The 235,723-nt window shown below is 40.2% G+C and overlaps 9 protein-coding genes and 1 long non-coding RNA gene across 14 annotated transcripts; 5 read left to right on the top strand and 5 right to left on the bottom strand.

Moving 5' to 3' along the window:
* Positions 1-3,961: 3,961 nt before the first annotated feature.
* LOC141809907 (homeobox protein Dlx3b-like) lies at positions 3,962-10,105 on the bottom strand. The gene is made up of 3 exons (XM_074697147.1): positions 9,754-10,105; positions 7,854-8,038; positions 3,962-4,396 (listed from the first exon to the last, which is right to left on the bottom strand). Exons 1-3 carry the CDS (start codon positions 10,103-10,105, stop codon positions 3,962-3,964), a joined length of 972 nt encoding a protein of 323 aa, XP_074553248.1.
* Positions 10,106-11,822: 1,717 nt separating this feature from the next.
* Positions 11,823-20,193, bottom strand: LOC141810063 (26S proteasome non-ATPase regulatory subunit 11A). Its single transcript, XM_074697382.1, has 13 exons — positions 20,000-20,193; positions 19,159-19,260; positions 16,686-16,882; positions 16,088-16,145; positions 15,812-16,006; positions 15,552-15,696; positions 15,245-15,305; positions 14,951-15,013; positions 14,654-14,779; positions 14,526-14,561; positions 14,391-14,442; positions 14,081-14,224; positions 11,823-13,005 (listed from the first exon to the last, which is right to left on the bottom strand). Exons 1-12 carry the CDS (start codon positions 20,088-20,090, stop codon positions 14,082-14,084), a joined length of 1,269 nt encoding a protein of 422 aa, XP_074553483.1. The 5' UTR covers positions 20,091-20,193; the 3' UTR covers positions 11,823-13,005; position 14,081.
* Positions 20,194-20,683: 490 nt separating this feature from the next.
* rpain (RPA interacting protein) lies at positions 20,684-22,638 on the bottom strand. Its single transcript, XM_074696982.1, has 7 exons — positions 22,427-22,638; positions 22,151-22,342; positions 21,788-21,860; positions 21,586-21,697; positions 21,406-21,469; positions 21,043-21,186; positions 20,684-20,815 (listed from the first exon to the last, which is right to left on the bottom strand). Exons 1-7 carry the CDS (start codon positions 22,496-22,498, stop codon positions 20,786-20,788), a joined length of 687 nt encoding a protein of 228 aa, XP_074553083.1. The 5' UTR covers positions 22,499-22,638; the 3' UTR covers positions 20,684-20,785.
* Positions 22,639-23,606: 968 nt separating this feature from the next.
* On the top strand, positions 23,607-31,019 carry LOC141810042 (cyclin-dependent kinase 5 activator 1-like). Its single transcript, XM_074697346.1, has 3 exons — positions 23,607-24,487; positions 25,927-26,551; positions 26,643-31,019. The coding sequence occupies exons 2-3, from the start codon at positions 26,036-26,038 to the stop codon at positions 27,132-27,134; spliced, it is 1,008 nt and encodes a 335-aa protein (XP_074553447.1). The 5' UTR covers positions 23,607-24,487; positions 25,927-26,035; the 3' UTR covers positions 27,135-31,019.
* Positions 31,020-33,009: 1,990 nt separating this feature from the next.
* On the top strand, positions 33,010-66,669 carry LOC141809927 (vesicle-fusing ATPase). 2 transcript variants are annotated; one of them, XM_074697172.1, is made up of 21 exons: positions 33,059-33,167; positions 48,713-48,730; positions 53,371-53,456; positions 56,586-56,685; positions 56,857-56,896; positions 57,297-57,463; positions 57,582-57,689; positions 59,368-59,443; positions 59,808-59,963; positions 60,082-60,281; positions 60,360-60,525; positions 60,630-60,704; positions 60,813-61,000; positions 61,401-61,496; positions 61,584-61,740; positions 61,821-61,954; positions 62,064-62,210; positions 62,404-62,538; positions 62,854-62,967; positions 63,112-63,167; positions 65,417-66,669. In XM_074697172.1, the coding sequence occupies exons 1-21, from the start codon at positions 33,156-33,158 to the stop codon at positions 65,436-65,438; spliced, it is 2,253 nt and encodes a 750-aa protein (XP_074553273.1). In that variant the 5' UTR covers positions 33,059-33,155; the 3' UTR covers positions 65,439-66,669. The 2 variants fall into 2 exon arrangements, with proteins under 2 accessions (XP_074553274.1, XP_074553273.1); XM_074697173.1 differs by lacking the exon at positions 48,713-48,730 and having other exon boundaries at positions 33,010-33,167.
* A 1,308-nt stretch (positions 66,670-67,977) lies between these two features.
* Positions 67,978-168,536, top strand: LOC141809477 (thyroid hormone receptor alpha). 2 transcript variants are annotated; one of them, XM_074696523.1, is made up of 11 exons: positions 67,978-68,336; positions 78,821-78,926; positions 110,178-111,437; positions 135,630-135,858; positions 151,269-151,330; positions 153,227-153,327; positions 155,889-156,036; positions 157,220-157,425; positions 159,526-159,672; positions 162,396-162,654; positions 163,169-168,536. In XM_074696523.1, exons 4-11 carry the CDS (start codon positions 135,803-135,805, stop codon positions 163,417-163,419), a joined length of 1,230 nt encoding a protein of 409 aa, XP_074552624.1. In that variant the 5' UTR covers positions 67,978-68,336; positions 78,821-78,926; positions 110,178-111,437; positions 135,630-135,802; the 3' UTR covers positions 163,420-168,536. The 2 variants fall into 2 exon arrangements, with proteins under 2 accessions (XP_074552624.1, XP_074552625.1); XM_074696524.1 differs by lacking the exons at positions 67,978-68,336; positions 78,821-78,926; positions 110,178-111,437; positions 135,630-135,858 and adding an exon at positions 145,276-145,620.
* Positions 168,537-181,183: 12,647 nt separating this feature from the next.
* On the bottom strand, positions 181,184-188,520 carry LOC141809478 (dual specificity protein phosphatase 3-like). Its single transcript, XM_074696525.1, has 3 exons — positions 188,112-188,520; positions 183,593-183,825; positions 181,184-182,621 (listed from the first exon to the last, which is right to left on the bottom strand). Exons 1-3 carry the CDS (start codon positions 188,285-188,287, stop codon positions 182,413-182,415), a joined length of 618 nt encoding a protein of 205 aa, XP_074552626.1. The 5' UTR covers positions 188,288-188,520; the 3' UTR covers positions 181,184-182,412.
* Positions 188,521-190,639: 2,119 nt separating this feature from the next.
* On the bottom strand, positions 190,640-192,354 carry prl (prolactin). Its single transcript, XM_074696609.1, has 5 exons — positions 192,307-192,354; positions 192,088-192,200; positions 191,885-191,992; positions 191,529-191,711; positions 190,640-191,417 (listed from the first exon to the last, which is right to left on the bottom strand). Exons 1-5 carry the CDS (start codon positions 192,347-192,349, stop codon positions 191,238-191,240), a joined length of 627 nt encoding a protein of 208 aa, XP_074552710.1. The 5' UTR covers positions 192,350-192,354; the 3' UTR covers positions 190,640-191,237.
* A 2,905-nt stretch (positions 192,355-195,259) lies between these two features.
* LOC141809860 (uncharacterized) lies at positions 195,260-207,285 on the top strand. 2 transcript variants are annotated; one of them, XR_012600019.1, is made up of 4 exons: positions 195,260-195,417; positions 197,748-197,904; positions 205,501-205,611; positions 206,921-207,285. It is a non-coding gene; the product is annotated as an uncharacterized LOC141809860 (long non-coding RNA). The 2 variants fall into 2 exon arrangements; XR_012600018.1 differs by lacking the exon at positions 195,260-195,417 and adding an exon at positions 196,002-196,100.
* A 5,261-nt stretch (positions 207,286-212,546) lies between these two features.
* On the top strand, positions 212,547-233,921 carry brsk1b (BR serine/threonine kinase 1b). Of its 2 annotated transcripts, XM_074696521.1 has the most exons (21): positions 212,547-212,936; positions 213,064-213,929; positions 214,320-214,414; positions 216,889-216,974; positions 217,201-217,341; positions 218,908-219,024; positions 219,149-219,182; positions 219,267-219,335; positions 220,335-220,481; positions 222,860-222,891; positions 223,143-223,307; positions 225,549-225,646; positions 225,790-225,940; positions 226,042-226,102; positions 226,860-227,136; positions 227,511-227,559; positions 227,982-228,105; positions 228,220-228,321; positions 229,622-229,730; positions 229,968-230,057; positions 230,140-233,921. In XM_074696521.1, exons 2-21 carry the CDS (start codon positions 213,842-213,844, stop codon positions 230,361-230,363), a joined length of 2,259 nt encoding a protein of 752 aa, XP_074552622.1. In that variant the 5' UTR covers positions 212,547-212,936; positions 213,064-213,841; the 3' UTR covers positions 230,364-233,921. The 2 variants fall into 2 exon arrangements, with proteins under 2 accessions (XP_074552622.1, XP_074552621.1); XM_074696520.1 differs by having other exon boundaries at positions 212,547-213,929.
* Positions 233,922-235,723: the final 1,802 nt, after the last annotated feature.

The raw sequence follows: 235,723 nt of genomic DNA on the forward strand, positions 1-235,723 counted from the left end.
TCTTGCTTATGATTCTGGTTCCGTGTGTTGAACAAACAGGTTGCAACGAGTCGGGTAAAAGTGTACTGGACGGGATATTTAAACTTTGGAAAGCAGATATCTCTTTCCTATAAACTGTGTCAAACATGGGTACAGTCTGTGGTGTTATCCATTGGTTGGTGAAGCCCAGTGAAGGAGGTTGCCATGTTGGAGATGCTGACTCAACTGAACCCAACTCAACCCAAGGGCTGTTCAACCTAGAAGTTGATTGGTGCACTGCAGGCAGAAAAGCATGTCTGCTGTACATCTCCAAATACTGTTAAAAACAAACCAGCTTTCTTAAAGCCATTGTATCAGGTGCTTTTTAACCAAAGGTTACTCCTCCAGGAACCAAATGGTTCCTGTGACCTGTTGTTGTCAGTGTTTCTACTAAGGACTGAAACCCCATAAAGATTTTTCAAATCATGCTAGGCACAGTGGAAAAAAAAAGTAATTGCACGCCACTGGCTAGACCAGTAGAGGGCAGTAAGACAAGCTGACAGGCAAGCATTGTTACAACCCAACCCTTATAGCATTAGCCCCCGAGTCATATTTCAAAGCTTTCAGAAAAGAAGACTAACATTTTTAAAAAAAAATGTACGTATTGTATTAAAATTTCTTATTTTTTTTCTTGGGCTCTAACGAGGCTCACTGAATACTAATTAATTAATTATGCAGTTATACTATGAGGCTAGTGATATTTACCAATACAGCTCACCTGCTTTCTCAAGACCTCAATCCATTTTCAATACAGTTGTGAGCTCCATATCCACCAACAAGTTCAGCTGAAGGTCACTAAAACATGGAATTACCCTTTAAATGGTAACACCTGGTTCTGACAAAGACACACTTCCAGAGGATAACTGTTTATGAGTTTTTAAACCCAAGTGAATCATGGCAGTGTGTAATGTTATTGCAGATGTCTGGGGGATTAAAAAGAGTATGGGTGCCCCATCTATCGGAAATGTCGAGCTTGCATGCCCTGCTCCTCATAGTTCCTCAACCTTTTGAAATTACTACCCCCAAAGCAGGGCTGTTTTACACCCCAGAAATCAGACCCTTGCTCAAAAAGCAAGGTGGTTGACAAGCACATAGTTCCTGAAATAAATTGTAGCTCCTGGGGAAAGTTCCGGCAGTTGAAAAGCACCTTTTGACTGGTTGTGGTTTCAGATATAAAAATATTAACAGAAATTATCGGTCATATTGCTTAAGGTCAAGTTTGTCTCTTAGGTCATATATAGGCCGCAGTTTAAATTTCAGGTTGTTTCGTAACTAGCTAAAACATTGTCACAGGACCTTTAAAGGAGTTGGATTCAGTAGTACTGGTTGGTCTCTATCGAACCCTTAGTTTCTCTCTCTCGTGACTGAGGGCAGAATATTTTACCTTCATTAGGTGCCAAACTTCCTTTTTTTTGACTTTTTGAAACCTAAGCTTAGCTTACAACTAGCCAAATTGTTCATTTAACTCTTTGCAAGACAGTATCTGTGAGACACACTGTTGTGTTTATCTGATTTACTTAATCTTCACCTCCTTTATTTGATAGTTTGGTAGTGAGAGGCACTTGTTTGTCAGAAACACACACACTCATTCACACACACACATACACTTGCATACACGCACATGTCTCCTCCCCTTTCCAACTGTGTGCCACATGAAAGCAGTGTACACCCGTCTCTCAGTGTCAGCGGTGTGTTATTAGTATCCAGAGACTCCAGAGTGTCTGCTGCACTGTCACCTCCCACAGCCTTCTTTACACGCACTGTGTGTGTGTGTGTATGTGTGTGTGTGTGTGTGTGTGTGTGTGTGTGTGTGTGTGTGTGTGTGTGTGTGTGTGTGTGTGTGTGTGTGTGTGTGTGTCTATGATAATATATAGATGGGTGCAACCTGTATCTGCTGTCTGACTCAGTCTGACAGGAACACCAAGCAGCGTCAGCACACTTTTAACGCTTTTGTTGAGTGAGAACTGCAATCACACGTGAGACACACACACCTTACACAATGAACAGGACTGATTCAAATATAGACATTTATTTAGACAGAAAAAGAAGCTCCTAAGGCACAAATTTGTTTCCACTATTCATCTACGGTTGACAATATAAATAATCAGCTGTGTGCAGCACATCTTAATAGAATATACACAACTTCTGTTTCAAATGCTTTAGCACCAACTTGCAGTAACATTTGCTCCTGGACAGCATTTCCAGATATCATTTATTTGAGATATTTTGGAGCTGGAACTAAAAGGCACCACCTAAAAGTTTACAAATGAAATTCAGTTAACTGTTTACGAAGAGTTGTGAGTTTGCTGACAGAACAGCAACTTGTTGAGTTGAGCCTGGAATTTCTCCTGTCCCTGAATTTTGTCTGTAAACCAAACTTTTTTGTCCGTAATATCACTTTGAGGCACACATACCTTGGTTCATTTCCCTGCCTCTTCCAGGGAACATGTGTGGATTAACTTCAGTTTGGCTTCTTCCACCTGAGGCTTACTTGTGCCCACTTTAATGACCTGTTGTGCTGGTCTGAGTAGATTTAGTACCAGGGTTTCTGTGTTCTGTTGCAGCAGCATAGCGCCCGTCCATGAGTCTTTGGCAGTTTAACTGCTACTTGCAAGTCACATGGAGGCTGCAAACTGGAGCCACAGGAACCCAAAATAAACATCAGTGTGTTTGTGGGTGAAAATGCATTTTTAATGTATTGCAAAAACTGCATCATCTCACTCACAAAATCTTAAACATGCATTGACCTGAATGCTTTTGCATTGGGTGAGAATTCTCTTCAGTATATCTGGAGAGGCACCAATTACATCACACTGCCTCAAACAAGGCTTTTGATTAAAGGTTGGAGACACCTCTGAGGTGGATTATGGGAGCTTCAGAGTGTGGTGTTTGAAGATCTGTTTTTTTTTCTTTTGTTTTGTTTTTTATTCCTTCCTTATGTCCCAGTGATGCGCAATTGAGACACTAAAATCCAACAAATAAAAAGAAGATAGAATCGCTTGGTGTTGTCCTCCAAGCTGGAACTGCTGCAGACACCTAAAATAGTAATCAAAGGCATCAACAGGTCCATCGTATCTTCCAACTCATCATGAACTGTTTTTGAAAAAAAGAGCTCAAAGAATAGAATACAGCACATTTTTTTCCAAAAAATCTGGAGCCTACTTTACCCACAATGCAACTTGACAGTTTGGTCAGACATCTTGCAGGTTGCAGCGACTGTAGCTCCTCACTGATGAGTCAGGTCTTGCACTTTTATCCCGCTCCAGCAACCTACTTTCTTTCTAAGCCCCAACCAATGCTGAGTCAGTGACATCACTTAAGGTGTTTTTTCTCTCACCAACTCAAAGAAGTCTTCCATGGAAGAAGAAGCTGCAGGAAACATGCTGCTGTTTTAAACCCTGGCTCACTACAGTGTCTCTCCTCAGTTTTCCTCTTGTGACCTTTTAGTCCATTCACAGTTCACCTCACCCTCCAACCATCCAGCTTCCTGGTCATTCAAAGCCTACTGTACCTTTCAGGTGGACTCAAACCTACCTCAAGACCTGGAAGTATTTCAGTAGTAACAAGTTTGGGATGCTGCATCCAATGGCAGGATTTAATTAATGCATGTTTCTCAGCATCAAATACTTAAAAAACTTTAGAAATATTTAGTTTTAATCCATTATCTGTGGTTTTAAATAAATTCTAAGTATCAGTCTTTACACTGCAGAGGCCGCACCAGTCACCTGTGCATGAGTTCATAAACTCCAGGTCTGATGAGAGCAGGCTAACTGGGGCTAGCATTTGTTGCCAATCCACATTTACTACAGAGAAACTTGTTTTACAACACGCATGTTCAGGATTTATAGCTATGACTGGCGTCTCTGTCACAACAAAGCTATAAATTATCCTCCCAGACTTTTAGCAAAAGTCTTCTTGAAAACTCTTCTTCAGAGTTAATGTTTCAGTGAACAGCTCCGAGACTTTGAGTGCTTGACGCTGCCCCTGATGGCGTGTAGTGCACCGGTCCCGACTGTTGAAGACCCAAATGTTCACCTTGTTGCTGGTACCAGTTCTGGTGTGTGAACTCGCCCATACACGCAGGCGAGGATTCCAACGGCGGATGAAAGTGACCCTGTCCCCTGATGGAAGGATCCATTGCTGCAGTGTTGCTGCCGCCGCTGTTTGTGTTAGTGCCGTTGCTGCTGCTGGTGTTGTTGTTGTTGTTATTGTTGTTACTGTTGTTGCTGTCCCACACAGCTGGAGATGGAGGAGAGTTGCAGGCCATGGAGTCACTGGCGTCTGGACTATGTTCCAGAGGAATATCTCCTAAGGGAAATTCTCCGTTCTTGTAGAGCTTCTTGAATTTGGAGCGACGGTTCTGGAACCAAATTTTGACCTGAAAGGAAGAGGACCAAATGTTTAGGAACCTTGAAGAATAAATATTAAAAGATAACAAGTGAAATGTCCAATAATGAATAATAAAATGCGACAAATCAAAAAAAAGGAAAAGCATAGATGACATAATGGTCAGATCTTCAGTGACTGTATTTTGAACCTGTTATAAAGTAAGACAGAGCTCACTCACAAATCATATAGATTGTATGGCTTATATCTTTATGATTGTTTAAAGGTGGAGTCTGCAGAAGTTTCCTAAAAAAATAAAATCATTTTTTACGGGAATAATCCTGCTCAATCATCTCTTATGGGCATCTACACATGTGTTTCAGTGTCTGTGTCTGCCTCAACCCCCACCTCTGCCTGTAAGTTGATATTTTGTTTTTATCGAGATGTTTCTGGGTGGAGAGTAAACGTGGTTACAACAGTCAATCACAGCACCCAGTGCGCAAGCGACTGTCGATGATTGCGAGTGAAAGCAAATCAGAGCAGCTACGACAATGGACATAGCACAGAGGTAGAAAAACACAACCAAGGTGAAACGTAAAGCCAAACAGGTAAAGCATTTTTTCCTAAATGAGGGTGAAGCTTGGCTCGACTGTCACTCGGGAGTAGCACAAGATGAAAAGTGACAAGTGTTGGTTGGTATGTGCCAAATACCCATGATTAGCTTGTGCTAACATGCCAAGTCAGCTACACGGCTCTCGAGTCTCTCCCACGTAGAAACACGATGCTACAGGTGGTTGCTCGGCTAGTGAGTCCACTTGCGTAGTCAGGGTTGGGTGCAATGGGTATGTGCGGCTGCTGGCACTTACTGAGACCCTGCCTTTAAAGAGGGGGTATCGCATTTTTTTTCACTCTTTTTCCAACACTGGTATTTTAAAAAACCCTTATACCAGCCTCTGTCATTTAGTTGCTGTCCCTTCAAGGGTCACAAACCCCCTTCTTTTTTACTGGCCAACCCTCTGGAGGCCTGTCAAAAACAAAGCTATGCACAGACCTTGGAGTTTGAGGCCTCAAACGTGCCAGGAGGTAGTTATGAGACAATAACCTCGTCATTTTAGCATGTCTTGTGATATTGATCTATATTCAGAATGGGACTGAGCAGTTCAGAGACAGATTCAGGTATTTCTACAACATATGAATATGTAGCTATGATACGATGGAAGTATAATAACCCCTCTTTAATATTAAAATTCAGTCTTAACAAACGGCTCTGTCAGCAGCAGTAGTAGGGCTTGGATTTAAGATGTATTTGACTAACTCAGTTCACACTAACAGTAAATGCACAGGTAAAGCTTGCGTACGCCTTCTGCTTAGCACAGAGCAGTTTAAATTAGCAGTTCGCTTGTAAACACAATGAGGCATTAAGTATTTATCTCATTTATCTAATTTACAGGGGTTAACAGGAACAAGAAAAGCTTAAAGAAAGTTACTTTTGGTCATGTTTTGATAGCAGTGGCTGGAAAAATAAATAGCTAACAGGGTGCTGGTACAATGATGATCTTTTTTTTTTTTTTACCTGATTTTCTAAATCTCAGGTAGAGGGATTAAGTCATGTGAAGTTGTCAGTCATCCTCTAAATGTTTTTGTTACGCCAAATGAGGCAAAAGTCAGAGGGTTAAAAATGTTTATTCAATAAAGAAGTTAACAAGTAAGCAATCCTTCACTTCATTATAACAAAAGAAGGTATAAGAATTATAGTGGTTAGGGTAATAATGAGACATTATTTAGAACTCTACAACATGTAATCTAATGTTTCTATGGGAGCTATTGAGATGCTTTAAAACCAAGAGGGCATCAATCACATGTTTCTGTGCCTGCTATTGTACTCTGCCTTTGTTTTCTTAAAGCTTTTGAGTTTATCCCAAACACAATATTGAGCTAAGCATTAAAGCAGCAGAGATAAATCAACCCAGGCCGCAGGTTTTGTCTTCTATCACTCAAGCGGAGACAAATAATGTGCTGGTAAATCGTTTGGAGGGAGGAGTGTGTCTGTATAAACCAGACTGACACGGCAGTAAGTCTCACAACGATCACTTCAAACTCTCTTTACTGGTTTGTGTTCTGTTTTATTTTACTCCTAGTTTGTTGTCTTTATTTTATTTTTTGGTTTGTTTTTACTCTTGAGAAACATGATATTTGTTATTTAATATTCTCACCTGTAGCCTTTTGATTTTTTTTTTTCCGTCTAATGTTCATACATTTATATTATTGAAGTTGTTTTGATAATTAAATATTCATAATCAATGGCAAAATTTAGTGACAAATTAAAAACTTCCCTTTCTCTTTGCAAAAATTTGCACTGTTACTTATTTTCGTTTCTATTGACTACATCTCAAAAAGCAAGTTCTGCATAGACTAAATAAATATATGAATAAATAAATAAACCAAATAAATTTCCTATGGTTTCAAAATTTTTACATTACTTACTTTTAATCTATTAATTGTAGTAGTTGAGACATAAGTCAATACAAATTATTTAAACTTGGGATATAAGGGTTATATTGGTGTAAAGCAAATAATAATATTTCAAAAAACTTACACTACAGTTTGTAAAAATATAAGGATATGTTTTGGCAGACTTGCACAATGGTGGGTTAAAGGGTTAATGCCCGCCCAAATACTTTTACAGACATTTTGATTGGTATCAATGTTAAAATAATGGATGACACTTAAAAGATAATGGATAGATGCCCATGTCATGCTGTGTCAAATCTTTACACGTTATCTTGGCGCACACTCCATGATTAACTATTAACTCTAATGACAAACCCTCCTTCTCAGCTTAAACTTGAGATCAAAACACTGAATGCCTTTAAGCTCACAACACTTCATCTTTATGTTTTCAAACTCAAAGTGACTTGATACTGTAAACCCTCCAGAGTGTCAGCTTTAACAGACAGTTTTACTGCTCTGTGTGCTTCTCCTGTAACAGAAGCTCTCACTCAACCTCACATACACAGCAAATGGAAGTACAGTATTTGTATCCTACACTGCAAAAAAACTGAAAGCTAATCAAGTGTTTTTGTCTGATTTTTAGTAAAAAGTGTCTTCTTAAACTTAATATGAGCCACATTAACCCTACAGGTGCAGAAAAAATGTCTTATTCCGAGATATTAAAAGAAATTACTGAAGCCTGGGGTGAGAAAAATCTGCTCGTCAAGTTTCTTGAAGTATGAAAAATGTCTTAATACAACAAACTAAACTTAATGTTTCTGACCATGATAGAAGATTTTTCTTACTCTTGGTCAGCAAATCAGGCATCATTTTTGTCTTTCAGTATGTTTAAATAACATGTTTTTCTGGACCTCTGGAGACTCTTTAATTGTAAGACGTCATTTCTTACTAAAGACAGGTCAAACAGTAGCTTAGTTTGTGGTACCAGCTGTTTGCAGAATAAGAGGTAGATTTTTCAGCACTGTTTTATTTTCTTTTGTACTGAGTTGCAGTCTCACCTGTGTCTGTGTGAGTCCCAGCTGCGCAGCCAGCTCGGCACGCTCAGGAAGTGCCAGGTACTGTGCTGACTGGAATCTACGCTGCAGGACAGCCAGCTGGTAGCTCGAGTAGATGGTGCGGGGCTTTCGTACTTTCTTGGGCTTCCCGTTAACCATCCGGACCTCCACCAGTGGTTCCTCTTTTACTGTGGGTTGGAAAAAAGCATTTTAAAGATTCATCCGAGGAAACTTTTGTTTCACAATAAAAGCATGTTCTGTTTTTTTCTGTTTATTTGTTTGCTTTTTTTTTTGACAGGGCAGTTTGGGCCGATAAGCTGTTGCACCAAAATGGCCACTTGCTGCTGCAACCCTGAAATTTCAAAGAAATTCCGCCAGCTCAGTGAACTTATAATTTTGGTCTGAGTGTCTCCCACAGCCGAGGAGAGAGACTGAGATTTATAAGCCCTTTTCATGTAGCCTGGAGGCCCTCTTGTATACATCACTCCTCCTTTGTGCTGTTATTCTTGTATCCTTTTTCTAAAACCTACTTTTAGAAATGAAAAAAATGTATGATTGTTTGCTTTTATCATTAAAGGTAGAAAATATCACAATAAATTCAGATCTTTTAAATGTTTTTCTATTTTTTTTTGTATTAATGATTTTTATCACCCACTTACACTTCCATGTGTAAAAAATCAAGTCTTACTGATATCACCTAATATCACCACAGCAATAACATTATTCCATCCCTTTTTTGTGCATCTATAAAACTATTGATTTATTAATTGATTTATTAGGGTGTGGCCCCAGGCCTTACATGTTTAGGGGCCGTCTTCAGTGATTCAAGAGCTGACTAGGCTGACTGACATGTCGTGACACCTGATGTACGTGGCTGACGGCCAAAGTCCCCTAGGGCCATTTCCCAGAGTAAACTCCTAACTGGAATGTCAGAAGACAGAACACCAGTCCATCTAGTTTGTTTGTCCTCTGTTTGCGAACACATACAATCAACACACAACAAGTTTTTGTTTATTAATGGTAAACTGGAAGGACACTGGTGACCTCACTATCCCTGAAAGGAAAATCACCTTTTATCCCCTATTTTTACTTATTCACTTTTTTGAGTATGTTTTTTAAAATCAAATTTGATAAACAGCTAATAAACAGCAAATTTATATCAGGGCAGGTTGATGGGATTGTCTCCAGAGTGCAAACTGAATGAATTTGGCAAAGTCAAGGCCATGTCCGTTCCATTTAAAGGCCTCTATCTATCCTTACCTCCATGTCCTGAAGCAGTTAACAGATAAGAGAAAGTGATAAAAAATGGTAATTTAGCTCTTCCTCTTTCTAAAAGTTTGGCTTTGTTCCTTTTAACTTAATTCTAAAAAGGCTGCTCAAATCTGTGACACAAAAAAAAACTTTAAGAGCAAGCTAATTTTTCTTCTTTTAACTCAGACCACTGTTATATAAAAGCCCCTATCTTAATCTTAATGCTTATTTAATATCTGTGATGGTTACAACGTTGTGGATGCAGATTTAGAACAAATGTTATTTATGTAAAAGTTATTTCACTTTCCCCTCTATGTTCTAAATTGTGAGGTTTCCATCTTATGATAATCCAACCAATAATATCTGTTGTTTAGTATTTGATGGTCTCTTTAAAATAAAGTTAAAGTTCAATCTATAGACGGTTAAAGTTTTTCTTGTGCGTAAAACTTGTGCGCACTAATCAGGTTTAAAAGGCTTGACGTTAGCATTCGCCACACATCATCCTCAGGTGGTCAGGGTGGTTTTGGTCGTCCATAAGATGGAGAGCTATGTGTCAGAGAGAAATTCTTCGTTTTGTATTTTTTGTGATGAAATATGAATTCAAATTCATGCACCAAACTTTTTTTTAAACCAGTTTTATGGGAGAACTTACCTCCTTCCTGCAGCGTGGACTGCACCTCTCTGCTGAAGGCACCGTGCTCTCTGTAGGCTGCATGAGGGTACGGGTATTCTGCCTTGCCAACAGGGTACGCACCGCCTGGGCCCATCCCGTTCAGGTTATAATGGTGGTACGCGTATGGATTCATGTGTTGGGCTGAGTACGGCTGTTGCGCCTGGTAGAAGTCCTGTGGGCCGTGAAGCGCACTCTGGCCGCTGTAGAAGCCCATGTCTGTGGATGAAGACTCTGGCAGAGTTGGTGAATCCTTGGTGGCTGAGATGGAGCTCCCAACTACGGGGAGGGGAGGTTTCTTCTCCTCGAAGACAGGTGAGGATTGCCCGTTCATTTCCCAGCGTTTTTTGGTTGTTGTTTTGCCCAAAACTGTTACCAAGGAGTGTTCAGAAGTCCTTACCGTCTGGAGCTGGCGTTCCCAAACTCCCTTGACGCAGCAGCCGGGCTGTCCACCGTGGCGGCGCCCAACCCAACTAGAGCTCGTAATTACAGGGCGCGCCGAGCTGAGCCAAGGCGGGCAGGACAGAGGGAAGTGGATGTCTCCTTCTCATTGGCTCGCCCGCTCGCTCCCTGCTTCTGCCCTGAGGCCAAGACAGCGCTGACTGTCGCCTGTCTGGCTCCCTTCTCCTCCCCACAGAAACCTCCAGTAAGCCTCTCCTCGGGCCCGCAGCACGGCGCATAAACAATTGGCAAGCCTGTAAAGTCATCCAACTAACTAACATTTACCTCCTCAAATCTTAGACAACAAACAAGTTTCTCAACAGAGTAGGTGGAGATTTACCTAACAGACCACGCATAATGGTGTTGTGATAAGGAGTGTTTACGCATTAGCTTTACGGCGCAGCCTCCCACTCAGATGTAGATTCAGAGCCAGGTGCTGCTGTTGACTCTTGTTGGGGTTATTTACAGTAAATCAAGGCTTATTTAGAAAGAAAAAAGAGGGGGTTTCCCCATTTACATGCTTTGACTTTGCCCCCAGGCTTCTCCCATGCCTCAAGGAGGAGAAACAACCCCCATAAAGAACGATCAACTTTTGGTGTTGGGACTTTAACACTCCAATAGAGCTAAGGGTCATTTCCTGCTGTCCACTTCAGGTTATCAAGGTACAATTATTTTTTTTATAAAATGCTAAAGTTGGAAATCTCTGAAAACTACTTCTTAAACACGCAGGTGAAGTCCAGTGACCCTGGAAATTTTCAGTTTAATCCAACACCTTGATAAATTGACCACCAGATGTCGCTGTTGGGACTAATCGTCAGGTGGATTAATTACTCAAGAATTTGTAAACACTGATTTAACAGAGCACAAATATGTGACGGGATACCCTTTTGAGAGCCAAAACATTTCCTAGACTACTCTCTTAGAGTCCAAAATGGCACCAGTTTTCTCTTGAGAGCCAGACTTGTGCTTAAGGGCCTTCATGTGAGCCCAAATGGTGCTTATGTGCCCTCTTGGGAGCCAAAACATGTGTCAGGATGCCCTTTTGAGCCAAAATGTGCTACAGTGCCCTCCCTCCTAGGATCTAAAACTTGTGCTTAAACGTCTTCTTGGGAGCTAAAACCGGTGCTTAAGTCCTCTTTTTAGAGCCAAAACATGAGCTTTATTTACTCTGCGCACTAGAGTGCCCTTGACACTAAAACTTGGTAACCTTTTGGGTAGCGAGGATGTGTTGTACACCTTTCTCTTTCTTTTTGCCCTGCTCTCAAAACAGTCTGTGCACACCCCTGTTCATTTTGCATCTTAATTATTGAGTGACAGCTTTGCTTTTTAATCACTAATCTGTGCACAGTATGTTTAGCACTGAGTTTTTTGACAATTCCATATTTATGCATTCATTCAACTGTAGCAATTTTTATGTGTTGGATAGTGAGGCTAAACTATTTCCAGAAACAAAAAATGCTAGTCTCAACAGCTAACTTCAATAAATGGAAGTACAACTTGAGAAAAAATACTATTCTAAAAAAAAGAAAAAAAAAATATGATGCAGAAAAAGGTCCAAGAGTAGCGAAAATATTTCAGTTCACAAAATCCAACAAACAGTACACTTGCAGGTTTAATTCTTTTTTATTAGCGTTTGTCTTTCTCTATGTCATATATGGTAACCCCCGAGTCCTTGCAAAATTGAGTTCCCAGAAATTTACAACTTGATTTTCTTATGTGAAACCCACAAATTCTGCACAACAAACCATCACATCTCAAAATGCAGAGTTCTGTCCTCAGCCACGTCGAGCATCAAAAGCACTTTGTGTGACTGACCAAGCTCAGAGCAAAAATGTTCATTCTGTTCTTAACCCATTATAAAAAAAGGGGACAGTGTGAATACATCAGGCGAACAGAGGCGCTTGGCTTTGTTATTTACAAACAGGAAGAAGGAGTGCAGGGGGGAGGAGCAGGGGGGTGGAGCAGACCCCAGTGTGGTGATAAACATCCTCCTTTCCTTGTAGCATGGTCCCGAGCGGACGATTCCCTGTATGGTCCACGAACCCCAGAATGCCTTGTGAGTGAGTTGTACCACTCAGGGGGAAGAAATGAAGGGGGAAAGGTCTGAGTGAGGAGAAGGCAAGGGGCTGTTCTCACAGCCTCTTTTTAAAACCATTCTTCAGGTGACTCGTTGGGTGATTCTTCAAAACCGCAGAAAAATGAAGAAATTCAAACATTCAGTTCCAGGGCTGGTTGGCAAACTGAACAGTGAGAGACAAAGACCAACCAACCCACGTTTACACCCGGTTACACTCTGAGAACAGACCAAGCAAGATTTTTTATATATAATACATGTATGTATAAGTATTGTATATGCATTTATTGTTATTTTACAAGATTCCCTGATGGCCAGCGCAGAGAGAAACAGGAAAAAAAGGACAGGGAGGCTCGTCCATTTTTAGATACAGTAGAAACCAGTGGTAGGAGGAGAGAGGAGGGGCACAGTGCCTGGATTTGTCCACGCTGTGTCGGATCAACCCCAGTCAGATTAGAAGGAGACGGAAAGGAGGGAGAGAGTAAGTGTGAGGGAGGACCAGGAGGAGCAGCACGTCTACCCAGGCAGTTTGTTGTTCTGTTGGGTTATCTTCACTTATCAGCTGGTTGGTTTGTTTGTTTGCTTGCTTGCTGGGTCGTTGAATGTTTGTAATCTCCTCATCCTCCTTCCCTCGTCCCTCCCGGGTTGAACTGATTGATCAACAGAGGTCTGACTGGCCCACGCCTCTCCAGACAGAAGGAGCAATGGTTTCATTCTCTCTGAGGGAAAAAAAGACAAAACGCAGAAAACATTCAGTGAATTGATGCCTGAGTTGTATAAGATGTTAAAGGGATGAGGCTGGTGACAAGATGATTAATGTTGTATGTAAGGGGCTGTGTGATTGCACATTTTTTAAAGAGGGGGGTTATATCAACAAAACAAAAATGGGAATGCAAATCCTTTTTGACATTTAAAATTATTTTTTATCTTTATGCTATGTTAGAAAAAAAGCTATAGTGTTTTGCTTACAAATTAATGCAGAGCTACGAAGAAAATGGAATTTTCTGCCTGTATGCAAAGGAAAACGTTTTAGACATTTTGAACTCTGGGAAAAAAACAGGCTTTGGAAAAACTTGGTTGAAGGTCTCTTTCAAATAAAATAGTAGTGTTTACCAAGTTCTCCTCATGTTTGGGAAATAAAAAGTCAAACTTAAATTATCTATCTGCTGCACTATGTCACTGAACACGAGGAAAATAAATGCTTGCAAAATATCTGATTAAAATACTACTTCTACCTGCTTAATGTGAGTTTTTCTCCTGAACCTCAGCGCAAAGTGTATGCACATCAGGGCTGCAACACGTCACCTTCATCTTCATACAGGATTGTAAAGCTGTCAGAGTGAGCTGTCAAGTGATGCTTGGTTTTGACATAGGTCAGAAGACCTGCTTACATGTGTATGGACCCCAGAGCTGCAGGTTGCTGGCCAAGCTGATTCTTCTGATATATTTATGACAGGTGTTGACAACCAGAAACATAAACCTCACCAGCCTCATCTATTTTATGTATTATTTTTTTTTAAGTAAAATCATAACTGATAATTTGATAATTCAAGCATAATATCCATCCATTAGTGTTTAAACACAACAAGTGAAGAGACTGTATTGCCATAGCTGAAACCAATATATCTGAGAACTTGAGATAAATCCAGAGAAGTCTCTGCATTAACAGCAGTTATTTTGATGTATGTCATTGATTACACTTCACTGTTACTGTTTCCTTTCAGTAGAGTCGTAACAAACTGCAATGCACACCAGCTGTAAATATGAAACATCCTCAGTTCTTCCAGGCCTCACCTTATGTAAGCTTCTTGGCTTTGTTGTAGAGCGAGTCGACCACTTTGCTCATGTTCTGAATGGTCTCCAGGGCCGCCTCGTAAGTCTTGTCCACCACAGGCTCCTCAAAAACTATCAGCACTCCTTCACCTTGGTCCAAAATACCTGTATCCAGGACAGGAAAGAAAAACACAGAGGAGGAGGAGGAAGAAAAGTTATTAGAAGGTGATGGCAACAGTTATAGAAAACAAAAAGGGAACACTAATATTTGGGGATACTCATATTTTCCAATATCTTAAAACTGAGTGTAAACAAGGATTTCAGACAGTACCATGAAACTTCTTGTCCAGGATCATCTGTGATAATTTCCTCTCCACATCTCCCTGAAAAGAAACACACACTTAGACTCAGGAATGACTGAAGTGAAAGTTTTAAAGTAAACATTATAACGTGGATCAATCCTTACCTTCGAGAGTTTGATGAGGGATGAAATGTGTGCTATCTGTTGAAGAAGAACAAGGAAACTTAAATCAGCATAATCTAAGTAGGTTTATTTAACAACACAAAATCTGGTTTGGAGTTTGAAAAGCTCACCTGGACTCTGGAGAACGGTTCGATGACCCTGATAAGGTTCTGCTCCAGCAGGTTATCGTACAGCTTGGTCAGATGGGTGCTGATGATGGGGTCATCCCTCAGCTCTGCTTTGTATTCTGTTAGTGCCTGAATATTTCCACGACACAAAAAAGGGGCGTAAAATTAGAGTTGGGAGAAATCTTTACCAAAGTAAGATATTTAAAACAACAATGTGTTTGAGTCGCAGCTGTGTGTTGATGTTCAGATATATAGGGAGCAGCCTCAATTAAATCAACACTGTTTCAGATTGAGACGTACCTGTTCGAAGTCTGCGAGCGACCGATTCTTGCTGGCAAGTGCGACACATTTCAGAGAATCTGTCTATAGAAAAATGGAACAAACAGGTTATAGAGAAAAGACATCAACTGACAACATTTGGGATATTTTGAGCTGTTTATCCCATGAAGCTACTAGTGTGGTAACAGATCAACAATACAAAGCCTAAAAATATGCAATACCCCCTCTTTAATAGAACAGCTGTACCATGGTAGTTAAACTATAACTGTGAAACACTAAAGAGAAAAGGACAGTCAGTTCAATTTGAACTCATACCTGTCTTCCAGCATATCGCAGAGCTAGTTTGCCACTGATGAGAGCCTGCACATCCTCCGGGCTGATAAAGGAACAACACACATCACAAACTCTCTCAGTTCTCTTCCAATGAAAATGTTTAGCCTTGAGTTTGGCATCATAAATACTCTGACCACATCAATATTCAGCTCAGGTCGGTATGTCAAGAAAGAATCTTTATCAGGATGATGATCTTTTCTTTCAGTTAAGTAGAACAAGTACAGGCCCTGAAGAAAGCTTCACAAAGTCAGGACTGGAGTTAAAGTGTTCTGATGAGTCTGAAACTCACAGGTTGAGCATGATTTTGCAGAGCAGCATGTATTTGAGGGCTGTGATGGCTCGAGGGCTGTCGATGGAATCGTAGCCCTCAAACGCCTCATAGAAGTAAGAGTACGCCGTCTTCCAGTCCTTTTCTTCTGCTGCGTGGATGATCCCTACAAAAAACAAAAACAAAAACAAAAAAACTGAAAACACACCTCAGGTCAACTAGCACCAACACCTGTCTGAGAATTAAAAATGCAACAGAGGCATGCCTATCCTGCTTAATACCTGACTGCATGTCTAAAGCTGCTTGTAGTTTGGGCGGGCAGTAGATGGCGTTGGCGGTTGTTCTGGCAGATGTGAGTGCAGCACGGGCCTTGGGCAGGTTACTAAGTGCATGGTATGTTTTGCTCTCTAACAGCTGAACTTCCACCAATAAGGCTTTGTCGTCCATCTTCTTCAGCTCCTGCAGCAACTGGGAGCCTGCAGAAGAAATGAACTTTTACCAAAGAGTTTTTGACATGAGTTTTCTTTTGTCAGTGTTATTTCCAAAAGTTGACCTACCAAGTTGTAGTGCCTCCTGGTAGCATTTTGTATCGAAATACAGTGAGATGAGTCGAGCCTGATGAGAAGAGAGAGCAACAAGTCAGGGCAGCAGTCTACAGCTCCAACTCCAACCAACTGCACAGTCAGATTGTGTATTCGTCAAACATTCAGACAAATAACCAAACTTTACGACAGCTTAAACAAATTTAAATGTGACCAAAGTCAAAAACATCAAGTTAGTCATTGTCATTCGAGTTTCATTCTTTAAAAAGAAAATAGAAAAAAGGAAAAAAGCAAACTTATATGCTGACAAAAATCCTCCATCACCTTATCGATCAAGTCAATATCTGTGTAAACTGACATGAATCAGTGGTCTGTTGTACATTTTTCATTTCTACTGAATGTCTGATCAGAAGCAATACACATTCCTCGTTAAAGTAAAACATGACACCGGTGTAGGCTGCTACATTAGTTCAATGTGGCACTGAACTGAAAATAGAAACAAGAGGATTAAGCTGCGTATCAGGGGAATAAACCTGATTTGACTGACTAAGATCTGACTTACTCCTGCCGTACAACCACATCATTGTTTGTTTGGAAAGGCTCCAAGTCTCACCTCTAATGCCTGTCTGAGGAAAGTCCTCTTCTCAGCCTTGGCCCACTCTATGCACTCCAGGCAGAGCTCGACCTCTTGACCCGTGGCAGCCTCCATGTCCAGGAACAGGTCCAGCAGGGAGCGGACCAGCCGGGCGGCCTTGGCCTTGGAAATGGAGTTGAGGAACGGCCGTACATACTTCAGCAGGCCCCCGAGCTCTAAAGAGAGGATAAGAAAAAATTAAATCAGAAGGAAGTGTGCAAATAAAAGCACTCAATCTAAACATTTGCCATATAAAGACAGTTTCTAATTTTTTTATTTAAATTTTGAAAGCCACATTTTACTTAAGTTATCACAATACTAGATTTTGTAGCTTCGATATGCTGCTGCTGCAAAACAAACAATATCGTCACCTGTTTTGATACCACAGTAACTAAATAGATAAAGTTAAGTTATTTTACATTTTCCACAGGCACAGTGTTCTGAGGGCACAGTCACACTGGCCTTCCAAACCCCCGCAGCGCCGTTCCCCAGCTGGAGAGTATGGCCAGCAGTCAGACTTATCACACACGCATATGGCCCACCTATGTCATTGTGAAGCATCTGTTCACATGAAGCGGGATCTCATCAGAGTCAACACAATGAAACACAGAGAGTACTCCTACAACTTTAGGGACTTTTTGACTTATGTTTAGGGATTGTTTTTTTCACTGTAAAGAAAGCTAAGTCTATCCTGTACGGGAATTTATATGTTACTCTAATTGTGACGGTCTTATTTGTTCAAGAAACACACATTAAACAAGACAAAAAACATTTGATTTTGCCATAAATAAGAAATGTATTATTTTTTCAAACTCAAGACATTCAGTATTGAAATTTAGAAAAATAATTTCTTTAGATCACAGGAAATTTAACTGTACAATGCATTTTTAAACATAACCAAGTTGCATTTGATTATTTTAGAGCTACTGTAACAACCTGGTGACAGACACAGAGCTCTGCAGTGCAAATAAATGAAGTGCTACATTTTACTTAAGGAGCTTTACTTTTCAGATGGAAAATAATAATAATCCTAAATTAAACTTATCGGCTGTGCCTATCGGCAGAAATTATCATATCTGCCGATACCGATAAACGTGTTTTTAAGCTTTTATCAGCCAATACCACTATTGTGCCAATAATATCGTGCATCCCTACTTATGTTATGTTGTTTTGGTCTATCACAGCCCCTGCTAACACCCCTGCTATCGTTTAAAATGATTGTCGAGAGGTCCGCTCACAGCGATCATACGTCATGGATCATACGCACTGTTCGCATGCTTGTGCTTATGAATTAAGTGAATCGTGCTGAAGCCCACCTCTCCAAAGCGTGCCAAAGCAGAGACACTGGCAGTCACATGGTGCGGTTTGCCAGTGTGACCGAACCCTCAAACAAAAACAGTTACAGGAGGACTAAAAATTGACCTGTAGGCTCGCTGTCAGTAGAACTGAACAGTAACATAAAACAGATTTTTTTTCAACTGTTTACAATACTTAGACATAATATAAACTCCACATTATATTTATTATCCAGAGATGGGTTAAAATGGGGATTTAATTGATGTTAAAGGGAGCTAAAAAACAGAACTTGCTGATCCATGAACTTATTGTCAAATGTTCTACTTGTAAGAGTAACTACTGCATTTCTAAAATGTGAAGCAGGGACAGACTTCAAAGTGTACTCAAACTCTGACCTTCAATTGCTTACCGCCTTCTTTTCACAATGTTATAAAAGGGCAGAAAGATTTTTATTACAAGACCGTCAAAGCTTTTCAAGGCAGCCAAATTCTCCAGCAATGATCAGCGAAATAAATATATTATTGCTCCAGTTCTTCTGTGCCTCAATCTTTTGATTTTTACAGCAAAATTAAAAAGCCACTTTTATTTAGCACACATTTCAGTGTTTGTGGTTAAAAAAATGACTTCAGTTATGAACAAGAATGCTAGTGACATTAAAATAAATATTATCTGGCTTATAGTAGTGTGGAAATATCTGATTTTGATATCCTAAAAAGTGATTAATGTCATCTGAACTCACTTGCGATGCCGCTTTACAGGAAAATACTGATTTTAGCTGACACTGCATGCACAAACTGGGAGCAGTTCACTTAGTTTAGACGAGTTGAACTTATAGTATTTCCATCCAAGAGTAGCTCTCTCTCAACAGACAGAACTAGAACAGCCCAAACATGCACTTAACATATTTTTTTATTTCTAAAAGGCAACATTTTTTTTCATTTCCCTGACTGTTTTAAGGGATATCAAGCCATTACAGCCAAAAATAAATGACAAGCTGCATCATTGTGAATTTTATGTCATGACTCTTAGTCAATAAGTTGAAAATTAAACTGATGGGTGAATCAGAAAATAATCAGTGCATGCAGCTTGATTTGGAGTGTTGTATGTATGTCCACATCCAACAGTGGCTGTAAATATGAACATCATGTTCTGTTACCTGCAGCCTGTCCAGTCTTGGCCAGCAGCCCACCCAGCTCCAGGATGCTCTGCTCTTTAACACGCACAGCTTCTTCATCACTCTCCTGTATGTCCCGCTTCACTACAACACACACAAACGCACACACATATACATACGCACGTTGGTGATGATGTAATTAGGTCCGTATGAGCATGAATCACCGCTGTATACGAACTATACAAATGCTGATACTAAGCAGTTTGCTTCTGACTCTAGGGATTAGCATTACGTCAAGTTTTATCACGGATAGTTTGGATTGGATGGCAAGCCGCCAAGTGGTTAGCGTAGCCGGGAAATATCGAACCTGTCAAATAAAAATGTGACCATTCGTGTCAGTTACGCAAAAAAGCTTCAGAAATAAAGACGAGTAAAACTCGTTTATAAGAATAAAGACGAGTCAGTGACAAAGTTGGTGACGCTGACAGTGTCAACTCAGTTTCCCGGTGATTTCCTTGTCGGCCTGGCACTTGACAAGACGAAGCATAGCTGCTAACAACGCTGGCTGCATGCTAACACTAACTAGCCAGCTGTCACCTAAGTTCCTGTCAAACGAATGAGCCGGAGCTGCTAGCGTTAGCTCGTCTGATCAGCTTGCCGGCGTGTTGCTAACCGGCTAGCCCACTGCTGCTGACTCACTGTGCAAGCTAGGAGAAAAAACAGACGGCCAGCACTGGGCTAGCTAACGTAGCTTAGCTGCTAACAGGCTAACATAAGGATGGCTAGCTCAGCCGCTCCACAATAGATAACTGGCTGTACAGCTCCAGTGTCAGTCCACAATATGATTTATTTTCTAGGATCACATTATGCTCAGTATATTTACCTATTGAATGCAAGATATCGATAGAGGCATTCCGGTCTGTTCCAAGAAGAGACTGTGCTCTCTGAAACTCAGCCACTGCCGCGGCTGCCATCTTTCATCTGCCTGCCTCCACTACGCTTGGCCGGGGTGTTTTCCGGTCAGGGCGCTCACATGGTCGGAACAAATCTGCCCCCCATCGGGGAGGCTGAGAACACAACTGGACCTGAAGTGAAGGCTTGTACACGAATAAAGCTAGCTGTACACTGAGTAATACACGTTTTATTGGACGATGGAAGAGATTTAATTGTTTTCGCCTGAAATTTTAAGAGAAATTCTGCAACAGTTGTTTTCATCATCGTCTGTGGTCCTAGCTAGCCTTTTTAGGATGTTATTTAGACTTTGAACCAGTGTTTATGTGGTACTAGCAATATTTGACGTGTGCTTTGCCTTCAGGTATAAAAGTATGGAAGCTCATTTTGGTCATGTTTAAAAAATAAAAATAAAACTCGCCCAAATGAGAAAAAAAGACAGGAAAACTTTTATTTTTTTATACACTTTTGGTCGAGCGCTATTAGCAAAACTGAGATTTCTTATAGTTTTAGCAATGGTTCTTTGTAATAAAACATTTGACAAATGCATTTTAATCACAGAATCCTTAGTACGAAGGGTTTCTAAAAGAGGAAGCATACAGGATAATTCAAGGAATCAACATTTTACATTTAAAAAATAGTCTTTATTGCACAATCAGATAACAACACAATATATATAACTTGTAGTATGAATCACGTATAACTGGGACATCTTCTTTCACAGGACAATGGAGAGGTAGTCACAAACCTGAAAGAAGAGGAAAGTACAATAAGCTCATGTATCCTACATGTCCACAACAAAATACAAAAGGGGAAATAAAATACAAACTTGTGGCCTTAAAGCCTAAAGGAGGAAGAAACCTTAGCTCCCAGAGCCAGGAAACTATAAATTTAGTAACAGTAATGGATTTTCCTTTCCTGGTATGAACCTCCTGATCTGTTTCAAAAAATGTCTTGGCAGTAACTGTGCAGTACCTTGCAGCTTATCATCAAGTTCGGAGAAGTGCCATCTGTGTTGGGAGCTACAGAGAAAACAGGATTGTGAATACAGTCCTCCATGTGCTCTGACACCTTGGATTCTAGAAGATGCTGTAGGACATTGGGGTTGATATTCTGATTCTAAAAAAGGAGAAAAAGGTTATAGAAATGTGAAATATGTTCAGATTTGCTTGAATTTACTCCTGCAAAAAAGGTTTTTATGACTCAGGCTGCTTTGGCAATGTCTGAAATAAAACATACTTTCATCACTCCAGCTCAGGATAGATAAATGATTAGAAAAAATAATTATATTATATAAAACAAGTGTCTCATAAATAAAAAGCAATCACATAAACAAACCTTAGTGTTAATGTACAGTCCACAGGGGCAGGAGACAAAATAGTTGTTGATGTTTAAGTTTTTCCTGGGAAACACAAGAGGCATACTTTTGTCACACACATACACCACCGGAGACAGACTGCATGTTTAAAATGTTAACCAATATTGTTCAATATATTGGAAGATATGTCTTTGGCTTACATGTTACAAATGGGACATATGATATGCATCTCATCCATCCCCTCCACAACTGTTGATATGTACTGCTGCTCGTACTGCAAGTTCCTCTCATATTCTTCAATGATGGACATTTCTGTTGCACAGTGGAAGAAATGCACTATTTGCAAAGTAGCTCATCCTAATTGAAAAAAAATGCATTCTTCTATTCAGAGTATTATGTTACCATGAGACAAAAGCTCCTGTTGGATTTCTTCAAGTACTGCCAGTTCATCATACTCTTTCATGACATTAAAAACCTGTACATGAAAAGAGAAAGAAGACCTCTTATTAGTTTCAAAACTTACTTGTGGATCCAGGTCCTGTGTCCACAAAAAGTTTTAAGCTTTATAGTTGTCTAATTAACTGAATGATTAAATTTTAAGTTATTGTAGTATGAACTTTGCTTGCAATTAACGAGACTTTACTTTAGGATGTTCAAACAATGTCAAAGCTTTATTTTTGTTTGTGAAGTTTTTAACATCTGACACGGGTAAAACTAGACATAAAGATACCCTGAATAAGACAAGAGGACTGAGACATATCTGACCTCTGCTATGCCGTGTGGCCCCCACAGAGATGGCAGTCTCCGGTCCTCTGACTGTAGCGCGCTCCACTCCTCCTCCATCACCTCCTGGACAATTATGGACGTCCCGGAGTTGCTGCAGGGGTGGCTGTCCCCCATCTGACGATACCTCTCCAACAGCCTTGACCGACTGTTTTTCAGTCTGTCCACACAACGCTAAAAAGAAAGCACAGGGAGGGAAAGCAGTGTTAGCCCACATTGTAGCCCAGCTAACGAACGGCTACACAGTTTGCTCCTCACTTTGCGGTATGTTTCTTTCCATGGTGGAGTCGTCCCCTTATAAAGTGAGCGGTGTCTGTGCAACGCATCCATGTTGACGCTTCGACAAACGACTGAACATGTATAATGCGTTAAGTGCCTTATTCAGGCCAACTGGCTATGTGTTCACAACTTTCATAACAAAACATTTGTCTTATAATGGCGTACCCCGGAAGTGAAAGCACGCTGCCGCGAACTGCACGACGGGTTATGTAGTTGAGTGTTGCCAGAGCCTTGAAGGGGAAAAAACATTTAGAGACACAACCAAAGTATGATCTGAATACGATTTTACAACTCCGGTCTTGAATGGCGCATAGATATTCTGTACTAGGGAACACGTTAAATTAAGGGCATTTTGAGCTGTTACCAGGGATTAAATCGGAGCAAAAAAAAAAAAAAAAAAAGACAATTGAGTGTTTTTTTCCCATTAGCTGATATATAATGCCATGATCTTTTGTAGTGCTAAAATTTTTAAAACACATGCCAACAACATGGATTTAATCTTAATTAAGAAGCACAATGTGAATAAAATAAAATTTTACATTTTAAAATTTTACATTTAAAATCCAATGTTCCAATTTGGACCTACAAGTTTTCTTCCATAATCACAGACATTTGGCATACTATCATCAAAATGAGAAAACAGTAACGTAAGTAAATATGTGTAGGCTATCTATGTATCTAACTTTGTATGTATGTATGTATGTATGTATGTATGTATGTATGTATGTATGTATGTATATATGTATGTATCTATCTATCTATCTATCTATCTATCTATATCTATCTATATCTATCAATCTATTTATCTATCTATGGATCTGTGTGTGTGTGTGTGTGTGTGTGTGTGTGTGTGTGCGTATATATATATATATATATATATATATATATATATATATATATATATATATATATATATATATATATATATATATATATATATATATATACATATATAGGGGACAGGGAATGAGCTGTTGTGGTAACAGCATCTGGAGGAGTAGAGGAATGTGTACGGCATCGTAGCCTACTGTTCTAGTTACTTTTATAAAATGCTTGTAGTCCAGTCAAAACACAAATTTGAAAAAAGCATTTAAGCTCCAGTGCTGTAAGAACAGCGCATGGGCACATTTGTCTGCAGGCGTATTATCACCCTCACAGCGTTAGCAGGGCTCGGCCCACTCAAACTGATTCACAAAAACCTCCGCGTTCATCTTTAGCAGCCAGCCTCCGCCTCTCCTCCTCCTACCCTGCGCCCCCACCCTGCCACCGCGGAGCAGCTTTGACACATCTGGTCGGCTGGTTCCAGCACCTCGGACAGCGACCTTTCGGATAGGCTCGAGTCTGTCGGCGGCCAATGGCGTTCGCGGCGCGGCTGCGACATTGACAGCCAGCAGCAGCAGCATCCCAGCAGCAGCCAATGGGAGGGCTCCGTTTCTCCTTCACATCCAACCCGAATAACTGCAGATGCCCGCATCAAAGCAACGGGTCTCCCTCACGCTCTCCCCCTCCTCTCCCTCTTCCAGCATAGCTGAGGGCTGCTTTCCAGTTTTAGGAATTCATACTTTTGTCTCCACCTTTGTTTTGTTTTCTTTTGTGAAGCGATCTGTACCGATGCTTTGAATCTGAGAGAGGTTTTCCAAGCTTTGAGCATCGTTCCGGGACGTCAACAGCCCTGACTGTAGAGATTTTCCCCCTCTCAATGGAAGACATCTTCCCACTCGCTACAAGCGAAGGACTGAAGCACATTTTACACCTGTCTGCATCTGCGTTCCTGAGCGAGGGACTTTTGGTAAATGAAAATCTGAGGAAGAAGAAAAACATTTATCTGGGAAACAAACCCGTAGGCCTGTAGCGACAGGGACTGCACATTATCAAGGGCTGATCCGTTTTTCACGCCCAGATCAGCTCTTTGCTGGCGGTGTGGAAACCGAGTAGAGGGGCTGTGAACGATTTCACATTTTGACCGCATTAGCCCAACAGGAGGGGGGGTGGTCAAGGTGTGATTTATGGATTCCCCAGGACGAGACGAATAATCAGAAGGTAAGAAAATCCAAGTGAACATTTTCCTATTTACTGCAACACATTTTCAGCTTATCACCGAAGATAATACAGCTACAGTACAGAGAAAATGTCTGGGCCTGCGTTATGCTTCTAAGCCAACAATGTCGACATCATCACCTAATGCACAGGTGTGTAGGCGCACTCTCCTTTCCATCGATGTCCTTAAAATAGATCATTCAAATTGAACAGAAGTTCATTATATGCCTTATTTTCATTATAATGACGTGTAGGAGTGAGGGTCTATCAGTGGATGTTTGTGAAGCTGCAGTGTGTTGGAGGACTTGTTTTCAAGGCTTCCATTTTGAAGCTAAGATGGATGCTTGCGCACATTTCTTTCTCGTGCCGCTGTGGCCTCATCTTGCTTCTTATATAATACTGATGAACAGCAGCAGCAGGTCCGCGTTACTCTGCCGTGACACACGATGCATATGCTTTGTGTAGAAAACAATACGTCATGATGGACATAACCTTTGACAGATGGGGAACAAAATCCAGTAAAAAATAAAATCATACTGGCTAAAGTCATCCAGAGCAATGCTCATCTTCTTTCACATAAAAATAAAAAAACACGCGCATTTAAGTTACTGCACAGGAGCATTCATGGCTTTGAGGTCTTGACATTCATGTGAAGGAATGTCCCATTATAGCTGTAGCTTAAGGATTTCTAATTCAGCTGTATTTAAAATTCACTGAAAAATCATCAAAGTTTGCATATTCACTGTGATAAATAGCATCCTAAATGTTTTATATTAGTATGTTCCTGAAAAATTCTATCATTTAAAATAGAAATAAAAATAAAAATGAAGAAGGCATTAAAGTGGTTGGCTCAAACCTTCTTCTTATTGAGAATATGAACAGCTGCTTAGCTTTTAGCAGCTATATATCAAATACTTAAACTTGTCTGCACCTATATGCCTGCAAATATATGTCCTATATCTTTACTTATACTTAAACACCCAACATATGTACACATATGCACAAATCTATTGATACATATTGTTGGACAGTTAAAGCAATTTAACAATTATTACAATTAGAAGTCGCTCTATATGATCTTTTTCGACATTCCAGAAAAAAGCAAGCCCAACTTGTTGAGTTTCATCTGTCATTACTTACAAATACGGTTCCAGACACCCCACCCTTATTAAAATTATCTTGTACTTTTTGACACAAACACAGACATTGACCACCTTCACGTGCAATAACTAAACCTCAATAAGTCAAATATTCCCATACAAAGGTTCAGTTTTAATCTTGAGAACACACTTGACAAAATATCAATGGATAAAATCTCATTTCCAAGGCTGACTGCATCTCTTAAGCTGTATGTAGCACACGGTATGTGTCATCTTAAAACCATGTCATTCAGATATCTTAGTGGTGCATTGTTTACACTCCTTTCTGTTTCTTTCTTACAGGTTTGACTTCCTCCAGAAGTGAGACTCCTTCAAAGCTAGTCTCAACCAATAAAAGACCTGTACACCACTTCGTCCTCATTTCCTCTGTCCCTAACCTTGTACAGGCATCATGGGTACAGTGCTCTCGCTGTCTCCCAGCTACCGCAAGGCGGTGCTGTTTGAGGATGGCCCTGCCACAGTAGGCCACTACACGGCAGTCCAGAACAGCAAGAACGCTAAAGATGCTGCCACAGCAGCTTCGAAGTCCCTCAAACGCCCCTCTATCATCAATGTGTTACCATGGAAACGCATTGTAGCTGTCTCAGCGAAGAGGAAGGGCTCCAAGAAGCTGCAGTCAGAAGGTGGAGATGGTGGGAAAGGAAGTTCTCCAGATGGCCAAGCCACTGCCACAGCTAACTCCGCCTCGAACAGCATGAAGCTGAAGAAGTCTCAGTCCTGTGCTAATCTTTCATCTTACACATCCAGCCAGGATCCCTCAGCCACCACCACCACTACCTCCTCCCACCTGCCCACCTCCAAGACCCTGGCCAATGTAGTTACTGTTGCTGCCAAAAAGAATTCCCTGACAGGCTCTGGGGTACAGCCGTCGACTGCTGCTGGCACCCCAAAGCGTGTCATAGTCCAGGTAAAACAAAGACTTCAAAATCTATATCTTTTTTTACAAACATGTTCTACTCAACTAACACGAGATGCCTTCCTTTGTTTTTCCAACCTAGGCCTCAACCAGTGAATTGATGCGCAGCCTGGGTGAGTTCCTGTGCCGTAGGTGTTACCGCCTCAAGCGTCTCTCCCCAACAGATCCAGTGCTGTGGCTGCGCAGCGTGGACCGCTCCCTCCTCCTTCAGGGCTGGCAGGATCAGGGCTTCATCACTCCAGCCAATGTGGTCTTCCTCTACATGCTGTGCCGCGATGTGGTATCATCTGAGGTGGCCTCAGAGCGAGAGCTGCAAGCCTCGCTTCTCACCTGCCTGTACTTGTCGTACTCCTACATGGGCAACGAGATCTCCTACCCGCTAAAGCCCTTCCTGGTGGAGGCCGAGAAGGAGGCCTTCTGGGACCGCTGCCTGGAGATCATCAACCGGATGAGCGGGAAAATGCTGCAGATCAACACCGACCCGCATTACTTCACCCAGGTGTTTGCTGACCTAAAGAACGAGAGCAAGAAAGAGGAGGAGAAAACCAAACTTCTCATTGGCCTTGACCGATAAGAGGGAGCTGGGAGGGGGGAAGGAAGGATGGATGGAAAGATTGATGAAAGTTAGGTTGAACAAATGTGTTGCAGTGTTGTGGTATTTGGAGTAGTACTGTTGTCTGGCATCTCTACTGGTTTATTTCTGATTCTATTTCCTTTCTGAAGCATTTCTGGCGTTACTTCGGTCATTTATTCAAACACTGAGCCACAAAAACACAAACTCTTCAATGATCCGGTAACAACTGTCACTTTAACTACAAGAAAGCAGATTAGATCAGGGTTATTGCTGCATTATTCGACATAATCGGATCTGATTAGATTCACATGACTTTCAGGCTACTTGTTGGTATCCAACACCTGGGTCACTCTGCTCAGGATGACACAATAGCAAGCTTTAAGGCAGCGATACGATCACTAGTTTTAACAAAGGAAGCTTTGTTTTATTTGTTGTCGGTGATAAGACATTGACAAGCTGTGAGGAACAGGTCGATATGGTTGGCTTAAGTCTGGAGACAGACATCAAATCTGACCTGAACTTTGTTTCAGGGCGATAAGATGTGATTGATCTGGAGTCCTTTTTCTCAGTTGTTAGATGCTGAGCAAATGGGGATAGAAATGCCAGACAACACAGACCACCTTATAGAGGTTAAATATATTAAATGTGATGATACACAATAGTGATACAATGATACCAGTCCAGGCTTTTCTACTCGAGAGAAATGTCAGGGTTAAGAAAAACAAGAAGCACCTTGCATGAGTTCACATCATACGTTCTTGAAGACAAATACCTTCTTATTGCCAACTCCACTTACCTTATCCCCACTCTCCTGCCCAAAATTGTTGCACTTAGCCACACTGGCTGCTAATATAACTTTAAATACTAACACAACATAGATGAGCAAGTAACAACAATACAAGTTGTCTTATAGACTTGTAGAAATGTGAAATTTAGGTCTCTAATTGGAAAATTTGTTTTGTGGATATATGAGGCCACATATTACCCAAGTGATGTACCTTGAAGGGAACATAGGTGTTTTTTTTTTGCTTTAAAATCTGATTCTTAGATTGTGAAATCTTTATCCTTTTGGGGCATGGTTTAATTATCATTTTAAATCACCCGTCTATAAGCTGTATGTACAAAAACATGGGAAAATGCAATACTGACCAAACGTATAGGGGGATTTACTTCATTTCTTCCTGCCCCCCTGCACTTTCTCATGCAGTCCACATTGGTGCTGTTCCAAATGACTGAGAGACTTTATATTGAAAGAAAGAAAGATTTGTGAAACACTGCGCTCATGTTGAATGATTAGTGGAACTGGATCGTGGAGGATGTGCTCACAAATCCGTCTCCAACGTTGGCAGCAAACGTCAGAATGAAAGAAAGAAAGTGTTATCATGTTGCAGTTGTGTGGGAGGTGAAGACGCCACAAGTGTTGATGTGACTTTTTTGTCTAAAAATCAAAACTTTGATGTTGCTGTCACCACTCTGATCGAGGGACTTCTGAAGTCTTATCCCCCCTCCTCTTTCATATCTTCTTTTTTTCTTCTACTCAGTACTCATCACAAACTTAAGGACACAGAATTTCTCTCTATCTTTCTGTCCACCTTCTCCAGGCCAGTCTGAGCCGGCCGGCCCTCTCTGGTGTGGCCCAGTACAATCCAGCTGCCCCTTGTTCAAAGACTCTCTGGTCGGCTGACCTGACGGCTTACTTATTCACAGAGTTGTTTGACATGCATGTGTGCTTCTATAGGTTCCTAGCATGCTGCTTTCTTTTCGGGCACACCGCGACTCATGTAAGAGAAGAGACTAAGCGGTCGCTGTGTTGAACTGCTAAAAGCTAGGCTCAGTGATGTGACATCCTGGCGGCCCGGCACAAGAACTCCCTCTTGAAGGAAAACTTTGAGTGGCTTTGCTGCACATACATCAGGAACAGAAATCAACTCTTGGGGTTCCATGGTGCTTTGGGGCCATGAAGACCCCTCCAGATTGGACGAAAAATTATGCAAGATTTTGGATCATTCCCAGTGAAGATTAATCAGCCTTCAAAAGTTCCAGATCCTTTATTTACCGTACAGAAGTTGACGGCTTCTACACCCCTCGTTCTTTTAACTTCCTACTCTTCAGTTTGTAGCAGAGGCTTTCAAACTCTGGAAAGCTCCCCTCTTTTGTCTCCATTAAAGACTGTATTCAACTCAACTGCACGAGAAATATCAATGGACTGCCTCGAGAGGCTCTTTGCCTTTGATGATGTCACATCCCCGAGTCTAACCAATAAACTGTCTGCAATTTTAGAAAAGCTCTGACCTCCTCGATCAGGCAGAGATCTTTGTGCCATATCAATCTAAAGACTCGTCATTTCATACAAGAAAAACATGAGCCGACTCAAAGTCTCTGACTGGTAAACAAGAAGGACTCTAAAGGAATCAGGACTGAGGTTTTTCACATTGTATCATCATGTTATAAACAAGAAGAGAAGGACTACTTCAGGTTCACAAGGATTGGGAGTCAAAACGGAAAGCTTGTGATTTTAATACACTGAGAAATTTTGTGTCACTTTGCATAATGTATGCCTAAATTGGGGTCATCCTAAGCTGGGGCACTTAGCATTCTGTTCTAACTCCTGGAAATGTGTATCTGGTCTGCTCTATGATATGAGAAACAGTTAACAAAACGGAAATACAAGTTGGGATTTTAATCACTTGGCAAGAAAAAACAGAATGTCATACCTGTTCCCAGACTGGGTCTCTCCACAATGCAGGTGATGCTTTCACTCTGGTTGTGTTTATGTGTTCAGATGTGAACTAATCAGGCTGCACTAAGGTACCATGCTGTAAAAATAATGTAGCCTTGATGCAGAGTCAGACCTCACCAGACAAATATGCACACGAAGACTGAATCCATGGCAAACAAGCTTGTTTACACAACCTTCCTCCTAGCTGTTTCTGATGGGTTGAACAGTTCACAAGTAGCATTTTTTCTGAGTGGCATTTTCCCCCAAATGACTGTTTGAGAGCACTTTTTCAAATAATTTGTTCCACTTGAAGCTCTGAACTTTGAGTAGAGGGTTTGATGAGAGTTGTATTGCATCAGGTTAATGGATAAAAGACAAGTTCAAAGGGGACATATACGTCATTAAATCACATAACATTCATTTCAAAAGGTAACTGTTATAGATTATTATTCCACACACTGATATCTGTAAAATAAGATTTAGTTACTGTTAAAGCTAATAAAAGGAGAAAAGGAGAGCAAAGTGAAACTCTTGAGCTTGATCAAGGTTTTATCAGCTTGGGTTTAGCAAATGGTCAATATTTTTTCTACAACTTAATTGAAACAGACAAAAATGATGGTTCGAATCACCCTCAACATAGTCATGTATATTACATTTAGATTACCCAACACCTTGTGGATGTCAGAATTTGACTGAAAAATGAAACGTAAATGAATAGACATTTTACAAAACATTTTTCTTTAACCTAACCTAAGCAAAGAGAAACCAGAGCGGAAGCAAAGCGATAAAAATTTGTCCTCTGAATGAACCTTTCCTCAGAACTGGAAAGCGGAGAATGGGTAGAAAACCACCCCCCTCTACATGCTCTCATCACTTATCCACTCATAACAATGTGCCATATTTTCTCTTGCGACACATACAAGACAAAAACTATCGTGTAACATATGAAGCTTATGAAAATGATGATGAAGTTATTATGGTTTCATTCCTTTAAGTTGTGAATCATGTTGTATAAAGAAGAATCTTTGTTGAACAAAAGTCAAGGCTACTAGTGTTACTAGAGTGCTGATGCTGCAGTCTGTTACTCTGTGGATGTATGAATATTTATGTGAGAAATAAGAATAATTTGATCAACTGTTACAGGTACTTTATATAAAAACCTTTACAAGCAAGGCCTCCTCTGTTTCTTTTTTTATCCATGTCATAAATGATGCTTGTCTTTCGAGACAGTTCTTAGCCTGACCACAGCGGGGCAGTGCTGAATTGTGAAGGTGATCCCCAAAATAGATTAGAAAATAGATTAGAAAATAGATTTGGTTCAGAGATGAAGTGGTGTTTTGGAAGTTGTAGCACCAATATGTTGGTGCAGTGCTGACAGATGATGTTTTGACACACCACAAGAGCAGGATGAATATAGTTCCACTTTGTGTGATGACATTTAGATAATGGAGCATGAAGAACATAACAGCTTGCTTTTACTTGTCAGTAAGAATGTGAACTGAAAAGAATCTCACAATATGATACTAAACAGGGTTGTTATACACTCCATTACAATAAGTTAAAATAACACTTAATTAATCCTTTGCTTGAATTAAATCTTATAAGCTTGCAATGCAAACATATGCCAGGAATAAACAGACAGGATCCTGTAGACATCCATTATTAAAGGGATGCCAGACTGAGGGTGCTGCAAATCAATAAGGGCCAGTTTGGAGCCTTACTCAAGGGCACACTGGCAGCTAACTGAAAAGCAAATCACAAACTTAAAGCATAGTATTTGAAGATGAAAGGCAAACTTTAAAAAAATATGGATTCTTATTTTGAGACTGATGACACAGTAGTCACATATACCAAGAAAGAAAATATTTCGGCGACATGCAGTTAAAGACGAGATCTGCATTTGTATCGTTCGAGCTTCCTGTAACATAAATCATTTTGATAACAGTGATAACACTTTGTAGGCGATAGATAGATAGATAGATAGATAGATAGATAGATAGATAGATAGATAGATAGATAGATAGATAGATAGATAGATAGATAGATAGATAGATAGTGTTTGTTTATGATACTGCTTGGGATACTGTGTGGTCTTTGGGACTGTGACTGGAACTCTCCATGGTTTTGAATGCACATCCCGTTTACATAAAACATAAGAGATTTGGTTTTCCCTCCCTTTTGGAAATGCATAGAAATAGTATTTCTTCTTTTTTTTTGACTTGACTAAAGCTTTCTTTAAGTAGAAACACTGATGTTTTGTTGACATCCAAATTCCCAAATACACATAATCTTTTTAGTCACCCTGCTCAGTACAAATGAAGAGACATGAGTGAGACATTTTTATACAACCCACAAGTGTTTTTCAGCCTTCTATTTGTTTGTCCAGTAATGTTCTCAACCTACTTCGAGATAAATATAAGACCACATTTAACTAACAGTGTGGTAGTTGTGGTTGTAAGAAGCTCGGTCGTGTTTAAGCCGTCACTTCTGTGCTTCCTTTGCATGTATTCAACATGTCTACTGGATTCATAAATGGTGTCCTGTTTAATTAATGATTTTTTTCATTTAATGAAATTTGACATTTTCTTCCTACTTCTTCCTGATGTGTGGAGCTGATGTTTTCTGTTTTAACATCTGGATATGAGCTCTGTCTGTTTCCGTCCAACTGACTGCTTTATATATCTTTAAATGAGTGATTTCTCTGTTTTTACATGTCATAGCACCGCTTTAGCACTGCTGTGTCGGTGAGTCAGTTCAGTTACAAGCAGGGAGCATAGGGGCGCTGTCCGTGGTGCTGAAAAACACAGAGCTGTGGTCAAGAAAATGCCAAAGTTTTAAATAACCGAAGAGCGTACAGGGAAATCAATTCAACGAATTAATTCTACGTCGACGGTTTAGCATTGAAAGAGACATAAAGCAAGGTATTTCGTGCGCGTGGGGCTGCAACCGTCGTGTAGCGCAGTTATATGGTTGTGCACGTGCCAGGGCGAACACTGTTCACCATTAATTGTCGACTACAGACATAAAACTACCACAGCGAGCCACAAGTCAACTGTCTTTTACCCACTATTGTGAATCTGCCACGTGAGAGATTTTTTTTACGCTAGTGGGTGTTGTAGCTCAGCCGCACGCGAGCTATTGGTGACATCCCCGTTGGTGCGTTTCCGCTTACATCAGCCAATCAGAGCAAGGTGCTGTGCAGCTTATAAACTCATCTGCTGCCGAGCTTTTCTGCTCACTGTCCCCGCTGTCCTATGAATCATTGACCCGAGCTGCATCCTTGATCTCCCGCAACCGTGAAGATGGCGGCCCGGGTAAGACATCAGTAAATACTAGCCTGTATGTCTGAGGTGTTTTCGTGTTTGTCACGGGGAAAAACGGAAAAAACCCTGGGTGTAAAATGTCTGGATGACGTTTCCGACCCTCAAATTGTCATCAGCCTCCCTGAATGTCATCGCAGCAGTAGATTATTGTGTTTATTTCACATAATGTTGCAGGTATTGGAACCTGGCTTGTCCCAAGAGGACTTATTTCCGCCAGCATCGCATATTAGCCCTAATATCAGCCTGCTTAACCTCTTCCTTCTCTGGGAGTATCGCTGCTTAATCCTGGGCTCTGCTTGTCCTTGAGCTGCGTAAAAAACGGCCACATAGAAGCTTTTACGAGCACTGTGTATAAAATAACAACGCATACGTTTTATGTGGAAAGCATATAGCTCTGGGAAAGAATCGTGTAAAAACAGCTCACACCAAGCAGGGCAGTATGCATTCGATGTTTTATCAGTGAAAACAACACGGTTTAGCGTTGCAAGCTTGAGCTTTCTTCCTGCAGCCTGTGCGCGCTGTTTGCGTTGTGGAGCAGCAGAGCGTTGCATGGCTGACTGGTGGACTGTGTGCACATTTTTATTTGAATGGATGAAGAATCTGACGGTGTTTACAGGGAGGGTAACGTCAGGTACCAGTGGTAACCTGTTCTGTTGTCTTTATTGCTATCGTCACAAGCCCCACAGTGCAGGGGGAGGTAGTTTGGTGAAATATTGGAGAGCAAATGCCCCCTTTTCAGTCTGTAGATGTCCTCAAAAAGAGCTTCTATGTGTTTTTGCACCTGGTGCACTCTTATAGCATCAACCACCATTAATATGCAGCAAAACGTGTGATGATTTTTGGGTTGGGCATCAGAGCACCCATATTTGCTGCAGCTTGCACATTTCTATTCCTGATGGAGGCAGGTTTGCTGTAAATTTAGGTGTCTTGCTCTTTCACGGTAGTGGTCCTTTATTTTTATCATGGTTACGCAGCACCTATGTGACGACTACTTTTATATCTCAACCTGGTCTACCTGTAGGATGTTTTACGTCTCTTACTCCCCTATAGGCCTTGTGGCTCTTAATTGAATAGTTTGACTCAGAGGGTAGAGGGAAATTACAGGATTGATACATGCTATCTTGTGCTGGCTTGGCATGGAAATGAAGGAAACCGTTATCCTGGCTTTAACTAAAACCAAGTTGCAAACAGCAATAGTCCATATTTTTAACAGGCAAAGTCTGTTTTGGAGGAAGCAGGTACCTCTTGGTGTGTCCATTTGCTTCATACAGAGTGTATGGACCCAAAATTATGTCACACAAATTTTTAAAGAACATGGTTGTGATGCTTTTGATTCAAGACAGTGTGCTAAGCTAAGCTAAGCTAAGCGGATACTGGCTGTGCTTCACATGAGCCGTGCCGGAAGACAATGCATAGCAAATGAGCCAAGTCAAAGAAGCGACTGCATATTCCAATTCCAGTATGTATGTATATGTTTATCAGGGAAATGAAACCAGACCTTCGCTGGGTCAGGGTGGATGCATTATGCAAAGTCATTATTGCAAGTTGCCAGCAGCTGTAGCATTACTCAGCAAGATTGTGTCATTGCACTCATGCTCATTTTTATAGTGAACAAGATTGATGCAGATTAATGCACTTTCAGTTTTGTTCTTTATATAATCTACATAACAGCGCACAGAAGTGCCACTCGGGGGTTAAAACATGGCGTAAGGTCTGTACTTTTGTCAGAAGTGCCTTTGAGCTGCTTGTGTATAGTGTGATATCAAAGGAACTGCTAGATTGCACCCACAGAGGAAACACTTATTCTGTCTGTTAAAAAATATCTGTGTAGCTGGAGGGAAGTGCTGACCTGCAAGAGGCTTATTTTACCGCAGAGCCTAGACAGACAACAACAGCAGCATTTTGTTTAACAGTCTGCCCACTGCTGTGTCGACATGTTGCTGATTTATGGATACGACTCAACACCTGAGGGAGCTCAATCAATACTGCAAAAAAAAAAAAAAAACCCAACAACATGGTTTGATTTTTCCTCTTTTTTTTTTTGCAATTGCAACAATTTGTTTGACCTTTAACAGTAAATACATGAAATTAATGCTGTTACTATAACTTCAGGGTACTAATGTGAAGGGTCAACCCTTACCAGTAGTCCCCTGTACATTTATTTGAAGTGCATATTCCCATAAGGCCATGAGCAAAACAGAAGGGCTAACAATAACTCAGTCTCCTATAGCAATCTGATTTGTCCACACACAATAAAAATACAGAAAATCAGGGCTAGTTTTGTGCTGAATTTAAAGATGGAGTTTTTTTAGGCTAATTTCTGTGCCCCGGGTTCCCCTGTAAAAGATATACATGATTTACAGCCCTTGGGAAGCCTGTTGAGGGAAGACCTCGGTGTTTGAGGCCCACCAGCTCAATGTGTCATGAACCATTTAGGATGTGTGTGAAGACGTCACACTATTTTAAACCATTTATTTTAAACCAAATCTTTTTAAACCATTTTAAGTGGTAAACTGAAAGATTTATGTGTTTCTACAACATAGTCTTTAATGATGTCTTATTGGCTTCTTATAAAATGTGAGGCTGCTAGACAGCTGGATACAGAAATGACAGCTGTAGGTGGATTTTTACAAAGATTTTTGTGTTAAACACTGGCTGATTTATTGACAAAAGTGCTAATAAAAAGACAAGATATTACACAATGTACAGTTTTCACCAACCAGAGTAAAGTATTACACATTGTCTTGTAAACAAATATTGCAGAGTATAAATCCTTGCTTGGGATGGTGTACTTTCAGCACAATTTGGTGCTATTTATAATTTTTTCCTGCACATTTAGCCTCAGCTAGACTGACAAATTACTGAACCCAATTTTGCCAGTCAGCGTTGTTGGTGTGCAATGGCATCTCCCTCAAATAAACACAAAAGCCTGAGTCATCCTTCATTGGCCTTGCTTTCTATTCCAGATGCAGGTTAGTGAAATAATTCAACGCACCCTGCACCCGTTTTAAATCTATAAGCTGCATTCCATCTATTTGAACATCCATTTTAAACCGTGTGCTGTGCTGCTTCTTTAGCAAACATATCACATCAGTGTGTGAGTGCAGGGAAAAGAGAGATGCTGTGATACACTCTTCCTCTAGCACATCCAGCATGAGTCAAAAGTGACCAAAGGCATGATGTTTGATGCTACACACGTACACACACACACAGACACACCCCTCTTGCCCAGCAGAGCGTGCACTGTTGCCAGGCATACCGCAGCTTGTCAGAGGACATCAGGGCGAAACACACAGCCCCCCAATATGACAACACGATGAGCTCAACATCAGTCTTAAAACCTAATTTTGTCATTAAAGGTCAAAGTGTTTATGTTAGCATACATGGTAAAAATTTAATAATGTAAATGTTAATTTTGTGTTTGTTTACTTCCACAGCAGGTGATAGCTGTTCAAAAGCCAGCTTGTTCGGCGAATGTGTTCATGAATTTTTCATAGCTTTAAATTAATCTGCCTGGAAAACTTTCTGCGGACGAAGAAGATAAGTGTTGTCTTCGAGTGTTGCTGAGCCTCCGGGCATTGACTCTCTTTATCTGACCTCATGTGAATCATCACTGAGGCCTAAATAAGAAACACTTTGATTCGTCTGCTCTGAGGCTGAACGTCGGCTGGATATTTTCCTGCTTTAGGCAAGAAACTCTCTGCTTCTCCAGTTATGTAAGGGATTTGTTGAACTTGAAGACAAAGGTGACTACAGCAATGTTGTTTAATTCGTATAAAACACATCTTTGATCATTTTGGGTGAAAATTATCACAAGATCTATGAAATGAAACCTGCAATGACTCACATTATGTGGTTTTCAGCATTAAGGCGCACAATCTTAAAATGTACAACCAGCGAAGCAATTTTTCAGCCAAGACATGAGAAGCACCACTTTATCATTAGCATTCAGCGACTGGGGATTTTCTCTTTTCTCTTAGATGTCTGCGCTCCCCCCATGGTGTCAGGGAGGATCAATGAGGGATAGTAAGGCACTTAAGCAGACTCTGGCTGTGGTGTCCACCTTCTGTCCACTAGGAAGTCTCCCCAGCCATGTGGCTCTTCATAAAGCTGCTGGATTAGACAGCGGAAACACAAAGCCAGTACAAAGATTTGTTTTAGGAATGACATGAATCATACTTGGCTCAATGATGTATGGCTGGAACTAACGATTGTTCTTGATAGATTTTTTTTTCGATTAGTCTATTATCACAATTATTTGGGGGATATACCTAGTTTGAACTCTGTAGATGGAGGGTGTACCTGTAAAATTCAACCTGTGTAACTCAACCCATGGTGATGCTTTTTGATTTTATTTCTAGAGATGGATATCGGAATCAGGTACTTTCATGGGTACCGACCGAATTCTGTCAAAAGTAACAGGTACCGATTCATGTAAAACCAAAAGGTACCATGTTTAGGTACCTAAATGTATCCTTGGGACTGTGAGGGAGTGGGGGAGTAGGCGGTTTTCCATGGTGGACTTGAACACAGCATTGCAAGATATATAAGGTATATATTGAAGAATATGTTAAGTTGAAATTTTTTTTATGTTTTATTATTAAACAAATTGATATTTTTTACCACATGAACACAGACAAAGTACCGGAAATTGGTGCCTTTCAGTACCGGTACTGATTGCCATGTACATCAGTACTGTATAGTTTCAAATGTGAAAGGTACCAATCCCTAGTCATTTCTAGTTCATTTTAATATGAAATAATCTAACAGGTGACTCAACGAATTACATGCTTAATAATAAGACTGTAATTAGTGTTTTACAAACTTGAATCGATGGTGGTTTAACAGATTCATGTTGAACACCAACATGATAAATTTATCAATTATTGTCAGTTGTCTAAAACACAAAGTGGTAAATAACTGAACAGAAATAAAATCTTTGAGGTATTAACCTTCTAGAGCCCATAGTCCCTGTTTTAAATAAAATCTTTAACTGTTAGGTCAATTTACATATTTTTGTTTCTACATACACTTATGTTGGTTTAGTTTACAGCAGTGGTCCCCAGCCTTTTCCAACCCAGGACCTAGTTATAAGTCTCGAGCAATGTGCTGCCCACCTTTGACCCCATAAATACTGAGGCTATATAATGCATTCTCAGAGCACTTTTTGTATTAAAGACTTAACATAAAGGACTTAACTTGATACTGTAATGTGGTCCCACTGCAAAGTGGTCAGGCCGATAGCAAAAGCTCCTATCTCTCATAATGAAAGGGATATTTGAACATTTTAATATCCTTTTAAATGTCACTGAGTTTTTACATTCAAAACATTATTACCTTCACCAAGGAGGTCATGTTCATGGGAGAGTTTGCCTGTTTGTTTGTTTGTCTGTGAACAACATAACACAAGAAGTAATGAACGGATCTTGATTAAATTTTCAGGAAATGTTCAAGATGGGATAAGGAAGAAGTGACAGAATTTTGGTGGTGAGCTGGATCCGTTTTTTTTTTTTCAAGGATTCTGTATCATTGTGAGATAGGGCCGTTTTTTACCATGTTTAAATAACTCCACGATTAATGGTCAGATTTCTTTGACAAGGCAAGGTCACTACAATTTCTGAAATGTGTAAAAGTACGATCCGGATCCTGGCAATATTCTGGATACTAAGATCCTGAATATGAAATATGTACTGGGTCATCATAATTTTAAACACTGTCAGTTAACAAATAATCGTACAAACCTGCAACTAACACCAAATTGTAGCAGACTGTCTGCAGAAAGGGAGTATAACATTAAAGTAGGACGCAAGCGTTGTGTGACAATCACAATATGCTTGGTGGAGATCTGCACTCTCTGAGTTAGGGATGGGTGTCGAATTAGGTACTTTTATGGGTACCGACTGAATTCTGTCAAACGTACCGGGTACCAATTCACATAAAACCAAAAGGTACCATGTTAAGGTACCTAACGCATCCTTGTGACTGTGAGAGACTGGAAGACTAGACAATTGTCCATGCTACACATGAACACAGCATTACAAGGTTATATATTGAAATATAGGTGTGTTAAGTTTAATTTTTTTTTATTTTTTATTATCAAACAAATTGATATTTTTTACCACATGAACACAAAAACAGTACCGAAAATTGGTACCTTTGAGTACCGGTACTGATTACCATGTACGTCCGTGCCGTATAGTTTCAAATGTGAAATGTACCAATCCCTACTATGAGTACTTTTCTAGTTCTGTATGTTTTCATTTTTATATAGTTATACCCCTGCCCACACACACACACACACACACACACACACACACACACACACACACACACACACACACACACACACACACACACACACACACACACACACTGTTGCATTACAGAAAGGAGGGGTCCTTGTTCTTACCCCATGTTGGTGCTTTTTTGTGTGGACTTTACATGTTCTCCTGCTTCCTCCCACTATCCAAAAACATTCCTGTCCAGTTGATTGATGACTCTAACTTGCTGTAGATGTGCATGAGTGGTTGTTTGTCTCTACATGTTAGCCCTGTGATGGACGGGTGAGCTGTCCAAGCTCTCAAAAGAGTTCAGTCGCATCATTTGAACCTAGCAGGTGGATTCAGCAGCATGGTAAAATCCAAGATGTGGGTTTTGTTTTCAAGGACACCTGTTTGATTTAATTGTGTCATATTCCAAAGAAACATCTCCACCATCTTTGATTCAAAGGCAACAGTACGAAAAAAAGAGAAAACACAAACGCCTTGTTGTGAGATGAAACAAGTGAGTGGGCTGTAAAAGATGGCAGCTCTCCTGATGTGTGTCTCTCCTCCTCCGTGGCGTCGTTCTCTCTCCTCTCTCATTAAATGAGCAGTTTACCAACCAGGGTTTACTTTTCTGTCGTCAGCCATCGCTCGCCCCTCAGCTATTCATGCGGAGCCTGTTATTTGTTTCTCTGCTCCTGCTTCTGTTCCAGCGCCCACACGCCTAAATTAAAAGGGTTGGAGAAGGCGAGGTCAGGGGGCTGTTGCACCGCCTGTGTTGTGTAAATAGGGAACAGACCCCCCTCCTCCAAAAGAGCAGAACACATTTCATTTTCAGTCATTAATTCTGCAACACTCATCATCAAATGAGACAGGTCTGATCTGTAACAAAAGCCCCTGAGAAATGCAATCGATAGAGATTCCATGTATGATCTCACAAAAATGACGATAGGTTAGAGCCCTAGAGCTTTCGTTTTTCATCTCATTTAATCAAGTTACAGAGCATCATTGTGTTAAAAGAGACATCCTCTGTTTCTGGTCTTTTGATCTGTTTTCTCTCAATATTTAAATCCAGTAACTGCTGCAATGAGGACTTTGGCCTCTAATTATGGGGCACGCGTCCAAACCGCTAAGTTAATGGCACCCAGGGGTCAAAGGTTTAAGCCTGGTCAAGTATGACAGCGCAGTGCTAAGATAAACTAAGGATGATTGGATCAAACTAATGATGGATACCGACTCTGCTCCCTCTGGGAAGCCGGTTTGAAACAGCAAGCTCTAATTTTCTCTGAGATATTCATTATTTAATTACTGAACAAGGTTTGTGATTTCACGCTTAACCTGTTTGACCCCCAAATTTCCCCCTTCAAAATAAGTGCAAGTGTACCTAATGTACGTTTAATTTTTTGACATTTTTTTTTCTTCTAATTTGTATCATTATAATTATTATCATTGTGATACTATTAATTTTTATAATTATTATATGACATTTTATGTTATAATTTATTTTTATTGTTATTCTGTTGTTATTTTTGTATTATTTTATTCTTAATTATTTTCTTTTTTCTTTCATTTTTTTCCCATTCCCATTCTAATTCTTCTGTTAAGGTGTTTTTCAATTTGAATTGATGATAGCTGCATTATAAACAAATTCGAAATCCAAAGTTTTATTTAAAAAAAAAATGCATGCCAATTTTGCATTTGTCATGATTGTGGTGAACTGTACATCTCACTTGAGGAAGAACCTTTAAGGCCAGTGCCTTTCGGCTGCTTTGGAGCCAAACTGATTTTTCAAGCGTAATTACAAAAATATTGAAATTTTTTAGCTGATGGAAAATTTGCAGCAGCCTCTTTTATGCCCCTTCCTCTGTACCTGTATCTGAACCAACATGTAAGGAAGTGTATCTGAGGTATCTACCTGTATGATTAGTGTGCCAGTGTGTGTCTCACAGTGTGTGTTTTTACGTGTGTGACAGAGAGAGTAGTAGTTAATCCCCGGCTGTCTCGATGCTGGGCCTTCCTAAGTGAGCTCTGAGCCTGAGCTATATTTAGAGAGTGGTGCTCTGCTGTGGGGCAGCCCACACAACAAATACACTATTACCCACATCAACATGTGTATACACAAACACACACACACACACAAAGTCGATAAGTGGAGGCAAGTACAACAGCAAGTACACAGATGCACACATGCTGTTTCTATTTCTTAGTTTGTTTTTAAGGAAGCTTCTGTGTGTATGTGCGTGTGTGCGTGTGTGTATGTGTGTGTGTGTGTGAGTTCACCGTAGACAGGTGAAACCTTTAAAGTGAGCGGGGGTGGATGTGTCTGAGTTTGTACTGTCACTCAGTTCTTTCCTTACGAAATAAAAGCAACTGAGGGGTTTATGTCATAACGTAGCCATCCGAAAACATAAAAGCAACACTTGAAAAATGACTTTTAGCTTGTCAAAAAGTAACAACATACATCGCAGTCTGTTTAGAAGCTCATTATCAACATTAGCTGTCTCCATTCAGGGGAAGTATTCCTCACAGGACACAGCCTTCAGGCTGCCAAGACTGCTCAGGCCAAACTGAAATTAGACAGACCAGTCCTGGGAGAAATTTAATCAACTGCTGTTCCACCCTCACACTCTTGCTACTCGGCTCTGCTCCTGTCACTAATGTCATGTAATGATGAATTTCCCCAAACATACACTTCCACCAGCTTTTGGATTGAATACTCTGGGGGTGCCTAGACTTTTCAGCCCACAACCTCTACAAGAGCGATGTCAGGGACAGGCGACCCCGGGCTGTAAGACTACACTAACAGGCCATTTAATTTTGGTGAGTGGTAGAAAATTAAAAGCCAGCAGATTAGCCAAATGGAAAGAAATGGGTGGAATCATGTCAAATTACACTCAGAAACTACAGCTGTTTAAAACAGAACTATTCACAGCTAACTTGGACAGATTTAAGGATAAGGATAACTAAATGGCATTTAAAAATAAGTTTTCTTTCTGGAGTCAGTAAAACAATGAACTTTGGTTATCATTTCACATTTTAGATTTCAATATTTTGAGGACATATTTGGTGAAAAATGGGACATGGAGCACATTTTGCCAAAAGAATTTTGTGAATTGATTCACTGCCTTGGACAGGAATTATACGTTCCGTTTGTACTGGGAAGTTGGAAATGTCCAAGTTCCGAGTGGGATGTTTACTTACAGAAATACTGCTGTTAGGGCAAGTTTTTCTGACATGGCAACTGGAAACGCTTAACTTGTAGATGAAGTCACTCCCACTCCTGACTTCCCAGTTCCTGGTAAAAGTGGAACGCACCATTATCTATTACACTGATAAACATTTTACACTTTATCTTGAATAACTTTCCTACTCTACTTAGGAGTCACAGACAACTTTATCTTTTCCTAGATCTATGACACGTGTTGGGGGGACTGCTGTGTTGTGCTGTGCAGAACTAGATCAGGGTTGTAGCAGATAAACTGCATTCTTTGGATTCCTTGAGGAAAGCTGGTCCTTAAAAGTTGTTTTGGAAAGTTATGCCTCCAAACTTACTTTGAGGTCTCGTCAGGGTTAACTTCTGGTTTTGACAGTCTATTTTTTTTTTTTTTTGCTTTGTGTGAATGACAACATTTTTTGAAAGCTATGCTTTGATGCTTCTTTACATTTTGAATATGACTAATTCTGTGCTCCTTTGTTCTGATTGGTACTCTGCATGTGCAACTCTTGACAAAGATAGACATGAAGTAAGGTGACTCACCTGCAGGTTACTTTTATGCTTATATATTGTATTCATGCATAGGTTGGTGGGGGGCACTTGGAGATGTGGGCTGGATTTGGTCTGGAGTCTTGGAAGCATTAGTCTCCAGCTGAACCTTTTTCTTCTTACGCTGCCTGCTATGGCTTATTTCAACAGTGTTTGATGACTATGAGGCTGGTATGATGTGAATTTCAACATAATCTTGCTCTCTGCCTACCTTCCTATTTCTGGTTGTGGAAATTGCTGGAACAGCAGCTGCTGATTTTATTAGTTCAACTTGTTGGCAAAGTTAACAGTGCAACAATTACATAATGGGATGTGGTACCGTCAAGCCAAGACAATTAGAACAGAAAGCGGTAGAAAGGTGGAGTATGCACTGCACCCAACATTCATCTTGTTTTCCATCTGGTAGCCTTTTAGTGCCAGTGAGGAAGTCTAATGTTTAGCTCACATTTTGGTGCAAGAAGCACGTCGTCCCCTTGCCAGACCAACTGTGTATCCAGTTCAGCTCAGGAAGCTGGTGTCCTTTGACGTATTGCTTTTAAAATGTGTGGAAACACTTGAGGTTTTGAAGTACTCTTGTTCGGCTATTGACCTTTTCAGAGCACCGTTGACTGCTCTCCACACAGACAGCTTTTGCGGCAGAAAAAATGAAGTAACAGATCAAAAACATTTCCCTTGTATGGAAATGGATGAAATGGTCACACTCCCAAAAAGCTTCAGAGGAGGATTCAGTAGCTTGACCAAGGAAACAAAGCTGAGGATCGAACCACCAAGCTCCACTGCAGCGTCCCCTGAGCCGCCCTTTCCTCTTTCTCTGTGCTAATGTGCTAGTTTTCATCGATATCGACTGTATTGGTGTGCCCTTTTTGTGTCCTTAAACCTTATGACAGCATGTAAAAACCTCAGTATGTTTTAATACGTTTTCTGATTAACTTTAATGAAGAGCTCTCAAATAAACAGACACTCAGTTAGATCAAATTAAAACAGACAGCAAAGCATGACCACCGCCTGTAAGAGCCAGCGCCCTGAAATCTCATTGATTTATTACCATCTTCAGCAGAAAGCTGCCAAGGCATTACTTAGTGTGATTTATATAAATTGGAAAGTGAGCTGCTCTTATGTGCGGCTTATTAATTTCATAATGCGCTCCGTAAGGGTAGACAGCAGAAATTGAGTGATTAAGTTGCCAAAAAAGGATGACTCGAGGCTGATTTTGAGGATTTCCCATCTTTGTTGTTTTATGACTTTGTGATCTATGTGAAAGATGAACTAAGAAAATAAAGCAGCAGGCCTCAAGCTCTTCTTGTGTTGTCGAAGTATGAAATCAAAACTGAAGGCTTGAGATTGCACACAGAGCTGTAACAATTGACTGCGGAGCTTGGCTCATATTTCAATCAAATAGATGGAAAAGGCAGGCTTCAAACAGAGCTTTCAAATTTAATTAGAGAGGAGGAAATGCATCAAATTGGCTTTACAACGATTCTTTTGATACTATGTGGTGATATTACTCAGTCAAACTGAACCCTGTGGCTAAAATTCATTAAGTAAAGTCATTAAGATGGAAGGGTTATCGATCATCAGAGGGTTTGTTTACTTTGTATTCTGCTTTAGTAAAATCTTTATGTTAAGTGATCAAACTTTAAAGAACACACTCAACAAAAGGGTACTAACAAATACAATGAGATACAAAAAGCACGAAATAAATCCTCACGTGTATTTTGATAAGGTCAGCTGTGTCGTCCTGAAGATTCAACTGCAGGATACTAAGATTTCTGGTTGTTTTGAGCTGTTTTGTGATGTAGTGGAAGCAGATCTTCAGTTTAAGAGTAAAGACAAAAAGGAAGACAGACAAAAGTGTCTGATTGACATTAGAGACAGGGACAGAAAATAAAAACACTGGTGAGGATAAAAAAAACCCCAAGATTTTGGAAAAATCTAAATTGCATTGCGGTTTCATGTAAACGCCAGGAAACTAAGTTTTTGGTTCTCAAACAACACAGCTGAATGGCAGGTGTTCATTCTGGTTGGATGGCACTTGTTTCACGTTTGAAAAACACAGCCAAATATGGGTTTGGCATGCTTCAAGCTAGACCTATTGTAATTTAATCAGTCACACATGGACGAATGTAATTTTAAAGGTCCCATATTATCCTCCTTTTTTGCAGTTTAATATGGATCATTGATGTCTTCATGAAATGGTAGTAACATGTTTTGGTCCAAAAAGCCAATAATTCAAGCACAGCAGCATTGTTTCCAGGCTCTCATAACCCCTCTGTTCAGAACGGTCTGATTTAGTGGGCGTAACCTTCATATGTAAATGAGCCGCCGCTGATACCGCCCCGCTCTTCCGCGTCACTGAGAGTGCACGGTGTTAAGAAAACAGCGAAGCTCGTTTACCGTAACATTACAGGCTAAAACAACAGGCTAACTGCAGCTAAAGTTAGCATCCTGAAGCTAACACAGAGACAGATGGGACACTGAGGAAAAGCTCTTACATCTGCTCCACAGCACACAGCATTTAAAATACTCACATTTCCAGGGTCCCAGGTTTGTAGGCGGATGGTTGGTAATGCGCCTGGATTCAGGACCAGTCTATTCGCTAGTCCTCTGTTGTACTGTCCAAAGTTGGAAAAGCAGTCAGCCATGAAGTGACTAGCACACACATGCACAGTTTTACTGAGTGTAGCTGGTACATTTCCTTGATAAATGAACTCTAGCCACTTAGTCTTGTCTCCTTCCAAGATGGGAAGCTTGTGCATGGAGCTATGTTGCTGTTTACAGCTGCTGCTAGAGAGATTGCTGTCCCATAATATAGGACCTTTAAAAAACAAATGAAGGGGGCTATTTGTTTTTGAAAATACCCGGCTACATGTGTGCAAGGCCTGAGAGTACAAGATGAACTGGCACAGAGAGCAGGTAAGACTGGGTTAAAAACACATGAGGAGTGGGGATAGCAAGACGCCGGTGAGGCACATTAGGGTAGTCATGGAAGTGGAGACACAGAGAGGCAGGAAATCAATATACAAGGAACTGAAATGAGAGACAAGTGTGAGTATCATAATAAAACAGGAAACACAAGACAAGATACATGTGGGAGAAAATAAAAGACAACTTAACCCAGAGATGTGACCTATGTATTGAGCAGAACCAAAAAATAAAAAAAATACTCTGTCAACAGTCTCCACACCTATTTTATTCTGAAATTTAAATTCAAAGCATTAAAAAGATCTGAGTTTGTTATTAAAACTCTATTTCATGTTACATCCTCCAGCCTGACATTTTATAGCCCCCTGGAGCTGATGTGACTAAATGTTATTGCCTAAAATTACATACATTTGCTTTATATAAACTCTGTTTTACCTTTGTTTTGGTCTCCACCAGCTCCTTAGAGAAACATACATGTTAGCCGTGTAAGATTAAATGAGCACTGACTGATAAAAAAACAAAGCACACCAGCATCCATGGCCCAACTCACCAGGGAGCAACAGATACCATGCTGCCCTCGGCTCTGATGCAGCAGCGTCTTCTTTACCATCGATTGCAGACATCATGGGATGAATAATTTACTAGGATGGAAAAAGAGGAATACTGAGAGGGGGAGGCAGAGGTGAGTTGTTGTTTTATTATCACCCAGCCGTGCACCTCCTGTTGTACAACATTTGGCAAGGTGGAGAGGAATCTACTGTGCTGGGTGTTATAGTTTTTTTCCTAAAATAGGAAGCGACAGCTGAGTGCCTGAGAGCAACACGGTCTGTAACCTTTGTACAAACTGTGTCTCCGCAGATGGAAGGTGGAGAGAGTCGCTGATCGATAAAACTTGACAAGGTGAACCAAGAGAGATGCTTTCTGAGGAAAACAGAGACACCAAGACAGAGAGCACAGAAAATATTTCTTTTCAAGCACACTTATCTTGTGGTCGCAGCAAATATAAAGAGGCGGTTTCACAAGCGTGTCCTTGTTGAAATAAAAGCAGAACGTGAGCCAAGCAGGAGCTCAGAGGAACTCTTTGGACAGCAGATGTTCTTATAACAGAGACGGAGGCTGGAGTGCTTTGTTGAAGTGTAACAAACAGATGGACTTTTTATCATCTTTGTGGCCAAGCTACAGTCAAGACTGCTTCATCAAAAAGGGACAAGATTTTTCGGACTGAAAGCTTTTACAGAAGAATTGAAAGTAGGAAAGAGGAACACAGAAAGATAAGACAAGGGACATTTTTTCCAATGCAGTAAATATATCTTATTCATATTGGTTACAAAATATAAAACAGGCCTAAATCACTTCCATTGTCATGACTTTATGCACATTTTTTATATACGTGGCTGTACATCAGTGTGCTGTTGCATCATAGCGCAAAGGCTCCACTGCAGTATTCATTCTCTCTGTTATGTGAAGCTAACCTTGGAGCAGAATAGATCCATCTCCTATTTATCTGTGGAAGCTTAACTTTGTGAAGCCAACACTGGCAAGGATTTATGATGCACAGATGGACTGAGTTTCCATGAAATGAAATAATAATGTGGTTTGCACCTTGTTTGTTGAAGTCGTATCTCTTCGGGAACTGAAGGCCCAGCTCACAGCTTCCTTTAGGGCAAATGTAGACAGCTCTGCTCAGGAACTAGAGCAAGAAGAAGTCAAAATGTAATAGATGCAACACAACTTATATGTTACAATGTATTTCCTGCTGATTTTGTGACTCAACCTGTGATTTCTTGTCTCTTTGAGCATGCCAGCTAATGCCTACTGACACAGTCTAACAATCACAGCAATCCAACATTAGCCAGCAGTTAAAGGAGGAGTACTCGTGTCTATCACTTCCTTTCATGCATCATAGAGGGAATTAAATTGTCTTTCACAAATGATGGGTTTTCAAATGTGTCAGTGATTGGGTTAATGAAATGTGATATTTAATTACTATGAAGGCAGAACACAGTGAAAGTTCCCGTTCCCAGTACGGTCACACTAAAGGCATTTACCCTCTCATCCATTAACGACTAGCACTCACCGTTGGAGAACAACATCACCAGGTTTCATTCTCTGTACATGTCTCTTACCACAAAAAGACACTTGGTATTTTGTCTTTAATGTGGGGAAGAGCTACATGCTAAAACATATCACTGTATGTTTTGGCATCATACTCCAAACACGGCTCACAACATCACTCCACCACCAGATTTGGGGTTTTGTCAGAAGCTGGTAAAATATGGAAATTTGGCGTTTGACAAAAAAAAAAAAGGAGAATAACATCAAGAGAATATATAAAATAGATTTTGAGTCAAACCAAAACAAGCTCCAACTCTGGTCTGCATGTACTCCACACCATCCCAGGTAATCACTCACCTTGAGAGAGAGCCTGGCCTCCAATCCTTACATGTGAATGCACCTTGAACGCACCTCTTCCCAAACCCACAACGCTTCGCACCTCAGCTTCAGCAGCTTGCTGCACTCAGTCGCTCTCCGTCTCAAATACTGTCTTCTGTGCTTCCTCTCTGCTTGCCTACGCTGGCGCCTGAAAGGTCGTAATATTTTTCAAGGTATGTATGTGTACACACCTGTTAAACTTTCCAAACCAGCTGCCGCCCTCCTGATTGAATGTATTTGTTGTTTCCGCCCGCTGGCGTGCTAACTGTTTGTGGCTCTCTGAATGGAGATGGTTGCATATTTAGAGGATGTAAAGCTGCTTTCAAGTTGCTTCCTGCTGTAGGCTGTTTAGCTGGTTAGCGCCTCAGGAAACAAGAAACCATACATGTAGCAGAAACCCTAGAATGTCTGACACCATTGCAACCAGTGACTGAGCTGCAATGTCATGTTGGTGTCACATGTTGACTGAATGGAAATGCTCTTTAGCATCAGCAAATCACCTTTCCTGTCATTCTGCAACTTTAACTACCTCAGTTTGTTCCTATTTGACTTAGGGTGCAGGCAAACAGAACAGTGAGGTAGCCGTGCTAGTGTCTGAATAACTTAATGTTAGGGTAAAGCTTCAAGCCATTATTGTGACATATTGGGAATATTTAACCTTTTTCTGCCTGTTAAGTTCAGCCCTGCATATAAAGGAGGGTGTCGTCAGCATAAAGACTTACAGGGGAGATCAGATAATGGAAGGAGTCCACTCTGAGAAAACCTGTACACTACTATACTACTACAGTTTTTGCAGTCTAAATTTGTGTGCTGTTCATATATATATATATATATATATATATATATATATATATATATATATATATATATATATAAAATAGGTTTTTTACCATAACTCCAAATCCCCCCAAATTGGAGATGCCATGTAAAAAGTTTTCAGGTACACTGCACTAGATGCCGCTGTAAAGCAAAAAACAAAAAAAACAAAAAAAAAAAACAGCAACAACGATAATAATGGACTCTAAACCTTAAATACCTGAACTCATTGGTATTTAAGATCAACACCAACAATCAAGCTACATTACACAAAATTAGTGGTTTTATCCGAGTGTCGGTTATGAGTTTACCACCCTAAGACACAAAATGATATCATAGTTTCACTGAGGGTGGAGTGGCATTTACATGAACTCTTCATTCTATAACATTTGTTTTCTATTTCTAACCACACACCTTTCCTTACAAACTGTATTTACATAATGTGTAAATCAAACTGGAGCCTTATCTCTGTACAAACATTCCTGATGTCCTTTGCTTTGAGCCTGAAACACATTTTATGAAGCCTGATGTTCACTGTTATATAGGTTACCCAGATGCATTTTAAACTAACCTAGATAGGATGCAGTATTCTAAATATCCTATGATGCTTTTGCTCTCTACTTCTCTCTTTTCATCTGTACTAATATTTGCCATTTTTTTCCTTCTGAATCAGAAACACTTCCATGATTCCATTACCCCACAATGTTTGATATACCATCAAATGTTTCCTATTTGTTCCACATGGTGGGTGTTCCTTTTCCAATAGAAATACTTGAGCAACTTTGAACTGTAGCTGTAACTTAGTTGCAATGAATACTGGAGTTCTATGTGTGGATTACTGGATGATCACTCCCAAGTGGTATCAGAATTATTCATCAGTCCAATGAAGTATTAACATTTTTTTAATAGTTCTAGCCCCTGATTGTAGGCCATATTGTTTGCATCAGCTAAAGTTATGCCAGTCACTGTCAGCTGAACTGGAGCCCCTAATGCTGAAAGGCTCTACTACCAGGTGTAACAGGCCAAAATATACCCAAGTCCAGGGTTAAAGTGGTGAAGTGATAAAGTTGCCTTGGCAAGATTTCACCCCAGGCATCCTATAGCCATGGCCAGTTTTTACCCTATTTTGGCCTGGGCCACTTCATACCCCCAGACCAGAACATACCCCCTGTTATATCAGTAGTGATAAGTGATCTACACAGGGAATATTTTTCAACATTTTATTCAGTTTATAAAGCATAAATATATTCAAAAAATGAATGTTGGCGAAATGAAACACTGGTTACAGCACTGTAATCCTCATCCTCTTTACAACATCAAAGGCTGGTGATACAGTTGGTCTTACACATATGCAATTACTTTTTTATTTGAAATGTACAAGTTACTGCAGTTTTGTATTCATGTTGAGCTGAATACTAAAGGCTGATTGCTGTTAGTTAAGTCATTGCTGTTAGCTTTTCAAAGGAACACTTCAAATTAAAAGGATGTCTCATGTTAAGGTATCTGATACTTGAAATCAAAGATGAACATTTATTCTTCAAACAAAGGATTCAAATTCAAGATTGGATTTTAATTGATTTTGTTGAAAGAAAAACTAAGATTTGAGCAGTTATTGAACAATTAAAGTATTCATTCTTCAAGTTTGTGCAACAAGTTTGGTTATTTTCAGATTCAAACGAGACAGTAAGAGGTGCTGGGTTATTTCAGATTCGAGACAGATTATGCACCTTTTTGTTTTAGTAATTAAATGGATCAATTAATGTAATGTACTCATCTTCTGTTTGCATTAACAGTGACTATTCTTCCTTGAATCAAACACTTTGTAACCCAAGAGCGGTGTATTCTGACCTGGAGGGGTATATTTTACACCCCAAGTTATATTTTAGACCAGGCCACTTTATAGCCCTCTGGCGCCCCTGTAGTAGTTTAACACGATTTAGAGCTCAAAAAAAGACCATATTTTTGTCACTCTGAGGTTTCAGAAAATCTGTATTTTGCTTTGTTTACGCTGCTGTCTCTTTATGGCTCCCCTGCTCCAAAAACCCTCTTCTCTCTGATTGGCCAGTCCAATGGAGGCCTTTTGGGGGCAGAGCTATGGGCAAACTTTGACCTCGGGATTCAGGGATCCAGGGATTTCTACAACACATGAATACGAAGTGGTTTGGTACATTATTCATAGCCATATTTGAAATACAGGACAGCATGATACCCCCTCTTTAAATAAATTTTGCTCAGTTTGTACTGTTTTCTGAGTGTTTCCTTAAGACTAGATAGTGATTCAGTATACAAAGATGCTCTTGGGTCAGGGAAATTAGTTGCTTAATAACATCCCTGCTGAACACATCATGTAAAGGTTGCTTTTCAGTGTAATAAATGTCATATCTTTGCTGATCAGTTGCATTTTTAAACCAGCAAAGCGTTTTGATTAATAGGTTTCACCTCTGAGGTTATAGTTTGTAGTAATGCTTCTCCTAAATCAAACACAATCACATATCAATCAACAGAGGTGAAACCATTCTTGAGAAAATAATTACAGCTTTAGACACAAAGAGGAAGAATAGTCTCTTTAGTAGTGAAAGGCTCTTTTGAGGCCGTCGAGGCCCATTGGTCTTGCTCTGTTTCACCTCTGTCTGGCCACACTTCAGGGGGAGTAGGTGATGCTGGACCGCTGCCAGCACTGCAGTGTTTTCTATCAGTCTGAGTGTCTGCCCCTGTTCCCCCCGGTCTCTGGCAGTATTTCTACCGTCTGAAAAGAACCACAAAGTTTGTGCAGGAAAATGATACACAGCTTCTATCTTTAACTCTTGTCACGGTCTCTATCTCCTGATATTTCTGCCTGCGAGTAAACCCTACCCCAGGGATTCACTGATCTTTGTCATCCTCGTCTCTTCTTAGAGGGAATTGATATGTGTTGAGATCTATTTTTGGAAGGAGAAATGAGAGAAATCTTCAATTCGAGCTTGCTCCTTGATATCTTCTTGTCACGGTTTAATCATTTCTTCTTTTAAACACTTTTATTCTTGCAGGAAAGAGTGCAAGGGGATTCAAGTTGGCAGAAATGTGGTAGAGAGATTGTTTGGCTGTGATTCGGATCGGGGATTTCGCTAATGAAACAGTCAATCTATTAGGCCTGTTAACGTACAAGGCAGCCAAATATCACTGCATTGTGGTGCCTCTTTGGGTGTACAGTACTAAACTGTACTGTGAAAGTATACAGGCCTAGACGTATGAACAGGGTGACTACAGCCATTTAATTTCAAACTTTAAATCTGTGCTGAAGGTTTGGTTCTGCTGTATTCCCCCTGCCTGTATACAGATGAGACAGCAGACACACAGCTGATGTGACCTTTCCTTTTGCACCTTGACTGTAGATATGTAGAATAAATGACTCAAATCCATCTGAGGGGTGGATTTTCATTCAATCCTGTGATGAATCGGCTCGCACTAAAGCCTGATTTATGGCTCAGAGGCTGTGCCAGCTTGCTTAATGCAGTGACCATGGTAACCTTTTCATTTGCTCTGACTGCAGAGATGTGCATCGGATTTTTTCCCATCTGATCACCGGAGCAGACTTTTGGTACCTTGCTTGCTTGGATGAGAAAATAGCATGAATACAAAATGATACAGGAGCTTTTTGTCTACATCTTAAACTTGGGTAAAAAAATGAGTCACGTTTACAGTAAAGGATTACAAAACCATGATATTAAGAGACTTAATTTTGCATTGTTTTTCTAAATTGTGCATCTTATCTGAGTCTGTACTGATCCTGATGTGTCTCTTTTCCTATATCCACAAACTGTTGAGTGTTTTTTATTTTGTTTTTGGTCAAAAGAGGTTCCTGTCCCTTCCAAATAAAGGCATAAAAAAAACAAAATAAAATAAAAAAAATCAAGAAAACTTCACCACTGGACAAAATGGTCCATGTTACAAATTTCTGGATATTTTTAAATCACAGCTCATCTATCGATCTTCTCCTTTCCTCTTCTTTTCTCCACAGACCATGCAAGCGGCGCGATGCCCGACAGATGAGCTGTCACTGACTAATTGTGCCGTTGTGAGCGAGAAGGATCTGCAGTCAGGACAGTGAGTGTTCATTATCGCCTAGTCATCCTCAAGTTAATCAATTCAGGAACACAGCCAGACTGCTCTGCAATCATGTTCTCATCCATCCGTCCAAACACCCACCCATCCCTTCACCCACTCTTATCTCCCACCTTATTAACAATCATACATCCAGAAGGTAGCAGGCAGTTATCTGATGTTAAGCTGCACAAGCTACGATTTGTGTTTGGTAATTTCACAGGATATTATAATGAATGTCATTAAGCAGGAGAAATAAAGGGTGGAAAAAAACTCATCCTGTCACAACATGGACAAAGGGATGATTTAGGTAAGGTTCTGGGTGGAAGCAGCAACTTTTTTCTTAGTGCACCACCAGAAAAATAAAACATAATGTCATAATCAATAGAGGGAGACCCACTCACATACATAATATAAATTCTTTCATTTTTTACCACCTGCGCTAAACTGACAGAACTGCCCCATAAAAATAACTGACTTATAGATCAATGTCAACAAAGATTTCTTTGTACTTTATCAACAAATGTTCTTGATTAAAGAGGGGGTATTTTGCCTTTTTGAAGGCTTTATACTGACTCTGTCTTACCCCTGTAGTGACTTCACATGATTTACAGCTCAAAAAAACCCACACTTTACTGACACAAGCATTTTAGAGAACCCATATTTCAGCTTCTGTCTGAAATGTTTGTTTTAGCCACTGTCTCCAGGCTCCTCCCTCCACAACCCCCTTCTCTCTCATTGGCCAAACTTCTGGAAGTCTGTCTTGGTCTTAATTTTGGGTGCTACTTTCCTCTAATGGGAATCACCCTTCAGTATGTCATGAACTTGTAAGGAGATCCTTACTCTTCATTACAGCAAATCTCATGAAGATTTCGTGAAGAGCTGGTGAGTTTTTTAATTGACTGTTTAAAGCAGGGATCTCAAACTGGTGCCATGGAGGGCCAAGAGGCTGCAGGTTTTCTTTCCAGCCAAAAAATTCACCAGCTGATTTCACTGATTACCTCACTTTCAAGCAGAGCGCAGGGACTAAAAACTGAAAATTTTGTATGGACATCCAGAATTGTTAGTTTATATCAACATTTAAAAGCACAACACCCCCTCTTTAAAGCCACTATGAATGGAAAGCGTCTGCTGTTGTTCTGCACCCTGCAGCATGAAAAGCTTCCAATCATTTCACCCAGTTATGCTTTCATCTCCCTGTTGAAGCGAAAAGAAATCATTCCAATAAAAGAAAAAGCGTGTGATTCATCCCCCGACAAACAAGTGGTTCTCTGAATGAATTATAGATGCTCATCGCAGCTCTATTGCTTACGCGTGTGTACATGAGTAAAGCACAAACATGTAATGATGGCTTGTGAAAAAAAAACGAAAAATAATGGTGATCAATGTGAATGTGAAACCTGAGGATGTCCCAATTTTCTACTGCCATGGCAACTGCAGCATCCTCTTTTTTCAATCAGAGCCACCCAGCAGTGTCATTGTGCTGGCAACAGTGTGTTATATGTGGTCTAATTAGAAACAAGTCCAGATTCAGCTAGGTAGCCAGAGTAAATGGTATGAACCTTAAGGTTAAAGGTGTTCTATACCTCTGTGATGATGTAAAGCTGTTGATAAGAATAAGAATTGAGAATAAGAATTGAGAGATGTTCAGTGTCTTTGTCAGAGCAGAGTGTGAGACACTGTCTTTGTGCTCTGATGAAACCAGCCTTACTTGTGGAAAAAAGAATAGCTCGTAACCTAGTAACCATGAAGTCAGAACCAATCAGAACTCTGCAGTAAAGCCTCTCTTCAAAGGCTAATTACACAGTACTGCATGGTCTTCAAACACACCTTATCTCTTTATAACTCAGGTTCTCATTTTAACATGTGCGTTACAACAGTAAATCTAATGGGACTAAACCTGTTGATCCAGGAATCTGAAAATGAACAATGTATTTTTCAACAAAGTTTTTAATGGTTAAAAAAAAAGAAGAAATGAACCATACAAACCAGTTATGGGAATAGAAAACCGGTTCCTGATGAGAATCGATATCGTTAGCCTTTGTGCTTAATGATTCCCTTATCAATTCTTTACATTGTGCCGGAGCCGCCGGGCCTTAAGTCGACTAGTCTGCAGCAACTATCTTAGCTTAGCAGTTAGATAACGTTTCCCAAGAAAACTCTGTTTCAGGATTTTCAGCTTGAAGTTTTACTGAAGAGCCGACTTCGTACAGAAATGTACATTACTCTCAGGAGATTCATATTCAGTACATTCAAATTGGTATAAATCACCTTATTCACCAAAATAACAAAATAGCGCAAGCTTGATGCTAACGTATATGGGAAACTGCATTGATATGCTAGCAGTAAGCATACATCATTAAAACTTAAGCTTCAGAATAGAATTTCAACTTTCATCACAGAAATGTATCACATCAACTCTTTGTAAAATATACTGAGAATTTCAAATGTCAAAAGCTAACAGGCAGTTTAAAGGCTCATGGCTGATGTCATGACTACGGAAAGCTTCCAAACAACTTAAACTATTGCTATAACCACTTTGAGACACTAGATGGCCTGCTTGAATTTTTAATATATTACAACGCAGTACATCAACAACACATTGTGTGCAATTATTACCTGTTTCTGTTTAATTATGCCCAGAAATATTTAGACTAAGGGACCAATTACATTTTATTCACTTACAGTATAAACTCAATTAAATGTTGTTGACACAGAAAACCTGTAAAGCTACTTTTTACCAAGAAATTTCACAACAGGAATTAATAAGGGAATTGATTAAGATTCAGATTGATAAGCAGAATCGATAAGGGCATCGGTATTGACAAAATCTTATCAATCCCCATCCCTAGTACAAACTTAAGTTGGAATAAGTAATGAAGAAGGTTAAGTTTAAGACTGCAGTAACAGCTTACTTTATGAATCTGTAATAATTTGAAAACTTTTCTTTTTTTTACCTCTTGGCTTTATTTAGTTTATCAGATGCATGCCCAAATATGTGTAATACATATTCAAATAAAGTGAGACACTGAAATGTAAAAAATCTGTCCAACACTTTACTGATATTCTACGACCCTCATGTCTCATAACTCATAAAAATAACCTGTGTCCTTTCATCTCCTCCCTCTGCAGACATGTGACTGTGAAGACCACACCCAATCACAAGTTTGTGTTTACAGTGAAGACCCACCACACTGTGGCAGCCGGGAGCATCGCCTTCAGCCTGCCACAGGTACACACACACACACACACACACACACACACACACACACACACACACACACACACACACACACACACACACACACACACACACACACACACACACACACACACTAATAGCTACAGCTGGGTTTGATGCTAAGCCCTTCAGTAAATGGTCTTTCACTTTTTCTCTTTGCAGAGGAAATGGGCGGGTCTTTCCATCGGCCAGGAGGTTGAAGGTAAATACTCAACACAGAATAATCCCTAACTGTCTTATTTGCACAGATTCAATAACCAAATTTGATTCTGCTTGCTCTCTTAAAATCATATTTTGTTTAAAGTCAATTATTAAAACCTCAAAGTTAAGAACTGTCATTTAATGCTTGTTAATTAGACTAATTTGCCTCACAGAATGATTGAAAATGTGCATAAAGTTGACATTTTAAGGTTTACAGATGGAATGTGAGATCCTTTTGTGACATGAAATTTTCCTTGCATGGATACATGATAGCATGCTGAAACAGAGAGGGAGCTGCAGGACTCACAACAGACCCCACAGAGCATGCCATTCAACCCTGTACCCATGAGCTGTTTTGCTCCTGTGCTGTGGTCAGTATTGTTTCTCTGCTTGTCCTCCAGTGGCCAACTACAACTTTGACAAGTCCAAGCAGTGCATCGGTGCCATGACAATCGAAATCGACTTCCTGCAAAAGAAGAGCACGGACTCCTCCCCTTACGACTCAGATAAGATGGCTGCTGAGTTCATCCAACAGTTCAACAACCAGGCCTTCTCTGTCACCCAGCAGGTTCATAATATGAATCATGTCTGCTGAAAAACATATGCTAACATAAAGACTTGTCACTAATCACATCTGTCCTTGTTTTTTCTCTGTGACGTGTCTCTTTTTTTTCCTCCTCTCTCAGCTTGTGTTTAGCTTCTGTGACAAGCTGTTTGGTTTGATGGTGAAGGATATCGAGGCCATGGATGCCAGCATCCTCAAAGGAGAACAGGCAACTGGGAAGAAACAAAAGGTACCGACGACATGCAGAGCTTGTGTTGTATGTTCTTTATTATCAGTGCCAGCAGTATCTGAGTCAGATCTGAGTCATGATAAACATCCTCTTCAAGTGATGGTGTTTTTAAACCAGATTTCTGCACAGCTCAGTTCAGATCGTGGATCTGTGTTATACTGAAACCTCTCTTGCCTTGATAACAGTCCTCTTTGAAAATGCCAGTCTATTAATTTCTGACACAGAAATAATATGACTGCTACATTGTTATATATCGACAATTGATATTCTATATACCTAACCCCACTTCTTGGTATCATAGTCATCCTCATAAACATGAGTCTCAGGTACAGAGGAGTGACCTCTCCACAGATTAAATGCATAATACTCATTACTTATTCACGTACATTAATAGGGTGACCCCTGAGGACACATCCACAAGCTACAGTGCAAAAACTAAAATAGGGGCACAGACTTAGCACTGAAGTTTCCATTACACAAAATGTATACAAATTCAGAAGGGCAGCTCGTAATTGTGAAAACCCCAAAAGGTCATGATTAATAAGTTGTTATAATAAATTTCTTAGCTGTTTTATCTAGATTGTAGCTTTTTTACTTGTTATCTAAAAACATATATAGTTGTTTTCTTGAGACGCTGGAATTTTTTCTTTTTCTTTTCTTTTTTTTTAAAGCAATGAATCAAGTTTATGTCTAATTTAAGAAGAAAATTGTCTCATGTAGCTAAACTTAAACAACATTCACATGAAAAGTCCAAGAAAAAAGTCTTTTGTTTACTTGATATCTAAAAATAAATCATTGTTTTCTTGAGATGCTGGGATTTTTTCATTCTTTTTTTTCAGCAGTGAATCAAGTTTATGTCTAATTTTAAAAAGAAAATTGTCTAATTCAGCTTAACTTAAACCACAAGTACAAGAAAAGTCCAAGAAAAAAGTCTTTTTTTTACTTGATATCTAAAAAAAACATTTGTTTTCTTGAGGCACTGGAATTCTTTTATTCTTTGTTTTGGCAATGAATCAAATTTTTGTCCGATTTTAAGAAGAAAATTGCCTCATTCAGCTTAACTTAAACCACATTCACATAAAAAAAATTAGGAAAAAAGTCTTATTTCAAGATATCTAAAGAGAAAAAAGGACAACTGAATTACTTGGAGACTTTGCCAACGGGGTAAAAAAAAAATGCTTGTTAAGTTTCTTGAAATAAAAATAATGCCTAAATTTAAGAAACAAAAGTATACTTGCAGATGTGTTACTCTTAAAAGCAATGCAGAAATTGTTTTTGTTTTTAAATACCTTGAAATAAGTTGTTTTTTTCTATACTTGTTAGCTACCAGACAATTTCTGTCAGAGATGAGACATTTATTGTTACATATTTTCCTTTTTTTTTTCAAGATAAAACCAAACAAGCAGCTCTGTGAGCCTTGGTATTTTAGAAGTAGTTCTATTTTTTTATTGTTCCCGTGTTATTACGTTTCCTCAAGGCAAGTTTCAGTGCCTGATTTTTGTTTGTAAGAGGTGTTTCCCAGTCAATGTTGATCAAACATGGATTATCATTTCAAATGATAAATTACTCAGAGGAAACAGATGGTTTAGCTTCAGTGTGTTTGATTAATAAGAAATCACCACAGAGTGATGAATCAAAACAATTGAAGGTCTGACTGTGCCTCTGTTCTCTCCCACAGATTGATATCGGGCTGATGGTGGGCAACAGCCAGGTGATTTTTGAAAAGGCAGAGAATTCATCACTCACATTAGTAGGTGTGTTCCTTTTTTCATGGCTCCTGACCGCATCTTTAGTCTCTTAATGTGGTGAAACATTTCCCCTTCCTTAGCCAAACCTGAGGTCAGAAGTTTTTTTTCCAACAGATTTGTGACATGAGGAAAAAAATAACTTATTTCAGTATGTAAAAGTTATCAGTAATCCAAGTATGAGAGCTGACAGAGGAGACCTGGCTTTTCCCATTTCCTCCACAGGATGGCAGTAAGAACACATAACAGATTTTGCACAAGACTAGAAAAGGCCAAGACTGATCTACAAGCAAACCTCACTTATATTCCACTGTGATCTCAAATGTTTGTTTGCTCTGATACCGATGTGTAAATTCTCCATGTATTTAAACAGGTAAGGCAAAAACTAAGGAGGCACGACAGACCATCATCAACCCAGACTGGAACTTTGAGAAGATGGGAATTGGAGGTCTGGATAAGGAGTTCTCTGACATTTTCCGCCGAGCCTTTGCTTCCCGAGTCTTCCCTCCAGACATTGTGGAACAGATGGGTGAGAAAAACTTTCCCCTCATTTTTTAGTCGTAGATTTCCTATTTTCATCAGATATCCTTCCTATTATTCCCTTTCCTGCCAGCCTTTGTCTCTAAATGCTCTTGTCATTATTTCAGGGTGTAAGCACGTGAAAGGTATCTTGCTTTTCGGGCCGCCAGGCTGTGGTAAAACACTGATGGCCAGGCAGATTGGCAAAATGCTGAATGCCCGTGAACCAAAGGTCGTAAACGGTCCTGAGATTCTCAACAAGTACGTGGGAGAGTCTGAGGCTAACATCCGCAAACTGTTTGCGGAGGCAGAGGAGGAGCAGAAACGAGTAAGAGACACACTTCATCTATTTTGGAAGCATTCAGAGCCAAAGAAGATGAGTTTAACCTTTTGAACCTGTCATCAGCTGGGTGCCAACAGTGGCCTTCATATCATCATCTTTGATGAGCTGGACGCCATCTGCAAACAGAGAGGAACAGGCGCCAGCAGCACTGGTGTGCATGACACTGTGGTCAACCAGCTGCTGTCCAAGATTGATGGCGTGGAGCAGCTCAACAACATCCTGGTCATCGGTCAGTAGTGGAGCTTTATGTAGTGTTCGACTGTGGGTCAGAAGATGAGAGAGAGAAGATTACAGTCGACAACTGTCCATAATTCTGCTTTTTTATCATTTTAGGCATGACCAACAGGCCTGACCTGATAGACGATGCCCTGATGAGGCCTGGCAGGTTTGAGGTCAAGATGGAAATCAGTAAGTTATAATTGAGCCTCTCATGTTCAGTAATGTTCAGTCTTCAATTTATAAATTTTCTGTGAAGTCTGCATGCATCTGTTTTAACCCCTCTTGTCTGACCGCCAGGTCTGCCTGATGAGAGGGGCCGTGTCCAGATCTTGAACATCCACACCAACAAGATGCGAAACTACGGTCTGCTGGCCCAAGACGTCGACATTAAGGAGCTGGCTGCTGAGACTAAGAACTACAGCGGTGCAGAGCTGGAGGGGCTGGTCAGAGCTGCTCAGTCCACTGCCATGAACCGACACATCAAGGTCTTTTTAACACACCAAGCTGTCAGTGGGGTTTAGTTTGGATGCAGCTGTAGAAAATGTAACAGACGGTTTTCATGTTTGAAACATTTGAAAGAGAAATCCAAAGGGCGATGACTTGTAAAGAAGAGCCAGAAAAAAATAACTTTAGAGGATAAATGAGGAAAGTCTTGGGAGGAGGAAGAAGTTGTAAATTTGCTGGTGGAATTTTTTGATATTGAGACCATGTTTTATATTTTCTTTCTGTGATATTTTAAACCTCTGTGTGTTTAGAGCTAGGTCCTTTATGTCTCTGTGTAACACCCTGAGTGATAGATGAGCAGATTATCATGAGTAAAAATGGTGGAATGCTCCTTTAATTGGACATTTTTTGATGCCCTTTTCTGTGTAATTTCTTTCCCAGGCTACCTCCACAGTGGAAGTGGACATGGAGAAGGCGGAGAAGCTGCAGGTCACCAGGAATGACTTCATGGGATCCCTCAACAACGACATCAAACCTGTATGTACCGCTTTATTTGTGTATGTGTCTCTGTTTTTTTCTAACCACAGAGCATAATCCTCCCACCTCCTAATCTTTTGAATATAGGCGTTTGGTACAAATGCAGAGGACTACTCCAGCTACATCATGAATGGAATCATCAAATGGGGCGACCCCGTCACTCACGTCCTGGATGATGGAGAGCTGCTGGTGCAGCAGACCAAGAACAGTGACCGCACACCACTTGTGGCTGTCTTATTGGAGGGTAAGAAATGACATGACCAAACAAAGAAACCAAATATAACCAGAGTTTTTTATAAATCTATGTCTACCCACTCCCCACAGGTCCACCCCACAGTGGAAAGACAGCCTTGGCGGCTAAGATTGCTGAGGATTCACAGTTCCCCTTCATAAAGATCTGCTCCCCAGACAAGATGATTGGACACTCAGAGATCTCCAAGTGCCAGGCAATCAAAAAGGTGCATACTGCAGAGCATATGTGCTCCTGTAGCATGTTAACACACAGTGTGGCTCATCAGACTTGTGAATAATTTCAATCACTGCTCACCCATTCCTCCTTCGCTTCAGATCTTTGATGATGCCTACAAGTCCCAGCTCAGCTGCGTGGTGGTGGATGATATCGAGCGTCTGCTAGACTACGTCCCCATTGGGCCTCGCTTCTCCAACCTGGTCCTCCAGGCTCTGCTTGTGCTGCTGAAGAAAGCTCCACCAAAGGTTAGTGTTCACATATTTTTACTGCCATTTACTGTTAAGGTGAGTCTTCTGCGGCAAATAAGCTCAAAGTTGTGATTCCAAAATTGACAAAAGTAAGTCATCAGTGGTATTGTTTATTTTACAACCACACAGCTGATTTAGCCACAAGCTGAAATAAATGAAGATAGAAACGTGTCATTTTTTTACCCCATAGGGTCGGAAGCTGCTCATCATTGGCACCACCAGCAGGAAGGACGTGCTGCAGGAGATGGAAATGTTGGACGCCTTCAGCACCACCATTCACATCCCTAACATCTCTACCGGGGAGCAGCTAGTCGATGCACTAGAGGTGCACACACATGCACACACCCTTACATACAAACACTCACTTCAATGCCATTGACATATTTTAAAAGTAAAGATGTACCGGTCTGCATTCACACAAGGACGCACAAATGAATTAAACTCAACCATCCCCCCATTCTTGAGTGGAGTAACTCAAGCTCTGTGACCTCGCTGTATGCAAGGGAAGGATGATGAAAATATTAAGTGCTCCACCAGGGATGAAAGGACATTTTCTACCTCTCTTTTTTCTGCTTTGATTGAAGCTGTTGGAGCACAAGGTCTCTCCACCTCTCTTATGCTCTCTGCTTTGTCCCTGCAGCTGCTGGGGAGCTTCACTGATAAAGAGCGGGCCAGCATCGCACAGCAGCTCAAAGGGAAGAGGGTCTGGATCGGCATCAAGAAGCTGTTGGTGCTCATTGAGATGTCACTGCAGGTACACCAGACTCTCCGTAACATGAAAGAAACTGCACAGAAAAGCATGCGGAAGATGTTATTTTTACACTGAGACTTTTTGACTTGTGGCTGGTACACTTAATGTATTAAAACCTTTTGACTGATGACTGTCTGCTCTTTCCAGATGGACCAGGACTACAGAGTGACCAAGTTCTTGACTCTGCTTAGAGACGAGGGGGCGTGAGTACAAAAACATCTGCACCAATCACATTCCTTTTCATGGCTTGCCGACCACCATAAAGCTAAACCCTCTTCACCCCTTTTTTAAATTGTTCTGTTATTGTGTTGGCATTTTTATTACACCATTTTTGTTGACATATCTTGAAATACCTAACTAACACAGATTATCTGATTATGGCTCAGTAATGTTAAGGTATGATACATATTGAACTCACACACAGAGCTGATGCAGCTAACATGGAGGGACATTGACACCTTCTCAACAACTATATACTTTAATGGCTTTGTTATTATTATCACCAGGTTGAATGAAGGCGATCAAATCCGAATTTAAGCCACCGGTGTGCTCTGGTAAGGTGGACATAAAGCAACAAGACCAGTGTCTGAAGCTCAGCTGGATAGAGCCCAGTTTTTTTTCCCAGAGAGTAGGGCCTGTATACATGTCCAGTCATTCCACAAATGAGACCATTAGTCTGAACGTACTGTTATGGAATGGTCGTATCGTCTGCATGACTGCAAATAACTCATCAGTTAACTAACTGGATAATGAAGCGAGGCAGGTTCAGAACGCCATATGATGAGGGAAACTCCCGGGGAACCCCTACCCAACAAATCTGAATTGTACACACATACTACACATAAACATCAACAGGGCTTGACATTAACACCCACCAACCTGCCAAATGCGGGTGAATTCCAGCGGGTAACACTGTTACTCCTACTAGCCATTTTGACGGGTTGAATTATTTAATTGTAGTTTTCTGAAACGGCATCTGAAATAATAAACCCATTGCAATATGAGACTATGATACTACAACTCCCATGAGCACTGGCTGCACACAGTGTTTGCTCATTGGTCCATTTGTGAAGTCTTTTGCTGACGTGATTGCTGTCAGGCGCTCTCTAGCCCCTGACTTGGGCAGCCCAACAGCGCAAGGCGTTTAGCGCCTGATAACATCATTTTAAACTTCACTTGCATCTTCTTTTGTAAACAGATCCTGAGATTTGAGTCACAAAGTAGCGCCAAAACTCCCATAATTTTTTTAAAGTGAGGACAATCATCAGATGGAGCTCATTTCAGCTCATACTGCACCGATCTCACCAGCAACACTCACCTAGAGCAGGGGAGGGGGGCCGTGGGCGTCAAGAAGCGCATGAAGAGAAGAGAAACTGGTCACAGATATGAGGTCTGTAGGAACAATATTTAAACCTCCTAATGTACAAACACTTATCAAAGGTTGATGTAAAAAGTTCACTCTGGAAACACTGTAAACAAATAAAATAAAATAAGCAATATGAAAGCTGCTTTGCAAATCGAGCACTGCAGCAAATCCCCAGTAACTCTATGAATAACTGGACAAACATGAACTCCAACATTTCACCACATATCTTGGTAGGACCAAGATGCATAAAAGCAAAGAGCAAAGCAAACTTAAAAAAAACTGATGGCAGCGAAAATGGTCTGTTTTCTTTGCTAATGACTGGACATGAATATGGGCCTAGATTAGTTGTGGCACTACATAGAATTTTTCAATTTTCAATGTTCTAGCTGCAGTAAAGACTCAAAAAAACAGTTTGAAATGTGTCAGAGTTGTGTGCTAGGCTAGGCTATGTGACTTTGGCTAACAAGTGAAACCAATTGTGTTATGAAGTCACATAGCCTTGCTTTAATAATCCTTTTAGCTCCCCCTTGCATTTTCACCCAACAGCTCTTTCATGTACATCCATTTGTGTTGTGAAACTTCTGCCTATATAATGTTTGCTATTTTTTCTTTTATAAATGTAAAATTTTAATTCATGCTTTTCTCACCAGCTGATCACATAACTTTATCTGACATTTGAATGAATGTGTGAAAGGTGCTTTATAAATAAAGATGAGTCGTCAGAATGAAACAGGTGATACCAGAACAAAACTCAAATTTTGTGCTTTTTCCTTAAAACTGATGAAAAACTTACCTTTTGATACAACCTTTAAATAACATAGATTCTGGTTGTCTCTAAAGTTTGATAAGAGATATTTGATCTGGTTCTCTCCTTGTTTTATAGCTTAAATGCTGCTCATCGATTTTTAGTGTTATCAAGACTCCGCCCAGTGTTGTGCTGGTGTTGTGTGAGTACACCGGAGCATGTTGAGGGTTGCTTAAGAGAACTCTTCCTGTACAGAAGTCTGTAAGGGGGGGAGCAATGTGGCACAACACACTCAGAACTTGAATGTCTCTTGTTTTTTTCTTCTTTTTTGCGTTTTCTAGTGATCGCAGCTTCTACGAGTAGAGGAAGGAAGGGTCTCAACATCCCGCCAGTGGAACAAAATAAGAAAGAGGAGAAGAAGAAGAGCTCTCCTCTTGTCTGTTCAGCCGCTGATCCATCTGTCCATCACCTGATTAGAAGAGAAGAACACACAGAGTCCTCTCTATTCAAGCATGTTCCCGTGGGCAATATCACAGTCTCACCGTCCTCCTCCTCCTCATCATCATCATAAATATCAACTTCCCTTACCGACATATCACAGCAGTCGCACTGTTACACTCCTGTTATCTGTAAAGAAATTGCAATAGATGATTGTAAAAAAGTGCTGTTTTGTGCATTGTGCGTAAAAAATAACAAAAAAACAGACATGTATGTTTTAAGCACCAGTATTTGTTGTGTTTGTTGCATATCTCTTGTTATTGTTGTTGACCTATAAGCAGAATACATCCAAAAATGACACGAAACCCCAAAGCCCTTTGAGTATCTAAGACGTGAGTTTATGAGAGGCTTTTAGTGAATGTGTAGTGGCTGTAAGAACAAAGCTGTTCCATGTATAAGTTAACCCTTTAAATATACAGTATGTAACTTGTTCATGTTCTGTAAATAGTATATATAGACAAAGATCAGTTTAAAGTCTATTTCATAAGATTATCAGTATCTTCTTCCTCATGTCTCTGGAGATGTTAAAATTACTAGTTTACTGTGATAGTGAAAGTTTACGTTGGATTGTTGGCCTGTCTGTCTGTGTTGCGTACAGTACAGTTCAGTCAAGCTAGTGATGCTCTGACAACCTCAGTGTTAAAGATAAAAAAATATGTTCTGCACTGTAAACATCGACTCAAAAGACCTTTAGTACTTATATATGAGGGGTTCTCGGTTAATGTGTCTGCTGGTGTGCATGTGTGGAGAACTAACTGCTGCATGTGTGTGTAAGAGTGTGTGTGAGTGTGAGGTGGTGCTTTGTTGAATGTAAGCAAGTGCGTATGACTGTGACTCCAGGTTTATGGTTGTTGGTGATTTATTTGTAGGTTTTATTTTCTTTCATGTTGTGTGTGAAGTGCTGATTGTCCAGAGTTCCTGTTTCATTTTGATTATCGATGATTTTTGTGTGTGTGTGTGTGTGTGTGTGTGTGTGTGTGTGTGTGCGTGCCTGCGTGTGTGTGTGTGTGTGTGTGTGTAAATAAATAAATAAATATAACAAAAACATGCAGATGTATTATTGCAATAAAAAGCACAGATGCACATGAAAAATCAACTTGGCTGGTTTCTTTGATTTATTGATATTTGATGGTCGTAAAGCACTTCATAAATATATATTTTTTGCCCAACTTATATTAAGCTTGAACACTCTTTCAATGCAATAATTCTGCAAAATGTTGAAGGGGAATCTTTTAAATCAGTTTTAATGGGGGAACATATTCTATTTTTAAGTGTTTTAGGCTTGTAAGAAAGTTGAAAACTGCTGTAGAATTAACTACCGTCATAAATAAAAAACACATTAAAGAGTGTCCTGCTCCTTTAATTCACCCTTTATGGTAAAGTATGTGCTCATACATTCACCCGCCACTTTATTAGTTATATACGGTGGCCCTGAAGAGCAATAGGAGTAAATATTTGAAAAGTGCAAAATTAATTTCAGTAGCACCAATACATTTCATAAATCACATATATATTAAAAAAACATGAATACATTTCACAGAATGCAAACCAAATCACGTATCACAAATTAAAAGTAACTGATCACAAAATCAATTTTACCAATCACTAACTAAATCTCATCCATCACTAATACAATTTCACTGATCAAAAAATACATTTCACCAATCACAAAATTACATTTCTAAATATTTATTCCCATTGCCCTTCAAGGCCACCATAGTTACACCTGTTTACTCATTAATGCAAATATCTAATCAACCAATAATGTGCCAGCAATTCTGTTGACAAGAATGAACAGAAAAAGAAAAAAAACAACATGTTAATACATTTTGAATCTATAATATTGAAATGATTTCTCATTGTTGGATTCACTAGCTTGCTCAAGAACCAGTAAAGTATTCATTTGATACTAATTTCAAAAAGTCATGATTAATATGTCAACGACTGCTGTAGTGATGCATTCCAGACAGAAATGACTCTTTTATGCAACAACTATATCACTGAATTAACACACTTTATTTGTTTTTAACCATAATTTCAAAAAATGATGTTAAAACTGTGTAGTAAATTGAGGTTTTGTTCAACACTCTTGTAAATAAAAATCAGTGGATGTTGTAGTTATTTTAGTCTGCTGAATATTAGATTAACATACTCTGTTTTTGACACACAGGAAATAGTATACTTTATTGTACCATAAAACCAAGGTGTGTAGTTGTTTTCCTCAGGTTACAAGTGAATAATCTCCAAAATTTACAGCCAGGTATACAGGAATGAAATGCTGCATAGGAAACAGAGAGATTCTCCTTTAATTTACATGCGCTCGTCATTATGCAACCCTGGCTAAAGTCCCCTGTTCGACCGGTAGAGGGCGCTGCGAAGCCTGGTGGTGATTTCTCCCCGGCGGCAGCTTTAGTGCCACTGACCCGCATTCACCCGTACTGTACAGGCAGGAGGGGGGAGGACCGAGCAGCGACACAGAAAGCAAATAAACGCTGTAGAGTTCCCCTGCAGACCGTGGCCATGGCTTTGGCAGTCCCTGGCAGACAAGGCGCTCCCGTCTCCTCACACCTGACAGCGGACTGAGGGGGGAGCGAGCACCGGGGAGAGAGCGACGCCGTTCAGACGGTTCTAACCAGCAGGACTCGCATTCATTTCAACGTGTCTGTTCTGCTTTTTCTTCACGTGTTAACCAGGCTGTTCCTTGTTCACCGGGCTCTATGTTGACGGCACAGGAGGCGGGTTTCTTCCACGAGTCGAGCATTGGTGAGTGTGTTGTTTTATAGCGAAATTAAGCGCTGGTTTCTTTATAAGGCGGCGGTACAAAGCGAGGGCTGTCCTCACTTCAACCCGGGCGCTGCGTCGGCCCGCTTACTGTACTGTACCCATATGTTAATGCAAAGACACGCAGCGGACTGTATGTACCTCTGCGTGGCATTCGAGAAAGTATTACGCCTGACTGCCATGTGCTTGTTTTGCTGTCGTTGTGCTCAGGGACCTGGGTCAGGTAGGGCTGAGTTCACGGCTATGGTTGGAGCTATATGATCAACGCAATAAGAAACCTGTTAACCTAAACCCTGCCCTACATGGCTGCACAGTCTGGCCGGTCTGCTAGAGATGTCACCTAAGTAGGTACACAGATAGGGCTTTGTGCCAAGATCTTGGTACTATATGTACAGTATCCTATAGGCTATATTTCTATACGTAGCTCTACCAGTGTGTGAATTGCTACACAGCCACTGTCCACATTCCTTTGCTGTGACATATCCGTGTAGGTTAGTGTGAGGGAAAAGTGTGCCAAAGTGTGCTCAAAGTGCTCCTGGAGACTTGATATAAATAATGCATGCGTTACAGGACAGCATGAAATATGAAATGTAGTTCTCAGCCTATGGCTGCTCTTGCAGGATAAGGCGTGGTGTGCTTGCATGTTATTGTGTATTGAATTGGTTTTACTGGGAGTCTTTGCATATTTGTGTCTGTGTGAGTGTTTGGTTGAGTTACAGGAGTGGTTTAGAATGATGAATGCCATGTAAATACTTGAGAACATTTTCATTCAAGGATGAAGGCAGCATCATTTGGTTTTTCCTGGACCAGTCAGACAGGAATCACTGACTCATTTTGGGCTCAGCGCTGCAGTTCAGGATGCGCTTGATTAGTGACCTGCTCATACCTCCAAGCAGCACACCGGTGTCAGCGTAGTGTGAGCAGAAATAACACGCTATTCATTTGACATGTCTTCATAATGCACCACTGGCATCAAGCACATCTTTTTCCAACCTTTGACCTAGTTTCAGTCTGCTTTTTATTTCATTACAGAGGAATCAGAAATGCATGTGTGTGGTATTTGCACATGCAGACAGGGACCCAGGAATGAAAACGCTCATAAAACTGTAACTGGGAGTAAAACAATGAACACATGTGCTACCAAAAAAGATATTTCCCAGGAGTGCAGAAGACAGGACTCAATAAAATTTCACAGGAAGCACTCTCACTCATGTTGTTTACAAGAGTTTCCCCCAGTAACCCAGTTATGAGTTAGGAAGCTGGTGGTTTTATTACTTTTCAGGAAGCCGCACAAAGATTTATTAGTATGTATGAGTTCTTCCATCAGGCTTGTTTTTTTTAAAGAAATGGGATTTGTAAGAGCAAGACTTGACACTCTATATTCAATAATTCTTCTGAGGTTTTCAATCCAACAATGGAACTAACCTGTTCTGCAGAATTCTCACATAGAGCTAAAGATATTTATGTATTTCAGTGTATTCCTTGTCTTAAAGGAGCACTCTGCTCATGTATGTGCATACAAACATCCAAAGCCATAATCTCTGCCTGCAGCCAGACGTGACCTCTTTTGACGTCCGTTCCTAACACTGCCCTCCCCCTCCCCCCTCTCCTCCCCTTCCATTCCCATAGCTCATTGCTGCGAGGCAGCGTCCTGGTTTTCTGAGGTTGAGGCTTAATGTATAGCGAGCAGCAGAGGGGGCGAGTGGGTGGGGAGGTGGGCTGTGTAAGGAAGCAGGAGGGGGGAGAGACAGGAAAGGAAAGACCTGTCTCTCTCCTCCCCTCTTCTGACTGCCTTAGTCTGAGGGAAATCAGTTACATAACAGGGGCTGTGGAGGCAGCCGCTGCCCCAGTCCCCAAGGTCCCACTGCCTGCTTACATCTCAGACATATAGACTGAGGGGGGAGGGGCCTATAGTCAGCTCTACATTCCAATTTAATCTCTCATTTCATTTTATATGAGTCTTTTACATATGTTTCATCGTGCACTTTTATTCCAAATCTATCCAAAAATATCGCTAGCTAAACATATAGACCAAACTCTGTGTATGTTATAATGGATGTTGCTATTTTCAAGAGCCATACTTTATCAAATGAAATAAATAATCGATGTTTTTTAAACAACAACAATATGAAAAGAATCGGCATTGGCTGTTGAAAATCTCAACATCAGCTGACCATGGCTGTGTTCAGAATTTTAACTTAATAACAAGCAGGATGCGAAGATTTTCATGATATTGGTTTTCTGTGGAATTTATGAACAAATAAAGGGAGAGGAGATGAAATAAATCCAGTTGTTCTGTTCCCTTGATATTTCCAGGGTCAGCGAGATGGAGGATGTTTCAGCGGCTGCTTCCCGTCATGTTCACTTCAGAGTAACTCATGTCATACTCAAGTCGATAAAACCTTTAAATTCAGTGTTGGAGCCTTGCTTTCTGCTGACGGCACTCCTTTGTATCTTAATACTTTCTCTCTTGTACACCCCCTCCCTTTGTGTGAACTATATAATATGTTTATTTCTCTCTATTATTGAGTGCCGCAGCAGAGACTATTTCATGACAGGCACAGGTGATCTGCATCCTCAGTGGTACGACACCCTGCAGAGCAGAAAACATGTGGTGATGAAAAGTGATGCTGGTCTGATGAGGATCTGTACCAGACTCAGTAAATCTGTTTGAGTGTCTACGGTGTCCGTCCTTAACATAAAACAGCACAGAAATCACATGGTTGTCTGGGCAGCCTTACAAATGTTCAACCTGTAAATCTAATTTCTGTTATTTACTTGGCTTATATGCGCTAATGAAGGGAGAGTGAAACAGCAGTGCAGCATTTAGATACTTCTACCCTATAGGATTTCTAATGGATAGTTGGACCAATGGCTGGGTGACTGTTCAATTTTGTCGATTGTGGGTGGCCCGGATTCTACTGCTCCATCATAAGGCTGGAACCCTCTGCCCTTGTATGCTTGCCATTCCCGGCTCTCTGCGCCCAGTTTCTCCTCCATCCTCTGTCCTGTCCTCTGAATGATGGCATTTGAGTCTTTTGTAGAAACAGAAACATGAATAAAGTAAAGGAATTCAGTACATGAAGAGGTGATATGGACGGATTATTGGATGAGGAATGTGTCAGTCAAATTAAATAAAATCAAACTGTACTTGTGGCCTCTGGTCTTCTGTCATCCCTAATCCACCCCTTCCATCTCTTCTCATCTCCTTCCATCTCATTTCCTCTCATTTCCTCTGATCTCTTCCAAAACAATCTCCCCTCTCCTTTCATCTCATCTCATTTCCTCTCATTTCCTCTGATCTCATACAAAAAAATCTCCCCTCCCCTTTCATTTCCTCGGATCTCATCCAAAATAATCTCCCCTCTCCTTTCATCTCCTCTCGTCTATTCTCATCTCATTTCCTCTCATTTCCTCTGATCTCATCCAAAATAATCCCCCCTCTCCTTTCATCTCCTCTTATCTAACCTCCACTGACATCTCATCCCATCTTTTCTCACCTCATCTTCTCTCATCTTCTCTCATCTAGTCTCATCTCCTTCCATCTCATTTCCTCTCATTTCCTCTGATCTCATCCAAAATAATCTTCCCTCTCCTTTCATCTCATCTCATTTCTTCCCATGTCATCTGATCTCATCCAAAATAATCTCCCCTCTCCTTTCATCTCATCTCATCCAACTCCCACTGACATCTCACAACATCTTTTCTCACCTCATCTTCTCTCATCCAGCCTCATCTCCTTTCATCTCCTCCAATTTCCTCATATCTCATCTTCCACCATCTCATCCCAACTCATTTCCTCTCATCCCCTTTCAGCCCCTTTTATCTCATCTCATCTTACCCCATCTCTCCTTCATTTTCATTCCTCTCAACCTATCTTATCACCATTTCTCTCATCTAATCTCTCCCCTTCTGTGCTGATGTTTGTACTTCCTTAAATGTCTGACAGAAGCATAAATAAGGTTTCCTACGAGCTCTCAAACAGTATGACAGAAGAGCCTTAAGGGTGCCATGATGGTACTAGTTTCTCTGGAATGTTCTGTTCTTTTCTACAGAGGCAGGAACATCTTTATTTAATGCAGACTCAATTGAATTAGTGTTAAACGCCAGATGTAGACATGCATCTCCCACACAGAGAATTAGTCAGCCAAGGACAATCCTCCCCGCTTATGATCAGTAATAGGGTCATAAATTGGGGTTTAGAGTCTCTGGAGTTATGATGTTGGAACGTTAATGTAAAGTTTAGCTGAGTTTGACTCTTAATGCTGTTTATGTGGTATAAAAGTAGTATGTACATCAAACAGTGGTATGATAAAGCAGAACATGTTGAGTTTTTGTACCAAGTATTAAAGGTTTTTTTAAGGCTTTTGGAATACATAAAACTCTGGAAGGAAATGACATAAGACAGGAAGTGTATCATTCGTCTAACTCCAGAGGCTTGTCTTATAAAGCTTCTTACCTTCAAGCACTGTCCTCAGGCTGAAGCTTAGGTTTCTGTTGTTCTCTTTAGCTCCGAGTGGCTCTTGTATCTTCCTTGTTTAGCTTTGCTTTGATTCATGTGAGCTGTGCCTGCAGCTTGGATCAAGTAATGAAAACATCTCATCATTACCACGCAGGGCTGACAACTGAAGAGTCTTATTCGACTTTTGGTTTTCCTGTGTCCCCCTTGATCTCAGTTATTGCTATTGCTGTGTTTTTTTCATTGCACTTAAATCCTCATCTAGATGAGAAAAATCTAAAGGCTGTTAAATTTTTGTAAAGGCAAGAGAAAAATGATCCAAACTGATTTACTAAGATAATGAAAGAAACTTAAACTGCAAACTTCAGACCAACACCTTTGACTCAAGTGCCAACCTTTGGTCTTAGAATATGAAGCCAATGTGCAGTTCATGCAGTTCATCAAGTGTCCACTTGAGGCTGAGTGCAGAAACACAAGAAACCACATATAAACCAATATAAAAAGCTGTTTTTCTTTTTCACTACCTGCTTTGAAAAGTTATTTTGGTCTGGAACTCATAATTAAGTTATTAAACTTACAGGTTTTGCCAAATCAAGGGCATGACTGGCTGAAATTTGGAGCCAAATATCAAATTAAAAGCCTCTGTTGGTTTCCTCATCAAGTGGCTGAGGGGAACTAGATATTGAATTGGTAAGACAGCTAAAGTTCCTCTGTGGACAAAGTGGTCTTTGCTGGTTGTGTTTTCTAGATGGTTAAGTCGCTTTTTAGTTCTTTTAAAAGTAAAAATCCCATCATCCTGTCCTCCAAAAGTCAAAAGCATCCCTCATCAAAAATCTTTGCTGCGAAAACTTCCCAAAGATATTTCAGCAGAATGCCAAGAACCAGTTTGTCTGATTCCCATCCTGGAACCGCAGTTTTAGGCTTCTAAAGAGTAGTTATTTTGGTCTGAGAGAGACATCGGGATTAATTTCATTTTGTTTCATAACCAGCTATAAACTCTTCTTGAGACCTTAAAAACTGAGAGATATGACATGATCTGATGTTTTATCGGGCATCAAAGGATTGTAGATTCTGGCTTTCTCTCAAATGCTAGCATTAGATAACGCATAAAGTTAGTTCCCATCCTATGCTTGCTCTGTTAGATACCCCTGGGGTCTTTGCTACTGCTCCCCCTGGCTTAACTTTCCATGTTTGCACATGAAAGAGAGGACAGATGTGCTCTCCCCACTCTCCTCCCTACCCTTCCACCTAGTTATGCAGAAAGGCAAGGAGACCCCTGAACATATCACCATATTTAACTTATTCCATGCACAGTTATGTATTTTGATAAGAGGGGTCCTGAAGTTTGTCTTTTTATGTATAGGGATTCATGACAAGAGCAATGGTATTTCTTTATTTTCAGTTTTTTTTTGTTTTCTTTTGGTATCAGACATTTTTGATTCCTGATACACAAAACATGTACACTGGGAGGTGTAAAGCATCTTAACATTGTGAGTAGGGATGGGTACCGAGTTAGGTACTTTTATAGGTACCGACTGAATTCTGTCAAAAGTACCGGGTATCGATTCATGTAAAACCAAAAGGTACCATGTTTAGATTCTTAAATGCATCCTTGTGACTGTGAGGGAGTGGAAGAGTAGGTGATTTTCCATGCTGGACATGAACACAGCATTGCAAGGTTATATGCTGAAGAATAAATTAGTTAAATTGAATTTTTTTTTATATTTCATTATTAAACAAATTGATATTTTTTACCACATAAACACAAAAAAGTACCGAAACTTGGTACCGTTGAGTACCCGTACCGATTGCCAGGTACCGGGCATTGGTACTGTATCGTTTCAAATGTGAAAGGTACCCATCCCTAATTGTGAGAAACTTATCTTTAAAGCTGTTTGTCCACATGAGACCTGACATCTCAAAATGCCGCCTTATCAAATTAGCTTAGCCCCCGAAGAAACCAGACAATCACTCAGAGAGCGCAGACCTCAGCCATGCATATTGTGATTGTCATTCAACTCTTTAGTCCTACTTTAATGTTATACTCCCTTTCAGCAGACTGTCTGCTACAATTTGGTGTTAGTTGAAAGTTTATACGATAATTTATTACCTGACAGTGTTGAAAATTATGCTGACCCAACACATATTTTATATTCTGGATTTTAGTATCCAGAATATTGCCAGGTTCTGGATACTTTTACATCTGTCAGAAATTATGGTGACCTTGTCTTGTATTGTTTTGAAAAGCAATCCAACCATTTATAGTGCAGTCATATACACGTATGGTGAAAACGACCCTATCTCACAATGATAAAGAATCCTAAAAAAAAATTGTGGATCCAGAGAGTGATCCGGATTACCCCCAAAACTTCTTCCTCATCCCATTTTAAACATTTCCTGAAATTTCATCAAGATCCGTTTGTTATTTTTTGAGTTGTGTTGTTCATAGACAAACAGACAAACTCTCCCAAAAACATAACCTCCTTAGACGAGGTAATGATGCATGTAATTAGTGCGTTAACAGTGATTGACCCAAAAGGAGCAGATTAATCAATCAATCAACATTTGTTTATCTGCAGTTAACAAGCATGCGACCAAGTTCGGTGTCAGTGCATCAGGAGTTCCCTCCATCAGTTTAATCCCTCAGCATCAGTAAGCAGGACCGTATAGTGAGTGTAGGCATGTGAGCTGCGTTCAGAACTCTCTGTTCTCTCTCTGCTTCCCCTCCCTCTATCTCTGACTCTAATTCTGCGCAGTCTCTTTCTCTCAGTAGCATCTCTCAGGGGGATGGTATTGTTTTAGGGGATAAGAGGAAAGACTAAAAAAACTGCTTTAGTGGGATGAGAGAAAGACTTCATAACAAGCTTTCAACCCCCCCAGGGAAATTCTCTCTCACACACACATACACAAATGTTCTCAGAGAGTAGACATAGATCTACGTAGTGAAAATTACACACACACGCACATAAACTCTCTGCCCCGTGGAGAAAGGAATAAGGACTGGCGTCAGGAGTGGCCACAACAGGAAGTGGTGCAGGGATTACATTAAAAGGACGGACTCCAGGCTCAGAATGAACTTCTGCAGAGGAGCTTTGGGGCTTTGCTCCTCCCCTCTGGGTGGGGGTGTTCATCAAGTACAGTAAAGTTTGCATCGTGACTCTCAAATGGGAATTTTCAGGACATCAATGTTTGAGAGGAATGGGGGAAGGTGGGGGTGAGGGGGAGGTGATCTGCATTGAGATCAAGATAGAAGTCGACTGAAGTCAGAGAGGATTGGTGCTGAAAAGATGGAGCTCCAGATGGAATCACAATGTCGAAAGCATTTCATGAGCCTCTCTCCTGCTTTAAGAAAACTACAATAAGTTGCCTCTTATGTACTTAACCATTAACAAACATACAATATAAAAAAATACAACTTGGCAATGCTGGTTGTATATTTCATATTAGCCATTTCCTGCTGCTATTGCTGATAATTGCTCCATATCTACAGCTGGATTTATCCTAGGTTGGTGATATGTCTGACATGGTTAGATAACCTCTTTATCATCTATGATGTGTCACTTTATGTTCACTTAAAGACTGCCATAAAAGCGTAATGCAGCCTTTGTGTCGTGTCTTCAAACCAATTCTTACTTGATGATGTGTGGGTGTGAGAAGTGCACCACAGCACAAGGCAAGGATGCGTTTGCGGAGGCAGCTGCAGAGGCGAGGCTAGACTAACTGTGGAAGGTTAATGGAGGAGAGTCAACACATTCCCTGACACCGTAGGTCATCTCTTCAGCTTTAGTGTGCAACCTGTAGAAAACTAAATGTTCTCAGTTTGAATCAAGCTGCAGATTTTAAGTGAAGATGCGTGGAGCAGCACAATCAGTGGCTGTTTTAAGTGCTGGAGTCATGTGATATGACTTCAGGCTCAAATTATCTCCCTTATAAATGGTCTTAACATTTAGATAGTGGGTGAATTTTTGTCTGCCATTTAATTTAAAGCTGATTACCATGTATGAAAGAAACACATACACTCACACATGTGACGAGTGCTGTCCTATATATTCTCCAGCCTCACAGAATTAAATACTAAATTAAAAATTAAAGCAGAAGAAGCTGCTGCCTCCTGCTGAGTTTAAAGAGAAAATGAGATCCCGTCCCAGTCTTATCATCTTCTTCATCTTGAGAAGTCTTAATTCTCAACGTGAAGGACTGAACAAAAAATGTGGCCTGAAGAATAACACGTGTAAGATGTTTTATTGCTGTAAATGCTACTTATACTACTTTTATTACTCATACTAGCCTTACTACTCATGATACTCATACTACACATGCCACTCATGAAACTTATTCCAGGAAAACTACCCATACTACTCAAACAACTCTTGGGCATATTAGTAACTCTTGGCCTTACTAACAATACAACTCACTAGGCATACAACTCATGTTGCTCAAACTGCGCATACAAGGCATATTATCTATACAACTCATACTATTCAAACATTTAAACATGCTACAGACTACTCTTACCTGGCATACAACCATCACAAGACATACTAACACAACTTATACTGTACTATACTACTCATACAAGGACTACTACTTACACTACTCATACTAGGCATACTAGAAATCCTACTCATACTCCTCATTTAAGGCTCTTATACTCTCTTATACCTCTTATGGTGCAGCCACACCAAACGCGAACTCGCAAATTTATTCGGGCGAATGGCCTGTCATGCGCCACGTAAATGCCCGAGTCTCGATGCTGGACTATTTTGACAAGCTGAAGGGCGAACACGCGTTAGCGCGTTCCTGTGCATGCGGAGTAGAGAGCCCGTTCATTTAAAGACGGAAAGCCCAAAAGAGCATCTGAAAACAATGAGCTGTGGTTTCAAAAGTATGACAGGAGAGTGTGTGAAAGCTTTGGAGATCACAATCAAGGCCTGCTGCCTCTCCCTGGTAATCCACCTCCACTGGCCCTGCCTGGCTGTTCCCTACGATCTCATCCTTGACCCCCAAAACCCCCGACCACTCGAACCCCCAACCCATGTTCCCGGAGGTCCCCCTGGGGAGGAAAGAGAGGACTGCGGGGAACTATCATCTTTTCCCTGGCTCTGCCCCTGCCCCGCTCCTTCCTCCTCTCTATCAGGCTCAAAACTCCACTGAGGAAAACACAGTCGGACTCAGTGATAGCCCACGCAGGCAAGTCCAGCTGGGAACGAATGTTTGCAGAACTTACCTTCAAAACCTGTCTCCTCAGCAACTTTAACCCAAGCCTGCTCCTTTTTTTCTGGTCTCTATAGAGTACACACGTTGTATTGTATAACTTTGGATGATTACACTCCGCACAGATTGTTTTCTCCTCCATCCTCCGGCAGAATTGGAGCCGGAGAAGGCGGCTGTCCCCCCCCCAACGTCATCAAATCAATGACGTCGTGGGGGAATGTCATCGCTGATTGGCGGCCACGGCAAGCCTTCACGTGAATCCGCGTCAAAAGTTCAATATATTTGAACTCGAGCGAATTCGGATCTACCGCCCAAACGTGTGAACGCGTGAACGCCCCAAACACACAAACGCGCTGCGCCAAACGCCCCAAACGCGCCGCCCGAGGCGAATCGGTGTCTAAACGCATCTTTGCATTGACTTTGTATGTAATCGCTTTGCATAATACTTATACTACTTATAATATGCATACAACTACTCATACCACACATGCTTCCTAATCATGTATTCTATTTATTCCATGCATACTGCTCATACTATACGTACTACTTTGCATATGTCACTTTTTTTTCATCTGACAATTTTAGGCAGTGTTGCCCTCTATACACAGGATTTGTTATTGTTAGTGAGCATTGGGGCCAGATTTTCAGTTGTGGATCTGCTCAGGGAGAGGCAAGGCACGGGGGCTGATGGTGTCAGAAAAGTTGGGAAACATGCGATTTATGTTAATGCAGCATAAGTATCTTGACTTAAAAAAATTAATATGTGTTCTGTGTCATATTTGTATCGTTTCAGAATTTCCACACTGGCTTTGGAACTGTACATCTATTTCAATGACGACGCTCTGCCACCTGATGTTTGTAGCAACAAGGAACACCAGCCTCCATCTTCCTAGCAGCAGGTTGGTCTTCTTCTGGCTCTCTTTATTTCAGCCTGCAGTGGAAAGTTGACCAGTTAAGAAAACTCTCTTCTAAGCCCTACCTTAATTTACTAAAAGCAGCTAAAAGTCTGCATGACTTTTGGTGTTTTCTGTTAGAATTGAACTTTCTATTCTTGAATCATAGCATGGTGAAAAAAAAATCTTGAAATGACACAGTTATCCAAGCTTAAATACTGAAACCAGGCTCCATGACTTCTGTAGCACGCACTGTGAAGCTTCAGCCTGAGACGCCAGTAACATCCAATTATTAATTAAAGATCTCATCTGACAGCTCAGGTGTGAAATCAGATTTAGTCATGATAAGAAGAAGCTGGTAAAAGAAAGGTTATTTAAAAGTGAGCGTTGCTTCCACATCTGAAATACAAATTAGATTTCTCGCCAGTGTCATTTCAGGTAGGTCATCTTAGGTTTGCCTAATTATGGCTCAAACTTCACAATAAAATCAGTGATAGACAGTCTGTTTATAGGTAGTTAAATGTTAACAAACAAATGTTTGCCCACAACCAAACAAACAGTTCATTATGCTCAGGACACACTGTGAGCACTGACAGTGGGGGCTAATAGCTTGCACCTCAAAACACTGCAGTGCCTGGGTAGCGCCTTACCAAGCTGCAAGCCATGCTAAACACGCTCTACTTTTTCTTGTGTCCCTGGTTTCACATTTTAACATCTTGACATGGAACTCTTACTGTAAAACTAGTGCCTAAATACCTCCTCGCATAGCTAGACTCCTTACATTTCCTGCAGCCAGCAGAGCCATTAGGCTTCGTTAGGCTTCCTGTGCCCAGTGAGACACAGTGGAGCCTTTAATTAGGGATTCTTTTTTGTCAGATCAAAGAAGGGAAACTTGTTTTCCATTGCTAAAGTTATGTTAGTGTGTATTTATATCATGTTAATAGCATTTCAATGAGGTGAGTATACTGGCCCATGAGTATTAATTTGAATGGGAAATTTAACAAGGCCCCGAAGAGTTAAGGTTTCTATTATTAAGAGGTATCGTTGCTGCACTGGGTTTAGAGCTCCTCAGAAAAGGAAACCTCAGGTTTTATTTTGGAAATTTTGATACAAAAATGATTTTTTTTCTTCTATTACAAAGTATCTCTCACAACACTCTGCAGCAACACACAGGCACATTTCTCCATCTACAGTCCAATAGTTTTATTTAGCAGATGTCTTCGTCTAAAGCAATGTACAAAACAAGCAAGAATTTTATACATAAGAGAAAACCTTACTTGCTACAACAAAGTGCTACAAGTTATTTGGCTGCAGGTGCTGCCATTAAGTTTCAGAGTCTGGCTAGAGATTCAGAGCCACACTCAGCCGGGAGCACCAGGCATTTTTCACAATCAGAGTGTAGTGGGCTAGAAAGAGTCTAGACCTGAATGAGGGACCCCAGGTAGACAGGAGCCGTTCTCGTCAATGTTTGTTAAGCCAGAAGAAGAGCTCTGAATTTGATTCAAACTTAACAGCAGGGTGACATGTGCTGTTAGAGGCTGGTTAAAGACCAGACGTGCTGCTGCATTCTGGACAATCTGCAGAGGTTTAAATGTACACGCATCCCACACAGGTCCAACAACAGGCTGTCTATCAACCGGTTTCACTGATTGTGTCATGATCATCTGAAAAGCACCTATTTCCCTGGTTTCCTGGGTGACCGGTCCCACCCTATCTAATTGTTGATTGGTCGGCTAGAGCAGCAACACCTTTGCAAACAGTATAGTCTGAGATGTTTGAGTGGTGGTACCAAGCACAGCTGAACACACACAGAACAAACACTCTGATTGTCCTGATAAAGATGCTTGGAGCAGCAGTTTTTCATTGTGCACTCACATGTAGTGAGAGAGATAACACTTTCTGTGCTCCTTGGAAACAGCCCTACAAAAATCTAAACAGACATATTGTGTCTGAAAATGCTGATGCAGCATTTCAGCATATGGAGATTTATTAACGATGTGAATTTGGGCATTTTTGAGAAAATATATGGAGCTTGAACTGAAGTACCTGCAACTTCACTCCACCTTTGGTTTACAATATGTTGTTCTGCATAGGAAAGAAGGGATACATCCCAGGGATGCATAGTGCGGAAGTTTAAGGTTTCAATGCATAACAGACACAGGAAGACTTTGAGATCAAACTGTTTGAAGGTGTTTAAACCTCTTCTGTGAAGACATTTTTAGATGTTGCTTGCATTCAGTGGCTTGATGCATCTTTTCTTTTTAGAAATTTTAAAGGTGTGCCCATAGGTTTAATTTTAGAACCATTGACCGAAAAAAAATCTGTGAGATAGCTTTTCAAATGCCTTTTATCACCTTTATGCTGATGACATCATTGTTAACTGCTATTTATCTGTGCCTTGAATACTGAGAAAACTTAATTCATCTTCTCAAACTGAAGTGAGTCACTGGTGAATATCCATTTAACTTCCTATGGAAAATCCATAAATCTTTTTACAAGCTAAAAATATATGTTTTCTTATAGATCAGGAGCTCATGTTTACAGCCCACATTAAGATCACCCTGTAGAAGAGAACTTGATCTCAACAGATTCATATCTGGTTAAATAAAGGTTAGATTAAAAAAAGCAATGCTTATATGTTACTTTTGATTAAGTAAATCACTGTTTTTCTGCCAAAGTTCTGCCTTGAGCCACTGACCCAAAAGAAACTTATAACTGGTCACCAAAGTCAGAAGGTAACATATAATACCTGTCAGTCTACTGAAATCAGATCAGCCCATATTACTGAACAAACATACAGAGAAATTCTGAAGTAGAAATAGAGGCAGAGCTCAAAATGTCAAAAAAACACACCCATCTGAACAGAAATGGCAACATAGACTTCATTTAAGTGTAATATACTAAAAAATAATTGTTGAATTATATTTTAATAATATAAGCAGGAAATGAATTCTGTCCTTGCTTAGTTTCAGCCCAACAAGTCAGTCACAGGATCCCACTGTTTTCTCATTCCACCAGCTCATGCCTCACATGTCACGCCCTATATCCACTTATGTCTTCTTAAAGGCATCCGAAAGGTTACTCTGTTTGTATTCTCACCACACCGCAGCTTTTCATGACTGTCTCTGTCATTTACCAGCCAACCAAAGTGACCAGAAAGCACCTTCACGAAACACGTAGTCAGTGAGGAGCCATGAATTGTTTTCTCATTGGTGGGAATCGGACCTAAAGCTCTTTATTCCTATAAGGTCAAAATTAACTGCAAAGACTCTGTTGGTTATCATTAAGCTGATGGAGAAGCACGTTCTGTTGGCGGTCAGTATGATAAAAGGTTTAAATTAGCTCAGGCTAGACACCTCCTGCAGCCCTTTTTATCCAATAATGGTTTCACTTCTGTCCCATTTAATTAGATTAAAATATTAAAAATTAAAAGCCTTTGTCGACATTACAATAATGACATGGGTGGGTTTTTTGCAATTACTCAATTCCATAGTAATTGAACACATTTGTTTTGATGAGGATGCCTTTGTATTTCATTAAGATAGGTCCTTGAATGCAGCCATAGAGAAGATATGAGAACAGAGAAAGTAATTATTCCAGGTGACGGGCATGAAAAAAAAATGTCCCTGATCTCTAAGTGCACAAACAACAATAGGTGCATAAAAACCTATACAAGCAAGAGCTAATCACTGTGGTATTGCTCAAAATGAGTTTTGCAGCCTGTCTGTGCATTGTAGAACAAAAGTGTAAGAGTGCATGCGAGTCTGTGGAGTCCTGCCTCCCCTGCAGTTAAAGTATGATACAGACAATGGTTAATGGCTGTATGGCCTTATCACCCCTGCTGAGTGAATGTGGGGTAAGCAGAGATATTAGTGTAGCAGCGGGACTCACATGGAAATACTCCTGACTTCCTGATGCGATGCAGTCTGACAGGACGGTGGATTCGATGCAACTTTGTCTCGCACACACCGAATTATTTTCACACGTCTGAGTTCCCTTGGTTCAGATTTGCAACAGATGTTCAGAGCCTCCTTAATGGTCGTGTTCGCATTGTCCTAATTCCACACACGCAACACGGGTCTGAATCCGTGCGAGGAAACAGACATGAGATGAAGCCACGCCGCATGGCGTGTCAGTTAAATTTTGTGTTGTAAAATCCGAATTAATCAGGGTTACCATCATAATGAGTAAAACCACATAGTACAACCTTTGTTTTGAAATAACACAAAGGCTCACAATGCCGTGCATCCATGTGGGTTTTTTTTGTTATTGGAGCATCAAATTCACACAGAGCTGCTGGGATGGGCTGAACAAGGACAAACCAGACAGAGCGCCTGGGTTAAATAACGGTCATGTTCAACACATCTGCCTCACTTTTGGTTACAAAAACGATTTATATGTCATTAATCCTGTATGTTTTATACAAATCACAGCTTTTAAAGTGAGCACAGGGAAATCAGCAGTAATTTGTTGGTCTGGTTGCACTCAATGATAAATACCAAACGTGAATCCAGTGTAGAGTTTTGAATCCTTTATCAAACCCCATTAATTTTGTCTTTGACCTTTTCAAGTAAAGTTATAAATAACTAAAGCTCTCCAATGAACTCCCCCCAGCAAGGGGGGCAGAGTCACTGCAGATTTAACTGTCAGCCTTTTTAATATTCACAACTAACAGCTAGAGTCTGAAATGAGATGAGCAGCAAAAGATATTACACGCTGATTAAATGATCAGAAATAACAGGCACACTGGATTCACTTATTTTTACCCTAGCTGCTGGCTCTTCATACAAAAAGCTTAGATCCAGAACTGTTTTGTTGATTATATTGAAATACTTACATCATGCTTGATTGATTTCATGTTAACTACTTGTCTCTCTGCTCCTTCCACCACCTTATTACTCTTGTTGAACCTCAAAAACACACCATTATTTTGCAGTCACAGGAAGAGTTCTTTATTCCTTGGGATCTTTTGGTGAGCACAGATCAAATCTGAAGTAAATCTGAATAGAGGACTGAGCTGGACAGGAAGTCGGGTGTGCAAATGTTGCAGATTATCAGGTCAGTTTCAAAATGAAAGACATTGCATATACTCCTGACCATTTAGAAAAAGGACAGTAAAATAAATGTCAACTTGGGAAAAAAGAGACACAGTAAGACACAGGACCCATTTTCCAAAGTTGTGGTTCAGGTAACCAATAGTCAGTGACTGAATAACCAGACAAATCTTAATTTTATTTTAGATTTCTAGTGATAAAAGCATAGTTAAGACTGATCCCTGTGCCTGACATCTTTGTCTTATTTGACGTCCTGTTTGTGTATTTTGTTTTCAATGAGCACCCCTACAAAAGTCCAAGAGCCTTTGAGAGCTTCACAGGATTATTCTGGAGAGGGTTTAGACAATTGGAGACACAACAAAGAGGGTGGGTCTGAAACAGATTGCTTGATTGTTAAGAGATTAAGGCAAAAATCAAAGTGTTTCTCTGCCAAGCTGTGTTTTGTTAAAAAGGAAAGTAGGATGAATGATTGACAATTTATAGTGAAAACGGTACAACAACCTTCTCTTCTTCCTTCTCTTCAGCTGTGGAACAGCAGCTGGGGGTAAAGTTCCCCGAATATCTTATCGTGTAAATAATTGATGTGTGAGTCCAGTGTGCTGCTGGTTTCTATCTTTACTTTTTTAAGAGTTGTACGTTAGGAAAGAGAAGTTGTATAGATGCACTCAGTTCACAGTCACTCAGCTAAATGCCTTTATAGGCCAGTGGGTGTGCAACCCTCTGAAAGCCACAGAACATGTACTGTACGATGCAAACTTTCCCCTCAGCTTAAATTATAGAGTCCTTTAAATGTTGCATAAATAATTCTGGTTGCAAGCCCCACGCGAACGTATGAACACGCAATCAACCCAAGGCAAAAAAGAACATTAACCTACATTAAAGCTAAGATATGTCATCATAAGTCATTTAGTTTAATGCAGTTTTATCTATTTAATATTTCCATAAACAAGCAGTGAGGCTTTATCTGAGTCTGAGGTAGAGCAGCTAAAACTGGCAAAGGTCATAAAATATATTCCATGGCTGTTAATGATTACTGCTTGCTCACTAATGGCCAAGCTAATTACATGGACATAGCATGATTTGTCCTTCTCCAGGCAATTTGTTGCCCTTTTCCATGCTCGGTTTAGTGACAGTATTTGTCACATAGTCTGTCTTTTTTTTTCAGGGTTGAGCAGGTACAATGTGTAGGTGGAGTCAAGGGCACATTTCTTGCAGTTGTTCATGCCATGCCAGACCAACTTTAATCAAACAACCCTGTCTAATGTGCTGTTAACAGCGGCACCTGTTTCCATCGGCTACCTCCTCACCTCTGCGTTGACTCCATTTTACTTTTCTCTCTACTTTACTTGACTACCTAAAGAGGATGTGAGGAGTTTGAAAGTGAGCTTGAAGAAGTCTCCCTTCTAGATATATGCCTGTTTTAAATCCACACTTTAAAATGCGATTATCAGGACCAATATTGCTGGCTGGATATTTTTTGAATTGCTACTTCTTAGCTTTCCAATCGGGTTAACGAGAACTGGATTGATCTACGGCACATCTAGGTCTATATGACAACACCACACTGGCTGACAGAGATCTGTGTTTTCTCTGCTAAAAAAAAATTCTATGACTACTTTTGTAGGGATGGTGGACACTGGAGCCTAACTGTCAGACAGAAAAAGGACAGAAGAGCTGAAGCAAGCTAAACGGAAATGTGATACAGCCTGAGCTAAAGGCCAATTAGCCTTTAGCTTGGGCTGTATCAGTCTATTCTATCAATCTATTCAGCTGTTTATGATAATGTCGATTCCAACCCACACGCAGCAGTTATTCTGCAGTGGTCTGTTCAAACTTTAGAGTCTATCAATAAAGTGAAGAGTGAGGCTGGCTTCTGTTTGCTTGATGTCACGTTTCAAACCATCGCGCTACGTAACCGTACTGATAAGTCCCTTACGTCGGCGTGTTGTATCCAGTTAAAAGATGTCTTGAACAAAGTAAATTTGTTTCTACTTGATCTCCACTTAATTCCAAAGCAAACACACGCCTCACTAAAAGTAATTTACGACAGCGGGTGGAGACTCCAGGTCACAAGGTGGCGAAGGAGTGCAATTAAAACAGATCCTCCTCATAGCATCTTTAAGGCCAACTGAAGTCTGAGACCAATGTGAGCATTGCATTCTGTCTCACGTGTTGACTGGCACCCCTTTGACAACATCTGTCAACATCACTTGCGTTGTTATAGCAACAAGTCCAATTGGGCCGGGCATTCAGACTGTGAGAGCATCCCAGTGTGATCTTGATGGAAATAGCTGATTTCTCTCTGTCTTCCATGAAATGTTCTGTTGCTGTGCAGCTCAGAGGGAGAAAGGCAGGGCAGGGTGAGGAGAAACAGACTGTTACAAATATAAACTGGCAGCCCTACATAAAAAGTTAATAAATACACGTACACATACATACATATAAAATATTATTTAACCCAACCTTTGCTGTACATGACCTCACTGCTAGACCATACTGGTGTTCTGATTTTACATAACCACTCTTGAGTGACAACATGACAATATTTTACATGTTAAGTCGGCTTGGTGGCTTTGCCGCACTTATTTATTGAAAACAACAGAAGCAAACTTCACTACAATGTAATTCACTTCCTGACTCTTAGCTACATTATTGCAGGGACCGATGAGGACAGCAACAAACAGGTATTCAGTGCAGGAAACAAATCAGATAATATTCCACAACATTTCCAAAACTAAACAAAAAAATTGTCCTTGTATTTTAGCAAATTATGTACTCAAATAAAATTAAATAAAGTGTCCATTGGTAAATAGCACCTACACAAACAAGGTTTTTAAAAAAACTTCCCTGGATTCTAATTTTACCTCAAGAAACTAAATCAAACTTCCTTCATAAGTCAGAGAACATCATAATCTGAAAATAGCTTTTCAAAAAGCTCTATTGATTATTATACCAGTATTTTAAATGAGTCACGTATGAAAAGCTATGATTTCGCCACATTGAGTTCTTCCTTATTTCCAACTTTCTCTTTACTTTATTCATGAAATGACAGAAGTGGTTTCATCAAAACAAAAAAATGATCTTTTTCAGTTTGGGTAATTTTTACAAATGGATATAAAACCAGAAAACTGTTTTTGATGTCAAAGTGAAGTGTGTCATCCATGGGTAGGTGATAAGATATGTGAAATTTTATATGACTTCAACAGTTGCAGAAAGTAAAGGAAGAATACTAAGGGCCCGGGGGCAGATCCCTGTGGTACTCCATGTGTTGGAGGACTCAGAGAGAAATGTCTGTCAGCAAGAAGAAAACCGTTCTAATGCTGTTCCTGATAATCATCCTCAATCTCTTTATTAGGATGTTACGGTCTGGTCAAACGAAGTTCAGGGAGGAACTAGAACTAAAAAGCCATCTTCATCTGAAAACAGGACATTTTGCCAGAGACATCTTAGAAGGTGGAGTTTCAGAATCCTGGTTGAATTTGTCAAATATACAATTTTTATATTTTATATTTTATTCATGGGTAAGTTGGGATCTAAGCTGGTTTTCTCCAGTGTGGGCTGGATAGATGCATGTTTAAAATAGAGACAGCCTGGAGACAAAGACAAGTTCATAAAAAATAAAACTTGAGGACAAGTCCAGGCGTAACTTTTAGAAACAGAGTGGGTGCCAAGACATATGGTGGGCGAGAAGTCAGCGTAGTTTTTCTGATCAAGTTCATCAGGTCCTGTAGGCTGATGGTATGGAACGCATCCAGAGCTGTGGGCGTGAGAGAGGGGCTGCAGCTTTTCTGTATAGTGGACATTATATCCATCACCTTGTCAATAAAGACAAAGATGAGTTTCGGAGGTGACACAGTTTTGATTAAAGTGTCTGATGGAATTTCCCTGTGAGGATAAAATTAAGTTAGCAGAAGGAGCTGAATATAAGTTTTTGGCACGTCTTGCAGCACTGTGCAGTGATGTTGAGTTTCCTTGAGGCATGCAGTTTACAGTATTTTGGTTTTCAGGTCAGAGGTTGTTCAGAAAATTAGGTTAAGATGCTTGATTAACTATACTGGCTTGTATTTGTCTGCTCTTATTTTTAACAGTCAGGAAAATTTATGGTATTTTTTAAATGTTGAACTCATTTTCTGCACTTGCTGGTAGCTTATTGGATTCGCTCGACTTCATCTGAACTCACTAGCTCGACCATAATAGCATAAGAGTCTCAAACAGCTGACTGGAACAGGCTGTACTCTGGGGAGCTGAATCGATAGAAAACAATTTATTCCCTAAAAAACCATCAGCAAGACACCACTTGTCTGCTGTTTGATAGAAAGAAGACCTCTTAGAAGTTCATCTTTATCATTTCATCCAGAGATAACATTGGCATTCTAAATGGAATCACTCAAAGATACACAGTGTTCCTCTTTTTCATACCCAGGGGCTTCTGTTTAGATGCACATTTTTAAACTTAATAACCCCTGCTGTTTTCAAAGCCAGTGGATACAAGGCAACCAATGGGAGAATAGTGAGTACAAATTGTTCCATTTTATTTTCAGTTATGCTCACACACCAGATCAGAGCCACAGATAAAAGCTTCTGGGCCCGAGGGTGACTTCTTTCCTCTGCAATGTTCTGTTTGCGACGCAATGTGATGTGATTATTGCTGAGCCCCAGCTGTGTCTGACATCCCAGTGTTCACACATCGACACGCAGCTGGTTTCTCAGCTTGTGGAGATTAGGGGTGTCTAAACTTTTCCTTACACTTACAAGGAGACCTGCTAAGGAGACACTTTTTAGCACTTTGTTATGAGCATTTACAAATGACATGAGATTATTTTGATACATAGAAGGATCCTTCACCAGAGACTGAGTTAACGTTTGATGGTAGTTTATTTAACACCTTTGCTTTCATTTACAAAACTCTTTAACGTAACATTTTTGAGTTTTATTTATAGAAAGCTCTATGCAGCCCCTCACACTTCATTTTGCCTGTGTTAAAAAAACAAAAAACATTTCTTTGTTTACTTCAGCAGATAGGTGAACAAAAACACCAACAACTGTCAAAATCATGCGTCAGAAACAGAGATGAAGTGTTGGCAGTTTTCTTTGTGTCCACTTCTCTCAGTCATCCTTTATGACATTTCTGTGATTCCTCTGATCCTCATCCATCCCCTTTCCAACAGTGTGAAATTGTAAAAAGCTGCCAAAAGCCACAACACAGCAACACATCATGCTCCCACATAAATGATTAACGGTGAAGAGAGACTCAGGAACATGTGGAAACAAAAGGTTAAAGCTCACTCATGCAGTTTGTGAATATATGAAAGGTTTTCTGTTTCTGCAATTGACAGAACTGTCTTTTGATATTTTCTTCTTCGTTGCTGTCTGAAGGGCTGACCTAAAAAAGTCAAGAATCCTAACTGTCAAGACAGTGTCAGTCAAGCATCAGGCAGAAACATCTGTTCTTTCCTTTTTCTTCTTGAGGATACGTGTAGATTGAAATCATGATGAAGTGAAGGTGACAGCGTTGGCCTATTCATACTTCTTTTTTTAAGCTGCTTCCTACTTGTGGCTCTCAGACTTCTTTTGAGTTGTTTGGACCTGTTGTGTGGTAGTGTATATCACAATTTCAAACTGCAAAAACAGCTTCTATTTTCAGAAGATGTCTTAATTTACGATATTAAAAGATAAAGAAGGCACCTGAAAATTTCTACTAATGGGGTAAAAACTTAACAAACTGGCATTTAACTGCTTTCAAGCAATTCTGACATTTTTAATGTCATTTATTATTGTGAAATAAGATGTTGCAACTGCTTAATTTTCAGTGTTCTCTGAATGAACAATGTGAAATTAGTTTAGGGAATCTGGCAACAATTAGCAGTGTTAACATCACCAGCCATAGGTCCTCCTTACACTTTAACATTTTAAAACCTTTTCTGTCTCTACATTAGCTTTTTACGCCAGTTTAACCAGACACAGCCTACAATGGGCTTTATATCTATTGCTACAAGATGCCATATTAGAGAAGGAGCTCGTAGTTTTTTTGGCAGATTTTAGAGTTCATAGTGATCCACTATTGCGCACCAAGCACCAATAAAGTAAACAAACCAAAAAAACAATCGTTTTGATTAAAAGCTAGGTTACTTACCGCGGCTTGGTCAACGTCATGTGGTGCGCCGTAAGTCAATCAGGCTTGTCAGTTAGCAGCAGAATATCCAAGACAACAACAGAGAGATCAAAGCAATCAAAAGCTCGGCTTCACTTTACCAAAAAGGACATGAACAACCCAAAGTGCATTTGGTGCAACACTGTAATACCGTGCAGATGGCAACATGTTAAAACCATAGACTGTAAAAAAAAAACAGACGTCCGCTTTCTCAGCTCGAAGTGAGGTCTCCACGAAAACTGCTCCCCCTGGTGGCTGGCTGCAGTAAAGGTTATAAAAACCAGCTTTCCAGCTTAATACTCCTCGCAGAAATGTTTCTCATGTCCAATTGTTGTGCTGATTTGAAGATATCATTTGGCTGTCTTTTATTCAAGTCTTCTTTTTTCTGAAAAGATTTGTTTTCATTAGTTATGCAAGGTTAAAAAGGAGGCTTTACGTAAGGTTTAATGATGAATGACAGCTGCCATTCTCGTGTATTTTTTTCAGAGACTGTAAAATTTATCAGGGGGTAGAGTCAGGAAGTGATTAGACTCTCGAAAGAAAAAAAACAATTATCATTTTTGTCACCCAGCTCCACTCAGATTCTCCCAGAATCCCTCATCGTCTCTACTGCGCAGACTCTGGCTGCAATTGCTGCCAATGGCTGCGCCTGTGACGGGGGTATTTTGGCTTCAAAACCGCACAATGATAAATGGCGGAGCCACGCTGTCCACTCTATATACAGTCTATGGTTAAAACTTTTGTCAACACATGGCGTGAAAAAAAACACGGGTGTCATGTCATTTTTATTTCCTAACAAACTCAATTAAATATTGTTGACATAGAAATCCTGTAAAACTGACTTTGTCTACACAGAAAATTCACAGGAGGGATTGATAAAGAATTAGACCAACAAGGGGAATTGAATTGGTTTCAATAAAAGCTTATCAATATCCATCCCTAGTCACTATTAGCCTGAGCTTCAGCCCCTAGCAATGCCACAGCTCAGACAAACACACTTTACGCTTAGAATCGTAAAAATATGAATCACTTGTTTGACTTATGGGGGATTTTGGTGCCAATTGCCATGGGTAATGATAGTGAGTAATTTAATCAATATGCATTCACTTTGATTTTAATATGGAAAACTAAACTTGTTGAGTAAACCTGTTGTACTAAATGGGTTACTCTTCCGTTAGACCACATTCAGACTTTAAAACTGCGAGGTCCATTCTAATGAAGGTTAAACACTCTGATGTGGTGTGGAAGAGGTAAAATTAATTAAAAGATGGTCTAGGCTTAATGCTCTATCATTTTCTGCTTGAGTTCTTTGAGAAATTATTAAACTTCTATTAAGTATTGTAAAATTTTAAAGCTAATGAGACAAGCTATGAGGGGGATTCAGGGGGGAATAAGTACGGTAAGAGCTGATGGTGGGCATTAATCATGGCTTCAACGAGAAGATTACTTTTAAATTCCAACACTCATGGTGTCTGATCGTCCTGTCATGTCTGAATGAAACCAAAATGAACACTTGCAACACAGACTCCTGTGCCCAAGTTGGACAGACTGGAGGGAAGCAGAGAAGACTTGTGACCATGTCAGGTAGTTTTTTTTGTATAGACTTTTCAGGTGAATGTGGCTTATAAGTCATGTAATGAGACATTTTTACTGAAAATAAGACAAAGACTGGGTTATATTTTAGTTTTTCCTAACCCTGGTTGTGCTGGTGATGTCTGCTGTGAATATGCTTTGACAGAGGAAATATTTCATGCTCTTTTGGAGTGATAAGAAAAAGTTACAATAGAAAAATGACCATGAAAGACTTACTTTTGCAATAAGCAAAATGTCAGCCAGAAAATATTTAGAGCATAACAATCCAAAGTGAAGCTGATATGACTCCAAAGTTTGAAAGGCCTCTCATTGAAACTGGATTTCTGAAGTGCAGCCAGGATGTTCTGTGCTTATCTTTTCTCGGTTTCATGAATGTGAAAATGTTTGTCTGACATTTGATGGTATCCTATTCTTTGCTGTCTCTGTGTCTGTAAAGCATCTCTGTGTGTGCGTCATCACAGCAGAGCTACCTATCAATTCAGAGGCTTTATGACATTTTCCTGGCAGACCAAATCAAAGCAGTTACATATCCAGTCTCTTGCCAAAGCCTGTATGCATGTATGTATGTATGTATAACAATGTTAGGGGGGCATGTTTACATCACTGTGTGTATCAATGTCCTTTTGTACACACAAGATTGTTTATTTGTGATTTGTTTGCGCCCAATCATTAGACTCATCATGTTGTAATTCACTGAGCTCGAGTGAAGCATGATTGAAGCGCTCAATGCTTTGACGAGAAAACAAACGCCCCGGCTCATTTTTCCCGAAGAATAACCAGCCACATGAAGCGTTAATGAAGCAGCGAGCTCTGTTTGCTCCTCTGTTGTTTTGTGCTCATTTAAAAGTGCTGCTGGGTAGGCGAACTGAAGACAAGCAAAGCCCTGTTCCCGTCCGAACGTCCCCCCAAAACCACCACCACCTCCACCTCCACCTCCACCCATATTACCCTAATTCCTCTCCATGTTGGGTTGATCCTGTGTGGTTATTTAAGCACACAGAACCCCCGGCTGGCCGTAGAATGAACTTCAGGTCAAAGGTGAGGTTGTTGTGGTGCTGTGACATCTGTGAAGTGACCCATTTTGAGTCCTCCCCTGAATTTGTTTTTCTCGGTCAGATGAAGTGGTGGCGACATTGCTGCTTGGCGTACTGTAGTGTGTGTGACTGTATTTTTCAGCCAGGGGATTTTTTTTATAGCTCTATGGATCTTAATCTATGGCCAATATTTCTGACCTTAGCCCTTGTGATTTTTTTTAGGTTTTCTAAAAACAGCTTTTAATGTCAAAATGTGTTATTTTGATGGTTTTGGCCTTTGGAAACCAACAAATATCTTATAGTTTCTTATCTACAGAAAAAAAAAATGATTCTGTTTTACACTTGATGAGGCAAATTTGCATTTCTTTTGCTATAACCTTAAACTAGACTAGACTAGACTGTAACCAAAGAGACATTCAACCCTCCATTGTCAAGCATGGTAGGGTGTCCTATATAACCCCTAATCTCTACTTTCCTAATTTGTTTTGACATGTTTTGTGCCTGTGTATGTGTGTGTGCATAAAACATGTGAGATGTTTTACAGATATGCTTCTTTCCCGTGTCATGGGCCATAGTAACTGATATTCAAATATAACCTAGAGGGACACCTTTAAAATCTCCAGATTTTCAAGTTCTTGTGCTAATGGATAACCCACATGTCAGTAGGCCTGTCACAATAATCAATAAATCGATTAACCGAACGATAAATAAAAACGTCTTTGGTAAGTTTGCCAGCCTCGATAAACTGACACGTGCATGCATGTTTGTTTTCCTCCTCTCTTTCGACCAAAGAGGCTGAATGAGAAGATGGCTCACTGTGTCTATCTTTCCTAACATTGGGGTGCATTGGTTCTATAGCAGATTTAGCGGATTTATAGCGGAGTGAGCATCTGTCAAAAATGCGATCTTTGGGGTGAAGACGGGGCTGCTCACACATACACACGGAAAGCGCTGAAGCGAGCGTCCTGAGGGGTAAGGAGGAAACACACGCTAATATGAGTGATGACACGAAAGATACAGTTCTTAAGCCGCCTGCCACAGTCCCAGTGTGGGAATATTTTGTTTTTTATCAGAATGAACAAAGTGTGAGCTCATGAACACCAACGAGCTAATGTGTCGCATTTGTTTGAAAATAGTGGCGACGAAGAAGAAGGGGAGGTGTAGTGGAGCCTTGTTCCTTGACAATCCGCTCTTACTGAGGCTTTTGGTCGGCGAAGTAAATAGAAATAAAAGCGCCAAATGGTGGGCGCTCAAAGACAGCCCACCCCTTATTTATCGTTTGATTATTGATTATCGTGATAGGCCTAGAAAGATGGATGGGTATTCCCAATCTTATAATTGAATTGATGGATGGATGGATGGATGGATGGATACAGATTTTAATGGAGTAATGTTCTATGTGATTATTGACATGCATAGATAGATGATGGATAGATTGATTTAAGGAAGTAAACCGATATAAAAGATGGATGAAGTGTACGGATGAATGGATTGATGACTAGATGGCTGGATTTAAGGAAGTGTACAGATGGATGGATGATGGATGTAAGTAAGTGAAGATGGTTAGGTGGATGGATGGATGGATGGATGGATGGATGGATGGATGGATGGATGAATGCATGGTGAGTTATACAGACAAGGAGACAAGGAGAAAGACTGAAACAAAAAATAGATCCAATATGGACGACATCAGTAAAACTGAATGACCTAGAAGTAGTTTAACTTTACATTTGGTGGTCACTGACTTGTTCTGTGGAGTAAAAGTAGTGCTTCATTCTCGCAGCACACCAACAGTCAGGTTAGTTTAGGTGAGTTAACATCGTGGGCTGGTAGTGACTGACACTTGACATGTCGCAGTATCAGTGCTGCAGGGAGAGCTGTAACCCAGCCAGGAATGTAAGACGACACACTGTGTACAGAGTATAGAATAGCAGAGGTAATAAGTCCCTAGAAGACTGTGTATAGAATTGCTAATCAGGTCACCAGACTCTCCAAAAGGCAGTGCTTGCATTACGTCTATAGTTGGATGGAGGTATCAGAGAGTGATGGGAGAGAAATGAAGATGGAGATCCAATTTAAACTTCCAATTTGCCCCTGTGCTGAATATTCAGTGTGCATTCACTCAACAGTGTAGCTACCACAAGCCTCACAGCTACTTAAAAAGAACATACCTCGTCATAACCATTGGCTGAACCAGTCAGAATAACTTAATAATGTAGCAATGACATTTAAATCAGAGGTGTCGCGCTGCTGATTGGGACTCAGCTGAAGGTTTTGTCGAGGGATTAGTCTGCGACCGCCAGCTAATCACAAGACTGCACTTAATTACTGACAGTGAGGCTAGCAGCGCTATCACTGCAGCACTAGAGTACATTTGAATAGGAAATAAGGCCAATCACTGCAGCTGTTTCTTTTTTTTATCATTGGCTCACTTTCCCGTATCGATCATGGCAAATGCAAACATGTCTTTATACTGGAGAACCATGTGATCCTCATTTAATATAAGATGATTTTATGGCGACAGATTTCCAGTCTTTTAATCCACAGTATGTTTTATTCTGGAGATTCTTTCATTTTAAAACCAAAAATTTGAGCTTTACTAGGATCATTAAAATCAAGGGAACATTTCGAGCTCTGAGTTTATGAGAAAGGATGTCCCACTTCAGATCTCGATGATGATCTTGGTATAATTTTTTCACCAGTGATCAACATTTCAGCCAATCATCTCACCCAATCATTTATGTAAGCCATCACTGAACACAATTTGCAGCTGAATACTTAAGTGCAAATTTTCTCCTGCTGACTCAAACCACAGAGCCCATAATTAGCCTGATTTTTCCATCACGTTTCTATTTATAACTTCCCTAAATTCTTTCTTCCCTCCTCTGTTATCCTCTTCTTTATCTCCCACCATCCCTGGAGCCGTTTCTCCTTCGTCACTGTTTAACCATATCGTGTCTGGCTCTCAAAAGTGAAAAAGATTTGTATGCAGGTAGGTAGGGACGGGTACCTTTCACATTTGAAACGATACGGTACCAATGCCCGGTACCTGGCAATCAGTTTCTGTACTCAACGGTATCAATTTTCAGTATTTTTCTGTGTTTATGTGGTAAAAAATATCAGTTTGTTTAATAATAAGTATAGATTTTTTCAATTTGACATATTTATCCTTCAATATATAACCTTGCTATGCTGTGTTCATGCCCAGCATGGAAAATCACCTACCACCCCCCCACTCCCTCACAGTCACAAGGATGCATTTAGGTACCTAAACATGGTACCTTTTGATTTTACATGAATTGATACCTGGTACTCTTGACAGGATTCAGTCGGTACCTGTAAAAATACCTAATTCGATGCCCATCCCTATATGTAGGTGGGTCTATGGCTGAAGTATGCAAGTGTGTGTACATGTGTGTAGAGGAGGAGGAACTGTCCAGCCTCTGAGTGCCTGAAAGCAGAGTGCTTCTTTTTTTCCCTTTTTGGCAGATTGCTCAGGGTTCACTTTTCATGACTTTAGTATGGTTGCTGTGCAACCATAGGCAGACATTTCCAACCAACCCATATAGATAGCTCTCAACACCTCCACGCTCTTTCTCCACAGCTCTCCCTTCTCATCATTCTCCCCTACTATTTGTATTCTTTTCATTTACATCTCTTGCTCTTTTTTTCTGTCGGTTAATTACCCACCCATAATTCGCCTCCTCTTCCTCTCCTCACACCTCTTCCTCCCTGACATACTGATGCCCTTCTCCCTGCCCTCCTCTCTGTTCTGGCCTTGGCTCAGCTGCTGGCAAAGCTCACGGCATCCAAGGTCATCCATACTGTGCTCTCAGTCTGGCATGTGTGCTGTGTGTGTGTGTGTGTGTGTGTGTGTGTGTGTGTGTGTGTGTGTGTGTGTGTGTGTGTGTGAAAAAATTCTGCAAAGCATACAATAACACAAGTACTGTGTGTACTTGGGGATGTGAATAAAAGCCTGTATGGGTATGTTTGTGTTTGGACTGAAGTGAAAGTCTTGATTGTATTTATGCACGGCCCGATGAGCTGTGCTTGTGTATCCATACACTGTTCTCAGGCTGTGCATTTCTCTGTGTGTCCTTGCGTGGCCTGCTTGTATAACTGTCTCCTGAGACCCTTTAGGCGGAGATATAGGAGGAGATATAGAAGACTGTGCGCGTGAGTGCATAGGACCTATTGCCTGGCTGTCTGTAGGAAAGAATGACCCTACTCCCTGACAGTATACGAAGAGTCATGCATTATACTGAGAGAAAATGACTGATTTAAAGCTTCACAAGTTGTATCTGACAAAAACATGAAATGTTTGTCTTCAAGGTTTGTTTACCTCAATATGAATGAGAGTTCTGGCTCTTCTGGGTTTTTTTATTTTCTCTTACATTTGAAAGAAATTGACATGAAAACATTTTTTTTCAGCAGCCAGCAAATATTCATGATGAAAATATGAATGTGTCCTTGAAAAATAGGGATAATTGGTTTAATCAGAAACAAAATGAGGAACAATTGAAACTAACATAAAACATGAGTGATGTTTTTCCAACAGTAGCACAAAAACAAATTAAAATAAAGGCACTAACCAAATTTCCACAGACAAACAGCTTACAAAAGGCTGCTGTTGATGAGCTACTAAAATTATGATATAAAACAGTCAAGGCAATTGAAGTTGGAACAAAACTAATTATGGATTTAAATGCAGTGAATCACATTCTGATTTATATGTAGCTGTTTTCACTATGAGCCTGAGGCCATTTCTTCTTAACCTTTGCCACTTTTCCCTCTCTGCTGTCTTGTTGGAAATTTTTTGTTTAGTTATTCATTTTGATTTTATTTATCCAAGGAGGCCTCATTGAGATTAGAAATCTTTTGTTAAAGTTTCCTGGACAGACTAATGACACAAAAACGATGAAATAAGCAGATCCCCATATCCATTGTAAAATCAGAAGAATCAGCCATCAGAGCCTTTACAACCTGAAGCATCATCCTCAAACAGCCTCAGTCTACTTTTAAAAAGAAAGCTACTCCCTCAGTCCAACTCCTCCTGTGATAGGTTCCACTGTGCAGGAGCGTGCTGCGTATCTAAAACACCTATTTCCCATTTCAGGTTGTATTTCAGGAACTGACAGTAAATAAGAGACTGAGTGAAGATTGTAAGTTTCAATATTTCTTTGATTTCATTACATAAGGAAATGGGAAGCAATTAAGGAATAGCTTTATAAAAAAGGGCATGCCAATTATTTTGTCTTTGAAAAGACAATGCAGAGCCCACCCAGTTGGAGAGTACAAGTCACAACACAGAGTTAGAGCAGACATGGGCAAACTACCGCCCACTCTTTGTACGTCCCTGTCCGGCTTGCGTGAGGCCAATCATAAACATAAAACTTGTGCAAGTGCATATGTTTTAATACTCCATCTATCACGGGCACTGTACAAGACATTGTGGTTTGAATTCTCCCTCTCTTTCACTGGCTCAGTCAGTCACCTCTACCTGCACTCTCTCCTGTTCTGAAGAGAGAGTGCAGTTGTGTATGTGCAGCACACACTGAAGACAGACAAATCTTTACAACGACAGGTGTTTCACTGTTTTAGAGTCAGCCTTCTCACTATAAGATGCAAGCTGCTCAAAAATCTACTTATTGGAGAGGACGCTTTGTTAAAGCAGACCTACGTTAGTTGAACTCACGACATGTCATGTCGAAAAGAAAGAAAGATAGAAAACAGCTAAGGCTCTGATAAACTCTTCATCAACACGTGCAGCACAGTTACCTGTCTCTGTCTCTGAGGTCTCCTGCAGCATCTTTGGATCAAACCAACTAAGAGAGAGGGGGTCGATGGTTTTTGAGTTTTTTTGCTTTAACGCCCAAGTACGGGACTTGATTGACTTTGGAAAATATTAGAGCTCACAGAAGCATACTTAAAGTTGATCAGGAGAAATCACAAGCCAGGAGACCAGTGGGAGAAAGGGTTAAAAAAATGGGAGACTCCCTTCATATTCAGGAGTGTTGGCAGCCTGTCAGCACTCTCGATTGGTAAAAGTGAGTTTATGTATGACACAGATTGACAAAGACAAAAACTAAAGACATTTTCTCTATCATTTTAGGATTCAATAATTTTTTTTGTTTTCTTATTTGACCTATACACCACAATTTCACATAACCTAATATAAATATTTACAGAGTGCATTTCACAATAGAAGAAAGTTGGTGGCCCTCTGAGACAATTCAGGTTTCTCATGTGGCCCCTGGTAAAAATGAATTGCCCACCCCTGAGTTAGAGCCTTAAGATTTGCCATAAACTTCAATGCTGTCAGTCTGTGATAACTATTATCTAGTGATATACCCTGATGTATTCTGTAATGCTGTCAGGTAATCAATATGAGTGTTCTGTATTTTTGTCACTGTTCTACAGACTGATGATACTTGTCTCCTGTGACATTTTGCATGCTCATACTTCCCTTTTCTTGAACCTCCTAAAACATTATTGCTGTGGTCTGACAGTAGAAGGTGTTAAACCTGTTCTGCCAAAGAAACTTGAGGAACTTGAAGTGTTTTTTTAAGTTTACAGTAAACAGTGTCAAAATGATTTATGTTCTGTTTGTGTCTGCTGCTTCTTGCTCATCATGTTGTTTACATTTCTTGTGTTGACCAACAGCCATATGAACCTTGTGAACCTGTTTCAGTAAACATCAAAGCTACAAAGATACCACTAGTTACATTTGGGAGTGGAGCTAGCATAAAAAGCTAACAGATAGAGATGTTAGCAATTAGCTTAGTATTTTCTTTCTTTTTTATTTGTTAATTAAGCCTTCATCATTCCTTTTAACAACAGTAATCGTAACAGCAATCTTTGAACCTATCAGCAATTATTGTCCATCAATGTCTGAGAATGCTCTGTGAAAAATGTGTCTGGAAGCAGGTGCCAACTTTGCAGTAATTCCTGTGTAGGCAGGGGTCAGCGCTCAACGACTTCCAGCCAGATCTCTTTTTGTATGGCCTCGCCATCTGCAGCACTAACACCATCAATTTTGGTCCATTACATCCCTCGGAGACATGCCCGCTCATCCGCTTCAAATAGCTCTCTGTTCGACAGAGACAGTACATATGGTACACAGAGGCTTCACTCTGGGCTGAAGATTACTTACAGTACACTGGTCTGAAGGCTTCTGGAATATCCATATTACAAAGGGGGGGGTGTGAAAACAAGAATGCAAACTTTTTCAGGTGCTGTCTTTAAAAGCAGCAAATAACTTAAGGGGTCAGTTAAATTGAGGTTCTAATTGGTTCCTGTGGCCCCTTGATGTCTGTGGTCCACTTGAGGCCTGAAGTCTAATGATGCAGATCAGGAGAGTGATGCAAGGAGAAAAAAAAGGTTATTGCACTACACTGACAGACCAGTAGAGGGCAGGAAGATTAAGGCCATTCAAAATAGATAGAAAAGATAAAATAGATAGAAAATACTTTATTTATCCCCGAGGGGATAAATAGCCCCTCTGCCGCTGGGATAGCATGGCTAGCTCGTCCATCCCACCAGAGATAGATCCCACATTCCCAACAACGATGGATGGAAGGACAGGTCCACGTCGTCACCTCCCAGCTCACACCCGAGAACCAGCACGTCGTCCTCACCTCCTCCTCCTCACCTTGAGGGAAATCATCAAGCGTTACACTAGTTAGCATTGACATGCTACAGACTGCTAGCAGCTAATTTCACATGTAAACAATGCAGCCGTGGTTACATGTAGGATCTCCAGACAAACACAGGAGAAAAGTAGTAAAAATATCCATGAAGCCACAAAAAATTTGGTGTCCATGACCAACAATGAACCATACAAAGTAACGATCCACTCCAAATACAAAGATTACGAAAAAGAGACAAAAAAAATTACAAGAAACGGACAAAGAAGAGAGGGCATCTGCAACAGGCAGCTACTTGGGTGGCGCCTAGCAAATGATGCCAAAAAAGGCAGAGAGGCTGATGTTGTCATCTGCATCAATACAGTTAGCCTGTTAGCCAGGAGGATATATTCAGTCTGTGCTGTTTTTGATAGTGCTTTAGACAACAGATGGATTTGTTAATAGACACAAGTACTGCTAGTCCCTTTGAATGTACAAAATATGAATTTGGCTTTGGAGTGACAAGAGAAGATTTTCAGGTATGAGTTAATTAAGTTTTTCACTTTCATTGCACAATAAAAAGTAAGACTTTTACGATGTTTTAGAGTTATAAATCAAGTGACAGCCCTGAGGGATCTTCATTTGCAAGATACTACTTCAGACCTTAAATTCAATTTCCAGGGTGACTTGTTCTGCAGCTTATTCTGCAGCTCCCAGTCATGACTGGACTGATAATCAGACACGCTGCTCTGTTTGTGATCCACACTATCATGCAGATCAGCTTTCTACTGCCATTATGGGGCCTTACTCAGCTTCTTCGAATCAGTTCAATCATACCCCGTGGTCCCTGTTAGCTCTAACTGCATCAGAGTCATAACTCACATACTAATGACCTGCTTGTTATTTACACAACTCGAATGCACCATGTGGCACATACTGTAAATGGAGCTCTGCATGTTGTTGGAGCTGTTTTGAGTGCTTAATCTAGCACATAGACCGCACAGTGGGGCACAAACTTCCCTCTGCAAAGCCTTGGCAGGAATAAAAGAATAGTTCTTGATTGAATAAGAGTTTTTCCATTATCTTTTGGCTACATCGAAGAAAATGTATCATTTCCTGTATTTTGAAAACCAGGTTTGAATTCTTTCCTCTTTTTATCAGTTTATCACATTCTGGAAATGGGGTATTTGCTGCCCCTAAAACGTAATCTCATTTTGCCCGTCATGATTCTGCCCCTCCCACATGTTCTTTTAGTCATAGATTGCTTGTCTTTATTCTGCTCCCTTAGCTTGGCATTGCACTGCAGTATATCTCACTTTAGTTTCTAAAACCTGACTCATATACTGCAGAAGTTAAATCAAAGCATGTCAAATCATGTCTCATTTTAAGTAGAATTTGCCCTATTAGACTCAATTTGAGCCACATGAGCCTGACAGAGGGATGCAAAGTATATCACTGAAGGGATGGGTACCGAATTAGGTACTTTTATAGGTACTGACTGAATTCTGTCAAAAGTACTGGGTATCGATTCATGGAAAATCAAAAAGTACCATGTTTAGGTACCTAAATGCATCCTTGTGACTTTGAGGGACTGAAAGAGTAGTTAATTTTCCATGCTGGTCATGAACACAGCCTTGCAAGGTTATATATTGAAGAATAAATATGGGAAATTATAGAAATTTGAGATTTTATTACTACTGACTTTTTTTAAATTGACATTTTTTACCACATGAACCCAAAAAGTACCGGAAATTGGTACCGTTGAGCACCAATACCGATTGCCAGGTACCGGGGATCGGTACCGTATCGGTTCAAATGTGAAAGGTACCCATCCCTATCACTGTGTCATCAGCATAGATACCAAATCCCCCCTGAGATTAATAAAGTATTTCTGATTTCTGATGATAAATTGCAATTTAGACACTCGGATTAACATCATTTATATAAAGAACAAAAACCACTGGACCCAACACTGACCCTTGTGGAATTCCTATGGTCTCTTTAAGAGGGCCAGATGTGCGACAGGCCTAGTTTTTACACCAGCCAAAGGGTAATAAAAAGACCTGCAGAGCGCTACATCAGTAAAATCAATGAGATAGCTAAAGTGCTGGGGTTGTGCTGTGCTGTTTTAAAACTAGACCAAGACTCGGATAAAACATCATTAGCATTGAAACATTTTAGATTTTTATGTGAATGTGGCTCATTTTAAATCTAAAGACTTAAGAAAACAAGGCTTGCTTAGATTTTATTTCAGGAACTGTAAAAAGTTCAGTACCTTTTTTATGTCTCCTCAACTCTTCTTGTCTTTTAAGTATCATATCATGTAGTTACAGAGTGACTTTCCCGTCAGATGATAGTATTTTACTCATAATGCTGAATGATAACAGGCTGTTTGAATCTGTAGCACCATCTCCCGTTCTGACTTCAGCCTTCTTGCCAGCTCTGCCTGTGTTTGCATATCTCTCAGATAAAGGGATAAAGATTAGTCTGAGTCCGGCTGTCACACGGGGGAATACACCAGTGAGGTTTGAACGCTGTCAGAGAAATATACATTACACAACCATATCTCTAACACCACGCCCAGCCCCGAGAACACAGCCAGGATATTATCAGCCTCTGCAGCAGTTTTTGTGCCATTTTTACAGAACATGATGTACTGTAAAACAGGTTCCGCCAGCTTCCAAAGAACACATTCAGCTGTCTCATTGTATTGGTCTATAGTTTCATATGTGCAGTGTTATTGCCTGTAAACACAAGGCTCTGTCAACACAGCTTCCTGCTGTGACACACACTGACTAACAAGCATGGGATCCTAATTTAACAGCCCAGCTACCCACTTGATTAAAAAAATGCACAAATGCAAGAGGAGCTTCAAAGTAGGGGAGACATTTTCAATTATTTTCACAGATTATACTCTTATCTTTTTCTTTTTTGTGTGTGTGTGCCTTTTTTTGAGTCGATGAGGTCCTGCCAAACATTTTAATTATTCTGGTGGAAAATGGTGCAGAGGGACTGAGGCAGAAAGAAGCTCTCCCACAGTAACACACTTGCCTGAATGCCCACTATTCAATACAAGTGGGCGGTTTTGTGGGTGTTTTTAAGGAGATAGAAAATACAATCCACATCCAAAACCGTAGGAGGAAAGAATCGTGCAAAAAAGAGAAAAAAAAAAAGGACCTGGATCCAAATTCTGTGTGACCTCATCACTCTCTGCTGCCAACCGCTAAGACAGAGCCTCGGCCAAGAAAGTGTTCTCGCTATACACACACACACGTGCCTGCACCCTGTTCCAGGTCAGTGTGCCAGTAAAGGAAAAGTCAGCAGGCGCATTGACAATGAAAACAACAACGCAATACCACTGCCTGGGGACAACATATCCTCTTTTTTTGGATCTCCTTCCTCTCTCTGTTGCCAGAGGTTGCATTCAAGAAACAGAGACACCTGAAAACTATCTCCTAAATCCTTCACACTGAATCTGAACTCCTTACTGGAAGAGAGGTTAAAGCTTCTCTGCTTCCTTCTCCACTCGTTCATCCATTCTGTCCAGTTATCGCTCCTTCTGCTCTTTAATTTTGGTGATAGATGAGATCCCCCCCGCCTCTACTTTCACAGCTAATTTGGTCGGCAACCAGCCATACCCTGTTCACACCCATACAGTATTTCTGGTAAACTACTGATAGCAGCCTGTACTGTACATCTGTCACTGTAGCTGGTGGGGGAGGGATGTCTTTTTTCCCTCCTGCTTCAGAGTGATTCATATGTAGTTAAAAAAAAAGACTCCTGCCTCTAATCCCCACTCTCTTTCCCTCCGCCTCTCTTCATAAGATTAATCTTGATGTCTCTTTCAGTTGGTGTTTCCTGCTGCTGGTTAATTAGCCCCTCTGCTGAGGTCTCACTTGTTTGCCTTAGAGGCTCCTGTGAGGTAAAAGTGTGAGGCTTTTTTTGGGGCGGATTTGGCCCAACAAAGCAGTTAAAGCAAAAGGGAACACAATTGGTCCTGTGAGGCTTACGAAGGTAAAGCAGCTCTTGACTTCACACCCTGAGGTAGAGATGTGAAAAGGCTTCAGACAGTTTTTGTGAGCGTCTGGCACTTTGTTGGTGGCTAGAAGTTCCAAAAGCTCCTTGGGAATTTGATTGATGCACTTTTGTGGCAAAAAGCAGAGTCAGAAGGTTTTCTAGCAACATTTTGGTTGTGGTTATATTGTTAGACACCAGTTAAGTGACCATAAGAAAAGATGGAACAACTACAAGTGAGGCTTTAAATGCCAACATGGTGATGTATACGTTGACAAAGAACAGAAAAACTATGGAAGTGATTGCTGCCACACCAGTGAAAAAAATAGTGTATATCTTGCATGCAGGGACTTGGGGTCTAAAAAAATGAGGCGATGCAGAAGTGCTTAAATCTGTTTTCACAGCAGAAATAAACATGTTTACAGCCTGGTACAAGAAATGATTTTGGAATGGCTAATCTCTCTATCGACACACACTGTATGGGGTAAAATAAAATCTAAATGGCAGCTTAGAAATTACTAATGAAGCCAGTTTACCCAATCAGAGGCCCATTCTCAGCTGATTGACAGGCGGGCTCCCCATAGCTGTTAGTGTGGAGGCTGGTAGCACACCCCATGTCCAATATGGCCCCTGTCAACCATTTGTTTCAAAACTCAGAAACAGATGAGTGACATCACTGAGACTACATCCATTCATTATACCAGGGGTGGCCAACCTGCGGCTCGTGAGCCACATGTGGCTCTTTGCCTTTCGGTGTGCGGCTCTTCTATCCACTATATAGTTATGAGTAACTGTGTACCAATCAATCTAAAATATTGATATACTGATGCCAAAGTTGGGATTAGTATTGATCAATACTTGAGTGGTGAGATTGATACTTAAGCTTCAGTTTCTCTTCTCTACATATGCTCCCCTTAATAGCACATGTGCTCCTATCGATTTTTCTATCTATCTATCTATCTATCTATCTATCTATCTATCTATCTATCTATCTATCTATCTATCTATCTATCTATCTATCTATCTATCTATCTATAGATAACAGGGTCTACATGCTGTGATGAAATGAGATGAATTGTTGCATGAATTGATACAAATAGCATATCTTTATCAAACCATGACAGTCACAGTAGAATATTTACTGGCTGTAACATCTTTGCCAGAAAAACCAGCATACTGGCTTTTGATGGTTTTAAGGAAGAACGAGTACAAGATACTATATTCCCTCCAGGTCTGTGTACATGAAACTTTTTGTTTTGTATTTTTTAATTGCAGCCTTTGGGATTTGAAAACTGCACTCTATTACATTATGATGTCAGTTTCAGTTCGATTAATCATTCAGCCCTATTACACAGGGAATAACATACCAAAAAAGACATCTTCTAAAGACAAAAAATAGATCTCAAAGAGACTGAATCCTAAATATATATGCGACAAATAGACCTCAAATGATCACAAAAAAGATGTTATAATTTAGACAAAAATTCAGCACAAAAGACTACTAAGATGCAAAAATACTTCAGAGAAACACCGTTCAAAATACAAACACCTAAAACTATCACAGAAGTTAAAAAGAAAATTTAGACAAGACTGAAGATAAAAAAAAATCTCAACAAATCACTGCAAAGACACAAAAATGACAATCAAAGCCACTCAAACAACTATACAGACAATTGCAGCTCCAAGAGTCGCAAAAGAGAGATTGGTTAATTACAAAATATTTTCATCTTAGAAAATTAGAGCAGTTTGAAATTCATTACACATAGTGTACACAGAATAAATATTGTTACTTGATAATTATTGGCATCAACTTATGTTTTACTGTAAGGTGTGTGAACTATAGGCGCTTAGCAATTGAAAGAATGAGTGTGTTTAAGTGAGGAATGAGTGGTGTGTGAGTGTAGGACTGTTATTGTGTGAACAAGTGGTGCTACAATCGGTTAGAGTGCGTTGGCTCAGGCTGGACACCAGTATTACTGCTGGTTTTGAGTTAAAAAAAATGGCTGTGTGTGTGTGTGTGTGTGTGTGTGTGTGTGTGTGTGTGTGTGTGTGTGTGTGTGTGTGTGTGTGTGTGTGTGTGTGTGTGTGTGTGTGATACTGAGACCCGAGCGAGATTGCACAGATGGAAGAAGATTAACAGAGAATGTGTGTGTGAGTGTGTGTGTGTGTGTGTGTGTGTCTGTACATTGTGTGCATTCAAATGTGGGCTGCCAACAATAGATTCTCCATCCCGTAGCTGCTTTGCATACTGAACAAGCACTGTAGCGTTTGTTATTGCAGAACAGTCACCCTACGCTTGTTTCTTACTTGATTTTTTATTACCACTCTGAAGCTGTTGTTACGTGCACAAACATACAATTAATTCTCCTGCTGAATGCATCACCTGTTCACGTGTGGGATGTCTCTGACAACTTTAACATGTCATAAAAGGAATTTTCCATCAGTATATAATTTTAGACGCTGTTTAAGCATCATCTTAGCCTGATTCATGTGCTTAGCCATGATTAAGGGTAATTTCCTGATCTGGGCATTATGCACTTTGTAAGATCTCTGGTGCCTTGCCTTGCTTCTCTGTAATCACAAAAGAAAAAACACCTTGAAATGTTTCAGACTGAAGGAAGCAGAATATATCCATAACCATCTCAACTCTCAGAATGCAAGAAGGAAAATTACAGCTTCTCTTTTTTCTTTTCATCCAGCCACTTATATGCTTGTGAGGGGTTGTTGAAGGCATTGAAAGGACTACATAAGTAATCTTGAATTAGTCTTTTATATCTTTTATATAGCTGCCTGTTATTGTTGATTTAAAATGAGCCTAACAACACCATGTTGCTTTGCATCCGGGAAAAAGTTGTCTTGAACTAAGAAAACAAGTGTGATAAAATACACGCTCCTTTCGTGTGAAACAAATGCATATCTTGGCAAGAGTCGCATCCTTACGACAGAGGGTGATGGTTGTCATGGAAAACGTTGGCTGTGTCCGAAATCACTTCACTCTCCACCCACTAAACAATGCATTGAACAGTAAAGACACCATTTTGTAGTGCTGTTCAAATTCTGAGTGAGCACGGTCACACCCTGTATAGTCAACTCAATGTATCCCACAATGCATTTTTAAAAGTACGGTATGAGCAATGCTCACTGTGGTTGAGTCCGATATCACTCACTCATTCCCAACTTCCTATTCTCTATATAGTGAATAAGATGTAGTGGGCCATATAGTTCACTCAGTCAACAAAATTAAAACATTTCGGACACTACTCATTCACCTGCCAACCCTGACAGTGACGTAGTTACTCTTGCGTTGCTCATGGACAACAAAACTAGGGATGCACGATATCATTGGCACAATATTGGTATCGGCTGATAAAAGCTTAAAAACACGTTTATCGGTATCAGCAGATATGAAAATTTCTGCCGATATGCACAGCCGATAAGGTGCTATTCAGTTAGGATTATTATTATTTTCCATCTGAAAGATAAGCGACTTAAATAAAATGTAGCACTTCATTTATTTGCACTGCAGAGCTCTGTGTCTGTCACCAGGTTGTTACAGTAGCTCTAAAATAATCAAATGCAGCTTGGTTATGTTTAAAAATGCATTGTACATTTAAAGTTCATGTGATCTAAAGAAAATATTTTTCTGTATTTCAATACTGAATGTCTTGAGTTTGAATATAATACATTTCTTATTTATGGTAAAATCAAATGTTTTTTGTCTTGTTTTATGTGTGTTTCTTAAACAAATAAGACCGTCACAATAAGAGTAACATATAAATTCCAGTACAGGATAGACTTAGCTTTCTTTACAGTGAAAAAAACAAACAAACTTGTGATTATTGGTATAGGTATCGACTAAAAGGGGTTTCAATATATCAGCATATCGGATATTGGCAAAAATCCAATATCTTGCATCCCTAAACAAAACTGAATACATTTCAGTGGTAACATGTCATACTTAGGGTACTTTCCACAATAAACAAATTTCATAGTTGCATTTATTACACATTATTTTTTAAATAAAAAATTAAACACCAATCGCATGTATTTGCACCTCAACTTATGCTGTGTTAGAGAATTACAATGTTCAGTGAATGCATCACCCGTGATTGACAGTTCAACAGCTAACGTCCTTGTTGCTTGTCTGAGAGTTAAACAGGGAGCTAAGTGTTACTTCTTGACTGTATGGGATGTTTTTTTCATGTTAGGAGTAATCATTTATCATGTAATCAGCAATTTTTTCTGATTGAACCGCAATGCATGATGGTACATCCACATAGTGAGCATTGCTAATACACTACTTTTCAAAATGCATTGTGGTATACACTGAGTGGAATACATAGGGTTTGACCATGCTCACTCAGATTTTGGACAGCACTACAAAATGGTGCACTATATAGTGAATAGGGAGTGATTTCTGACACAGCCTTTGTGAGCAATATGTACCATCATGCATTGCAGCTGGACCTTGTAATTCTCAAAAACAACAGAAGTTGTGGTGTGGGTATGTGGTTGGTTTTAACTTATTTTTTGAAAATAAAGTTTATTGGAACATAACTTGTATGTGTTATGTTTCACAGTGTTTGATAAAAAAAAGAATCCCCAGCGGTCAATGAGCAATGCATGGGTGATTACCTCACCGTCAGTGAATAAGTAAGTGATTTCAGACATAACTTGGTACCAGTTCCAGCCACAGGACTCAGTTTTATAATCTAAAAATAAATAGTCTTCACAGAGCCTTTAAGAACCGGAAAGAGTTCTCTAAAACACCTACTTATTCTTATTTATTCACATGGGCAAACTTTCATCCCAGATGCATATATATGCACCACTGATCAGCACGCTTCTTCACATATTAACATTCATGAGGTCATTTTGATTGAGTGTTTAACCGTACGTGGTTCAATGTGGGTGTTTTGAGAGTTACAGGTTCTCCATGTTGTAGTTTTTGATTTAAACAGGGGTATAATGTTCAATGAAGAGTCCATTATCAGAAATGAATGGGCAACATCAAGGCCAAGAAGTGTGTTGCTTTTTTTTCTACAAAGGCAACAAATTCCTGATAATGGACAGTACAAAAAAGAACAACCCTGCACCAGGGATGGTTGCCAAAGAAAAGCACACTTATTTATGGTTGTATGTAGAGAAAATATGTTATCTAACTCCAAAAAGGCCTTAACCCTATAAAGCCTGACCATCAAAAAGAAAATGAACAGAAAATTCTTTAAAACATTTTCAAAACTGAGATGATTATTGGCCCTTTTAACCAAATCCACAAAAATATTGCTACATTGTTTTTGTTGTTGATGTTGTTTTCTTTTTTGTATTATGTTTTGACATATTTTGTGGTTTTGGCAACCTTTTTTTAGTAGAGTTTTTGGTAAATCTGCATTCTTCCAATGCAAAAAAAACACTCGTTTTAAAAAAGAGTTCCAGTTTACATGTTATTTTTACTACAACTTCTTCAAAAAATAAGCAATTGTGTTAATGAATAAAGATGTGTAGATATTTCATTGGAGCAGCCATTTATGAACAGGGCTAGGTTCAACTTCCACTGCCACTAGAGGAATGATAATACTAAAGGGAATAGGATACTTTTATAGCATTTCTTTAAGGAAACTGTTTATTACATTGATAAGATAGCTTTTTGACCGCCTCCCCTTCCCAAAGTCATCAAATAGGGTGACTTTGTTCACCTTAGGAGAAGTTTTCCCCTCTAATGGCCTATCAGTCTTCACGTGGCACATACTTAAGTTCTAACCTGTCTTTGTGTTTCTGTCTTTCAGATGGAGCCCCTGAAGAAACCGACCTGTAAATGTAACGTCAGTGAGCAAAGCATTACCCTGTTTAGATGGACTCTGGAAAAACACCAGCATTCTTTATCAAAAAGACACAAGATTGAAGAAAAGACTCAAGATTGATACAGCACAGTTTTACCTCCCTCCATTCTCTTTTCTCCTGTTGAAGCAATCGGGGGAACAAATAAAAAAAGAACCGTCTGCTTTCTACCTCCCGGAGAAATAGAAAAAGAAGAAAACAATATATTATCCAGCATCCGTTCTTTTTATTTCTTCTCTTCGTGCAACACTTCTTCATTTACCTCAGGGAATCTCTCCCACTGCCTACCTCCTCCGCCGAATCAGCCAACCCAGTGACTGGAACATAGAGCAAAGACACACCTGTGACCTCTCACTGCTGTTTCCGCAGCAAACCTATATTGCCTCTCATGCTTTCCTCACCGACCAGCGAAGACCTTGGACCTCGTACCACCTGCCAGCTCAGACCTGCTCACTGCCGAAAATTGTACTGATCTGCACTTGTGGCCTGGACTTTGGGCGGGTTGTTATTGGGAGGAAGAGGATCGTATATCCAGAAAGGAAGCTACACTCTCACAATAGCCTCACACATCAGTACAATATACCTGACAGGCAACTAAATACCTCAGCAGACTTTTACATAGACTCATCAGAAAGGAACTTTTCAGCAACTAAGTTCACTCTCTTGGTGCTTCAATCCATCCAACAGGTAACTCTGTCCACTAGGCTGGTGCTTCAATCCACTTAAACAACTTCCATTTGCCTTAGAGGCTGGAGTATAGCAACAGTAGCCAAGGAGGCATCCAGAGAAGCACAGAGAGAAAGAGAGATAGAGACTCAGGAGTGTTGTAGAGCAGGTAACTTCATTCTTCTCAGCGAAGTCACACCAACCCCAACGATCCTAGCGGTAGCATAACTCAGCAATTGCTCCGAGAGGCCTTCAGAGACCACAGAAGAGACTCAAAAGTTCCTGCTGCCTTGAGCTTCCCCTCACTTTACCCCCTCCCATCAAGCCTCCAGAGAAGAAGAGCAACCCACAGAGGAGCCTCATCAGCTTTTTCCAACTCTGGAGGCAAGCAACAAATAAGACAGATTTCCTCTCAGGTTTAAATCAGAGCATTACACACCTGTGAAAGTAAGAAGAGTCAACACTAGGAAGATCCATTTTGACTGTCAGAGAAGGAGGGGAAAAAAGGAAGAGGAACCAAGAATCCAGTGAAGAATGAATATGTAAGTTCTCTTCTTATCTTCTGTTTTTTTTTCCTTTTCATACAGGAAAAGTTGGCGAAAAAGAAAGTACCTTTAGTTTACACAGTTTTTATCACTGAGTGACATTTAAATGTCATTTCTGCGGTTGTAGATGATCCAAAGTTGAGACTGAGAGGAGATTACCGGAGATGGAGATAGAGCTTTGCAGAAAGGCCATACGCTGAATTCGAACTTACTTAAAATAACACAGACTTTACCTCATATTGAAGAGGTTTAACTGTAGAAACAAGTCATGGATCGTAACTTTAAACATCCCATCTCTTAAGTGTCACTGAGCATGTCTCTTATTGGTGCGGTGGACTTCAGCATTTTGAGGTAATCTGCATCAGTTGATGTTCATGAGGCTAGTTAAATGAGTAAACTATTAATGCCTGCAGACACAGCTTTATCATTCATAGCACCAAAAAGTTCACACTCTTTGATGGTCATTTAATCATTCCAACAGGTTTTGGGTTGCTGTGAAATGTATGCAACTGGTCTCCATGTTACTCCTAAAATATGTACTCCTGGCCTTTCTTCTAAAACTGTTATTTGTTTATCACTGCTTCAGTGATCCACGAATTGATAATGCAATCAGTGCTACCTTATGTTTAGGCAAATTTGCATATGTTTGCAATGAGTTGAGCTAAGATGAAAATTATAATGTAGTAAACATTCCTCTTGTTAAAAATCAACATGCAAATATTATGCATGTGACTGTGTCTGCATCCTAACTCCAACACTTAGCACAGAGCTCCTCAGTGTCTAATTATAGCCTCACATAGCTGCTGAAATAACTGTCAATACAACTTTTGTTTTTCTACTCTAATATGAGTGATGTTTATTAAAAGAAATAAAATCATTTTAAATACATCATAGCCATTAACCTTTTTTACCATAAGAAACCAAAAACAAATAGCTTTTAGTATCAGCAGGGACCAAGCTTATTAAGTAGCAGACCACAGTTCAAGCTGTTCATAACTTCACAACCTCAGAGCTGTCAGAAGAAAAAAAAATAGGCAATTAAGAGATGAGTGGTGCAGTTGAAGAAAATTGCAGCATAAAAGCCTTCTGGTTCTGATGGGAGCTGAGTGGAAGAGTGTATATCAGACTCTAAGTGGTTTATGTGGAGACACATTTACCCCGTACATCAGCTGGTAAACACCATCCTCACTGTTAAGTCAGAAGGTTGTAATCTTCAGAGGCGTTTCAGGGATTTAACAAGGTCCTGGGCTAAGTCTAAACCTCCCAGGGCTTAAGTCAGGCAGTGTGCTTGGATGGACCTGAGCTGAAAGTTTTCCACCTACAAATATCCTGGGTGTGTTTGATTTGCAAAAAATATGAGCCTTTGGAGTCATGCAATTTATCCAAGAAATTTCCATTGGCATTTGTTTTAAACCAGCGACGACTATGGTTCCCAGGATGTAACTATTGGGTGACAATGATTGGCATTTCTATACCAAATTGGTTTAATTATACAGATGTTATAGATTCAAAAAAGCACTACAGATTCTGATAGTTTCCACAGTGCCTTTAAGTGTGACTGCTTGTATACCTTTAGATAAGTCTCTTAGTCCAAATTTGTTTTTTGGTATGTCAAAATGCAAGTAAAGGGTTTTAGACAATCTCTAATTGCAAAGTGCACTGAGATACTGTTGAGTGTATCAGGAATGAAAAACAAACCTTCATTTGTGCTCCTCGTGCAATAGGGTAATTGAAAAGAAAATTCAGTGTGTATCTTAATTTGACGGTTTGACCCCCGTTCCATCTGTCAACATGACGCCAGCATGGTCTGTTGTTGTAGGTTGTGCTCCCCTGTGGTGGCACAAGTTCCAATCTAACCCACTCCTCTCTCTGATCCTGTTTTTTCTTTAGTCTGCTGTCCTATACTTTCCAATTAAAGGCATAAAAGCCCCCTTGGCCCCCTCCCAAAATTTCAAAAAAAAGATGACAGAAACATGACAGAGGTAAGATTAAAAAGCAATGTGTTCATACGTCTCCTCATTAATGTGCACATTCCCTTATTTTCCTTCTTTTCACTGTGCATTCATTTGCATCAGTCTGCGCCAGCCTAACTTATGATTGAAAGAAAAAACTCCTTTAGAAAGCAAAATCAAAAGGAAAAGTTGGACTGTGCAGCAGAAACCCCCCACCCCCCAACAGGGATGCATGAAACAGAAAAATGCCCTTCCAAGCTCTTTTATTCAGACACCAGCAGTGCTTTGAAATCTTCAGCAGACTAGATGTCATTACTCCGGCACAGAGTGTGCCTTTTCAGTTGCTCTTTTCTTATCTCCACTGCTCTGAAAGTGTAGCAATTTTCATGGAAACCTCATACCATAACACATTTGCTTTGGTCATGTCTGCACAATGTTTCTGCTGTGTTTTTATTTCATATGAACAAGAGGAGGAACTTTGTTTTCTTTTTCAAACCTGGTCAAATGGCTTCAGTGTTTTTGAGCTCATGGGGACACAATAATATGGATTTCATACTGACATTAAAAATCATGACATATAATTCCCATACCTTTTCATCTTTATTAAATCCATACAAAGATGATAAATAGACAGAATAGTGAAGGATTAAGACAAAGATGGATGAGACTCCACCCACAGAATGTCCTCGCTTTACCTCAGACACCCTCTGTCCTTTCCCATTAGTCCCTCTGAGGGAGCCACACATGTATTACCCTCCATCATTGATAGTCTCCTCACATCACAGCACCATAACATGTTCCCGCCCACTGCTTAGTGTTGCCACGGCAACGCCAACCCTTCCCCAGCCACCTGTGGCTCAGACATGCAATGATGTATAGACCACAGACACCCTTCAGCCAATCAGATGATCTGCTTGTTTGTGTACCAGCTTTCCAGAAACTTGTTTTAGTGTGTGAGTGTGTGTGAGTGTGTGTGCGTGTGTGTCCTTGTATAGTGGGCCGTGTCATGTTTAGGAAGCAATGACCTACTTGGGCCAATCAGAAAGCTAGTTGAAGTGTGTGTATGTTGTCATGTATAGCGCTCAGTGGCTCACTTGCCCCTGCTGCCGCATTAAAGGGCACATGAGGCCGATGGGAGCTGGAGAAGATCTCATTATCTCGTCGTGTGTGTCTGTGCGCACACATACATGATACTGGAGCATGAATGAGTCATCGCAGGCCTCTCAGAGACCATTGCTGCAATCATGCTGTCGAGTGTGTTTGTGTGAATGTGTGGATGTTTAGGTGTGTGTGCTGGCTGGGTTCACTGAGTGCTTTTCCACCTGCAGGATCAGTGATTGAATCCAGAGTCTTCTTAAGACAAACTGTCCTGTGGGGAGGAGGATTTTTTTTTTCAATTCCCAGCTGCTTCTTTTAGGTTTCAATTTAAGTAGTCTTTACGAGCAGCAATTAGCTTAGCTTAGCATTAATAGTGAAAAAATGGGCAAACTGCCAGGTTGTTTCTGTTTGAAGTGGCAAAAGCCTTGAAAAACAACTTTTAACTCTTATAAACATATCACAACTTTTTTGTTTACATTACACTCTTTACATAACTTCTTGCTAATAAACTCTAGCAGTGCGACACAAGGATTTATTTGCACAACAGAGAGATGCTAGTTGTGTACATACCCAACCCTTGCTATATCCTAAACCCTAGTTCTTTTGATGAGTGTGGACACTATCTTACACCCTGCTCAAGTGCATCTGAAGAAGTGGTTTTGATCATGAGTCTGCCTGAAACCCTTTTTCAGAAACCAATGGTTATGACCATGTTTTCTACGATCATTGCGCAAAACTATGCTAACTAGAATCTTGCTGTTACTTAATATTTATCCTGCATGTCACCAATGTTTATCCCATTTTCAGAATATCCAATTAAAACTTTCCTACAAGTGCACTCTGTCTAAATTGACCCACAGTATTGGTCTATTGCTGGACTACCACTGCAGCACCTTCTACCTCACACCCCAGTGCCCCTCTTTGTTGTGTGCTGTAGCAACGATGCGTGTGTCATTTTCTTTTCCTCTGGGTTGTACTTTCATAATGAAGCTAGCTTCATTACCTATTTAATTGGAAGTTGCTCACAGAGCAATTAGGAATCTTCTTAATAAGCTCTCTCTTGCTTGTTTCTCCCTCCTGACTTACACTTCTTGACCAGAACATCCCTGTTAAAACATGCATGATAACACTTTGCTTTAAAATAGGTCAGCTAAGAAAAGGCAGTTGGCTTTGCAGTTCTCTGCAAAATTTAAACATAGGGCGGTTGAATGCACTGTATCACCTGACCTTAAGACCATTGCAAACAGCAGCTGTTTTTTTTACCATCTGTGTGTTCCTGCCTTCAGACATGAAACTATACATAATGCAGAGAAGAACTTACAGTACTCACTGTGCTGAACTGTTGTTGAAGTCCCCAACAAAAAGTGAGCTCTGGAGTGAGAGTGACCAGCCCTATGATTATTTTTCAGTATTTATAATGGACGATCACTATCAAAAACCCACAATATGATAATACCACGATCATAAGACCATGGTACATTGTTATTACTATTATCACAATATTAAAGTGATAAGATAGGGAAAAAACTTCTGTTTAATTTCATGTGGTGGGTGAGATGCCCCCTTCATGCTCAAGACTGATTGTGTCTTTGTAGAAATAAATGTTAAAGTGCTCCAGTGTGCTTCCATATTTCACCATGAGTAGGGATTGTAGGGACACTAATATGTATTTATTGATGTCATCATCAATTCCCTTATCAGTTTCTCCTGTAAACTTTCTGTTTACATAAACTAAGCTTCACAGGTTTTCTGTCTCAACAACAGAGTTCATGAGTAAATGAATATGACTTTACACTCTTGGTATTTATCGGCGACAACGTTTGTTTTAATCATGTTGGTGGTGTTGACACCCTTGCACAACATAGAGGGTATACGTTTACATCACTTCCCCTCTGGGACACGCCCATTTCAGTCGGACTGAGTGGCAAAACAAACCTTACTTAGCAATGTGCTGTGTAGCAGTAAACACGAGGAGACCAGTTAAAATGTGGAATGTGACATAAAATTATGGAGGGTTGGACTAGACTTGATATGTTAAAGCTACCAAAGAACCAGGGGTCCACGAATATTGACATGTGGTCAGAAATCATATCCTGACATTTACTTGTACCTGATTCCAGCGCCAGGAAAACACTTGATGTAAAGCCTAACGTTGCGTACCCACCGAAACAGTGAGAGCGATGTATTCGAGCGTCAAGTGAAATCGCGCCGCGCTAGACACTCAAGTTTTGATGCTGGTACAAATACGCAAAAAACGCTCACCGCCTGCCGCGACTTCATTTCACGAAAAGTCCGCCATCATCATTTCATCATCAAAAATGGCTCCGATCACCACCATCGCTGCTCTGTGAACGCTTGACCCTGCTCTATGCTCTCCCTGACGCAGCATCAATTCGCGGTTTTAAATTGACTTTGTATGTAATATCAACGCGCGAAAAATTTGCAACGCTTTTGGTTGGTACACACTGTGAGAGCTACAAAAGCCTCTACACGATTCAATTTACAGTATTAAGTGTATTTACCCAAGTGAATACACCTATTATCTATTTGTGCTTTTGGTATTTAACATAGACTGTATTATTAATGAACATTTAGTCTCTGCGACGGTATTTAAGTATAGTTAATATCACATACTTTATACACCACAGCTACAGCTGCTCATGCTGTAGTTCTCCCCCATTTAGAAAACTGGGTTAGCCTCAGTTTGAGTTAGTTTACCAATCATGTCCAGCAAATGTTTATGATCATACAAAGACAAAAATGTTTCAGCTATGAAAAATATAATGAATGAAAAATGCTAACATTAAAAGTTTGTAATGTAAGGAATGATTTAACCCAAAAAAACAGCATAAATTCATGTTAACTGACACAAAATGGGAACCGCAAATTCAGCGATAGTTGCCTGGATTGTTTCTGAAAATTGCAGCAATCCATCAGTTTCTCCTCTCTTTGTCTTTCAGTAGCCTGTCAAAAGATAGCTCAGATTGCTTTTCAAACCTGTTTCTCCAATCAATTTTGTTTTAGAGTTTAAATGGTATTAAAGCCAACGCTGCCACTCATCTCCCTCTTTCTGACACTATTACAGCGCTGCACAAATTGCACTTTGAGTTGTTAGCGTCCATTTTGCCAGTGCTGTTGTCTTGAAAATTCTGTTGGTGACTGTCGAGTGTGATTGACGCGTGGCATAACAAGTGACGTTGACGTGTGGTCCGGCCACTCCGGCATAATGTAAAGACTTAAAAAGGGGATTGTTAAGCATAAAGGCGACTGATCACCCTGTATTTTTCACAACTTTTCTTTTACCTTTACGTACAGTTTTTTCATCCATCATTTGTTGATTTGGTTCTCAAAGATTAAAAAAGAAGATTTATTTTTCCTATTCTCTTTTTTGGCTACAGTCTGTAAAGAAGCTTGGCTGTAGTTTGTTGTGTGTGTGTTACAGGTCTGTATATTATATTCCAGGGATCATTGGAGGACATGGCATATGTTATTGACCTTTTCGTCCTCAGTTGTCTGCTTCCTGTCTGCTCCCGGAGTCATATAATTCAATAACTGACGCAGAGCAAACAGGAATGTCTGCACACACAGATCACACACACTCATACATGTCAACAGAGAGAGAACATGTTCAAAGGTATGTTTTAAGAAGCAAATTGACTTTAATTGGACTGTGTTGTCATTTTAGACCCATACTAGTTCTCTCATTCTCACCTGTGACTCACCTTTCTCCTCTCTCAGTTTCCCATCTTTCTCTTTCACCTAATCTTCTTTCTTGTCTGCCCCCTAATCTGAGTCTTATCCCTCAGTGTCATCCTCTTTTATCCTGTCGTTTTCTGTCTTCGACCTGTCAACCATCCACAAGTCTTTCGACCAACTTATTCCATCCTCTGGGCTTTTGGCTGCCTGCAGGCATGTTGATTGAAACTTGGACGGACATGTAGTCCTTGGCAGCCTTGTTCTAGTGTGTCAGCATGATCTGAGGCCCTGCTGTCAGCTGTCCTCCTATAGAGTCGCTGCTATGCATTAAATACATCAAGACTGTGAGCTGCAGTAAGAAACCAGGACAGTCCTATTTGTCCTGGTCTCAAATTCAGTTTGATGCAGGAGGTGCAACAGTACATTCTGCGTTTTAATGCACTTTTTTCAGTCTGTAGTTCACGTGTTTCGTCTCAAAGACCTTAAATGAGCTCCTGCTATTTTACAGTAAAACCTTTAAGTTATTTAAACCCTTTTTTGCTTTGTTTGCTTTGCCTGAGGGTGGTGGTCCTTGAGAAATGGTCATGGGCATGGCTTCATCCATACTCTGCCAGGCAGGGTACACTGCTGCATAGAAACTGCACATTGCTGAATACCAAAAATCAAGTCTTCTCACAGAACACTGATAAAACAAAAAACAAAAACAAAACTAGCTTGCTCAGTGTAGTCTCAAGCTAAGTATGGTTGAAAACTTCTTGATGATGCCTGGCCCAATGAGACTTGGAAGAACAGAATTTTAAATATAAAGCAGCTCTGTGGATAGCAGCTGGTGCCATGAATATTTACCTTACTCTTTAACAGGAACATGTGTGCCTTTGGATGGGCACCCATTCATTTTAAATAGACACGCATCCAGAACGTAAGCCTTTGACTGTCTAGAAACTATCTATAAACCTAACTGATAGACACTAAAGTAAAATGGTGTCAGCGTTATTTCTGTCACAGTGTTCTCAGGAATTTTCTAGACCCTTCTGTAGCTATTTTACTGCACTCCAGCCAGTGGTTCATCTTCAGGTTGCTGCTTCCAAGCGTACCACATGCCATCTTTTTCAGCATCCACTGTCCCCTCACATATCAACCTGCTGCTTTCAATCAAAGCAATATATAGATACATGATATGTGAAATACCAGCATACAAAGACCACACAGCCTGAATGACATTTTCTACCCACTGTGCTAAACATAGTTAAATGTCACAGTTTATCCTTTCACATACTTAATGCTGGAGGGCACACTGTGTAGGTGGTCTCTTCAAAAACACATTGATGGCAAATGGAGGGATTAACTGTTTGACACATTTACTGCGTTCTTTGAACCAAGTAAACTGCTTTTATAAACCTATCCTTCAACTTGATTTTCAATACTGCAGCAAAGCACGTTTGTAGCTTTCAACTACTTTGGTTTATTAGAGATATAGTACTCTCATAAATGCAACAGATTGTAAGAAAAGGTACATTTTTAGTAGCTAACTGACTTAATTAGACCTAGCATTTTTATGGTCTCTGCTAGCAAGATGTGAATAAATAAACAGAATTGTCCTTGCACTACAGATTAGAGCCAGTTCATCAGAGTTTGTTTCCCTTTTAACTGTGCAAGGGCAAATCTTTTACAATAACAACAAATCATACTCTCTCTTGGGTAATTTTGGCTGGGATAGCTAATGAGAAACAGTCCCCAAATCCAATCAAGAGCAGAAAAGGCTATGTATTTTAATATAACCATCCTCATCAATCATCAAATCAGCAGTCCTCTAAACCCCTCTCTGCATCACTCCCAGTTTGAGTGTTCATAATTAACACCCTCAAATGAACGGTTGAAGTTATCCAGAGGGTCTCCTCACAAAAAGCAGCAGTCTGAGCGGTTAAATTATGACAAACAACTCAAGTACACTTTCCATATGCTTTACATTCCCAGGGCTGAGTAATCTATCAACATTAACATTAGGTAGTAAATGGAGTCTAATGTAGTTCAAGTTTAGGCTGTGCAAAAATTATCATTCTTTCTTTTTCCTGTGTGTGTTGTCCCACAACTTATTGAGTCTAATTGACCTTTAATGTTCAACTGGTAGGTTTAAAATGGTAAATCTAGTGTTTTAAATGCATGAAACAAATTTTGCCAGGGTAGTAAAACAGAAGGGTGAAGAGCAACTGAAACAAAAAGCTCCAAGAAGGAAACTCGCCAAAACTTTTGAAGCTGAAGAGACAAAATATGACTAAAAGATCTATTTCTGTTGAGTTGCGACAGGTTTATGAGCCACCAGATGTTCAGTGTTTCATCCACAAATCCAAATCCAAAAAATTCAGATTTGGATTCTACATACAAGGCAGAAATACATACATTTTTAGAGCTCCATATGTTGTGTCTCAAACTGATGAGTAATAAAAATTAAACCTGAGGGTTGTGTTTGTGTCCTTTATGGTTGAATACCTCCCGTAGAACTTGCTCAATAGAAAACTCTAAAGACAATTTAAATTCATACTAACCAGCAAGGCTGAGAAAACTTACAGAAATGGTTGAGAGCTCTATTTAAAGAGGGGTATTGGACCTTCCTGTACTTTAAAAATGGATATAAAGTAATAATAACGGATGTTCAAACTAAACGAGAGCAACATTTCCATATGATAAAGAATTCCTGTAACTCAAAACAGACCATTCCAAAAGTAACACGGGATCTCAAGGAACTCTTTATGAGACTTGCTGAAATGATAATGTCCTCATAACTGGTTTATTATGTCATATTTGAGGAGCAGGTTTCAAACACCATGGTCTGCTCATAGCTCTGTCTTCAGCAGGCCTCCAGAGGACTGGCCAATAGGAGAGAAGGGGGTTTGTGGATCGAGGAGCCTTAAAGAGACAGCAGGCTGTTTCAGATAGAAGCTAAAATACAGGTTTTCAAAAACACCTTTGGGGGAAAGCAGGGATTCTTCTGAGCTTTATCGTGTGAAGCTACTATGGGGAACCAGAGGGATGGTATATAGTCTAAAGAAAAAGCACAGTACCATCTCTTTAACACAACCACTTATCCTAGTACAGTCAGTTTCTCAATCTGTAGATTGATAAATGTGAGAAATTGAGTTAAATTAGGTACTTTTTTAACAGAAAGCTGTGTGCCTCACTCTATTGGTTGTTATCCATACCTAAAAAAGCTGCGTACTATATATTTCATACCCATTTTGATGAACATTTCTTTGGCAAGATGAGTGCCCTGCTTCCTGCCGTCAAACTGTTTATTTACACCCTCCCACTAGATGCTGAGAGCTCTCCACAGCTGTGACCATGACTCCTTGCAGGGTGACCCTCAAAGCTGAAGTGATGCTGCTGGGGAGGGGGCAGGGGGGGCAGGGGGGACAGGGTCAGGGACAAGACTGCTGAGGAAAGATTGGCTTTGTTCGCACTTTCTACCACCATTCCTTTACCAGCCATTTCTAAACATCATGCTTTTTTTTTTTTTTTTGCTAACACAGTCAATACAGTAAAAGCTGTCTATTTTTTATTATTTCTTTGAAGACTATGCACAATCTGCCCCATTACATGCATTACGGGTTTGCAATAAATATTTTCTGTTTTTTTCCTCTATCTCTTTTTTTTTCTTTTTATGACCACTTTCTGTTTTGCAGAAAGCAACAGCTATGCCACATTAAAAGCCACCTAAATCACATTTCCTCCTCATTCTGATGCTTGATTTAGATTTCAGCCGGTTGCCTTTACCATGTCTACATACCTAAAAAGACTGAGTTTCTGCCTTGTGATTGGCCGATTAGATGTTTGTGTTAATAAGCAGCTGAACAGGTGTTCCTAATCAAGTGGCTGGAGGATGACAGCCATTCAGGCCACGTCCACACGTAGCCGGGTATTTTCAAAAAAAAGAGTATCCCCCCCTCGTTAGTTTTAAAAAATACTTTCGTCCACACGCAGCGAGTAAATCCGCCGGTAAGTGCGGCTCCAAGCACGCCAAACCCATGATGGGCAGTGTTTTCCTGACGTAAAACCCATGCCAGCCAATCAGAATGAGCCCCCGTCATTCAGCTGTGACGTTTGAGAACCAAAAAGTCTGTTTACCAGCATCCACACGAAACCATGAAACCAGAGTTTCCAAAATCTTCACTTTGGCCGCAGTTTTCAGAGGACATCGTTTTTAGTGACATAAAGCTGCGGTTTCGTGTGGATGACAGGCGTAAACATATAAAAATATATGCAGTTTCCCAAATACCCTGCTACGTGTGGACACGGCCTCAGATGCAGATCTTTTTTCATGTGTCACCTGAGAAAAAGAAACTGCCTGATGCTATCAGTTTTTTCAGTTATTATCATCGTTCAAAATGTGAAAAAAAACATGAAACACATGGTTCCACAAATGTCAGACGAAACCGATCGATAGAAACACGTGAGAAACTTGATTTTTAGCTTTTTATTCTCCAAGGAGAAAGACTAATCCACTCTGATAGCAGCATTAAGCTAAAATTTTTAAGGCAATATGCAGAAGTAAAGACGAAAGAGATGATTCAGGATTGGTTTTTATCAGTGTTAAGGTCATAACACCATTATGGTAATCATGATCATTATCCTGTGTGACAATGAGGTTGGCTGATCAGTGGTTTTACTGATTTAAGACAGTTTCCTCTCTATGCACACATTTTTAGAAAGCAATGATTTATCTGTACCCATATTCTTATTATATAAATTGCTGAGCTGTGATTGGCTGTTACAACCCGATTAATATATAGCCAAAGGTCAAGCGCAGCGGTAAATTCTTTATGGAAGTAGTACACTCTGTTCTGCTCCAGTTTCCATGTCAGATAATGTGCTTATCCGAAACAGATTGCCACCGACTTTAAGCCACATTTGTTTAATTTTTGTGGTTGTTCCAGAGGTTTGAGCTAACCAGCTGCAGTTAGCTTTAGTGGCTTTTAGTGACATCATATTATATTGCTTCATAGAGTTCAGGATTAGGGCAGTAAAAAAAAAAACTTTAACTCCAAATATGTGGAAGCAGATAAATGCTGTGAGGAAGGTGAGGTCAGGAAAGGTCAAAGAAATAAAAAGCTCACCTGCATTGAGACACTGAAAGGTGATTCAGTGGGTTTAGTCCTCAATTCCCCTCCCCATAGCCTTTTCAGTCTGACTTAAACTGATAATATCAAATATTAGATTGGATGGGTGGGGGACTGGGTAAGAAAGTACAGGTCATATATGAGGGAAGGATTAGTGGGAGAGGAAGAGGTCGGAGGGAGGAAGGCAGGCCTGGAGGTTACTGAGTCCATCCAATAACAGAATAGACACAGGTTCCATCCCCATCTCTAAAGATGTGACCCCAGGGTTACAGCACTGTTTATCCCCAGCAAGACAAGTCCCAAAAGAGATTCTAGGATGAGTAATAGACAGTTTTCACCCTTTGGCAGAATCAAAGCTGACATTTTCCAATATGAACAAAACCCAGAATGTTTTCTAGGAGACCATTCAGTGTCATTTGGCATCCTACACTGTAAATGTACAGTGTTACAATACCCCTCTAGTACAGCTTTATGGCATCTGTACTAAGACTTTATGGCTGATTCATGAAGAGAAACATTCATGTGTGAGCTAGATTTGATTTCTGAAATGAGAATGGCACAATGCAGTCTGGAGGGTCTTGGAACAGATTATACAGTGACATTTATTTTATTAAAGATTCCCTCTGGACATGGTTTAATTTATTATAAAGAGATACTCTACCAAGAATCAATATGAGTTTGAGGAGGTTTTTTGCATTCACAAAGACCCTGGAATTACTTTTTGAGTTGCATTAAGCTTATTCATGAAACACTGCTGCTTCCTGTCCCTTTCTCACTGAACATGTTAAGGAGTTTTACATCCAACTTGGATGGTACATTGAGTCCTGTTTCTGATTTTCTTGGACAAACAGTAAAATGAACTGCAGGAGGACAAAACAAAGACAATGCACCAAATTAATGCAGCTGAGCAAGTTATTATCATAATCCCACAGTCAGCCCTGTTTTTGTTCCTGCTCGGGCAACAAGAGGATATCACATTTTGATTGTTCCTACATGTTTCCAGCAGCAGGGTCAATTATGCAGCTGCAGCTTCTGCTGAATGAATAAGAGCGTCAGAGGGCAGAAAGATGAGGGGGAGAGCCGTCATTCTAACACATCCACATAAACAGAGAGGAGAGGCGAAAGGAAGGTCAGCCATGGCAGACTTACATTCTTGGCAGCCTGAAAACAGGCTGGTCATTAGAGAAGGAAAGAAGGACAGAGAAGGGAGGAAACAAAGAGGGAGAGGTGGAGGATGAGCGACTGCAGGGATGTGGAGAGAAGGTTCTAGAGGCTTTGATTTCAGACAGGGCTCTTTGATTTTTTCATGCCACAGTGCATGGCAGCCTGTTTGTATCACTGAAGGAAAAACATGTTTAATTTTAACAGTACTGCAATGACGTGTGCTTAACAAACATTACTTATTGCTCTCATTGGTTAGTTAGACCACTTACTTGCCCACTTATCAAACCCACTCAGTGTTTGCTGCAGCAGTAGAGGATGTGACTCATAGCGTCCTGATTACTGCAATTTGTGTAAACAGTTTGACTCCTCTGAGTCTCAACTCACTATCTGCACACAAAACCAAAAAAACCTACTTCTTCAAGGTGAGTTTGTCTCTCTCATGATAACCTTTTGGTACTGACCCAAAAAGACAGCCTCCATTCCTTTCAAATACGACGGATAAAAAGTTGAATGTGCTGATTTACAAGGTTTAGGAATCAAATGCCAATATTTGCTGATAACAGTGGACGGCGCCACTCGTCTGTCAACCAAATGTGCCTGTCATGATAGAGGTCATCACTCACTCTCTACTACAGCCCCAGGGATGAGAGAACACAGTGATCTCAATGATAAAAGTAGGCCAAGTTAACCAACAACTGTGGCAGAGTTATGCTTTACTTCCTCTATTCTGGTGCATTTTGTATCAGCATTCGATTGTCACAAATTGTTTTTTAACTCAAAACAACTTTGATGAAAGATTTTAAGATTAGTTTATTTGGGAGAAAGGAAGCAATGTTTTCTTTTACCAAAGCAAATGTTCCCAGAAAATGCAGAAGGTGCTCTAAGTCTATCTGAGAAGAGGTGAAGTCTAGTTTCAGCTTCATATTTTTAAGACTAGAGCTTACCTCTTGAGTGAAACTCTGTGTTTTTTTACCATCTTTGCAGTGCATTGCATTTGTGTTGTCACATCAAAAGACAGGATCCACTGTAGGCAAAAGCACCGCTATGAGCAAAGCACTGAAAACTCACTTAATAAACTTTTATATTCTAAGGTTAGTAAATTTGGTGTTATGTAAATGGTAATATTGTTCTACTTTTCTTTTTTTTTTAATTTCTAATTTCATATTCCTATTATCATTATTCGATAAGACTTAACTTTAGAGGTCTGCAAATTTCATCACAATTCGGTAATAATTAGACAAAGTTTGTTCTTATTTCTTTGAAATTACCTAATAATTTGTTTAAAATTAGCATATAACTTATTTTAAACAATGTCCAAATTTATTGTCCCTAGTCATAATTGGTAGGTTACTGGTTTTTTCCATTTTTTTCTTGAAATTTACTCCAAATTCCAAGGTAAGAAGGTGACGATTAGCAAATAATTTATTTAGAATTAAATTACAGCCCACCTCAAAATGCTTTTAGAAGTATACCAACGCTTCTGCTATTTCCAGAGAAGCAGGTGATAAATCGCTGCTCAGTTCTCGAATACAGAAGTTAGCTTCATTGTTTCCTCTGATAATTACCTTTGAATTGTTAAGTGAATAATTCAATTTCCCAATAAGCAGCTGATAGTTAGCTATTTGTTATTTAATTTCACCAAGTTCTTTAGTACCCAGTTTGTTGATATGCATAATTGTGATCACATTCAAAATGATAAACCTTTATGATTAGGCCTATAATGTTTTAAATGATACAACTGAAAGCTTCAGATGTGATATTCACCAAGAGTGGGGTTGTAAATTGGCCTGACCTGATTGTGATAAACATTGCAAGTACAGGTGTACTTCAAAACAGAATCTGGCCAGAAGTTATGTGCTAATTTTCACCAAATTCTCATGAAATTTCGGGGGTAATTTCAAAGAAATAAGAAAAAACTTTGTCTAATTATTACCTAAGTGCGATGAAATCTGCGGACCTCTTAAGTGAAGTGTTACCCTTTATCTATTTTTTATTGTTATGGCATTATTGCGCTTTTTCTGTGAGCTGCTGTGGCAAAAAAAAATCCCAATTGGGGATCAATAAAAGAATATTCTATTCTATTCTAGCTATTAGTAACCTATAACTCACAGATTGTCCCACTTGCAGTAAGCAGCTCTGTAATGCAGTGGATGCTCTATGTAGCAGAGGTGTCATTTGTTTAGCTTGCTGTAAGCATCAGAGCAGTAAGTCTGAGCAAAGAGTGTGTTTATTGTTGGCTACAGAAGGTGGGCTCTCAGCAAGCTGGAGTGTGGGCTGGATGCTGCCCACCCAATCAGGAGATGGAACCATGCCAATATCCTGGCAATCTGCTCCTTTAATTGGCCGACACATTTTCCCTTTTCATGTTGTTTGGGTGGATGGTGTTAGGGTGGGCTGAGCCATCTCTTGCCCATAGCTGCAGCTGGCCTTGTCTTATATTGGAGACGTCAGGGTCAGCACCCTCACCAGTTTAACGGGTGTGTGTCCTGCAAGTTTTGAGTGTCAGCATGGAGAGACACACACTGACAGAGTGTGACAGGTCAGCATCACACTGTCAGTTTTTGTTGACGACCTCCCCAGTATACCAGGGCGTTTGGCACTTCAGCTTCAGAGTGAACTCACTGACTTCAAGAGGGAAGTCTATGCATGCTAACTCATTTCTGAATACACCGCTGTATGAAGGCAGACAACACAAAGTCCCAAGGATGCACTTAAATATGCACACTCAACATGAGATGCCGTCACGAAAACACATGCATCAACCCTCACACACAAACACTCCCACATACACACTCGGCAGTCCGTAATTACAGTCACTGGCAGAGAAACAGCAGCCTCACATCGTCAATGAGAGCAGGGAAAACAATGAACACACAGAGCAGATGATTGTTGTAAATAAAAGAATGAAAGTGAAAGGAGGGAGGAACGGAGGAGGACACTATCCATCTGGCACAGAGTGAAACAGGGATTGGAAAGAACGAGGGCGAAAAACAAAACAGAAAGAGATTGAGGATGGGGAGAGCAGAGGCTGAAATAGGCTGGGGAGTGGTTATGGAATGAAAGTTCCTCTTTTTCCATTCCAGTGTCAGTTTGAAATATGAATAAGTAAATGTAGTCTAACTGTTTCGCCAAACGCACGGTGATGCTGGGTGGAAGAAGGAACTTTTGTATTCAACCCAAATGTGTGAGCGTCTGTGGTAATCCCATCAGGTGAGGAGCAGAGGGAGGAAAAAACAATTCCACAATGACATTCAATCACTTTATTTCTCTTTCTTGACTGTTTCAGCACTTTGTTTTATTCATTTACTTTATTATACTTTGACCTTGAACACTTACTTCTTGCATTCACTACTTCCTCCTGCTACAGTTTCATCTTAAATCTTATTTAAATGGTAATACCTGAACCAATCACATTTCTCGGGCTGGGAACACAGCACGAGTATTAACATATTTACATTAGAAGTGGTTTTATTAAGGGAGGGAATTCACTAAGAACTGATTGTGGTCGCCCAAAGCACCATCAATTTGTCATGATTTGGCCCCGCCATCTACTCCATCTCAAGGTGTAATTCACACAGTAAATGTCTCCAATGAAATTCAAGCGCAAACTCATCCATGAAGTTCTGCAGCTCTATGCAGAACTGCCACATCTCAACTCTGAGCAGCTGTGCAACAAATTTATACACAGAAAAACCAACAGGAATCAACTTGTGCTTGAAAGGCTGCCAAATGAATAAGCCTTATCATTTTAACAAACTATAGTGACATCTCTTTTCTTTACACTATAGTTTGACAAGATTTGGAAATTATGCTGCCGTAGAGCTTTTACTTGCGTCGAAAAACACTAGATGTATATAAATAGGGATGATAGTCTAAGATCATCTTTCATTGTAAAATTGTAAAGCCCAAACACTGGCACAGTGGGTGCTAACACATTTCACCAGTGACATATTTTGGAGCCAAGGCATGCTGGTGAAACTGCAGAGCTGGTGTCATGCCAAGTTAGCATCCTCCAGACTAAAAATATGAAACCTATGCCTGAAGTATTTAAAACTGCAGCTCTTGAGAAGTCCACTTGAGGATGGTTGTGGAACACAGGAGTCCTAAAATGCCCCGCTCCCACCAAGCGGTTCGTTAAGGTTCGTCTTGGTACAGAATGCATTTTGTGGCATTTCCGTTGGATACAACCCGAACAGGTATCTAAAGCCGCATTTCCACTTGGCTCGTCTCGGTACGGCGCATATTTTGTGGTGTTTCCACTGACTTATCCCGGGACAGATCCCCAATTAACCGAGACGAGCCGTACCACTTTTTGGGACCCTTTCTGATGGGTGCCAGACTGAACCGATCCACTCTCAGAAGGTGGAGCAACACACTGCAGACCGTTGATTTGTCAACAGAATCGTCACTTACCCTGACAGTGGCTGCATTTCTCCTGGCGTCTCCTCTGAAACGAAGCTTGATTGCACTTTGTATCAAAGCGCTACATGCCAATCACAGAGAGGATGAAATGCTGCATGTCTTCCATCTATGCTCTTTTTTTACTGTGTCGCGTTTTTCTTCTTTGTTGGATTTATTAGCGGGGTAAACTGTGTCGCGCTGCTACGGGGTCACGCCATTGTTTAACAGCTGTGACCTTTGGCATCGGGCTTACACACCGCCTACCACGAGGGGGCACAGTTTTGCTGTGGAATCAGGCTTAACCGTACCAGACCATGCCAAACCGTACTGAACCGCACTGGACTGCTTGGTAGAAACCCATACCATCCCGCTTTTTGGTACCCTTCTGTTGGGATGCTGGGCATAGCTCCAGAGGATGGAGCTAGCAACACTGCAGTCCGTTGATTGGTTGAAGTAATTGTCACTTCCTGTGCAACAGCTGTAATAAAGAACAACACATAACCCTGCCATGTTTAAATCTCCAGTGGCCCATACTTTTTTACTGTGTCATGTTTTTCTTCTCAGTTGGATTTATTAGCACGGTACGCTGTGTTGCGCTGTTGTGCCATCACAGTATTACGTAGCTAACGCCGTTATCAGCATTCAGGTTACAAACAGCTTATCAAGATGGGCACAGTTGGCTATGGAAACGCAAACAGGGTCAGGCTTACCGTTCTGACCCATACCAAATTGTACTGATCTTAACTGGACCACTTGTTGGAAAAGGGACCATACAGATCAACCAAAAAAAAAGAAGATTTTGACAGTAAAAAAAAAAAAAATAACATTCTAGTTCAAAAATGGTTTCAGTCTAGTACCTCAAATAGAAAAATTGTCATCATGAGCGTCTGGATGAACCATTTGGTCCCAAGCAACAGCAATAGCTGTAAGTTTGACTCCTGTGATGTCGCACTTTTGACTTAAAATTAGCAAACCAAATCATTAAACATACACGTTAGGTACCTCAGAGAACTCTTTGACCTAGGTCAGGGGTGGACTTTACAACACTCATTAACTCATTTGCACTAATAAAAATCACATTATCCCAGAACATCCTAATCTTTTTACACTGGATTTGCCAGCTAAGTCCACCACCCTGCAGGCCCACTCAGCCAGCTGATCGGTCAAACTTCAGCTGCAGTAAGACGGTCCTGCGTGAGACCTACAGCTCACACAGCCTGTGCACTGTACTCCCGGCTCTTCACAAATCATCTGAGGCCACCTGTGATAAACATGTACCCAGTGAACTGTCTGGCATCTGATGACAGCTGCTCTATGATAGCCCCAGACCCTGGATGAGGGTTTTCCTTCAGGGGAGGCATCCACGTTCTACTTCAGGAAAAGTCCTTTCTCATGTGGCGCAGGTCATTAGCATTCTTGCTAATAGTGCACACAAGTTATTATACAAGGCATGTATCTGTTCAGCATCAGAAAAACTCACAAAAACTGCACTCCTCAGACACCCATAGGGACTGTAGAGGGTTCCAAATGAGAAACAGGACCAGTGTTCTACCTTCTGGAGTGCTACACCTCTGTTGTCTGTGTGCTGATTGATTTTTTAGCTGATTTGGCCAGAGTGATTGCAGAGAGAAGGTGAGTGATGCAGTGTGAGAAAGTGAAGAAAGATAGAGAGAGGGAGGGGGAAAGAGGGAGAGAGGTGATGTGGAGGAAACAGAGAGAAAGAGCCGCAGAGCGAGGGAGGGAGGTAAAGAGACGGTCATCTTTGATCACGCTGTGCTGCTTCTTCTCTCCATCTAATCAGCTTGGACGCCAGCCAAGGCCGGCTGAGAGTGTGCGCTGAGCCTCATGCTGACGGCGTGTGTGTGTGTGTGTGTGTGTGTGTGTGTGTGTGTGTGTGTGTGTGTGTGTGTGTGTGTGTGTGTGTGTGTGTGTGTGTGTGTGTGTGTGTGTGTGAAAGACTTACACTTTATGTGGTGGTGGGGGAAAATGGCCCAAGTGTCTATGTATGTGTGTAATCAAAAAGACTTCAAATTTTTGCATGTGTGTGTGTGTGTGGGTATCTGTGAGCAGGTTGTGCAATTGTGTGGGATCTCTACACTGCAAAGTCCTATTCCCACTCAGACGGGTACAATGTGTACACAGCAGAGTGTACTACTGATCTGTTGTCATAAATGCACAGAGCATCGATCTATGTGCCATCACTGACCCATGGTCCAATATGATGTTTACACCAAGCTAGTGTGTGTTAGTGTATCTGGATGTGTGTGAAGTTTCTCAATCCCGCCTACCTCCAAAAAGTTATCCATTAGTGAATCTTTGTGTGCTTTGAATTTCACATTCCCCTGTGCTAACTTAAGCTAGCCTGTCACAGCAGGAGGTTAATTATATCTCTACATTAATTTTGCATAAATAAGCTAACCTCAATAGTAATATCATACACAGTAAACAGTGTTGTGTCAGCTGTGCTACAAGAGAGGCAGCTCCTTGATTGAGAACAATCATTTTACAACAGAAATCTCTTTTTTTCATACTAACAGGGCGGCCAAAGGGGGCACAGGCTCTAGTAGTGGTTGCCAGGCGTAGTCACATTAGGGGCTAACCCCAAAGCTAGGAGGGTTATCTCCACTTATCATATTTACTGTAACTTCTGGTGTAAAATAAATAAATAAATAAATATGATATTTGTCTGAAGTCCTCCTCGAAATAATCAATAAAAATGCTTCCTTCTTAGGATACAAAGAAGCTAGTTAAAAATGGTTGATTTTCAATACAAGTGCTGATCTGGCAAGGCAAACAAGGGGTGGCCAATCAATTATCCCTCCACTCCTGATTAGTCCACAGCACTTTAAAATCTGATTGTGCTCAGTCAGGTATACACATTACAAAAGTTAAACAGTGTGATTTAGCTCTGGCATGATTCTGCAGCCTCTCTGAGCTATTGCCAACATTCAGCAAGTAAACCCTGCAAGGAAAAACTTCCTTTTAAGGCAGAGTATAGATAATTGTTGTTGTGTCTTTTTAAGCATACATTTATATCTGGACTTTGTAGAGGTGAAACATCGGGAATATTTCAATACCTTGGCAGTTCAGAATGAAAATATCATTTGCTAATGAAGATGCCTGTTTAGCTATTACTTAGTTACAGATTATTTCATAGCTTACCCAAACAATTGAGGACTCAGAAGCCTGGAGTTAATGAATTTGAACTAGAGCGATACATCTTATTGTGTTACAAAAGTACGATCTTTCCAGAGTACTTCATTTTTCACTTTCAGTTACTCTCTAACATTTGTCTTCGCACACAATTATTCCCACCTCTTAAGACTTGGCCCACTTACATCCCAGACTGTACCACAGCATTCAGGAGCATTTATCTGTAAAGGGGTGGCTGTGACTCTGGTGGAGCGGGTCATCTCACTTGGAAGGTTGGCATTTCAATTCCCCGGCTCCCACAGTCTTCATGGCAAAGTGTCGACTCTGAGGCTTTAATTGCTCCTGGTGGCGCAGCCAGCAGAGTGTAAATGCATGTGAATGGGATTAGTTAGTGCTGGTGGGCACTTTGTATGGCAGCCTGAACTCAAAGTATGTGACAATGAATGTAAATGTGTGGATTTGACATGTAGTGTGAAGTACACTCAACTGAAAGGAAAGCTTTGTAATGTGTTTCAGCTTGTGTTGAATGTGACTTAATATCAGCGGTGCCTCCTATTATTATGATAACTCAAGGTCCTTTAACCACTCCTTCTTAAATTATAACAATTGTTACTCTGGCCAATCACATCTCCCACATCAGATCCCTCTCTTATTGGATTGGTGTTGGTGGTCTCTGTGATCTCTCTTACTCTGATGCCATCTACTGACACATCTGCAGAAGTGGAGCTCAGCTGTTATTATCACATTTACTGGGTTCAATCAGAGGCCAAACTCAAAGTATCTGACAGCAGTTTATTTATTGAACCCAGAAATAAAATTTCCTGGTACTGTCAACAAAACCCAATTAATGAACTCTTTTGCTACATTTTGTGTGTTTTACAATTCTGCCATAGATCTAAGTGCCATCCGGGATGTATGAAAAAAAAACTGAAGATTTTACGATTAAAACAAAAAGTCATCAAAATATTTCCCTTTGCATCATCTGTAGCTCTCTGCAATTCTAGCCATGTTCCTTCATGATGTTAAATTTTAAATGTTAAATAAAAGATTTAGCCACAGAGCACAAGAGTTCAATGTAGGCGCGAGATTGTTTCACTGAAAAAAATCAGGAACCATGAAAATGAATCTTTAATTAGAAAAATGTATTGGTTGCAGCCCAAAGAGACAACTGTAAAGTGTTTAAAGCAAATATTTTCCTTCAATTGTGTTGTTTTATTCAAAGTGGTAGTTTTCAATTGTATTAATTTATAGGAATGAAAAAAAAACTTTTCCAAAAAAATTAGATCTAGAAGTGGTACATCAACAGTGAAAAATGATCTGAAATGTTAAGTTGGTTAGTGTAAGTGACTATTTCTGACAAGTGAACTGATATTCTCTCTTTTTGAGATACAATGGCTCCATTCACATCACAGTTCTTTAACTGTGATTTGGATGAATTTCCGTTAAAGTTTCAAACACATGATTACCTCTGTGTCTATATCAAGAAAAGTGTATAAATTGAAGTAAACAGCTGCTGTCCATAAACAAATGTGCTCCAGTTTTCTGGTCACACCTCATGATGCGAGAACAACCCGTCTCTGTGCAGGAACCAGGTCAGCTCAGGTCACATGTACATCCACACCACCGGTGTTCTGGTGGCTCTGGTGCCCTCATCTGGCTCTCTCTGCACCTCGCATGCTAATGTGTTTACACCTGTGGTGTCACAGTGTGAGTTTGTGGTTACATTTATAAATGAAGTGCAGTATCTGAAGTATGCATTTTAGTTTCACTGTTACAATGAGTTATCAAATTCAATTAAACACGTAGTAGCTCTCCAAAAGGATCAGGAGTCCTGACCCAAATTAGAAATAGAAATTAATATTTTAATCTCTGGCAAGCGGCCATGATGCAGACAGGATAATCCACCCTTCAGCCTCAGTTGTAGAAGCATGACACCATTAATTGCGATTCATGACTTTTATTATTAAATCAAGACAGTCACAACTTAGTCATTACAAGAGCTTCACAGTCATCACTGCAAAAGAGCCCAGCTTGAGATCCATCAGCCTGCAGTATAAGGAAACCACAGGGAACAGTGTTAGAACATGGCCCATTAGAGATGAATGGGCTGTTGGTGTTTATGTTTTTCTGATATGTGAAGAAAAAAACTACAAGCTCCTATGAGGATTTTTTTTATTGTTATGAAACAGACTAAAATTAATACTGATGCTTCCTTATGAGCTACAAATCAATCTAACTAATCAACACCAATTGATTATTCCTATGGAGTCAGTTGTCTAAAACCACCAGTGGTGGGTAGGTGTCAGTAGAGCCAAGTAATTTTAAATAGTCCACAGCAGAGATTTTTGATAAGTAATACATTTTAGTGTTTAATTATGAAGGATAACAATCTAACACAGATTGCAGCTCACAGGAGCTTTAACATTGATTTTCTTTTTGGTAGTTATTAAGTTTAACCCTTTTCATTTCACAGTTTAAGTTTGTTTTTTTTAATCTTCAAATTAATGATGAAGTTGAATTGTTAAAATATTAGCAGGTTCAGCTTGAACACACAGCCCTTTGTTGAACCCCGCACAACCACCGAGCAAAGATAATTTAATGTGCTTTACTGCTCTGCAACATGATCTGTTGTAACTATGCCTAAAAGCATTAGAAACTAAAGAGGAAACAAAAGGCAGAGAAAAGAAAACCATAAAAATCATGGAGAACAATTTAGCCTGAATTCCATTCAGAGGACTTGTAAGTAGCTTATGGTAAATTAGCTGCAGCCTGTTTCCTCTAATAGATGCTGGATTGTAGTGGGTAAACAGGGGACACAACACTGAGCCTTTATTGTCGCAGTGAAGTCTCAACCAATAATATAATTAGGAAATTAAGAATTAAGAGGGTCAAAGGGTCCGACATGTGGGCTGGTGTGCCTTTAGCTTGAGGTTAATTTATTTCCTGTGACATCCAAAGCAATCTTTTGCTTGCTGAAAGCATTTTATGAGTCTGTGCTTAAGTAATAGATCCAAAGTTGTGTTGAAGACTTTAATACGCTGCAGGGATAATGTTGCATATTTGGGATTTGCATACAGATTTGTCATAATTTTTGAGAATTACTTACAGCCCACTTCAGAGCCCTGTGATGCCCATTCATTAAACTGTATAGAATTGAAGTAAGGGTTTCAATGGCTTGTCAATATGCATTTAGTTGGAAATTAAATGGTTTAGTCAAGATCAAGTGCTCCCTGATGTGAGGATATGTGGGGTTTTCTATCTTTAGGTGTTGTTTGAGCGTCAAAATTGGGCATTCCAATACGTCTTTTAAACATTCAACAGGAGATTTATGATTTGACCTATTTAAAGCCTTACTTCAATTGAATCCTAAAATTGTTTCACACCTCAGAGTAAAAAAAATTGCACAGAATACAATAAAGATGTTTCGCTAACTGCAAAGCTCCACATTTTTGTAATAGAAAATAGGAAAAAACAGGAATGTCATTATTATTTGTAAAGACACAGGGATGAAGCCATCTCAAAATATCAAGCACTTTATGATGATGTTGGGTTTTTTTTTATGGAGTTTGACATTATTATAACTGCTCATTTGTTTCTGTCTTCTCTCCCACCAGCTTCCTTGTGCTTTCACCGATGTCCCGCCCACTGTGCTCTTCCCAGCCAATCACTTGCCAGATCCTCAGATGGCTGTCTATTGAAGGGGCTGCCGGCGAATGCTGAGCAGGCTGGCAAGGTCTACGGCCGCCTCGTTGTCCTGTGATTGGCTGCTGGACAAGACTGAGGCATCATGGAGCCAATGTCCAACAAGCAGGACAGCAACTCATCAGAGGGAGATGAGAAAGGGTGAGACAGGACGAATCTGTGTGGGTGTGTGAGTGTGTCTGTTGACCGAATTGTGATGGATTGCACATCTGCATGACTGTGTGTGTGTGTGTGTATGTGTGTGTGTGTTTTAGACTTTGATGTAAACATGAAAGGAAAGCAGAGATTAACGCTGGATTTGACAGGAGGAAGAATAGCTGCAGGCGTAGACAGTTGGATTGATGGATGAATGAAAGTATGCGCTGATGCAGAGGTGCAGCAACACAACCCCAAATCATCTGAATCCTCACAAACAGGAACAAAGCTCATCATTCAACATGTACACATTTCTGACACAAAAGAGAGAGGATATTCATAAAAGGATGATGGATGCATTTGTCAGTAGATTGATTTTTCATTGACATGCAGAAAGGAACACGAAGACATGATTAAAAAGAGATACAGAGGAGGGTGTTGTCAGGCAGGGTGGAGGGAAGAGGAGCAGAGAGGAACTCAGTGTATTTAGTGGGCTTTTGCAAATAGTAACAATATACACAGATCAATCCATAGCACTGCTATCTGTGTGCTCTGCTCTGCCCTGCACGTGCAGTCACACACACAAACTCACAGGACATGTTACTCCCCTATCAATGTCTGACCACAACAACCAAACGAAACGCCACCCTGCTGAAGTCTCAACCCATCATCCCCTTTCTTTTAAAAGCACTTGGGGTCTCACTTTTACACATTTTTAACAGAATTTTTAGGACTTCATGATGTAATACCATAACAGGTTTATATCATCAGGATAAAATTAAGTTGTGTCTTGTTTCTGAGACTCTTTGTGTTTAATCATAAAGCTTAAGAATGCCTCAGGGTTGCCACACAAACGTCCATACTTTTTTTGGTGAGCTGAATTTCATTCTCTCCAAGCCCAGTGGGCAAAGATGGAAATCTATAAATATTGACCGAATGACCTTTCACCTTTTAGCCAGTCTTTTGGATTTTGGCAAACACCTCCCAGAGGCTGTTCTTATGTTGGTAGTGTGAGAGGTAACAAGCACAGACGTAGAGTGTCAGATACCTGGGGAGGTAATTAAGCTTCAGGTTTGGATGGTTGCCAACAGTATGTTTGAGTATCTTCACGGAGACGGGTGAATGTTGGTTGTTGAATTTAGAGATGCACAATGCTGTGTTCACACTTGCATTTTACAGCTGTGTGTGTGTGTGTTTGTGTATGTGTGTGTGTGTGTGTGGATTAGTAGAGTAGAGAGAGCTGGATTAGGAGCACCGAGGGCAGCCGGAGCCAACAGAAAGCAAAGGACAGATCAGGCTGGCTGCAGCAATATGTGGCAACAACAGGGGATTGTCGCTTTGTGTTTTTGCGCATGTGCATGTGTGAGTGTGTTTGTGTTTGTGTGTCTGTCTATCTGTCTGTGCGTCTCTAACTGTGTCATTGGGCATACACGTGCTCATGCAAGTGCAGCCTCATGCATTGACCCCTCCCCCTCTATGATGTCTGAGTCATGGAGCATTCACACACACACACACACACACACACACACACACACACACACACACACACACACACACACACACACACACACACACACACACGCACAGATGTTGGTGCAAAACTTAATATACCTTGAGGCAAAGAATGCAAAATAGGTTTTTGTGTAGGAGTGTGTGTCAGAATTGTGTGAAGTATGAAGACTTTGGATGACATGGTGTCAGCTTTTTGAACTTCACTGGTATTCACAAAGTGACATTCGCCATGGTTTTATATTTTAGTGCATCTTCTTGTACATCAAATATTTAAAGAAACCTACTGGATCAGTTTTTGCAAACATTAACAGTTAAGAGTATTATATATAGGGTTCTCGCTCTCATGATTTTAACACTGGTCAAGCCTGAGGTAAAGTAAATTGTATTTTAAAGTAGCAGTACATCTCATCCTGGTGCCTGTAAGTGCTCACTTGTTAAGAAATTTTAGATGCAAGCTTAAAAAAAAGAAAGCTTTTAGCTAGCATTCAGCCTTTGTTGTAGCCTTATGTTATTCGTTTAATTTACATGGCAGGATGTCATTTGTATATCATCGGGTACATATTTCTCCTGTGCTCTTTTACGCACAGCAAAGTTCTGCCCCAGCATGTTCACAGACACACAAACACAAGTGGGTATATACACAAACACTAAAACACAGACAAGCACATTCTGTATAGCGGATGGAGAGCTCGGAAAACCACCACAAGAAAACATGTCTTAGCCCCAGCAAGGTGCAACACTCGCTAAAGATCCCTTAGATACAGCTACACACATTGAATTTCTGGGTTCTACCCAGTATGATAGTGTCAAGCAGACAGACATGGACACCGTACAGGAGCTGTATGCTCCAGCTCAAGTTATCTGAGATCCAGGAGAGTTTGGATCCAAATCTTCCTATTGATGGAAATTGGCCTTAAATAGTCCTTAAAGCCAAGTATTTTGCTTTAACCTTAACTACATGTAGTGCCTGCCTCATAGATAGCTACCTAGTTGCAGAGAAGTCAGGTAACACAAGGTGTGAATTTAACTTCTGTTTGATAAAAGCCTTTGCAATGCGGAAAGCCAGAACCAGGCTAGAGGTTGAAAAAGTGAACAGGTTTGTTTAAAGACTTAGAATCCAATTTGGTCCCGTAACAAGATAATTGGAACACTGAAGCTCCCATTATGCCGATCCGAACGGATATCAAAGCCACCTTATGTAACAACTTCATCTGTTCTTTAGGACTTAATCTAATGAGGTACTATGACACTTCAGGACAATGTTCTTTTTTATCGGTTGTATGTTTTGTTTACATTACAGCTAAGATATATGAAAAATCAGGCATAATACTGGGTGTGAGTCATCAGGTTGGCGTGATGTGACTGCTTCCAAAGATAAACCCAGAGCCAACATTTCCGAAATCTCTATGACCATCCTTGAGCTTCATAACACCTTAGTAACCAGCACATAAAGTAACTGAGACTAGGTCCTTGTTTGAACTACTCCTTCTAATAAAAGAAGTATACCATCTCTACTCATCCAAGCAGATCATCCCAAAGGATGTCCAGCATTTTCTGTGGAACCTGCAATAATTTTGTGGACGCTAACTCATCAAGCAGCAGATGAGTGGTAAATTTCAGGGTGATTGCTGATACCTTGAAAGTAGATATTTGGAATCATGAAAGGTTCTTTTTTTCTTGTTTCTTTACTGCTGACAAATGTTTTTTTTTTGTCCACTAAGAATGTGACGAACACACCAGGAACAGCAAGTCTCTCTAGGCTTTATCCCTTCTCAAACCCTTTTCAAAAGGACCATTCTTTCTTCCCTAGCAGGACCTTGTCCCCTGGTAACCCTTCTGTAGATTTACATTGAGTTGGTAGCTGAGGCGGCACAAGCAGTCACAAACAGGTCTTGTTTTAATTCCAAAGGTGTTTTTGACCTCATTTAAGAGTCTGGCTTTTAGGAAGGCTATAGAGGGATTCTTATCCTAAGTGTATGTTCAGTATTTCACAATGCTTACCAAAGCATAAAGCAAGCATTTTAATACATTTTACAGCAGACTAGTTGTGTAACTCTGCAAAAGCTGCAAAATGCCACAATCATTTAATGCAATAAGCTACTTGAAGGGGAATAGAAATACGGGGTTTTACTGTTGGTTCACTTAAAGAGCGGTTGCTCTTTGGTTAATGATGGTCTAATTATTTATCAAGCATCATATCACTGGGGTGACAGATTTTTTTTAATCATCCAAAAAAGAAGGGTATCATCTGCATAGCATAGCATTAAACATTTACAAAATGTTTCCTGACTCTTTCACAAAGAAAAAACTGTGCTTTGCATTAACATTGAATATTATTTTGTGACTGCCTTGTGCGAGTAGAACAAGCTATTCCCCTAAAAGTTAGAACAGAGTATTTTCACTGGTGTTGCATTTATTAGCTGTTTCTCTATTGGTGGAATAAACCTTCTGACTGGCGACTTACAACGGGCTTGGAAAATTCTGTCACAAGTACATGAAATAGTAATAACAATAAAATATAGTACTTTTTATGTTATTTTTTGGTCCCTTTTGATGCCTTTAATTCGATAGGAGAGGACAGTGGATATAATGGGAAACAGGGCGAGAGTGGGGAATAAATGTGGAAAGCAGGCCACAGGCTGGATTTGAACTAGGGCCACCCACTCAAGGGTGAACCTCATGGGGCGCAACCCAGACTGCTAGGCCATCTGCACCCCATAAATACAGTATATTTTATCACTATATGGATAAAACCTCTAGAATGTCTTCATGAAGACTTCCTGTCCTGTTTTGATCAACAGCTGTTGACCATAGTGACTGTCTTAATTGTATTCAAGCAACAAGTCTGCTTTCAGGGGCAGTGCGCACTGACCAAAGTGCCATCCAGAAACCTGTTACTTTTCAGTAGCTTTCAGTCATCAGTCACAAGATATGGCTCGGGTATTCTTTGTCACATTTCAGCACCATAGAACCAATAATTGAAATTATTAGCCACACAAAACTAAATGACTAACTCTTGCCATTGTGTTACATTTTCAGAAGTGAGAAACTTTGACCTTTTAACCACCACAGCTCAAATAGTCTATAAATCCTGTAGAGTCCTATATTAATGTATGATAGTCCACAGTGTCATTTAGCAAAACATGGGGTTGAAGTTTCAACAAGGCACCTTCAATAGCAAGAGTTGCCAGTAGCAAACAGGCCAGACCATCTAGTTTGCAGCTCTAAGAACAACATAATTAACCTTGATCATGGCCCAAAATGAGTTTATGTAAGAGTTTTAATCAACATTCTGTTTGCAAGCAAGCAAACTAATACTATAAATTGTCTTTGCTGTGCTTTGGGACCTTCACTTCATACCACGAATCATTAGTAGTGCCCTCAGGTCTACGGGGGACAGCCAAGCACCTTACAGCTAATTCCAAGCTAACTCCTGGCACCATGTCAGAGTGTGACATAACAATGTCATGACTCCAGGCAGGAGCTCTACTCAGCTAATTGTAATGCCAGATTGTCATTTAATTTAAGTGTGGGAGTCAATCACATGAGAGCATGTGTGCCCTGTAACCAATTGAGCTTTGTAAAGTAACTACACATTTGTTTTTTCCTTGCTCTCTATGTCCCTGTGCTCTTGCTTCAAGCTCCCCCCCAAACTCTGACCCTTCATTCACAAACAGCACAGCGTTCACTGGTTTCATCTCGATGGCAGTGTGTCAGCCTGTTGAAGAGACACTAAGAGAAACTTTTGCAGCAGTGCCAGACAGAAAGACTGTCCCTTTTCGTCAATAAGACCAGGCAGGTGGTTGGGGATTACGGGCGGCATTCATCCTTTAGCAGTCACAGAAAGAGAAAGCTGGGGCTTTCAAGTTCCTCGGTGTGCAAACACAGAAAAACCTGTAATGAGATCTACACTCGGGAACTGTGATTAAGATGACGCAGTGGTGAGTCCATTACCTCTTCATGAGGCAGCTTGGGAAGTTTGGCTGAGGTGAAGAAGAGTCACAGAATTTTCCATTGAGATCCCCCTGGTCCAAGAGTTTTCTTTCAGCTGTTCATTAACTATAAACATACACATTTCTAAACAAAACTATCAGGTCCCAACCACTCTTTTTGTTGTCAAAAAAATTGCCCAGTGCATTGGTCCAAGCCATGAAGTAAAACTTGGCCAAGAGGACATAATTTGCCCTATCAGCTGACATCAACATGAGCTGGAAAATAGCACAATGGGCTACTTTTGTTGCTGACAATGGCTTTGCAACCCAGCTTCACCTGCCCCTGGAAGGGCAGGGAGCTCCCAGAACAAAGCCATTCTGCCAAATTGAATTAGGTCTTTGACGTGAGTGGTCCTGACTGAACCAGGGAAAATGTATCTCACCCTGAACAATTTAACAAAGACCATGTGTATGATAAATAAGTATATTTTCCCTAGCATGTAGTGCGGCTATTACAGTCCACCAATTTAAAAGTAGGTGGTTGGTGTTGAGATTTGATGTCTACAAGAAGGTTGCTCACTGCTGAAAAATACTACCTCTATTTCAAACAACAACTGGAACATCTCCAGTAACAAAATGTGGTGTGCAGATGGTGACTAATATGGACCTAACACTTATGCTATCACAGCCAACTCTTATTCCCACCAAATGCCTGCTTTCATGTTTTCCTCTGGAGCCAAAAATAAGGTTAGGCCAGGGACATTTACAGGACAATCAAGGCAGTGATGGCTTTTGAATGTTAAATATGTGAATACTCATGCCTTTCCTTTGTGAAATGTAATATTCCATGAAAGGATTAAGCAACATCAGCTCCTTCAGTCGAGCATATAAATAGTACACCAAATAGTACGACTAAAAGAACATGAGTCATTTCAATCAGTTCTCAGTCCACTATAAAAATCTTACCAATTATTCAAGAAGGATCCTGCTTATCTGATTTTTTATGTTGCCAGCCCTTATACAACACGTCTCCATCATTTATCAGGGCACTACTTTCTGTAAAAGCTAAGGATTAAAACTTAACTTTCAAGTTCTTCTCTATGCAGCTTATCATATCAAGATATTAAGCTGCACATTTCTCTAGAGGATTTTTTGATCCTGTGGACCAAATGACGCCCCCATCATTCACAAGATAAACTCATTAAAAATGTTATTTGATTAGAATTTAAACATTTAAATTGGTTGATTTATTGCTTAATTTTAATCATGCAGGGCCAATAAGGCCTTTCTAATAAATAAGATAATCCAAGACAGCCGACCTTAAAACTTAGATAGTACACTCTATTGTAGCATGAATTAGGTGGATGTGTTCTTTGTACTGTTTGGGGTTTTATTACATTTTTTGTCCATTTGAGGAGTCATAAAATGTCAGCCAGTCTGATTCTAAGAAAGAAGTCTTTACATATCAACAAGCACCCTAAAACAATAACTTTACTTCGATGCTTTTACAAACACCACATTTTCATTTTGTTTTATATAATAATCTTATTACAATGTGACCAGACCACTGAGTGTCCAGAAAAGGCAAGGAGGTGAAGGCTTTGGGTGCTAATGCTAATGGTTAGACTAGCTCTCCAGGATTAAAACTTTAGTTGAAATGACCAGGGAATTGGATGCATCACAACACAGAAAGAATGGTTTCTGCTATGGATTAGCAAAATATGCTGCAATAAAGGAAATTTGTAAATAGGAAAGAATAGAAGAGAATAGAATGGAATAGAACTTTATCATTGTAACAAGTACAATGGAATTGAAGTCACAGCAGCAATCAAGAAAACAAAACTAAGAAAATGTATAGAAAGTGCAAAAAGGTCCATAAGAAAATAGACGATGACAGCTTGTCCATCATTCTCCTGTTCAGCCAGCCTCCACCTCTACAGGGTCCAGGACTGAGCTTCTTCAGCAGTCTGCTCAGTCTCTGTCTCCTAGATCCTGTCTGCTCACAGCAGGTGAAGCTCTTCCAATGTGGCGTTGGTGTCTGATGTTGGCTCCGTTAGCCATGTCTGTAAATAGCATGATGCTACTCTGCCCTCTGGTATTTTCTCTGTTGCTGGGTTAGCATGGCTAGCTCGTCCATCGTTATTGGAGGCAGATCTTACTTTCCCAATAACGATGGGTGGAAGGACAGGTCGATGTCATCACTTCTTAGCTCACACCTCAGTACCAGCACGTCGTCCTCACCTCCTTCTCCTCACCTTGTGGGAAGACATCAGGCCTTACACCAGTTAGCATTGACATGCTACAGGCTGCTAACAGCTGAGTTCACATGTAAACAGTGCAGCTATGGTTGCATGTAAGATCTCCAGACAAACACAGGAGAAAAAGTAGGAAAAATATCACTGAAGCCACAATAAGTTTGGCGTCCATGACCAACAAATGAGCCATACAGAGTAATGATCCACTCCAAATACAAAGATGATGAAAAAGAGATAAAAAAATTACAAGAAACGGACAAAGAAGAGAGAGCTGCTGCAAAAGGCAGCCATAGCCCACAGGGCGGTGCCTAGCAACCCTAAATGCATCCCTAGTTGCCAATGAGAGTATGATCACCAGGCTTTGTGAATGTCGAATGTCATTCTGTTAGCCAAATTTCTGTTTCTTGTTGGAATACCTTAGAAACGATTGACTAAACCATTAATTTGTGGATTGACTATGATGTTTACATCCAGATGACTTCTGAAAACCATCATTAGGACAGACATTAGAAATAAAATTGTCCTAAATTAAAGAATTAGCAGGAGGAATTTGTATTAGATCCAAACTCAGAGAGTAGGGCATCCATTCTATCAGCCCCATAGCAACACGTTGACGTTTCATTGTTAGCAGTTGGCAGTGGATTCAGTCTCAGTCTGTCCCATCATGTTAACACGTTGTCTTGACTAAGGTCAAAGTTTGTTTCCACTGCACTAATCCATCAGTACGTTACAGTCAGGTCACACTGGATGTCTGCCAGGAGCTTAAAGGGCATAATCCCTGTCTTTTATGGACAGCTTTCATTTTTGAAACATTTAAAGGAAGTGCATTTGATTGATGGAAGAAGAACAAAGCCTTAATAAAAACAGCTACACGTGAGGTACTGTAGAACGAATCAAAAATTAATTTGCTCCTTTGAATGCTGATGCTATATTTATAGCCTTCTTAAATCCCACCCCCCAGCAAGCAGCCAGCACAGCTTTGAGCCACACCCCCAGTTTCTACTGGATGCTTTCATTTTGGAGTTTGGTTTAGACTGTGCTCAGCAGCCTTTCTCCCTGAGACAAACGGTACCAGTAATTATTCCATTGGCTCCCAGTGTATCCAGTCTTCATGGTGGCTTTCATAGGAGACTGTAACTGAATTCGGAGCCAGAAGAAATCATACAGCAGCTTGATTTCATTGATGAGATTAAAAAAAAGCATCTCTTTGTTCTCACAAGACTTTACTCAGCCATACTGGGGGGACCACATCAGCATGCTGTTACATAATCAAGTTAGCGTTAAAGCTTAAGTGAGTTTGGATTTGGAGAGGCAAAATGTTTGTTACCTCCTGAGGGGGAACCAAAAAGAGCAAATCAAACAGAGACAGAGATGACACGCAAGGAGAAAGTGACAGGAGTGATAATGAAAAAACAGAGAAGGTGACAGATGTAGGAAGGAGTCAGGCAAAAAAAATAAAAATAAAAAAAGAAATGCTGTATGTACGAGGAGCAAAAATGTGCAAGTTTTGTTTGGTGATGACAGAGAGAATGTCACTGAGGGAGGATCTACACATGCAAACACACAGACTGGAAGGAGGCGGGGGGAAAGGCAGGACGAGAGCAGCATGAAGGGAGGGGGAGAGAGTGGGAGGGAAGAGAAGGAAATAAATAGAGTAACCATTCCTGCCAGCAGCAAGTCATGATGAGAGAGAGCTACTACAGCTTCAGATATCTCCTCTGAGCACAGCAGACAGACTGTACTGTACTTCTCTGGGATCGACGTGAGCTCTCAGGTCACCAGGAGGTTGTCTGTGGCGGAGGATTTAAGAACCTCTTCTTTGAGGTCTGCAGACCAACGAGAGCTGCTGCTAGCCACTCTGATTTGTGTACTCAAGAAGAACCACTACTGTCAAACCCATTAACTGGAGCACAGCTTTGTGTTTTCGCCTGAATGGGACGCGTATGCTGACCCCACTTGATTGCTGGGAGGCTTATACAGCTGAAGAAGCGGTTGGGTTTTATTCTCCTCTTCTGGTATTTCATCAAAGTGGCCACCATGCATATATTACAGCCATACTGCATCAACAGGTTGGTGTGTTTCATGTGAATTGACTTGTTTGTGAAGTTGTGTTGGAGGGTAAGCTACCCCTGTCATACACCACATGCTGGCAACAGATAAAGACAGAAATATCAGTGAAAGATGCTTTCCTCTGTTTATCTGCTTGTGTTATGTCGAGATACATTTTAGACCTGCAGCCTTTGGAGTGAAAAGTGAAGTCCACAAATTGTATTGCAGTGTTTTTGCTTGAAAAGGTTGTTTTCTCAGAGAAATGGCGCAAATATTTTTTAATTCTTGCAGCATAAGAGAAGCAGCTAGAGTTTTTACTTTCCTTTAAACTAGGGATACAGAAACCATTGTGCTTGTTGCATTCCAAGGCTGCTTGAGCATAAAAGCATTTTAATACTGCTGCTGTTGCACATACAAAACGCCCAAATACCCATTTCTGCTCCTTGTGTTTGGGACTGACAGTAAGTCTCAAAGACCCACTTTTATTTATGCAAAGCAGTCAACGTGAATTTGTTTTTTCTTTGTAACACAGCTGCTTCACCTCTGTTTCCAGTGGTGCCAATTTACCCCAGCGATTATTCTCACAACTGCTTCCATTTTTAACATCCTCCAATGTTGACTTCTCCCCTTAGCCCTGTGATCAGTCTTGTGAGAGTGGCTCTGACTCCACAATTCTGCCAAAATAACTGCCCAAAATTCATTTCATGGTGTTTTGATTGATCATGAAGCAACGGGTAGACACTTCTCTCTTAATATGACTGATTCTAAAGAGGTGTGATAAAGTTCAAACAGCAGCCCAGTACTAAACCTTTGGCAGAGTGTTAGAGTGAAGGCAGGAAACATGGTCATGATACATAGCTGATTAAAATTCAGCAAATTTTCCAGTTAACAAATAAGCTTTTGTTGTTACCCCATCCCCCTATTCCTTCTACAGCATATTTTCTTCAACAGATGCCTTCAGAAAGAATCTTTAAACCAAAGCTTCAGTGTCTGTCTTTGCAACTACGACGTTTGCTGTAGAAGTAGGCTACTGGCAAGTACAGTGACAAAAGTACCGTCTCAAGTCAGGCTCAATGTGGTGCCAGCTGACTTTAAAGGTTTTTGTGTTGTGATTTGCCAATTGTGCTTTTATGAGGCTGACAGAGTGGGATGTCTAATGTTTTTAATGTGGATTCTAAACCTCAAAACCAGAAAGTACTTGCCTGAAAGGGCCGGGAACAGTATGAACTGCCAGATTTCTTGCTTTAATAATCCTTTTAAGCAGTTAGATCTTCAACAGTTTATAAAGTAAACACGAGTAGATCAAGTGATCTTTTATGTTTTTGCTCTTTCCTTTGAACCTCAGGCAAAAACAATGTGACGGTTGCTAGCACAGCTAATCAAGTACCTTAAAGATGCAGTGAGGAGGATCTGCTTTGATTGGACTGCTTAGCCACCTTCTGGCCCTGAGAGTGACTTTTAACAAGCTGTGCGTTTGTTTTGGAATTAAATGGAGATTGGATGAAACCAAATTTTCTTTGTTCAAGGCAACTTCTAACTGGATACAACCAAGGACTGAAAAAAAAGGGACATTGCTTGCTCGGCTCGAATGAGGTCTCCACAAAAACTGCTCCCCCTGGTGGTTGGCTGCAGTACAGGTTAAAAAACCCGGCTTTCCAGCCATTCCAGATGGGTTGTGGTTAAACTTTAAAAAATTGATACTCCTGGTAGAAATGTTTCTCACGTCCAATTGTTCTGGTGATTTGAAGATATCCTTTGGCTGTCTTGTATTCAAGTCTCTTTTTTTCGCTTTCATTAGTTATACGAGGTTAAAAACGAAGCTTTAGATAGCATTTTACGATGTTTGACAGCTGCCGTTCTTGTGTATTTATTTTGGGGGTTGTAAAATATGTCGGGAGGTAGAGTCAAGAAGTGATTGAACCCTTGAAAGAAAAAAAATAATTATTATTTTTGTCACCCAGCTCCACTCAGATTCTCCCAGAATCCCTCATCGTCTCTACTGCGCAGACTCTGGCTGCAATTGCTGCCAATGGCTGCGCCTATGATGGCGGTATTTTGACTTCAAAACCGTACAATGATAAATGGCAGAGCCACACTGTCCACTCTATATACAGTCCATTGACTGAGATAAGGTATTTATCAATACAGTTTTATAGCTCTATGGTTTGAAACATGACAACAAGCAAACATTGTAAGTTTGTCCCATAGTTTGGTAGCTGTCTATATGCTGCTAGCAGCCCAGTGCTCTCCAAGACATGCTTGTAATGTTAGCGATGTTTGGGCTCCTGTGTCCACCATTACTACAAAATTAATCCAAGAAACAGTTTTCAGCAGAGAATAACACAGGCCTATATTCTCAATTCTCAACTTCATCAGCCATGTGGTGTTGTCATAGAGACTTAGAAGTGCTTTAAATCAAATGGATCCGGCTCAACTTGATTGGGAAGCTAAGAAGTAGCATTTTGGAATAACCTATATTGGCAGTGGAAATGTCATTTTTAAATGTGGATTACAATAAAGTATATATCTAGAAGGGAGGCTTTTGCGAGATCACTTGTAAACTCCTCATAGCCCCTTTGAGCTTGATATTCTCAGTCAGAGATGGTGGAGACTAAAACAGAGCAAAAAATACAAAAAGTTAGGTTCATACATTTACTGAACTTAAAGTTTATGGATTTGTTTTTGTGTGTCTGTTGGCAAAAATTTCCCTCATATCTTAAATAAAGTGTAATAACATTAGTTCAGCCTGTTTTGCTGCCCCAGTGGTCAAAATTAGTCACTGCACCTTAATGTGGCAAAAAGCACATCCTCTGATAATTGACTTCTTGCTGCTTTGACTCATAGCTCCAAATATCCTGTAATAGATAGATGGAGAACACATCAGACTCTCACACCAAATTAAATTATGGTACAGAATGTTAAGCTTGTTTTTTAAGAGATGCAGAATCTGTTTTTTATGGTTGCTCACTTCATAAGGATCAACAACCAGAGTAGACAGTTTCCCACAGTGTTACTGCCTGGCCATGTGCACAGCAATAAAATTAATAAGTCAGCTGGAGCGTGAAGAGCAGCAAGAACAGAGCAAGAGACGTCAGAGGGCTTTTTTTTTTTTTCCTTTTTTCTCAGTTTCGAAGAGGAAAGTAGATTTGACAGCTAGAGAGGGAGAAAGAGGAATGGAGGGAGAAGGGGAGAGTAGAGGGATGGTGGAAAGCCAGATTACCTAATACCTCTGATAGAAGTTTAGGGAGGAGAGGAGAAGAAAAGACAGGACTGACAATGAGAAGGGATGGAAAGCTGAGGAAACAGTCAGAGGGCAATGCCCAGGAGAAACCAAAGAGGGAGGGACACAGAGAGAAATATTTTATAGAGGGGTTGAGGGTTAAGGGGAGGAGGAGGGGTGTGTGGCAAACAGACTTGGGGATAGACTGAAAAAAAGACTGAGAGAGGATGTAATCCAAATCTGCTGCCAGTAGCAAGTACAGACTCGATCCTAGTGAGGGAGGAAGAAGAGAAAAAGAGAATATTTGAGTTGGAAAAGATGAGTGAAGGAGTAATCTATGATATTGTGATGTGTGTGTGCGTGTGCAGATGTGCATACATGTCAGGGTGAGCTATCCATGTTAGTGATTCAATCATTCATTCATTCATTTGTATTCAAACAGACAGAACGCTTGCCTTCAAGGTCTGTACAAACCAGTCTCCAAATCATCTTTGTATATTTGTAATGTCAGATATGTTATCTTAAGTGGGAGCAAAGGAGAGGAAAGCAAAAATGACCGTAGAACGTCGAGACAGAAGTAAGAGAACCTCAAAAAATAGACCTCCCTCCTGTAGGGCCCTCAGAGGAGACTTTTCTCAGCTCTCCTGTTTTTTGTTGGTTTGAATTTGTCTTTATTTCTGGTTCTGCTTTTGTATTCTAGTTAAACTTGAGACTGAAACTTTCAGTAAGCCAACTTTTATGGTTCAAACGCTCTAGGAAGCCACTTAGCTTTAATCAGCCACTGGTCAGCAGAGGCTTATTATGGCTGCAAAAAATAAAAATAAACCATCATCTTCAATATGCTGAAAGCTGTGCTAATCATTCTTTCTTATAGGGACTGGTCCTGCTGAGAAAAGTGATGCAATCCTGCAGTTCTCTTTATTTCAGTGTTTCTTTCTTTGACCTGGCTCTCAACTCTAAATAAATCTCAGCGAGGCATTGGTGCAAAATCAGTCTGCATGAGTTCAGTTATACTCATTAAAAAACCATTTGCTAAAAGATTTTTTTTGTTATTGTTTTCTTTTTGTTTCTTTTTTTATATGACGCTACATTATGATGTAAGTGTGTCCCATTTCCTTGGGTAAGATTTTAATCCCACTCCCCTGGGGTTCAGCTCTCTAGGGCCACTGCCCATTTGAGGGCACACAAGAATAAGGAGAGGGCCATAGGGTGGGGTTCATTTGAGGTCTCAGTCCCGATTGAGATATCTGTTCTGTTCGGAGCTAAACTTTTAAATGAGTTACTCTCCAACTCTAATTGATACTGTTAGGAGCTGAGCGGAATTGAATGGCTCAGTCAGTTATAGTGTTCAAATTATTCATCATAATCATAGCCGAATCAAATGGTGTTAGGATTGATTTTTTTATAGCATTTGATTCACGAAACAAATTAAAAACAAACTACTATGGAGAAAGAAAAAATAACAACCTTAAAACTGCAGATATAATTATAGGCCTGTGCAATACTGCATTTAAATCATATGGTAATATTTCAAAGCTTTACTGCAGAAAATAATATACCTTTGATATTTTGAAGTCTCTTCTAAACCATTATTAACCAATTTAAACTCATAACCAATCAGTTCTTACTTCTTAAACCCTAAGGTCCCCCAGTGGTGGCTATTTGAGGTCACTAATCACATACAAATAGAGTCATATTATACATAAGATTAAACAGGAGAAACACAGTTACAAGTGTAGCAGTGACATACCATTTTCTATTTGTGTATGTCATTTTTCTAAGAGACACAAAACAAAGGCCAGGGCTTGAAGGGTTAATGACAGATTGGTATAAGCTCATCAGACTGGGGATTTTCTGCAATTTATGTTGTCAAGGGGCATTTTTTTGTATCTATAAGGGCATGTGTCCACTAACAGCATCCTATATACTGGCAGTTTCTGAGTCCAGTGCAGCTCATTCAGTGTTTTTACAGCTCTTTACATCCTCAGTGCAAGCCAGTACCAGCCACGTCAGCCAATATCTCATATTCTCCGAAATTCAACCATCACTGGACACAGGCCCTAGCTTGTTCACTATTATTCAATTGACGGACAGTGATACTTGGCAATTTTTGAGTTTGGTATTCAGTGAAGCAAGTTGGCCCATTTACTTTTACTTGCGTACACTTTAGGGCCATTCTGCCTCATTTCTCATGTGTTTGTGTGTTCAAGCAAGAGGAAACAGTGAGCAGGTGAAAGTTGGAGTTCTTGCAAATTTTGTTAAAAAAAGTTTCTTGTCCGTTTCAGTTTTGTTTTTATTGATAAGGATTATTCAACTGTTTTATTAGTTTTCCACATATGTATTCTCAATAAGTATTATGTTTTTAAACAATGCTATGATGTTTTCACCTTTTTTCACACTGTCACATTTTCTCTCTCCCCCCAACCTCCTTCTTGTCCCTCCCACTAGATGGCCAGATGTGCCCAAGAGAAAGAGCAAAAACAGCCAGTGTTCGGTGAAGAGTATGTCTGGTATGGATTTATCCTCCTCTCTTTTCACTCCTTTGTGTCGTTCCCATCTGCAAACAAACAAGTGAACGCAGTGATACAAAGACACGTCTTATTAAGTGCTGATAGAATTGGTTGGTGTTCTGTGTGGTCCAGCACTCCATGGCCGGCTCCCCCAAGGCTTTGCATGATGTCTCATTTCTATGATAATCTCCCTCTTCTTCTTTTGTATGACTTTCATGCAGAGGCTTTGTTGGAGCACAGATTAGCTCACCTAGGTTGACATGGCCTCACCTGAAGTAGTGTTTTTGAGTGCAACTTCAGGGCGTATCAGACACAACACGCCAGAACCACGAAAAAAAAAGAAAAGAAATGTTTTTTGTTAGTGATTTAAATGTAAGTATGTCACAAAATCAAATGTAAAAGTTATCTTTGATGTTTCAGTCAAAAGAGCTTTGTCTACTTATAATTTCTATCTTGTGATATATGAAATATTGATTTAAGGGTAATTTAACCATTTAAAATGATTTTTTTAACCTTTTGCCAGCAAACATTACAAACAGTTAGATTTACTATGAAAGAGGTAGTTTTATCAGTCTTGGTGTAAATTACCTTATTATACAACCATGTTGTTTTTATGTCAAAACAGTTTTAAGCTAAATGTGCACAGGCTGTAGCCCAGGTTTAAGTCTCAACAACATTCACTGAAGCATTTTGCAGCGGATCAAAAGCATGTTAATGCGATTTACAATGTCTGATTCGGCAAAAAAAGAGGGCTTTGTCGTCTATTTAAAATAGGGCCTAAATCAAATTTCTGCGAATCATACTAAAGAAAGCCCTTGAGACCATACCGCAAAGAGATCATCAATTCTAAATCCCTAATATCCCCATGAGCTGATTCAGGAAGTTGTGTCCAACTTCCTGAATCAGTGGATTCTAGGAAAGTGGTACAAGTGTGTCTAAAGGTTGTAGAATCAAATTACCAAGAGTTGTAGCATAAAGTAAATTGTTGATAAAGAGGAATTTGATGGTTTACAAATCATTTTAAGCCCATTTAATTAAAAAAAAACTTTTAGACTGGTGAAATGAATATGTTTTTGTATTAAAAACAGACAGAAATCCACTTTAGAGGAGCTCTTGGGATTAAACATAGGTAGAGGAAATAGTTCAACAATTAAAAATTCTCGAGCTTTCAGGTGGATCTGCATTTAAAGACACTGATAGACATGACTGCAGTGGAAATCATTGCATTGGCTTAAAGTCACATCATCTCCGAACACAGTGTAGCTGCAAATAGGAAACTGCATATAACATGATCCAGAAAATTTTTTTTAATTTATTTTATTTTCCTGCTTTAAAGTGTGTCTGTGCAACTTTAAATAGCTTATTTGTCTCTTTTATTTTGGTCTCAGCTTTTATTATGAAGGTTGCAGCAGGGGTTTAGCATGTTGGTTAATGTGGCAAATGCATGATTTTTTTTTTCATGACAGCTTCGAGGTCAGAGTTTTTAAAGAACTATAGGATCACATTCTTATTGTATGAAAATTGAAATGACCAATGGACAAGGATAACGATTTACCGCTGAGAAAAGAAAGTGATAAAAAGTAAAATATGAATTAAATCCTGACCTCATAAGCTGGCATGTTATTTCTTTGTGTGCAATGTGAAAACTCCATTCTGTACCAGTCTCTCGGGGTCCTGTGCTCAGGAGCTTTGCCATGGCCCCTGTGATAACACTCAGCCCCCTCCTCCTCCACTCCTCCACCTCTTGTCCAAATTCTTTCCGTCACCTCATTGCCCTCCTCACTGTCCACCCAAACTCTCTTGCTTGCACTCATCGATCACCCTTCTCTCATTCCACCCTGTCCTCCTGCTCAACCTCCTCCTCCTTTCCTATAGCTCTTAGTGTCTCTGTTCCAGGGTACATCCCCAGCTACCTGGAGAAAGATGAGCCGTGTGTTGTGTGTGGGGACAAGGCGACTGGCTACCACTACCGCTGCATCACCTGCGAGGGCTGCAAGGTACACTTGAAAACCTCCCTTTTAGTGTCAGCATGTCTGTGTCTTGAACTGGTTCATTAAAGCTGTACTGTACAAATTTGATGTGTTTGGATTCAGTGTCGAATCAAATCAGTGTTTTGAAAAGAATGAGTCATTTCTCTCTTTTTGTGGGCAGCATTGCATTACCTCAGTTTTTGAGGAAGGACTAAGAACAGGCAAGAACTGGCACTTAATTCAACTGCCTGGCACCACAAAGTCCTTGAAGGGCATCTTATCTGTGCTAAAGTGCCTTAAATACTGTCTGGCTCACCGTTTTGAGTAGTAAACTAACCAAACCCTGCTTATGGCCAGGGCTAATTCAGGCCAAGTTTTGTCATCACCATTACAATAGAAGATGCACCATTTGTTTAACCACACAGCCACAAAAACTGACATTCAAAAAGACTCTGAAAGCATAAAGTGGAAAATAAAAATCCTGCTGCAACTCATCAAAGGACACGTGCTTAGAAACCAAGTCTGAAAGCTCCTGCACCACTTGTACCAAGGTGGGCATAGAGGAAAAGATATCTGTCACTAGACTGGACTAGACTGGACTCAGAAGGACATCCACTCAAGTCCTCAGAGACACTCTTCTAAAGGCAAACAAAAACATGCTACCACGCTCCTATTTTGAATACATATTGACCTGGAGCTGAAATAAACGGAGAGTTTTAGAAGCAGTAGAAAGCTGTCTTTGTATTGCTGTGATGTAATTCTGGAAGTGAAGATCAGTATCAAAAACAACATCCTGACAAGAGACAAACTAACTAAGCTTCAGGCTTAAATTATAACACTAAAACATTGTGCTGGATTTAGACTTGTTTGCTTAAGATTTGTTATTCAGCTAGATCAATGTCCAGCTGTAGAGCTCTGAGACATCTAGAAGTTGAAATGATAGATCATCTGACATTGACCTTCATTAATGGGAGCATGTGGAATTGGAACTTGAGGGGACCCAGAGCAAACCCATGTGGACCCCCAGGAAGCAAAACAGATCAGATCTGATTACTTGTCCTTCTTATTTGGTTTTAAGTGGGAATTGAACAAAAATTAGGTTGACCTCAAGTGACAATATTCATTTAGATCACAATAAACAACAACCAGACCAAAGCTTGCTGGTGGATTGCTGAGTTCCCTCTTAGTTAGCATTATGTTCTTTTGGTTCAAGAAAAGTCATTACATGATTAAGAATTGAACGATAAATAAAATAATAAGTCCGTTCAAATGATAGCTTTTTTCCTTTTGTACCTTTCTTGGAGCATAATCCAGCAAATCAGTAGATGACCCACTGTATCTCTGGCTGTATCAGGACAAAAGATGTCAAAAGAAACCTCTGAATGAAGAGCTGCTTGATCTGGAGCCAGTTAATCTGATGTACTCATGTGTGGTCAGCTAGATTACACTCTGGACTCTGACTGGATTTGTTTATTCCGGATCTGTGATGACGTCTGAGAGCCAAAAAGAGAAACCATTTACAAACCTGGCAGGAAGAGCAGTTAACAGAAGCAATGGCTTAACAAGATTGCGAATGCGGAGAGCGAACTTGGAGAACCTTTGGTATTAGTGTGGCTAACTTGAGTTTCCTGGTTAAATAAACCAATCATTGGTTCTTTAAACAGCCTTTTGTTCTCGTTGATTTGAGTAGACTTTGAATCAAACAGAAATGTTAAATTCTTGTTTGAGGTTGGAGAGTCAGGAGGGTCTTTCCAAACCTCTCAAATTCCTTACCCTGTGTATAGCAATGCATATGCTGATCAGGGTTTAATACTCAGCTTTGATAAGCTTGGATACAGGAAGTAGTGGTGACTTGATTAAGTTATTTTTATGATTGTTTTGGTTCTGCTGAGGTGTATTTTCCACTGATTGTTGTCCCATACACAAGTGTCCCTATGGTGCTAAAAAAAGTCCTCTGTCATTCCTGTTTAATCCTTCCATTTTCACACAGGAAGTGAGTCACGCTGAAACCTAAAATAGATCAAATCAACGCTGACTTGGTTTTCCTTGTTCTTCACTAAAATCTGATTTAACTCACAGCATATCATAGTGTTTTTAAATCGATTGGTATCTTTGCTGATGCAGGGTTTATGAAAAAAAAAAAGGTTGCAACTAAATGATTTTTGTTCAATCTGTTTAGTTTGTCTCAGACTGCATGAAATTTCCCCAATTTCCTGCTTGAAAATCTCAGGTTTGTATCGTATACAGCCTTCTGTGGTATTCTCATCAAACTGCAGATTCTACAGTCTGCACAAAAGTGGTCACTGTGAGATGTTCAGTCATGCATCACTTCATCCCTCAGCCTCTGTGGGCAGAGCAGGATTTTGTCATGCAATCAGCAGCCTTCCCTGTGATATTCACCTCACTCCTTTTCAGAACACAAGAAAGAATTATTTGTGGGTTTTATTTTGATGTTATTGAACTGCATATGTTCTTTAAATTGCTCAGTACCCTTTCTGTTTTCTTTTTTTACTTGCACACTTGTGCTTCTTTGTCTTCTTTACCTTTTGCCATCTTTAAATTACATTTATTTCTCCACTTCTGTTCAGGGATTCTTCCGCAGGACAATCCAGAAGAACCTCCACCCGGCTTATTCCTGTAAATATGAAGGCTGCTGCGTCATCGATAAGATCACACGCAACCAGTGCCAGCTGTGCCGCTTTAAGAAGTGCATCTCCGTGGGCATGGCCATGGACTGTGAGTTACAACAAGCTCAATGCTTCTATGTCAGCTTTTGCCACAAAAATGTATATAAATGCAAATTTTTTGTCACCTCTGTCCCCCGAAAAGTTCTCCCATTATTTGACAAAATCACAGGAGCCTTAAATGCAAACTCTTAACCTCTTACACTGTGCTTGATAGCTGTAAGACTGAATAATCATTTGGCACAAAGCTTAGGGCTCATTTAACTTTATTATGTGTGATCACAGGGGTACAATCACTGGTTTCTGCTCTTACTACACACACTTATACTCAACAGCATCAGGTAATTTCATAACGGAGATGAATTCTGTTTAGTTCTGCAGCTGCTCCTGTGGATTCAGGAAATAGTTTGTGTATTTTTGGCACATTTGATAGCGACACATATTAACAACATCTGGACTCCAGTCCTGTCTCGCTGCATTTTAATTACGAGGCTTGAATTTCATTTTTTAAAGCAGCAGTGAAGCTTAAACTCTGTCCTCACACACACTCACGCATCCTGGCCATGCTGCATATTTCTGCAATAATTATGACCCTCAAAACAATATTTGGCATTTTATGAAGTTGTCCGAGTGATCTTTTCTGCACAAACAAGGTTCCTGTAAATCCCCTTCATATTCTGGGTATCATCTGACACGCTCTCTGGCTACTTGTCAATGTCCTGAAGGTTTTGAAGGTCATGAAGCTCCAGTTAGGCTAGTTTTGAATATAAACACACTTCTTCATTCATTAGTTCCTCTGTTCATACATCACGACTGAATTCAAACGAGTCACATGTCTGCTCCTTTTTAATTTTTGGAAATGAGAGGGTCAAGTGTTCTAATTTGTAATGAATTGAAACATGGGTGCAGCAGAGAGCGGCATTGAAGTGTTCAGATAGCAGCGATCAGTGATTAGAGGCACGCAGCGAATGAGTCATGCTGACAGTGTGCCAGCTGAAATGGACAAGAAGTACAACTCAGCCTCCTCTGTGATCACCTTTAAAACAGGGTGCTTTGGACAAATAATATAGATATTTATTTATTTCATGGTTAGACAGGAACAGCACTGGTTACAGCTTATTATAGATCACACAGTGCAGTCTCATATCTCAACATTATTATCTCACAATTAAAAAACAACTGCTTCATCCTCACTCATCCATTAACTTACCTCTCATCCCCGTCCTTCCTCTCAGTGGTATTGGATGACTCAAAGCGAGTGGCCAAGCGGCGTCTTATTGAAGAAAACCGCCTGAAAAGGAAGAGGGAAGAGATTGTAAAGACGCTGCAGACGAGGCCAGAGCCGACAAACTCAGAGTGGGAGCTGATCAGGATGGCGACCGATGCCCACCGGAACACCAACGCCCAGGGCTCCAGCTGGAAACAGAAGCGCAAGTTCATGGTAAGCTTGCAGTCAGGAGATATTTGAGCCTTCAAAGCTCCGTTTCCACCAAGCAGTCCAGTTTGGATCAGTACGGTTTGGTACAGGTTCAGTCTGACCCTGTCTGCGTTTCAACAGCCAACTTCGTGGTAGGGGGTGTGGAAGCTGGATGCCGATAGTCACATCAGTTAAATAAGAGCAAGACATCATAGCAACACAACACAGTGTAAATCGCTAATAAATCCAGCAAAGAAGAAAAACGTGACACAGTAAACAAAGAGCAAGACATCCAGCAATTCGCTTTCTTTGTGATTGGCATGTGGCTCAGAAGGCTGTCGAAAGGCAGCCACTGTCACACGTAAGTGACGATTTTTTCAACCAATCAACAGACTTCATTATTGTAGCTCCACCTTCTGGGAACAGATCAATTAAGTCTGGCACCCCTGCAGGAGGGTCCCAAAAAGTGGGACGGCTTGTCTCGGTTATTTTTTTTATCTGTCCCAAGATAAGTCAGTGGGAACGCCACAAAATGTGTGCCATACCAAACTGAGCCACTTGGTGGAAACAGGGCTCAAGTCGACCACTGTGATGTAGGAATGAATAGAAATGATTAAAAAGAAAACAAACAAGAGCCTTGGCCTCTCTCGTGCATTTTTGCTGCAGGGAGCAGAGTTACACAGGCTTCAATCTGAAGAATCCATGTTTTGAAATCACATTAAAAGAAAGACAGATATTTATATACTGATTTATAGTTAATATAAAGAGATGTATTGAGAAAATGAGTTAATACCCTGGACTTCAGCATTTGAAACCTACACTCAATGCATTGGGCCTAAAAAAAAACACACCACCGCATAACTTGCAAAGGAGACATCATGTCTTAAAGAGCGGGTGTTACATTTCTCCATAGTTTGAACAAAGCTATAAAATAAACAATGCTGGATGTTCAGACTTAATATGTGCAGATTTTCAAACTGCTGCATTTTCACAAGTTGCTAAAATCCCTGAATCTGTAAAACAAAAACAGTCCATTCTCAAAATAGCACGCGATTTTAACAAGATAGTCACACAGCTTGCTGAAACGATAAGGTCATCACTTCAGGACCTCATAACCAGTTCATGGCACTTTGGAGGTGCAGGACTCAAACACCAAGGTCTACTCATAGTCCTGTCCACCACAGGCCTCCAGGGAGCTGGCCAATCAGGGCTATAAATAATGTAAATTACTGCAGAGGTACCAGAGGGTAGAAAGTGACAGTATGAAACTTAAAAAAGAGCACAATACCCTGTCTCTAAGTTACTTTTGTTTTACAGAAGTGCTGAAAGTTGTCTGCAGATCTAAGGATATGTTTACATAGAGGCATTTTCTATACTTTTTGTGGCTGCCAAGTACAGAGAACATTAAGGGCCTGTGTCCACAAGACTTTGGTTTTTGTGTGGGTTTCAAAACATCCTCAAGGCTAGCTTTTTTCAAATCTGTCACGACTCTTTTTTGGTACTCCTCTTGTGTCACATACTTTCTTCTTCTGAGCAGCTCATTATTTCAACATGTTCTGAATGTTGAATCTCGTTCAACTTTGGAAACCAAGTGAACATGTGACAAGTGCAGATTTTCACAGTGTAACTGGACAGCACTCTTTCATTTACAGCCAGCCCATGTGGTCGCCGCCACATGCAGACAAATGTGTGTACACCACAGACCTTAAGGGGACGTCAGATGACAGTTACCAAGCAACTGGTCCCTGGAGATATGATAGGATTCTTCAAGGACTGTTGAAAAGTTGCTCACAGTTGGGGGACATTTTTGTCCAAGGTGATAGTAAGAGAGAGATTTCTGTTTTTTGTTGTTATAGAAACTTCACAGCCTTGTGCTTTGGATTGATCGTATGAAACAGTCAAAATGGGCTGAACATTTCAAAACCTGACAGCACATGTGAAAAAGATTTTGGAATGTGTCAAGGAAATGTACAGAGCCTCTTCTTTTCAAAAGTGAAGCTCACAATGAGGCTATTTGACCTTTAATTGCTGACAGAGCTCTCTACTTTTTACACCAGAGTGCTGCTACATGTGGCTACCTGTGATCTATGAGGGTTCAGTTAATTTGTTGCGTTTGCTTTCCAGCCTGATGATATCGGCCAGGGTCCAATCGTGCCCACTTCAGAAGGAGATAAGGTGGACTTGGAAGCCTTCAGTGAGTTCACCAAGATCATGACGCCCGCCATCACACGCGTTGTCGACTTTGCCAAGAAGTTGCCCATGTTCGCAGAGGTAGGTTCACCATTTGTTTAAGAGTCTGTTTCTCAAGGTTGATAGAAAGATTTGAATATAGCATTGTGGTGCTGCCTCTTTTGCTCTTGGTTCAGTGTTTACGCAAACTCACCGTTAGATTCATGACACCGTGCACCGGCCAATTTTCTTCTCACCACCATACATGTAATAGTGAATCAGAATTACTCTAAATTGACGGGCGTGTGTCTGCACTGTCAATCAGCAGACTACCACACCCCAATTCATCCATACAAAGACATCTGTCCGGGGCCTCATCAAAAACCAAACAACATCCTCGTTGCCAGTGTTAGCCAGTCAGCCCACTCTCCCATCCCCTCACCAGGAGTATTTTCAAGGTGATCAATAGCGGCCTGGGTGCTGGCGGGAGATTGTAACGGGTATCCAAAACACAAACTACGCATTAAAAACAGTTGCTGGATATTTTTGCAAACATATGAATAAGTATGAGTGCACAGTGAAGCTGTGTGTGTGTGCTATTTGCTCAGAAAAAGTATGAAGTCATGAGGGAGAAGCGTTTTTTTTCATGCCCTATTTCTGTTTGCAATTTGAAACGGTCTTTACAACTGACCTCCATCAGAGACGCTTCATTTACTATGCTCAACGATTCAGTAAACATCAAAACTGTGACATTTCAAAAGATATATTGTGATATTTTGAATTGTAAAACTAAGTATTTAATTTAAGATTCAGTATTGTATATATAATAAGGGTGAGTATGTGTCAATAGATAGATAGATAGATAGATAGATAGATAGATAGATAGATAGATAGATAGATAGATAGATAGATAGATAGATAGATAGATAAATAGATAGATAGATAGATAGATAGATAGATAGATAGATAGATAGATAGATAGATAGATAGATAGATAGATAGATAGATAGATAGATAGATAAAATACTTTATTAATCCCCGAAGGGAAATTCATGTAGTTTGGCAACAAGAACAAAGAATCAAATTATTATATTATATTATATATAATATAATAATACTATATTAATATTATATATTAATATTATATTATATTACATTATATTATATTATATTATATTATATTATATTATATTATATTATATTATATTATACTATATCATATTATACTATATTATATTATATTATATTATATTATATTATATTATATTATATTATATTATATTATATTATATTATATTATATTATAATATTGTATATTATACATACAATATTATAGTCATTTAATACAATTGGTCAATTCAGTTGTTATTATTGAATTCTTGTACTGGAAGTAGTTCAAGTATGTCATGTATTAGGTAAAAAATGTGTTAACATTTTCTTAGAGAGTAATTCATCATTATCTGTGCAAACGCATGATCTGAGGAAGTTCTACACACTGTTTGTGAATGAGCTACTCATAAGTAAAGGCACACAAATTTTGTTCATATACAACGGTGGCTAGAAGGTCAGATTATTTTTGTTTGCATTAATGTTGTGGCTTTTACAAATCATCTGACACCCACCAGCCACTGTATCACACGAAACAGAAGGACAAGATCCCATCTGCACCCAAGCTCAAACTCTAGCATTAACCATTTAGTCATGTACACGCAAAAAGCATGCAAATGCATCAAACTTAACATGCCAGTCAATAAATCAGGTTCTTTAAAAAGCTGTTTGAGCACAAGGAAGGGTTGTGTGTGAGTATTAATGGTCCAACCAGCTGATCCAAACTTTGACCCCGCTTAGATTAGGTTAATGTCATGCTCAGACAAGTAAAACAAACTCCACTTTCAGAACAGAAATTGTTTTTATACGGCTTTTATCAGATGATCCAGAGGCAGTCATAATGTGTCCTGACTCTCACCTCCCTCCCTGTTTCTCTGTTAACTGAACTTGGATAAAGACGCATTCATTCTGAAATTGCACAATCACTGGAGACAGTGGTGGATCTTAAAGTTGTGATTTATACAGGATTTCTTTTAGGTTAATTTTTTCCTTGAGGAAAATATTTCTCTTTGTTATCTCCACTCATACATGTAGCATCATTAAACGAATGTCTAAATGAAAGCTTCTCTCAGCTGTTTCTACACCAAATATTAATGAAACCCCTCCAGCATCCTCCCACCTCGGCCCTTCTCGATTCACTGGTCTTGCTGCTCCACTGTCTTCAGAAACCATCCGCGTGCAGGCTCCATCTAGCATGCCATGTATATTGTAAGGGCTTCCCAGTTTCATAACCAGTGCCAGGGGATTAGCTAACAAAAAAGATAGCCTTTTTTCTGCAGGAAGCAAGTTAACTGCTCTGGGGTTGTGAGAAAAGCTTACAGCAAAAAACATCAATGTGTCCTGGTCTCTGTGGCTATGATAGTGAGAGTCTTTTGTGACGGTTTTAAAGAGGGGCTGTTACGCTCCCCACTTTTCAATCATGGAAACAAAGTAACTGCTGGATGTTTGAACTAAATCTGTGCAGATTTTCAAACCACTAAATCATCGTATGTTGCTGCACTCAACAGGCCTCCAGAGGACTGGCCAATCAGAGGGAAAGGGGTTTGTTGGAATAGGGAGTCTTAAAGAGGCAGCAGCCCCCCAAAAAAACATTTCAAACTGAAACTGAAATGTGGGTTTTTAAAAAACCAGTGTCAGCTCAGAAATAGTTCAAGTGTCGTGTTCTCAGATTAAAATTCACTGAAAGTTAAAGTCCTGACCACATCTTTTTTTCCCAGCTGCCTTGTGAAGACCAGATCATCTTGCTGAAGGGTTGCTGCATGGAGATCATGTCGCTGCGCGCCGCCGTTCGCTACGATCCGGAAAGTGAAACACTGACTCTAAACGGCGAGATGGCCGTGAAACGTGAGCAGCTGAAGAATGGCGGGCTGGGTGTGGTGTCAGACGCCATCTTTGATTTGGGAAAGAGCCTGGCTCAGTTTAACCTGGATGACACAGAGGTTGCTCTGATGCAGGCGGTGCTGCTCATGAGCTCAGGTGAGGAGTGTTTACACAAAGAATATTCTTGATCTCAAAATGAAGTTCTCTTGTTATAATTCCTCACTTAAAGGTCTGTTGATGACCTTAAAAACAATTTCTCACTGATTCTCACCTTTCCTACTTACACCAAGTAGCATTTTACTCAAGCTTAGACTAAAAGCACTGGCAAAAACAGAGTAAAATATTTAATAACCTACTCATAAATAATATAAGGAGAGGAGGCTGTACTGCTTCTGAGCTCAGAACACTGAACAGGTTCATAGACTTTATAAAATATTTCTTTTTTTCCCAATGCCATATCTTTTTGAGAGAACACAAAGCTGACAACAGCTTAAGGATGTTTCTGTGTTTGGAGTTCAAAATACATCAACACAGCAGCTACTGTGGATGTTGTTCATCATTTGGCAAGAATTAACAAAATGCATCAACAAAACTTGTTTGTGTGAGTGAATCTATGAACCTGATAGGCAACATAAATAAGAAAAACCTTGTCTGATCTGCCCCCATTCAGACCGTTCAGGGCTGACCAGCGTGGGGAAGATCGAGCAGTGCCAAGAGGCCTACCTGCTGGCATTCGAGCACTACATCAACTACCGCAAGCACAACATTCCCCACTTCTGGCCCAAGCTGCTGATGAAGGTGACGGACCTGCGTATGATCGGAGCTTGCCACGCCAGCCGCTTCCTCCATATGAAGGTGGAGTGTCCCAACGAACTCTTCCCCCCGCTCTTCCTGGAGGTCTTTGAGGACCAGGATGTGTGATTTGGTGAGACAGTGGCACCCCCCTGAGAGAACAATAGACACAAGGGGGAAAAGGAAGAAAGAAAGAAATGTGTTGGTGTTTTTTTTTAAGAGGAAGTGCGGGTGAAAAAGAAAAAAAACTTTTTGTTTCCCTGTTCGTTTTTGTTTTCAACTACCAACAAGACCCTCCACCTGTCACCAGCAAACGCATACAGACATCCCTAGAAGAAACAGTGACTACCCAGCTTTTCTTTTTCATCATGCTGAGAGGTACACACACGGTGCAAATTTCTGAACAGTTTTAGTTTAACACAGGTTCAAACTCCAGACACACTGCCATGAACGTTCACTATCTCTATATGCAAACACAAACCTCTATGAGAAACCATTCTCTCACCCATGAAGACAAACAGCTCAACTCTGGTCCTACAATAATGCAAACTGAGGGGCTTGGTGTGTCTCTGCTCCCCCTGCATCCACAGTCACTTCTAAAATCTCTGGGACATGAACATCAGCTCCCACAGCAACCCTTGCCCATTTCCACTCACACACACACCTACACAAACCCTCAGACTCAACGCTTCTCCTTATCTGTGATGGCTTCCTCCGTCCACACGTGCAGCCCAACCCTCAGTCCACCAAGGGGCCCTGTGAGTGTTTGTCAGCCTACCTCCCTCATTTCATGCACTGACCTCCTCATCTCTTTGTCTTACACAAACATACACACACACACACACACACACAAACACACACACACACATTATGTACACAGTTACAACACACCCTCTTACCTCATACCTCCTTAAATGTATTATCTTATGGATTGTGTGAATGGTTACCTAGTGAGAAGACATGGAGCCATAGTTTCCTCATTTACCCATGATCCTCTGCTCTGGTGTTTCAGTGGGGACACTTTGAATGAAGCCCATGCCCATAACAAGATGAATACATTTTAATACACAACAAATAATGTTAGGTTCATTATAAATATATTTTATATTCAATCAAAGTGCATTAAAAGTTGTTATAAATATAACAGTGCTCTCTAAGAAGAAAAGCCTTGATATGGGATTCAATATTTGCTGCAAGAAAGGAAGTACTGGCATGTATTTTGGTTTCCTGTAATTTAAATTAAGTCAAGAATTTCACCTTCAAATGTTTGATGGAGCTCACTCAGTTTCTTGTGCATTGTTGATTTTACTGAGGAGATTTAAACCAACCTCAAAAACAAGGCTATCATCTACAGAAAATCAGCCTAGCTTAGCATAAAATTACAATCTAGAAACAGCCCAATTTAAGAGTATTAAAGAGTCACTCATGCCATTTGTGTGTTGGGATGTAAAAAGGCCTCCAAAATTAAAAAAAGAACATTCTAGACAGTTAATTTTACCAAGTGCTATTAACTTCATCATGCTAACAAGCTAAACATAAACAAGATAAGTCTCTCATAGTTAAAACTTGGGGATTCATTTAACACATTTTTTTGTCTGTAACCTCTTTTAGTAAGCGTCCTCTCTAAAGCGTAAGTGCTGAGCAAGCACCCAAAACAATGCTTAAAATCATCTGTGCAAGTTGTAGTGCCCAAGTGAATGTTAACAGCTAGCAGGTTATCATAATTTAACTGATAGCTGCTGTATGGTAGGATACTTACAGTTGAAAAAATTATATTTTTAACATTTACACAGCATTAAAAATGACTGACTTGTTGTCTGGTGCACATTTAAGGGTGCACTTAGTGAGTTAGAACCCTTTCTTAAAGATGCTAATGTTGTTGGTCGATAGCTTGATATGTAAATAGATGAAGTTTGTGTGTTGATATATTCTATTTTTGGCTGATAATTGGTTAAAGAAAATTAGCTAAGGCTAGCATTGTAATGTTAGCACGTTAGCATGCCAACTTTCTTTTTTGAGAGAAAGCACTGTTTTATTCATAACACCTTTTAATGCAAACTGCGATAAACTTTATTTTTTGTTACAACTTTTTTTGGAAAGTTTAAAAGTAAAGTGTATCATGGCTGGGCTACGTAAGAAGTGTTTCCACCTCAAGAAAAAAGTTTTAAGAATTTAACACATGTTGCAATATGACTTGAAGACTGCTAATGCTACTTATTTTCACTAACAAGTCACATATTTAAATACAGTATTTATATATATAAATATATCTATATCAATATGTATGAAAACTGTAAACAAAGTTATTGTTACTAGAATACCTCTCTGACACATACAGTACCTCTTCTTTCCATTACCTCACATGCATACATACATACAGCACACACACACAGACAAATGTATAACATACCCATTCTTTTTTTACCTCAGTTTTTTGTGCTCATCTCTCCCTACTCCATACCTAACCACAGGGCTGCACCACCCTCCCTCTGTCCATGTGTGTATGTGAGTTCTTCTTCTTATTAGAACTCAGCCATGTCATTCACACCATAGCCCCACCTCCTCACCTCCTCGCTGTCTTGTGATAGGTTCAGGACTGGCAGATAGCGGTGGTAGTGGTGGTGGTGGTGATGGTGGTGGTGGGAGGAGGGGACATTGTCACTCACCTTGTCACGCAGGCCTCGGCTGTCACCTGTAACCTGTTTCAAGTCCAGCCTGAAACCAACAGATTCTACCTCACTCGTCTCTCATCTCAGTGCAGCTGCCCCCTCTGTCTGCAACACACTGACATGCATGCACAGATATTTAGACACACTCACACACACAGTGCACAAATGAGTCTCCAATGGACCCAGTAGGTGTGCTGCATCTTCAACAGTGTACTTCAGGAGTTCAAACGGGCCATGGATCATCACTCAACAGCTGACATGGAGAAATGTCATTTTCTCCTGTTTTTCATCTCAATCATTCATCACGTGGGACCAACAGTCACTCTGGATTTATTTTTGTTTAGGAACCTGGAATGACAACGAGGGCAGGGGTGAATAAGTGACATTACGGTGTGCCGATTGAACTTACAGGAACTGTCAGGGGACAACAACAGCTGGAAGCTGGGACTCCAGTGGAAGCCATTTTGGCCTGATCGAGTCAGGTCAGTGGACTAATGTGGGTGGTGACTGGGAAGTGAATAAACAGCAAGTGTGTTAGCAGTATTCGCCTGTGGATATGGTTTCATCCTGAGGGGAAGGAAACAACAAGCGAGCGACTGTGGCGGGGAGAGATGTGACTCAAAAGCAAGCTACTAGCAAACCGCCACAAAAGAAAAAGGACCCTCGCACCTTTCGTACATCTCCAGATCCTTCCCTGGCTTGTCGCTGAAGAAATGGACGCTGAGCCATTTGAAAGACATTCTGAGCGACTTTCCTATCCCAGATTTACAACACGGCTGAAATAAGCTCCACCAACCACATCCCAAATTGCCATCCACTACAAATAACTATCAGGTTTTTTTCTGTTGCACTAGAACCACAATGTCTGTATCCTTAAGTAGACCTCCTGAACCTTCTCCTTTACCCTACCCCCCAACATCTTTGTGTTTGACTTTGCAGTCTTAACGATATTCTAAAATATCCGACATACACATAAAATAAACACACAGTTTGTTTTTCGCTCTTGATCACCTGTTGAACCCAACGGGGACTGTGACATGGCTCTTTGATGCCACCACTCTCAGTGTTACTACTCTTACTTATCTATGTTGCAGGGTATTTAAATAGAACCATGTGCGCTGAGTACACAGGGATACACACTACACATCTACATGCACGCGCAGCAGCAGCAGCACACACACAGCAATAGGATGATCAAGCAGTACAGCTTCACACCCGCCGCCCCCAGGCCTGCTGTGTTTGTACTTTGCTCACTGTGAATGAAAGCCATGCTGCAACCAGGTCATGGCTCAGACAGGGAACCACTGGCTTAGTAATTCTGACATGCTAATGTGCCTCACAGAGGTGGTTATACATATATACACTATACAGTATACAGAAGCATATATTTATAGACATAGATAATATATATATATAAATGTTACAGTTATTGTATGTGGCATTAGAGCTAACAGCGACTGACTTTTTGCTGCCAGCTTAAATCTGACCATGACTCAGTCTGATCTGTCATGTAGCAGAGGGGTCAGAACTCGGTTATAATATATGTACAGTTATATTTAAGCATTATTTCAACTTGACCTCATATTGCATTATGATGCTTGTTTGCCTTGTGATGATCACCAACTAACCTTCATAGTCCACCCACCTTTTCGATACCTCGAAACCACGTCACTAGCACATGAAGTACCTCAAACGTCTCCTTTTTTCACCCGCTATGGGAATCAGGTCCGTGTAGCTCAGTGAATTAAGATTTAGATTTAAGCTGGCAGCAGCACAGCCGCTCTCTCTTTCTATCTTGCTCTTCTTCTTCCTCTTCTCCTCTCTTTCTCACTCTCTCTATCAGCCAAATGATCACTGGAGAATTCCTCCCCTGTTCTCTTAAAAAAAAAAAAAAACACACCAGCACCACAGAGCACACTGCCTTCAGCCATGATCAGTTGCACCAGCATTAGCAGAGAGACAGACCGATAGTCAGTGACCATCCTTTTTCACGATGAAGCGATTTGTTTACCTGGACATTACTGCTAGCTGTGATACTGCTGTGTTCACGCAACAGGCAAATCAAACCAGTGCTTAAATCAGATCTACTAAAAGTGTCATTTTCCAGTAACCACCTCTAAGACCTTGGCAGCCGCAGCTCGGCATGCTGAAACAAAGCAATGACACCGAAGACTAATTTGGCTAATTCTTTGCTTTGCTCTCTTCTCATGAAGCTTAAAGCTTTTCTCACTGTCCTTCAAAGACATGTCCTCTCAGAGTCAAAATAAGGATTTGCTCTGCTGGTTGGAACACAGTCTGGGTGGTGCTACAAGGAGGCTATTAAATAAGCAATGTCAGGTGCAAATATGTCCTGTTTTAAGAGTCACATAGGTCAACATAGGTTTTCCCTTTAACATTTGATCGAAAGGCCAATTTGATGAGCTGCACCACCCTGTATCACTTTCCACGCTACAAAAAGAAACCGAAGCTTTGCCACACAGTGACCACAGAATTATGTATTCTCTCAGTCTCTGGCTCCCAGATTAAACTTTTACATTGCGTTTACAAAACAATAAAATGTGAACTTGATGCTAAGCTCTGCCACTGCAGCGTGGCACAAAAACAAAACAACCACTACTAAGAAGTTTAGCTCTCTTGCAAGTTGTTTTTCACAAACTGTGTCTACTACTTTTGTTACTTACCCAGGGAAAACATCTGTTAGTCAACAGCACCCTCCCTTCTCCCCTTCCTTCCTCTCACCTCCATTTCTTCCTACAGTGTTCCCTTTCAAGCTCCTGATCCGAGCTCCTCTCTAGATCCCCTTTTTCTATTTATTTCACCCTGTCCTCCAAGTGTGCACCTTCCTCCTCCCTTCCCATGCACACACACACACACACACACACACACACACACACACACACACACACACACACACACACACACACACACACACACACACACACACACACACACACAGACCTACCCCAACTCATACGAGCACTCTTTGGGGGAGAAAGATGACAATCCCTGCAGGAATATGTCCACACGTGGAATGTAAAATACTGAAATTGTACAATTAAAGACACGGTGTGAAGTCACACTCATGTTGTTTTTGATGTTGTTGATGTTGCTTTCGTTGTGCACCAAGTGTTTTATTGTTATGCTTACTCTAGAATGGATGAGTTTGCAGGTTGGGGTTAAAACCTTGAACGTGTAACAGACTGCTACTGACAAGTCCTTTTTATATATAGTAGGCCTATGTTTCTACAAGACTTGTGGTGTGAGGATTGAAAATGATGTAAATGAGGTGACTTTGTTTTGGATAGAGGGGGAAAAAAGCTGTTTTTTAAGATTATTCTTTTACTTTGCATCTGATTTTCTTGGTAAGTGAATGTCTGTTTTCTGTGTTAATGCTTTATTGTGAGAAAATGGCTGTTTATGCACTTTTAGACCATCATTGGTGCAGTGGTAACTAGTGCTCAAATGTCACCGAAAGGCAGTCGCTCATAACACCTTCAGTTTGGCTAACTAACAGCATCTAGATACTTTATATTTGATAAGTTCTTATATTGTGTCTATAATATGGCTCATGTTACATTCTGACACTCAGAAAGCTAGCTTGAAGAGCTGTCAGTCCTTTTTTCATCCCAACAGCTGCAGTATGTGACAGCTTATACAAAAAAAAACATGCATGACTTCCTTCCTTCTTGAGCCGTAAAATCCTCAAAGCTAAGAAAAAATAATATGAGACATATAGTTTATACGAATCTTGTGTCTGTAAAACAGGGGAGTTATTGCAGCTAACTAGCTAACGAGAACACCCTGAGAACTCTTGAGCAGAACAGACTCAGCATGGCACCATAATTTCCCATTTAGCCTGACTGCTAGCACTTTAAAATATGCTGAGTCATTACAGTGGGGAAAGTAAAACTGCTGATTTCTCACATTTCAACGCTTGATTGAAACAGTGCCGGGATTTGAGTCTTCCAGTTTTTGGTTCGCCATGACTTTCCCTCAATAAGGCATCCTATTAGAACTTAATGGAATTTTAGCTAATGGCTAACTAGCTTACAACCTTATGGGATATCAGGATTCACCAGCTGCACTAAAAACAAAAAGCATGTTTAGGTTCCAATGCGAGTCCAAGATACCTCTAAAATTTAGCTCACCTACGTCCCCTGTATGATGATGCGGCGTATTATCCTTCAAAACTTTAGCATGCAAATTAGCCCTAACACATGCTCTTCACTATATAGTTTCTGCCTTCTGTTCGTAGTTGCCCCTTGCTGCGTACACTGTTGCATCATTTTATTTAAATCTAAGGTTAAAACGAATCATCTTTCCTGTTAGCTAAACTGAAGGTGAATGAACCTGAACCTTGATCTCCACAGTTGCTTTGGCTGTATCACTTGCTTAGCTGGGCTTTGCTCTTAGCTCTGATCTAGGTCAATCTAAAAATTAAAAAAACACAGCACTTAAATCATCATATTAGCCTTTGTGATGCTAAAAATGAATCCGACCTTAGACCAGGGCCTGTCTTGTGATGTATAAATCTGCCATATAGTAATCTCAATGTTGTGACAGTAATATTCTCTTGATGGAGTAAGCCTCATCGTACAGAACAAGTAAAGAAACAACAAAAACCACAAAATAGAAACCAAAAAAAAAGAGATTTATACAACTATTCATACCTCATTGTGCTGCTTCATGCCAGAGTAAGAGAAGAGGAATGATCAGTCTCAAGCATGGCGAACTACCAGTGGTTTAAGATATGGGGCAGGCCCCAACAAGTGGTCTGTTGATTTTTTTGTTGGGACACTTTTCATTGGAGGTCCTGGTCGAAGCCTCTCAAGTCTGATGGAAGAGACTGAAAGAAAGAAAACTCAAAATGTGTTTTAAAGAGTTTAAAATTTGGTAAAGAAAAATGCTAACTGGGTCTTTTCAGGTTGTAAAATACATCATTGTAACAATGTAGACACAAGTTTGGAAATAGTTGCGCTTACGTTGTATTGTCAATAATGCATTGATAGCATGGAATATGAAATCATGCTTTGAGTATTTCTTATCCACTGGCAGATATTTGTTCCTTCTTCGTGTGCTCTGGCTGGACAAATCAAGAGAGGACTGATGTGTCATGGGGACAAGAGATGGGGTGAATTGAGTTTGGCCTTTGAATACAAAATGCTACAAAAAAACAGCCGTCAAGGGTGAAAAATTCAACAAGGGTTCTTGTGCCCCTAAAATAAGCTTTGGAGAGAGATGTAATCCCCTTCAGGCCCTTCAAATCCCGAAGTACAAATATGCAATTAAATTTTCTATTTATTACCACATAAATTGTGCCTTGAACAAGAAAGGTTAAAGACCCCAAGCCCCACACAAAAATTCTTACGGCACTTATGTCCTCTCTTGTTTTCAGTCATCACTCCCTGCAGCTCCCCTTCACTGTGGCTTTTTGCAGTAGGACACGGCCCTGATGAACAGAACTGAGAGTCATCACTTAAGGTCCCTCACAGCCGGTCGGCTATTTCCTGTCAGCAAAGCAGCCATAAATTTTTTGGCACAGCACAGTGTTGAATGTAAAGCTGAATGAAAAGTGGACAAGAGCGCCGCAGACGACAGTTTGGCGGTGCGTTTTTTTGCGATGCTGGTTTATGGGCTTGTGATGGGCACAGTTGTTGTTTGTCTTGTTTTTCTGTGACAAATCATTCATGGCACAATCAGAGAATGGCATCTCAGTGGCTCAAAGCTGTTTGTGTTTGTGGCTATGTGACATCCATTTTCAACATGATAAAATTATTTGATATCAAGTTCTTTGCCTGTGTTGTCTTTGTCCTAAAAATCTTACTTTTTGCAACTTTGACAAACCTTGTAAAATGTTACCACATGATTTACTTTTCAGTTTTTCACCTAAATGAGCCTGGAGGTGTTTTTAGTTGAAAGTTGCATAACTCATCTCCAGGGCTGGGCCGGCCATCTGGCAAAACAAACACTTTCCCAGTGGGCTGAGGAAGGTTTGGTCCAAAATTATCTTCAATGTCTTGCCTGACCAGCCATTAAAGGGGCAGTTTGGGTTTCTTGAAGTGGGGTACTTCAAAAAATTGTAAGTGAATGGCCGACAGTTGCAAACAGTCAGCACAGCCCCTGCTTTGGCTGGAGTTCCAACAGGGATGCTTACCCATACTGTGGCTAAGGGAGTAACTCCAACCTTTGTTTGACCACTTTAAAGAAATTTAGATTAAAAAAAATACTATATCAGATTTTGTATACACTGTGGCTGTCAGTGTATGGCTGTAAATATTTCACTTCAAGACAGTCATGGCCAAAAAAGAACACTAGAGATAGTAATGGAAAGCAAAAATAACAACTCTATTAATCAAATTCAGGAAAAACAAAACATTTAATGGGTGCAGGGGGAGTTTTTTCACTTTGAACTGTCATCTAAGGGCGCAGTCACATTGGACATTCATATTCAATGGTATTCAATAGCTCACCACAGCTTGGTTTATGTTAAGTCATTTTAGCCCAATTCAGCCCCCACCATTGTTTAAAATTATTGTTGAGAGGAGCGGTCACAACAATTTCATGTCATATCCTTGTTATGCACATGTGCGCTAAGTAAAATACACCACAGCACATTCCTCAAAAGTGTGCCAAAGCCAAGAAAGTGTACCGTACCTGAGCACAGTACACACAGGCCAAATGAACTGGATTTTAGGGTTGAAGTGCGCTTGTTAATCCAACATGATTTACAATAGTCACCCTAGGCTGCTGTACAAGATCAAGATAGCTAGCTAAACTGCTTAATTGCTAAACTGTCTGTTGTCACAAAAGAAAGAAAGAAAAACAGCACAAAATCTTCATGAAATGACGTGATTTTCACATAAAGATCTTTAAACTTGTTCATGATTTGTTGGAGGAGAGGGCCTCAAACACCATGGTCCACACATAGCTCTGCCAACAACAGGTATACAGAATGCGGGCTAATCAAAGGGAAGGGGGTTTGTGGAGTGGGGAGCCTTAAAGAGAAAGCAGCTAAAATGAAGCTTTTCAGATATATGCTGAAAAAGTAGTTTCTAAAACACCATAATGAGAAAATCAGGATTTTTTCAAACTTTAAATCATGTACAGATACTACTAGGATAGCAGAGCTCAGTAAGCATCCTAATAAAAGCACAATAGCCCCTCTTTAAGATTTTCTAAAGCATTAATTTCTATTTCAGCTACTTGGTCACCTGTTGTTTTCTTCATTATCAAATTAATCCATTTACAAAATGAACAGGAATCCTCAGTCTTCATACACAGACACATGTACCCAATGGTTTCTATCATTTAAAGTGCCTGACAGTTATTATGCAATGTATGCTAGAGACGCCAATGTCATCTACATCCATCCATGACGCTGTCATGAGGATGGCTGATGCATGTTGACTGAGGTGGGGCTCTTGGCCAAAATGACGCTGAAAATGTTTCATAACCAGCAGGGCTCTACATTTTACTTTCAGATGACATCGGACATTAACACTTTTAAACATTTACTTTTAATGTTGCATGTTACATCATCATTTGTAGTCTAAGGGAAAGCTGCCAGTCTAAACTCAATGTGTCATGGGCAAAACATCAAAAACTGTTGGACTGAAACTTTAAGTGTTGATCATGTAACTCTGCATTTTAATGTTAATTTCATCATTTGGGGGCACCAAAAAGTACTCTGCTAACTTATTGATGTGCTGCTGGAAGCAGCTGCTCCTCTGGTTGCCAACATACATAAAAAACAGTTTTGACTAAGGGTAGACATGAATTATTACCTGGGTCTGTGTGCACGCCTCCTAAAGGGACCCCATGTAAGTCTTATTTAAGAGCCTTAAAAGACGACAGTGTCGAGCAGCATGTCTGGTCCATGTCTTGGAATGTGATGCTATTACATCATGCAGACATGCTCTTAGTCACAGTGCTAGTAAGCTCATGTGTAAATGGTATCATGTTGATTGTGTTAACTGCTGAGTTTAGCATGTTAGCATGTTGACAAGAATTTTCCTTTAGAGTGTAAGCAATAGCTGTTTACAGTTTATTCTTTTTGAGTATCCATGTTTAAGCATAATGGGAAAGCATAGTACTGCGTCTTTAAGCCTTGGGCCCCGTTTACACAACATTTCGTTGGAAAACGCTAAAATCCAGCAAAAATGTAGTGAAAAAATCTGTGTTTACCAAAACACAGAGGGACTGAAAACGCTGTAGTAAGCATCCCAGGCCTGCAGGATGTTTCTATAACTGTCTTGTCTAGAAGCAGCTTCTGGGAGATCTCCACCAAAGAGTTGAGCAAATCATGTGGTGTATTGGGGAATACTAAGTTAAAAAGTGGAGAAACAGATGCACTTTTGGGCGCGCGGAGTGTGACGTCAGCGTTTCCACTGAAAACGCCGGCTTACTGTTTACACAACAACGGTGTCAGTAGCATTTCAGAAAAATCCCACTCTGGAGGCCGTTTTCAAAAGTTTGCGTTTTAGGTCGGCCTTTCAGTGTAAACACGAGGCTGAAACGCAACAAAACTTCTGCATTTCACCCTAAACCGCTGTAGTGTAAACGGCCCCTTAATGGCCAAACTACACCACATGTGTCCAGCCCCTCTTAATCATGACATGGTATCAGGTTCCCATTCAAGTCAATGTGTCAACCTCCTCTGGATCCACTCTGTTGTGGTCCAGGTGCAGCAGGTCGCAGGATATATGTAACAATCCTGTTTTTGCTGACGCGTCAATTCAACAAAAAACAGCGGGACAGGACATTGCGCAGAGAAACCACATGAAAACACCTAGTTACTTTCAAAATAACTGTGTCAAAACAAGATCATATTCAACTTGACCATGACAACAAACTAACTTCATCAGCGCAGCCAGGCCAGGAGTCAACAGGTTTGAGGTTTTACAGCCCAAACAAGAAAGAGGAGAGATCCATGGACTGGGAAGTGAGGGATCACTAAGCCAGTGTGAGTTGACGTACGCAGCCAACACGCAACAGAGCTGGCCAGACCGAAGACGCATCTAGTGTATGAAAGCCCTCAGGCAAATGATGTTAATAGTTCAAACCAGCTGGAACCACTTCTCAACTGCTCCCTGCCCTTGACTCTTATCTGCAATCAGGGGTATCGTTGCTGTTAGCGAGGATGCTAAAGCTACACCCAAGCTCTTACCTTGCATAGCCTACGAGGAAAGGTTGAGTGAACATTTACTTTATGGCAACAGCTGTTGTTTAGCTTCGGGACTCTTTGGATACTGATGCATGACTTCACAAAAAGTAGCTCTTTCAATTAAACAGTCATGGGTTAGGAAGAAGGCTAAAGCTTGTCATGCAGCTTTTTTCCTTTGAGCAAACGCCACAAGTTGGCAAGAGTTTTTACAGCTTCAACTACCAGATGCAAATCCTTTATAAAGTTATGGTACTATTTCTGTATGAAATTAAAATGCTTTATTGAATAAAGCACTCCCTGCCCTTTAATTACACTCTTCGTGCACAGTCTGAATGGATAATCTAAGGGGCATTTTTGCTAAATTTGGAGAGAAACTAAATAATTAAGAACTCTGAGACCCATAAAAGCAGGTCCGTATCAAATGCGTTTAAGGGTTGTCATAGAGAGGATGATGTAACAGTGTGCTGCTTTGCTTTCCACCAATCCTTCATCCACACCCTCCTCCAACCCCCCCACCCCGCCAACCAAAACACACATGAGGGCACAAGTTGTGCCCATCAAGCATGGGTAATGTGTGCTTGTATATATGTGTGTGTGTGTGTGTGTGTGTGTGTGTGTGTGTGTGTGTGTGTGTGTGTGTGTGTGTGTGTGTGTGTGTGTGTGTGTGTGTTGTGTGTGTGTGTGTGTGTGAGGGAGAGAGAGGAGGGAAAGAAAGAGGCGCAACAAACCCTCTTACACAGATCCAAATTGACAAACACCAATGTGACATCAATCATCAGGGGTACAGTGGTACAGATTTTTCCCCTCAGAGAAATGAAAAGTGCTCCTGGGAAGGCCTAAAAATAGAAGAGTGTATTTAGATGCTATTTGATTTCAAAACCACTTCTAATTTTTTTTTTTTTTTTTTTTTTTTTTGCCATTTTGCAAATTCAAAAAGCACATGCTCATGGTCATGCTCATGCTTACATAAGAGTCATAAAAGCATACATGATTTGATTACATAAAGTTTTTTTTTTTTTATCATGTTCAGGGGTGGTTTGAAAAAAATACTAATCCATCAGATGAAATCTATTTGTCCTGATGTAATGCCTCTAATGTGATAAAAACCCACAGCCCATCTCTTCATTTTTTCTTTATCTTGACTGTCATTATCAATCATTTAGCCTTTACCCAACCAAGAGAAAACTGAATGAGATTTCAATATCTCATTTCCACTAGTGACCTAGCAAAAGCAGACAGCAGCAGTGTTCACTATGCTTCTGACAAAGACAGGAGAATCCATTCATACAAACATAGCATACAAGAATCTCTTTGAGTCTTTAAAATGCATGGTTCATAAAAGTCATAAATATGGTAACTTATTTCTTTGTCTTCTTTACTGCAATAATGTAAAATGTGCATATTCCCAGACTTTAAAAAACATGATCACACTCTCATATTAGTATGTCAGATATGAAACTAATACCAGCTGCAGATTAGCTGATCATTAATCCAGCTACAGCTCTCACTAATTTAATTAAAGCCCACGTCTGACAGTTTCTTAGAAGCCAGAAGCCTTCGGGAAGTCATTCCTCGCAGCAGGACACCGGGTTCCCCCTGAGAGTGGCCATCTTTAGTCACACTCATTGCTGTAAAAGACACACTTTTAATTTAGGCATGGGGTGTAAAATACGGCAAAAATACAGCAAACCACGAGGCTCTTTAAATAACAAGTCAGAATGATTAGGACTGCCCCAGATTCGAAGATAAACCAAGCGTAAATCGTCTTTTAGTGGCTTTATTATTTTAGGATTTCTTGTTTCTGATCTAATGCTCGTAAGCTGCTTAGTTTTTGCAACACTCCCTGAAAACAAACATCGAAGAATGAGCCTAACACATCACATCAAATATATGAGGAAGACAGTGGAGCTTTAACCCATTAAATTCCGCTTGCAACAATATTTGAAGCACTTCTCTTTTCTTTTTTTTTTACTCCTGGAATCCCTTTAAGTGCTTGTTTGAAAATATTTTAAATTATTCTATTAGATAAATAATGATAGTAATAGAATAATACTCATCATAAAAATAAATGAAAATAAAAGCATATGTATTATGTACAAGGGGGGTCCAAGAAATGAAATGCATGAACTTATTTTGCAGGTAAAAAGGATTGAAGGGGTTAATGTAGATCATGAGTCAGTATATTCAATACACTGAAATTGCTTTGGTTAGCAGGGGTGTGTTCAGAGGGGCCAGGGGGGGCTTATTGGGTGCAGCCCCAGAATAATGCATTCTGACTTTTCATTTACTTATTGATTTTTATTATTTATTTATTTATCTATTTAATTTTCATCTATTTATTTTTTGAGGCTGGACCTTCTTTAAAAATTATAATCTTTACTGTGTTGCAGGCTGCAGGCAGGAAGTCACATTTAGAGCATTTCCTGTTCTTTGTACCCAGACTCTCAGCCTCCCTTTGAGTTCTTAAAAACAAAGTTTGAAAGATTTTTACTTTGCTATGAATATTGATAATACACAGAAATGTAACACCAGTATGACAGGCACACATGTTTTCAAACACACATCCACCTGACTTTCTCACACACACACACACACACACACACACACACACACACACACACACACACACACACACACACACACACACACACACACACACACACACAGATTTGAGAACACATGTCTGTCCTGCCCCCATGGGGTCATTCATGCAGACTGGTGTTATGTAAGGGAGTTACCCTCCTCTCCTGACAGACATGGCCCTGTGTCAACTCCATGTGTCAGACAAGGACAGGGATGAAGAGAGTGACAAGCAAAAAGCATGGAGGGAAAGAGACCATCAGACAAAAAAGAAATGAGAGAGAGTACGTGTAAAGACAGAGATGACAAAGAAAAAATAACTAAGAGGGAAAGCTGAGAGTGAAAGAGAGAGGCCCCAAAACAGGTTGACCTCAAAAATTTGTGGAATGTACACACACACACACACACACACACACACACACACACACACACACACACACACACACACACACACACACACACACACACACACACACACACACACACTCACACATCCATGAAAAAGGTAGAAGGGGCCTATCATCGAAAGGCCTTTGGAAAGGTTACAGGAAATTAAAGGGGAGCACAACTAAGCAGTGACTGAGAGGTGTCTCTTTTTTGTGATGAGTGAACCACAAACTGTCCGTGTTTAAGACATCAGGGTGTTGGAGTCTGAAAAACTGCTTTTTTGTTATTAGATGAAAAAAAACTTACTCAGTTTTATCAAAAAAAAGGCAAAAGAGAGTCCTGAATGTAGGTCTGGAGAGAAAAATATAAAATATAAAGACAATCTCAAAATATCAGACTGCTGACCTGACCGTGATCCTGCCTCAGAAGGTCAATGCTGAAAAGGCTGTCTGTGAGCAGAGATCAGAGCCATAGTGTATAATTGGAAAGATAACCAGAAGGGACATATGTGATAGAGAAAGTGCAAAGGGATGACTGAAGCCTTGAGTGAATTTGTCCAGACTAGTTATAATTTAAGAACAGGGGAGAGTGCCACCGGGAGTGGTTTGAGGCTGGTGTCAGAAAGAGACTGTTGCTCAGAGTGCAAAGCCCACTCTTCAGACGTGTACAAGTCTGTCATCCCCTGCATCCAGGATCTGTCGATCTTGCCTGAAACACACCCACCAGACCTGATAAAACTCCACCCTGTAGGCCTCAGTCTCAAACTGCTGCAGGCAGACAAAGGAACCAAACGCGAGTAGAAATGGCCAATCTAACCCTTACCATGTTAAAATTGACATGGACTTAAAATGTAACTAGATGGTTTTTTTTATCCTGATGTATTGATTGTTTGTTTACATCAAATACCTGCACTTTCTGGATTGATGCATTAATGATATAAGTCAGGTATGAATTTTTCTATCATTATTCCTCATCACATGTCCCATGTACCAACACCATCCAGAAAAAAAGATGTATTGAGATATTCAAAAGACAAAAATGATGTCTGAATAGCTTATAAAGAGAAAAACAAACTCCTTTCCAAGCAGGATTTAGCACCTGCCCACAATGCCAAAACCAATCACAGTTTGTAGATTGCTTGGCTAGTCAGTCAACTCAGCACACCGGTTGTGAAACTGTACGATGTTATAAAGAGGATGGCTGCTGAATTATACAGCATCTTGTGCCACAATAACAGTGGTGCCACAGGCTGCATTGATCCTGATGCTCTGGTTTAATGTGAAGGAGTCCCCATCAGGTATTTAAATGAATAAGTGAATTGTTTCCTTTAGTTTATCACTTCTGCATTTGAAATCCTTGTTTTTTTGTTTTTGTTTTTTTTAATTATGGTTCAAAAACAACTCTGAGAGTCAGATTTTTAGGACATATGCACCAGAATTATTAATGTTACAACAAATGGCCCAAACTATTTGACATGTAAGGAATATGAATACAAGACGGATTACCTTTTTTAAATCTAATGAGTTGATGAAGATGCACCATGCATTTTGAATCAGTGACCCTTCAATGATCCCAGCACTTGTACAACAACAATAGTCCCACTGCTCCCTCTACAGGACAAAGTAGTTACTGACCACAGTGACAGAAGTCAGGCTAGAACATAATGTTCATGATCAGAAACTTGATTACGATGTTATCATCAGAGAAGTATATTCAGCCATACTGAGTATTTTCTTTATTATCAGTCCTTGTATGTGTTTGAAAGGCTTGGAAACCATCATTGGCTCTCATGAAAAAGTGTTAATGTGTTGGCTGGTGCACCAGCTGCATCATTTACATGTAGCTTTCAGCTGTTATCTCAGACATCATGTATGGACTTGTATGGGAGGGAGTGTTACATGACAGGCAGACAGCCAGAGTTAATCCTGTATCTCACTTTTTTTCTATCTCTGCTTCCGTTAAGGTGTTTTTAGCCCGCTTTCAGTGCCACTAAGTACTCTTTAAAGTAAGAGTAGTATGCTTTCCAATATTTTAAGCATGAACATAAAGTAACAATGCAGGATGTTGCAGATATTGAAACCACTGCAAATTCAAACATTGTCAAAGTGCTTGAATCTGTCTGCAACCTGGTCTGAAAGGCCCTCTCCAGAAAAAGCACGAGATCTTCTCGAGATTTGCTGAAATTTAGAGGTCATTGCAAATGGATTTCTGTGTAAGTTTATGTCACATTCAGGGGATGGGCCTCAAATACCAAGGTTTGCCCATAGCTCTGCACCCAACAGGCTGGCCAATCAGATGAAGAGGTGTTTGGAGTCTAAAAGAGACAGAAACAAACAGTATACTCATATAACAGGATGAGAAAATGTTGGATTCTTTTGAACCCGATTCTCTTAATTTTGGGGTGATCGGCCTTGAATGAAACTGATCTTATATACCTCTTGGAAGGTCTGACGGCCAGCCATTGTCACTTTTTGCTCTGGGACCTAAAACTCAGGACACTTTATTGGTTGTTACAGCTGAAACATAAAGATTTTATTGTTTCACAGGTATTGTTCAATGATTTTCAATAATATAGGATTGGAACATTAAAGGTATATGCTGTCATTTATAAAAAATAAAAAATAAAATTTAAAAATCGGTATCAGCAGGTCAGGCTTTTTAAAGATCGGTTGATTGGCCAGAAAGTTGTGATGGGCTCACCCCTAACTTTTTTGTTTGCTCTAGTTTTTTGTTTGGTTTTGCTATTTTTTTCCCACAATACCCGCTCTTTAAGGTTATTTTTTAATGGTTTTTTTCATGCCATTAATCAGAAAGAAGAGGATAGTAAGTAGAGCAGGAAACGGGGAGAGTAAGGAATGACATCCAGGAAAGAGACCACAGGCTCGATTCGAATCTAGGGACGAACCTCATTAAATGCGACCTAGACTATTAGGCCATCTGTGGTCCAATACCCCCTCTTTAAAGAAGCTTAACATAAAAAATGACAGAGATTACTTTTGCTACACAGTACTGGCCAAACCACCACACAAAACAAAAAAAAGCTCAAACAAATCTCAGTTTCATTCTCAGTTTATTACTGAATGTATGAAAAAGAGTGACAACAATCACAAGTGTCATTAGATAAAGTGCACTTTATATAAGCAGTCCCAGAATCTGTGGGGCTCAATGAAAGCTGACCAATCACAGCTACTCAGCGATGCACACGATGATTCACAACCTACACGCCTGATAAAGCACAGAGTGATCAACAATACACACAGTAATGCACAGTGGGAGTCAGTATTACACTCAGCTACATTAGTGTGCTACAAAATACACAACAACTCACACATTCAGTGGAAAGCATGCATAAAAACTCATGTACTCTGACAAACAGGCACAAATGTAAACACACTGATGTGGAATAAGTGTGAGAAGCAAGTGTACTTTAAAGTCTGGCAGTGTTAGATTTAAAATTGTAGACTTTCTATTTTTTTTCAGCAGTTAAAGGAATAATCATCGCTTCAAAAATTCAACATAGGATTGACTTAATCTTATATAAGCCTTAAAAGTTCCCACAAAGCACCATAACTGCAGAACATTTCTTACTGAGGCAGGCTTCTAGACATAAGTGCAATGCAGATACAAGATTTGGCAGTTTTCTCAAATGCACCAGGCATACTGGACAAAAAAATGTCCCATGTTTTATTTAATTCTGAAAATCTGATTTGATACGAAAAAATCACAGTGTCCACTCAATATCTGGCTGAGACTGAGAGATTTGGCAGTGTTTGCAGGAGGGAGTGCCAGGACGGTGCACAACGCCAAGACAACTAAACGTCAACGATGGATGAGAGGCAGTTGTCAGTACCGAGCCACTTCCACCATTTTTTTTCTTTCATAAATTTCAACGTACTTTGATTTTGTTTTCTGGAATAGTGAGTGGCAGGAAACACCAAACTATAGGGGACATGGACAGTATGCCTATAAATAGATCACCTGTGATAGTATGTTAACACAGTTGTGAATGCTGTGTTGTTGAGTTTACATGTTATAATGTATAAGCAGCACATCACCAGTGTTACTCGTGTTAAAGTATGGTTAAAATGTTTTAAATATATGTAAAAGATTGTTTATACGATGTAACAATTTGTATTCTTTAAATACACTCAATGCTGTCAGCCTTTAAAACAGAGAACAGGATGTGTTCTCAACTACTCCTCAACATTTCCTCACAGATCTGTGGCGTAATAAAGCAAGTGACGTGTCACAACACACACTTTTGTTCTCCAAAATTGACAGTCTATCGACCTATCTATCTTTCTATCCATGTAGAGGCTCGCCTCATTTGTTCCAGAACCTTCCCTCAGCAGCCAGCCTCTGGTTCAGGTGGCAGAGCTGCCTCAAGAAGCCATCATTTGGTCCGATCTCTCTTTTCTGGCGCACCATGGCTAGAGCGGTGTGAACGTCCATGTTCTGGCGAAGCATCAAGTAGGCGATGACTAAAGTAGGCGAGCGGCTGTAGCCTTCCCTGCAATGGACATACACTTTACCTGCAGAGAAAGGGAAAGGGAAATGCAAAAAAAGAAATTTGTTAAAAAAAAAAAAAAAGTTTTAAATCAAGAAATACCTTCCAGAATTACGAACACTGGAAAAAACTGAAATCTTATCAAGTGTTTTGTCTTATTTTCAATAGAAAATGTTTTTTAATCTCAATATTTTTCAATATATTATTTTTTTTTTTTCAATATATCAATATTTTCTCAATATCTCATTCACCTGACCAGTCATGAAAAATGTATGAAATGTATTTCAAATTACTTTGAGACTAAATTGAGGTCTGAATTGCTTGAAACAAGTTAAAAAAAAAATCTGCTGATGGAACGAAAGAAAAGTTATTTGTATTAAGACATTTTTCTGGTTTTAAGCAAATTTTCAGGCAGTTTTTTCTTGTTACATTGACAGATTTTTTTAAACTTCTTCCAAGCAATTCAGATTTCATTTTTGTCTTTAGTTAACCTGAAACAAGACATTTTTCTTGACTGACCAGTTGAATGTGGCTCATATCAAGTATAAAAGACCATTTGTATTTAAAATACGATAAAAACACTCCATAAAATTTCAGTTTTTTTGCAGTGAAGAAAATATTTCCAATTGCACATTTCATCCAATGTTGTAAAAAGATAAACCAAGAATAGGAACTAAGTTTTACGTTAAACCATGAAAACAACCATGTGTGCACAAAGATTAGTTCATTTTTAACCAATCAGCTAAATCAAATATATTAGGCTTATTTTCATTTTTTTTTGTCGGTTCTTGGACTAGCCACAGCAGGGGGTCACCTCTTTGACATGAAAGTGAAATTGAATGTTTTACAGAAGTCAACCTCTCATATCATGGTTTACATGTATTTGAGCTGCCTGACGTCAAGAGTTGTTTTTATTTCCTGCAAATGCAAAGTTACTTGGTGAGAGACACAGCAACCCTTCATTTCAGGTTTACTCCATCACTTCTGCCCTCTAACCTTTTCCGTTCTTGTAAGCCATGGCCTTTTCAATGAAGTCTGCCGCCTCCTCAAAGTAAACACTGATGTCGAAGTGGTCCGTATCACTGGCCGCCACACCATGGTAGATGATACCTGTGCCCGCGTATGACTCAGCATTGGTGTTGACATGCATGAAGGAGTTTCCCTCTGCGGCGTTCAGGACGTGTGTGATCCCTAGGCGTTTGAGACGTAACACATTTGTTGCTACAAACCTGCGGAAGATTGGGAAACAGAAAAGAACATTGTGTTATTTTTAGGGATTGGAACAAGACAGTTCCAAAGGATCTTAATTGAAGCTTTTAGTGGCTCATATTAGTGAAGCACCAAGTCCTTGTTTATTTGTTCTTTCTCAAGTGCAAATTTAATTTTTGGCAGCTGCAGGCTAACCGTATGAACTTGTGATGTGAAACGTTTTTGTGCAGGAAGCTGTTTGATGTATTGGTGTTCATCTATATGATATGTCAGCATTCTTTAAAGGTCCAATATTATGCAAAAATCACTTTATTAAGTCTTTTAGTGAAATTTGTGTTTTTTTAGCTTTCCTCCCAGCCCACAAAATGTGACATTTAATGACAAAACCTGAACTGAGTAGTGCTTGTGAAAGATCCTGACCTAAAATGAGCTGTTTGGAATTTCCGGGGTTTGCCGGCATCAGCCTCCCTTTTTTGACCAATCAGGAGCAAGTCTAACCTGATTGGTCCAGCAGATAACCCCGAACCCCCTCCCCACCCACCCCTCTACCTGCTGCTGGAGAGAAGAGGGGAGGAGTGTGGCTGTTTTTGGCTGTAAAACATAGTTCCATGCACAAGCTTCCCATCTCAGAAGAAGACAAGACTAAGTGGCAAGAGTTCATTTATCAAGGAAATGTGCCAGCTACACTCAGTAAAACTGTGCATGTGTGTGCTAGTCACTTCACGGCTGACTGCTTTTCCAACTTTGGACAGTACAACAGAGGGCTAGCAAATAGACTGGTCCTGCATTCAAGCGCATTACCAACCATCCCCCAATAAACCTCAGACCCTGGAAATGTGAGTATTTTAGATGCTGTGTGCTGGGGAGCAGATGTAAGAGATTTTCCCCAGGGCCCCCCCTGTCTCTGTGTTAGCTCCAGGATGCTAACTTTAGCTGCGGTTAGCCTGTTGTTTTTTGCCTGTAATGTTACGGTAAACAAGCTTCGCTGTTTTCTAAACATAGTGCACTCGGAGCTCGTGGCACTGCTCTCAGTGACGTGGAAGAGCGGGGTGGTATCAGCGGTGGCTCATTTACATATGAAGCCACGCCCACTAAATCAGACCATTCTGAACGGAGGGGCTATGAGAGCCTGGAAACAATGCTGCTGTGCTTGATTAATTGGCTTTTTGGACCAAAACATGTAACTACCATTTCATGAAGACATCAATGATCCATAATAAACTGCAGAAAAGGAGCATAATATGGGACCTTTAAGTCACTATTTGTAGCCAGTGTTAAAAACTTCTTACTCATAGAATAAAGTAATTTATTCTCCATCATAGCCTTGGAAAACATTCAGCTATCACGCTATGAATATGAACTCATGAGGCCTGTAAAACTGGTGACTTAGAATAACCCCCAAAACCCTCTTCTCAATTTCTCTTGACTGCTCTGTTAGCCTAATTTATTGCATCTTTTCCCTATTCTACAGATTTTTTCTTTTAAATAGAAATAAGGAAAAAAGGAGGAAATTCTTGCGCAGGAGGTATTTTAACAAATGTGGAAAAAGTGCAGTTGAAACAAACATGTCCAGTGTAGTTTACAATCCGCTCAAAAACAAATAGGTTTAAAACAAAAAGATCTCTAAGGAGCCACAAACAAGAGGGTTCATATGTTGCAATATCAGGGTTTTTCAAGCTGGGACATCTTGTTTATCATCTTCTCGGTTGTAGAGTGACATCTGGGTGGAGTATTAGCACCACCAGCTGATCATTCTGATGAACTAATTTTGCATCAACATGCATTCCTTCACATCTTTTTGAAATCTTAGCTCCATTTAGTTAAAAAACACAATGCCTGTGAAATGATGCCAGATGTGTTTCATGAACAGTCTTCATCGAAAAAGACTGAAGTAATGAGAGACTTCTGGGAAAAGGTGTTCTACTTTCGTTCTTTTAAAAACATTGACTCAAATCTGAAATATAAGGTGTTGTTTCTTTCACTTATCCTCCGTGTTGCATAAAGCTGCAGTGTTATGAAAAATAGATCTGATGCATCTCACTGTGAAACTCTGGGATTGCTGTTCCACTTGGCACCTCCTGCCTCTTAGATGAGAGGAGCTAAAAATAGAGCTGATGCACACTGGTGCAACGTCACGCCTCCACATTTAAAAAAAAAAATGTCTAGCAGGCTGTTAGACAGAGAAACCAGGACAGATACACCAAAACCAAAACATAAAGCTTGGATAGACTGATTTGCAGGTGCAGCTTTCTCAGTAGATGCTGGATTGGTCAATAGGTGTGAAATAATTTGCTCTGAGAGGACAAATGTCAGGGTTTTACACAAGGGTTCAAGCTCTGCCTGTTCTTTTTTTATAAAGGCACCTGGGAGACTTTCTCTTTTGTAACACACCTCCGTAGCTCACTGTACTGGATAAAAAAAATCCTCTGAAAGCTTCTTTTAGAAGCAGAGCATTTAATAATTAAAACAAACATATTGTCGGGAGGCTGGTGTGGAGCTAAGGATGCTGTATTTCATGTCAGTATGTGATGAAGAGCTGTGATCATCCTCAGTGCAATCAAAATCACCTGTTGTGTGTTGTTATTGCTATTGTTTACAACGATTTTCACACAACGCAGTGAGGACAGGTTGAATCAGTCATATAATTCTATCAATCTACAGATGTCATTCAAACCGGCTCATTGTTGGCTGTTGTTTGAGACTGAGCACAGAAAACAGTCGTTTCCCGTTCTATGAATTCAATTAATTTCCTTTTCTCAAGAGTAGACCCACCAATAGACAACATTAAAGAAGGGGTATGGTCCTTTAGGCTTTATACCATCCTTCCAATACCCCCTTGGTAGCTTTACACAATACACAGATCAAAAAATAATATTTTTTCTCACACTGATGTTTTAGAAAAACTCTTAATCAAGCCTCTATCTGAAATATAGCTGCTGTCTCTTTAAGGGGCACTGGTTCAGAAACCCCCTTCTTTCTGATTGGCCAGTCTGGAGCTGTGCATACACCTTGGTGTGTAAGCCAGTCCTCTTTCAACATAGAAGATCCTTTTCAGTAAGTCTGACGAAGATCTCACGCTATTTTTAAAGGGAATGTATTGAGCATTGTCACTGTACATCCACAGTGAAAATATGGGAAAGCACAATACCCCTTCTTTAAGCCACAAACCTCACTTTACATTTTCCAGCTTTAAATTTAGTAAGCTAGCTTGCTGTATTAGGCTCAAACTTGATGTTCACTCTCAGCATGTATAGACAGCTGGTCAATATATTCTTATCAACACAGTAGTGGTAACCAGGGTTGCAAATGGGTGGAAAATTTCCAGCAAATTTCCAAGGGAATTTTAGCTTGGGAACACTGGACATTTTCAGGTTTTTTTTTTTCTTTCATCTTAAATGAATTTTTCCGAAATTTCCCTGGAAATTTTGTCTCATTTTTGTTTTTTTTTTGTAATCAACTTGATTTTGGAATGTTGCATTAGACTTTTTTGCATGCATTGCTTAATATCAAAACAAAATTGTTAATATTTACACATGATAAAGATAATGTAGTCAATGTAAGTTGAGGAAAATTCCTATTGATTTTCAGAAATTCTCATGAAAAGTAGTCAGAGGGGCACTTCTCATGCCTTGTAGTCCCAGTTATGATTGACACTTCAAAATTATACATGTGCAAAGATCATATATTTTTTGCAGGGTTCATTGCCTTGTAAGATCATTACAAACAGCATTACATTCATATTACTCTTTCATTAAATCTGATCCCATGCTGAACACAGGATGCCTGATTTAGGGTGTAAGTTCTGTGTAAATGTGTCTGCCTTTTTCTGACATAGAGGTCAGAAATGACAACTGCAGAAGCAGAAGTAGGTCACTGGAGATGTTATCATTTATAAGGAATAATAGGTTAAGAACTCAAGCTAATTCCAAATTCTCCATCACTGGCAGCTCTGCCTTCCTCTCACTCTGCTCCATTTTGTCTTTTCATAACATTCTCCAACTCTTTAAAAATTAATCAAGCTTCTAAACTATTCAACCCTGAAAGATCTGCTTCAGTGGACTGTTAGCAGTCGCTGAGATAAAAAGATTTCTGTAAACACATCCTAAATATCCTTTGTCTAAATAATTCAGAATATGGTTGCAACCTGGCAGAGTTCCATGTTATTTCAAATCTCTAATATTCGAGATTATTCTAGAGCATCACTGGGGGATCCAGGACGTGGAATATCACACAATCTATGGGTATCCTATGTGAAGTAATGATAATGTTCGAAATTCCTCACTGTAATAAAATAAATTTTGCTCACGCATTGCCCACGTAGATCCTCGGGTAAACCTCGTGGAAGTGTTTGGTCGGCCAGCTGTAGAAGCCGCTCTCGTCCGTCAACAGATCGTTGAGCTGCTGCAGAGACACCTCAAAGCTCGACATGTCGAGTCCGTCCTGAGCCGCTGTCTTCACCTGTTGGCTGTGTTTATTCTTCATGGTACTTCCAGCACACACACACTCACGGGGAAAGAAAAGGGGGGTGAATGTGGCGGACAGGAGTCGGTTTACCAGCCAGACGGCTGCTTGCTCTCTCGCTGTGTCCCGGTTCAGGGTCTACCGCCGTCTACGGAGCACCCGGCCTTTACAGCCTGCATAGACCGCGAAGGCTGAACTGAATAGAGACGGTCTGGTCTACGGAGCATTTGCTGTTTGTCACTCAGCGTCACGCTGCGCCGCCCTCACCTGTCAGGCTCACATTGGTAATGTCACATAAATTCGCAAGCTTTTTAAACACATGAAAACAAAAAGTTTACATTTAAAACACTTTTTTTGTTCAATTTTTTGTGTTTTTTTTTATTCTTATAGAACCACAATCACGTCATAAAAAACAGTAAAGCTTTAAAGTAAAATAATTTGCAATATTTAGACAAGTGCCAGGTTTTTTTTAGATCAATTCCAAAAAAAATTATGAAGTGTCAGCTGTTTCAGGTTAACTGCCTCTCTTTTTTCAAAGTACTGAATTGATTAAATGTATTGGTTGAATACCCTCTTCAAAAAAATCAATCAAGGATTTTTTTTCCCAAGAGATTTTACATTTATGAACAGAATTTTTCCATAATGAGAAGATTTATAAAGAAAGTGTTTTTCCTGTTTTTTATTAATGTTTTCAGAAATGAAATAACAGGTGTTGCCAGAAATCCTTCACAGCTGGATAATTCAGTCATGCCCATCATATTCCCTGTTCACCTGCAATGAATCTTAAGAAATGTGAGGCGAAGAAGGATACACTGAATCTTTTCATCACATCACCAGAAAAAGGTGGTCGCATTTTAGAGGAGCCTTTAAAATAGGACAGCTTTGACGCACCGCTGTGACATAATGGGTCTTCAGATTCAGCCTTCATAGGCTGCAGCCCCTAAATTCCAAGGGGGCAAAATCCAGTCAGTAAAAATGAAGCCTATGCGAAAGGGCCAAAAGTCGCTGTTCGTCGAGAATCCGCTTGTGGCTAGCTGCAGAAAGACCGGAAGTCACGTACACACCCAGCCATAACTATGGACTTTTACGGCATTTAAAAACACATTTACAGCCTGGTTCAATAAATAGCTTTGGTCTAAAACCTGCTGATTTTGCCATCAGCACACTGTGCGGTGAGTGGATTTTTTTCTATCTCTGCCGTTTAGGAGTTATTAGGATCGTTTGATTTTCCCATCAGAGGCACAGGTCATGTGAGACGTGCAGTTCACAAGGCATCTTTCGGAAGCCTATCAGACCTTCCCTGAGACGCAGCTGAGGTAAGCTTGACCGTAAGCCTACCCGGGACCAGGCTTGTCGGGCTGGCTGATTGACCATGTTTACCAAGCTACGCTAGCCCTTAGCCTCGTCTGTGGAACCGAACTCTCAGTTAGCAAGGCTAACCAAAATAAGCCAGGCTTTGAGCTAAGCTAGCTTCGTGGAATACCCCCCAAGTTTAGAAAGTGGTTCAAGTGTTGGTATGCTCTGTGAACATACTCACACACGCTCACACATTTGTGGGTAAGTCTTTATCTTTCTTTCCTGCTGTTTTTCCTTTCATTTTTTTCCTTTAATTTCAATACTTCCTTTCTAGGTTTTTTTCTTTTTTTCCTCCCTTGTTTCCTTCCTTTTTTTCCTTCTTCTTTATTTTTGTTCTGTCTTTTCACTTTCTTTCTTCTTTTCTTTATTTTTGACAGCAACCTTCTAACACATTTTCTTTATCACATTTGATGAGGTATGGGCAAACAATTACCAAAGCCACGTTGACAATGACCAAACTATGCTTTAAAGAATTATATTTTAATTGTTGTGGGTTAAAGATATAGAGTGAATTTATTTGTTCTGAAATTTATAGTAAAACTTAGTCTGAAATTTACACAAATGCTTCACACAGACCAATAAAAGTAGACAAGACCATCATTAATTATACAGATTATTTCAGTATGACTGTTTGTAATGTCTTAAACCAGTAGCAGGGGGTAGGAATCAGTGTGGATGATTAACATCATACTATTTCAATATTTGGGGGTAGTTTTGCACTTGACTGAAAGGTTGAAATAACCCAAGGGGAGATTCTTTGATAAAACACAACACATATGCAGGATTTAAATTATCAGAGCTAAGAGGTACTGCTACGTACCAAGAGTTGCTAAAGTCAACATAAAGTAAAAGTTCTTCGTAGAGCTTTGAATTTACAAAAAAAAGTGCCTTTTCAAACTTTCTTAATGAGACTGTCCATAAAAAACCCCACACAAAGTCACTTGCAAGAGATTTTATTATGACATTCATTTAGAGATATATAGCAGCTCAAGGCTATCACATCAAAAAGGGTTCATAGATAGTAGCATTAAAGCTAAAGTGCAAATGCTTCAGTTTGTCATTAGACAAGCATTAGTAAGGCAGAGACATTTATTTTTCACAAAAAGCCTGCATCCCAAAGTGGAGGAGGATGTGTGTGTGAGGCCGGTGGATGGGTTTCATTTGTCTCACTCAGGTTGTCTTTACAAAACCTATAGAGTAGGTAGTACAAATCACAGGAATCACAGACAATTTTTTTTTATCAAATATTGTGATACCAAAATGCCAGGCCAGCTGGAAACATGACTGTTAGAAAGAAATTTAGAAATACTGAACATCCGTTTAATCTGGCAGCTCCAAGACCAAAATGCAGTTTCCTAACATCAACTTTTATTCAATTAAAGAAGCTAATGTTTTTGTTTGCAGACAAAATATAAATAAAGGCTTAATATGTTTCATTTCTCATTAGTGAATTTTATCTGTGATGTGGATGTTTGGGTATCAAAGGTGCCTTCTCAAAGGAAATAAGCTCACTTTCTGCAGGCTTTTAGAGAAGTTTTTTAACATAAACTAACCTTTAAGCAATAGAAGCTGTAAGCAAAGACTCCTGCATGAGTTGAGCAGGCCGCTGCAGTCTTTAGCACATTTTGGCGGCCCGACAGCGCAGGATTTTAAGGAAGCTGTCGATCTTGTGGGAGTCTCGTCTGAAGCAAGACAACAGGAAATGGAAGTTGGCCAGTTTGGAAATCTTATCATGGCCGATATCATTGCCTCCTCTGTAGGGGAGAAAAGCGATACTTTGAGCGGCTGGACCCATCTGGAGGAGGGAAGAGGCAGAGGAAGAGAAAGAGACATATGAGCATCATATTTTTCATTTCCAACATTTTTAAAGTAATGAAATTGATTTTCTCTTTCCACATTTGCACACCTTGCCAGAGAGGATATCCAAGCCATCCCCCAGACTCTTGGAGTGCTCTTGCAGCTCCTGGATCTTGTTGGATATGCTGTTGTGGGCTGGATGCGGAAGATTATTTGCAGAGTTGGACAGGACTATCAGAGGGTCTATCCAGGCTTGGAGTAGGGAGCGAACCAACGAGAGCAGATCTGACTCCTGGAGAGGTTGACAAATATTAAGAAATCAGTTCATTGGGAGGCAAGGGAACATAATACAGCAGAGGGGCAACCAGAGGTGTCTTGTACTTCAAGTATTTGACCAACAGAGGGCAGCTACTGTCACAGTTGTGAGTGTTGATGGTTGAAAAGTAAACTGGAACCGTCACTTACTGATACTTGAAGGGCTTGCTCCTTATCACTGGGCGTCTGCAGAGAGGAAGTGTGGCACATTGAGGGACGTGGCATCATTGCCCGTCCTAATGGTGGGAAATGAGAGTCCTGGAAGGGGAAAGGTGATTATATACTTTAAAACTACACTAAACTGCCAACATGCATTGAAAAACTACAATGGACTTTCCAAACCAGGAACCGACCAGCTCATGTGTGAGTATGGTGCTGAGGGAATGCAGTGTGTCAGAGCGCTGAGAGGCCCGGTCCAGCAGATCACCTATGGGCACAGCCCGGCACGCTGCAACCATGCACCACACTGTGAAGGAAATAATGACTTTAACATTTGAAAATAAAAAAACAGACATTTCTTTTCCTTTTTTCTACATTTGTTAGATCAAATAGACAAGCTAAGCTCATCTCACCCAACATGAAGACTTTTCCTCCCTTAGTTCTTCTCTGAGCCATCTCTCTCTGTTAGTCTGTCTTTGTCCTTCACTCTTTCTCTCCATCTTCTCTCTCTTTTATAGCTCCCTATCCTTCCCTCTTTGTTTATGCAGGAGAAAAAGTGAGCTAATTGCTGGGAACTTGTTGGGGCTCATAATGAGAAACATGGAGTTTGCATAGATGCAACAGAAGGCGCTCCTAGGATCATGAATTTATGTGTGAGCGTTTGAGCTGGAGTGGTAATGAGGGTGTTGTGTGTTCTGGAAAGCTAAGGATGGAAAAAGTTCCTCCAGGATCTTAATTAGCTTGATGAATAAAAACACTAATGTTCCCATTGTGCTCTGTAGCTTAGCAAACAATGAATAGTTCTTGTTGTGCAGGTAAGTAGATTGCATGATAAATAATATTTTATTATTGGGTTAATTAAAGTCAAACCACACTTGTTAGAGAAAATAAATATGAAAACAGAGTACAAAACTGTACATTTAATTTCTGATTATCAGGGTTGTTAGCTTAAACATTGTTGGCACTTTGCTAGTTAGATGTGAAAATACAATAACACACACATTCACATTATTTTTTAATTTTCATGCTATCTTCCTGAGGACCTGCATATGAGGACATTACATTTTGGGCCCCTCAGACTCATGATGCTTCATTTATTAAATCTTTGACCTTTTAGCCACATTTAGGGACACTGCCCACATCATCTTTCAGCAAAAGACTTGTACAGCAACTCCTAAAGTAAAACAGAGGAAGGTAAACATTTAAACTTTATTTTAAATAGGTCTATAGTATTATGTGAGTTCTATTTCTCTATTTCATATTATGCAAAATATCAATATATTATGTGTCTGACTGCTGAGATGGTGATGGAGAAACTCATGGGGGCATCTGGTGGCCAAACTTTGAATAGCAGAGCCAAAATGCATATAGACCAGGTAAATAAATAATTGACAAGCATGGAACAGATAAGGTGACATCAAGTTCACACAACTAGCTTGAACAAAGTTAGGGGTACACTGATCACATTTTCTAGACTTTAACCGATCACCGATCTCTAAAAAGCCTGACCTGCCGATACCGATTTTTATTGTTTATTTTTCATAGCTGATGGCATATACCTTCAATTTCCAATATCATTTTATTGACAATCATTGAACAATACCTGTGAAACAATATAATCTTTATGTTTTAACTTATACAAACCAATTAAGTGTCCTGCGTTTTAGGTCTCAGCAAAAAGCAACAATGGCTGGCTGTCAGACCTTTCCAGAGGTATATGAGATCTGTTTTATATGTAAGGACGGGCCAAAATTAAGGAAATCAGCACTGATTGATCGGTGCATGTCTTAACTAAATATCTGTCCAGAGGAAATGTCTGCAGTGTGAATATAATTTATGTTGTTGTTGTTGTTGTTGTTGTTGTTGTTATTGTTAATTATTATTATTATTATTCAGTGATGTAATTTGTGTCACTGGTATTATGTTCTCAATGTAGCTTTCTCGGTGATGAAGACTGTTTTTATGTGAGGTGTCATTAAGTTATCAATCTTTTTCCATCCCTTATACAAAAATGATTAAAATGGTTTCATTTTGAGTACAGACTGAAACCATCATTGAGGGAAATATTACATGTTTTACTGATAGGAAGGCCCATACCTCACATGTCTTATAGACATATACACACCTACAAATATATGGCCTGTTGTCCTATAGGCCTATAGTTGCACAGCTTATTTTCTGAGTCGTTTCTCCCTCAGGGAGCTCAAACTTCCAGTTGAACGTCTGAACAAACTATGCAAAATACTCCGATAACAGTAAAGTTGAGGGGAAAAAAAGGATTGATGAAAAATCCAGTTTATTAACAAGACTTCAATGCTCAATAAAGTAATGTGTCATTTAAAGTCTTTTGAATAAATTTCATATAGCATTGAGGAACAACCATTAGAGCCTGTGTGAAATGTGTGAGTTGTTGTGACTCCCACTCTAGCTTAGATTTCTTATTCAGCATTCCTTTAAAGGAAATATCATCATTCTAACCTTTTACATGACAATTATGTACCAGGTCTCCTTTGAAGGACAACACACACAGAGTCTACACATTCTCTCTCTCTGTGGGCTAAACCACTGAGGCCCCCTGCCTGCAGCTCCTCCTGGTTAGCAGCCAAGAGTGAACCTATACATTTCTCTTCCTGTGTCATCTCCCCAGCCTCCCCCCTCACAGTTCCCCCGGCCCACTTCATTCAATCTACATGTCCACACATGACGCACTACACACGTGCAAACATGCACATGCGCAGCAGGCCGTACATGTATGACCTACAGGCTGACTTTGAAGGCTCCTTATTTCCTTACCTGCATGGTATCACCTCGAAGTGTGGCAATGTCACATATTCACACACGCATGCACGCACACACACAAAAGCTCCATGTTTGCTGCAAGCTAGAGTCCTCTTGTTGTCAGAAAACAGGTTTGTGTTGTTACTTATGTCTTGTTAAGCAAAAAAGGAGGCGTGTTTGTGTGTTTTAGGTGTTTAAACATGTTTAATAGTGTTGATTGTTCCAAGTCAGCATAAAGCCTGAGGATCTCACCAAAACCTATACATATAGACAGCTAATCAAGGAATTAAAAGCAGGAATCAACAGGAGAAGTAGAGGAGCCAAATCAATTAATTACCCAATGGTCTGAGCCAACCTTGCTGCAGTGCACCACAGACACTCACACTAACATGCTACCCACATGTGCACACCCCTTCCCCTTTGCTCCCCTTCCCTTTCTATAGGTCTATTCAACACTCACGGAATTTCAAACTGGCTTCCCTCCTGCACCTAAATGTCTTCTGCCTTTCCTTCTCCCCTCCCCCTCTCTGTCTTTCAGCCCCTGGCAGTGTGCACATACCATGAGCACACACATCATGCACACACATGCACACACTGTGCTCGCTAGGCAGAGCTAACACACCCCCTCTCAGTGAGATCATATCCACCCCAGACCCCCCCTTTGGCATATTCTGCTGATTCCTGCACACACTTAGACACTTTTCCAGCTGTCTAACTCAGGACCAGGACCTCCTGTCTGCAGATAGGTAGGTATTCATGGCATTGTTTCATTAATTTAGACTTAAATGGTGAAATTGAACACATGTATACACTCATGTATTATATAGTACATTGTGTTCCCTGTTATCTGAGCACATGGGCAAGCAAGGAGGTGTGTACTGGACTTCCAATGGCTGCATAGTAGCTTTGCTGAGAGCTAAACTGTTGCAACAAATAGTTCTAAAACGCATTTGATGATATGGAGACATTATTTAATCAGGGATTTGTGCAGTTGTTTAAATAACATATTTGTGTAGAGAAAACTTTAAAGCTCTTTTTGGCTCTAGGTTATGAATGAACTCAAAGAATAGATGCATGCGAGTGCATTAATTCTGCATGAGGAGGTTTTGTCAATTGACAGACATTTTATGCTAATGTAATTAAGCTACTGCACACTTTTTTTCTCTTTCTCAAACATTAATGAGAGTCAATCCAGGAAGCAGGGGACTCTATAAGATTTGTTTCTGCCCCGCAAAGTGTTTAAAAACTTCCCAATCTTATTTCTTTCTTTCTTTTTTTTTCTTCAAAAAACTTCTGCCAACGTCTCTTCAAAAGCAGCCTGCAGTTGAGACGCGGGACTACGTATCCCATAATTCGTAGAGGTCGTGTAATTAAATGGAGGTTTAGCAGGTGTGTAGTGGTTTTAGAAGCTGTGGACCTGGAGGCGCAGGTGAGACAATAGGAGAGGTTTTGTTACAATACAGGTGAAGTAAGTTAAGAAAGATGTTTAAAATAAGGAGGAATTAACGTGAAAAGTAGCTTTTTGGTCCTGTTTTTGACCCAGAGTGCTGACTTTGTCGAAAGTTACCGAATTTGCGAGCCTTGAGGCGAATAGCGCGGTTCTGCTATCCGCTAGTTTGTATGCAAAGCAGAAGTGTCGGCTGCTGGAGCAGCTTGTTGCATAACACCTGAGCAGCGCGCCGCATTGATGTAACATTAGACAACAGGCAAGATGTGTTACGGTGATAATGGGTGATAATCTTTGGTCATAACTTGGTCTTAACCCTACCTAACGAAATTACAAGGAGCCATTCTACAACAGCAAGCAGCTTTAAAAAAGTCCAAACTTTTCCTTACAGAGTTGCAAAAACTTATACAAACATTCAGCAAACTAATCTAACCTGTGCTCCAGGGGGTTGGGAAAATGAGACATTATTAGACTAGTGAATTCCAGCTCACTGGGCCCAAATGGAGATTTATAACTGGGTCTGGATCTAATTATAAAAGAGTCCAAACCAGGAAGTGCCTTTGTCCTGCAGTACAAACTAAAATCAAATGTTTTTGGTTGTTTGATGTCTAAACGGCAATATAGACTTACATTTTTCACAAAAGTAAGAAAAAAGGGAAGTTAGTCCTCTTTACTTTTATTTCTCACTTTTATTTTAAAACATGTGAATTAAAATATGTGTGTATGACTCAACGCTTTTCAAATGGACATATATCTTGGAATTTCTTTTACCCTCAAAACTTTTTTAAAGTTTTTTTTAAGGTTAAAAACTTTGAATGTGACCTTGGAAACACTTCCTGTTCCCACGACACAAGGGCACAAGACTCACTGTGGCCTCTACTTCTTCATATATGGCTGCAAAGTCCTTTTTAAAATGCATCATTAAAAATACTTGAACTTATTGCCATTTATCAAAGACTACCATGAAAGACAAATGTCTCTTTACTTAGTTAGGCAGTGTTAACATGTTAACATGTTACCTTACATTTGCTGACCTTTGCAACATGGCTGCCATGTGCTGTGCTGGGATGAGACTGCAGAGGCAGCAAGATGCTGGGACTTGTTGCATCAAGCTGCCACTAGGTGGCACACCTGAATGGACAGATGACATAATATTGAAGGATTGTTGGCAGAATTTTTTTCAATTAGGAGCTTTTACCCCATCAAAATGTGGAAGGACTGAATTGGGTGAAATTTAAGCTCTTTGATACAGTTGTTTTTTTATTTTAGGTGACGTAAGTGTTTGAAATTTTCACTATGCCAGAGCAGTTTTAGTTTTAGAGTGCAGGTTAAACTGAAGGTATCTGAGCATGATAGCTCTCCACTGAGTAAGGACTCTAACTCCCTTCTTCTCCTTTGTCCTTGTTTGCCAACTGTCCCCCTTTTGTACTTAAGTTTAGGTCACTGCCCCCTCAACCTTTTGCCCCCCACCCTCACCCATGACCGCTGTGTACACACGTGTGCTGTCCCTTCACATGTTTATCTCCTCCCACCTCCTCCTGTGAGCCCTCCCCTTTAACCAACTCAGCTCCACCATCTCCCTCTCTCTCTCTCTGTGTCTCTGTCTTTTGGTGGCTCTGGGATCCAAAGGCGTTCGGAGGACAGGAACAGGACAGGACACGCACCCTCTACACACCACCCACAGCAGCTCCACCACAGACATGTCGGACTCCGAGACTGCCGCTGCCCCCGCCGAGGCCCCCGTCCCCACTGCATGTGCCAGCATCAAAGCTGACCTGGACAAATGGTAGGTGACTGTTTGAATGTTGCAGGAGGCGTGCAAGAGGTGAAAAAAGTGTCAATTAGTAACTGCAGAACAATTTTCATCACCAAAACTCCTGTAGTCATTGGCTGCTGCAAAAGTTCTCTTCTGACTCCAGGAGTTGCCTCCAGTAATTAATTATTTACTGAGACCTTAAACAGCTGAGAGGACTCGAGTGAAAAAATGAACTTTACAGTTTGAGTCGATGCAAAGCTTATGAATATCACCCATATTAGCGAAAGTTTGACAACAGATGCATCTCAGAAATCCACATCATGTAACATCCATGAGTGTGATAAGTGATGGATAAGCAGCACCCTAAAATGCGCCATGCTAAAATGGAGCCTTTTTCGTAGGGAGGGCTGTCGTTAGCGCTAAAACCCACCTGGTTCTAGTTCTTGAAATGTAGCTGACATCGTAGGCATGCGGGTGTAAAAGGTTTTGGGAAACTCTGGGTACCCTGCTTGGGGACAGTGATTTTTGGATTAATGAAGTGCGACAGCGGCGTGATGTTTGATGCTCATCCGTACGCATGGATGGAGGCTGGGAATCTGCTTACGTCACTCCTCTTCCCCAGAATTCCTTGCGTTGGTGCATCCCAAAAAACCTCTCACTGCCTCCTTTTGCCTCCTGCTGTTTCTAGATCAGGGACAGCAGAAAAGTGATATTTGGGGGGGCTGGATTTTTGCTCAAGACTGTGTTTGATCTGTGTTGCCAAATGCACTTTCTTGCACATTAACCCTCCACACTTTCTTTTTTTGGAGCAGTCCATCCTAACTAAGAGGATTTTTTTAGAGGATGGCAGCTAAGCAGAGGCTTTAAACTCCATAAATCAATCATCACATGCAGCTTACAATTCTAAACCCAGAAGGCATCATTGGATGTTGTTATTTAACCTCTTAGTGCTTGATTTTTTGCAGAATGTGAAACTTTTTTCATGGTAAAGGCTGCCATGTCTGCTCCTGCCAGACTGGTGGACCTTGATAAAGTGGCAGTAAATGTGTGAAGCCTTCAGATAAGATTCCAGGTCGAGGTGGAGAGGGGAGGGCAGGCAGAGGAAGGCCTGGTTGGTTTGCTAATCATGTGTAAAAGTTGCACAAGTGCCAACTTTGTCACCCTTTTTACTCCATGAAGTAACTGGAGAAGCTTGAGGATACATGTGCGTTTGTAGGTTTGGTAGCTAGTTTGACACAAATAGCTCTTTTCCCAAGGTGACATTGCAATATTCCAGCATTGCACTTTTTTGTGTATCAACAGATCAATGTATTATGCTTTGTAAAATTCGTAGATGTTGTTGCAGCTGAACTGCAGATAAGTTTTTGTTTTTCTATGGCAATGCTTATAGATGCTAATTTGGTCCAAGGTGCAACAGTTAGTTTAGTATTTTTTATTTTTCTCAAGTTAAACACCCCAACACCCAGCACTGACTCAAGAGACTTCATTTAAGGACACGTCCCACACATCACGTCCTCACCCTTTCATATTACTGGCATTGAGTTTTTTACGATCTGTTATTGAGCACCACTTCAGCAACAGGTCAATTTAACAGTTCGATGGTCCCTAAAAACAAAGTGGAAGTAGTGACACCACCCATCGTTGAATTAAATCATCTCAGATATTTTAATTCCAGTCACTAACTAAAAAAGTGTTCTATGTTTGATCTCTTTAAAAGAAAGTATTCCTACTCTGAATCCTGGGCTCCCCTCCAGTCTCTGCATGTGGTCACTTATGTGCTGAATGCTCCTGTCTGAGCCATTCATTTATCCCAACTGACCTGTGCTCCAAGCTAATAGAAGATGCAACATGGCTGACTCTGTGAAATGAATACCATAACCCCTATGTATTTATAGATGTGTGTACGACTAAAGACTGTATGTGCAGGATACCATGACATGTTCCCTGCCACAGATCACGTTACGACTCCACCTGACACTTCTTTTTGAACAGGCCAGCTAAATGTGAAAGAGCTTCACATTCAAGCTGGAGACTCATGGAGGCGGCCATGTTGGATCTAGGCCTTGATGGTCCAATAATAAGTCTTAAAAATTGATCTATTTTTTTTTTTTTCAAAATGAGATCATGTTCTATCTTGTGTCATGTTTCAAAGGTTTTGTGTGATTAAATGAGAGGGCTTACTTTTATTTTACTGTTCTTTAAAAAAAGCAGCATAACTCATAAGCTGGCCAAGGTCATACCAGCAAAGTCAAACAGGGGTGAAGCATTAGCAACAGGCTAACTGCATGTGTAGGGCAGTAAAGCAAAGTTTCATATACAACATACCAACCAACTGTGCTTCTGCATCTGCCATTAACCAATAAAGCTACATAATTGTTTTATGACATTTGATACTACGCTGTTAAATATTGACTCATATTTTTTTATCAATTTTCTCCATTTAAATCTAGGAAATAGTTTTCAGTCAATTAAAACTACTCTTTTTTTCAAATATTTTATTTGAAGGGATTCTCACATCAGTTTTTTTCTTGTGCACAATCCTGCCTTTCTGTTTCAAGGTGTGAAAAATATTTTTTCAGAGAAATAAGTTACATCAGCTGTACCTTTTCATTTCAAACATTACATAAGCCTTTTATTGGAAGTTCCATGCACTGTTTATGAACACACACACACACACACAAACATCTTTAGGCTTGTGTGATCTACTAAGTCTCCAGTTCTTCCCTAATATTTACCACAGCAAACTACTATAGCTGACACGTTGGTTAATGCTAAACCTGTGTACTTTGAAACTCTTTCACAAGAGTTCAACATGAACACACAACCCTTCCCTTTTCCTTTGCCCTCCACACACACACACTTTCTCACTTACACACTCTGTTACTGATTGCCTAAAGTTGCATGCGCAGACAGGCATGTGTGCATTCTTGCTGGTGGAAACCGTGCTGGTTTTCCTGATGGAATTTGGTGACTGGGCAAAAGTTGGTAATCTGAGTGCTGAGCTGTAGTTGTCCAACCCTTCTCTCCTGCCCCCACCCCTCTGTGCTGCAATATGTATATACTGCAACATGGTCTGTCAACTTATTGGCCAAGATTTCTTCAGACTTCTGCACATTCTCATTGCAAATTATCATTTTTGCAAGCAGCTCTCAAGGAGAGTCTCAATTTTCAAGGAAATGTTCTCCACAGTTAGTGTAAAACATTCACCCCTATTTATGCCACTCATACACAACCATTGTTGTCACAGAGTTAACTATTTATTTCTGTCCGCGAAAAATATTCTGTCATCTCTGAGACACCCCCCCTCTCGGAGGAGGAGGAGGAGGAGTGAATTACCTTTAATATAAGTTTTTATAAACCTCTCAGAAGTTTTCCAAGCAACCTTATACCAAGTCTGTTTATATCCTCATATTAATTAAAATGGTTTAAGCAGAAATGAACAGAATCCAATTTAGTAGTGTGGTTGTCATAAATGTACAAGGATCAGAATATGTTCTAGAATAAAGGCCAATAAGATAATTTTACTATACAGATCGTATACAAAAAATACACTGGCAGACAAGAACAGAGGATCTGAAACAGTCCATGCAGTCTTAATTAGAAGAAATGTGCTGCAAATGCTCAAAGAATGCAAAGAAATGTGAAAATTGCACCCAAGTTCTGAAACAACTGTATTAACAACAAACAACGCTAAGATGGGAAGTAAAAAAACAACTGCAAAAGCTAATGCTGCAAATCAGACTTTTTAACTGAAGTCCTCCAAGACAACCAGGAGTCTGACGACCATGTGTTGTCCATTGGGCCAGGACTTGAGACTTGAGCTTCAGGCTGCTCAGAGACCCAGCATTTTGCATTGCTTGAAAAAGTGGTCTCATTAAGATTAAGAAGTGATCTTGGTTATGTGAGTTTCTTGAAGCAAGTTTAGTCAGAAATGAGTGCAGCTAGCAGTATGAATAGCTTATTCTTTTAAATGTCAATGGTCAAGCCTGAAGTGTATCCAATCCAATCCAATCCAATCCAACTTTATTTGTTAAGCACTTTAAAAAACAACCATAGTTAAAACAAAGTGCTGTACAGGAGAGTGAATAAGATACAAGATAAAGGAATAGACATAAAACATAAGTAAAATGAATTTGTCAAAGACAATGAGCAATATAAAAGACATAAACCAATTAAAATAAATAAAAACACAGAAGAATCAAAATAAAGTAAGATTAATAATAATGATGATACAATTGTGTGGACTCTGTATTTTCTAGAAGAGGTTCACAAAATTTTCGGAACACTATCCTGAGGCGCTCCTTTTAAAACGGTGATTACACTCTTCACTTTCTTTAATCACATGATCTCTACACTTATGTTTGACCACTACATCATCCTGTGCTGCAGCACCTGCTCTTTGAATTATTATGCATGTTTGTCCCAGCAGACAGACTACGGCCAGCCCAGTCTACAGCTTGTAAATAATTCAGGAGTTCATTTCCTGATTGTGGCCGGCACAGGATAAGGGTGCTACTCCTTCCTCCTCCATTACTATCCTCAAGCTTTAGTTCCGTGTAATGTTAAGAGAGCCAGAGCGTACCAAAGTGCTCAAGTCTTGGTTTGAGCCGTCACCAGTCACCATGATGACTTGGCTTTGACCTCTTTAGGACGACCCCACTCCCAGTGATGCTTACTCTGAGGGGATTGCGTGACGATTAGAGATGGCAATGATGTCATTGGCTCCTCTCCCTCCTCCCACCCTGAAAGCTCTGCTTTCTATAATCCACCTTCGTGCACTCTGAATAAATGTGTCATTGTATATCCATCTGCTTTGATTTGAAACTATTGAATTCAACCTTTGTTTAAATCCCCTCATTTTTAACTCTCTGAAAATAAGATAAGATATCAACAACAAGGTTGTAACTTTATCCTGATTGTTATAAAGTGTATTAAACTAAATAACTTATGACAAGATGAACAAAACCTCTGCAGGAATATTTTTGATAGCAGTTCTGTTATCTTGAGCAGTTATTATCACTGACCCTTATGGTCCAAGCGTAGTGCGTATGACATGGTATGACATTCCCCATTTGTTTCTGACTTTTGGCAGGAGCCACATTGAAAATGCTAAACTCATCCAAGCTTCATTCTGATTTGGATGAGGTAAAGAGGTGGGCCTTGAGCTTCTTTGCAAACTCTTTGACTGCCTGTCAGTCAAGCCAGCAATGCCAATACATGGGCAAAACTCACAAATGTAATAACTTTGGAAATAACCAGTTGCAAAAATTCATTCACACAGTGTGTGCTGATAGAAACATGAGGTATTCAGATCCAAGATGTCTTTTTTTGAACCAGGCTGTAAACATGTTTATTTTTGCTGTAAAAATCACCTTTTTTTAAACTGGTGTGTTTGTGGTTTCTGGTGTTCCTGTAGCCAGCCACCAGTACAATCTCAAAGAACTGCATTTCCCTTCACACATTTCAGATTTTTAGACCAGAGGTTGTCATTTGGTGCAAGTCAGTTTTTAGAGTTTACCAAACCTTCATTTGATTCACCAGCTTTGCTTCTGTTGCCTGTTTAATCAGCATCGATCTCTTTTATTATGAGGTTTTATTAATCAAAACCACATATTAAACATAGCTGGGTCACAACATTAAAAAACATATCCTACGTCCTTTGTAGCAACCTTGGAGGATCAGCTTTTTGAGGGCAGCACAATAATATTAAAATGAGTCAAAGCAGATCAGTTCTATGTTTAGCTTTAAAACCAGACTGCTGTGGATTTGGAGAGAGGATGTCTTGAGATAAAGGATCTGAGTTTTAGCTGAATTAAGGACTCTGGAGCAACGGGACAGAATCAGCATGGGTGACTAAAGATGATTAGTGATGACAAATTTAAAATGGAGCACTGAGTTGGTTTACATTCAACATCTCTGTCCTCTACAGTCCAGTAAACTCTGCTCTGGACTAGGATCGAGATATAGAGTGTTGTAGGGGGCTGATGGTGCTGTGGCGGGATTATCTGACCACACACCCTCAGGGTAAGACTTTGTGCTGCACTGATGTCAGGTCATCAGTGTGGTGCGTCAAACATAAGCACTTATTGATTGTATCCAAACACACACACACACACTCTTCAGCCTGCCACCAGAAATACATGCTCACAGCGACACAAACTCAGTGGTTCCCTTTTCCCAACACACACACACTCTCCTTCATGCCATCCCTCTAGGCAAAGAAAAAAAATGCTGAGTGATAATCTGCAGCAGCCAGCTGTGTGTTACATCACTAACAGGCACGGAGCCACAGTATGAAGAGGAAGCAGCAGAGATGGTTTTGTGTGGTGGAGGTAGAATTTAAAAAAGGATTTCTAATGTGACGTGTTGGTTTCCTTTTTTGTAGATCCATTTGAATGGCCTGTTATGTGTTTCAAATGCTCACACATGGCTGAAAACAGAGCTGTTTAGTCCATTCTTAGCTGCATCAATTTTGATCTTTGGTTAAAGATTTTGTCCAGTTTCATTTTTTTTATGTAAAACAGCATGAATACAAATTTGGTTTTGCATTTGCAAGAGCTCAAGACTTTCATGTGCATCTCTTATCCAGATATAAATCTATCATTAGCCTTATCCTTTAAATTTGTGCTTGATACACTGGATAAGTAGCATTGTTAGTCTTCATAAGCTGCTTTAAATTTAACTGAGAGGGGATGGAAGGATTGAGGGATGAGGATTGTTACCCTGCTCTTCAATTGGATTGGAGGAGGAAAAAAGAGATGTTCAGACGTCACCGGATGACTGGAGCGGCCAAAGGATGGGTTTACATTCATGTATCATGAAGCCCCTCCTCCTGTGGGCTTACCCACCTCCCTCCGTGTCTTGTCATCTGAACACAATCACGCAACCTCCTCTCCCCTTCCTCCCTGCCTCCCCTTTCTGCCGTCCTATCAAACAGATGGGTTCATCCACATGGCTTTCAGTATCCCTCACTCCCCCTCCTCCCCCTCCCTCTCACTCCATCACCCTAATGTGCTGTGGCAGCGTCCGCTGTGGTGTTTGCGCCTGCATGGGAGTCCAGGATAATCTGTTAGCCGGCATTCTCTCTCTGTCTCACTTTTTTTTTTTTGCTTAACGTTCACTCATCTCTTCCTTCTGTTTTGTCTATGACAGTCATGAAGATGCAAAGAAAAATAAAAATTTGTCCTTTAGTAGTGTGAAAAAGTCAATTTTGCACTGAGGGAGAACTGCGAGTGACACTTGTCACCTTTAATGTCATCACATAAACTGGAAGATGAGACTGTTTTATTTATATCTTCACACATTCTCCTCGCGTTTTTAATTCTCTATCGTCTCCTTCTGGGAGAAGCAGAAGAGATGAGACTGCACTAATGTTACACTTTCTTTTAATGTCTTCTTCTTTAAAGCCTATTTGCACAAAAACAAGCGTCTGTTTTGCCAACAACCAGGACTTGGAGTAGTCCACTGTTGCTGACTAAAGCTCTCTTGTCACTCCTCTTTCTGCATCTATCACACATGCTATCTGTGTGACAAGGTGACACTGAAATACAACCAAATAAACTGCTGAGATGTTGTCATTGCTGGTAGCTCCTCCATGATCTAACAGAGTTGTTTTTTGTCCCACAGCATTGCAGAGAAGGGAGCAGAGGGCTGCAAAGACCTGATCGAGGCCTTTAACGCTTGTGTGAAGAGTGCAGCTGAGGGGACGTCATGAGGAGCTGTCCTCCAACCTCAAATGTAAGTGTGTTACATAATGTCCTGATTCATTTTCTGATTCATAGAATTTAGTTCTAATAAAATCTGTTCATGAACAAATCTCAGGATTATCCAGCAGGTTACCGTTTCAGGAAAGAGATGCCCTCCAGTGATTTATCCCACATCACAAATCACAATCCAGTCACATCAATTGTTTTGGAGTGGAAGTAATAAAGATCCGAATAAAAAAGATTGCAAGTCAGGTTTTGTTTCCCTCTTTAAAAAAATGACCCAACCAGTTTGATGCTTTGGAGAAAAAACTGCATGATGCTAATTTGACGGCTGTTGTGAATACCTTTTGTAAATCTGTAGCTGGATGAATTTTAAAAAGTCATTGAAAATTGAAGTTGTTCACTTGTTTGAATAAAGTCAGAATAACCACACCTAGCTCTGCTTTTAGACAGCTACCATAGGCACTCAATCTTTTCATAGCTCTAGTTTCAGGCCTTTTTTGAACACTCCATTAAGGTCCCACCTTCAGTATGAATGTCTTAGAAGTTTGTTGGTGGGCACCGGTGGTCACTGCTTTGTGTGTGTGTGCTATAAACCGTATATGAAACGGATGTAGTCTCCGTGGCGTCAGCCGTCTGCTTCTGAAACCAATTGTTGAAGCAAATCGTTGACGGGGGCCATATTGGAAATGAGGCTGGCTTTGAGTCTTCTCACCAATGACTACAGGGCCCCTGGCTGTCAATCGGCTGAGCTCTGCTTGTGATTGGATGAACTCATTGCCTTAATAGCTTCTTAACTGCTGAGTCAGTAAAAATTCCCCTCTGCAATGTATGTCGTTAGAGAAATTAGATATCAAGGTGGGTGACATTTTTTGTACCAGGTTCCAAAAGTGCTAACTTCTGTCGTGAAACGTCTTTTTTTTTGGCTTGGTGTGTACGTGTTCTCCGGTACTCAAGCAGACACTCAACAGCCAAGCTGTTTTATGATGCTGTAGAGGACTCATAAAAGGTTAACTGAACTAATCTTAAATATTTCATAGAGTTTAAGTTTAGTTATGCTCTCTGATAAGACTTGCTGCTAACGTTGGCAGCAGGTTATAGTTAGCAAGCTTTCTATCTCAAAAAAAAAAAAGGATTAAATGAAAGTAATAAGAACATTTCCCATTTCCTGCCTTGCCACAAATGGTACACACAAATTTAAAACAATCATCATTCTTTGATTAATAATTAATCTTTCAATTCACCAATACACTTTTTGGTTGATCTTCCATGATCAACTCTCAGTGGAAAAACCCAGAACAAACGTTTCATGTCTTATGTCTCACCTTTCTGTTTTCCAGGTCCACTGCACTGAGTCCTCCAAGTTCCCAGCATTCCCTTCTGCACAAAGGCACTGGACTGAATGACGACGATGACAATGATGAAGACGATCATGGTGTGGCAAACGTGTTGATTCGGGCTGAATTTGGGATCTGGCGGCAGTAACCACAGTTTCCTCCCTCTGTACCCCCCCGCCCCCCAGCTTTAGGCTTACCTGGTGTCCCTCAGTCTTACCACCATTCCCCCTCTCCCTCTATGGCTGACATGCAGCACATCGTCATGTAGACAATTCCAGAGAGCTGATGGGCTGTATTGTCAATTGTCGACTTGAGATGAATACTTATAAATGGAAATAAAAGTATCAAATAATTGGTATAAAAAGAAACTGACTTGGCCTGTTTTTCTTTTTACTGATCTGAATAGCGTTAACTTTCAAAAATCCTCTAAAATCAATTCATTCTCTGTTTCCCACTTGGTTTATTTCACATCTGGAGTTTCCATTATGGATATGAGAAAAATGGTTTGCTGAATTAAAATGCGAGAGTGCCATGGGGCTGGCTTATTTGTCTGACACTGATGGCTAACTCAAACACCTGAGAAGTTACAATGATTGTACAGTCGAGAGATTTGATTTTTTGAAAGTAAGGGAGAAATTAAAGCAATGCACTTTTGAATTTTTCATTATGTCAATAAAAATCCCAAGATAAAAAAGTGCTCAGGCAGAAATCACCACAACCAACTTTCTGTTCTGCTTGACATTTTGTGAAATTTTGCTTTCCTGTCACATTTCTGGAACTGTTTGATTTAAAGCTCTAAGCTTAGCCTGCAAAGAGAAGCAGCAGTTGTGGAAATTATATGATACAGAATTGTAGTCATTTGTCAAGGTGCTGTGTCCACCAGGCTGTCTGTACATAGATTAAATGGATCGTTTATGCTAACACAGAGAATGTAAATATTGATGATGAAGTTTTGTATATGAGAGCAGAAGTGTTTATATTTCATATCCAGGGGTTTGCACACACACAAGTGAGCAAAACTACAGTGTGCACTGACAGACACTGCAGAAAGACACCAAACAGGAGGCCATGATCTGACCATACACTCACAGGCAGACATCAGTCCTGTCAGCTGTCTGTAGCTGTCCTGAGTGAGCCTGGGGGTGAAACTGCTTTTGGCATCACACCCACAAATACCCTGATGAGCCTCCTGTCAGTCTTCAGTTGTTGAAAGTGTAGATCTGGCCTTTCAACCACTTCCTCACAGGGGCCCTCCATGTGCTCAGGGACAGAATGTGTCTGACTGCTAAACAGGGATGATAAAGTTATTTAAAAGACAAGTTTGATTAAAATCACAATTGTTCTCATTTTTTTAATAACCGGTGTTGAACACAAGAGGGAGGCCAATGCTGCCACTCACTGTCACCGCATTAATCCCCTTCACTGCACAAACTGTGTTGTGTATACCAGTCCAGGTGTGTACATGTGATGTAATCATGTACTTTTATGTTTCCAGGAATTTTCCACTGGTGTTAACGTGAAAGAACAAAGCATGTAGGCGACTTCACATACACAGACATGTTCATGCAACACTTGTGATGACCCTTTGACATGCAGCTGTTAGAGCCAGACAATGATTTTAGTTCTTATCTTTACGAGTACCCCGTAGCACAAAGGAAGCGCCGACGCTGATCATTCATTTACACACACTACTGTACATAGAAGCACATGTGTCAGGTACATGGCAAGAACACAGCGGCAGACTGAACCTCTCTGATGAAGAAATGCGATATCTCGTGTTCAGGCCCTTCAGAGGGTGTGACGAGGAAGGCTTGAAGGAGATTCCAGTGAAGGGGGAGGAGATACAGTGTTTCTGCCTGACTCTGCAGACAGGAGCCTGAAGAGCAAAGGTTAGGGGTCAGTGTGTGTCAGCTGTAGTTACTGTCTGCTATTATTGTAATAATTTGAAATATCACGCACCTTAAATTTCTTTCTTACCCAGGTTTCTTAGTCATTCGCCATTATTAGTTATATTACATACATGCTTGATTCTGATTGGTCGAAAGCAGAGACTGTTCACACCGACTCCATGATGTCACTCGTGTTTCTGTTAAAGAGATTTGAAGGCTATGATAATGCAGCCATCCTTATGCTGCTTCATAAAGTTGATTTCAACCAAAGTCCAAACGTTTGGAGGACAGTGTGTTATAGTTCAGGATTCAGAGATCACTCAGCCGCTTTTTTGTGTTCAACCAGCAGTGGTCCTCTTCCTATTTCAGCTTCAGCCGAGGTCACTGTTCTAGTTTAAGAAAAGACATGATAAAAGTTCAGCCACAGCTATGCAACCTAAGACAGATTGGGTTGACGGTTTAACCTTTGTGACCCAAGGAATGTTAGAGGTGGAGATCTCAGGGGTCATAGTGGCTGATTGGTCAAACACAAACAATGCATCTGCTACTTTAAGTTTTCTGCCAGACTCAGAAAAGAACAAACACGACCTAGTGACTAAAATAGGAAAACTATGACACTTTGCATGGAAATTTTGGGATGTGTCATGAAAAACAAACGATAAACGTCTGAAAACTATGTGCCCCCTTAATGCCACTTTTACCATTGCTTTCTTTTATTGTAATATTTACACTTGTTTATATGCCCTCAATGTTACGTCAGGGCTTTTTCGCTTAATTTACTGCTTGTTTGCTGATCAATCAAGCACAGTAATATTATGGTCTTTTCACCAGTGATTGGTACTATTGGTACAGTGGGGAGGTGCAAAGTGCTGCCGGAAAATGAAAACAGCACCTCTAGGAAGCTTGTTGTCCAAAGAAAGCATACAATTTAAGTAACTTAGCATCTGTGAGAAAAAAAAAAAGATATTCTGATTTATTGGGTACAGCTGTTTATTTTTTCTCCATTAAATAAAAAAAAAAAAAACTGTGGTAGTGCAAGAATCAGACATACAAAGGCATAATGGCGCCATCCTGTGGCCATGAGAGGTTACTATATGAGCCTGAAACAGATTTTTTTTTGAGAACATTAAAAAGAGAAGTAAGCCACCCTGAGAGATTTAGTTATTATTGGGATGCTTGCAGTAATATGCTGAACTCAGAGGTCTTGAATGAGTATAGAGTAGTTGAAGTAAGTTTCTATGGCTCTGTGACTTTAATTTTATCTCATTTTTCCTTGTTCAAACAATCCATCCCATGAAGCTCGACTCACAGGCATATTCTCTCACACTCCACCATCAGATAATCTGAGCTGCATCAACCTTACTGCATCAAGAGATTAAGATTAGGAGAGATTAAGATTTGGAAGGCAGCGTCAAGCAGATATCACAATGTGAACTTTAATCACAGCATACAGTGATGCAGCACACAGAGGATCTGCATGTCCCTGAGGTCAGTGGCTTAGAGGTTGTTCATCAACTGAGTGTTTTTTTTTTTTTTAAGATATATTTTCATTGGATTTTATAGAGAGGATTAAGGGAATAAAAAGCCCTTTCTCAAGACAAATCTGTCATTTTTCTGTCGTTTGTCTTCCAAAGTGTTCCTATTCCCATCTGTTGGGTTCATGCTGAGATAGAACAGACACGGCCATAATCTCTGAACCTTCCTCTCATATCCTGGTTTTAAAGTCAGGCACAAATAGAAAAATATGTATTCAAGAGAAGAAACTAGTTAAAAGGTTAATACAGGCGTACCTGCTTAGTCGTATTTTATCCGGCATGGTCACTAACCTAAAGTTAGCTGATGTTATCAAACTTTGTATTTAAACTACTACACAACTGGGACAGTTTACAGACTCTATGACCTTGACCTTTATTTTTTCCTTTTCTTTGCGTCTCCAAAACACTTTTTTTCCAGTAACCTTCCTGAGGGCAGTTGTGGCACAGAGGCAGTGCAGGTTGTCTTAAAATTGGTAGGTCATGGTCATGGTAAAAGAGAAGCAGTTCCTGATTGGCTGCTCAGCTCTTTGCTGAAAAGTGGTTAGTGATAAATGGACAGTGCTTTCATAGCACGTTTACAGCCTTTATACTACATGTTACATTTACTCTGTCATACAAAAATTTAAACTCTGATGGAATTGCCTTCAGAGCAGTTTGAGGTTCAGTGTCTGTCCCAAACACACTTCAAAATGTGGCTGTGGCTGGGTGTGGAACCACCACTTAGTCCATTCACATATGACCTGCTCTATCACTGAGCCACAGCCACCTCATAGCTTAGCAGCCTGTGCAGCTGATGTACTAATGCATGTGAAACAGTAAAAGTTGACATTTTGTGTAGACATGTTTGAAGATTGGACAACAAAGTGCAACAAAGATAACAGTTAAGTGATTTCATGTGTATTCGTTATAGGAACAAAGATTTGCAAAGAGATTTGCAAATCTTTGAATAATAAAATGAAATAAAATAAAAAAAACGTAACTAAATGATAATTCAATTGCAGATGAAGACCCCGGTATTGAAGGAACCCAAACGACATCACAATGTAAAAGTACAGTGGAACCCAAACCAAAAAGGACCCAACAGCAAAATATTCGAATATTACAAAAGAACTAAAATGATATCCAGATTTGCACAACACAGCAGCAACACAAAGGCCACAAAAGCCAAACAACTAACACAACCAAAGAACCCCAAAATTAATAATAATAAAAAACTAACAACAAAACACAAGCACCCAACAAGCAGAGGAACCAAATTAACAAGTTTGCCCAAAAAATACAGAAGAATCTAAACAAACCTGAACAAGATATGAATATTTACAAAATGTGAAGTTAACACAAACTAAAGATTTAGAATAACACAGGAACCCTCCAAAATAGAAGACCCCAAACATGGTCAGCACCCCCAAATCATTGGGTCATACCTTACCATAACCTTTACCATCGGGAACCCTATTTATTCAAAAGTTACGGCAACAAATGATCTCAAGCAATGTATAAATCTGAGCAACATATGAACCTAACAAAAAGACAACACAAGAGTCAAACACTGTAAAGACACCAGAGCCCCAAAACTCCCAAAAAGTAAAAGACCCAAAAAGAAAAAAAAAGAAAAATGACTGAACCTAAAAAAAAACTCTAAAGCAAAAATAAATTAAATACAATTTTACATGATTTTTAAAGTAAACTAACAACTCAAGTACCCACAGAATGTAAGAATGTTTACATGGGAACAACTAAATTATAGAACACAAAACAACAAAATACACCCCCCCCCCCCAAAAAAAAAAAAAAAAAAAAAAATTAAAAAAAAAAAAAAAAAAAAAAAAAAAAAGACTCAAAAATACCAAAGAACCCATCAACACAAGAATGAAAAAAAAGTAAAATGAAAAAAATCCAAGGAAAAACATTACAAAGATACACTGAACAGCATCATATTAGCTGCTGGTGTTCCTCTCACCTTATATATATTTGTATGCACATAATTATTCATGTATTCTTTCATTGATTTCATCCGTACCCTCTTATTGACATGCAGTCTGCTATTTTCTCAAAGACATCCCCTGCCTATGCTATCAGTCATGTTCGGTGTAACTTTGCTGTAGTGAAACAGGGTGGGGGCGCGAGCGGCAGTCAGAGAAGAGGGTGGGGAGGGAGAGGCGGAACCCGGATGCTGATGCTGACCGATGAAGAGAAGGAAGCTGGAGAGAAGCAGGAGGAGGAGGAGGAGGAGTGAAGGGGAAAAAAGAAAAAGGGAAAGGGGGGATATTACGGGCAGCAGCGAAGAGAGGAGGAGGCCATCCCGTGGATCGTGGTCACTCCTGTGGATGCGGGCAACTTCTGACAACCTGGAAGATTATATTCTGCGAGGCGATATTTCCAAAGAACTGTCTTTGACGCGGGAGGCAGCAGCTTAGAGCTCCGATTGAGGGAGGAGGTGGAATCATGAACATTGCCGGCTGGGGGGATAGAAAGAGAGACAGAGAGGAAGAGAGGGAGGGAGAAGCAGAGGAGGGGAGGCCAGTTGAGGATGCTTGTTGTTTCTAGAAGGAGGATTAATCACCGGGCCGTGAGCTGATCCTCCACCGGCACACGGTGCGCGTCTCTCGCCGCCGCAGCTGTCCCAACGGCGGCTGCATTTCGCCTCTCTCTGCCGGTCTCAGCTTGAGGCTGTCTTGCTTTTTTTAATGCTCTCCCCCTCTTCCTCTGTTTCCTGATGCAGGGTCGGGGAGGGGTGAGCCAAAGTGTGCACCGGATATTGGAAAACCCATTCTTCTTGCTGATGCTGTTGGGATAATAGATTATTATCTGGACATCGCCGCATCTGCACAGAAAGACACATCCGGACTAAAGCGAGGCCTGGCTTAAAAAAATGAAAGGGAATGTGCTAGTTTAGACGGATTCAAAGATTTTTGGACTGTAGCAGTTCAGTGAGGAGGGGGTCCCTGATATCGATCAGTGAATGGATTCAATCAGAGCATTCTGACTTGGGATATTTGAGACTCTGCTCTTAGAGAAATCAATCTATGGCAAATGTAGCCTTCCTGTGCAGATCTGGATGAGATCTTTCCCCTGCTTTACTTTGGCCAGCTGCATAAGCTCCACAGGATCAGTAAGCTTTAAACTACAGTTTTATAGGACACATTGTTGTGGATATTACCTCCCAGTCACACCTCACACCTCCTCTGCTTTCTGGTTCTTTCTACCGTCCCCCTGAATGATGCTGCTTTAGCGCAAAGACACAAACCAAGCCTTGGAGATACTTCATTCCGGGTCTTGTAGGATGGAAACTGGGCCGGTTCTCACTCCTGACCGCATGACAAACAAGTGCATGGGAGTAGCCTGCAGGGCCCGGCTCTAGATCACGACTAGTCCTCGTACCTCTCCCTAGCGCCTCACCGCCCTGTGATGTGTGTTACGGCATTATTACGCACGGAGCAGGAGCGACCGCTATCTTGATCTCCCTTTTTATCAGGACTAAAACTGCATCTCGGGGAAGGATGAGCAGCAAGGAGCTGACAGTGGCCCAGTCCAGCCAGTATGTGGGGCCTTACCGGCTGGAGAAGACCCTAGGGAAAGGCCAGACAGGTAGGAGCCCCTCAGATCACCACCTGCAGTCTTGTAGCAGAGCCTAAAAACCGCCTTAAAGGTGCTCTAGCTGATCCCAAAATCATGTATTCAGAGCTCATGGTTTAGTCCTTATTCCCCCTGTAAGTCCTCTTATCATCCTGGTATGATTCTGCTGAAACCCTCTTAAAGGATCTCCTTAAAAGCTTTACAGGATGTACATTAAAGGTCTCCCAATCTGTCTTTTCTGAGCTGAGTTTGGTCAGTGTTGGTGACATTGTCTGTAAAGCTTTTCTGAATTATTTATGACATCCCCTCCTTCCTTGTTTTTTCACACTGCATGATGATTTCTGGTGCTAAAACATTTTCCTACTTTGTGTGTGTGTGTGCGTGCATGTGTGTGTGTGTCAGGTCTGGTGAAGCTGGGTGTCCACTGCATAACAGGACAGAAGGTGGCCATAAAGATTGTCAACAGAGAAAAACTCTCCGAATCAGTTCTCATGAAGGTAAATTGTAAATATTCCACCTCATACTCATCCAACTCCCAGTCTACATGTCACTCCTGCTCTGATGTTCATACGTGTGGATCGAAAGCTCATATCATGACGAGAATATGTCTTCAGAAATAGCAACAGAAATGGAGTCTTAATTTCAGAAAAAAAGAGCCTGTCTGTGTGTTGTAACTTGGAGCAGACGAGTGTGTGGGCTGCTTCTGTGGAGCGAACAATAGAGATGATTTCACTCTGCTAATTAAGTCCTCTGATAAAAGCTCCAGAAGCTGAAACACTCTGGACTGAATAGTGTTATCATGTTGGCGTTTCTAATGTGACTGATAAGCAGCTTTTTGCGCTTTATGCCTTTAAAATAAAGCAGATTAGAGAGGTAGGAAACTTAAAGGTTGGACAGCATCTTTGGTTGTGTTTTCTTTCCCCTGATTGACTTGTTGGATGTAAAAATATACATCTCATTCACCAAATACAGAGTGCCATCCTTTCTAGTCTTCTGCTCTTCACATTACCGTGTTGGAGAGTTGCCTGTTGCCCTGTGCTTTGTGTGCTAACTGACAGGAACAACAGTAGCCGGCTGCTGTCTGCTAGTTGCTGCAGGGAGAGCCACCTGAAGTGAAACATTTCTGGAAATCTAAAACCATGTGGCATGATGGGAATGAGAGGATATATTGTGAGATAAGTCAAATAGTTAGAGATACACACTCCAGATTCTGCAAATAGCGGCCGATACATATATACAGAGACAAATCAATCTGAAACAGCTCCAAAGAGGCTTTCATCAAAACTTTAAGCATTTTCTGACTAAGCTACACCTCTCAACTCATGAGACCTCAAAGGCCTTATATCACAGTGAAAATGAAATGGGCGTACCATTCGATATTCAATCCAACCATGTGGACAACAAGCCGATATTGTGCCTCTGTCTGAGCCGTGTGTGAGACTGTTAAATAGGTCAAACTGGGACAGCTGCTGGTGCTGAATTGAGATTGCATAAACTTCCCAAACACCCAACAGCAAATATAAACCAATTGCTTTTATAGTAGAAGCCTTGGATGTGTTCAGTCTGTCTCTGTACGACACTCAGTCACGTGTGTGAGGAATCAGTTCCTGCTCTCTGCCTTCAGATGTTTCTGTGTTAATACTTGTTCATGTTGTACTGTACTGTGTTTGGCAAAGTCTGACGTGATGAAGCTTACACTGGCAACAATTACGAAGAAAAAATTGTCTTTATTTAAAATGATAAACGGTCATTTGACTTGTACTTATGTAGGGCTTTTGTTGTCTTTCTGACCACTGCCAGTCACACTGACCCATCACACACTGATAGCAGTTTTAGCTAACACAACCATACCCATACACACACTGATTACCAACAGCAGGAGCAGGTTCAGCTTCTTGCTGCAACTTCAACCAACTCTGAAATCTATTCTCTGAATTTTTCGCATTACTTCTTAACCCTCGTGTTGTCAGTTGGTTGGAGTTAAGTGAGACTAAAAGGTGTAACACTGAATTGATGTCAGTTTGTACTAAATGCTTGATATAACAGTCAAATCAAGTGAGGTCATTTTGACCCCATAGGACAAAAGCTGTGTGGTAAACAGGAGGACCTTTGAAAAAACAGCCTAATTTGCTTTAACTGAACTCGACAATGTCAAATTTACATCACCTCTTAAAAGCAAAATTGGCACACCTTCATTTTTTAAAGCTCATATGACTAAGCAACTTAGCACAGTGTTAGCAAGCTGTTTCTGAACACAGCCAGCCAGAAGTGAATAAGGTTAGCATTAAAGAGGGGGTATTGGGCTTTTTTAGACTTTATTTTGTCACTTTAATATGGTAGTTGCTGTATTTGGTTAACAGCGCAAAGATCACTTTTGAAAAATGCTTATTTCCACATATGTCTGAAGCACTTTGTGTTAGTCGCTGTCTCTTTAAGGCTACCCATTCCACAAACCCCCTTCCTCCTGATTGGTCAGCCCTCTGGAGACCTCAGGGGAGCAGATTTATGTGCAGACCAGGTCTCATGCTATTTTTTGAGTGGTTTCCAGACAGATTCAGAGATTTCTACAACAGTTACTATAATCTGTACTCATTTAATATAAACATCCAGCATCCTCATTCACTATTTTCAGTTTCATTTTGAAAGATATATTTACAGCTATTGTGAGAGTGAGCTATTGCCAATGAAAGCTTGATTGCATATTCTTAATATTTCTTGTTCTATTTTTAGCCCTGTTTACAACTCAAACTCTGATTTCAATTGTAAGTGTTTTTTTACTTTGTACAAAACACTTACAATTAAAACATCTGAGTCTCATACCCTACATCCTCGTTTTCCTCGCTGCCTTCCTCCCCCTACATTCCTCTTCCCCCTGACATTTTAATCTCTATCATTTCTAACCTCTTATCCTCTTTTTTCTCTTTCCGTCTTCCCCTCTTCTAACCTTTCTCTCCTCCCTTTATCCATCCAGGTGGAGAGAGAAATAGCTATTCTTAAACTAATAGAGCACCCTCACGTTCTGAAGCTGCATGATGTCTATGAGAATAACAAATACTTGTGAGTATCTCTTCATCCTCTCTCTTCCTTGCTCACTTTTGTTTGATCTTCCTTTCTCTGCCTCTGGATCCTCACCAGATTAGAAACGACCTTGCTTTGGAAAGAGATTTTTTTTTTTGTAAGACAAAACAAGGATAAATAACCACCTGGCATAGGTGAAGGAAGCTGTTGGGGAGTGTTTTGTCCTTTCCTTTCCTTACCTGTTTTCTCCTCTCTGACCTCTCAGGTACCTGGTTTTGGAGCATGTGTCTGGTGGTGAGTTATTTGATTACCTGGTGAAGAAGGGCAGACTGACTCCCAAAGAGGCCAGGAAGTTCTTCAGACAAATCATCTCTGCCCTTGATTTCTGCCACAGTCACTCGATATGGTAAGTGAGAGGCGATTGACCCTTCAAGGGGTGATTTTGTGTGCTTTGTATGTCCAGTGTAACCTATTGATCTTAAATGTTGTCAGGTCTGTGTCAAATCCCTTTCCACTTAAGTAAGGTCCTATAACTTCAGATGAAGGAGCCTTTTTTGATCATTTCATTTCCTGCTTTTAGCAGCTAATACTATTGAGCTGTGATTGGCTGGTACTGATTTTGTTAAAGTTTTCCAGAAATGGTCATAGAAATGCTGTGTGTCTGTCTTGTTCAGAGGCCAAAGCTGACTCTTATCCACATAACAAGCCAGTTTAACAGAAACATGGGTTAGTTTGGAAAACTAGGCTCAAAACTAAGCTGTTATTCTTAATTCTAGCATAACAATTCTATATGAATATTAGACAACGCAGAAGTGCTCAAATCAGCAGTTTGTCGAGTGTCCACTTGAAGCTGGCTCCAGAAACCACATACACAACAAGCCAAAAAAGCAGTTTTCACAGCAGAAATAATCATGCTTACTGCCTAGTACAAAATGAATTGCTAATTACACTACTGGCACACACTATACGGGGGTGAACTGTTTTTTACTCAAGGGTTTAAAAGATATCAAGATTGTGAGTACGCCCAATCAGAAGCACAGCTCAGATCACGTGACCAATGGGCACCTTATAGCTGTAAGTGTGGGGAATATGATCCTTAATTATACAGTCTATGGTTATAAGTGGCAAAAAAATAGACGTGAATGGCTATCAACACATAAAAAATCTGCTAGAGGCTAAGAAAAATTGTACTTGATAAGTTCCTTGATCAAAATGTTTTTTTTTTCTAGTAGCTTCAGTCTTGATTTAAAAAAATATATATTTCTTTTTCCATTGGTGAATTTTCTTTTTTTTTTTTTGTCAGAATAGGTCTTATTTTGGGCTTATAGAATCAGGTCATCTGCATCTGGTCCTACTATTTTGAGAATTGGGGCCTGAAAAGTTTAGGAGCCCCGCGCTTTGTGTACTCAGGCCTCTTCCCACAGTCCACAGCCATGATCGTTTCCAAATGGTCGCTCTAAATTGTGCATAGATGTGCATACGTGTGTGTATGTGGGCTTGAGTTGTTTTATCTCTCCCCCAATGACAGCTAGGATATGTTTCAGCTCCTGTGACCCTACATGGGGAAAAATGGACTGGATCAATGTTTGAAAACGTATTACTGAGTTGATGTTATGTCCTATGACACACTAACATGCCACTCAATCCATACTTAGTGGAAAGTGAGCTAAACATTTTTTTGCCTACTACAGGAATGCCCAACATTTTTCTGTGGTTAAAAAAAACTTTCTTTATTTGATTACAAAAGACTTCTCTCTTAAGGTCACACACAACAGCTCTCTGTTCAACATCACCATGCTTTGATCAACTGTAGCTGTCCCTTTGGTTTAAATGTTTGCATGTCATGTGAAAGTAAACTGAGCGTACAAATAAGTTAAGGTTCACTATAGCTGCTGTTTATGGTCTGGAAAAAGACTCTTACTGATGGTGTGTGTGTGTGTGTGTGTGTGTGTGTGTGCCTGTGTGTGTCCAGTCACAGAGACCTGAAGCCTGAGAATCTTCTCCTGGATGAGAAGAATAACATCAGGATAGCAGACTTTGGCATGGCCTCACTGCAAGTTGGTGACAGCCTGCTGGAAACCAGTTGTGGGTGAGCACTAGCTTGTATTTGCGTCATTTTGCTATCACCGTACTTTATTTTAACAGATTTTTTAAAAAGTTTTGAAGTCGTTTATGTCTGATTCCACACTAACAAGACTTGATTTCTTTTATAGATCCCCTCATTATGCCTGCCCAGAGGTCATAAGGGTAAGTTATTACCCCTTTAATGCTCAGGTTAGTATGTGTCTGTGCATTTGTGTGAACACTCAAATCCTTTTCTTTGTGTCACAGGGGGAGAAGTATGATGGTCGCCGGGCAGATGTCTGGAGTTGTGGAGTGATCCTCTTTGCTCTTCTTGTGGTAAGAGCTTCTTTCTTTTTTGTTTAGCTCTGTAAAGTTACATTTTGATCCCCCAGAATTCAACCTACTTTATTGGGGGTGCCAGCACTTCCATTTTACAAGTGCTCTTTAAATTACTGTAACTCCTCAAGACTCGCAAGAAAATGTGAACAGCTCCTTAAAGAAGATAATATAATCTTTATGATGATACTTTATCACAATACTGTGTAAAAATTCACCTGCATTGACGCTCTTATTACTGTAACTCTTTAACCATTTGAGCTAGCAAAAAAAAAGGAAATAATTTCTGAAAGGAGAGAAGATGATTATCCTTGTATCATCTCTGAATCTTTTAAGGGCAAAATTAAAAAAAGTGAAAAAATTGGAAGTGGCCTCTATGATACGCTGACGATAGCATTAAATTATAAGGTGAACTTTTTGCCCACTAGAGGCAGCATTTAGTGATGTTCACCCCTTGCCCCTTGGTAGCCTATGCAGAGGTGCCAAAGGTTGCAGTTTGTTGACAGTTAGCTACAGGCTAGCTGAAGAAAGACCGGAAAACGCGTGCACACCAAGCCAAAAAAACAGTCTGTTCAAAGAAGAACTTGAGACTGAGTAGCTCTGTTTGGGAGGTGAATTTTATTCTAACTTAGTGGTTTAGAAAATATCAGCGTCATGAGTTTGTCCAATCAGAGGCGTAGCTCATGTGACTGACAGGTCTCGCGCCCTATAGCTGTTTGTAAGGAAGCTCAAAGCCCACCTCTTCAGTCAACAATTCAAATATGGCCCTCACCAACAATTTGCTTCATTACCTTGTATCAGGAACATACGGGTGACATTGCAGAGACTTTTTCCGGATACAATAGTCCATAGATGTTTTCTATACAAGTCAAAATAACTGTAGGTTGGTTAGACATCTCACTTTACTCTGTGACTTCCTAATAAAACAGGTAGTAATGCTGCAGCATGATTTAAAATGTTCATCTAGTTCTTTGTCCATCTTTTCCTAATCCTTCCCAGGGTGCCTTGCCCTTTGACCACGATAACCTGCGGCAGCTTCTAGAGAAAGTGAAGAGTGGGGTGTTCCACATGCCTCACTTTATACCTCCTGACTGCCAGTCTCTGCTAAAAGGGATGATTGAAGTCAACGCTGACAAGAGACTCACGGTGAGAAAAGGGGCTTTCACAGAGAGAAAATGAAGAATCAAGATTGGGAAACAAAACCTGATTAGTGGTTAGAAATCAGAAGGAAAAAGTCGCCTCTGCACATGTTTTTCCACCTTTGAGATGCTTCTACAATTCTACAAATGTTCCTTTTTTTTTACAGTACATTGATAAGAAATGGTTTAAGAGGGCTCAACTAAAAGTTCCCTCAGTTGAGTGTACTCTTCGACACTATGGATGAGATGAGTGATTTTTTATTGGCAGGTACTTTACAAAAGGGACATGAAGCATCCTGGAGTTGGTTGTTAAGTATTCTGCCAGAACTGTGAGCAGCATAACCTGTGATGCTTGTCTCTGAGTCACAGGCTAGGAAGACAACACACTGATAGATTGTCACACTCACTAACACACAAACAAAAAAATCAGTGTTGATTTTTATTTTAATCTGATTAGCTTGAGAGAATGTAAACAGGTTTTTAGGCTTTGCTTAAAGATGTCGCAGAAATGCACACTGACGTAAGAACCCACAGAGGGAGGGGGAGGAAGAAGATGAGCACAGCAAAAAGAGAGAAGAGAAAAAAAAGACAGGGCTGAATGTATTGCTCAAAGTTTAACACCAGCCCCTGGGGCTAAGCCTAAGTCCACTGCAGCATTTCCAAAAATGCTAACATGTGGTGACAAGGAGGGAGTCAGACTGTTTGAGAAAGGACCGTGACTCGCATCTAAATTTGAATTTGGAATAAACACAAGGTGCTTCTGCTCTAATGAAAAGGATAAGCACTCATTGATGGAACTCATCCTGTTATGCGCTCATTCCAATATTAATGCTCTACTGATAAGTTACATAACCTACCGCATGGCCCTAATGTCCCCCTTGACCCAAACATGAAGCCAAATGGGGACAGATAGGCAGCAGGAGCCAGTGGGCAATTCTCTTCACTGGTGTTTCGACGCGTTAGGCTTACAATACCTCAGGGAGGCTCAACAGATAACAAGAAGAAGAGGAAATACAGAAAAAGAGTCTGTGGAGAGACGGAGAAACAACGGCAGTGTAAAGGAGGAGAGCCTGAGGAGCCATGAGACACTTTTTTTTTAATTGAATATGGAAGACGTTTTAAAATCAGCTTATGCATTTTTGTGTTTCATCGCTGCACAATCACATATTTTCAATGTGCTGCAGTGTGCAGTATCTCTTTAAATCCTGGAGTTGAGTCAACCAGGTCAAATTTAGTTTCTATTTCTGTCCTTAAAGGATGGTTAAAAGCGTGTTTTGCAACAAAACCAATGAAAAAGGAAAAACAAGGGAGACATGCACATGTTTGTTGCATATGTAAGGATTTGAATATGACTTAATTTTTGGATCAAGCGACTGCTCGCAGATAGGAAATGGTTCAAGTGAAGCTGTGTCAAAACTGCCATGTTGGCTGGAGATGAACAATCTAGCCTATTGTATGCTGTTAAACACAGATGGAGATGTTACAGACAGACAAAGAAAGTGTGGTCACCTAGTTATTTAGTTACAACAGAGCAGATTTAATCAAAGCAGTGTGATCGTTCATTAACGACGCCAGTAACCAGGTCACTGCCTCCCTCTCTATCTGCGTTCTGTCTGTCCCACAGATGCCTCCATGGGAGCGTCTCACAATGTGAAAAGATACATTTTAAACATGTACGAAAGTAAAAGGAAAATACACACACATTCAATTAATTCTCTTCCCATTGTTTTAGTGTCACTAAGAACAATGGTTGTCAAAAATGATTGGGAAAAGTTATTTCAGGTAGAAACAAAGGCTTGACAAAGAGAGAGAAAGACACAACAGACACAACTGGTGGCTAATATCCCTCTAAGTGTTCACAGTATATCAAAAACTTCAATTTTTTTACATTTTCTGATTTAAAGAGCCATTATTTTTGGAAATTTGCTTCCAAAAGAAATGTTGATAGGGTTTTGGTAAGACACAGCAGATAAGTAGTTACTGCAAATCACTAATTTTGAGGTGAAAACAGATGTCTGTACCAAACATAATGGACGTGCATCCAATCTACTAGCATAGCTGTTATCTTTTTACATAATTTACAGCAATAAGTCCAGGAAACAAACTAAGATGTGCTAATTCCTGAGCTTATTTTTATTTTCTGAACATCTTTGTGCAAGGAGTAGCTAAATTTAGCCCTGAGTGTGTCTGCAATGCTGACTCAGTTGCTTTAGACCTCTATAAGGGAAGATAACTGGGGTGACTCAGATCTGTTTTACACAGTGTTCGGTCTGGGATCGGATGCTGTATCTTTATTATCATCTTATTGTCTGGCTGCTTTGGTTTTAAAAATGGAAAGCTGTGGTTTAAGTAGTGCTTAAATGTTTTTTTTCTGTTCTGTTACAGCTAGAAGCAATACAAAAACATGCCTGGTATCAGTAAGTACAGTTGCTTTCTTCTTATTGTAATTTTTGTCATCTGTCTTCCCCCAAAGAGAAAGAAAACAAAGTAAAGCCCTAATCATAAAATAAAAAAGAGAAGTAATGTACTTCAAAATCATCACAATTTTTTTATTTTTGGGAGTCACTAGAAAGTTGTCCTTCAGAGGACATTAAACTGTAATGTTTGACTTTGTCCATCTGTCTTTCGTTGGTGTAACTTGAGATATGTCCCACGTTTCTCTTTTCAGGAGTGGTCGTAATGAGCCCTGTCCAGAGCAGCCGCCCCCTCGTCGTGTTTGCGTGAAAAGGATTGTGTCCTTAACAGAGCTGGACCCTGATGTCCTTGAAAGCATGTATTCCCTAGGGTGCTTTAGGGATCGAGTCAAACTCATACAGGACCTTACAAGTGAGGAGTGAGTAAATATAACCCATCAAACATTTCCACTTTGAACAGTAAATGATGTATTAATGTGCAGCACAGTGAAAAGTAGGTGGACTCTGTAAGATGTAAAATCCTTAATAAAATAAAAGACACAATTAAAAACTGCGATACAGAATATTTAGAGACTGAATTAGCTGAGATGTTACCCAGGACAGCCTGTGGTACCATCATGTCACTCTGTTTTTTGCATCACTGTGAGGCTGTGAACACTATTTTCTACTATCCTGCCTCGGGGGACTGACACGCTGTTGGGCCTGCATCAAAGCGGCTATTTGAGGAACTGCAGTTCTCTGTACTTCCTCATTGGCTTAATTTTCTCGTCTTGGAAGTCGACACTTGTCAAGCATTGTCATGTTCTGCATTCCCACAGCTTCCCTGTCTCTTCTCTCTTGGTGGTCCATCAATTACTTCATCATTAGTCTGCCCGATGTGGCAGGAACAAGAGCAACAATTACAGCTATGCCTCTTTTATCCCTCTTGTTTTTATCCCCTCTTTCTGCAAACTAATGTGGCTAAGCTCTACCCACAATGCAACAGCGGGAGGACATTAGACCAACATGAAAAAAATTACACTGTATAAACCCATGTTTTTACGACAACAATGGATAAAACGACAGTGCCTGCTGAAAGGAGTCAGTTGTGACAAAAGCAGCAAACTGATCGACTGAGGTCTCCTCAGCTCTATGAAAACATTCAAGTGTTGTTCCGCTTTTTGTTTGTGTTTACAAGTCCCCAACTTTATGCTCTGTAGAGTCACATCTCTTATCTTTCCTTTTATCACAGGCAAAAGGCAGCTGTAGTCAGTAAAAAAAGCTTTAAAGATACTACCATACAATATTCCACCTCTGGCTGACAGCTAACAGACCCACTCAGCAGCCAACTGGTCATTGTAGTTTATTATTGACAATTACAGTATGTACAGACTAAACAGCTTAAAGAGGGTCAGTACTGAAATTAGTTTGAGCAGGTAGCTAAGACACATCTGTGGCTGTATGTTTATGCTAACCTGTGTTTGCTTAATGGGTAAAGTGCTACAACTGTGTTGACCACTTTTTAATACTGACAAGATACAAGATCGCTAAGTTAGCTCGTCAGCTATTTTGCAGGATAAAGAAAGATAACAAAACTATCTTGCCCATAGACCCAAGTCATGCGTAAGTAGTTCTGAGGTCTAAGACCCTGTCAAGTCAAGTCAAGTCGAACTTTATTTATATAGCACATTTTAAAACAAACGCAGTTGGCCAAAGTGCTTAGGAAACAACTTTTCAAAGCTTTTCTTACTTAAAGCTACTGTGAGGAACTTTTGGTCTATGTTGATTTTGGTGCCCCCTGTGGACAATGTGGTACCTCAATTATCTGTTTGCAGATTTTTTTTTTCTTTACATGTGTGTATTTTTTAAAATATATTTTTGGCACTAAAATGCATCAATCACAGGAAATCTCTGCCATGATAAGTACCACATAAGTGGCAACCCCGGTCTAAAATAAGTGGCAATGTGGAAGTGCTAAAATCTGCAGTTCATTGAGTGTCCACTTGAAGCTGGCTCTAAAGTTCAGTTAAAGCACATACATACCAAGCCAAAAATGATGTTTTCACTGCAAAATAATGATATTCAGGGCCTGGTACAGAAAAAATATCGACCCTCTGAATAGCTAATTTCTCTAACTGCACACACTGCATGTGGGGTGAATTTTTTTTATAAACGAGCTGTTCAGAAGATATTACAAATGAGAGTTTGTATCCAATCAAAGGCCCAACTCAGCTGATTGACAGGCAAGCACCCTAAAGCTGTAAGTGAGGAGCCTCAAAGCCTGTCCCATTTCCAATATGGCCCCCAGTGACGATATGCTTTAAAACTCTGTTTCAAAAAACGCAGTTGATAGACTTGACTGAAACCTTCCCCGCCCAGAACTTTTAGACATCCCAAATAATTGTAAAGAAGGGAACAATGTTGCCAGTAATGATCCAGCTCACTTTAATTCATTAAAAGGATTTTGTCTTAATTTCACACTGTTTTATTACTGGGTAAAAACTCCTTACAGGAGCTTTAATAGCCATTATGTCATTATCTATTGCTGAGTCATATTAGCTATTGCAGCCTTTATGATCGTTCTGGGATCTGTTTTTCAACTTTCTGGCATGTCTCTGTCAGATTAAAGCTGTCCGTCTCGTCTCCCTCTCTGATATTGTTTTTCTGCATATTTTCTCCAGGGAGAACCAGGAGAAGATGATCTACTACCTCCTGTTAGACAGGAAGGAGAGATACCCCAGCTATGAAGATGAGGACCTTCCGCCCAGGAATGATTTAGGTGAAACTGCTTGCTCTCTTAGATTTGTCTTAAAGGCAAATGTACCTCTTGTCGCTATTTTTAGTAAAAGGTGTGAAAAAGTTTATTTATTTAAAAGCTGAAATAATATATGGTCCTTCTGTGTTGTATTTTTGTGGATTAAGACCCACCTAGGAAGCGTGTGGACTCCCCTATGCTCTCACGTCATGGCCGCTGTCGTCCAGAGAGGAAAAGCCTGGAGGTGCTAAGTGTCACAGATCAGGGGTCTCCCACCCCACCTCGCAGGGCTCTGGACACAAGTGCACACAGCCAGAGGTACAACCAAGCACTGATATAAAGGATACATTTAACCTGATGCTAACAATGTATGGCAGCGTGGTTTTTCAACAACTTGTGCTGTTGCTGTCTTTAAAAAGGTCTCGATCAGTCAGCGGAGCATCCACAGGCCTGTCCTCCAGTCCACTCAGCAGTCCCAGGGTAAGCGTCCCTTTTCTATTGAACATGTACCAAATATTGTAAACATTTTTGTATCACTGTTTCAGCAGCTTTAATATTAAAAAGATAGCAGGTCTAGCAGCCAATATGACAAACTAAATTTCCTGTCAAGGTTTTGCCTTTCATAACTGTTTGTCAGACTACCCCTGTCAGTCATCATTTCCCATCATCACGCTGTCATATCCTCACATTCATTTATTATAAACACACCATCCTGCCTGGTATAAAAGTCAGAGTGACATGGACCAGAACTCACAAAAACAGACACACAACAAATCCAAATCCATCCATTGCTTTCTCTGTCTGATCCTGGTTTGTTAAAGAATCCATTCCATGAACCATAATCCATGACCATTGCTTTTTGTCCATTCATCTTCCCCTCCTTCTCTCCATCTCTCTGTGTGCCCATCAGAGCCCGGTCTTCACTTTCAGCCAATCAGAAGTCACTCCCACCTCCACTACCACCTCCAAAGACCCCAAAGCAGGAAGTGCCACCAATTCTCGGCCCAACCGCCAGACGCCTGACCCAAAAACCCAAACCTTGCCCTCAAAGGGCCCCACTGAGCGACCGCAACTTCACTCCATGAAGTCCCTTCCTCTGCAGACACCACGCTCCCCCTCACCATCTCCCTCCCCCCTCCTCTCCCCACGCTTTTTCAACTTTCCCTCTCCATCTGTCTTCAAGTCTAAGAACGTCCACTCACCCTCTAACTCCTCTGCCACCCCTCCTGTGTCGCAGGTCACGCCGCAGGGCTCACCGCTGCCCACCCCGCTGGGCACGCCTGTGCACCAAATCCAACATCCCTCCTCCACTACCCCTCCTTCCTCTTCTTCCTCATCTTCTTCTTCCAGAGCGGATGGAGCTGGCGGGGCCTCACTGTCGCTGACACCACCCTCCAGCCCGGGTGGCAGCGGCGGTATGGCCGCCTCAAGCTCCGCCCATTGGAGAACTAGGCTCAACTCGTTCAAAAACAACCTCCTGGGCTCACCGCGCTTCCATCGGCGTAAACTGCAAGGTGTGTTGAAATTGATGCTTAATCCAAACAAAAGTGGTGTTGGTGAAGATCCTGTCAGCTGATTGGTTGATGTGATAAAACATCTTGGGTTTGCAGTTCGAGAGTAATGTAACATTTATTTTCATCTAAGTGACCTCAGCTCTAATTAAGCAATCACATTTCATTGTGTGTTTGCAAGAAAGGAAGGATCTATTATTAACAAGAAGCGGACTCGTGCCACAGTCTGCAGCCTGTGGCTGTGTTGAGCGATGATTCTGTGATTATCTGCAATTAGGGCAATTAAATTAGAGACCATCTGAAGACTCACTGCCCTTTTCTCTTTCCCTTTAACTCTCCTCTCTTTCCCTCCTTTCTCTCTCTGTTTGTTTCTTTAGTCCCAACATCAGAGGACATGTCCAGTTTGACTCCAGAGTCCAGTCCTGAGTAAGTCAACCGATGTCTCTGTTTTTCTTCCTTAAGTCCTTATGTGCGGCTTAGAGTTCCTGTGAGGATCACAGGAGGTTTGGTTGTCACCGATGCAGAAGTGATAAAAAACTGCAGTTCATTGAAGGTCTGCTTTAGAAGTGCCAAAAACGATGCACACACCAAATAAAAAAACATTTTGTATCCTCCCTCAACTTCCTTGCTTCCTCAAATTTAAATCTGTATTTGCTCAGGTGTCCAGGGAAAAAAGCTATATATAGTCAATTCAGTGACGTGGATCTCTCTGTCATTTATTTTAAGCCAGTTAAAAATAACACATCCATCCTAAAATGGTTCTGTACACCAGTTTATTTCTACTTTAACTGTGTGGATAGTGTCAATGGATCTCATTCGTCATCTGTCAAACGCTCTTCTATCTGCAGACTGGCTAAGCGGTCCTGGTTCGGTAACTTCATCAGCCTGGAGAAAGAAGAGCAGATCTTTGTCTTGATTCGAGACAAGCCGCTCAGCTCGATCAAAGCCGATATCGTCCATGCCTTCCTCTCTGTGAGTACAATCGAGCTCGGATAAGCCTTGCTTTAATACCATTTGTGACGCTAAAGGCACACTTCACAGTTTTATCTCTTTTAACGAACATCGACTTCTTTTGCACATCTTCAGATCCCATCCCTCAGCCACAGCGTGGTGTCTCAGAACAGTTTCCGGGCAGAGTACAAGTCCTCCGGTGGCCCCTCTGTCTTCCAGAAGCCTGTCAAGTTCCAGGTATTTCATTATTGATGTCTTTTTCACTTTTCTTCTTCTTTAGGCCAGACAGGCATATGCGTCATTCTCAAAAGTATGCACCAAACAAATATGCATCCATAGGTTACATGCCAGATGCTTGATAGATATAGTTTAGAATATTCCTTTGGTCCTTAAATGTAAGGTTAAAGGGGCTGTAAGGAGTTTGAAAGTGATCTTGAAAAAGGCTCTCTTCTAGATACATGCCTGGTTGTAACCAACACTTTAAAATTAGATTATCAGTGCCAATATTGCTGGTTACAGGTTACTTTAAATTGCTGCTTCTTAGCTTTCAGTGCGGGTCGTCTATGGCACATCTTGGTCTCTATAACAAGTAGTGAGAAGAGATAAAACACAGTGGTTTGTGTTTTTCTTTGCAGAAAACATTTTCTGTGATTAATTTTGTAGTGATGGTGGACACAGGAGCCTAACTGTCAGATAGAAAAATGACAGAAGAGCAGAAGAAAGCTAAACAGGAGAGTGATACAGCCTGAGCTAAAGGCTAATTAGCCCTTAGCTCGGGCTGTATCACTCTATAACACTAGAGCTAAGCTGTTTGTGATAATGTTCATTCCAACCCACAGTCAGCAGTTATTCTGCAGTGGTCTGTTCAAACTTGAGAGTCTATCAATAAAATGAAGAGTGAGGTTACGTTAGCTCTGATTGGTAGATGACTGGCAGGACATAGCTAACCAGGATTCACTAACATTACACTTCAGCACCAGGCTGCCGGCTATGCTAATGGCTACTAAACTACTTACAAACTGACTTGTTGTCACGTTAGCCTACAGATATGTCAGAGCACCGGGCTGACACATAGCTGTCTACTACGATATTTGCTTGATTTCATGTTTCAAACTGGAGCGCTTCTTAACTTTAGTGACTTAAACTTACTTAAATACCTTACCTCGGGGTGTTGAATCCAGTAAAAAAAAAAAGTTGTCTTGAACAAAGAAAGTTTGTTTTAATCCGATCCCCATTTAATACCAAAACAAACACACCTCACTTTGAGTAATTCACAACAGTGTGCGGAGACTTTGGGCCACAAGATGGCGAGGGAGTGCAATAAAAACAGATCCTCCTCATAGCATCTTTAATGCATGAAGTTGAACAGTTGTTCATTTAATGTAATCTACAATGACAGCTCCCCCTAGCAGTGGCGGACTCTTAAATTCTAATCTGTTAAGTTCATATGGCATAATTTCATACTTACTCTCTGTATGTAAGCATGGCTCATTTTTCCGTCAATCCTGGGAATGAGTTGGTCCGTTTTCTCCCGCAGGTCGACATTGGTTTCTCTGAGGGGGAAAGAGAGCGGGAGAGGGAGCGAGCAGAGAGGGAAGGAAGGAGAGAAATGGGGATCTACAGCGTCACCTTTACTCTAATAGCAGGTGGGGAACTGTTTTCTCTGAAGATTGATCCAATAGTCATTCAAATATTAATAATACAAAGACTTTTGGCAGAGACTTCTATTTAGTTCTCTCAAGGTGTAATCTTGTCTTCTAAAATACGGAATACAAATAACTCTAGTATGTAGAGCATAGTCTGTTTTTGTGGGTCTCTCAGAGGAAGAATATTCTGGTACGTTTAGTCGCCACATTTCACATGTTGATTCTATCTTCTCTCAGGTCCCAGCCGCAGGTTTAAGAGAGTCGTAGAAACTATCCAGGCTCAGCTTTTGAGTACTCATGATCAGCCTTCTGTGCAGGCACTGGCTGGTAAGTAACACACACTAACACATTCTACATTTACTTTTAAAGTTTGTGTACTTCATCTTCAATTCGACTTTCCACCCCTCAGATGAGAAGAACGGTCAGCTATCCCGCCAGCCCAGCACTCCTTCTCGTCAGAACTCCCGGCGTTCAGAAAGTGGATCGGAGCGGGAGCGAGGTGAAAAGGAACGTGCCACAGATGGGGTAAGCGGAAGCGGAAGCAGCAGTGGGACCGCTCTACAAAGGCGAGGATCGGGGAAGGACAAAACCAGACTTCTCTCGACATCCAACGGGACACAGTCTCATCCCTAAAAAAGAATGTTTTGGAAGAAAGGCGAGGGTCTTCTTCCTTGCCTTTTTCTCTTCCCTCCCTCAATCCTTCCCACATTCTTTCCTAACCTTTTTCCTTACTTCCTGTCTTGCTTCCTTCTGTTATTCCAAAGCAATGGGAGAGAAGGAGTTCTTCTTTAAAGGGATATGACGGAGAATGGCTCCCTCCAATGGCTAACCTAAATTGAAACGTACACTTGCAGGACGCGGGTTGATTTCATCACCCTTCAAAGGGCAGCTTCGCCCTGGAGAAAAAAAATCCTAGGAAAGGGCATCCAAGAAGTCCCACCTTACCAGAGACATACAAGCTGACTCTCTGATGAATCTAAAAAGCACATGACTGTTCAGCCATTAATCACATGCAAGACTAGGTTCAAATCCAAAAGAAAGCCTCCCATCAGCCACTCAAAACAACACTGGAGAGTTCTAGCCAATCAGAACGTCTGTTGAGTTATTCTCAATTATCCTGTTTTTTTTTTTTTGGACAGCCTGGATTATCACACCTCTTCAACAATACCTGCCCAAACATGGTGAGTCACATTACAGAGCCTGCCTCCTTTTTTACCCTCACTCCGATCAAAGATACAACTTTATTCATAACAAATAGAGGGTTAACCTGACCAGGAATGACAACTTGTGAAGACTTGATTGTTGAAGTGGATTTTTTTCTCTTAATCAGTAAGCAAATGAGTCTGACAACATGAGTGATAATGGACCTGACATGTTCTACATTATGTGGTTCTACAGCTTTGTGATTATCAAAACCAGACAGACAGGATGCAATACTTCCTTTGGTGAACGAATAGACTAAAGTCCCGGGATTATTACCAGAGTTCCACAGATAAAGCTATGATACCGTAATGCCTTTAATGAAGGAGAAACAGTCGACAGCTAGATAGATTTAGATCATTTTAAGGACACTAGTCACCAGTAGAATGTCTCATGTGTAAAAAGTCCCACTTGAAGAAATGGAAATGAATAGTGAAATAGCGAGTAGCTGGTGAGGGGTCCCTGGAAGAAATGGGAGGAGGGTGTTGAAATTAGCGTCCCAAAGGTTAGGCAAACCTAGTACACAGTATCCACGTACCATGTGTACATTGGAGTACTTGTGAGACATATATGTTCATTAGAAAAGAAATCTTTACCTGCCCTGTAACCGATAACGGCTAAAGTCCATGAAGTTTTAGCCAGTGAAGATGGATGAGGATGGAGTTTTGGAAGTCATAAGTTGACCCTACAGTCCAAGCATTTGAAGCATTTCAGACAAATAACGAAGCAACTTGAAACCCTCCCTTTGTTCCTTCCTGTTCAACACTACATCCTTAAGGATGGAGGATGATACTAACTCCCAATCCAAGTCCGTGCTCTTTTTGGCTCTGAAAGGAGAGATGGAGGGAGGACAGAGAGAGGCAGGTGGAGACGAACAAATAATGTACTTTTCATAAGAAGAAAACAAGACAGCAAGACAGAAAAATGACTGATGTTCATCCGTTGTCAGAAAGACCCTACGCACATACTGCCTGGAGGAGGAAGAGGAAAATAAAGCCACACAGAAAGAATGATTTGTTTTTTAGCGTGTTTTACTTTCACCCTCCATTTGTTCTTTTTTCCACTTTCCTCTGGTCTTTTTGAGCTTTCAAGAAATGTTCTGTGTTCACCACCGGCAAAAATGGAGGGTGCACTAACCCTGTGAATGTCATGAACTTTTTTGGAATTGTTGCAAGATTTAAGCACATTTTGGTTTCACACATTTAATGAAAATGTATTTATGTATGTAAGTATGTATTATTTATTATTTATTATATTTATTTATTTGTCATGTATTTGTTAAAGTTGTGATTTCTTTTTCACCAAAAGTTGGAGATTGGTGGGAAAGAGGGAAATGCCACTTTCAAGATATCTGACGCCGCAGTGCAGTTTTCAACTGACAAAAACTTTATTTTACATTCTGAAAACATATGCTACAGAAATTCCCTTCATTATTATCTTATGTAACTTGTTTCATCATGTTTTCACTCATTACTGTTTGCTCCATAGATGTTTACATACTACGGCAATAGAAAATACAAAACACACACACACACAAGGAGTGATAAGACTCCATGATATATAATAAGTTTAAACAAAAAGCTTGCCATATTTAGTTTTGCTGAGTCTTTCAATTTTGTTTTTGTTCTGTCTTTTAAGTGTCTCTCAAAGAAAAAGACAGCAGGATAACAAGCTGATAGAATGTTACACCATTAGTTTGAAATATTGGGTTTATCATGAGAACTGGAAACAAAAATATATCCCTGCCTTTTCAAGTGTGTCTGTTTTTAGCTAGGCTAGAGATGGTGGTTCTAGGATAGCTCAGTCTGTTTTCTGTTGCTTTAAGTAACTTTAGAGCCAACTTGTGTTATTCAACCACCCCTAAAACCATTGCCTCCATATTTTGAAACTTTGAGTTACTTTTAAAAACAGCAAAGTTGTCATTTTTGTTTAGAGCTAACTAGTAAATGTTAGCATGCTAACAAACTAAGCTAATGGGGTTTTGGAGCCAGCTCTGCACAAAAAAGTGTGTCTGCTGTTATTTTGCACTTTTGCTAAAGCTTTGTTTTACCCCACTTAAAGGTTGAAAATTGTTCCAGGCAGTTGGAATTCATTATTTCTATATGTTAGCATTTAGCATAGAGCAGTGCTCTAGCAGAGTACAGTCTGATGTAGACTCAAAAGTGACTACATTTCTTTTGCAACTTTGCATTAGCTTCATTTCATCACCTTGTTCCAGATCGTAGCAACTAAGCATTATTTGTGTATGTATGTTAGCATGCTAATGTTAGCAATTCAGCTCAAAGCAGTGCTCTAGTAAAGTACAGCCTCTCAAAGAAGCTAGCATGGCTGTCTACTTCTAGCCTGAGTTGTTCCTTAACAATGAATGCACGTGTAGCATCTCTTCATCATTCCCAGGGAACGCTTGGTGTGTGTTCATGCTAACTCCACTCACGTCATCACACATTTTTAGCAAACTTTCTATGGTATTTACACCCAATACATTAAATTGAAAGAGAATGAGTAGAAGAGGAAGAAACATTATCAAATGGGAGTTTCCTTTGACATACCTTGGACTTTAAAGGCATTCCTGAAATTCCTGAAAAGCAGGAAAAGGTTATCCAGTGTACTTGAGTTTCCAGGAATCTGTTCCATGTGGTGTGTGATTGATCAGGAAAGGTTTCTGCCATCTTTTTTTCACATTTGCATAAAGAAAAAGTGCGTGCCCTCCTTTCTTTTCTCATCCTGGTGCTCGAAGTGGGCCTCTTAGAAGAATCCAGCAGTGAGGTGCTCACATCTGAAAAAAGGCAGAGGTCAGGGAGGCGTCAAGCTACACAGTCACACAACCAAAGGAAGAAGGAGGTCAGGGTTCAAGTCAGGTCTAAGTCAAGTTTACCTTCTTCAATCCACTTTTAGGTCGCAAGATATAAGTTAAAAGAAGAACAAACAAAGACAGGAAAAAATGGCTGCTCCAATACACTTTACATCAAGTTTCAGTCAAACACTCCTCCCCCCTCCCTCATTCCTACTTTACCCTTCCAGCCATCCATGGACTTCACATTTTCTACAACCCCCATCCCTCTTATTTGTATCTCGAAGATCCCAACTGCACATATCTCAACCCTAATATAATCATTCCCTTCCCTTATATACATTTTATACACTGTATACTCAACGCAGATGCTGTATACATTTGTATATGCTGTATCTCTGTCTGTCTTCATTGTATGCCATCCATATCTATGTAGCCTTCACTATCTTTTATCGACACTGTAGTCACAACTCTTTCTCTCATCATTATTGCTCATTCTTCTTCTACAGTTACAACTGTACAACTATAATCTCTTGTCTCCAGCCCATATTATCCTCCACCCCTGCCACGCCTCACCATGCCCTACCTATGATCACTCACCCCATATTATCAGCTTTCACTCCACACATAGAAGTTTTTATTTGTTTTTTTGTTTTGTTTTTTCCACTCTGGAGGTGAAGTTGGACATAACCTTGAGGGAGGGGGTGTGTGGAGGAGGGTGGATCGATAAAACTGCGTACATGATTGATGATGACAACGACAAAGAGAAATGTCTGTAGTATAATTACAAAAAAGGAAAAGTGCACTATTATGACAATGATTATTATTGCCTGTGAGAAATACTGACCAATAAATAACAGAAAACATGTCTTGGTTTATTGGTTCTGTTTCATTGTAAATGTGCAATACTTCAGGCATGAACAATATGTTTCCTTCTTTTTTCTACAGCCTAACTTTTTTTTCTTTGGCAGATTTATTTATTAATTAACCTATATTCTTAAGAGGCTATGGGAGCCCTGAGTGAACATACATGCATACATTCTATTCATGAGCTATGGTAAGGCTATTTCTCTGTTTGATTTGTGTTCTTGCAACTCTGGAGATAGGTAAATAAAGTTGTTAATAGAAAAAAAAAGTGAAATAAAAGGAAGGATGCATGTTTGATTAGGGCTACTATCATATCTCATGTAAAAGAACAAATTGAATAATGAAAAGTAATTTAAAATATGATTTATATACATAAAAAAATCACAGATATAAGAATTGGAGGTTGATTTAAGAGGATTAAGAGGATCAAAGGGTTAAGGCTGATAGGATACCAGAGGCTTGCAGTAGTGTAGCCCAGTGGCAGCATCAGTAAAGGAGGGTGAACTCGTGAAAATTACAGATAGAAAATGCTCAATATACGTCTTAAGGGAGTGATCGTCTTTAGGTGAAAGATTGACCCATTTACCCTACATGTACCCCTTGAAAAAATGTATGCACAACATGTCAGAGATGGGCGTCTCTGTATGACATCACTTGTGGCTTCCTGCAAACGAACTTGAAAAAACGAAGAGCACTCACTCTGACACTAAAAAAGTGCGCAGAAAGGTTTTGCCAGAAACAAATTTGATAGTTCAAAGAAAATAATCAAACGTCATCGGAAAGTATACATATAATGTCACCCTTATGATTTGAAATGTAAAAATTACAGGTATTCTTTTTCTTTTTCTTATTGTTGTTGTTGTTGTTGTTGTTGTTATTATTATTATTATTATTATTATTATTATAGGGTTGTGGAAGGAAACACACAGCTTGAACAAGCCCACAAAGTCTATATAATGAGAGGTGGCTTGAATTCATCTTTACATTAGAAAACAAATAACTTAAAAAAGAAGCAAATATAGATAATGTACAATACAGAAATATATTTCAAATTGAATTTAAAATATGCTAGCAATTTACGTAAAAAACACTACAAAACACTGGAAAAACATAATCACTCTATTACGATAAGTAA

The sequence above is a fragment of the Halichoeres trimaculatus genome, unplaced genomic scaffold (assembly GCF_033239565.1).
Source record: "Halichoeres trimaculatus isolate MK-OKI-2021-1 unplaced genomic scaffold, fHalTri1.1 fHalTri1_scaffold_20, whole genome shotgun sequence".
Taxonomy (NCBI): Eukaryota; Metazoa; Chordata; class Actinopteri; order Labriformes; family Labridae; genus Halichoeres; species Halichoeres trimaculatus.

Excerpts from the sequence above, each read along its gene's own strand:
- prl (XM_074696609.1), bottom strand. The coding sequence starts at position 192,349 with ATGGCTCAGAGAAGAACTAAGGGAGGAAAAGTCTTCATGTTGG. Across the intron at positions 192,201-192,306 it reads AGGAAAAGTCTTCATGTTGG|TGTGGTGCATGGTTGCAGCG; the intron begins GTGAGATGAGCT and ends TTTCCTTCACAG. Across the intron at positions 191,712-191,884 it reads AGCAAGCCCTTCAAGTATCA|GAGTCAGATCTGCTCTCGTT; the intron begins GTAAGTGACGGT and ends CAACCTCTCCAG.
- LOC141809478 (XM_074696525.1), bottom strand. The coding sequence starts at position 188,287 with ATGAAGAATAAACACAGCCAACAGGTGAAGACAGCGGCTCAGGACGGA. Across the intron at positions 183,826-188,111 it reads AGGATCTACGTGGGCAATGC|GTTTGTAGCAACAAATGTGT; the intron begins GTGAGCAAAATT and ends AATCTTCCGCAG. Across the intron at positions 182,622-183,592 it reads GGCTTACAAGAACGGAAAAG|GTAAAGTGTATGTCCATTGC; the intron begins GTTAGAGGGCAG and ends CTTTCTCTGCAG.
- LOC141810063 (XM_074697382.1), bottom strand. The coding sequence starts at position 20,090 with ATGGCAGCCGCGGCAGTGGCTGAGTTTCAGAGAGCACAGTCTCTTCTT. Across the intron at positions 16,883-19,158 it reads CAAGACTGGACAGGCTGCAG|AGCTCGGGGGCCTGCTGAAG; the intron begins GTAACAGAACAT and ends TCCTCTCTTTAG. Across the intron at positions 14,443-14,525 it reads CCCTCATCAAACTCTCGAAG|GGAGATGTGGAGAGGAAATT; the intron begins GTAAGGATTGAT and ends GTTTCTTTTCAG.
- LOC141809907 (XM_074697147.1), bottom strand. The coding sequence starts at position 10,105 with ATGAACGGGCAATCCTCACCTGTCTTCGAGGAGAAGAAACCTCCCCTC. Across the intron at positions 8,039-9,753 it reads GTCCACGCTGCAGGAAGGAG|TAAAAGAGGAACCACTGGTG; the intron begins GTAAGTTCTCCC and ends TCCAACCCACAG. Across the intron at positions 4,397-7,853 it reads TGGGACTCACACAGACACAG|GTCAAAATTTGGTTCCAGAA; the intron begins GTGAGACTGCAA and ends TCTTCCTTTCAG.
- LOC141809477 (XM_074696523.1), top strand. The coding sequence starts at position 135,803 with ATGGAGCCAATGTCCAACAAGCAGGACAGCAACTCATCAGAGGGAGAT. Across the intron at positions 151,331-153,226 it reads TTCGGTGAAGAGTATGTCTG|GGTACATCCCCAGCTACCTG; the intron begins GTATGGATTTAT and ends TCTCTGTTCCAG. Across the intron at positions 157,426-159,525 it reads AACAGAAGCGCAAGTTCATG|CCTGATGATATCGGCCAGGG; the intron begins GTAAGCTTGCAG and ends TTTGCTTTCCAG.
- brsk1b (XM_074696520.1), top strand. The coding sequence starts at position 213,842 with ATGAGCAGCAAGGAGCTGACAGTGGCCCAGTCCAGCCAGTATGTGGGG. Across the intron at positions 214,415-216,888 it reads CCGAATCAGTTCTCATGAAG|GTGGAGAGAGAAATAGCTAT; the intron begins GTAAATTGTAAA and ends TTATCCATCCAG. Across the intron at positions 216,975-217,200 it reads TATGAGAATAACAAATACTT|GTACCTGGTTTTGGAGCATG; the intron begins GTGAGTATCTCT and ends CTGACCTCTCAG.
- LOC141809927 (XM_074697172.1), top strand. Across the intron at positions 53,457-56,585 it reads AAGGATCTGCAGTCAGGACA|ACATGTGACTGTGAAGACCA; the intron begins GTGAGTGTTCAT and ends CTCCCTCTGCAG. Across the intron at positions 60,705-60,812 it reads TGAGGTCAAGATGGAAATCA|GTCTGCCTGATGAGAGGGGC; the intron begins GTAAGTTATAAT and ends TCTGACCGCCAG.
- rpain (XM_074696982.1), bottom strand. The coding sequence starts at position 22,498 with ATGGATGCGTTGCACAGACACCGCTCACTTTATAAGGGGACGACTCCA. Across the intron at positions 21,698-21,787 it reads ACAGGAGCTTTTGTCTCATG|AAATGTCCATCATTGAAGAA; the intron begins GTAACATAATAC and ends ACTGTGCAACAG. Across the intron at positions 21,187-21,405 it reads GACTGTACATTAACACTAAG|AATCAGAATATCAACCCCAA; the intron begins GTTTGTTTATGT and ends CTCCTTTTTTAG.
- LOC141810042 (XM_074697346.1), top strand. The coding sequence starts at position 26,036 with ATGGGTACAGTGCTCTCGCTGTCTCCCAGCTACCGCAAGGCGGTGCTG. Across the intron at positions 26,552-26,642 it reads CAAAGCGTGTCATAGTCCAG|GCCTCAACCAGTGAATTGAT; the intron begins GTAAAACAAAGA and ends TTTCCAACCTAG.